We start from the raw sequence: 288,358 nt of genomic DNA on the forward strand, positions 1-288,358 counted from the left end.
GTTAAGGGCTTGTAAGTAAGCATTTCAGTGTAAGGTCTACACCTGTTGTATTCGGCGCATATGACAAATACTATTTGATTAGATGATGTTGAAATGGTGCTGGAATAGTAGAGGCAGATACTGTTTTCTTTGTGACTTGCGGAAACTAAATCAATAGCTGTTTAGTGGTCCGAAAATGTCGGAAACATTAACTTGCTTGACCATGCTGTATGTCATGCAGTGGCGACCCATTATTGTTTTTAACTCCACCTGTTTAGCTAAACAAATATAAATATATATACAGTTGAAGTCGGAAGTTTACATACACCTTAGCCAAATACATTTAAACTCAGTTTTTCACAATTCCTGACATTTAATCCAATTAAAAATTCCCTGTCTTAGGTCAGTTAGGATCACCACTATATTTTAAGAATGTGAAATGTCAGAATAATAGTAGAGAGAATTATTTATTTCAGCTTTTATTTCTTTCACCGCATTCCCAGTGGGTCAGAAGTTAACATACATTCGATTAGTATTTGGTAGCATTGCCTTTAAATTGTTTGGAGCCTTCCACAAGCTTCCCACAATAAGTTGGGTGAATTTTGGCCCATTCCTCCTGACAGAGCTGGTGTAACGGAGTTAGGTTTGTAGGCCTCCTTGCTCGCACATGCTTTTTCAGTTCTGCCCACAAATTCTCTATGGGATTGAGGTCATGGCTTTTTTTGACTTTGTTGTCCTTCAGCCATTTTGCCACAACTTTGGAAGTATGCTTGGTGTCATTGTCCATTTGGAAGACCCATTTGCGACCAAGCTTTAACTTCCTGACTGATGTCTTGAGATGTTGCTTCAATATATCCACATAATTTTCCTTGCTAATGATGCCATCTATTTTGTGAAGTGCACCAGTCCCTCCTACAGCAAAGCACCCCCACAACATGATGCTGCCACCCCCGTGGCATGCCAACGATGGTCATTATGGCTTACAGTTCTATTTTTGTTTCATCAGACCAGAGGACATTTCTCCAAAAAGTATGATCTTTGTCCCCATGTGCAGTTGTAAACCGTAGTCTGGCTTTTTTATGGCAGTTTTGGAGCAGTGGCTTCTTCCTTCCTGAGCGGCCTTTCAGGTTATGTCGATATAGGACTTGTTTTACTGTGGATATAGATACTTTTGTACCTGTTTCCTCCAGAATATTCACAATGTCCTTTGCTGTTGTTCTGGGATTGATTTGCACTTTTCACACCAAAGTACGTTCATCTCTAGGAAACAGAACGCGTCTCCTTCCTGAGCGGTATGATGGCTGCGTGGTCCCATGGTGTTTATACTTGCTTACTATTGTTTGTACAGATGAACGTGGTACCTAGAGGTGTTTGGAAATTGCTCCCAAGGATGAACCAGACTTGTGGAGGTCTACAATTTTTTTTCTGAGGTCTTGGCTGATTTCTTTTGATTTTCCCATGTCAAGCAAAGAGGCACTGAGTTTGAAGGTAGACCTTGAAATACATCCACAAGGTACACCTCCAATTGACTCAAATTATGTCAATTAGCCTATCAGAAGCTTCTAAAGCCATGACATCATTTTCTGGAATTTTCCAAGCTGTTTAAAGGCACAGTCAACTTAGTGTATGTAAAATCTGATCCACTGGAATTGTGATACAGTGAATTATAAGTTAAATAATCTGTCTGTAAACAATTGTTGGAAAAGTTACTTGTGTCATGCACAAGTCCTAACCGACTTGCCAAAACTATAGTTTGTTAACAAGAAATTTGTGGAGCGGTTGAAAAACGAGTTTTAATGACTCCAACCTAAGTGTATGTAAACTTCCGACTTCAACTGTATATATACACAGTGCATTCGGAAAAGTGTCCAGACCCCTTGACTTTTTTCATATTGTTACATTATAGCCGTATCCTAAAATGGCAACAAACAAAAAAATCTACACACAATACTCCATAATGACAAAGTGAAAAGGTTTTGACATTTTTTCTAATTCAATTTTTTTTTTAAACAGAAATACCTTACTTACGAAATTGAGCTCAGGTGCATCCTGTTTCCATTGATCATCCTTGAGATGTTTCTACAACTTGATTGGAGTCCACCTGTGGTAAATTAAATTGATTGGACATGATTTGAAAAGGCACACACCTGTCTATATAAGGTCCCACAGTTGACAGTTTATGTCAGAGTAAAAACAAAGCCATGAGGTCAAAGGAATTGTCCGTAGAGCTCCGAGACAGGACTGTGTCGGGGTACAGATCTGGGTAAGGGTACCAAAACATTTCTGCATCATTGAAGGTCCCCAAGAACACAGTGGCCTCCATCATTCTTAAATGGAAAAAGTTTGGAACCACAAAGATTCTTCCTAGAGCTGGCCGCCCGGCCAAACTGAGCAATCGGGGGAGAAGGGCCTTGGTCAGGGATGTGACCAAGAACCCGGTGGTCACTCTGACAGAGCTCCAGAGTTCCTCTGTGTAGATGGGAGAACCTTCCAGAAGGGCAACCATCTCTGCCGTACCCCACCAATCAGGCCTTTATGGTAGAGTGGCCAGACGGATGCCAGACCTCAGTAAAACACATATGACAGCCCGCTTAGAGTTTGCCAAAAGGCACATAAAGGACTCACACCATGAGATACAAGATTCTCTGGTCTGATAAAATCAAGATTGAACTCTTTGACCTGAATGCCAAGCGTCACTTCTGGAGGAAACCTGGCACCATCCCTACGGTGAAGCATGGTGGAGGCAGCGTCATGCTGTGGGGATTTTTCACTGGCAGGGACTGGGAGACTAGTCAGGATTGAGGGAAAGATGAACGGAGCAAAGGACAGAGAAATCCTTGATGAAAACCTGCTCCAGAGCAATCAGGACTTCAGACTGGGGGCGAAGGTTCACCTTCCAACAGGACAACAACCCTAAGCACACAGTCAAGAACACGCAGGATTGGCTTCAGGACACGTCTCTGAATGTCCTTGAGTGGCCGAGCCAGAGCCTGGACTTGAACCCGATCAAACATCTCTGGAGAGACCTGAAAATAGATGTGCAGCGATGATCCCCATCCAACCTCACAGAACTTGAGAGGATCTGCAGAGAACAATGTGAGAAATTCCCAATATACAGGTGTGCCAAGCTTGTAGCATCATACCCAAGAAGACTCAAGGTTGTAATCGCTGCCAAAGGTTTTTCAACAAAGTACAAGTACAGGGTCTGAATACTTATGTAAATGTTCATTAAAAAATTTCTAAAAACCTGTTTTGACCTAGAAATCAGTCACAAGGCATGAATTAACAGGATTTATAGAACAAACATCACAATTACACAACACATAGGTTGTAATATGGCTTTTTTGGGGGGGTGGGGTTGACTTCCCCAGTGATTTTACCCATGCCCCGCTACTGCTTTGCAGTTGGCACTCTGTATTCGGGCAGGTAGCGTTATCCAGGCATCCACAAACCCAGATTCATCGGTCGGACTGCCAGATGCATGATTCATCACTCCAGAGAACGTGTTTCCGCTGCTCCAGAGTCCAATGGCGGCAAGCTTTACACCACTCCAACCGACGCTTGGCATTGCGCATGGTGATCTTAGGCTTATATGCGGCTGCTCTTCATTTCTTGAAGCTCCTGACAAACAGTTTTTGTGCTGACGTTGCTTCCAGAGGCAGTTTGGAACGTGGTAGTGAGTGTTGCAACCGAGGACAAATTATTTTTATGCGCTTCACCAGTCCCATTCTGTGAGGTTGTGAGGCCTACCAATTCGAGACTGAGCCGTTGTTGCTCCTAGACGTTTCCACTTTACAATAACAGCACTTACAGTTGACCGGGGCAGCTCTAGCACCGCAGAAATGTGATCAACTGACTTGTTGGAAAAGTGACAGTGCCACGTTGAAATTCATGGAGCTATTCAGTAAGGCCATTCTACTGCCAATGTCTGATAAAAACTACATGCCACCCCCACTTCGTGTCACTTGCTACATATCGAGCCCACTGCCATTGAGGCTGCTAATGCTGTCTCTGGCTCATACTCCAGCACAGTAGCTGGCAGTAATGCACCCCCCCCCCCACCCAGCACTGCTTTCCCGCAGTTCTGTTAAGGTTACGGCAAGGGGAGTAGCTAGCTAAGGCACCGGTACCCTACACAGTGTCCTTCACCTGTGCCCACTGCCATTGAGGTTGATAACGCTGTCTCTGGCCCACACTCCAGCACAATAGGTGGCGCTAATGCACCAACATTGGATGCTAACCACTGAAAAACCTCACTGTACAAGGAGGGTGCTAGCTAGCTAGGCGACACCTATACCTCAGTGCAGTGTTGCCAAATTAGCAACTTTCTCCCTATATTTAGCGAGTATTCAGACCCCTCTAGCGACACATTTTCAAAAAAGCGACTAGCGACAAATCTAGCGACTTTTTCTAGTGTTATCAGAGACTTTTGGAGACTGACGTGAAAGCACGTATCGTTCTTACTCTTCTCAACGAGCAGCGGGTGCTGCCGGGGGCCCCACCAAACCCCACCGCACCCCTGTCCCAAAGCACTCACAGGCGGCCCAGTGCTCGCGCTGCAGTCAGAGCAGGAGATGTTCACTCCTCCTTGGCAAGACTGCAAATGAATCGCGCATGCGGGAAGCCGCCGCTGGCTAATCCCGCCCTGGTTTACATTACTTTTTTTTTTAAACCTGAATTAGGGCCAGACTAGTTACCATAATTTTCTCACATTGCCATTGACAGTTTTTTCTATTGTCTCTTTTTGGTCCTTTTAGATTGTATACAAAAAAAAAATGTTATGGTTAAAAATGTTCATGTTTTACTGTGACTTGTTGTCGGCCCCTAAGTGGACCATAAGGTTAAAAACCAAACCAAATTAAGTTAACTAAAAAAATAAAATAAAAAAAAATTAAGTAACTCCGCCAGTGTCTCCCTTTTGGATCACTAGCCCGGATAAAGGAGGAGGGTTGGAATTGTGACAATAAAAAAAAACAAGAATCGACAGAATAAAGTTAATTTGTAGTTCTAAACATATTTAGGGTGTTTTTTACTCACTTTTTATCTCTCCCACTGCGTTATTCCTCTCTCCTACAGCGTCCATCACAATTACATGCACATGGCCAATTATGCAAACTGCCTCAGAGGGGGGACACCGGTACACACCGCACTGATCAATGAGGTGGGGTTACTCAAGTTAATTGACTGGCTGATAGACAACTACTACTAAGAATAATTATAGGCCTCCTGACAATGACCAATAATTGTTGGAAATAGGACCTCTCTCCCTCTCTGGGATTTTTTTCTCAAAAATAATAATACAATCTGGTAATAAAAAAACATGCGTTATAAGAACAAAGTGCCATTATCCCTAGCCTATCAGCAAAATGTAGCAACTCAAGCAAGAGTGGGAACATAAATCTAAAATTCTAGAATGGCAAATTTGGGTCAAGCAGTGCGCTGTTGAAGTGCAGTGAAGTGAGAGAGATTGATAGCGAGATTGATAGCACTTGTGACTGGCCAAAGGTTCTAACTGTAGAGCTAAACGTAATGTGATTGGCTCAAAGGCAATCCATATGACAGTCCGGCCTCTGTCTTAGTAGTGGGGAGATGGATGTTGACGTCTCAATGAGCAAGGCAGAGCCAAAAGGACTGATATGGACAGTGGTGATGCAGAGATGGCAGCAGAAGTGGAACAGAGACACTAAGCCAGGGCAGGCATCTATTCCGAGGAATGTTGGTTAGGGGAGGACGGCAGGAAGAGACAGAAGAGAGGAGGCCATCTTTACAAGACTAAGTGTGGGACACAGCCGGTTGAATACAACATTAAATATGATAGGAAAGCATCCAACAAGAATGTATGATTACTGGCAGGAAACAGAGAAAGTGGAGCATGTACTGATACAGTGTGGATATGAGAGGGAAAGAGAGAATGAGATCCAGTATAAGGCAGAAGGGGATACAGAAATTGAGTTTAAAGAGCATACTGAGTAGAACATCATTAGATACAGTCCCAAATATGTTCTATTTTTTAAGAGAAACAGGGCTGGCAGGTAGGATTTAGTTCCTCCCTCTCTGGCCCACACTCCAGTACAGTAGGTGGCGGTAATGCACCATAACATTCAATGCCAACCTCAGATAAACCCCACTGAAGAAAAAGTCAGGCCTCTGTCTGCCACCTTGCGTTGTTTTTGTGCAACCAAATCCTGTGTGCAGCCCCCCGGAATCAGTCCTTGCATTTCCTCTTTCAGGAAAATAACTGCTTTGAAATGGTATGGGGGTAACTTACTCCTTCCATCATCCTTTTAGAGTATACCAACACCCTCTATCCATCACTGACCATGTCACATCTCTGGTCCTGTCCATCTGTCCTCCATGTCTACACAGGTATGTGTGTCTGGTCTATGAGCAGTCAGGCTGCCTCTCCTGCACCGAGCCGGTCCTCACCAAACTCTCTGGAGACAACCCTGGAAAGATCAATATCCAAGTCTTTCGACAGACATACGGACTGGGAACTCCCGTAGCTGGGACCTGCTATCATCCAGAATAGGATGACTATGTCCCTAAACTCTATGAACAACTGTCTGGAAAATAAACAGACTTGTGAGATACATGAGTATCCTGAAATTGGCTGCATTATAAATTGACTTGTGAGTATCGTGGGATTCACATTATGTAGCTAAACTACAGAAACCCCAACAATTAAGCCTTTTTTTGTTTGTGCCACTCGCTTACTTTACCATTGTGTACTGTGAGCAATGACCTATATTTTCTCATTATGACCCATTGACAATGAATCTCACTATCCCCATGATCAGTCACAATAAAACAACTCATAATCTAGAGTTGTGTTCAATTCTTTGTAAGCATTCTCATTTACTAGTGTGTTTACAGTTTTAATTAGTTACTCCCTATAGAATCAGTTCTCCTTTTTGTAGACACTGGCAATGGTGCTGGAGATAATTCATATGAGAACGTGCCCGAAGTGCCCCTGAAAATTAAACCTGAGCCTGCACAAGCCATGGCACAATTCCAAAAATAGAAAATGCATTCAGTAGTGGACCTTGAATGTGGCCAAGTTGACCTGTATCTGTAAAGAACAATCAATGTCAGCTGACAGTATATGTGAAAAAAATACAAATTTACTTGCACTTTGAGCATTGAGGTGCTGTTTATCTATTAAACATGTACTTTACTGTAACCAAGTCTGATCTAATAAATGATCATCTATTAAATACCCATAGTAATAAACCACATGGGAGCATAGATTGCAGTGTGAGGAGTCTCTTTACCATGTGCGGATAAGGAAATAAAATAAACATCCCAATGAAGTCAAAACTTTGTGTGATGAGCACTTTATTTACAAATATAATTAAAAGCTTGGATGACAGACTCATGCTCTCTCTTAATCCTGAAAAACAAAATTAAAGTGCATGCAATAATAAAGCATTTATTTTACTGATCTGGTTGATAAGAAAATACACAGCTTGTAGAGTGTGGAGGTTACAGCAAAAATAAGGATTAATTTCAGTTGGAAATTTCAGAGCAAGAAACCAATTGCCCGATTGATTCGACTTTCAAATACTGAACGAAGAGGAAGGAGAAAAATGTAATTATTATTATTTTAAATCGATTTGAGTAACAGTTAAAATAGTACAATACGAAAATAAGTAAAAGCTCTCCAAAAAATCCTTCTATACACAAAATACATGTCCCTCCCCAAGCCCCGACAAAGCCCTTTGTGCTACCTGGGAGTAGGGATTCACATGTGTCTGTGTCTGGAATGACACCCTATTCCCTACATAGTGCATTATTTTATATACTATATAGTGCACTAACCAGAGACCCAAAAGTACTGCACTACATAGGCAATAGTGTGTCATGACTCAACCATGTGGTATTCACATTACCTGCCAGTGCAGAGAATCAGTATGATACAGTGGTATCAGGGTGCATTGCAAGTCTCCCTCTTCAGTGTCTCATGTCAAGTCAATAATCAAATTCTCTCCAAAAGGAGGAGTCACATTTATTTACTGTACCATTACGTAGACTATGACTTTAAACATGTTCTCAACGTATCAAATTGCTTTAAATTTTCCATAAAAATTTCCTGATGAATATAAAAAGCAAAAAGAGTTGAAGGAACTGGAAGCAGGGCCAAGAAGACAATAAGGCTGCAGAAGGAGGACCAGTTTGTTTTTAGTTTTTCGGCTTTAGCACAGCTTGAACAAATTATTAACCTCTAATGCATGATCATTGAGCAACACAATATTATTCACTTCTATTGTCTCTTATTCTCTCCCTCTGGTTTCCACTTTTAGTTACACTAAAAGTGTCATCATTGCACAAGAAACAGGAACACCGTGACATTGTATTGTTATTCTTTAAAACAAAGACAACCTAGGAAGTTATCCAGCATTTTTTGTCATCTTGTGACAGACACCACGAGAGAGGGGGGCCCGTTGGCTATAGACCAGCGCAGGCACTGGGCTGGTTTGTATGTGGCTGGTGTGTGTGTTTGTACACACATTTATGTGTAGCTGTGTGTGTGTGGGCATCAGTAGCTAAAGACCCTAACTGCCCGGGTCCAACCAAAACCAGACCAGGTCATATCAGGTCACGAGGCTGAGGAGGAACAGGAGGGTCGTCACACCAGACGACGAAGACGAGGTCACCAGGGCTGGCCTAGTCATCTGTAGTCATCCTTGGGGGGGTCCAGGGCCCCCAGATTACCAAAGCCCAGTCGGAGGCTCTCCATGTCGAACGTGTCGATCTCTCTCTCCTGGCGATCCAGCAGGTGCTTGATCCTCTCTGTACGCTCCTTCTGAAGGGAAGCCAGCTCCTCTTCAATCTACAAAAGCACAACTTAGTTAATTAAACTAGTGGAAGCAAGAGCATTTGGAACCAGTAAGGTATGAGTATTGCAGAGTTCAACCTGCATGGGCCACTGTAGTGTGTGTGTGCAGGCTTTTTCAGGTTTTGGCTTAGCTTTGATTTTTGGGTCAGCGTGGATTTGAAATTCAGCATAATTCTGTAACCACTCCGTCAACTAACTACAAACAGAAATACGCCTGCACTAGCCATGAGTAGAGCCAGACATAATTTACTGCCAATCAATCTATTACAGCCATTGTCTGCATCTTAAATCAATAAATATTAGCTGTTAATCTTTAATTTTCAGTGTTTGGTACAGATTTATTCCATTCCATAAAGCCTCTAGATACAGATTACATCCGGCCCCTGAGACACGCTATCTAGACAGTGGATCGAAATCAGCAGTCAGCACTTCTCTGGAAGCTATAAGTCTGGAGTGTGTTCATTAGGAACCAAATGGAAAAAGACAAACTGAAACAGGGAGGGACCACCTGACATGGTCCAATAAGAAATGCACATTTTTGTTTTCTGTTGCAGAACACTTTAAAACATCTTCAGTTGCGTGTCCTGATGAATACAACCCTGATGCAGGGTTAACAATGACGTCACCTGATCCAGAAAGCCTGCAGGGCAACAGATAGTCACCAGATGGCGCCACACCACCACTGGTTGCATAATACTGTAATGATACTACTGTAGGCTACTGCCTGGGAAACAGGAACTGGATCAGGGCTGCATGTTCCTTTGTTATCAAGGAGTGATATAGCAATGACATCATTGCCTTGGAAAAACATATTATTCAAGAATTTGAAAAATATATATTCTGACTGATAAAGTGGCCTATAGTGATTTGAATGTATGCAATGCCAGGCCATCAGCATCCACTGTTCAGATGTAAATTGTCAACAGCGGTGTACAGAAGTATTGAGTGGGGAGAAGAGGTGAAAGAGAAGGTGTTGTGACACCAGATTGTAGAACACAGAAAGGAGTACATGACTCAATGACTCAATTAATACAATAGTAAGTAATGTATTATTGTTATGGAGGACCATATTACATAATCTAATATCATAAATCAATTATTCATTTTTAAAACACTGGGTAGGATTAAAAAATAGAGCATGTTGTAAGAATAATACAACACTAACATGATGGGATTTTGCAACCAAAACTGAGTGCATGACACATTTTTTGGGGCCTCCATTACAAATTAGTAGAGAGTGAAATGTGTGTCAAATGAAAGTGAAGTCGGTCTCTGTGGGTGCGTGTTGATTCTGCTTCCAGCACATTGTGCTCCACAAAGGCACTGCCTGCATGAGTGTGAGTATGTGTGTGTATATATGTGTCTGTCTGCGCTCTGTGCATCTGTCTGCGTATCTGTGTCTGTTTTTGCTCCTCCCTACCCCTCAACCTTTTGTTCTAGGTGGGCTCTGTGTGTGCGTGTGTCCGTCCGTATCGGTCTGTCTCTCTCTCCATATCAGTCTGTCACTCCCCACTCAACACCTCTACCTTTTGTTCGAGGTGGGCTCTGCGCAGCGAAACCTTCTGCTCCAGCTTCTGCTGCTCTCTGTCGTGCTGGGCCTCGGTCTGCATCTTGATCTTACTCTGGTAGGCATTCAGCAGCTCCATCTCCTGCTGCAGCTGCTGCCTCAGAGCCTGGCACTCGGCTTCCTGGGCCTCGTCCAGACGCAGCTGACGGGGAGAAATAAAGAGAAGACCCCAACAGAGAAAGGGGGAATAAAGAGAGAGTGGGAGAAAAGGAAACACAGGGGGAGGGGAGGGGGAGGAAAGAGGGTGGTAGAGGGAATAGAATAAGAGTGGTGAAAGAGATGAAGGGAGAGGGGCAGTGAAGAGAAGAGAAAAGAGAGGAAGAAGCGAGGAGAAAAGGAAATAGAAGAAGAGACCGGACGAGTGATGGAAATAAGAGAAGCAAAGAGGGTTACAAACTCCTACAATGACCTAAATCTCCTATGCCTTGGGGCCTAAGATTATTTGATTCCCATATGGAACTATTCTTAAATGTCAGATATTAGTTAATAAGATCTTTGACATTTATATGAATTAGTTCTTTGAGATTGTCAAAGGAAATGATCAAATATTATCTTATTAGTTACAAAACAAATTTAGTTAGTAATCCCAACTCGGTCATCAAAACACCCGTTCTCCATTTTGTGCCGACTCACCGCCTGCGATGCCATCATCTCGTTGATGCTCTGTTCGTACTGCTCAGCCAGGATGGCCAGTTTCCTGGTCTGCTCCTCCTTAAGGGCCTTGAGCACCGTCTTGTGCTCGCTCTTGGGTGTAACCTCCATCTGGTGGTGTCTCAGGGCCTTGTACTGCTTGGTCTGGACCTTACACGTGTCCTGGAACTGCTTCTTAATCTGCAGCTCCATGGCCTGGTGGAGATGGAGATTGGAACAGGTAGGTGAATGAGGAGAGTGTTAAACACAAGCACACACACAGATGGATTTTAGGGATCCTGTTGACCCATTACATTCAGTTTCTACTGTATGTTCTTTGCCTGTCCTAATATGGTTCATCTTCTGATGAATGCAATGCCTTGTTACATTTAAGTCTTTTGTAACCAACACTTAGGATTTCCCCTTTTCCAGGACTGCGTGCACTAGCTGCACACCCCTAACCCTCACCTTGAGGTTAATGCTATTTCACTATGTCTTGCTCTATATAATCTGCTACCTGGTTAGATCAAAGCCTGTTCCTGGAGAACACCTAATGTAGCTACCAATGTAGCCATCACATTCCCAGGGTTGCATTCGCCATCTTTTCCTGGCCTCACCCGCACCTTGAGGTTCTTGGGCTGCTGCCGTAGCTCCAGGACGTGTTTGCGGTGGAGCTCTCTCTCGCGGCGGTTGTTGTACTCTATCTGGTTCTCCAGTTCTGTCTGGTGCTGAAGGCGGATCAGGTCCATGCGGAGCTTCTGAAGGGTCTTCAGCTGACGATGCTCCAGCTCCTGGGTCGATTCATCGTGTCTGATCAGCATGGCATGCTCCATCTCCTTCTGGGTCTTCTTCTTGTTCAGCTCCTGATCAGAGTGGGAGAGAGAGGGGGAGGGAGCGAGAGATATGGAGAGATAGGGAGGGATAAATGGAGAGAGAGAGAGTGGGAAGGGGAGGAGAGGGAGGAAGAGATGGGAATTATCATGGTCATCCATGACACAAACTTTGCTTTTGTATGGGAAAGGACATTTGGTCTGGAGCATCAGTGTCACGTGGTGTTGCCCTTATGGACATTGCAGACACAAGACTACACTTCAATTCTTTGTGCATTTGTTTTCTGCTTTTTCAAGGTTCCTATTGTTCTACTATGGCAATGTCACTAGGTAAATAACATCTCAAGCACAACAGTGCCACCATACTATAGGCAATAACACACAGACACTATCTCCAAATACTCCTAAAAATCTCCATTATTTCTATCCTTCAAGTCTATGAGAGGAGCAGTTTCAGGGCTGGCTGGGTTTTGGTAGCTTGGTCCCAGGGCTGTTTGTGCTGAGTGGACAAGACAGTACAAGCAGATCTTGGACCAGGCTAGCTTTAGGGTATCATCCAATGTGCCCCTAGGTTTCGGGTGGACGTCCATATAAGGTCTCAGACCTCCTAATACTTTCCTACTCCCCCCCCCCTCCTGATTTACAGAGCAGATTAGGAGATTACTGCATTGTTGCCTTGCTTATACTTTCTAATCTGCTTTCCACGAGATGCAAAACCCCTTCTCTGTGTTTTTCACAAAACAATTGGAATACTGGTATTGGTCAAAGAAGTCTACGATTTGGCGAGAACATTGCTTTTCATGTTACAACATTGACCATGTGAATGTTATAGATAATCAGTTGGAGTTGGACATGTGATATTCATATCCCTATTGGATTGCATAGTGTTCACTGCACATCACTACAGACTGAACTTGAACTAAAATGTGTGTACATCCAAACAACACACATCCCACTGATTCTCCACACGTCATCCACTCCTCCTTGCCTCTCGTTTGAAATATCTATCTGTACATCTATACAATGTACCTCTCGTATCTGCTCCTGTTCAAACTCGTGCCTCTTGATCATGACTTTGCGTTTGAAGCCTCTGCAGTTCCTGTCGTAGAAGACTCTCTGTTGGCCCAGGAGAAGGGCCTCCTCTTCAGCCTGGCTGTGCTGCAAGTTCTCCTTGTGCTTCGACAAACGCTCCTGCTTCTCCTTCTTAGGGGTGTGGTGGTCCTCGTTCATCTCCTGAAGGGATGGAGATTGAAGACAGATTAAGGTTAATAAATATATATACACAATTTTCTCTACTTTTTCATATTTTTTGATACTGAATGTTATCAGATCTTCAACCAAAACGTATTATTAGATAAAGGGAACCTGAGTGAACAAATAACAATGCCATACTTATTTCATTTATTAATAACACCCAATGCCCCTGTGTGAAAAAGTAATTGCCCCTTACAATCAATAAATGATTGTGCCACCTTTAGCTGCAATGACTCCAACCAAACTCTTCCTGTAGTTGTTGATCAGTCTCTCATGTCGCTGTGGAGGAATTTTCGCCCACTCTTCCATGCAGAACTGCTGTGGGTTTTCAAGAATGAACTGCTCGTTTCAAGTCCTGCCACATCATCTCGATTGGGATTAGGTCTGGACTTTGACTAGACCTTTCAAAAACTTCAAATTTGTTGCTTTTTAGCCATTTTCATGTAGACTTGATTGTGTGTTTTGGATCATTGTCTTGCTGCATGACCCAGCTGCGCTTCAGCTTCTGCTCACAGACGGATGGCCTGACATTCTCCTGTAGTCTAAGACACTGCATCTCAGTGCAAGAGGCATCATTGCAGTACCTGGTTCGAAGCCAGGCTGCATCACATCTGGCCTTGATTGGGAGTCCCATAGGGCGGCGCACAATTGGCCCAGCGTTGTCTGGGTTTGGCTGGGGTAAGCCGTCATTGTAAACAAGAATTTGTTATTGACATGACTTGCCTAGTTAAATAAAAAAGGAAAAAATTTAAATAATTATCTGACAGAGAGCAGAATTCATGGTTCCTTCTATTAAGGCAAGTCATCCAGGTCCTGAGGCAGCAAAGCATCCCCAAACCGTCACACTACCACCACCATGCTTGACCGTTGGTATGAGGTTTTTATTGTGGAATGTAGTGTTTGGTTTTCGCCAGTTATAATGGGACCAATGATCCAAAACACACACTCAAGTCTGCATCAAAATGGCTAAAAGCATGGTAGTGGTAGTGTGATAGTTTGGGGATGCTTTGCTGCCTCAGGACCTGGACGACTTGCCTTAATAGAAGGAACCATCATTTCTGCTCTGTATCATCCTTTCTGCTCTGTATCCTTTCTGCTCATAGCAAGACAATGATCCAAAACACAATCAAGTCTACATCAAAATGGCTAAAAAGCAACAGTTTTGGAACTACCTAGTTAAAGTCCAAACCTAATCCCAATTGAGATGTGGCAGGACTTGAAATTAGCAGTTCATGCTTGAAAACCCACAAATGTCTCTGATTTAATGCAGTGGGCCAAAATTCCTCCATACCGATGTGAGAGTATAATTATGTTTTGCTATTTGTAAACTCAAGTTCTCTTTATTTAATATTTGGTTTTGGTTGAAGATCTGATAACATTCAAAACTATGCAAAAATAGAGTAAATCAGAAAGGGGGCAAATACTTTTTCACAGCACTGTACTTTGTTCCTACACCTTTATTTGGACTAATGGTCAGGTGTGCAGCAGATCATCTCATTATCTAAGGATTTATTTCAGGCAAAAATATAGCGATAGATAGTGGGAATTATAGACCCACTCCCTCAAACACTTTTGAGGTGTAAATACAGACATATTTTAGATTTTGGGGTGAACTATCTAAATGTATAGTAGTGTAGAAAACAGAGTAAAATAGAAAACAGAGTAAAATAAATTATCAGTAGCTGTCTGATAAGCCAGAAGTCCCTCTGTCACCAAATTCTGACTCAGGCTGCATCACAGAAATTCAGTTTTTGGGTGAACTATCCCTCCAGTTCAGTGGAGGTTGCTGCGGGTAGGATGAATGGAGTCAATGGAATGGGGTCAAACATGTGGTTTCCAATGGTTGATACCATTCCATTGATCCCATTCCAGCCATTACTATGAGCCATCCTCCCCTCAGTATCCTCCACTGCTACAGTTAGTGTCTGTCCCCATTCGGTTTCATGGATGTTATGATAAATCCATGGTTGTGTCCCAAATTGTACCCTATTACATTTTTAGTGCACAACTTTTGGACTCTGGTGAAAAGTAGTGCACTATATAGGGAATCCATGTCTTAATACACTCTCAAGCTAAAACACTTTGTTAAGTGTATTAGATCCCTGATCTCTCTGTGTGGAATGATTCATCTCTACCTACAGTTTGTTGGGATATATGCTATGGCCTAGTTCCGGTCACTAAGTGAAACATGATGTATCTAACAGTCCACAACAATGGCTCCAGTTTTGAGAAATAGTGTGTCAAGGTTCTTAGAAACAAAAACACAACTTGTGTGTGTGCGCGCGTAGTGAGTAGGAGGGGTGACTAAGGTCCTTTTCTTTTTACCGGCTTTTTCCTCCCCAATTTCGTGATATCCAATTAGTAGTTACAGTCTTGTCCCATCGCTGCAACTCCCGTACAGACTCGGCAGAGGCGAAGGTCGAGAGCTATGTGTCCCCCGAAACACGACCCTGCCAAGCCACTCTGCTTCTTGACACACTGCTCGCTTAGCTTTAAGCATCAGCTATCTGAGCAGCTTACTGATCGCTGCAGCTGTACATAGCCCATCTGTAAATAGCCTACCAAACTACCTACCTCATCCCCATATTGTTTTTATTTACTTTTTGCTCTTTTGCACACGAGTATTTCTACTTGCACATCTATCACTTCAGTGTTCATTTGCTAAATTGCAATAACTTCTCTACTATGGCCTATCTATTGCCTTACCTCCTTACTCCATTTGCACACACTTAATATAGATTTTTCTATTGTGTTATTGACTGTACTTTTGTTTATCCTATGTGTAACTCTGTGTTGTTTTTTGTCACACTGCTTTGCTTTATCTTGGCCAGGTCGCAGTTGTACATGAGAACTTGTTCTCAACTGGCCTACCTGGTTAAATAAAGGTGAAATAAAATATAAATAAATAAAAAACCTGGAAGCCAGCCGCACCAATGTGTCGGAGAAAACACTTCCCAACTGGCGACCGTGTCAGCGCGCACTGCGCCAGGCCCACCACAGGAGTCGCTAGAGCGCGATGGGACAAGGACATCCCGGCCGACCAAACCCTCCCCTAACCCGCTGCCTCATGAGTTTCCCGGTCGCGGCCGGCTGTAACACAGCCCGGGATCGAACCCGGATCTCTAGTGACACCTCTAGCACTGTGATGCAGTGCCTTAGACCGCTGGGCCACTCGGGAGGCCCGAACTCAGCTCCTTCTCAGTAAAAGGCATGACGGAAATACTGTACCTGTGTATGTTTGTGTATTTGCAGGTTTGTGTGTGTATGTGTGTATTCGGAGGAGGGCTGATTCCACCCAGCACAATACACAGCGTACCAAATGTATCATTCTATAGTCTCTTGTGATTCAGGGTGCTGAGATCAGTCATACTATACAAGAGACAGGGGAAGAGGGGGTACAGTACTAGCTAGCGGACACAAACAGACACACAGCTAGAGGCAGGAAACAGGGGCTGGCTAGAGGACATAAACAAACATAGCGTTGCGGACCTCTTTAATCTTCTCCTTGCAGAGCTTGTACTGCTTCTTCTGATTATCTAGGAAGGTGGTGAGTTCCTTCTTCTGCTGGGCCACTATCTGCTGCTGGAACTTCTTCTCGTCTGCTGACGTCGTCTTCATCTGAGGGGAGATAAGATGGGAGGGGGAGAGATAGGCAGAGATGTTAGTTAGCTGTGAAGGGGCCTCATACGGAAGAGAGGAGCAGAGCGAGAAAACACATGCCTAATGTTTCGCTAGCTAGCCTTCTGGCTTACATTCCTCCAGGTGTTCTTGTATGACAAGGAGGGCATGCTGGATCATGGATGTTAGCCTAGTCTGCAGAGTTACAGATGACCTAGTTTGCTTTTTAACGTCTTCTCGACATTGGGTGGCAGCAATGCCCAACCCATAACATGAGTGAGTTGCCCTCTCCCCAAAGTAAGAAGGTGAGGACGGCATGGCACTTCTCTCGGACAGGCCAGTTGCTCTAGGTCAGGACCCCCAACCACCCCCTCCCTGGACTCCCCCCCCCCCCCCCCCCAAACCTACCTCTTTGTCACAGTGGACAGTGTGTCTCTTAGCCAGTTTCTCCAGCTCTATGTAGGCATTGTTGGCCTGGGTCTCCACCTCCTTCTGCAGCTTCAGTCTGTGTTCGTCCATCTCAGCCTTCAGCTTGTTTTCCAGAGCTATCAGCTGCTTCTGGTGCTGCCGTCTCATACGTTTATACCCCGACATCTGCTCCCGCAGCTCATTCTCTTGCTCATGCTCATGGATCTGCTTGGTCACCTGGTGAAAGGATATATTCAGTGAGGCCAATGAGGGCAGAGATCAGAGGTCAAAAGTGAAGGTGTACAGCCAGGAGTGGTATACAGGAAACAGATGGTATGCAGGCAACCACTAGTGGAGACACTGGAACAGAGCCCTAGCAGGTATAACATGCTACGCTAGGAGAACCTCAACATTGGTCTTCGAGGTTTAGCAGTTCCCTGTTCATGCAGATTTGATTTCATTCTAACTGGTTACTCAGCTTAGATTTACCATAAGAGTGGACTAAGATGTAATGTGAACCATGAATGAAGTGACATCTAACTGCTAACAACATTGGATGCATTACCAAAGCCTGGATCAACATTGGGAAACATCAAAGCAACACCACGCTAGAGAGCATGGAGTTAATACTGTAAGAAACAGGACAACACAACAAAAATGCACCTTAATCTGGGAGTCAAAGATGTACATTGTAAACACTCAATATGACAGAGCTGGTTAAAGAGGTTTGAGAGGCTTTAAAGAAGTCACACCGACCGCTTAGCTTATAACACCGCCCTGCCGACTGATCAATCCCCCTATACAGTACAAAGCCAACCAACACCAACGCTCTCGACCACTGCATTAACACCAACCTCACAACAATCTAACAGGTGCAACCTGTAAAAACTTGCCCCAAACCAAGTGAGATGGAAGACATTTGTCAATGGCCTATGTTCCTCATAGGTGCCAAGGGCTTAAGCCAAGTAAATCAAAATCGCAACAATATAAAGAGTTAAGAGGACAAACAAACCAAACCTGACAAAAGGGACTATCCAGGTCCCCATAGTAGTCGTTCATCTTCTCATAACTCATCTTCTTAAGGCCAAGCATCATGGCGACGTTCATGTTCAACAACCGTGCGAGCATCCAGAAACCCTGTGTGGCATTTCCTACACCCGAACCCCTCAGCTCAGCTTTACCCAGCCCAGCAACAAATCGGCAAGAACCGCGCTGGTTGGTTTAAGTTTAGACAAACAACGTTGGACAAACACGGCGGCTGTGGGCTACACAGGGGCAGCTACACAGGGGCAGCAACACAGGGGCAGGCGTGTGAACTGTGAATGAGGGGAGGGAGCGGGCTCCATGGGAAGGCAGAACAGAGGGGGCTCTTTGGGGGCCGAGCGGCGCTCGTTCAGCAGGTGGGTCACATGAAAGCCTCATTGAGAGAGGGAGAGGAGGGAGAGAGAGAGAGAGGGTGAGGAGAAGTGGTGTCAGAAACGAAGACAGAGAGGGGGGGCTGAGAAAAGGAGAGGCAGAATGAGAGGGAGAGAGAGGGTGAGAAAGAGGGAGATCCCCTCCTAATCTATCTGAATCAATACCCCTACTGTAATGCAGAGCCAATCCTAGTCACTTGGTTTCTGCCACCAAGGGCCAAGTCACGTCATGTGACCGCCATTCACACAGCCTGGCTCAAAGGAGGGAATCACGCTCCAGAGGGAACACTTCCAGGTCAAAGGTTATTAAGACATTGGATTGGGACACAATGGTGGAAGGACCTTTTGGTTGGTTTATTTGTTTAGTTGACCTTTTGTCAGGTCAGCCACTAAGTCAATGACCTGGTTGATCAAGGGAGTCTTAATGTGTGTAAAGTTGTATTTATTTTGTGTTTATTCTGTGTTAACATGTGTTATACTTCGACTTATACAATGATGTAGTATTCTATCTAATTGGCATGTTCAGCCATTTCAAAATGTCACAATGGAAATAGTTCTCTTTCAAAAGAAACAGGATGTTGTACAGTGGGAAAATGTTTAGACCTATACTTTTCCCACTTTGCTACGTTACAGCCCTCTTCTCATCAATCTACACACAATACCCCATAATGACAGAGCAAAAACAGGTTTTCAGAATTTTGTAAAAATGTATAAGGCCAAAGAGTGTTTGAGGAGAGGATAGGGGAAACAGAGCTTAAATGACATATGGTGAAGTGATCAGGATGAAGAGAAGAGACAGCGGCCTCAGAATGCCCCCCTCAGACAGTAGTCCTCTCTTCCTGTGGATAAGCTTGGGGCATCTACATCTCTGTCTGTCCCCATAGAGAGGACCTTGCTCCTCCTCTCTCTCTGTCCCTCTCTCTACAGCCCTCTCAGTCTGTCCCCATAGAGAGAACCTCTCCCCCCCTCTCTTTTTCTCTCACTCCCCCTCTCTCTAGATCCCCCTCGGTCTCTGTCCCTATAGAAGACCACTAGATAGACTGACATCCTAAACAGGGACTGTTACTTAGAACCAAAACCTTTGAGATTCATCCGTCGACAAAAGGCAAGCCCCTTCCTTTGCCCATATCTAAACTCTTGTTAGTGTATGACTGGTGCAATACCCAACCGTAACTGACATGTACAACATTTAGCAAAGCATGGTTGGATTGAAACTATTAGCATTGTCTATAGAATAGAGCCATAGATATTCTATGTAAATAAACAAACTAAAGTACTGTATATGTGGCCTAAACCGAAACATATACAGATCTCAGATGGGTATAAAAAGTGTTAATACATGTTATCTTATATTAACATCTCTTGGTCTCCTGAGTCTCCCAGTCTGGCTGACCTGTAATAACCCCATTCATCCCTCTCTCCTCCAGATGGGGCTCACTATCCCTCTCTTCTCTTTCCCTCTCATCCCCCCATTGCGCTCTCCTCTTAACCGCTATCTAACACTTCATTCAGTGAGACCAGACAGAGCACACCACACTCTCCTCTCCCGCTTTTTCTCTTGCCTTCAGTCTCATTCCTCTCTGCCTACTTGACTCGCTCTCTTGTCCACTTGTCTGTCTGTGTCTGTCTCTCCTCTCTCCCGCTCTTTCTCGCTTTCTTTCTTTCTCCTTCGCTCTCCATCTGTCTCTCTTGTCCGTCTGTGACTGTTTCTCTCTCCTCTTTTCTGTTCATCCCATCCGCTCATCTCTTCTCCCTCCCTTTTTCTTTGTCATTATATCGCTTATCCTCCCTCCCCCCTCTCCCTGTCTCCCTTCCTCCCTCCACCTGCTCTTTCCAGTCTGAGCGAGCAGTGCAGGTCCATCTGGGGACGTGTGCTCGCCTCGCGCCAGCCAGAAAGAGATGATGTCATCGAGTCGTCGCAGCAGCAACAGACTACACGCTGTCTGAATGCAACTATAACCTGCCTCTTTTGGAGAATAACTAAAACAACCAATTCACTCGGATTAACTGATGAACACAGTCAACAACAAAGAAAGGGTCAGTATTGACAAATGATAAAAAGACAGCACTAACGGTGGAAAACACTCCACTACCAGTCAGTAAAGATATGTAACACATGGCATGTTAAGGACATAGACACACAGAAACTCTGTTTCCTCCCAGTTCCCCCAGTGCTATAGCTAGTCCAGAAACCAGGAAATCGGAAGGAAACAAATCGCACAATTAAAACCAGTGGTAGACAGACCTTAGACACCATTACCACTCTAGATAGCTGCTTACTGGAGCCCTGTAACCATGACAACAGACATGGAGAGGGCAAGAGAGAGAGAAAGGCAAGGATGGTAATATTACTCCATACTGCCTGCCCCCCCCCCCAACCATAGAGGGGGTATGAGACTGATATTAGTGAGGGGAAAAGTACAGGAATAGAAGAGAGGGAGGGAGGGGAAGAGGAGGTGAAGGCGAACGGAAGGATAGTGAAGGACCGGGAGAAGACAAAGGGGTCTAGTGAGAGGGAGGGAGGGGCGAGAGCAATAATAAAGAGCGGGAGGGGAGGACAGGAAGGAAAGTACAGAGAGGAGAGAAAACAATAGGAAGAGAATGAGAAGAATGAGGAAGGGGAGAGAAAGAGGAAGCTAGAGAGAGAAGGATAGCGTGCAAGACACTCAAAGGGAAATAGAGACAGACAAAGGGAAAAGAAGAGAGGGTAAGATGGACAGAGAATGGGGGAGACTTGATATCACCCAGGGAGAGCAAACTATGATGTTAGCCTTTACACGCAATGCTGATTTGATGGTGGATAGTGGACACAGAGACAGAGACAGATGAAGCTAGAGAGACAAAGGTGTGTTGACCCTTACCAGCGATGCTGATTTGATGGTAGAAAAGTTGTTGTGGCGGTAGTTGTGTGCCTGGCTCTTGTCTGAAGAGGCTGGTCTCAGCTCTGGCCTGTGGTCACGTTTCACACCATCATCCCAGTTATACCCGTGGTCCTGACGAAAGAGAAGATACACATTTGAGTTTCATGGCCTGTTACTACAATGGTATAACTTTCACTGTGTACAGAATCAGATGAGAGAATGGAAAAATCCAGGGGAAATTTTGGATGGTAGTAAACAGGTTTTGGATTAAACTCAACACAAAGTGTGATGGTTAGAGTATAAACCTGGAGCTTTTGTAATATTTTTTGCCATAATGCCAATACTGCACTTCACTACAGTACATTGTTCATGACCAGTTACATAAGAAAAGGAACTATAATCTATAGACAGACAGTAGTCTGTCACCTCCTCATGTTCTGCTACACCCACGGTTGTCTTGTGACACATCGTCAACCTAGCCACCAAGTGACATTTTTAATAACAGTCTGTCATTGCAGGCAGATTAATGGACAAAGACAAGGAACAAGACGTGGCTAAAGATGAGGAATGACAGGCATCTCATAATCTGCTGCTGTTTGAAGCGTGTGTGTGTGTGTGTGTGTGTTGTGCTACGATGCCCGAGACAAAGAGTATTCAGAGTGAATGTCAGGCATTCAGCAGTGTGTCAACCTCAGCCTACATGGAGACGCCAGCGGAGAGGAGAAGAGAGGGCATCTTTGTTCTGAGGCTGTGATTCACAGCACTGATGAACTCTGGCTCTGTGTATCTCCATGTGTGTGTGTGTCTATCAAGAGCATATTTATAGGAATCAAGCAAAGCAGGATTTTGGAGCGGGAGAAAAATGTGTCTGGTTTCCATGGTGTCAGTGTTTAACAGCGTTAGGTTTGTTTGTGAACAGTATGATCATATGATTACCTCAGAGGTTGGTTGTGTGTGTTTGTGTGTTTCTTTGGACGTGGGTGGGAGTGAATAGTGTGGAAGCTCACTCGTTAGTGTGAGTCTTTATGTTTGTGTGTTGATGCACCCCTGAGAGCTGTCAATCTTGAGGACGTGGGTTGAAGTTTGGTGTAGGTGGCTGCTGGCTGAGGGTCCTAGATGAGCAGTACCTTATTGGCATGCGTGTTCCTGTTTGTTTGTGCTATCCTTGAGGACGTGAGTAGGTTTGGAGTGGGTGACAACCTGGCGGTTCACTGATAGTGATAGATGAGTCTTACCTTCTTCCTGTGTACACACTTGTGTGTATGCTAGCTTGTGTGTGTGTTTCTCTCCCTCTGCCAGTGTTACCTTCTTGGTGTGTGCGGAGGACTCGAGGGTGCTGTCGTAGTCATGGTGCATCATGGTCATGTCGGAGCAGCTCTCGTCTAGGACCTCCTGCATGCTGTTGATGCTGCTGCTCTGGCTACCTGTACTGACCGAGGTGCTGGGGATGGAGTGATTACTGCCCAGGCTGTTCATCTTACAGCTGGCCTGCTCAGATTCCTGGAGGGAGACAGAAGCAGGAGATGGGGATCAGTATTCAGTAAGGGAATTGTGGGAAACACACAAACACTTTTGTGCCACACGCTCCTATTTGTGTGACACACTCAAGCATAATGTCCCGGTTAGGCCAGACATGACTGTAGGACATAGCTACTTTCTGTCTGTCTGTCTGTCTGTCTGTCTGTCTGTCTGTCTGTCTGTCTGTCTGTCTGTCTGTCTGTCTGTCTGTCTGTCTGTCTGTCTGTCTGCGTGAAATGGCCTCGTTTGAGACAAATGGGTGTTAAATGGTCAAAAAAATGAATAAATAAATAAAATAAATGTAATCCCCTTTTTCTCCCCAATTTCGTGGTATCCAATTGTTAGTAGTTACTGTCTTGTCTCATCGCTACAACTCCCGTACGAGCTCGGGAGAGACGAAGGTCGAGAGCCATGCGTACTCGGAAACACAACCCAACCAAGCCGCACTGCTTCTTAACACAGCACGCATCCAACCCGGAAGCCAGCCGCACCAATGTGTCGGAGGAAACACCGTACACCTAGCAACCTGGTCAGCGCGCACTGCGCCCGGCCCGCCACACGAGTCGCTAGTGCGCGATGAGACAAAGATATCCCTACCGGCCAAACCATCCCTAACCCGGACGACACTAGGCCAATTGTGCGTCGCCCCTTGGACCTCCCGGTCGCGGCCGGCTGCGACAGAGCCTGGGCTCGAACCCAGAGTCTCTGGTGGCACAGCTAGCACTGCGATGCAGTGCCTTAGACCACTTAATGGTCAATTTGACATGACTTTGAATGTGTGAGTGCTACGTTACCCTTGGGCCTGGTTCAAGACCTGTAAACAGAAGAATAGGTATCTTCTCCATGTCAACCTTTGCTGACCTCTGAGACACCTAATCCTCCTCTGTGACAGTTATCCTTTTTGTGCCAAACAGGAATAGGAGTTCAGTTGAGGTTTAAGCCTTTCTTGACTCAAGAATCAAAATCTATCCTCACACATTCAAATACATACTACCCATTTTATCTTTGGTGAACATGGTTTGTTTAAGTGGTGTTAAACCCACCTCCTCCTCCTCCTGGCTCTCCCCCATGGGTCCGTTGTGTTTCTCCTGGTAGAGGATCTTCTTCATCTTGCGGTACTGCAGGTTGTCGAGCTCCCGCACCGCATCCTTGGTCCTCTGGATGAGCTCCGTGAGGACCCGTGGGGGACGCTCCCGACGGACGAAGTCATGCTGGGTAGAGGAGAGAGGGCAGAGGGCTTACAGGTTAGGATTCATGAGGACCCGCGGGAGGTGATTCTGATACACAGTCATGCTGCAGGGGGACAGGAGCAAAAGAGGTCAGAAGTTATACACAGTGTCTGTCTGTTTGACTGTCTGCCTGATTATAAAGTATGTAAATATGTGAGATATGTACCAAAAAATGTCTAAGGGTGTTGACAGGGTAGTCAGTGTAAGTGTAGAAACAGGTCCACAAAATGAGGGAAGACCTCTTTTAAATGTTTAATCTGATATAACACAGCCCTATAAATACATGGTATTATAAACATATTTTCTATATCAATAATATATCAATACTCCATGTGATTATTATTTCAGAGAATTATTTCTCTCTCTCGCTCTTTTCCCATTGGTCACTAGAGGGCGCCTGTGGGTTATTCAACCTAGATAGAGTTTCTTGTGCTGGTTTACCAGAAAAATAAAATAAAAAAATGTGTATATATAAAATACTCCATCCGATAGTGTTCATATGGGACTGACCGGTAGCGCGCGCACACGCGCTCACATACACACACATTTTTTTTGTTGCTAAATGCCTGCTTAGTGGAAATGCAATGCATGCAACCACTTGGGGGCTGAAACGGCCATGTATGTCTCTCCCTACACACCTTCCTTCTATCTGACAGATGCTGGCTGGCTGGAGTAATGTAATGGACTCTCTGATTCAGAAGGATGACATCATAGTCTGGAAATAGAGAGGAAACATTTTCCCGTTTTCAAACAAACGGACAGAGGGAGCGAAAGAGTGAGTGAGAAAACCAGAGCTGCCATGTACCAGGGGGTTGGGAGACAGAGAGACACACACAGAGAGAGAGAGAGAGAGACACACACAGAGAGAGAGAGAGAGAGAGAGAGAGAGAGAGAGAGAGAGAGACACAGAGACAGAGAGAGAGAGAGAGAGAGAGAGAGAGAGAGAGAGAGAGAGAGAGAGAGAGAGAGAGAGAGAGAGAGAGAGAGAGAGAGAGAGAGAGAGAGAGGACTAATCTTCAGAGTAATCCCTTCCCGAAAAAATTTAAAAACTATCCTGGGGACCATGAACAGAGTCGGACCGACGGTTCGGATTCTTGTCTTCCTTTCCCTTCACCCCCATTACAACATTTTCCTCCCCCATTTTTTTTTGTTGATGCATGCACCCAACCATGCGATTCGCCAAAGATCATGGGAACAGTGTAGTAGTGTAGTTTTGGTAGGAGTAAAGGAGTATGGGAAGCGAAGTTTGACTCTATATTGAGGAAGTGGAACCTGAAGGGAAAGAGATTAGTGACCTGATTTCTCCTAAAGAGCTCAAAGAGGGGCAGAGGGCAATGAGTGTGTGTGTGTTTGTATTAATCAGGGGCTTGAGGGGCGGTGATCTGGATGCCCCCTGCTCCGACTCAGATTAGGAGCAAGTTGCCTACTAGGCACTGATTTAAGGTCAGTTTAGCCTTTTCCCCACTAATAATTATGGTTAGGATTTGGGAGAGGGAAAGTTTATCCTAGATCTGCACCTAAGGGACAAGGGTTACTTCTACCCAGAGCTACAGACAAGCCCCCCCCATCTCATCCCCTCTAGCCCACTAACCCCTTCTTGGACAGCCAGGTAAGACCAACAGGCCAGTGAGAGAGTGTGACAACCAATCAAGAACATAAAACTCTTAGCAGGCCAATAGGATTACTTCTCGGCCAAACAAACAAAAAGATCAACTCTACATTACATGGTCAGACACACAAACACACACAGATTAACAGTGGATTGGCCAATCAGGATGTACAAACAAAGGCTAGCTAGCAGAATACCTTTCCACACAACTGACTGATCTTGTACTGTAACACATGGGTCTATGGGGGCAGTCAGTCTGACTTTAGCTTTCATTGTGTGTCAAGGGGATATGGTCACACACACACACACACACACACACACACACACACTATGGATGTCTTATGAACCTCCAACACAAAGTGTACTACAGCGCAAGATAAAAAAAAGGTTCAAAAATGCTTAACAACAAAACCCTAACCCCTGTGGGATCACTGTGTGTGTGCGTGCGTCCGTATGTGAACAACACATCTTAACCCCTGTGGAATCTTTAATTCCTATTTTCTCTAGAGCTGTGGGAGGCAGTGAATCATCAGCTGTGTCTGAAATGGCACCCTACTCCCTACATAGTGTGCTACTTTTGACCAGGTCCCATTGGGTTCTGGTCAAAAGTAGTGCATTACAGTGCCCTCCGTAATTATTGGGACAATGAGCATTTTTTATTATATTGGCTCTACACTCCAAAAGTATGGAGCATAGCTGGGGGGGGTGGTTGATATTTGTGAGTCTAACTTTCTCACTAGGGAATAGGGTGCCATATTGGACGCATTCATCCAGATGGTCTTTGAGAGACTGACACGGGAAGTGAGGTCACAGTCTCTGACAGAGATAACAGGAAGTGCACTCACTCGCAGCAGCTCCCCCGACGAGAGTCTGTCCTGAGGAATTTTGAGTAGGCAGTAGTCAACGAAGCTCCGGAAGGGGTCCGACCTTATAGAAAGATAGAGGGATGGACAGGTGGAGCGATGGAGAGGTGGAGGGATGAGGGAAGGAGAGATGGAGTGGAGGTGAAGAGGTGGAAGGATTTGGAAGAAAACAGAATACAACCATGATTAGACAGGAATAAAAGGCAATAGCTGTCTCACCTTGCTATCTTAAGATGAATGCATTAACTAACTGTAAGTCGCTCTGGATAAGAGTGTATGCTAAATTACAAATTAAAAAAAATATATACACTCCCCTACGTATTTATTTGGACAGTGAAGCTAAAACGTTAATGAGGTGACAGTACAGAATGTTTGATGGTATTTTCATACATATCCATTTTACCTTTTAGAAATGAACACTTTATTTATCTAGTCCCTCCATTTGAAGGTGTCATAAATATTTGGACAAATTCACTTATAGCCTTTTCAATTGAATCAAAAGTTTAGTATTTGGTCCCATATTCCTAGCACGCAATGATTACATCAAGCTTGTGACTATACAAACTTGTTGGATGCATTTGGCGTCTGTTTTGGTTGTGTAGAAATGAATGGTAAATAATGTAGTGTCATTTTGGAGTCACTTTTATTGTAAATAACAATAGAATATGTTTCTGAAGACTTCTACATTAATGTGGATGCTATCATGATTACGGATAATCACGATTGAATTGTGAATAATGATGAGTGAGAAAGTTAGAGGCATGAAGATTATGCCCCCAAAACATGCTAACCTTTCACCATTACCAATAAAAGAGAGGTTAGAACGTTTTGGGGGGGGTATGATATTTATGCCTCTAAAATGTATCACTCGTCATTATTCATGATTCGTTAATGATTATACGTAATCATAGTTCGGTCCACATTCATTTAGAAGTGTTCAGAAACATATTCTATTCTTATTTATAATAAAAGGGACTCCAAAATGATGATACATGATTTACCATTCAATTCTACTGGGCATAACATAATCCGAAACACAACTAAAACAAACTGCAAATGCATCCAACAAGTTTGTGAAGTCACAAGCTTAATGTAGTCATTGTGTGCTACGAATAGGGGACCAAATACGAAACTTTGGACTACATTCAATACACTAAGTGATACAAATACACTATTTGTCCAAATACATATGACACCTTCAAATGGTGGGACCACATAAAGTGCTTTCATTTCAAAAAGGGTACAACATTTGATCTCAAATCCAATGGTGTATAGAGCCAAATTAAAAGTTTTAGCTTCACTGTCCAAATAAATACATAGGGGAATGTATATCCACTTTCCCACCTTTCAAGCCTTAGAGTCAGGGTAAAGCCATGGTGCTTCTATAGCTATTCATCATGTTGGTTAAGGGCTTATAAGTAAGCATTTCACTGTAAGATCTACACCTGTTGTATTCGGCGCATGTGACAAATAACATTTGATTTGTCTGTTATTGAAAGTCCATCTTCAAACTCTCTGTGTGGCGATGTCATACAGTCTACATAGTTGTATACATTTTCAACTAGTCTCAGCTAATGAGAGAGAGGTTCATGCCAGAGGCCTATTTGGAGCACCTTCAACAATACACTGACTACTGTGTGTGTGTGTGTTCGTGTGTGTAAGAAATAGAAAACTAAATCATATTGCATCTCTATGGGAGGACCATAACCTTGCTTCACACACTCTCTTCAGTACAAGACTAAGGCTTGCTTTTAATGCTAATTTGTCAAAATATGCTAAATCTTTGCATACTGAAAAGACAATCAAATATTTATTTTATTGGAGTGTGCTACTTGTGAATCTGTTTGCTTTGGGTTTCGTAATCACACAAATCGATTTTCTCAGTAAGGAAGATGGACTATGAAAATAAATACAACACTTACACCTTCATGCAAATGCTGCAACTTGTTTGAGCTGTATTATACATTCTATACACACGTCAACCTTTATGGTGCGAAACTATACTGTGCCAATAAAAGTACACTGGCTATAGTATCATGACATTGTAAATGTTGACAGAGTCATGTTTGACTGGATCTTCCTCTTATGGCAGTCATCACACCATAAACTCAAAGGGCATCAACAGCACAAGAAAGAGGGGGGCTAGTGTGATTGCCGCCTGTCTCTCTGTCTCGCTCTGCCTCGCTCCCTCCAAACCTGCATTTGTCTATCTGTCTGTCTCCATCCAGGGAGACAGGTCTCTCTCTGCCTACCTCCATCTATCGGTCTCACCCTCCCACTCTCATTCCTCCCTCTCTCCCTACCTTCATCCCTCCCTCCCGCAGAGTGTGGTTTGGTGTATGGTACAGTACAGTAGTAGCCTGTGAGTTTAGCCTGAGGCTTGGTTCTTTAAATAGGAAAGGCCTTAGCTCGCCCCTCAGGTAATTACATAAGAGACAGACTGGGACTTCCAGGGCTTTGAGAGGGTGTGTGTTTGTGTGTGTGTGGTCACACAGCTCAGCAGAGGGATGGTGAGGACTTACCACTCGTTGGACTGCAGCGTGGGAGAGTCGTTCTGGGCGATGTGATATAAGGCACTCATAGCGTTCATGTTGAACAGGGGAGGCTTGCGCTCCGCTATGAAGAGGAAGAGAGGTCGAGAAAAGGAGAAAGAGAGGAAGAGAGAAAGGGAGGGGGTTATCATATCTGGTTGAACAGGAGGAAGATAAGAGATACTTTTGACCTTGACAATGTTATTCTATCTGTGTGTGTGTGTGTGTATGTATGTATGTATGTATGTATATGGATATATATGTGTGTGTGTACATGTAGTACACAAGGGGCCATGGTAATCACATGACAAGCACATGATTGAGCAACATTGTGAATCAACTGTCATGGGTCAGTCTGTCAGGCGTGTGTCACTGCTCTCTCTAGATGGGGAAGTCCAAGATGGACTAGCTATGTCTGTTTGTTTCTTTGACATTCTGAGGAAGGCCATAAAAAGTAAATTTTCTTAACAAGTAACGATGCCTCCTGAGATGTGGACTAGTTGCAGGACAATGTTCATACCCCTTGACGTATTTCACATTTTGTTGTGTTACAGCCTGAATTCAAAATGGATTAAAGAGATGTACTTTCTCACCCATCTACACACAATATCCCATAATGACAAAGTGAAAACATGTTTTTAATTTCTTTTGCAAATGTATTAAATTAAATACAGAAATATTTATTTACATATGTATTCACACCCGAGTCAATACATGTTAGAATCACCTTTGGCAGCGATTACAGCTGTGAGTCTTTCTGGGTAAGTCTCTAAGAGCTTTGCACACCTGGATTGCACATTATTCTTTTAAAAATTAATCAAGCTCTGTCAAGTTGGTTGTTGATCATTGTTAGAAAGCCATTTTCAAGACTTGCCATAGATTTTCATGCCGATTTAAGTAAAAACTGTAACTAGGCCACTCGGGAACATTCAATGTCCTCTTGTTAAGCAACTCCAGTTTAGATTTGGCCTTGTGTTTTACGTTATTGTCCTGATTTTGGAATATTTTTTATTCTGTACAGGCTTCCTACTTTTCACTCTGTCATTTAGGTTAGTATTGTGGAGTAACTACAATGTTGTGGATCCATCCTCAATCAACTGTTTGCCTCATGGTAAAATCCCTGAACAGTTTCCTTCCTCTCAAGCAACTGAGTTATGAAGAACGCCTGTATCTTTGTAGTGACTGGGTGTATTGACACACCATCCAAAGTGTAATTAATAACTTCACCATGCTAAAAGGGATTATCAATGTCTGCTTTCCCCCCCCGTTTTTTCCCATCTACCAATAAGTGCCCTTCTTTGCGAGGCATTGATCTTTGTGGTTGAATCTGTGTTTGAAATTCACTGCTCGACTGAGGGACCTTACAGATAATTGTATGTCTGGGGTAGTCATTCAAAAATCATGTTAAACACTATTATTGCACACAGAGTCCAATACTTAATTAACTTGTTAAGCATATTTTTACTTGTGAACTTATTTAGGCTTGCCAAAACAAAGGGGTTGAACACTTTTTGACTCAAGACATTTCAGCTTTTCATGTTTTATTAATTTGTAAGCATTTCTAAAAACATAATTCTACTTTGACACAATGGGGTATTGTGTGTAGGCCAGTGACAAAATCTAAATGTAATCAATTTTAAATTCAGGCTGTAACACAACAAAATGTGGAAAAAGTCAAGGGATGTGAATACTTCCTGATGGCACTGTACGTACCAATGCACTGACTGTAAGTTGCTCTGGATAAGAGTGTCTGCTAAATGACTGAAATGTAAATGTAAATAAGTCAGTAAAAACTGAGAAAAGCCTGGTACAGTAAAAACAGATGTACACTAACCCAGTTCAATACAGGTGATTCCCAGGGACCAGATGTCCACCTTCCCCTCATACTGGCCCTCGTCCATTGCTAGGATCACTTCCGGGGCCATCCTGGGACACACACACACGTGTCAGTAATTAACCACCAGTGTTAAATTTGTGGAAATTCATAATCTGTTAAGCCTGGATATCTTAAAGTCCCTTTGGTATGCAGTGATAGCCTAGCTAGAAGCTCAGGTCTGAGTAATGTGCTGCTGGAAGACTAAGGGGTGTACGTTATGTGTCGAATTAACAGCCTGACTGGATACAAGTAGCACACTGTGAGCTTTGAGTATCATGAATAGAGAGTATCAGGAGAATCGACACAGTGTTCTAGGAGTTCTCCCTATGTTTTGTTTGTTTGCTTGTTTGTCTTCAGCGTTACTATGAGGGTTTCTATGTGAATGACCATTGTTTTTTTTAACATAATAAATAGTTGTAAATTATAACGCATAGCCATCTGGTCCCAGTACTTTCCACATTCGTGTTCCAGCTGAACATGTGATTCAATTAATCAACTAATCGTCAAGGCCTCGAGTAGTTGAATCAAATGGGATATTGGTGGGCTGGAACAAAAATGTGTATTCTGGGGAGGCCCCAGGACTGGTGTAGAAAAGCCCTATTGTAGTGCGTTAGGTACTGACAAGTATGTTACAGAAGTCCCACAAAGGAGATGTTTTGGACTAGGTCTCAATGAGATGAACCTGGGCAAATAACAGCTAAATACAAAAGTATACAAATACAATACAAGATATATGTTCTTTGGGTAGTGTCTTTTGGGTAGTGGACCAATGGTCATTCACATAGAAACCCTCATAGTAACGCTGGAGACAAACAAGCATCAGTGTTAAGATATTGACCAGTAAAGTCTTAGGGATGAGTTACTAATCATGTAGGAATTAGGGGTCGACCGATTAATCGGAATGGCCAATTAATTAGGGCCGATTTGAAGTTTTCATAACAATCGGAAATCGGTAATTTTGGACGCCGATTTTGCGTCCAAATGTATAATTTTTTTCATGTATTTTTACACCTTTATTTAACTATGCAAGTCAGTTTAGAACACATTCTTATTTTCAATGACGGCCTAGGATCGGTGGGGTAACTGCCTTGTTCAGGGGCAGAACGACAGATTTCTACCTTGTCAGCTCAGGGATTCAATCTGGCAACCTTACGGTTAACTAGTCCAACGCTCTAACCACCTGCTTTACATTGCACTCCACGAGGAGCCCGCCTGTTACGCGAATGCAGTAAGAAGCCAAGGCAAGTTGCTAGCTAGCATTAAACTTATATTATAAAAAACAATCAATCAATCATAATCACTAGTTATAACTACACATGGTTGATGATATTACTAGTATATCTAGCGTGTATTGAATGTCTAGCGTGCGTTGCAAATAATCGATGCAGTGCGCATTCGCGAAAAAGGACTGTCGTTGCTCCAGTGTGTACCTAACCATAAACATCAATGCCTTTCTTAAAATCAATACACAGAAGTATATATTTTTAAAACTGCAAATTTAGCTAAAAGAAATCCAGGTTAGCCGGCAATATTAACCAGGTGAACTTGTGTCACTTCTCTTGCGTTCATTGCACGCAGTCAGAGTATATGCAACAGTTTGGGCCGCCTGGCTCATTGCGAACTAATTTGCCAGAATTTTACGTAATTATGACATTGCAATGTAACAGGAATATTTAGACTTATGGATGCCACCCATTAGATAAAATACGGAACGGTTCCGTATTTCACTGAAAGAATAAACGTCTTGTTTTCGAGATGATAGTTTCCGGATTCGACTATATTAATGACCTAAGGCTCTTATTTCTGTGTGTTATTGTGTTATAATTAAGTCTATGATTTGATAGAGCAGTCTGACTGAGCGATGGTAGGCACCAGCAGGCTCGTAAGCATTCATTCAAACAGCACTTTCGTGCGTTTTGCCAGCAGCGCTTCAAGCATTGCGCTGTTTATGACTTCAAGCCTATCAACTCCCGAGATTAGGCTGGTGTAACCGATGTGAAATGGCTAGCTAGTTAGTGGGGTGCGCGCTAATAGCGTTTCAAACGTCACTCGCTCTGAGACTTGGAGTGGTTGTTCCCCTTGCTCTGCATGGGTAACACTGTTGTCGATGTGTTCCTGGTTCGAGCCCAGGTAGCGGCAAGGAGAGCTATACTGTTACACTGGCAATACTAAAGTGCCTATAAGAACATCCAATAGTCAAAGGTATATGAAATACAAATCGTATAGAGAGAAATAGTCCTATAATTCCTATAATAACTACAACCTAAAACTTTTTACCTGGGAATATTGAAGACTCATGTTAAAAGGAACCACCAGCTTTCATATGTTCTGAGCAAGGAACTTAAACGTTAGCTTTCTTACATGGCACATATTGCACTTTTACTTTCTTCTCCAACACTTTGTTTTTGCATTACTTAAACCAAATTGAACATGTTTCATTATTTATTTGAAGCTAAATAGATTTTATTGATGTATTATATTAAGTTAAAATAAGTGTTCATTCAGTATTGTTGTAATTGTCATTATTACAAATAAGTAACTTTTTAAATTTTTTATTTTATTTTTAAATTGGCCGATTAATCGTTATCGGCTTTTTTTGGTCCTCATAAAAATCAGTATCGGTATCGGCGTTGAAAAATCATAATCGGTCGACCTCTAGTAGGAATACACTGAGTGTACAAAACATTAAGAACACCTTCCTAGGGGCCTCCCGGGTGGCGCAGTGGTCTAGGGCACTGCATCGCAGTGCTAACTGCGCCACCAGAGTCTCTGGGTTCGCGCCCAGGCTCTGTCGCAGCCGGCCGCGACCGGGAGGTCCGTGGGGCGACGCACAATTGGCATAGCGTCGTCCGGGTTAGGGAGGGTTTGGCCGGTAGGGATATCCTTGTCTCATCGCGCTCCAGCGACTCCTGTGGCGGGCCGGGCGCAGTGCGCGCTAACCAAGGGGGCCAGGTACACAGTGTTTCCTCCGACACATTGGTGCGGCTGGCTTCCGGGTTGGAGGCGCGCTGTGTTAAGAAGCAGTGCGGCTTGGTTGGGTTGTGCTTCGGAGGACGCATGGCTTTCGACCTTCGTCTCTCCCGAGCCCGTACGGGAGTTGTAGCGATGAGACAAGATAGTAATTACTAGCGATTGGATACCACGAAAATTGGGGAGAAAATGGGATAAAATAAAAAAAAAAAAAAAGAACACCTTCCTAATATTGAGTTGCACCCCCCATGTAGACTCCAATGCTCCCCACAGTTGTGTCAAGTTGGCTGGATGTCCTTTGGGTAGTGGACCACGGGAAATTGTTGATTGTGAAAAACCCAGCAGCATTGCAGTTCTTGACACAAACCGGTGTGCCTGGCACCTACTACCATACCCCGTTCAAAAGGCACTTCAATATTTTCTCTTGCCCATTCACCCTCTGGCAATACACAATCCATGTCACGATTTTCTCAAAGCTTAAAAATCCTTCTTTAACCTGTTTCCTCCCCTTCATCTACTGAAGTGGATTTAACAAGTAACATCAATAAGGGATCATAGTTTTCACCTGGTCAGCCTATATCATGGAAAGAGTAGGTGTTCTTAATGTTTTGTACACTCCATGTACATTGTGCCTTTGTTAAGATATTGACCAATAAGATGTCCCTACGAAAGAGTTGTCAGGAGAGGCTAGAGGCAAAGCTATGTTATATACTACTAGGCTAGCTATATATTATGTTAGTGTGGTGATACTGAGCCGTAAGGTGTTTGTGTCTGTGTTAAGGTACTGACAGGTAAAGTGTAGTGTTGAGGTATTGTTAAAGGTAGACTCAGTGAAATGATGTTGCCACGAGCAGCACCGGACATATTACGATGAGCAAGATGCAAGACTTCGCTCCCACAATCACACACAGGATCTGCGCATGTACACGGGCTCGCTTCACACTTTTACAACATGGTAGCCACAGGACCAAAACAGCAGAGAAGTTGAGCCTCGCGCTTCAGCTCTCTTAGTTGTTGCGGAAATTGACCCACAACGCTGTTTACTTAATGCATCTACGTCGTATCGCTACCTTCAAAATGGTAGGTACTGACCAGTAAGGTGTTCCTACGAAGGAGTTGGCAGGAGAGGCGATGGAGGCAGAGCCGAAGTCTGCCAGTTTGACCAGGCCTGGCTCAGTTAGCAGGATATTTCCAGCTTTCACATCTCTGGAGAGAGAAAAAGATAAGCGATGACATGTAAAACAGGGTTAGAATAGGGTGGTGGGATATGGTTCAGAGTGATATGGGCTACTTTAGGTGTATTAGCTACCTCTTGGGAGTGATACGTTTGAAGTGCACTGGCGTCTGTCTTTTTCATGCATATGCCTGCATATCCACTAGCCTCTAATGTGGTGTGCATATGACAATGTGACTTTATAGTGATGCGTTTAAAAGCAGGAAGAAAGGGAAATATTGTCTCACTGTCAGGTTGAAATGCAAATAGCTCAAGCTAAATAAAGGCATTTCCTTGAGCTCAGCTAAACAGTGAGCGGAGCACACATTTATTTAGGCCTGTACTTTGGGCGGCATACAATCTCACAATTAATTGATGTGGTGAATAAATATACTTATTTCTTTCCTTTCGGTTTCATAACTTTTAACATGGTAAAACAGTAATATTTGTCTTTATGGGCCATGGTGGTAAAATGATAAAAGTTTCACATAACATTCGCCGTAAGTGATGTTCAAGAAAAGGGCCTGTTGGAATGCACATTGAAATACAGATTAGGGTTGGCAGATGACTCGAAGAATGTTATCTCTGACGAGTTTATTATTACTTTACAATGAGAACAGAGGCACCACATATCTCGTCTCAGCAACAGCTCAAACGTGTTTTAATTAATTAATATTTTTGTATTTTTTTTCACCTTTATTTAACCAGGTAGGCCAGTTGAGAACAAGTTCTCATTTACAACTGCGACCTGGCCAAGATAAAGCAAAGCATTGCAACAAAAACACAGAGTTACACATGGGATAAACAAACGTACGGTCAAAAACACAATAGAAAAATATATGTACAGTGTGTGCAAATGTAGTAAGGTTAGGGAGGTAAGGCAATAAATAGGCCATAGTGGCAAAATAATTACAATTTAGCATTAACACTGGAGTGATGGATGTGCAGATGATGATGTGCAAGTAGAGATACTGGGGTGCAAAAGAACAAAGAAAATAATAATATGGGAATGAGGTAGTTGGGTGTGCTATTTACAGATGGGCTGTGTACAGGTACAGTGATCGGTGAGCTGCTCTGACAGCTGATGCTTAAAGTTAGTGAGGGAGATATAAGTCTCCAGCTTCAGTGATTTTTGCAATTCATTCCAGTCATTGGCAGCAGAGAACTGGAAGGAAAGGTGGCCAAAGATGTGTTGGCTTTGGGGATGACCAGTGAAATAAACCTGCTGGAGCGTGTGCTATGGGTGGGTGTTGCTATGGAGACCAGTGAGCTGAGATAAGGTGGGGCTTTACCTAGCAAAGACTTATAGATGACCTGGAGCCAGTGGGTTTGGCGACGAATATGTAGCAAGGGCCAGCCAACGAGAGCATACAAGTCGCAGTGGTGGGTAGTATATGGTGCTTCGGTGACAAAACGGATGGCACTGTGATAGATTACATCCAATTTGCTGAGTGTTGGAGGCAATTTTGCAATGACATCGCCGAAGTCAAGGATCAGTAGGATAGTCCGTTTTACAAGGGTATGTTTGGCAGCATGAGTGAAGGAGGCTTTGTTGCGAAATAGGAAGCCGATTCTAGATTTAATTTTGGATTGGAGATGCTTAATGTGAGTCTGGAAGGAGAGTTTACAGTTTAACCAGACACCTAGGTATTTGTAGTTGTCCACATATTCTAAGTCAGAACCATCCAGAGTAGGGATGCTAGGCGGGCAGGAGGGTGCGGGCAGCAATCGGTTGAAGAGCATGCATTTAGTATTAATAGCATTTAAGAGCAGTTGGAGGCCACGGAAGGAGTGTTGTATGGCATTGAAGCTCGTTTAGAGGTTTGTTAACAGAGTGTCCAAGGAAGGGTCAGATGTATACAGAATGGTGTCGTCTGCGTAGAGGTGGATCAGATAATCACCAGCAGCAAGAGTGATATCATTGATATATACAGAGAAAGGAGTAGGCCCGAGAATTGAACCCTGTGGCACCCCCATAGAGACTGCCAGAGGTCTGGACAACATGCCCTCCGATTTGACACACTGAGCTCTATCTGAGAAGTAGTTGGTGAACCAGGCGAGTCAGTCATTTGAGAAACCAAGGCTATTGAGTCTGCCGATAAGAACGCGGTGATTGACAGAGTCGAAAGCCTTGGTCAGGTCGATGAAAACGGCTGCACAGTACTGTCTTTTATCTATGACGGTTATGATATCATTTAGGACCTTGAGCGTGGCTGAGGTGCACCCATGACCAGCTCTGAAACCAGATTGCATAGTGGAGAAGGTACGGTGGGATTCGAAATGGTCGGTGATCTGTTTATTAACTTGGCTTTAAGACTTTAGAAAGGCAGGGCAGGATGGATATAGGTCTGTAACAGTTTGGGTCTCGAGTGTCCGCGGCAGCTTTCTAATCTTTAGGGATCGCAGGCGATACGAAAGGGAGGTTGAACAGGCTAGTAATAGGGGTTGCAACAATTTCGGCTGATAATTTTAGAAAGAGAGGGTCCAGATTGTCTAGCCCAGCTGATTTGTAGGGATCCAGATTTTGCAGCTCTTTCAGAACATAAGCTATCTGGATTTGGGCGAAGGAGAAGTGGGGGGGGGGGGGGGGGGGCTTGGGCTTATTTAAGATGTTGATGACAAACATTTTAACGAGGGGGAAGATGGAAGACAGGTAGACCGACAGCTCACCTGTGAATCATATTATGGGAATGGAGGTAAGCCAGTCCTAGCAAGGCACCGTGGGTTATGGCAGCAATTTCAACCTCTTGGAGCGGTTTCTTATGAACTGGAAGAGAGGGTACAAAGAAGAGAAACATACATTAAGGGGGAAAACTGTCAGTGCTATCTAGAGACACAAGCTATCTGCCCTTCCTGATATGACACACAACAACAAACCCCAGAAGCATCTGTTAAATGTGTAAAGTCTAACAGGGTTGGGATAAAAGGGTTATAAAACACATTCCCGGTGGGTGGATTGCTGCTCTGATAGCCTGGTCCCAGATCTGTTTGTGCGGTCTTACCAACTTGATGACAATATGAGTTGGCAAGACAGCACAAACAAATCTGGGACCAGGCTAGCAGAGAGACGCCTTGCCTTAGAGTCAAAGGAAGCAGAACTACAGTGGAGGAATTTCAGAAGCGCTTCACACACACAAAAATAGGTCAAAACCAGCCAACTGTCATGGCTGTTAAAAACGGTTTCCATGACAGCCAGGACACAAACAGAAGTGCTAAATATATCACTTAGGCCAAGGTGCGGAATGTTTGGAGACCCTGAACAGGAACATTCACAGTGGAATATTACACACCCTGTTTAGAGAGAAAAGGTTCCTTGCTAACCATGAATGTTGCATTACTAATGGGTTTATAAAGCACATGCTCAGAAAGAACCCAGATATTTTCATTGCGATTTTGTAACTTCTCTTTGAATGAACTGTGTGTGTTTAGGTGAATAAGTGTGTGTGTGTGTGTGTGTGTGTGTGTGTGTGTGTGTGTGTGTGTGTGTGTGTGTGTGTGTGTGTGTGTTTGTGTGAACGCTGGATGTGTGTGTACTACTCACCCTCTAGTAAATCTGATGCGGAGCCTAGGCAGTACTCCATCACCAGCTGGAAGTGACAGAATGGTCATAGGTCAGAGACAAGTGGACACCCAAAAACACACCCAAGATTGAGAGTTGCCTCAAACAAATTACCAACAACCCCAAATATCTATTACATAATGACACAGACAAAAACAAGGCCTCATTTATTACCATCATAGCAGAGGTGGTGGAAGAAAAAAAAAAGAATAAGTGCTGTCAAGTGCAAAGAGATTATCCTAACGATGTTTACACTGGAAGTGGTTGGTGCATATTTTAAAAGGTCATGACATAAACCATGTTGTAAAAGGGAGGTTTTAGAGAAGGAGACAAATGGTGAAAGACAGAGAATCAGAGAAACTATGCAAGAGAGAGATGGAGAGAGAGACAAAAATGGGAAAGATAGAAAATGGTGAGACCGAGAGAGAAAGAGAATGAGCGAGATTATGAGAAAGAGAGTCAGAGATGAAAAGAAAGAAAGAGTTGAAAGAAAGATAGAAGGGGGAAAACATTGGTTTCCCTGGCAGCTCTGCCACACTCCACTGACCCAGGCAGTGTTATCCTTCAAGTAGCAGCCTTTGTACTCAATGGTGTTTGGATGGCGCAGCTGTTCCAAAAACTTGACCTCCTTAATGATGTCCTGCCATTTCTGAGGAGAGAAGGAGAGAGAGAGAGGGTGTGTAAGAGTCAACAACATCAACACATCTGCAAAGACCCTATTCACAGCATGTTGGCCCTGACATATTGGCCAGGGCAGTGGGTTTATGGATAGGTCAGTTCCATTTACACAAGAGAGGAGTTTGAACCCAACCCTTGACCCCAACCCAAGGCCTTGTGGATCGCAGGGAAAGTTGAACCTCTGTTTAAAGCCCTAAGAGTGTGTAATTTCAAAGTGTTTGTGTTAGTTGTTCTCGTCTCATTTGACCTCTGCTACAAGGCCTAAGTTGTGACCATTCCAGTGGCCAGGTTGTGATTTCAAAGATACCGAGTTGTGACCATCATAGTGGCCAGAGGAAGGGACTGTCCATGGAATGTTGAACCTCCGTTTCAAGTCCTGAGGTGTGACCGTCCCATTGGCCATAGCGGGAAGAGTTTGAGAGGGAGTTCAAAACATTTGTATTAGTTGTCCTCTCAACTTGTTTAACCTCTGTTTCAAGGCCTGAGGTGTGACTGATAAAGCAGACAGAGCGATAAATTAGTTCAACTTGTGTTTAAAGTGAGTAAAAGGCGGCAGTCCTCTCACCTCGGTGGTCTGTTTTCCATTGTAGGACATCTTCTTGATGGCCACCACCTCGTTGGAGTAGGAGTTTCTGGCCTGAGGGAGAGTAGAGGAGGGGAGTGAGTGAGAGGAGGGAAAAGAAATGGAGAGCGAGAGAGCGCGCGAGCGAGAGCGAAAGGTGAATGTGAGAACAGGCATTTCTCGTAGAAACACACAGCTGTAGTCTGGATACAGGATATAGGCCTATATTTGACAGCTGGCTAGAATCCAGTTGGTAGCCAAAAACTGGTAAAAGTGGGTCATATGACTGAGATATAGCCACTCTATATATGGCTCTGGGTCAAATGAGGGTAAATGGGAAACAAGAATCAACTGTCTCTTCAAAAGATGGCAATACTAAACATATGTGACAGAATTTGATCACCACAGGAAACTCCCTGTAGTTACAAATATGAGCATAGACGAAAACAAGCATAGAGGATACAAGCAACTCAACAGAGAAGCTAGCTAGGTACTTAACCACACAGTAATTAGCACATTGCGTGTGTTAAAACCCCTAAGGCTTTTAGAACACATGGATGGCTTCCTCATACAAACGTTGATGGTTCCTCATTCCATTTCAGTAATTTCCCCCCATACACATGCCTTTGGTCAGAAGGAATGTGAATGCATAGTAGAGCTATGAGCTAGCCACAGCAGCTAGCAAACACTTGCAGTTAGCTATCCTAGTAGCTCACAGCGGGTAAAGAAGAAGTGTATCAATGACCAAAAAGGCACCAGGATTTCATAATAGCCAGCCAAATCAGCCAGACAAGACTGATGGCCTCATCATGTGGCATGCTGACATACAGTACCGTAGCCATATAAATAGAATTACTAGAATGGGCAAATCCCTTCAGACTATGGCAATTTGACTGGAACATTTTAAGGGGCTACTCTGGGATTGGTATATCCATTTTGGACTTTTAAATTATCGATACACAGCCATTGACCTCGAATCCAGATTGCCACTTTAAAACCATTTCCCATTCTAATAAGTATATTTCTATGAATGTAGCCTTGTCCGGTAGATGACTGGACTTAGGGGAGCACTAATGCCAGTCAACCAGGCCAGGTAAAATCTCCTGCCTGCCCTACTATCTATCCATCCATCCATCGCCAGCTGGCCTCGCCACTTAATGTGCAGAACAGCTGTCTTAGGAGGAAAGGCTTCAGTTTATCCCTCTCCCCACAGCCTTGCATATGGAGAGGCTGGGGGATGGATGAGGGGAGGGAGGAGGAAAGGGATGTTGGAGGTGGAAAGAAAGGGGTGGGGGGAAAGGATGATGGAGGGAGGTTTGAAAGGAAGAGGACGGGGGGAGGGGAGAAGGAAAAGGAGGAGGGCTGGAGGGAGGGACGAGAGGGGTGAAGGGAGGGGAGGAGGAGGAGGAGGGAGGGATTGGTGCTAGCAGATTCATCCTCCCCTCTCTCCCGCTCTGCGTTGATTTAGATTTAAAGGCCTTCTGTCATTAGTGACGACCAGATTAAGAAATGCAGCAGAGAGACAGAATTTAACAGAAATGGCAGCAGAGTTATTATTAGACAACCTTGAGAGAGCGAGTGATCTTGTCCCTGGACTCTGACATCTATAGCCACAGACAGCTAGACTGGGTGTCTAACATGATCCTGACAGTGAATAGTATGGATTGCACTCACCCAATGCATATAACACACACTGACCAGGGCCAGTCCTGAACTAAATAGCACTTTCAATTGACATTCGTCATGAAAGCATCTCCATTGGTTGAGAAATTGAATGGTTGGCCAATAACTTCAAATACTTTCTAAGTACTAAATGTATTGTGAAAAATCTCCAGGATAATGCCTAGTTAAAATGACTTGCCTAGCTAAATGAAGGTTACATTTAAAAAATAAAATGTTTTAATTAAAATTAAAGAAATTTTAAATTCTGAGTTCGACATCTCAATTTAGTATCCAACCCTGAGGTACTACTCACAAAGTAGACGGCCCCAAAGCTGCCATGGCCGATCTCGTGCAGGTCACAGAAGACTTCCTCTGGGTCATCTTTGAAGAAGAGGTCGGCCAGCTCGGGGTCCTTCAGCGCTCCCTTCCGCGTGGACGAGGGCATGGTGGGGTGGGCGGGGCTAGACGGTACCGTGGTTACCGCGGTGTTCCACCTCACTGCAGCTGCTGCTCCTCATCCACGCGCCGGGCATTTACCATACCCACCTGGATGAGAGGAAACATACAGAGAGAACGAGAGAGAGAATTGTCGGCAATGTTTGTGACTAATGTTTACTGTAAATTTTTTGTTTATTTCACTTTTGTTTATTATCTATTTCACTTGCTTTGGCAATGTACACATGGTTTCCCATGCCAAAAAAGTAGAGAGAGAGATGGTAATAAGTTAGGACGTAACAGTGCAGACAGACAGCATTTCTGCATTTCTGATCACTACCTGGATGGAAGACACACACACACAAACATTTTTAAATACTTTATGAATCCACAAATCATAATTCATACAATAAGCATTCAAACATTTCAGGACAGGGATATCTGGACACCTAAGGAAACAGATAGCACCTTCTCCACACAGCAATGCTGCCTATAACTGCTGACACGGAGTAGTAACTTGCTAGCTGCTTCGTCTTATGCAGGCCTGCTATCTGAAGGCCAAGTACTATCAGCCTGTGAACATGGGCGGGACAGCGAGCTTGCACTGATAGCCGAGGCGTGACACGAGGGGCTGGTATTTAAGCAGCTTGTCAGGAAAGGCACGATCCATGTAGCAGACACACAGACACGTTGACACGTTTATGATGGAGTTACTGGACGCCTACACACAACATAGAGATTACATTTACAATCAGGACCTACAGACCAACACAAACATGCACATACACACAGTCTGATCAAGAGACTGAATCGGTACAACCTTGTCTGCTCCCATATCCTACTCATCCCCATATAACCTGATTCTTTCCAGGAATTACAAGCTGAATGTGTGTGTGTATGTCACATGAACAGTTGGCAGGGTAGAGGGGACAGAAGATGGTAAGGAATGGACTGCTCACTGTCTGCTCCTGTTGCTCATCCAAGCAGAAGATCAGACACACAGTTGGGGGAAAATACAAACATGCACACACACTCACAGACCCACACACAAACGCACACTGGACAGCTCGATCACCGTGAGTCATTGGTGCATCACTTCCACACATGCGCACACAAATGGACACACACTGACACACTCAGATGCACAGGGTAGCAGCAGCAGGTATGGCTGTTGTGAGTCACCAGACTGCAGCTAGGCCATCAAACATGTGACATATAGCCTGAGCTATGTTCCAGTTAGTGACACACCAATGACTGTATATATAAATGGACAATGCCATCGATTAAGTGACACCATTCCTCCCATGTGAAGACTCAATAGCGCATTGAAGCCAAATTAAGTCAGTTAAGGTGGCATCTCATGGAGACTTAACATGCGCAGTTTGAGCTAATCCAGGAAGTGACGTTGCAGGCTAGCTCACTGCTGCCCCCTCTCATTGAGTAACTAAAGTTGAAGGCCGACTGGGGTACTGCAGGCTGATATTTCCAACTAAATTATCCTTATAACTTCTGTGTTCAATTTTAAAACAATCGGTTCAAGGATATACACCTGGAGTATTTAAAGCAATTATTGGTACCATGATGGTCTTCAATTAATTGTTTTAATTTACACGAAGATTTACATTTTTCCATTCACCATAATTGGGGATCCTGTTTTCTGCTAACAATGCCTGCAGTACTGCGGTCAGCCTTCAACATCCATGGCTTCAATGAGATTAGGGGTTCTCCCTCTGGGAGGGAGGGACGGACACACAGACAGAGAGAGCAGAGGGCCACATGATTACGCACATACACTTTTTTTTTACACAGGCAGAAAAACACAGGGTGTACACAGGCAGAGACAGGAACACACACAGACACTCAACATCGTCATCATAATTCTTACGAGTTTCATCTTATTAAAGAGTTATATCTTCTTTCCAGACACAAAAATATATCAAAAACCTTGTTACCACTGTAGGGGGTTTACGTTAGTTTCAAGTTATATTGTTTTGTCCTTGTCGCCTCCTTTATTATTATTTTAATTTCATTTTTAAATGGGTATTAAATGGGTAATTGCAAACACCTGGTGTCCCAGGTCAAAATCAGTCCCTGATTAGAGAGGAACAATGAAAAAAATGCAGTGAAACTGTCTTCGAGGTCCAGAGTTGAGTTTGAGGGCGTTACGGTGTGAAAAACCGATAGGATATGTAGGAAGTATCCATAATAAAATCAAATTGTATTTGTCACATCCGCGGAATACAACCGTACAGTGAAACGCTTACTTACAAGCCCTTAACCAACAATGCAGTTAAGGAAGAAAAAAAATGAAATAACAAATAATTAAGGAGCAACAATAAAATAACAGTAGTGAGGCTATATTCAGGGGGTTCCAGTACAGAGTCAATGTGCGGGGGCACCGGTTAGTCGAGGTAATTGAGGTAATATGTACAGAACAGTCTATGACTAGTGTGGCTGGAGTCCTTGGCAATGTTTAGGGCCTTCCACTGACACCGCCTGGTATAGAGGTCCTGGATGGCAGGAAGCTTGGCCCCAGTGATGTACTGGGCCGTACGCACAACCCTCTGTAGTGCCTTGCGGTTGGAGGCCGAGCAGTTGCCATTCCAGGTGGTGATGCAACCAGTTAGGATCCTCTCGATGAGGACTCAGGCCAAATCTTTTCAGTCTCCTGAGGGGGAATAGGCTTTGTGTGCTGTCGTGTGCATGTTTTGTTAATCATCTGTATAATTACTATTTTTGGGATTCACAGACTTCACCCTCCCTACACCTCTGATGAATATAACAGGAGACCTGTTCGATCACCATGCACTGCAAAATCATTCTGGCTATGGATGCGGAGAACATCAACATCAACACACCAGGGGATATACCCATTGGACTTGGGGCTCTGCTGGGAGTTTACCTCATACTTGGATTTTTTATTCTGCTTTGCCACTAAAATCATTAAACACTGACAACTAAAATATTGTGTGACTGATAGTGTTATTATTATTCATAGTAATATGCATAACAACAATAACAATAATAATTAGGTGAGGGGGCTAGTTCAAAAATTAACCCCAAAAGGTTATTCAAAAAGGTTCTTCGAGGACCCATTAAAAGGGTTCGTCGAAGAACTTATAGGGGTTCCCCCACAGTTTCAATTTGAAGAAGGAGTCTCCAGGAACCTTTTCTTTTTAGAATGAAGCGTTACTCTGTTAAACTAAAGTCCAGTTCACACATACAACTTACATAATTACTGCTTTGCAAAACCTGTGAAAAATATCGGTTGAAACCTTTTTAAAAACATTGATTCATTCCACCACTGATATCAGAGTTAGGAATGGGTAAACTACTGGCAACTTCTCAGTTCATGGTCAGATTGTTCTGAACGAAATAGGCGCCATGTTTCTTACTGGCCTCTGCTGTTATAGACCTTACATAGAACAATAAATACACCCTTTAGCTATAGAAAAACATCATGTATTCAAACATCCTGCAATCATTCACTGGCCCTTCCGACATGCCAACAGGGAAAACACACTGAGTGTGTGTGTGTGTGTGTGTGTGTGTGTGTGTGTGTGTGTGTGTGTGTGTGTGTGTGTGTGTGTGTGTGTGTGTGTGTGTGTGTGTGTGTGTGTGAGAGAGAGAGAGAGAGAGAGTGTGAGAGTGCGCGTGCGGAGACCGTGTTTTTGTTTCCATGATTATAGGCTTGACAGTGAATCCAAATAAAGTATTCCAAATGTGTGTCTGTGTCTCTCTTCATTGCATCATCCTGGTCAGTCTCCCCTCTCCTCCTGTCTGTTGAGCTCAAACCTCTCCAGTAAGAGCTTCAAATAAAACCTGACGTAAGCCTCCCGCTCAATCTGGATAGACAGCTTCCACCAGATAAAAGAACACAGAGAGACAGAGAGAGACAGAGAGAGAGAGGTGAGAGAGAGAGAAAATAAAGGAGAGAGAAGAGTGCACGAGAGAGAGAGCATCAGTGATTTTACCCACGTGGTAGGTTTCAAAGCCACTCAGTGCACAAAACATTCTGAACACCTTGCTAATATTGAGATGCACTCCCTTTTGCACTCAGAACAGCCTCAGTCGGGGCATAGACTCTACAAAGTGTCTAAAGTGTTCAACTGGGATGCTGGCCTATGTTGACTCCAATTCTTCCCACAGTGTGTCATATTGGCTGAATGTCCTTTGGGTGGTGGAGCATTCTTGATAAAGATCCAAGCAGCGTTGCAGTTCTTGACACACTCAAACCAGTGCGCCTGGCACCCACTACCATACCGCATTCAAAGGTACTTAAATCTTTTGTCTTGCCCATTCACCCTCTGAATGGCATACATACACAATCCATGTCTCAATTGTCTCAAGACTTTAAAAATCCTTCTTTAACTGGTCTCCTCCCCTTCTTTTAGATGGATTTAACAAGTGACATGAATAAGGGATCATAGCTTTCACCTGGATTCACCCAGTCAGTACTAATGTTTTGTCCACTCAGTGTAAATGAGTGTGATAGAAGGAGATTGGGCAGAGGGTCCGAGATAGAAATGGAGAAAATTAATAAACCACATGCTCACTCAAGGGACACTTCACTTCCATCTCTCTTCCCTCTTTTTTTGCTCTCCTCCTGCTCCTCTCCTTCTCCTCCTCAGTAGAAATGTGTGATATGACGCAACGAGGCAACAACAGGTTGTAACAGTGCTGTTGGGTTGGTTCAACAACTGCTTCCCTGTCCTCCTTCTACCCACTTACACCGTTTGGTGTGTGTGTGTTCGGGAATAATTTGCGGATCTATGAATGCCGTTGTGCTAAGGGAGGTGTTTAGGGAAGCGGTTTAGATTAGTGTGTGTGTGTGTGTGTGTGTGTAAATATGCTCACGTGTGTATGAGGGAGTGCACAAGCATGCATTTGGGTCCGCATGAATGAATGAGTGGGTGCATATAGTACAGAGCCTTCAGAAAGTATTCACACCCCTTTCCCTTTTCCACATTTGTTGCGTTAGTCTGAATTTAAAATTGATTACATTTAGATTTTGTGTCATTGATCTACACACAATTCCGCATTATGTCAGTAGAAATTTGTTTGTAGAACATTTTTGAAATTCATTAAAAAAATTAAGCTGAAATGTCTATAGAGTCAATAAGTATTCAACCCCTTTGTTATGGCGTACCTAAATAAGTTCAGGAGTAAAAATTTGCTTAACAAATCACATAATAAGCTGCATGGAATCACTGTGTGTGCAATTATAGGGGTTAACATGATTTTTGAATGACTACCCCATCTCTGTACCCCACACAAACAGATAATTATAAGGTCCCTCAATTGAGTAGTGATTTTCAAGCACAGATTCAACCACAAAGACGTTTTTCAATGCCTCGCAAAGAAGGGCACCGATTGGTAGATGTGTAAACATTTTAAAAAAGCAGACGCCGACTGTCCCTTTGAGCATGGTGAAGTTATTAATTAGGCTTTGGATGGTATATCAATACACCCAGTCACTACAAAGATGCAGGCATCCTTCCCAAATCAGACGCTGGAGAGAGATTTCACCATGAGGCCAATGGTGATTTTAAAACAGTTACTGAGTTTAATGGTCGTGATATGCGAAAACTGAGGCTGGATCAACAAGGGCTGTGGCGGTCACGACATTTTGTAAGCCGGTTAATGTCATGCAAAAGATTGTCGGTATCATTGTAATTTACTGTTACATAAACATGTTTAGCATCTCCAGGCCTCCATGCATACAAGCAGCTGATATGCGCCTTTGGAACATCACATTTTAAAAAGTCTAATAAATCAATTGAATATACAACATCAAAATAAATCAACTTTATTTTAGGCAGGTCTAAAGAGACATGATATGAAAAAAATGTATTTCAGGAAGAACAGAATATGAGTTGGCCTACTGAATGTTATCTGGCTATGCACCATGCCATAGCCTTGCTCATTTAGCAGACAAGATATGCTTATGTCCCGTGCCATTCTTTTATATCATGTGGTTTTATAGTAAGACAACGTATAATTGAGGTTAGCGGAATAAAATAGAAAGGATATTTGTGCGAGTGCACATATGAAGTGGCTATGTGGAGCGTAAAAGTGATAATTTGAAACAGCTCTTATATGCTAGATTTAGAGTTATTTGGCAACTTTAGTTGTGAATGATACAAAGCTTAGAATGCCTTATATATGATATGGGTTAAAGGATGCGGCTATAGGCTGCACACACTGTTCTCTTTTCAAGTGATCACATTTTCACCCATCAGACTAAATTTAATCTTGTCTTTACTAATTTGTAAAAAAAAAAAAATGATTTAGAATGGCTCATTACCAAATGGGCAGGAACAGGGGCAGGAGAAAAAATACAAGTCATCTGTATGCACTGGAATGGCGAATGGAGGCCACTTTCCCGCCTGTAAATGTTTCACTCATGTCTGGAAGTTTATTCCGGTTAATTCACTCAACGCATCAAGCACTGTTTGAGGAGCATGCAGCCTTTTGCTGTGTGACAGGTGATATTCTGCACAAACTCTGTATGCCATAGGCTCCCCAACCCTGTTCCTGCAGCTACCCAGTCCTTAATTTGGGAAACCAAGTTAAATCTGTCCAGGAACATCAACAGTAACATGTTTTCACAACAAAACATATTTCATTAAACTGTTGACAGCCCTCTTTCTGCACGCTTTAGAAAGGAATGAGGGGAGAAGATGGAGACGCTCAGTGGTGAGATTTTCTGTAGCTAAAAGGTAATGTGTCAGCATATAAATTATGAAAATATTTTAAAAATGCCCTTTTACTAGGCTATTCAAAATAAATAAAAATTCACTTTAACTGTAGGCCAATTCTGAATTTGTTTAATTTAACCTACCAATTATGTACCAAAGACTTCAAATCATTTTTTAAATATTTTTCTGCCATGCTTAATAAGTCTAGGCTATAAATTGTGTAACAGCACAATCATTATTTTAATTCAGGTTTTATTTTGGACTTGGGCTTATATATAGGCCTATGATTATGCATAAACTCTAATATGCATATGATAGTTTTGAATTAATTATCACCTTAAAAAGCTCTGTCCATTTCATGTGCTAGGCTTTGAAATAACATCCACAACAACCATGTTTTACACTCAGTTTCAATCTACTGTTGAACTTCTTTCTTCAAATTGATCAATCATAGTGAGGTGAGTTTTAAAAGCACATACTGTTTTAATGATAAGTGTTTGATGTGATTTTCAATTGCATTTGCATTGATGTCAGAGTGGTTAGAGGGACAATAGAGCCCTGAGTACCAGGCCATTAGCGACCTGATGATCGTTAGCGAGTTGGATACTACTAACACGTGTCCAGAGTGCATAAAAGGAGATTACCGTGACTCAACAGTCATTTAGAATTTTACTGCGGTCATGGCTCATGACTGCCGGTGTGGCGGTAATACGGTCACTGCAACAGCCCTAGGATCAACAACATTGTAGTTACTCAACAATACTAACCTAAATGACAGAGTGAAAAGAAGTAATCCTGTACAGAATATAAATATTCCAAAACATGCATCCTGTTTGCAACATGGCACTTAAGTAATACTGAAAAAAATGTGGCTTGTCATCAGCAAGGACTAGGGAGTTTAAGATAAAAATAAACGGAATACAGCTAAGCACAGGCAAAATCCTAGAGGAAAACCTGCTTCAGTCTTCTTTTTAACAGACACTGGGAGACAAATTCACCTTTCAGCAGGACAATAACGTAAAACACAAGGCCAAATCTACACTGGAGATGCTTACCATGACAACATTGAATATTCCTATTTGACTTAAATTGGCATGAAAATCTATGGCAAGACTTGAAAATGGCTTTCTTGCAATGATCAACAACCAACTTCACAGAGCTTGAAGATTTAAAAAAAAGAATAATTGGGAAATATTGTACAATCCAGGTGTGCAAAGCTCTTAGAGACTTACCCAGAAAGACTCCCAGCTGTAATAGCTGCCAAAGGTGTCTAACATGTATTGTCTCAGGGGTGTGAATACCCATCTAAATCAAGAAATATTCGGGTTTGATTTTTCATTCATTTTTAGTAAATATTGACAGAGTATTTTGTGTATATCGTTACAACTAAAATCCCACTTTCTCACAACAAAATGTAGAAAAAGTCAAGGGGAGAAATACTTTCTGAAGGCACTGTATGTGTGCGTGGGTAGGCGTGTGGGTAAAGAGCGAGAGGGGGGAGGTCATGTATTTGCGATGGACTGGTTCATTAGAGTGATAATGATGATCAGGCACGCACACACGCACCACACACACTCCCATTACGAATATTCATAAACAGACATGCCCTCACATCTCCTCTTGCCCAAATACACATGCAAGCACACACATAGTTGTTTCTCACGCTGTGAGTTCCCTGAGGTCCCTGCACTGCCATTACTAATTCATCTCTAAACGTGTTGCTATGAAAGACCATCAGGCTGCTGAATATTCTATTCTATAGCTCTGCTCTGACATGCACATACGCATGGATGTGCGTGCACATACACATGCACCCATGCATGGCTAGTCACACAAATGCAGTAACACATATGCCAGAGCTCTACTTCGGTGAGAGCTACCTGGTACAGTGCGATTGATGTAGATGGACTGGGTGAAAACACACTGAGTTCTCTCTCTCTGCCTCTTTCTCTTACACTCGGCCAAACATGAACACCGAGGAGGATGCAATGGCTCTTTCTCTCTTTCTCACTCACCCCATCCCCCTCTCCTTCTCTGTTCCTCTCTTCCAATGATTGTGTATTCCATTTGAACTCCTACGAGTGAGTTGAATGCGAAGGCAGCGGCTTTAGCGGCTCACGGCCCTCCGCATTAAGGAATCAGGAATTATACAGACTGTGGAAATTCTTAACGGATTCAAACACAGCCGGGGACTTGTAATAAAAGAAAAATATAAACTTGGCAAATTGTGCGTTGAGATAACGTATGGTGGGATAGATAGAGAGAGAGAGGAGAGAGAAGGAAGGAAGGACAGAAAGTAGTATCATTAAGTAATTTTCACTCTACCATGACATAACAGAGTAGAATTAGGGCTTTTCATAGGGTATTCTACTATGGTATTCATTCCCATAGAGAATCACTTCACTTCAGTAAAGCCATACTAATCAAGACAGACAGTCTTGGACGCATCAGCCCTGGCGGCAGGTAGACTAGCAGTTAAGAGTGTCATTACAGTAACCGAAAGGTTGCTGGCTCGAATCCCCAAGCCAACTAGTTGAAATATCTTGAGCAAGTCACTCTGGATAAGAGAGTATGCTAAATGACTAAAATGTAAAATGAGTACATGTGTTCTTGAAAATAACACACTTTAATACAGGGGTTAGGTCATTCAATCTCAAAGACACACATAGGGACACTCCCTCCCACTCCTCCCCTCCCCAGGACCCCCCAGCGCTCTGCACTATTCTGACTCAGCAGCCAGCTTTCCTCCGAGCGATATTGGTCTGTGTGTGTGGGGGGAGAGAAACTGGAGCAAGCTGTGGCAAGAGAAAGCTTGCTTCTCTTCTCCCAGAGAAGAGTTTAATTCTGAGTGATTGGTTCACGAAGGCAGCAGCATCACGCCGGCTCTCGTATGTAGAGCAGCAAGAGACCAATGACCAACCATTACAGTCGCCTGCTTGGTTGCAATACAATATGGAGGGAGCAGACTTGATTGACAAAGGACTAAATGGTTCAAAATGAATACATTTATCGATCAGAATAGATTGAATATTGATTTTGAGGATATGTTCTGACGGTTGACTCTGATGATTCCTGCACAGGCCACACAGTACCCACTAGTCTGAATATAGGTTAACTGTAGGTGGCATTGGACAAAATTGTCTGCTAGTGCTAGACGACCACATTACCTTAGAAAGTGTATGAGGGGCTGCTGCTGTTCTCTGGGCTCAGAGTGGGTCTACAGCCCACTCCGCTGCTTCATGACTGGAAGAGATGATGGGGGAAAACCTGAGGGAACACAGAATGGGAGAGGATATGCTTAAAGAATGTGGTCAAAAACACTTACATATCACATACCCTAAATACAGTCAGACTCCTGATAAATGCATTGGTGCTTCAAAATGTTGTGAAATTGTTTGCACTTATCCAATGCGCACTTATCAAGGAGTTGGCTGTATAGCCTAGTTGTGACTCTCCCCAGACCTGCGTTCAATGAATATTGGAATGCATTTGGATATTTAAAAAATATATATTTATTAAACTAGGCAAGTCAGTTTAGAACAAATTCTTATTTACAATGACGGCGTACCCAGACGACGCACCGATTATTTGAAAATACTCAAATACACAGAAAATAAGTACATAATCAATTTTAACCCAGATCTGATTTTCTCAAGTTGTTAAAGCAAAATATTTCTGCACATAGGGGAAACACTGGTTTTATTCTGTGTTACAGCATTAAAAAATATATATATTTTTTCATTTTTATTTAATCGCAACCGAAAACCATGATTTAAAAAAATGTATGGAACCGAAACGACCTCAAAAAGTGCTAATCGCTCAGACTAGAGTATAGTGCAGTCCTATCATACACTGAGTTGACAGGTGGTGGAACATTCTCATCCACAAAGACACAAGAACAACCCCGTTCTGGCACCTAGCTAGAGTCTGGTCATGTAGTCAGTGGCCAAACACAATAACACGTTATGAACACCCACCCAGACAACATCAGCCAAGAGAAAAGAGACTATTATTCAACCAAGGACCCCTGACCTCTTACTCAGAGAACTAGTTCCTCTTTTCTCCAAACGACTTATTCCTGTTAGATACCACAAGCCTCAGGATAAGGTTTGGTATAAAAAGATTGAAAAATAAAGGAGGGGATAAAATTGTATTGTGCTTCTTGTGAGTGTTGCTGCATGATTTATAACAAAAACTGACGCAGGAGGCAGGAGCCTCGAGAAAGTTAAGCCCTCAACTCTTCTCCTCAGAGAGACAGTGAGAGAGAAAGAGAGAGATAGAGGGGAGAAGAGGAGGAGGATGATAGTGGTCAAAGGGCAAGAGAGGGAACGAGGAAAAGAGAGGGGGTCCTATATTGGGTGATGTAACTAACAGAGCTAGGTCAGAGAAGGCCTCGTAGCCAATGGCAGGAGATGGCCTTCAGACACTGTTATTGGTGTGTGACCGTGTGTCAGACTGTGTGTGTGCGCGCGCGCGCGCGCGCGCGAGTGATCTATGTGCAGGACAGACAGTGTACCCGCACAGACGTCTTACAGACACTTATTGGCTAACAGAGACACAGCCTGGCTGAATGTGTCTGAGTGAGGACAGATAGGGAAGAGACAGCCTCTGGCTGCCATGAGCCATTTTACAGGAAAGAAGGATGGTGTGTGTGTGTCAGTGTCTTCGTTAGGGCCACAGAGACAGTTTTTTTTTTTTGACATGGCCTACTTTGTGAATTGAAGCAATTGTACATGAGATGGCTTGTTAAACATTTTTGTAGCTGGCACCTTGCATCTATCATTCAAACCGACTGGTCGTTCGTTTGATTGGCATCGTTGTCAGCCAACCCCTCTGGGTAGTTAGCTCGATTGGCAACGTCCGTTTGGGCAGGTTGCTATGGGCAGGCAAGCACTGCTAGTGCTGCTGCTGACAGTGATAGTGCTGTCAATGGTGCTGAATATAGTGCATCAATCATCAATACTCATCAAGCAGAAATACAGTCTACACTTGTAGCGTACTGCCAGACCATTTTACAGAAAAGGCAATTATTGTAATCATAACACTGACAATTTATTTATTTCAATCACCCACTAGATGATGCTATGCAAGCTCTTCCCTTTTGCTAGCTGGAGAGACACCAAACCAGTTGAATTTCATTTCGTTTGTCTTGTTATTCGATTGAAACGTCTTTGCATATTTCTTATTTTTTTTCACCTTTATTTAACCAGGTAGGCTAGTTGAGAACAAGTTCTCATTTACAACTGCAACCTGGCCAAGAACAAAGCAAAGCAGTTCGACACATACAACAACACAGAGTTACACATGGAATAAACAAACATACAGTCAATAATACAGTAATACAGTCAATAATATATATAAAAAGTATGCTAAAGCATTATTTTGCCAGCATCAGAAAAGCTGTCTATCCTGACACGTTCATATGGGCCAGTGGAGATCGCTATTCAAAATTGAAACAATGATGCAAAGGTGAGGAGGCAAACAGCAACATTTGTACAAGCCCCCGTTGTTGCAAACCAAATGTTAGGCTAGAAGTAAGGAGAAATAATGTCTAGATGCTTTTCACAGTTGTGAGATCAAGTTAACAAATTGCCTGGCTGGGCTGATGGGACAGTGGATGCACAGGGATCATACTCAGAACAGGAAACAAGTAGCCTATTGTTGTGTTATAGGCCTACCTGTTGTAAAACAGCTTTCTTTTTTAAAGCACGGCTTAAAATGCGTCTCAACCAATCACAAAGCATTTTTGACCAATGCTTGTTTTTTTACACACCTGTACCAACACATGATGTAGGCATACAGTTGATTACAGCATGTAACCAAACATGGCAGTTAACTCTGAGTCCTGTTTTGGTGCAAGCTGGGATTTTATAGAAGTGACTCATCTCAGATAGGGTGAATAATAACACACACAGTCTCCTGCTACAAAGCAGGATTTTTTTGATTTTCAGAGCAGTCTGAGCAGCTCACATCTCAACAGCTTAGTGACACTGTGAACATAATATGCCTATTCTATGAAGATTCATGGCAAATCATGGGAGTTAGGCTAAAATAGATCTCATAAAACGTGCTGCTCTAGGATCAGTTTTGCCTTTTAGATCATGATGAATACACGGTGGACCTGATCCTAGATCAGCACAACTACTTTGACGCACTGCATTTATGAATACAGGCCCTGCCCCACTACTTCTACCCAATAAAGGCCCACCTCTACAGTTCACTTTCCCTTTACAGTAATATACATATACTATGAGTGAAAGCTTCACCAGGGATTAATATAGCTACTAATAGTGTGTGTGTGTGTGTGTGACTCGTTTCAGGAAACTAGGCGTATGCCGCACGTCACTACTTCACAGGAGAGGCATTTGAACGTAAACATTTATTTTTTATCAAAATGCTTTTTTAGGCAGGAATCCCTTCTGGAATGTGAACTTTCATGAATCTTAATAACAAACGTGTATTCCATCCATAAATACAATTGTTAAATTACGAGCCTAGTTAAATTGCAAGCCTAGTTGGTTTAGCCACGGAAAAAGACAGGAATCTTCCCGCTAGCCATGATACAAACAAAACAGAGTTAAATGGTTAGTCTGCCGTGAAGCGTTCATCCATGTATAAAAGGTAAGAGTCTAGCTACATTTTCAGATAGTAATTCCTAATTTTGTCAGAAAGTCGTTTTTATTGCAAGTTAAAAAGTACTGTTAGTTAACTAGCAAACGATAGCTTGCTGGCTCGCTAGCTAACGTTACTTGTATGATCTGTGTAGTAATATTATTCAAATCAGAAATATTTGCATTGCTAGTTATAGCCCAATGTTAACTAGCTAATATTGAACCTAGTTTGTTAGCTTTAGCTACCTGCAGATTCACACAACAGCTATGACAATCAGTTTGTATTGGTAGTAGTATGAGTTGGGATTATGCCAGTTCATTGTTTAGCTAGCTAGCTACATGTCTAAACAAGACTCCACTTTGGCCAGATTATTACATGACCCATCAAATTAGCCAGTTGTGTCTGGTGGTGATTACGGATTATCGATTGTATTTCATGAACATGTGTACATGTCTAGACAATAGTGACCCATCCACTAAGCTAGATGTAGCTGGGGGGGGTGGTTATTGCATTTTCTTCACATGACCCATCAATTTAGACAAGTGTGTCGGGTAAGCGTAAACTAATAATGATCAAATATTTATATCTGGACACTTTCTGTTTTTGATATTGCAAGTAACCACTTCACTGTACCGTTTACACATTCTGTATCCTATGCATGCAACAGATAAACACATTTTATTTGATATAGCATGTGTTTACCACATGGCCTCATGTGAATCCTTAAATAGATGGGTGGGGTTAAGGCTTAAGAGGGTGTGAACGATGCTGAATGGGTGTAGACAAAGAGCTCTCTAGTAGGTGTACCAAAATATTCAAGGGTCATTTTCTCAAAAGTGGGGTGTCAAGTTTATCAACATTCAAAGCAGAATTACTTTCCCATTGTTCCTCAACTGCAGTGTATGACATATAACTTTCTAACTGTGAGTCTCTACTTTTCTCCAATGTAAAAAAAAAAAAACTATTTCAAATGCTGCTACATAAGACCAAATCGAGGCGGTCGGTCACATATATGATCCATCTAAGTAGCAATATGCAATATTCAGTCCTGGCCCAGCTTAAAAAAGTAGCTGCTCTGGCAAGGCTCTAGGGACTGCTCCATGTTCTTTAACACCTCCCATGCAACACCTCTTCTCTGGGAGCATAGGCACTCACACACTCAATAATAAACACACACGGTCTCACTCACACAAACTTTAAACTTACCGGGCCACTATCCCCCTCCATCTCTCACCCTGAGGAAAGTGTAGTTGGATATTAAAGCCATAGAGCTTCTTTAGGGTCAGAGAAAAGATGCCCTCTCAATTCCAAGTGGAGGTCATTTGTTGAGATCAATATGGCTGTGGTCATCATTTTGGAATACAGGGTGTGTTATCCTGTGCTTGTGCTGTATGTGTTTGCATGTGTGAATAAGTGCAAGACTAGTCAAACGGATGCACAGTACACCCACATACAACAATGTGATTGGCTGAATGCGGTTTGTGTGTGTGTGTGTGTGTGAGTAAGCGCAAGACATGATCTCAAACGTAGCGTACACACACCAACATGAATGAAACAAACAAGCAAAGTGCCCTATCACTCCACACCCAATGGAGTAAATATTTAAACAAATCACTCACAGCTAGTTTTACACATTCAGTTGAGAATGTGTCCCAGTGCCATTCACAGTGGATCATTACACATTTAAAGAATCGGGGAGTGCGAGAAGGGATGGAGGAGAGAGGGATTTTAGAGGGAGAGTGGGGGGGGGTATGGATGGATGGAAGGCAGTGGGAGAAAGTGGAGGAAGCAAGAGAGAGAGATAGCGATATGGATGGAAAGAAAAAAAGACCACGCCATCATACCTGATCAAGCACCTATGACAGGCAGGCAGCCGTAAACAGCTGAGTCAATAGGGAGTGAAGTGTGAGGCGGGGTGCTACTATAATTACAATGCTACTACAGTATTGCTGCTCCTCATAGAGTAGTAAAAATACACTGACCCTTACTCTAGTCTAGGCCCATTTGATCTGTGTCTAATCTAAAAACGGTAGCCTAACCTTAGTGTCAGGACACACTGGGTGAAAGGGGTCCATATCAGGGGATATCTTTACATGACACATTTTTTATATTCGAGAGCCTTAAAACTCAACTCTGGACCTCGAAGCCAGTTCCACTAAATGTTTTCATTGTTCCCTCTTATCAGGGACTGATTTAGACCTGGGACACCAGGTGTGTGCAATTAGAACAGAAAACCAGCAGGCTCTGGACCACGTAGGGTAAGAGTTGAATACCCGTTAATGAGAATACAGAACATTTCCATAGTTGCAGTTTTGTGGATGTGCACCATATCCTGACAAATTCTGAATCTAGATGTGTCTTTTAGACTGTACTTTACTGTATGTAAAGTGCTATAAAGTCTACACCCCTTTGAACTTTTTTCACATTGTTGTGTTACAAAGTGCGATTGAATTAGACGTAATTGTAATTTTTTGTCATTGATCTACACAAAATACTCCATAATGTCAAAGTGAAAAGAAAATCACAATTATACAAATTAATAAAAATGTAATTAATAAAATAGTTGCATAAGTATTCACTCCCTTTTTTAGGCAAGTCTAAATTAGTTCAAAAGTCAAGTTTGGCTTAACTCACATAATTATATGGCATGATTTTTTTATGTTCCTCATACATACAGTGCCTTCAGGAAGTATTCAGACCCCTTGACCTTTTCCGCATATTGTTTTGTTACAGCCTTATTCTAAAATTGTTTAAATTATTTTTTCCCCCTTATCCACACACACACACACACACACACACACACACACACAATACCCCATCATGACAAAGCAAAACAAGGTTTTTAGAAATGTTAGCTAACTTACCATAAAAAAACAGGAAATATCACATTTACATAAGTATTCAGTGCCTTTACTCAGTACTTTGTTGAAAACACATGACATATTTTGGTAGTTTCTCCCATTCTCCTCTGAAGATCCGCTCAAGCTGGATGGGGAGCATTGCTCCACAGCTATTTTCAGGTCTCTCCAGAGAAGTTCGATCGGGTTCAAGTCCGGACTCCGGCTGGGCTACGCAAGGACATTCAGAGACTTGTCCTGAATCCACTCCTGCGTTGTCTTGGCTGTGTGCTTAGGCTCATTGTCCTGTTGGAAGGTGAACCTTCGCCCCCAGTCTGAGGTCCTGAGCAGGTTTTCATCAAGGAGCTCTCTGTACTTTGCTCTGTTCATCATTCCCTCGATCCTGACTAGTCTCCCATTCCCTGCCACAGAAAAACATCGCCCCAGCATGATGCTGCCACCACCATGCTTCACCGTAGGGATGGTGCCAGATTTCCTCCAGGCGTGTTAATTGGCATTCATGCCAAAGAGTTCAATCTTGGTTTCATCAGACCAGAGAATCTTTTTTCTCATGGTCTGAGAGTCTTTAGGTGCCTTTCGCAAAATCCAAGCGGGCTGTCGTGCCTTTTACCGAGGAGTGGCTTCCGTCTGGCCCCTCTACCATAAAGGCCTGATTGGTGGAGTGCTGCAGAGATGGATGTTCTTCTGGAAGGTTCTCCCATCTCCACAGAGGAACTCTGGAGCTCTGTCAAAATTACCATCGGGTTCTTGGTCACCTTGCTGGAGTGGGAACACTAGGAACACTGAGACATTTTCAGCATGTTGCAACAGTGAAATATAGTTATAAACAGTTTTCTATAAACAAGGTCTAAACCAAGGCCCTTCCGACCCAATTGCTCAGTTTGGCCGGGCGGCCAGACTTCCATTTAAGAATGATGGAGGCCACTGTGTTTTTGGGGACCTTCAATGCCACAGACATTTTTGGGTACCCTTCCCCAGATCTGTGCATCAACACAAACCTGTCTCGGAGCTATAAGGACAATTCCTTCGACCTCATGGCTTGGTTTATGCAGTGACATCCACTGTCAACAGTGGGGCCTTTTCTAGACAGTTGTGTGGCTTTCCAAATCAGGTCCAATCAATTGAATTTACCACAGGTGGACTCCAATCAAGTTGTAGAAACATCTCAAGGATGATCAATGGAAACAGGATGCACATGAGCTCAATTTTGAGTCTCCTAGCAAAGGGTCTGAATACTTATGTAAGTAACGTTTCTGTTATTTTGAATACATTTGGTAAAATGTATATAAACCTGTTTTCGCTTTGTCATTATGGGGTATTGTGTGTAGATAGCTGAGGATTTTTAAATCAATTTATCCATTTTAGAATAAGACTATAATATAATTTGGAAAAAGTCAAGGGGTCTGAATACTTTCCTAAAGCACACACTCACATTCACAACATATTGAGAGAATGGCGCCGGAGGGGATAGCTGCCGTTTTATGGGCTCTTACCCAACTATGTTGTTTTGTTTGTAACTTATTTTGTACTTCTTATGAACGAAAAGAGCTTATTGACATGAGAACAGCGACTACTCACCTTGAAGTGGATGAAGAATATTTCTTTAATGAGTCGGACGAGAGGGATTTACAACAGACATCTGACGAGGCCCTCATCCCCGTCATTCGCAGGAGAAAAAGACGGAGATATTGCGGAAAGAGATTGGGGTGCCTTGTAAGGATCCGGCGACGAGTAGCTAATCTGCCATCGGTACAATCTCTGGATAATAAAGTGGACAAACTACAAGCACAGAGTTGAAGTCGGAAGTTTACATACACTTAGGTTGGAGTCATTAAAACTCGTTTTTCAACCACTCCACAAATTTCTTGTTAACTTCTTTGGGATAGGGGGCGGTATTTTGACGTCCGGATGAAAAGCGTGCCCAAAGTAAACTGCCTGCAGCTCAGGCCCAGAAGCTAGGATATGCATATAATTGGTAGATTTGGATAGAAACACTCTAAAGTTTCTAAAACTGTTAAAATAATGTCTGTGAGTATAACAGAACTGAAATGGCAGGTGAAACCCCGAGGACAAACCCCCCCCCCAAAAAATAATTCATCCAACCACTGATTTCAATGGCTGGCACTTTTATAATAGGGCGAAATCGTGCCCGATTGCAGTTCCTAGGGCTTCCACTAGACGTCAACAGTCTTTAGAAAGAGTTTCAGGCTGTTTTTTGGAAAAATGAGGGAGAGGTAGTTTTTCTAGGGGCTCCCATTTTGGCTGTAGTGTTTCCATGCGCATGGCCGAGATAAACAAAAAGAACGCGCTGTCACCGGTAAAGACAATAACGATTTTTGAAATCTGACACCTTGGCTGGATTAACAACAAGTTAAACTTTTATTTGATGTATTGCACTTGTGATTTCATGAAAGTTTTATATTTATAGTAATTCAATTTGAATTTGCCGCTCTACCGTCCCACCTATCCCAAAGAAGTTTTAACAAACTATAGTTTTGGCAAGTCGGTTAGGACATCTACTTTGTGCATGACACAAGTAATTTTTCCAGCGGTATGACGGCTGCGTGGTCCCATGGTGTTTATACTTGCGTACTATTGTTTGTACAGATGAACGTGGTACCTTCAGGCATTTGGAAATTGCTCCAAATTGCTCTGAGGTCTTGGCTGATTTCTTTTGATTTTCCCATGATGTCAAGCAAAGAGGCACTGAGTTTGAACGTAGATCTTGAAATACATCCACAGGTACACCTCCAATTGACTCAAATGATGTCAATTAGCCTATCAGAAGCTTCTAAAGCCATGACATCATTTTCTGGAATTTTCCAAGCTGTTTAAAGGCACAGTCAATTTAGTGTATGTAAACGTCTGACCATTGGAATTGTGATACAGTGATTTATAAGTGAAATAATCTGTCTAAACAATTGTTGGAAAAATTACTTGTGTCATGCACAAAGTAGATGTCCTAATCGACTTCCCAAAACTATAGTTTGTTAACAAGAAATTTGTGGAGTGGTTGAAAAACAAGTTTTAATGACTCCAACCTAAGTGTATGTAAACTTCTGGCTTCAACTGTAAGTAGTTTTTTGGGGTATCTGCACTTTAATTTACTATTTATATTTTTGACTACTTTTACTTCACTAGACTCTTTTTACTCCATACATTTTCCATGACACCCAAAAGTACTCGTTACATTTTGAATGCTTAGCAGGACAGGAGAATAGTTCAATTCACGCACTTATCAACCGAACATCCCGTATTGCCTCTGTTCTGGTTGACTCACTAAACATACATGCTTCGTTTGTAAATTATGTCTAAATGTTGGAGCGTGCCCGTGGCTTTCCGTAATAATAAAAAAATGCTGCAATCTGGTTTGCTTAATATAAGGATCTAGAAATTATTTATATTTCTACTTTTGAGACTTAAGTATATTTTAAACCAAATACTTTTAGACTTTTACTCAAGTAGAATTTTACTGGGTGACTTACCTTAGTAGAAAATGACTCAAGTAAAAGTCTGTTTAGGAGGGAAAAGAAAGAGTGAGAGAGGAGAAGAGAGGGAGGATAGAGGAGAGAGAGAGAGAGGATAGGAGAGAAAAGAAAGAAAGACGGAGAAGGAAAGAGTGAGAGAGAGGAGAAGAGTGGGAAGGAAGGGGGAGAGGGAAGGATGGAGGAGGAGGGTGGGAGAAAGGAGGGATGCAAGATTTGGGATTGGATCTCAAAGTCCAAAGTAGCACCTCCTCTCCCTCTCCACGTCTCCTCTCTCTGGGTAGAGGATGCAACATTTAATTATTGAGATGCATCCAGTCAGAGTATCCATAGGGCACTGATAGTGGGCTGTAGGGTCTTCTATTTCAAGATCTACTATAGCCTCCTCCATGTTGTTCTTTTTTTCTTATTCATCTACTTACTGTCTATTGATTAGCTTTGCTGCTTTACATTTCTTCTGCACTGTTGATGGCGAGCGGCAACTAAGCATTTCTCTGTACCGTTTACACCCGCTGTTTCCTGTGCACATGATGAATCAACTTTGATTCCATTTTTGATTTCATCAACAGCCTACACGACCACACACATACATACACACTGCACAAGGGCAAGGCAGTAGATAGGAGTTCTGATTTCTGAGCATCTACTACCACCTCTGCTTAGCTGAATCACTGGCCTGACATACACACGATGGCGTGGGATTTGAAGACGACTTTTGCAAAAACACTCAATCTGTGTTTCTTGGAGTTGTGTGCTTCAACAACTAGTCATTTTCCCCAGGAGAGCAAGAGGGGGGGGGAACATCTACTTCCACCCCAGGGCTGGAGCTAACCTAGATTTCTCTTTCCAACTTGAATATACAAAATACATAAGTGCCCCGTGTGTAGGGAGTGAAGGGGAGGCTTTATGGTTTCTCTGAGCCTGCCCTCTCGCTCACCCTGCTCCTTTAATTATAGTTTACAGTCAGAGGCAGATGCAGGGCGAAGGGGAGCACATCTCTGCTCCAAAAGTCTCACACACAGTCACGCACAAGCAGACACACACACACACACACAGATGCAGTTATTCTGATAAATGACAATAGAAATGCAGCCAGCCTTGACTGTCATCCTCTAAACTTTGTCATTTTCCACTGGCATCACACACACACACACACACACACACACACACACACACACACACACACACACAGCACGCTAATCTGTTCACTCACTGACACACTTATTCCAGTTCAGTGTAACAGCTCACGCCAACACAAACACATCTCTCTTACTCCGCAAGTGAAGTACTAGAACGCACCCAGCATTGGAAAAGGTGCTTGGGGATTGGGAATAGCGCTGTGACTGTAATTGAATAACCGTGTAACTGATTTATGGATGAAGACCGCCATGAAAATTTAAATAACCGTCAAAACCTTTTAAATAGGCCTTTTATTCATTTGTATTAACTTTATTTTCACATAGATAAACTTCACCTAATAGCGGGAGTGTTTACTAATTATTATAAGCAATTGATTTGCTCATATAGTCTGTCCATTAAATGGTCTATAACTCCTCGTCTTTCCAACTGTCGTTTGATGCTCGAGAAGCTAATCCGCTAGATGCTAGCCTATAGGCCAGGGCTCTCCAACCATGTTCCTGGAGAGCTACCCTCCTGTAGGTTTTCAATCCAACCCCAGTTGTAACTAACCTGAATCAGTTTATCAACCAGCTAATTATATCGAATCAGGTGCGCTAGATTAGGATTGGAGCGAAAAACCACAGGATGGAAGCTCTCCAGGAACAGGGTTGGAGAGCCCTGCTTAGGCTACGGCACTTCAGTAAAACAAATAGTTTGATGTGTAGACTTTATTTTATACAATGCAGATTCTTATTGCTTGCTAGTAAATAAATTGATATTTAAAAAAAAAAGTTGGATGTGTCTGCCTATTCATTAATTATTCAACAGCAGTCGATAAGGTTGTTCACGCTTGAAGGCCTAGAATGTGCTAATGTTGTGTCAAATGGACAATGTGCCAATCCTATCCAACCTGGTATGGTATAATTTGATACGGAATCTTTTCTTAATTTATAGACTAATCAACGCTGATAAATACTATAGGGGAAGGGGATACCTAGTCGTTTCGGTTGAATGCAAATGAATGCATTCAACCGAAATGTGTCTTCCGCATTTAACCCAACCCCTCTGAATCAGGGGGGATGCCTTAATCGACGTCCACGTCACCGGTGCCCGGGGTGCAGTTGTTGCTCAGGGGCACCTTGCCGGCTTGGAGATTCAATTTCATCTTCATGCCTATCACAGCTGTCTCTATATATCCTTCTTAAAAATGTCTACTGATTAAGCATTATCCTATAATTTTGGGGGGATATCGTACAGAAAGGATTTGAAGCTAAGGCAAGGTTTTTAATACATTTTTGGGAAAGGACAAATGTGATTTGGTTATGTATCTGAGTGAGTCGGCTTTGATTGATGGATGGTCCTTTTAGGTGGGTGTGCGTGTATGAGTTTGCTAATATCGCCATTCAGAAAGTTTCCTAAAGTAGGCCTAGCTTGTCTGGATTTCATCTTTGACCACAGGTGCCAGTTTTGCATTTCCGCTCTCATTAAATGGGTTGCAACTGAATGATCCGTCGCCAAGCTCCTTTCATGATTCATCCTATAGGATGCATAGCCTATAAACAAATATTTTAAGAAGCATATTTTTCCAATAGTATATGATTTTTCTCCCATTGCTGCGTCCTCTCTAGCCACTTTGAACATCATATTGCCACAGAGAATGACCACAGCAGCGTTATGCAAACTGATGAGAAAAGTAGAGGGAAAAACACATCGGACTTGTTGCGTCAAATAATCAGAATCTGTATTTTTCAGAATTCCTCTCCAATCTGACATTTCTTAATTTGTAAACTATTATAATATGTAGGTAATGTAGGTAATAATAACTTAAATAATAATAATGAAATGCTACTGATATTAACGAAGTGTAAAGGTAATAGTAAAGTTGCAGAAAAAAGCCACGTGTTTATTTTTAACCCAACAGTTATGTCGATGACTGTGTACATTGGCCTGGCTAATTACCGTAACCTAAAATTCCAAAACGGCTCTGATTGGGATGAAGTCAAAACTGTAGGCTATGATGATCGTGTGTGTGTGTACTGCCTGTTTGTTCATGATTGCTGCTGGCGGGTTGGTAAACAAGCAGAGGCAGCAAAAGGGCAAAAGCTCAGTGTTTGTGTGGCCCGCCTACACACCCACACGTTGGAGCAGTCCCCTGACATGACACCCCCTTCGTCAGAGACAGGATCCCGAGGCCTGAGTGAACTCACGTCATCGTACGGGGGCGAACCACCATCACAGATCCCAAAACAAATCGGTGAACTTTTCACTGACAGTTTGGGTCTCTGGGAAGATGACCTCACCAAAACAGAATGGAAGAATGATTCATACATAAACTAGCCCAACTATTAGACTGATATACTCTCTCTTAGGGCCTAGACATTTTCCTGACTATGTGACAAACTCTTAACGCATGTGGCCTTGTTTTCTGTGACTGGCTATGGCCTAATACAGCGTGGAGGCCATTAGGCCACACTTCGTATTTATCCATTAGTCAGGCTAAAGGTTATCACATGTAGTTTAGCCAACACCAGGCTACTTCCTCCTCCTACTGTCCAATCACGTCCTCCGTTGCCTCTCCCAGGAGTAGGGTTTGATGAATGGACTGTTTGTAAATCAGGGGTTGACTGGGCATTAAGCCAAAAGGTTGGCATGGGGTAAGTAGGTCTTAATGACATTCTAAAAGAGGTTAGGCTTTACTGGCCAAATCTCTCAACCACCATCCTAACCAGACCAATGGATCTAATTCACGAGCTGGCCATAGTCGTTCGAAATCCAGTTTAGCAGGATAAGAAACTGAAGTCCTACATTGAAGTCAATTCCTTTGCTCTGGGTAAAGAGGTCTAGGATCAGATTACTTATCCCTTGAATCCTAACCTTCACCAATACGGGAAAATGCATAGCTGACCCTAGATCAGTCTAGGTAGAAACTTCACTTGACCTCAATTTGCACATCAATTCCAGTTAATGAAGGAACTAGGCTTTAGTAAATATGATGGGGAATTCGGAGCTGAACAAATTACCCCATGTTGCTGTTCTCTTGGCTATTGAAAGTCCATGTCCGCTTCACTTCCTGAATTGACTGGGATTAAATACATTTGGGACTGACCAACCTCTTCTAGCCAGCTTATCCAACTCTGCTACATCATTGCAGACAGAGCCACCTCAGACTATTGAGACGCAGCCAACCCGAGACTACTGCCTTAATAGGGTCATGGAGGTAATTGCATTTTCCATTCTAACTGACTGGATCCATACAAGGAGGAAGCAACTTTAGACTACTGAGATGTACCCCACCCAAGACTATCATACTGGGGATATTGAGGTCATTGTACATCCCATACTGGATCCCAGTCTTCTGATTGACAGCCATGGTTTGACATGGGGCTGCCATTGCAGTTATAGATATAGCCAGACCATTGAAATGAACATCAGACCATTTGATAAGTACTTATTCCCATCAGTGTGGAAAACAGCTCAACTGTATTGCCATCGACTAGGACTGGGCAATGACCCTAGGTCTGTTTATGACGCTATCAATTCCCAGCCACATCGATTTTCAACAGCCCTGCAAACGAGATACTGGCGAGTGGTGCAGTATAAAATCTGTCCCATGTGAGTCCGTCACTGTGTATGGATTAACTATGAATTACACCCACTGTGTCATGGCTAGGGTTTGGTTTCAGGCAGCTTCAGCATCGACTGACAGGCTGGCTGATACAAGCCTGCCTAGCTCTGCCAACTACCAACTGCAAAGCTGATACAGTACATGGGGGAGGAGTAGACACACACAGTCCCATGGATGCCCCTGACACAACCATAACAAGTGCTTGTGTTGAAATGTCTACAGAAGCCAGTGAGTCAAGTTGCTGCTACAGCTCCCACTAGGCCATGTAAAATGCATGAGAAGAGTGTGTGGATGAGCAAACACACACACACACACACACACACACACAAATCAACACACCCACTGGACAGTACTGTGTACACACAGTCAAACACAAACACTCCTGTACACACTATATTATAACATAAACCTACACAATTTACACACACAATTCCACTTGTGTCCCAACACACACTACCACACTAACTGATCTAGTTTCAGAGAGGAGGAGGAATGGGGAGGAGGGGGACTGGAGTAGAGGGCTGCTCTGATGCTAAAGCCCAACAGGATTTTCCAATCAAGAGAACCAGGAAGATTAATAGCGGTCTGCTTGCACGGCTGCACCTCAAATGGCACCATATTCCCTGTATAGTGCACTATTTATGTCCAGGACCCATAGGGCTCTGGTCAAAAGCAGTGCACTATTTAGGGAACAGGGTGCCATTTGGGATGCAAATCGTGTTTCACAGCGAGTACAGAATAAAGCGCAGCGCAAAAAGACCAAACCCACCACAGCACAATCCCAGGGCAGGCTCTGGCATACACGCAAACCCAGAGCCGCTCATGAGCTTTACACCATTAAATATTTAAAATATCAAATGAACAGATACTACACTTTGGCTCTACACATTAGATCAGAGTGTGTTAACGGGGTCAATGTCCCCGCTGCAACGAGATGAGGTGTCACGACTAGATCTGTCACGACTAGATCTGTTCGTGTGATTTGGGGTTTGGCGGAGAGGATGGCGTAACTAGGGCAGGATGAGAGGACAGGAGTTGGATTTCATTCACTGATCCACAGTATGGAGGTCAGTAGGAGAAAAGGTTGGACCTTGAGTCCATCTCAATAGTCTAATGTCGCTTTCCTCACCTTCCCCTGTACTGATCGGAACACACACTTGATAGCGCATTGATACTAGGAGTGGATCTCAATAGTGTCTTCTTTTTCTCTCCCACACAGGATATGGGACAGCAATATGGTGGACAGCACTAGAACCTATTGGGAATTTACAGTCACCAGTTTCATAAGTGCAAATGAAGGAAAGGAAGCAAAATGTATAGTATTGAGACGCAGCCCCAGATTTTCTCTCTCTGCCTTGTTCTTGAAGTGGGTGTAATGATGTCATGCTGTGACCAGCCACTGAGCTCTCGGAAAGGTTGTGATTCATTGGCATACATTTATGAACTACCATCTTTTCAGCTCTATCAACTTTATAATATGCTGGATGAAGTAGATTATAGCCACCCTTCCAACAAGGGGGCAGACATTTTGAAAAGAGGCAGTTGATTTTGGTAAAGCGAGAAAACAAAAAACATCTGTAGACATGCAAAATTTAACCGCCCAAAAAATCCCCTGCAACTTCCTCCCTACGTCTGTCAAACAAGGGAAATACGTGTGGTGTGCACTCTCATTCAATTTGCAAACAAGCGTGTTAGCGAAGATGCAAGTCAACAGACGAGTTTGACCTGAAGAGAAAACGTACCATTGAAGTGGTTGGTTGTGAAAGCAAGGTGCAAGTGTTGTGCGTTGCGCAAATGAAAAGGATCTAGACATGGCCTAGGCATGACGATGTAGCAAGCCTTGCCTACATCCTTGCATTAGTTCTTCTATTTAAAAAAAAATAAGAATGAAAAATAAAGAACAAGAGAGAATGATCAACACAGGCATAAAAAGACAGACATGGAGAATGACAGAGAACAGAGAAAGATGAAGAGAGAATAAAATAGACAAAGCATGCACAAGAGAGAGAGATGGCGAGTGAAAACGAAAAAGCGACAGAATGAAAGAACGAGAGAGAGGGGTGGGAGGAAACGCCAAAAAGGAAACATTGCATCTAGGCCACTGAGTCATTTCCCCTGTGCTCTTCTGCGCTGCTTTTTCTTTAATATACACTGACAGTATAAATTATGTACATCATGGTTAGGAGTTTACAGGGGAGAGAGGAGAGGGAGAAGGCCCATGGGTTTAGGGCTGGGATTTCAGCTTTTATCCCTGTAAAGTCTGCCTGCAATTAATTTGGGAATTAATGCAAGCTCAGAACTCTACAGCTAGGAGATTCTCTTTTTTTCTCACAGCTGCACTGTTTCGGTTTCATCCCAGTATCATCGTGTCTTTCAATAAAACGGTTAGAATTCAGCCCTGTGGTGCTGTGTGAATTTACGTATTATTTTACCCACAATGATTTCTAGGTAGGCTAACACCCTGTGGTAGTAGTAGTAATAGTATTGACTGAAGTATGATTGCTAATGTGGCATTGTGCAGTTCCCTGGAAATTATTTACGCTAGGAAATATCATGCTAGGGGTAATTTACTGACGTGTAATACTGAGGACCATTACATTAAAAAATCTATACGCTGTAGAACTGTATTTAACCATCGAGTCTTTAAGCCTAAGGCACTGAAATATTGATGGATCCCTTTAAAATTATTAGCAGTGAGTGACACCGGCCTATACAAAGACACTACAGGCATGGACTGCCTGGTATAGTGAGTCCCACTAGGCACCCTTAACCCCACTACACCCACCGCCCATCTTCACTGCACACACAAACAGGCACATGCACACAATTCTCCTTGTGCGCTCAGCCGTCAAAACAGATTTTCACCTCAGTGAGTATGTGTGTGTGTGTGTGTGTGTGTGTGTGTGTGTGTGTGTGTGTGTGTGTGTGTGTGTGTGTGTGTCAGGGTTTCCGTTAGCCAGCAACTGCCAGATTTCGGCAGATACAAAAAAATGTAAAAGTTGGTAAATGAAACTGTTGCAGAAAAGCCCATGCATAAAAACATGGTGAGTAAAGACAATCAGAAATCAGACATCCCCAAATGGGTACTTTGATACATTTCCGCCAACAGGCCAGGTACTTCTACGCGTGCTCAGGCACACGCGCTCCCTCAACATTATCAAAGACAGAGAAACCAGACACATGCTCATTGCTCACATGGAGCAATCCAAACAAAAGACAATTAAATCAAATGTACAAATTTGAAAAAGATTGTTATGAAATGAACCAAAACTTGTTTCTCACAAGTGTAGCAGGTTGTGAACTCTGCAAACAAAGTTTCCACTCTGAGAATGAGAACGGTAAATTAAAAATGAATACAGGCAGTAACAGAAATGTATGTAACCAAATGACGGAGATTAACGGTACATTTACTATTGGTGACATATGTAATGGGGAACTGATCAAAATAAACAATCAAAGGGCAAACAATTCACACAATGAAACAATGAACAAGCAAGAATTGACGGGAGACAGCTGAGCCATTCTGGAGAGAAACTCGCCTATATCTTCGCCACACCCCTCTTCTTCTTGTCTGAAAATGTTTAATTATACTCAAGACACATTATCTTCACACAGATTTGACATGCTTTTCAGTAACAGCCGCAACGAAATAATCAGCTAGGCCTATTGCTACGCACGCTTGCCAAATAGGCATAGGCCTACGAGCTTGTGATTTGAAACGATCCACAACAATTTTTTTTAAAGAAGTTAATGATCCTCGACTCCTCTGTGGCCCAGTCATGCAATCTGGTGAAGTACATAGACAGGAGTAATTATATAATTTTGTCAAATTTATTACAATTTACTTCCCTATTGGGCCCACTATGCAATTTCTCATGTTATATTGTTTTTCATATCAACTTTCTTTCGTTGTCCAGAATCAAAAAGGCAAAATCCAAGTCATTAGCAGCAACCCATCCTAGTTGTTGCATCTTTAAATAGCCCTCCTCTCTTCTGGTCAGTGTACAGGCAAGCCAGTCAGCTGTGAAGTGCCAGCTCTTGTACACATGAACCTTTCTCTGTTGTCAGCTATCCTAGATATCATCACACTGTGGCCCATATTTATCTGTTATGACTGTCTCTGGTGCCATCCTTTCTGCCTAGCAGAAAGGAGGGGGGGGGGGGGGATCAAATGAATCCTTAGGTTGGTAGGAACAAATCTAGCCTATTGCCAATGTTATCTGATGACGTGTGACTTAATAGCAACGTCGAATGTCCACCGAGTGACTATCTTTGCGCATCAAAAATATGATATTGCCTGCTTACGCGCTGTAGGCATCCATTACACAGTGGATTGGCTACTATGCACATTGACAGTCTTGTAGCCAATGACATAAGCTTTCCAGGGATATGCCGTTGACCTGGGTGGGACAAAGCAAGGCCTAGTACCTTTTATGCGTAATGCAAACTATTGCTACCTGGCTCAGAGAGACTTGGAAACGTCCCGCGACCACACCGGACATCACTTACTAAAATATCTGCCTATTTCTAGTTTTTAGGTCTATCAATCCCATTTAAAAAAAATATTGTTCACATGTTGTGGAAGCCATCTGATGTGTTTCCAGCTCTAGTCATTAATAATTCACTTATAGCTTGTCAATGAAAGATGACTTTCAAAATAAAAGTATAGTGTGTGCTTGATCTTGTGTATTCTGAACTATGTAACTCCTATCTTCTGATCATTTCCTCACAATCTCCCAGATGTCGTCTTTCCAAATATACCAAGTTTTTGCATGTCACAATCATGTAATTACACATGAACAGCAATTACTTTTGGGTATGTCTATTTTGCCATTACATTGAAGAGGTTTTAAAAGGTGAAATTACCAGGTCACAAATAATAATATACCCCACATATTATATGCTGTTATGGTGCTTTACCTCCACTCTGGCAGTGGTTCATAGAAACCAAATGGGGAGCAATATCTGAAGAAGCTGGAAGAATTAGACACATCAGAACTGCTACTAGCAATTGCGACTGTGTACTGGAACTGTGTATCCTCCTAGTTAGCGTTTCTCTGCCTGGTTAGCCACCACGGCTAACAACCTCCTCAGAGGATCACCAGCACGTTTACCACCGCCCCTCTCCCCCAATCTCCCCCAACCAACCTCCCACCCTCATGAGATCTAGCACATGCTCTGCTTAGGTCAAGCATCCAGGGAGACGACCACACACACACACACATACACCCCATATCCCCTCTTGTGTTTCACTTCAATAATTCATTGGGTAAATCTTCTTTGTACTGCAAATATTTCATGAAGAAATACAAGGCCATGAATTAGTCATGGAGAGCCACTTCATTCAGAAGAGAGAAATATATCACAGGGAGCAGAACACCACCAAGGCTCAATATACAGAGAGCACTGCACCTAAGGCTCAATATACAGAGAGCACTGCCCCGAAGGCTCAACATACAGAGAGCACTGCCCTGAAGGCTCAATATACAGAGAGCACTGCCCCTAAGGCTCAATATACCGAGAGCACGGCTCCTAAGGCTCAATATACCGAGAGCACGGCTCCTAAGGCTCTCCCATTTCCACTAAGGCACAGTTTAGGCTTTACTCTCCCATTGAATATCACAGGGGTATAATAGATTAGGGATGTGTCTGATATGGCACCCTATTCCCTAAGTATAGCACTATATGCTATGAAAGTGACACAGCATTTCCAGGAATTGGTCTCTAAATAAGCTTTGTTGTCAAATAAAAAAAGGTCAAATGCACTGCATTTGAAACAGTCAGCAGTAATCTAATGAATTCAGGGCTTGTGAAATTATACCTAGGGTAAATATACAGTGCCTTCAGAAAACATTCAGACCCCTTGACCTTTTCCACATTTTGTTATGTTACAGCCTTATTCTAAAATGTATTAAATATATAAAGATACTCAGCAATCTACACACAATACCCCATAATGACATAGCGAAAACAGGTTTAGACATTTTTGCAAATATATATAAAATAAAAAACAAATACCTTATTTACCTAAGTACTCAGACCCTTTGCTAGGAGACTTGAAATTGAGTTCAGGTGCATCATTTTTCCATTGATCATCCTTGAGATGTTCCTACAACTTGGAGTCCACCTGTGGTAAATTCAATTGATTGGACATGATTTGTAAAGGCACACACACGTCTATATAAAGGTCCCACAGTTGACAATGCATGTCAGAGCAAAAACCAAGCCAATTCGATGGAATTGTCCATAGAGCTCAGAGACAGGATGTGTAGAGGCACAGATCTGGGGAAGGGTACCAAAACATTTCTGCAGCATTGAAGGTCCTCAAGAACAAAGTGGCCTCCATCTTCTTAGAAATGGAAGAAGCTTGGAACCACCAAGACTCTTCCTTAAACTGGCCACCCAGCCAAACTGAGCAATCAGGGGGAGAAGGGCCTTGGTCAGGGACATGACCAAGAACCAGATGGTCACTCTGACAGAGCTCTAGAGTTCCTCTGGGGAGATGGGAGAACATTCCAGAAGGACAACCATCTCTGCAACAATACATCAATCAGGCCTTTATGGTAGAGTGGCCAGACAGAAGCAACTCCTCAGTAGAAATACATTGGAGTTTGCCAAAAGGCACATAAAGATTCTCAGACCATGAGAAACAAGATTCTCTGGTCTGATGAAACCAAGATTTAACACTTTAGCCTGAATGCCAAAAGTCACATCTGGAGGAAAACTGGCACCATCCCTACGGTGAAGCATGGTGGTGGCAGAATCATGTTGTGGGGATGTTTTTCAGCGGCAGGGACTGGGAGACTAGACAGCATCGAGGCAAAGATGAACGGAGGAAAGTACAGAGAGACCCTTAATGAAGCCTGCTCCAGAGCGCTCTGGACCTCAGACTGGGGCGAAAGATCACCTCCCAACAGGACAATGACCCTAAGCACACAGCCAGGACAACGCAGGAGTGGCTTTGGGACAAGTCTCTGAATATCCTTGAGTGGCCCAGCCAGAGCCCGGACTTGAACCTGATCTAACATCTCTGGAGAGACCTGAAAATAGCTGTGCAGCAATGCACCCCATCCAATCTGACAGAGTTTGAGAGGATCTTCAGAGAATAATGGGAGAAACTCCACAAATACAGGTGTGCCAAGCTTGTAGCGTCATACCCAAGAAGACTCGAGGCTGTAATTGCTGCCGAAGGTGCTTCAATAAAGTACTGAGTAAATAGTCTGAATACTTAAAAAAAAAATTAACTAGGCAAGTCAGTTAAGAACAAATTCTTATTTACAATGATGGCCTAGGAACAACGGGTTAACTGCCTTGTTCAGGAGCAGAACAACAGATTTTTACCTTGTCACCTCGGGCATTCGATCTAGCAACCTTTCAGTTACTGGCCCAACGCTCTAACCACTAGGTTACCTGCCGGCCCAATGTAAATGTGATATTTCAGTTGTTTACTTTTAAAACGTTGGAAAAAATTTCTAAAAATCTGTTTTTCTTTGTCATTATGGGGTATTGTGTGTAGATTATTTAGGGAAAAAAACAATTTTATCAATTTTAAAATAAGGCTGTAACGTAACAAAATGTGGAAAAAGTAAATGAGTCTGAATACTTTCCAAATGCACTGTAAGGCTTCCACAACCATAAGATCCAATAATAATGTAATTATTTTTTCAAAATAGTTTAACCTGCTCTTTTGGTAATAATCACTGATCTTTCTTTCAAGTCTGTCTATCAAAATCTCCTTTTTGTTACAAATTTAACCAGAACCATGCATATGCACATTCATTAATAATGACCAACTTGTAGCAGGCATTATCTCTCAAGCATAAACCCATGTGCTAGAGAGTAGCCACCTAATCTTTATATTTCAAGTTTAGCCAACTTGGATCTATTTGCTAGCTAACAATGTATAACAGTTAAATTGTCATATGCACACCCTTCTGTCTGTCTCCAACTGTTTGAACAGCATGCTAGCTTGTCCACTTTGTGATGTTGAAATCAAGATGTTGAAATCAAGTGGCCTACCTTATTTCTCAGAATGAGTTGCCAATTCGTTATATAAATTGTGTTTTATGTTCGTTCATTTCAAATTTATAAAAACAGACTAGATAGCTAGTTAGTATAAGTCTGTGGCTAAAATGCTGCTAGCGGTACCCGCGCACGACAGAAACGGCACATTCGTTTTGCAAAATCAATGTTCATTGATACTCCCATTTTAGTAGGGTCTGCTTGTCGCACAATTTGAGGAGTTGAGACATAAAAAGGGTATCGTTGGAAAGTTTAAGCTCTCATCTATTACAGTAAAATAATTTCTCAATGTGTTTCGGTGTCCATATGAGATTCTGTTGGACCACACCTCAAATGCAAATAGCGAGTTGAAAACGCTTGTCAGAGAGGAACAAGTGCTTTCATCTTTGTTGTTGTGAGTGGCAGGGGGAGGAGCATGGTGTGTGTGTTTAAATGGGAAGGTGCACAGTCACAGCAAAAAGAGCGAAGGAAACAAGACCAAAAAACAACGAGAACAAGCGGACAAACGCTCTATAAAAATGAAAAAAATTCAAATAAATCGATTATTGTGACACAGGCATTTGGAATATCACGTTAAAACAAACTAGATAATTTGATCTATCGCCCAGCCCTAACCTAGGACGACGATACTTTCATACCGTATATAGGGAGTAGGGTTCCATGCGTCCGAAATGGTACCCTATTCCCTATATAATGCACTATTCTTGACTGGATAAAAGACCACTAAGTAGTGCACTAAGCTACAGGATAGGGTTCCATTTCAGATGCAGATTAGGTTTTCCTTAATAAAGGGGCATTTATGTCCATTATATTATCTGGCCATCTCAGACAATCACATTTCCTACAGAATAATTAATGTAGGGTTCAGAGCCCATCAGCTGTGCGGAGCAACACATCTATTCCCGTGTGTGTGAGTTGGTTCTTCTATCCTTGTGGGGACCTAAAATCCCCAAAAGTCCCCACAAGGAAAATTCTCCCTCGTGGGGACATTTCCCACATCCCCATGAGGACAAAGGCCAGTAGCTTAGGGGTTAGGTTCAGGGTTACAATTAGGGTTAGAGTTAGAATTAGGGTAAGGTTAAGGGGTTAGTGGTTAGCTTTAGGGATAGTAGTTAGGTTTACGTTTAGGGGTTAGGATTTTTTACATTTTGAATGGAAATTAATTTTAGGTCCCCACGAGGATAGAAGAACAAAATGTGTGTTTGTCTCTCCGCAAGAGAGGGAGAGTGTTGTGTGTGAGAAAGAGAGAGCGTTGTGTGTGTGTGTGTGTGTGTGTGTGTGAGTGAGAGAGAGAGAGAGAGAGGATGGCACAGTTTACAGCGAGTCACAGTTTAATTGGACTATTGTTCAGTTCAACCTCAGGCTCTTCAGACTCACAAAGGCATATAAAACCTAGGCAGTATGGACTACTAAGCAAGAAAAGGATAATAGAATACCCTTTACATATGAACTGTGTTTGTTTACTCTGAGAGCATGAAAACACCATTCACTAGATTCTAGAACAACATTCAAATGCAATGCTTAATAAAAAGCATCCTAGTGGCAATTATGGGAGGGCTAATGTTAAAGTCCAACATATCAGTTACTAAGACTGCAAAACAACAGAAGTAGAGCCCAGTGGTTCAAAATAGGGGGTTAAACTCAATTTATTTGTTGGCATTGACATTGTGATGCATTATAGATAAAGAGAGGGAACTGACACACACACAAACAGGGTTGTTTCCTGCATATTCAGTCCCAGGAATGGCAAGAGAGAGAGAGAGAGTCAGAAAGAGAGGGAGAGAGTCAGAGACTGAAATAAAATCACATTTAGCCTGATTCACTGCTGGCTCGCATTGAGCACGACGCAATCTCCCCAGATTCATCATAGGCCAGGCAAATCTCCACTTGACCCAATGGAGAATATCCAGCCCCAGCATTACATAGGGCTACATCCACCGAGAGACCAGGCCACAGAGAGCGAGCTTGGGAAGGGACCTAGTTTCTGCCCTGGGAAACCAACTCCAACAGATGAAGATGATCAAGCATCTTGACCTACATCATCAGGCCCAGAGTCAGCTTTATGTAGGTATCGCTAAATTAGAAAACTTATTGTTAAAAGAATATAAGTCAGCAGCACACTATAAATGAGGGAAGGCTACATTATTGCCACCATCTGGTCACAGTGCCACTCCAGCTATACCAACCAATAAATAATCAAATATGATTCTCTCAAAAAGGACACTTCATAAGATTAGAATAGGTTAAAAGCTGATGTTGGCCAGCCAGAGAAGCGAGTAGCTCTGTTGTGGAGTGGTGGTGAGGCAAAGCGCTTTAGGCAGACCGAGGGAGAGCCCAAAAATAGACAACCATCCGCCACGACCGACCGACGCAGTGCATTACCTCACTTCCCACTCACATCAGCAAATGTGTCCATCACAATCACCTACTCTAAACCAAGCTGGCATCCCCTCTCTGCATTGCTAGCTAGTTAGAAGCTCGTACTGTAGCTGCTAGCTACTCCTCTGTGGGTTCGCTTGGTTTGCTCGGGAATCCAACCGCAGCATGGCACATAAAAGCCATGACACTTACATTTTTCAACAGGCCCTCTATACGGTATATGCGGTCTAAAAATACTGAGCTTCTCCCTTATTCTAATGCGCTAAATTAAACCTAGGCCCAGGGGCAGTGCACAGCAGGCAGAGATGAGACAAGTACAGCCATCAGCAAAGTCTCTTTTTCAAAAGTCAAAAAATCTCATGCTCTCACCCTCGTCTCCTTCCCTTCATCGGGAAAATACTTGATGAGGGAAAACAATATGGTGGAAGACAGCTCATTATTTCTCGGGCTTTCAGATCAGTCAGCTGGTAAATGTCTTTCTGATCAGTACTGATGAAGGAGAGGAAACAAGAAGGAGAGGAAGCGAGGAGGAGTAAGTGAGAAGGACCGGAGAGGATATTTAGACGATTGGGGAAAAAGTAGTAGGCTCATTTGGAATGTAGTTCTCGGCGGACACAGAAAGAAGTAGCCTTACAGTACAAGTGGGCAGAGAAGACAAGTACAATCGTCAGCCATGCCTCTTTCTCTGGGTGATGACAGCCATGGCGGCCTATTCAACTGAGCAAGTACAGTATGGCTTCATCGTGTAGGCTCAGTCACAGGCAGCTTTCGTGGCAGAGGGGGGACAGATGCAAACACGCACAGAGTGTTTTTTCCCACCAGCAGAAAATCTGAGGCGGTGTATTTTGTACTGGAAAGGCAGCAATTAAGTTCCTCGCTAGCGTTGCGTCCCTCACCCAGTCATTGTAGGCCAATTTGCCAAGAATGCTTCTCGTGAGTCATGACTGAGCGGGTTGTACACGTCTACGCACTCGAAGAAAACATATGGGGAGAAGACCAGTATATGTACAGTATGACAAGCCTAGACCTACTGCCTTTTCTGCCTATATAGTAGAGATGTAAGGATTCACTGATACCTATCAGTCCCGGTTCAAATGTTTAAGATACCAGCATGCATCGGTCAGAAAACCGATTCAAACAGAAATCCCCAGTTCACTAATGTTTTTAACTCGCATTGTTCTATTCCCGAAAATACCTCTTATCTCGTGATTGAATTGATGCGTCCCTCTCCTTCAGTTCAGTAGTCTATCAAACTTTTATGCACGTAACTGCTTATGATGGTCATAACAACTGCACACAGTACTGGAGACACAGCTGCTCGTGCTAACGAGAGGTAGGCATATCCCTGTTCTAAAGCCTTGCTCAGACTGCAGGCCTTCATGCTCAATTCAGTTTTGTTTTTCAAATCCGTTTTGGACTACTGACTGTCCAAACAGCAAGATACAAGTGACCAAATCGGATTTGAGTGTGTTCAGACAACAGTAATTTGCTGACAAGGCTACGCTAGTTGTCATAGTATGTGTGCAGTGGTGTCGGCTGAATGGTGGTGGTGCTTGTGCTTCCTATCACTCAGAAGTTTTGTAGCAAGTTAAGGTGACAATGCCTGCCATGGACGTTTCCAAGTTGCTTTGAATGTTCAAAATCAAAGTGTAAGAACACTTTTAGAGCCTCAAAAGATAAGATGATCCAACTTTCAAACATGTCTTTGTGGCTAGCCGCAACAGTAAACTAGCTAGCTACAGTTGAAGTTGGAAGTTTACATACACTTCGGTTGGAGTCATTAAAACTCATTTTTCAACCACTCCACACATTTCTTGTTCACAATCTATAGTTTTGGCAAGTCGGTTAGAACATCTACTTTGTGCATGACACAAGTAATTTTTCCAACAATTGTTTACAGACAGATTATTTCACTGTATCACAATTCCAGTGGGTCAGATTTTACATACACTAAGTTGACTGTGCCTTTAAACAGCTTGGAAAATTCCAGAAAATGATGTCATGGCTTTAGAAGCTTCTGATAGGCTAATTGACACAATTTGAGTCAATTGAGAGGTGTACCTGTGGATATATTTCAAGGCCTACCTTCAAACTCAGTGCCTCTGCTTGACATCATGGCAAAATGTTTTTAAAAAATGCGCCAAGACCTCAGAAAAGAATTGTAGACCTCCACAAGTCTGGTTCATCCTTGGGAGCAATTTCCAAATGCCTGAAGGTACCACGTTCATCTGTACAAACAATAGCACGCAAGTATAAACACCATGGGACCACACAGCCGCCATACCGCTCAAGAAGGAGACGAGTTTTGTCTCCTAGAGATTAATGTACTTTGGTGTGAAAAGTGCAACTTAATCCCAGAACAGCTGCAAAGGACCTTGTGAAGATGCTGGAGGTACAAAAGTATCTATATCCACAGTAAAATGAGTCCTATATCGACTTAACCTGAAAGGACGCTCAGCAAGGAAGAAGCCACTGCTCCAAAACCGCCATAAAAAAGCCAGACTACGGTTTGCAACTGCACATGGGGAAAAATATCATACTTTTTGGAGAAATGTCCTCTGGTCTGATGAAACAAAAATATAACTGTTTGGCCATAATGACCATCGTTATGTTTGGAGGAAGAAGGCGGAGGCTTGCAAGCCGTAGAACACCATCCCAACCGTGAAGCACGGGGGTGGCAGAATCAGGTTGTAGGGGTGCTTTGCTGTAGGAGGGACTGGTGCACTTCACAAAATAGATGGCATGATGAGGATGGGCAATTATGTGGATATATTGAAGCAACATCTCAAGACATCAGTCAGGAAGTTAAAGCTTGGTCGCAAATGGGTCTTCCAATTGGACAATGACCCCAAGCATACTTCCAAAGTTGTGGCAAAATGGCTTAAGGACAACAAAGTCAAGGTATTGGAGTGGCCATCACAAAGCTCTGACCTCAAACCTTTTTTTTAATTTGTGGGCAGAACTGAAAAAGCATGTGCGAGCAAGGAGGCCTTCAAACCTGACTCCGTTACACCAGCTCTGTCAGGAGGAATGGACCAAAATGTACCCAACTTATTGTGGGAAGCTTGTGGAAGGCTACCCGAAACATTTGACCCGAGTTAAACAATTTAAAGGCAATGCTACCGAATACTAATTGGGTGCATGTAAACTTCTGACCCACTGGGAATGTTATGAAAGAAATAAAAGCTAAAATAAATCATTCTCTCTACTATTATTCTGACATTTCACATTCTTATAATAAAGTGGTGATCCTAACTGACCTAAAACAGGGAATTTTTACTAGGATTAAATGTCAGGAATGATGAAAAACTGAGTTTAAATGTATTAGGCTAAGGAGTATGTAAACTTCTGACTTAACCTGTAGGTAGCTGTTTAGCTTTCTAGCACATTATTAGTTATCTACCACATGTTCCTGTCAAACTGTCAGAGTACCTAGAAAGCAACAAGATATGTCGAATAATAGTCTAAAAACTATTTGACCTGGCTTCGCAGGTGGTTTGAAATATCCAATGCCATGTGCTTTTTAGCCGTTCAGACTGCAGGAAAAATAAACAGATTCTAAAACAGATATGCAAATAAACAGGATGAGTAATTTCAGAACGGCTGATGTGAACACGGTTTAATAGGCTATTCTTACATCTGTATTCAGATGCTTGTAAAATGACTTTTGCAATATCAAATCATAGGCTTTATTAGGTGAGTGACAACCAATATAATTTCCTGGGTCATTGTTACCAAATGCACTTTAGAAAACTGTGTTTACCAGAGTTGTATAGCCTACCAGAATGGACAAAACTCACATCCAACTGCTGATCGGGGTTTTCAATCGTTCAGATTTTATTTTAATTGTTAAAGTTCTCCATAAGAAATAGTTTTGGTAGTATTGCTTTAAACAGTCAGTGTGTATTTTGTCATTTTTACATGAACATGGTAATTTCCTACAGCAATCATTTTTGCCAGCTGCGCATGGTCACATTCATTCACTGGTCAGAGCGGGAGAAGCTCACTGTAAAATTCCAAATGGTCTAAACCTTCACTTTTGAGTTTGGGATCAAATCCAAAGCTGCATATATGAATTTTCTAAATGCCATGCTAATTTCTAAATATAAATATTGACATGGAAGTACCTTAAAACATTGTTTAATCTGCAAAAATGACAAGTGAATCAGTGGGTGATGGTGATTTCAGATAAAAAGTGGGGGGACAAAAACAATAAATTTCCCCCACCCCTAATCTGATAGTGGGGTGTTAGGTGCAGTCTGCCCTATGGCTCAGCTCAGGTGCCACACACACACACCATTGATGCATGCGCGCACACACACACACACATACAGTTTAGAGCAGTTCTCAGACAGATCCAGCTCAGAGAGGCCCAGCTCCTGAGCTCCCATCGGCAGCAGATATTCATTTTGAATGGAAATTGAATCAGTTCATGCAAAACATTTTAGTGCATCGAATTGTATCAATTTGCTCCCCTAATCAAACTGAATCGTTTCAAACTAAAAGTAATGTTCCTGTATCGTATTGGGGCCCATGTATCTAGATGCGTATCGAATCGTTCATGAAGGGGGAGATGCACATTCCCACATGTAGGCTCAGTCACAGGCAGCTTCGTGGCAGAGGGGGGACAGATGCACAGAGCGTTTTTTTCCCCCCGGCAGAAAATCTGTTCTATATCTGTAAAGACATGGGGTAGGTAAGGTGCTATAGGGGGTAGGTAAGGTGAATTAAATGTCAAGCCAGCCAGGAGACTGGCTAGAGTCTACATTGGTGTGGAAGAAAATTATGACATTTGCCTGGCGCAAATAGGTCGGCATATGTACATAGCCGTTGGTTAGCCTACATTAGAGTCTCAATGGCTGCTTCTCTGCTGCTCTACTGAATATATCTGCTCCACAGCTCTGTGTTCCTGTCTGTGATGACAGCTGCACCCTGCTGCTCCCGAAGTTCCAACCAAGTATTTCAGATTAAAATGGTCAGTTCAGAAAGACACTGAGAATGGATGGATCCTCTGGAGTGTGGGTTGGGTGGTAGTACAGTCACTGGGACAGCGTTCCCAATCACTAGACACAGACCATACCTTCCTTAGTGACCATAGGGTGAATCTCAAATGTATTTATTTGATTCCGCATGAGTCACATCCTCACTCCTCACCCTCAAACCTTCTCATCCAATGTCTTTTGAGGAGTCGAGAAGAGGACACAAGGAAATACAATTGAAATTCTCCCCATGAGTGTGTTCAACTAGCCCCTGCATGTGATTTAGGTCTGACTGGGGCAACTGGTGGACCATGATAAGCCATAAGCAGACACATTCACATGTCCCAGTGACTCCTTCCTTCTTTCCACAGTCATCCATCCAAGAGGCAAATGCACACTTTCCACCAGACCAGACGATGAAGAGAGAACTAGGGGAAGGAATGTCTCGGAGCGACAGCTAGGCCTCCAGGCATTGAAACAGACAGTGGAGCAGCACATTAGGAGAGAGGGAGAAGTAGCTAGGCATGAAACTAGAGCAGACAGATCATCCAATCTTTCACACACACACCCCCCTTTGATTAGGCTGACAGTATGGATGGCAAGCTTTCTGGTCTGGTGTACAAACAAACAATAGGTTATGCTCTGACGAAGGTCATTAGACATACTGACTAAATGTTTAAAGCGAGACTGAAATTGCATCTCTTGGCTATTACATACTGAAATTGCATCTGTGTGCAGAGACACCTTTTTCACTTGCGTATCTCCTCCTGCACGTTTCCTAACAAAATTGTCGGGTGTGTAGCAGATCACCTCGTTATACAAACAAATGTTGCCTTCATGGCACCCGTACAGTGACCTAGAGTAACACCCGTTTTGAACAGGGTGTCTATTGTGAGGCGGTAGTAGGATGCGGTCAATATTGGTAATTCAATATAGTGGTGCTGGCAGAGTACCCGTTACCCAACATCTGTACCCACTCAGCATCCTAAATGGCACCCTGGCTATTCCCTATACAGTGAACCATTTTTAACCAGATCCTATGGGCCCTGGTCAAAAGTAGTGGACTATATAGGGAATAGGGTACCATTTGGGACAACCTGTCTGCTTTCGCACGACCAGACCTCTTGCCTCAAACCCCCAGCGTACGCAGGGTTTGCGGTCTTTTCAAATCATAATTAATAACCCTAGAACCCATATCGGCCTTCGATGGACGTTCTTTAAATTACTATAGCGGCCGCGAAAAGTCTTGTTTTTCTAACATTAATATCTTGGTCAATATTGCAAAATTAACTTGCCAACAACCTGGTGTCTTATTCGCATGGCTGTTGTCATCAACCAGAAAAAAGGTATGCCGTCATTACTTTTTACTATTTTGTCCCACTTCATTACTCAAAATGAAAGCCCCGAAGCGGACCTGACTTTTCACTGTGCAAGATGCTGTATTTATGTTGGTTGGTGAAAAGGATTCGGACACGTCCTTGGACTTTAGAAGTGATGATGACGTAGAGGTGAGTGAAATAAGTAAACTGCAGATATACGTTTGGTGTTGTCGATGTTTGATGCTGTGTAACTTGGGGAATAGCACTCAGATTAGCAAATCCTGTCATGATCACCGGGTTGATACAGGTGAGTACATCAGCAGTGGAGCAGTGTTTAGCTGTAGGTCCTGTGTAGTCAGTTAACTAGTTGGTTGTTTCGTCTTGTTTTTACCGAAGTAATTCACATGGAAACGACCCAAATTGCTTGCTATAGCTAGCTAACTAGCTAGGGAACTGTCAGGATAATCTGTCAAGCAAGAAAAGTTGTGTAGCTGTAAATGTGTGCCGCGCTCGAAGCATCAAGCTGTCACTTTCCCTACCTAACGTTAGCCATACAGACGACCAGCTAACTAGACAAAAAATAGAGATTAGAATAATGTGTTTATCTGATGGTTTGTCATCTTTGCTAATTACAGACTTTCATAAAATCTATACATTGCCTTGATTTCCTATTACAGTGCCTTGCAAAAGTATTCATCCCCCTTGGCGTTTTTCCTATTTTGTTGCATTACAACCTGTAATTAAAATGGATTTTTATGTAATGGACAAACACAAAACAGTAAAAATTGGTGAAGTAAAATGAAAGAAATTACTTGTTTCAAATAATTATAAAAAATAAACAGAAAAGTGGTGCGTGCTTATGTATTCACACCCTTTGCTATGAAGCCCCTAAATAAGATTTGGTGCAACCAATTACCTTCAGAAGTCACATAATTAGTTAAATAAGGTCCACCTGTGTGTAATCTAATTGTCACATGATCTGCCACATGATCTCAGTATATATACACACACGCCGGTTCTGAAAGGCCCCGCTTCTGAAAGGCCCCAAAGGCTGCAACACCACTAAGCAAGGGGCACCACCAAGCAAGCGGCACCATGAAGACCAATGAGCTCTCCGAACAGGTCAGGGACAAAGTTGTGGAGAAGTACAGAGAGTTGGGTTCTAAAAAAATATCCGAAACATAATTTTTTTTTAAAGAATATGGCACCACAACAAACCTGCCAAGAGAGGGCCGCCCACCAAAACTCACGGACCAGGAAAAAAGGGCATTAATCAGGGGCAACAAAGAGACCAAAGATAACCCTGAAGGAGCTGCAAAGCTCCACAGCAGAGATTGAAGTATCTGTCCATAGGACCACTTTAAGCCGTACACTCCACAGATCTGGCCTTTACAGAAGAGTGGCCAGAAAAAAAAACATTGCTTAAAGAAAAAAATAAGCAAACACGTTTGGTGTTCGCCAAAAGGCATGTGTGAGACTCCCCAAACATATGGAAGAAGGTACTCTGGTCAGATGAGACTAAAATTGAGCTTTTTGGCTATCAAGAGAAATGCTATGTCTGGCGCAAACCCAACACTTCCCATCACCATGAGAACATCATGCTGTGGGGATGTTTCTCATCGGCAGGGACTGGAAAACTGGTCAGAATTGAAGGAATGATGGATGGCGCTAAATACAGGGAAATTCTTGAGGGAAACCTGTTTCAGTCTTCCAGAGATTTGAGACTGGGACGGAGGTTCACCTTCCAGCAGGACAATGACCCTAAGCATACGGCTAAAGCAACACTCGAGTGGTTTAAGGGGAAACATTTAAATGTCTTGGAATGGCCCAGTCAAAGCCCAGACCTCAATCCAATTGAGAATCTGTGGTATGACTTAAAGATAGCTGTACACCAGTGGAACCCATCCAACTTGAAGGAGCTGGAGCAGTTTTGCCTTGAAGAATGGGCAAAAATCCCAGTGGCTAGATGTGCCAAGCTTAGAGACATACCCCAAGAGACTTGCAGCTGTAATTGCTTCAAAAGATGGCTCTACAAAGTATTGAATAGTATTGAATAGTTATGCACCCTCAAGTTCTGTTTTTTGTCTTATTTCTTGTTTGTTTCACAATAAAAAATATTTTGCATCTTCAAAGTGGTAGGCAGGTTGTTTATCAAATGATACAACCCCCCCAAAAAATATATTTCAATTCAAGGTTGAAAGGCAACAAAATATGAAAAATGCCAAGAGGGGCGAATACTTTCGCAAGCCACTGTATTTGACAGCTTGCTTAGCTGTCGCGTTATGGTAGAAGCCCGCACAGAGGAGCTCCAATGATATTGAGTTGCATTGATATTTGTTTACATAGCCAGCTAACAAGTTGATGGTTTTGTCATGTTTCTACTGATGCTATTCATTTGGAAACTGTCCCAGCTTTGTAACTAATCAGCTAACATTAGCTAACTCTGTAGTTGTCTGTCAGGCAAGAAACCACGTTGAGTGGAGGCGGCAACATTGTGCTTCGCCCTCGACGCTGTCACATGATCGTCTCACTCCCCTCCACAAAGACAACCAGCTAACTAAGTCATCTGACCATGGGTCTTGAAGTGTGTGTGCCATATATAGCCTTTACAGTTATAATCAATGAACATTGTTGTGTGTGCACACAATGAACTGAGAAACAATCTGGCCACTAAGGGCTTAATAAAATCATTTTCATTGATGATTGATTGGTTGAATGAAAGTGCTGTATAGCATCATGATTTCGTTTATTAGGATTACCATTAGCTATTTCAAATGCAGCAGCTATTCTTCCTGGGGTACCACATGGTTGTGTTATGGTGTGTTTAGTAGGAGGTGTGTTGTAACTAACAATTTAAGACACGGTCTCCCAAACTCGGTCCTCGGGACCCCAGGGGGTGCACGTTTTGGTTTATGCCCTAGCACTATACAGCTGATTAAAATAATCATCAAACTTTGTAGTGTAGTGTTAGGGCAAAAACCAAAACGTGCACCCCTTGGGGTCCCGAGGACAGAGTTTGGGAAAAACTGCCCTAAGTGTTGATTATTAGATAGTATGTGTACAGCTGAGAAAAAGAAAGGTAAGGAGAGAGTGTGTGTGAGTGAAAGAGATTATGATCCAGACCACAATTGTATCCTTTTTGTTCCTCCCACTCTCTCCTCCTAGGTCAGTGAAACTGAGGGAAGTGATGTGGAGAGTCAGGGCTCAGCAGCAGAAGGCAGGGAAGAAGAGGAGTTAGAGATGAGGCGCAGGGAGAGGAAGAGGAGAGAGAGGAGAGTGAAGAGGAGGGAGAGGAGAATAGAGTTGAGAGGGAAAGGAGAGTGAGAAGAGTGAGAGCAAGAAGTACAGGAAGTGGAGGAGGAAGAGCACATCAGAGGGGAGCCTAAGTTTCCATGAAGAGCTTCTGCCCCAAGTCCCACCATTCACCCTTGTACCACACAGCCTTGGCCTAAAGTGACAGTGGCAGGGGTTTTGGAGTTGTTTTTAAAACAGTGGTAGGAGTCCGTTTTTTCTTCTTCAGATAGTGTTTAACACAAACCTGTCCGCCACCACATCCAATGCCTCCCCATCATGGCTTGGCACGTTTGAAGAGGAGATTAAATGCTTCATAGGCAGCAATATTCTCGTGGGCATCCACCGCTTACCCTCTCTCATCGACTACTGATGCAGCCCTCAGGGTTCCATATATAGCTAGCAAAATGCCACACAACCGCTTTGAGCAGCGAAGTAGGTACATGCGGGGATGAAGGAAAAGAGCTCAGCTTAGCCTACAGAGTTGTAACGGAGCTCATAAGAGGCTACCTATTGTCACACCACCGGCTTTACGCAGACAACTATTTTTCCTCCATTCCTCTGGTGAGAGGCTTGCTTGACGCCAACATCTATTATTGAGGCACACTAAGGGCCAATTGAAAGAACTTCCCCAAAGGCCATTATGGAGGTCAAGCTCCAGAGAAGTCAGAGTGTGAAATGGTTTGCAGATAATGTAAGGTCGTGTTACTTGAGAGACAAAAGAGGTGTATTTTCTGTCCGCAAAGAGCTCAGGGAAAGACATCCTCAAACCAATGTCCAAGTTCAGGCAGAACAAACGTCAATCTGTTCCAGAGTTCGTAATGGATTACAACAAGAAAATGGGGACCATATTGACCAACTGAGGAACTATTACAATGTTGGACGCACAGGCAAAAAATTGAGAAAGTATGCATTTTGGGGGAGAATATTGTCATCATAAATGCGTATATTGTGTTGGGGAACCTGCAAAGGCCCCTTCCCAGAAACACCAGGTGCTGGTCCCTGAAGGCATTCTAAATGCAGCTTGTGCATTCACTTTGTGATGGCTACAGTGGAAGGAAGCGAAGAGCCAAGAGTGTGCCACCAGGGGGTGTGGACCGAATTGTTACTCATCATTTGAAAGTTGAAGGGAGAGAGAGAGGGTGTGTATCCGGAGTGGACGCAGGAGTGGACGCAGGGAAAAGAGTGGGAGGTGTAGAAACTTATTTTGGGTGCTATACGTGTTCTGCGACCACTTTGCAAGATGGGGCCGTGCTCCCAGAAGTTCCATGACATGTTTTAGGTGAAATGCAAACACTAAAAAGTGAGTGTGAAATATGAATTTATCCTACAAATATTATTAGGGAAATGTACTAAAATGGTCTCTGAACAGATCTAATACTTGGTACATTTGGAGTTTTTCTGAATACTTCTCCATCTAAAACGTATTGCAATCACTGAATTGTTGTCAAAGTAGGCTACTATTTCTACATTTTGTACTAAATCTTGAGACATTTTAGATTTTTTTTGTTGCATTTTTACATTGTTACAGACGTAAGAATCATTGTCAATCAAATAGCCTACTTTGTGTGGGTTTTGAAATACTTTCTGAATATTGTTCTGGTCACATTTTGGTTTATTATTTTAATATGTAAATAATATTGTACTTGAGTAACTTAGTCAAATGTACTACAATTTAAATACTCAAGGGTTTTTTGTTTGTTGTTGAGTAATAATAGTTTTTTGATAGTGTCTTTACACAAGGGAAGGCAAAATTATGGTATTCTTATTGCCATGATTATGGTGTCATATTATAGAAGAGATTGTGCTCTTTAAAACAAAGTTAAAAAACAAATTACAATTACAAGTTGTTTTTGAGCCATGTCTGCTTGAAATGTGTGAGAACATGAGTTTTATCTTAAATTCTCAGTAATCTACAGCAGCATTCTAGAGGTCTAAAGGGTTAAAAGAAAGGAAAAAAGAAAGGAAAAAGAAGGATACTTAGAGTGGAGGAGCATAATTCTCCTAGTCATCCGAGAAAGCATTCTTATAGTTAAACCCGACTGCATCCCAAATGGCACTCTATTCCCTATATAGTACACTACTTTAGACCAGAGCTCTATGGCCCCTGGTCAACAGTAGTACACTATAAAGGGAATATTGTGCCATTTGGGAGAAAGCCCAGATCAGTGCAGAACATTAAGCTTGACAGCGCAACGCTTTAATATTTGATGTGCTTTGCTACTGTCTTGGCATATATATATATACACACACACACAGTGCCTTCGGAAAGTATTCTGACCCCTTGACTTTTTCCACATTGTTACGTTACAGCCTTATTCTAAAATGGATTAAATAAATAAATAAATACTCACAATACCCCATAATGACAAAGGAAAACAGGTTTTTAGAAATTGTTGCTAATTTATTTAAAAAAAAACAGAATTACTTTATTTACACAAGTATTAAGACCCTTTGCTATGAGACTCAAAATTAAGCTCAAGTGCATCCTGTTTCCATTGATCATCCTTGAGATGTTTCTACAACTTGATTGGAGTCCACCTGTGGTATTTTCAATTGATTGGACATGATTTGGAAAGGCACACACCTGTCTAAACAAGGTCCCACAGTTGACAGTGCATGTCAGAGCAAAAACCAAGGCATGAGGTCGAAGAAACTGTCCGTAGCTCTTCAAGACAGGATTGTGTCGAGGCACAGATCTGGGGAAGGGTACAAAAAAAAACATTATGCAGCATTGAAAGTCCCCAAGAACACAGTGGCCTCCATCATTCCTAAATGGAAGAAGTTTGGAACCATCAAGAGCTGGCTGCCAGGCCAAACTGAGCAATCGGGGGAGAAGAGCCTTGGTCAGGGAGGTTACCAAGAACCCGATGGTCACTCTGATAGAGCTCTACAGTTCCTCTGTGGAGATGGAAGAACCTTTCAGAAGAAAAACCCTATCTGCAGCACTCCACCAATCAGGCCTTTATGGTAGAGTGGCAGGATGGAAGCCACTCCTCAGTAAAAGGCATATGATAGCCCACTTGGAGTTTGCCAAGTCACCTAAAGACTCAGAACATGAGAAACAAGGTTCTCTGGTCTGATGAAACCAAGATTGAACTCTTTGGCCTTAATGTCAAGGGTCACGGCTGAAGGTAACCTGGCACCATCCCTACAGTGAAGCACGGTGGTGGCAGCATCATGCTATGGGGATGTTTTTCAGCAGCAGGGACTGGGAGACTAGTCAAGATGGAGGGAAAGATGAACGGAGGAAAGTACCGAGAGATCCTTGATGAAAGCCTGCTCCAGAGCACTTCCAACAGGATAACGACCCTAAGCAGAGCCAAGATAATGCAGGAGTATTTTCGGGACAAGTCTCTGAATGTCCTTGAGTGGCCCAGCCAGAGCCCGGACTTGAACCCGATCGAACATCTCTGGAGAGACCTGAAAATAGCTGTGCAGCAATGCACCCCATCCAATCTGACAGAGTTTGAGAGGATCTTCAGAGAATAATGGGAGAAACTACCCAAATACAGGTATGTCAAGCTTGCAGCGTAATACCCAAGAACACTCAATGCTGTAATCACTGCCAAAGGTGCTTCAACAAAGTACTGAGTAAAGGGTCTGAATACTTATGTAAATGTGATATTTTTGGTTTTAATTTTTATAAATTAGCAAAAATGTCTAACCTGTTTTTGCTTTGTCATTATGGGGTATTGTGTGTAGATTGATTACATTGAGAAAAATAAACAATTTTAGAATAAGGCTGTAACATAACAAAATGTGGAAAAAGTCAAGGGGTCTGAATACTTTCCGAAGGCACTGTATACACACACACACACACACACACACACGAACACACACATGGCTATAACTGACAATTCTCTCTCGAAAACCATCCCCTTAATATATATTTTTCAAAAGTAAGGCTTCTCTCACATAGCAGGAGGGAGGAGGCGGAGAAGGAAAGAAGAGAAACAAGTTCAAGGCTTTCAGCTGAGACGCATGACAGAGTTGTGTTGTGCAGCAGCAGAAGAGGGGGGGGGGGAAATGTGAATGCAATGCACTAGCAGGGACTCACTCGCAACAGGTTGCCCTCACCACCAACTCGGAGGCCTACAGTGCCCTTTTCACAGGAAGTACACAGGATGTCAGTTTATAGGCATGGGGGAAGGGAGGCAGGCCTATGCCAGTTATATTGCATTGCACATACTGGGTCTCATTTATCAAAATGTGTGCTTCTCACTGTTAATAAATGTGTATAGGGTCATTCCTTCAGCCCTCGTCTAACAGAGCAGCCCTCGTCTAACACAGATAAGCACGATGGCACTAAACATAAACACAGCATAATAAATTAGAGAAAATGATAGTGATGAATATATATACACTGCTCAAAAAAATATAGGGAACACTTAAACAACACAATGTAACTCCAAGTCAATCACACTTATGTGAAATCAAACTGTCCACTTAGGAAGCAACACTGATTGACAATACATTTCACATGCTGTTGTGCAAATGGAATAGACAACAGGTGGAAATTATAGGCAATTAGCAAGACACTCCCAATAAAGGAGTGGTTCTGCAGGTGGTGACCACAGACCACTTCTCAGTTCCTATGCTTCCTGGCTGATGTTTTGGTCACTTTTGAATGCTGGCGGTGCTTTCACTCTAGTGGTAGCATGAGACGGAGTCTACAACCCACACAAGTGGCTCAGGTAGTGCAGCTCATCCAGGATGGCACATCAATGCGAGCTGTGGCAAGAAGGTTTGCTGTGTCTGTCAGCGTAGTGTCCAGAGCATGGAGGCGCTACCAGGAGACAGGCCAGTACATCAGGAGATGTGGAGGAGGCCGTAGGAGGGCAACAACCCAGCAGCAGGACCGCTACCTCCACCTTTGTGCAAGAAGGAGCAGAAGGAGCACTGCCAGAGCCCTGCAAAATGACCTCCAGCAGGCCACAAATGTGCATGTGTCTGCTCAAACGGTCAGAAACAGACTCCATGAGGGTGGTATGAGGGCCCGACGTCCACAGGTGGAGGTTGTGCTTACAGCCCAACACCGTGCAGGACGTTTGGCATTTGCCAGAAAACACCAAGATTGGCAAATTCGCCACTGGCGCCCTGTGCTCTTCACAGATGAAAGCAGGTTCACACTGAGCACATGAGCACATGTGACAGACATGACAGAGTCTGGAGACGCCGTGGAGAACGTTCTGCTGCCTGCAACATCCTCCAGCATGACCGGTTTGGCAGTGGGTCAATCATGGTGTGGGGTGGCATTTCTTTGTGGGGCCGCACAGCCCTCCATGTGCTCGCCAGAGGTAGCCTGACTGCCATTAGGTACCGAGATGAGATCCTCAGACCCATTGTGAGACCATATGCTGACACATGCACATTTGTGGCCTGCTGGAGGTCATTTTGCAGGGCTCTGGCAGTGCTCCTTCTGCTCCTTCTTGCACAAAGGTGGAGGTAGCGGTCCTGCTGCTGGGTTGTTGCCCTCCTACGGCCTCCTCCACATCTCCTGATGTACTGGCCTGTCTCCTGGTAGCGCCTCCATGCTCTGGACACTACGCTGACAGACACAGCAAACCTTCTTGCCACAGCTCGCATTGATGTGCCATCCTGGATGAGCTGCACTACCTGAGCCACTTGTGTGGGTTGTAGACTCCGTCTCATGCTACCACTAGAGTGAAAGCACCGCCAGCATTCAAAAGTGACCAAAACATCAGCCAGGAAGCATAGGAACTGAGAAGTGGTCTGTGGTCACCACCTGCAGAACCACTCCTTTATTGGGGGTGTCTTGCTAATTGCCTATAATTTCCACCTTTTGTCTATTCCATTTGCACAACAGCATGTGAAATTTATTGTCAATCAGTGTTGCTTCCTAAGTGGACAGTTTGATTTCACAGAAGTGTGATTGACTTGGAGTTACATTGTGTTGTTTAAGTGTTCCCTTTATTTTTTTGAGCAGTGTATATATAAAATATCAGTTGAAGCCGGAAGTTTCCATACACTTAGGTTGGAGTCATTAAAACTCGTTTTTCAACCACTCCACAAATTTCATGTTAACAAACTATAGTTTTGGGAAGTCGGTTAGGACATCTACTTTGTGCATGACAAGTAATTTTTCCAACAACTGTTTACAGACAGATTATTTCAATTATAATTCACTATCACAATTCTAGTGGGTCAGAAGTTTACATACACTAAGTTGACTTTGCCGTTAAACAGCTTGGAAAATTCCAGAAAATGATGTCATGGCTTTAGAAGCTTCTGATAGGCTAATTGACATCATTTGAGTCAATTGGAGGTGTACCTGTGGATGTATTTCAAAGCCTACCTTCAAACTCAGTGCCTCTTTGCTTGACATCATGGGAAAATCAAAAGAAATGAGCAAAGACCTCCACAAGTCTGGTTCATCCTTGGGAGCAATTTCCAAACGCCTGAAGGTACCACGTTCATCTGTACAAACAATAGCATGCAAGTATAAATACCATGGGACCACGCAGCCGTCATACCACTAAGGAAGGAGACACATTCTGTCTCCTAGACTTGAACGTACTTTGGTGCGAAAAGTGCAAATCAATCCCAGAACAGCAGCAAAGGACCTTGTTAAGATGCTGGAGGAAACCGGTACAAAAGTATCCATATCCACAGTAAAACGAGTCCTATATCGAAATAACCTGAAAGGCCGCTCAACAAGGAAGAAGCCACTGCTCCAAAACCGCCATAAAAAAAGCCTGACTACAGTTTGCAACTGCACATGGGGACAAAGATTGTACTTTTTGGAGAAATGTCCTCTGGTCTGATGAAACAAAAATAGAACTGTTTGGCCATAATGACCATCATTATGTTTGGAGGAAGAAGGCGGAGGCTTGCAAGCCGAAGAACACAATCCCAACCGTGAAGCACGGGGGTGGCAGAATCATGTTGTGGGGGTGCTTGCTGCAGGAGGGTCTGGTGCACTTCACAAAATAGATGGCAACATGAGGAATGAAAATCATGTGGATATATTGAAGCAACATCTCAAGACATCAGTCAGGAGGTTAAAGCTTGGTTGCAAATGGGTCTTCCAATTGGACAATGACCCCAAGCATACTTCCAAAGTTGTGGCAAAATGGCTTAAGGACAACAAAGTCAAGGTATTGGAGTGGCCATCATAAAGCCCTGACCTCAATCCCATCAAATTTGTGGGCAGAACTGAAAAAGCGTGTGCGAGCAAGGCGGCCTACAAACCTGACTTAGTTACACCAGCTCTGTCAGGAGGAATGGGCCAAAATTCACCCAACTTATTGTGGGAAGGTTGTGGACCTGAAACGTTTGACCCAAGTTAAACAATGAAAAGGCAATGCTACCAAATACTAATTGAGTGTATATAAACTTCTGACCCACTGCGAATGTTATGAAAGAAATAAAAGCTGAAATAAATCATTATCTCTACTATTATTCTGACATTTCACATTCTTAAAATAAAGTGGTGATCCTAACTGACCAAAGACAGGGAATTTTTAATAGGATTAAATGTCAGGAATTGTGAAAAACTGAGGTTAAATATATTTGGCTAAGTTGTATGCAAACTTCCGACTTCAACTGTACATATACTTACACATATATATAAAAAAATATTGATAGTTATATATCAGCATCGTGATAATATCGTATAGTGAGGTCCCAGGCAATTCCCAACCCTAGAAAATGACAAAACTGCAGGCCCATATATAAGAGCTCTGAGGCAACTAAACGATGCAGCAGGGATGTAACGAGCAGGACCCTACACCGATTCAAATGTCTTGTAAAAAAATATATATATATTTAAAACTTACGAATCGCTGGTTCACTAACGTCTTCTATAGGGCTGTGACGATACCAGTAACAAAAAAATATTTAATGGCAAAAACTCGTTGGTTCTTTAAAAACCTGCTGTATGTCAAATATTGTGCTATAGCTTGGAAAATAAATAAATGTGACTCTGGATGACAACATAATGACGTTTGTTTGCAACATTACGTCTGTTTTCCTAATTAAGTTAAATCCGCTTCATATTTCGTTTCCTTGCCACGATACTAACGAGTATTGCAATACTGGTATTGTACTGACCCTTGTTATTTGCAGTAAATTATTTTGTTTCTACCTTCCGAAAAAAAAAAAACTCTCCTTCAGGGTCAAACTAAGCATGTAACTTGTCAGGGCATGGACTCTACAAGATGTCGAAAGCATTCCACAGGGATGCTGGCCCATGTTGACTCCATTGCGTCCCACAGTTGTGTCAAGTTGACTGGATGTCCTTTGGGTGGTGGACCCTTCTTGATACACACGGGAAACTGTTGAGCATAAAAAAAACAGCAGCATTGCAGTTCTTAACACACTCAAACCGATGCACAAGCTATTAGACTCCTGAACAGCTAATCAAATGGCTTCCCAGACTATTTGCATCCCCCGTTTACGCTGCTGCTACTAGTCTCTGTTTATTATCCATCTATGCATAGTCACTTTAATAACTCTACCTACATGTACATATTACTCTTTAATTATTTGTTACTTAAAAAAATAAATAATCTTAACTGCATTGTTGGATAAGGTCTACTACACCTGTTGTATTCAGAGCATGTGACAAATACAATTTTATTTGACCTGGCACCTACTACCATACCCCATTCAAAAGGCACTTAAATATTTTGTATTGCCCATTCAGCTCATGAGCTCCATCAGCAGCAGATTTTTATTTGTAACGGAAAACAAATGTTAGCACATCACATCAATTCGTTCCTCTAATCAAACAGTATCGCGTTGAATTGTTTCAAACTAAAACGGATCGTTCCTGCACCGTATTGGAGCCCACGTATCTAGATATGTATTGAACCGTCTTGAAAGGGAAGATGCATATCCCTGGTGGGGTAGAGTGATAGCGAGAGGAGAGAAAGACATAAGGTGAGAAAGAGATAAGGAGAGAGAGCGCTAGAGATGAGGCTTTCCTCATCTCAGTTATCAGTGCTAATTAGAATGGGCCCAGGTCCTCTCAGGCCACAAGCTGGCCTTTGTAGCTCTGATCACCTGCTTAGTGGCTGACTGCTCGCTGCTCTTAAATTAGCCGATTCAGGATCACACTAAAAGTGTGGAAAAATATATTAAAAAGACAGAAATATTACATTTACATAAGTATTTGGGGAGTTTCTCCAATTCATCTCTGCAGATCCCCTCAAGCTCTGTCAGGTTGTCTTTGTGGTTGGTGAGTCTTGGTGGTTCCAAACTTCTTCCATTTAAGAATGGAGGCCACTGTGTTCTTTGGGTCCTTCAATGCTGCAGAAATATTGTGTTACCCTTTGCCAGATGTGCCTCAACACAAGCCTGTCTCGACCTCTTGGCTTGGTTTTTGGTCTGACATGCACTGTCAACTGTGGGACCTTATATAGACAGGTGTGTGTCTTTCCAAATCATGTCAAATCAATTGAATGTACCACAGCTGGACTCCAATCAATTTGTAGAACCATCTCAAGGATCATCAATGGATACGGGATGCACCTGAGCTCAATTTCGAGTTTCAGAGCAATACTTGTAAATATGTTTTTTGTATTTAATTTTTTGTTGCCAGTGTATAAACCTCCCCCTGAAATAGGGTCTGCCTGCCTGGGAGAGAGACCTGGAGGCTGGGCCTGCCATTGTCCCAAATGGCACCCAATTCCATTTGGGCATTGGTCAAAAGTAGTAGTTCCTGGTCCAAAAAGTAGTGCACTATAAAGGGAATAGGGTGCCATTTGAGACACATGCTCAGTCTCTTTCTCTCCCCCTCTCTGACAGCCACTTGTATGTAATGCACACATACCATATACTCACAACCAAAGCACAACCATTGAACAAGTCAAAAGATAATGGATACACAATATGTCAGTGACCGTGAGTGCGTCCCAAATGGCACCCTATTCCCTATGTAGTGCACTATGGGCCTTTGTAAAAAGTAGCGCACCACATACAGAGCCATTTGGGAGGCAGAGAGGATGTCACATCGGAATATTCAACAGACAAGCTAAACTAACAGTGTTCAGATGACAGGGGGCGGTGAATGGAAGAAAGTTCTACAGCTGCACCATCGAGAGCATCTTGACTGGCTGCATCACCGCTTAGTATGGCAAATGCACCGCCTTCAACAGGTTGTGCGGACAGCCCGGTACATGACGGGGACAGCTCCCTGCCATCCAGGACCTCTACCAGGCAGTGTCAGAGGAAATTGTGAAAGACTTCAGCCACCAAAGCCATATACTGTTCACTGTGCAACCTTCAGGCAAGCGGTACCGGAGCATTGGCTCTTGGACGAACAGGCTCTGACACAGCTTCTATCCCAAGCCATAAAACTGCTGAATAGTTAGTCAGTGTAAACACTTATCTTGCACTGACTATGCACACTCACAAGACATACAGAACCAGTCAAAAATTGACACACCTACTCATTCAAGGGTTTTTTGTTATTTTTCCAATTTTATACATTGTAAAATAATAGTTAAGACATCAAAACTATGAAATAACACATATGGAATCATGTAGTAACCAAAAAAGGGTTAAACAAATCAAAATCTATTTTATATTTGAGATTCTTCAAAGTAGCTACCCTTTGCCTTTAACAGCTTTGCACACGCTCGGCATTCTCTCAACCAGCTTCATGAGGTAGTTACCCGGAATGCATTTCAATTAACAGGTGTGCCTTGTTAAAAGTTCATTTGTGGAATTTATTTCCTTCTTAATGCGTTTGAGCCAATCAGTTGTGTTCTGACAAGGTAGGGGAGGTATACATAAGATAGCCCTATTTGGTAAAAGACCAAGTCTATATTATGGCAAGAACAGTTCAAATAAGCAAAGAGAAACGACAGTCCATCATTACTTTAAGACATGAAGGTCAGTCAATCCAGAACATTTCAAGAACTTTGAAAGTTTCTTCAAGTGCAGTCACAAAAACCATCAAGCACTGATGAAACTGGCTCCCATGAGGACCGCCACAGGAAAGGAAGACCCAGAGTTACCTCTGCTGCAGAGGATAAGTTCATTAGAGTTAACTGCACTTCAGATTGCAGGCTAAATAAATATTTCACAGAGTTCAAGTAACAGACACATCTCAACGTCAACTGTTCAGAGGAGACTGCGTGAATCAGGCCTTCATGGTCGATTTGCTGCAAAGAAACCATTACTAAAAGGACACCAATAAGAAGAAGAAACTTGCTTGGGCCTAGATACACGAGCAGCACTCCATTCCAACGGCGGTTGGAACCAAAAATCTCAAATTTGGACCAAAGGACAGATCAGACCAAAGGACAGATTTTCACCGATCTAATGTCCTTTGGTCCAAATTTGAGATTTTTGGTTCCAACCGCCGTGACTTTGTGAGAAACAGAGTAGGTGAACAGATGGTCTCCACGTGTGGTTCCCACTGTGAAGCATGGAGGAGGAGCTGTGATGGGGCTTTGCTGGTGACACCGTCAGTGATTTATTTAAAATTCAAGGAACACTTAACCAGCATGGCTACCACAACATTCTGCAGCGATACGCCATCCCATCTGGTTTAGTGGGACTATCATTTGTTTTTCAACAGGACAATGAACCAACACACCTCCAGGCTGTGTAAGGGCTATTTGACCAAGAAGGAGAGTGATGGAGTGCTGCATCAGACTGACCTCGACCATCACCCAACCTCAACCTAATTGAGATTGTTTGGGATGAGTTGGACCGCAGAGGAAGGAAAAGACGCCAACAAGTGCTCAGCATGTAACCCGTTTCATATAACTAGGCATATGTCGCGGGTCACTACTTCACACGACCGAGAGACCCATGGGGCAGTGCACAATTGGCCCAGCGTCGTCCGGGTTAGGGGAGGATTTGGCCGGCAAGGATGTTTCTGTCCCATCGCGTACTAGCGAGTCCTGTGGCTGGCCGGGCACATTGCATGTTAACACGGTCGCAAGGTGTACGGTGTTTCCTCCGACACATTGGTGCGGCTGGCTTCCAGGTTAAGCAGCCGTTGTGTCAAGAGGATGCACGGCTCTCAACCTTCGCCTCTCCCGAGTCCATAGGGTGTTGCAGCGATGGGACAGGACTATAACTACCAATTGGATACCACGAAATTGGTCAGAAAAAGGCAAAAAAAAGTATTACGAGCCTAGTTGGTTTAGCCACATAAAAAGACACCAACCTTACAGCTAGCCATGATTGGCAGAGATCATGAGTGGGCTTGACATGCTGGGAGATAAGTCTGCCATATAGCACGCTTCTGACTATTTGAGCTGGTCAGTATGTCTAGGTAATTCTGTCTAACGCAGCTTTTTTTTTAATGTATCGTGTATTAAAACTGCATAAATTTTGCTTTCCACTTTCTGGAGGACCAAGTTTTGAAAATCTGTGGAATTCGAGTATGATAGCTAAGGAGACGGAGAAAACACCTGTCTCCGGATTACATCTTCAAACTAAGGGCAACCATGGCATCCAACAGGAGACACGTCCATCCATGAATGATGTATATGGGTAAAACGGTCTAGCTAGCCACATTTTCAGATATTACACATTTCTAATTTTGACAGAAAGAGCCATTTGCTTAGCTAGCTATAGCCTAATGTTAGCATTGAACCTGGTTGGTTAGCTACCTGCAGAGTCATGCAGTGTAGTAACATCATGACTTGGGATTATGGTTCATTGTTTATCCAGCTAGCTAGCTAACGTTAGCTGGCTGGCTTGCTAGCTAGCCAACGTTACGTGTAGGACCTCATTATCTGTATCTCAGAGCCATTTGCTTAGCTAGCTGGCATTGAACCTGGTTGGTTAGCTACCTGCAGATTCATGCAGTGTAGTAACATCATGACTTGGGATTATGGTTCATTGTTTACCTAGCTAGCTAGCTGTCTTAAAAGACTCCACTATGCAAGTAACCATTTCGGGTGCGTTCGTAAATTCTGTCTGGCCATCTACTCTGACTTCAGAGCACTCTCTTCTGAGTGTGCCAGAGCGCAGAATAACTGATGAATTTATGAACACTCAACACCCGTTGAATATAGCCGGTGTCAGTAAACGTCGGCAAAAAAACGTAATTAAATTGTTGCCAGCAGCACAGTCACCAACACTCTGGATAACATAACAGTGTGGGGAGTTCTCTCATTATGTGTCTGTAAGTAGCTAGCAAGCTAGCCAATGTCAGCCAGTTAGCTTGAGTGCTTGACTGCCGTTGTGAGGTCAGAAAGTTCGGATCAACCCTACTCATCGGCCAGAGCGTCCGGTGTGCTCTCTGCACGCTCCGAGAGCCACACATTTCGAATATACGAACAGACAATCTGACAGCACAGTTGCAGTCACCAACGCTCTGGATAACATAACAGCCTAACCAGCTCTGCTAGGATGAGTAATGTTCAGTGAGCTGTTCTGTCATTTGTGTCTGGAAGTAGCTAGCAAGTTAGCTTGGGTGCTTGACTTCTGTTAGTACTGAACGCTCGGATCAACCCTTAAAGAGATGGGTGGGGCTAAAGCTTAAGAGGGTGAGAACGATGTTGAATGGCTGTAGGCAAAGAAGGGCTCTCCAGTAGTGGTACCAAAAGATCCAGAAGGCCATTTTCTCAAAAGTGAGTTTACAAGTTTAAAAGCAAAATTACTTTCCCATTGTTTCTTAACTGTAGTACATGATAAACGATTTGGTAGCTCTAAGTCTCAAATTTTTATCCAATGTAAAAAACACAATTTCAAATGTTGCTACATAAGACCGATTTGAGCCGGTCGGTCACATATATGGGAACTCCTTCAAGACTGTTGGAAGGGCCTCCCGGGTGGCGCAGTGGTCTAGGGCACTGCATCGCAGTGCTAACTGCGCCACCAGAGTCTCTGGGTTCGCGCCCAGGCTCTGTCGCAGCCGGCCGCGACCGGGAGGTCCGTGGGGCGACGCACTGGCATAGCGTCGTCCGGGTTAGGGAGGGTTTGGCCGGTAGGGATATCCTTGTCTCATCGCGCTCCAGCGACTCCTGTGGCGGGCCGGGCGCAGTGCGCGCTAACCAAGGGGGCCAGGTACACGGTGTTTCCTCCGACACATTGGTGCGGCTGGCTTCCGGGTTGGAGGCGCGCTGTGTTAAGAAGCAGTGCGGCTTGGTTGGGTTGTGCTTCGGAGGACGCATGGCTTTCGACCTTCGTCTCTCCCGAGCCCGTACGGGAGTTGTAGCGATGAGACAAGATAGTAATTACTAGCGATTGGATACCACAAAAATTGGGGAGAAAATGGGATAAAATAAAAAATAAATTAAAAAAAAGACTGTTGGAAAAGCATTCCAGGTGAAGCTGGTTGAGAGAATGCCAAGAGTGAACAAAGCTGTCAAAGGCAAAGGGTGGCTACTTTGAAGAATCTCAAATATATTTTGATTTATTTAACACTTTTTTGGTTACTACATGATTCCATGTGTTATTTCAAAGTTATGATGTATTCACTATTATTCTACAATGTAGACAATAGTTAAAATAAAGATAAACCCTTGAATGAGTAGATGTCCAAACTCATGACTGGTACCACACACGCACTACAGTGAGCTCAGAAAGTATTCATACCCCTTGACTTTTTCCACATTTTGTTGTGTTACAGCCTGAATTTAAAATGTATTACATTGAGATTTTGTGTCACTGGCCTACACACAATACCCCATAATGTCAAAGTGGAATTGTTTACAAATTATTTAAAATTGAAAAGCTGAAATGTCTTGAGTCAATAAGTATTCAACCCCTTTGTTATGGAAAAGCATAAATACGTTCATGAGTAAAAATGTGCTTAACAAGTCACATTATAAGTTGCATGGACTCACTGTGTGTAATAATAGTGGCTAACATGATTTTTGAATGACAACCTCATCTCTGTACCCCACACATACAGATAATTGTAAGGTTCCGCAGTCGAGCAGTGAATTTCAAACACAGATTCAACCACAAAGACCAGGTTTTGCAATGCCTCACAAAGAGGGGCACCTATTGGTAGATGGGTAAAAATAAAAAAGAACACATTGAATATCCCTTTGACCATTTTGAAGTTATTAATTATAATTTGGACGGTATATTAATACACCCAGTCACGACAAAGATACAGACGTTCTTCTTAATACAGTTGCCAGAGAGGAAGGAAACGACTCAGAGATTTCACCAAGAGGCCAATGGTGACTTTAAACAGTTACAGAGTTGAATGGCTGTGATAGGAGAAAACTGAGGCTGGATCAACAACATTGTAGTTACAACACAATACTAACTAGTGATGCACCGATATGACATTTTTGGCCGATACCGATATCCAAAATTTTCCTTGCCCCAAAAAAAAAACTGATACAGATATTAACATTTTTTGCCACCTTTAAAGCATTGTAGTACAGTTAAATAGTTAAAACACACACACGGACGCAGCGGTCTAAGGCACTGCATCTCAGTGCAAGAGGCGTCACTACAGTCCCTGGTTCAAATCCAGGCTGTATCACATCCTGCCGTGATTGGGAGTCCCATAGGGCGGCACACAATTGGCCCAGCTTCGTTCGGGTTAGGCCATCATTGTAATTAAGAATTTGTTCTTAACTGACTTGCCTAGTTAAATAAAAGGTTAGACACACAAAAAGTTATTTTGTTGGCATTTACGTATGTCCCTAATACCAGAAAAACAATCAAAACCTATTTCTTTCACTTACTTGCTGTGTCGTTTCATTGTCAATTTGATCAGTCGTTTCATTCTCAACCAGGACTTCTATGGAACGCTGTTTGGGTCTTTGCATGTCAAATAACACTTGTTGACCAATCAGGACCTGAATATGACTGCACGAAACATAATAATTAAACAAGTTCTTGAATTTTTTACGTAGTTATTACACAATCACTCGTATTTCATATGTCACAACGATTCATCGATACGTATGCTATCATGCTGGTAATGTTGTCTCGCGCACCTACAGTGCTGTCATAATGTTCTGTCAATGTTCTTCCCCAAAAACATGGCAAAACGACAATCTGTTTCAGCAGCTATAGTTAGCTAGCTAACTATATAGCTAGGTGTCATCTAAAATAACCCTAATTTATAAGACAGTTCTTATTTGATTAATGGTGGTCAGACCCATCTATGTGAAGCTAGCCACAATAAGGATTAGCCACAACAGTGGACTTTGCGGTTAGCCTTTAAAATAAAATTGTATTCGCATCACTGTCAGTGACGTTATTTTATTTTGAAGGCAAACCACAAATTCCACTATTGTGCCTAATCCTTATTGTGGCTAGCTTCACAACACATAACCCGCTCGAGCCTCACTAGCCAGATGAAGCTAGCTGGCTGCTTATAACGTTAGCTCTGGGCAACAGGGTTAAGTAGCTGGCGAGCTATTTATTTTCATGAACTGAAGTTCCATTTCAATAGGCGAACACCAAGTGGCAACCAAGCTAATACTTACTCACAAGGATTCCTAAATCATTGCTAAGAGTAATGAAAATGACTGCAGTTTCTACTGGTCATTGTTTTCAGGCTGGTTGTATTGGTGCTAGCTAGGTACTAAGCTAAAACTAGCTACCCTAGAAGTTGCGGTTGAACAAATGATGCTTTATTACCAACGCGGTATTGTAAACACATCGTTCGTGGCCGGTGTTTGCAGACTTTTTTGTACAGGTCTGACAGCGTTACTGTATCTTTTTTGACACGCAAAGACCCAAACGGCGTTCCATAATATGACAGTATGTCGTGAAGCTAAAAGCAGTGACGCAATTACTGTGTAACTCCGGTAGGGCAACGGGCAACATCTGAAAAATAGCGCCCTTGGTAGTGTGTACCGGTGCTCAACCAGTCGGCGAAAGCCAACATCACCCACGACAGAGAACGGTTGATTGTCAAGGGCAATGAATTCCATTATCTTGGCTTTAATGGATTTTGCCTTTGAGTTGTCTCGCTGAAATTTTCTTACTCTTTCAAATGACTGCTTGACTTGTTGACTGCTCGATCCACACAGTAGACTGTGGGCTAGGTTAGGAATGCTGTGTTGCACAACATTTTACGTGGCGTCATTAGTCATGTACCTACGTTATATAGGTATGCACGTCAGCTTTGACATCGGTTTTGCACATCGGCGTTAAATTAGACAGACATCGGCTGATTCCGATATGTTCACCGCTATAATGTGCATCCCTAATACTAACCTAAACGACATTATGAAAAGTAAGAAGCCTGTAATGAATAAAAATATTCCAAAAACATGCATACTGTTTTCAATAAGGCACTAAAGTAAAACTGCAAATAATGTCCTGAATACAAAGCATTGTTTGGGGCAAATCCAACAACACATCACTGAGTACCACTCTCCATATTATCAAACATGGCTGCATCATGTTATGGGTAATGCTTGTCATCGGAAGGACTAGGGAGTTTTTTTGGGGATAAATAGAAAAACAAGAGTTCAGCACAGGCAACATCCTAGAGGAAAACCTGGTTCAGGTGGCTTTCCAACAGACACGGAGACAAATTTCAGCAGGACAATAACCTAAAATACAAGGACAAATATAGTTGCAGTTGCTTACCAAAGACAACACTGAATGTTCCTGAGTGGCCTAGTTACAGATTTGACTTAAAATCTGCTTGAAAATCAATGGCAAGACTTGAAAATGGCTCTCTAGCAATGATTAACAACCAACTTGACAGAGCTTGAATAATTTTTCAAAGAATAGTGTGCGGACATTGTACAATCCAGGTGTGCAAAGCTCTTAGAGACTTACCCAGAAATAGTCACAGCTGTAATCGCCGCCAAAAGTGATTCTAACATGTATTGACTCAGGGGTGTGAATAATTATGTAAATTAAATATTTCTGTACATTTGCCAAATTTTATAAAAACATGTTTTCACTTTGCCATTATGGGGTTTTGTGTGTAGATGGGTGAGAAAAATATATATTTAATCCATTTTGAATTCAGGCTGTAACACAACAAAATGTGGACCAAGTCAAGGGGTATTTATACTTTCTGAAGGCACTATATAGACACACCAACAAAACTCTTTCACACTCATCATACGCTGCTGCTACTCTGTTCTTAATTCTTACTTTTATTATCCATACTAATGCCTAGTCTCTTTACCCTGCCTTAATGTACATGTCTACCTCAAATACCTTGTACCCCTGCACACTGATCTGGTACTGGTACTCCCTGTATATAGTTCGAATCCAGGCTGAATCACATCCGGCCGTGATTGGGAGTCCCATAGGGCGGTGCACAATTGGGTCCAGCATCGTCCGGGTTTGGCCGTCATTGTAAATAAGAATTTGTTCTTAACTGACTTGCCTAGTTAAATAATGGTTAAATAAAATAAAAAATATATAGCTTCATTCTTATGCATTTTATTCCTTGTGTTTTTTTTGTATACTCTGAATCGTTGGGAAGGGATCTGAAGCAAACAATTTCCGGTAAAGTTGTATTCAGCGCATGTGACAAATACAATTTTATTTGAAAGGGCAAGTTCAGTTGAACCTTGGCCACACACACCTATTTCAGGCTATTGTCTTCAATTAAACATTCATCCTGATACAATAAACATTGAACTGGCCTAGATACCAGTATTATCAGCTAGATACCCAGGCGATGCAGGCATCCTTATGGAACGAAAAGTAGGCCTGGCCCTGTAACTTTCTGTTCATAGCTACTTCTCTCTCAGAGCCAGAGACTTACTGATGAGCTAGATGGCCTACTTGAGGTTACTGTATGGGAAAGCATAGGCTTATGCCATTTATGTAATGAAAGAATATGTTTAATTATTAATTAATTTGTTTCCTTAACTCAAGTTGGTTTTTCATTTATAAATAAAATAAACAAACCCCTCTAAAAGACGAATATAGTTTCAACATACACCTGGCAACCAGAATAAACAAGACAAGCTCTGAATACCAATATGCTAAATATGGCAGTTCATGACCTCACATGGCTAAGGCAATATCCTGGGAAATTGCAAGCTATTGCATGTTCATTAAAAACATATCTGTTCGTTTGCTACTCAAGCTGTATACATAAAGAGATAACATCATGAAGTCAGGTTGCTTTTTGTAGGCTGTTCCACTGGCTGCTGTTTTAGCCATTTAAAATAATTCATTTCAAGCGGGTCATGTTAACCTACATTATTTTTATGCAGATTACGGAAACAAAAGCTCTGTATTAGTGGCTAAGCTCTGCTTGAAATCATTGCACAAATGACAAAAGACGGGAAATCAAACAGAATAATGTTTTGAATGTAGCTGTTAACGTTACTAGCCTACCCAGTGTCCACAAGTCCAACATTTGCTTCGAGCACAAATAGAATAGGCGCACTAGACTCGGGGACTGTACTTTTTTTCTGTCTGTCAGTTACTGTATTGCCTATATCGTCTCATTTCATTGACATTATCTTTCATGTGCATTGCGCTATGCCATCGTCGTCGATGTATGGCAATCAATCAATCGTAGAATGTCCAGAAAATGATAAAGTAGATGGTTGTAGAGCGTTCACTCGCAACAATGTATCCGATGGAAAACAGTCTGTGTCACAGCCAGACAGTCTGGCTACACCGTAGACCCATCTGTCTAGTGACAACTCGCCAATGATCAAGTAAAACCTCTCTTGGAACAAAATTACAATTCTCAAAATTTGACAGCAAAACAAAGTTGAAATGCTTTTGAGCAACTGAATACAGGTTTGAAAACATGGTGTACTATTTATCGAGCGGTTCAGTTTGCGTATCAAACTGGCTTGTCATTTGTTGGCAATACACTTACCCATGAGCTCAATTGTTTTTATGAAAACGCGTCCTCTGTTCCTCATTTGCCAAGCAATACTTTCATCGATTAAATAGCCTTGCATGTACAAACAATGTCCAATGAAACCGATAGTGAGAATTGTTTTGCGAGCAGGTGTAACCAACCAACAGAACAGTTATTAACTGGCTTGCACAGTTTAACTACCATACGCACTCTACTGGCTGCCTATCTGGTCACAGACTGACGTTAATACAACAGATGCGTTCAAATCTTAACTTTGGCAGTAGTCATGTTATCTGGCAAGCTATGAGTCATGATCAAGACTAATCTACATTAGCCTGGTAGCATGACTAGGAAATACTCAATTCACAGTAACATACTTCGACTTCAGCTAGAGGAAACTAAAGACATGATGGCAGCGTTGTAGGAACTTGGAAGTGTCTCTCGTACTACATGAGGTCAGCAAATTACAACAGTAAAACGTTTAAATCAATAAGATATACACATCATGAATAAACCAATGTAAAAACTGACCAGTGATGAATCCCACGTTTCCAATAACATTTAGTCCAACTCCGGAGGAGATGACTTGACTTTCTGAAGAGTTGTCAGGACTTCCTGAATGAGGGCTCGAGAGTCCTCTGCTACACACGAGTACAGCCCCTCGTCACTGACAGCTACTTTGACAGGCTGAAAAATACATTTGTAGATTGTGTCAAGAAGCAGTTCGATGCACCTCCAGAAATGTTATGGTTTGGCACAAAAACAAGCATTCAACCTTTCTTCCCCTATATGTGCCACCATTGTTTAGGTGATTATTGATTATTGATCAATAAAGTGCACTGATCAGATCACTTCTTGTCAAATGTGTCATTTAACTCGACACAATTTGACATAATATTATGTGCAATTTATTACAAGGCAAAACAATCAAGTTCAGAGTCACAGAAGAGGACAACAATTTAATCGGTTATCTGCTATAGGCGATCATCACAGACATCCCTCCTTTGCTTTACGATAAATATAAATGTTAAAAATGATCATGAATACTTGGGCAGACTGTATGAGGTCTCAGTCCATTACTCATGCCCAGATCAAACGAACATGTTAATTGAACACTGTAAGCGTGAATGTCGGTCACAGAAATATGTCAATTCTGACCGAATGTGTCACGTGTCAGTGTTCATAAAATCTGAGGCGACACTGCCATCTGGTGTTATACCTGAGAATGATAGATCCAAAACCAGGCAACAAATTAAATAAACATGCCTCATGGCTCCCTTGCAGTCCCTACTGGCCAGGGCAGCAGTGATGAGTTTTGACAGTTTTATTTAAATGGGAATGTATGCGCACCAGGCAGAGATACATCCCATAGTGCATATGTATTATGGTCTGGGGCTGGTTCGGAACCAAGTTTGCAAAAGCTCCTTGACAGACCTTTATACTTGCTAACCAAAGCCTAGGCAGCTAATACCTAGGCTTTGGTTAGCGGGGAAAAAAGAGAGAGAGGGTCGAAACAGCAGGTCCCGGGGGAGATAGCACAACCGGTGAACAGGTCAGGGTTCCATAGCCGCAGGCAGAACAACAGAAACTGGATCAGCAGCACGAGAATGTAGCACGTCCGGTGAACAAGTCAGGGTTCCATAGCTGCATGCAGAACAGCAGAAATTGGATCAGCAGCACGGCCGGTGAACAGGTCAGGGTTCCATAGCTGCAGGCAGAACAGCAGAAACTGGATCAGCAGCACGTCCAGGTAGCAAGTCCCGTGAACAGGTCAGGGTTCCATCGTCGCAGGCAGAAGAGCAGAAACTGGATCAGCAGCACAACCAGGTTGACTGGAGACGGGGACATCCAGGAGTCGTCAGGCCAGGTATTCCTGAGGCATGGTCCTAGGGCTCAGGTCCTGGTGTGGAGGGGGAGCGACGACACTGTGGCCCCTTCCAAAGTTACCCCCGGACAGGGCCAACCAGGCAGGATATAACCACACCCACTTTGCCAAAGCACAGTCCCCACAACATCAAAGCGATATAAAACAAACCATTAACTTACTACCATTAGACAAGGCCGTGTATAGCCCACGAAGATCTCCACCACCGCACGAAAGCGCAAGCAAGCCAGCCAGCCAGGCAGAGACAGCAAGGGTGGTTCATCACTCTAGTGTCAGGGCCGTGCACCTTCGCACCCCTGTGCCAGACTACACTCAATCATAGAACCTACTGAAGAGATGAGTCTTCAATAAAGACTTAAACGTTGAGACCGAGTCTGCGTCTCGCACATGGATCGGCAGACCATTCCATAAGAATTGAGCTCTATAGGAGAAAGCCCTGCCTCCAGCTGTTTGCTTAGAAATTCTAGGAACAACAAGGAGGCCTGCGTCTTGTGACCATAGGTATGTACAACAGGAATAAATTGGTGAGATAGTTAGGAGCAAGTCCAGGTAATGCTTTGTTGGTTAGCAGTAAAACCTTGAAATCAGCCCTAGTCTTAACAGGAAGCCAGGTTAGCACTGGAGTAATATGATCACATTTTTGGGTCCTAGTCAAGATTCTAGCAGCTGTATTTTGCACTAGCTAAAGCTTGTGTAGTGCCTTGTCCGGGTAGCTGGGGAGTAGAGCATTGCAGTAGTCTAATCTTGAAGTGACAAAAGCATGGATTAGCTTTTCTGCATCATTGTTGGACAAAAAATAATAATATCGGATTTTTGCAATATTACGAAGATGGAAAAAGGCTGCTTTTGAAATATTTTTGATATGTTCGTCAAAAGAGGTGTCGGGGTCCAGATGCATGCCGAGGTCCTTCACAGTTTTATTTGAGACGACTGTACAACCATCGAGATTCATTGTCAGATCCGACTGCCGATCTCTTTGTTTCTTGGGAGCTAGAACTAGCATACTGTATCTGGTCATCCCTACTGCCTCTGATCTGGTGGACTCACGAAACACATATGCTTAGTTTGTAGATGATGTGTTGGAGTGTGCCCCTGGCTATCTATAAATTAAAAAAAACATGAACATTGCATAATATGAGCAATTTCAAAATATTTATACTTTTAATTTGACTTTTGATACTTAAGTATATTTTTGCAATTACATTTACTTTTGATACTTAAGTATATTTCAAACCAAATACTTTTAGACTTTTACTAATGTAGGATTTTACTGGGTGACTTTAAGTCATTTTCTACTAAGGTATCTTTACTTTTACTCAAGTATGATGATGCTGCTGCTATGTGTATTGGCCATTAAGAGGCTTTGAAGACACAAGTTGGCCATATTGGTACTCCTCAGAAATCAAATCAAATTTTATTTGTCACATACACATGGTAAGCAGATGTTAATGCGAGTGTAGCGAAATGCTTGTGCTTCTAGTTCCGACAATGCACTAATAACCAACGAGTAATCTAACCTTACAATTTCACAACAACTACCTTATACACACAAGTGTAAAGGGATAAAGAATATGTACATAAAGATATATGAATGAGTGATGGTACAGAACGGCATAGGCAAGATGCAGTAGATGGTATAGAGTACAGTATATACATATGAGATGAGTAATGTAGGGTATGTAAACATTATATTAAGTGGCATTGCTGAAAGTGGCCTGTGATACATTTATTACATCAATTTTTCCATTATTAAAGTGGCTGGAGTTGAGTCAGTATGTTGGCAGCAGCCACTCAATGTTAGTGGTGGCTGTTTAACAGTCTGATGGCCTTGAGATAGAAGCTGTTTTTCAGTCTCTCGGTCCCTGCTTTGATGCACCTGTACTGACCTCGCCTTCTGGATGATAGCGGGGTGAACAGGCAGTGGCTCGGGTGGTTGTTGTCCTTGATGATCTTTGTGGCCTTCCTGTGACATCGGGTGGTGTAGGTGTCCTGGAGGGCAGGTAGTTTGCCCCCAGTGATGCGTTGTGCAGACCTCACTACCTCTGGAGAGCCTTACGGTTGTGGGCGGAGCAGTTGCCGTACCAGGCGGTGATACAGCCCAACAGGATGCTCTCGATTGTGCATCTGTAAAAGTTTGTGAGTGCTTTTGGTGACAAGCCGAATTTCTTCAGCCTCCTGAGGTTGAAGAGGCGCTGCTGCGCCTTCTTCACCACGCTGTCTGTGTGGGTGGACCAACTCAGTTTGTCCGTGATGTGTACACCGAGGAACTTAAAACTTACTACCCTCTCCACTACTGTCCCGTCGATGTGGATAGAGGGGTGCTCCCTCTGTTGTTTCCTGAAGTCCACGATTATCTCCTTTGTTTTGTTGACGTTGAGTGTGAGGTTATTTTCCTGACACCACACTCCGAGAGCCCTCACCTCCTCCCTGTAGGCCATCTCGTCATTGTTGGTAATCAAGCCTACCACTGTAGTGTCGTCTGCAAACTTGATGATTGAGTTGGAGGCGTGCATGGCCACGCAGTCGTGGGTGAACAGGGAGTATAGCAGAGGGCTCAGAACGCACCCTTGTGGGGCCCCAGTGTTGAGGATCAGCGGGGTGGAGATGTTGTTACCTACCCTCACCACCTGGGGGCGGCCCGTCAGGAAGTCCAGTACCCAGTTGCACAGGGCGGGGTCGAGACCCAGGGTCTCGAGCTTGATGACGAGTTTGGAGGGTACTATGGTGTTATTAAGTGCTGAGCTGTAGTCTATGAACAGCATTCTCACATAGGTTTTCCTCTTGTCCAGATGGGTTAGGGCAGTGTGCAGTGTGGTTGCGATTGCGTCGTCTGTGGACCTATTGGGTCGGTAAGCAAATTGGAGTGGGTCTAGGGTGTCAGGTAGGGTGGAGGTGATATGGTCCTTGACTAGTCTCTCAAAGCACTTCATGATGACGGAAGTGAGTGCTACGGGGCGGTAGTCGTTTAGCTCAGTTACCTTAGCTTTCTTGGGAACAAGAACAATGGTGGCCCTCTTGAAGCATGTGGGAACAGCAGACTGGGATAGGGAGAAATTGAATATGTCCGTAAACACACCAGCCAGCTGGTCTGCGCATGCTCTGAGGACGCAGCTGGGGATGCCATCTGGGCCTGCAGCCTTGCGAGGGTTAATTCGTTTAAATGTCTTATTCACGTTGGTCACAGAGAAGGAGAGTCCTTGGTAGCGGGCCGCGTTGGTGGCACTGTATTATCCTCAAAGTGGGCAAAGAAGGTGTTTAGTTTGTCTGGAAGCAAGACGTAGGTGTCCGTGAAGTGGCTGGTTTTCTTTTGTAGTCTGTGATTGACTGTAGAACCTGCCACATACGTCTTGTCTGAGCTGTTGAATTGCGACTCCACTTTGTCTCTATACTGACATTTCGCCTGTTAGATTGCCTTGCGGAGGGAATACCTACACGTTTTAAATTTTTTAACCCCTCCACCACTCCCCCTCTTCGGAGGACAAATTTTACAGCTTTTCTGCTACATATATATACACATTTTGCATAACTACACTGTTTGTATTTGGCCAAATTCCCAGTCACCTTTCCATGGTTAAATGCGGTGGTTCGCGCGTTCAGTTTTGCGCGACGGCCGCTATCTATCCACGGTTTCTGGTTAGGGTAGGTTTTAATAGTCACAGTGGGTACAACATCTCCTATGCACTTCCTTATAAACTCACTCAACGAATTAGCGTATAAATTGATATTATTTTCTGAGGCTACCCGGAACATGTCCCAGTCAGCGAGATCAAAACAATCTTGAAGCGTGGATTCCGATTGGTCAGACCAGCGTTGAATAGTCCTTATCAAGGCTACATCCTGTTTGAGTTTCTGCCTATAGGAAGGGAGGAGCAAAATGTCGTGGTCAGTCGTGGTCAGATTTTCTGAAGGGAGGGCCTTGTATGCATCGCGGAAGTTAGAGTAGCAGTGATCCAGTGTTTTGTCAGCGCGAGTGCTAAAAATCAATATGCTGATTATTTTACTAATAATCAGCATTATAATAATCTAATAATCAGCATTACTATTTTCTACATTGTAGAATGATGGTGAAGACATCAAAACTATGAAATATCACATATGGAATCATGTAGTAACCAAAACAAGTGTTCAACAAATTAAAATATATTTTATATTTGAGATTCTTCTAATAGCCACCCTTTGCCTTGATGACAGCTTTGCACACTCTTGGCATTCTCTCAACCAGCTTCATGAGGTAGTCACCTGGAATGCATTTCAATTAACAGGTGTGCCTTCTTAAAAGTGAATTTTTCAATCAGTTGTGCTGTGAAAAGGTAGTGGAGGAATACTGAAAATAGCCCTATTTGGTAAAAGACCAAGTCCATATTGTCACGTTCCTGACCTTATTTCCGTTGTTTAGTCTTGTTTAGTTGGTCAGGACGTGAGCTGGACTGGGCATTCTATGTTATGTGTTTCTATGTTGGGTTCATTCAACTAGCCTGATATGGTTCTCAATCAGGGGCAGGTGTTTTACGTTTCCTCTGATTGAGAACCATATTAAGGTAGGCTGTTCTCACTGTTTGTTTGTGGGTGGTTGTTGCTGTGTCTGTGTTTGTTTCACCACACGGTACTGTTTCGTTTCGTTCGTTTGTTCCTACCTGTTCGTGCGGTCATGTTTTATGTTCTCAAGTTCAGGTCTGTTAACATCGTTTATTATTTTGTAGTTTGTTCAAGTATTTTTTCGTCTTCGTTATTATTATTAAAATGATTATGTATTCAACCCACGTTGCGTTTTGGTCCGATCCTTGCTCCTCTTCAGACGAGGAGGAAGACGAGCGTTACACATATTATGGCAAGAACAGCTCAAATAAGCAAAGGGAAACGACAGTCCATCATCACTTTAAGACATGAAGGTCAGTCAATCCGGAAATTTCAAGAACTTTGAAAGTTAATTCAAGTGCAGTCACAAAAACCATCAAGCACTATGACGAAACTGGCTCTCATGAGGACTGCCACAGGAATGGAAGACCCAGAGTTACCTCTGTTGCAGAGGATATGTTCATTAGAGTTACCAGCCTCAGAAATTGCAGCCCAAATAAATGCTTCACAGAGTACAAGTAACAGACACATCTCAACATCAACTGTTCAGACGAGACTGTGAATCAGGCCTTCGTGGTCGAATTACTGCAAAGAAACCACTACTAAAAGACACCAATAATAAGAAGAGACTTGAAACACGAGCAATGGACATTAGACCAGTGGAAATTTGTCCTTTGTTCTGCAGTCCAGATTCGAGATTTTTTATTCCAACCACCGTGTCTTTGTGTGGGTGAACGGATGATCTTTGCATGTGCATTTTCCACCGTAAAGCATGGAGGTGGTGTTATGGTGTGTTTTTTTTTTTCTGGTGACACTGTCTGTGATTTTTTAAATTCAAGGCACACTTAACCAGCATGGCTACCACAGCATTCTGCAGTGATACGCCATCCCATCTGGTTTGGGCTTAGTGGGCGTCATGTATCCCCTGGTACTGCTGCTCATCCCGTTCACCAGCTCCGGAGGTCTACGTCACCGGCCTTCTCGGCGTCACTGAACTGGATCATTACCACCAACCCCGGACTGTCTTGTCTCATTACGCACACCTGGTTCCTATTCCCCCTGATTAGTATGTGTATAATTGTGCCCTCTGTTCCCCATTATCATTGTCGATTATTGTTCCAGGTCCGTTGGTCTTGTGAGTAGCTGTGCTCGGTGGAATCGGCTTTCGTGCTACGTTTACTGTACGTTGTATTACGGTTTACATACCGTGTTAGTTTTGTCATGAAGTTGGCCTGGGGGTAGGTTTATGACAGTCATAAATACCTCTTCCCCCCTTTTTCCTCTCTCTCTACCCTACTGATGTTACATTTGCAAAACCCTTGGTTAACATAGAGATTCTGGGAACATCAGAAGGTGGGGGGAAATGAACTATATTCTGGTAATCTGAACAATTGAACATATGCAGTGGTACTTAATGAATATGATGTCAGTTCAGTTGTCATCTGAGACATTCTCATCAATGATAAGATGACATAAACTCTACAGTGTAAAGTCTACACATCAGAGTTATTGGATTCACATGGAATTGTTGTTCAATTTAAATGTTTGAATATGAAATTATTCGTGATGGGATGAAATGTGATTTTGGCTTCTAAAATGTGAGAATTGGGTTTTCATGAGTGAATTAGGCCCGACTCAGTGGCCCGCCCACGTGAAGAGACATAGGTTGTAAACTATGAAACACAGCCCTTTTCTCCCTTCCTATATAAAAGCCTTGACGACAATTTAACCTCCTGTTCCGAGGATGTGAGGACGACGGTCCAATGTCAGAATGGTTCAGATAACATGTCAACTACAGAACTAAGCCAACCTCAGCATGAGCTTTGGTTGCGAATGGTATGAACTTTGAACTCTTATTCACTATAGAAGTGATACCTCCTAGACATTGAGACAGCAGCTGCAAACGTAAATTAGGATAGGACAAACAGAGTATCCTGTCTACCACACAACGACATTACTACAACGTATCCAATTGACCACCAGAGACATTCTTCAAAGGACAAAGGTCTCGGTTGGGCAACACGGCCTCCCATCTACCCTTTGTTCCTCAGTCTTCCCGCTCTTTCACTCAAACCCAGCCCCTTTTCTTTTGTGTAACCAGCTGTCATATCTGTTCCGCCCGCTAGGGACGTTTTCCTTTATGACGTAATTTGTAATCAAGGTATGATTCATTCTGTGTATATGTAATTCTGTGTGATTAGTTAGGTATTTAGTAAATAAATAATTAAACCCAATTTTGTATTGCTGATTCAACTTGTTAGCCAGGGTTCGTGAAGATAACCAAGAATTTACAACTTTCAGATGAGACTGAATTAAGGTGACGATTAATATTGACTGCTATTGATGTAAAATATTACTAGGTCTTTAAGAGTTTATTCGGAAGATAACAGCTCTATAAATATTATTTCGTGGTGCCCCGACTCTCTAGTTAATTACATTTACATGATTAGCTCAATCAGGTAATATTATTTACGGAGAAACGATTTTATAGAACAGCATGTCATATCACTTAATCCGGCATAGCCAAAGACACGACAGGATTTATCGGTGGTGACAGTGTTTCCTAGCCTCAATGCAGTGGGCAGCTGGGAGGAGGTGCTCTTATTCTCTATGGACTTTACAGTGTTCCAGAACTTGAGATTGTGCTACAGGGTGCAAATTCTGCTTGAAAAAGCTAGCCTTAGCTTTCCTAACTGTCTGTGTATATTGGTTCCTAGCTTCCCTGAAAAGTTGCATATCACGGGGGCTATTCGATGCTAATGCAGAATGCCACAGGATGTTTTTGTGCTGGTCAAGGGCAGTCAGGTCTGGAGAGAACCAAGGGCTATATCTGTTTCTGGTTCTACATTTTTTGAACGGGGCATGCTTATTTAAGATGGTGAGGAAGGCACTTTTAAAGAATAACCAGGCATCCTCTACTGACGGGATGAGGTCAATATCCTTCCAGGATACCCGGGCCAGGTCGATTAGAAAGGCCTGCTCACTGAAGTGTTGTAGAGAGCGTTTGACAGTGAGGAGGGTTGGTCGTTTGACCGCAGACCCATTACGGATGCAGGCAATGAGACAGTGATCGCTGAGATCTTGGTTGAAAACAGCAGAGGTGTATTTGGAAGGCAAGTTGGTTAGAATGATATCTATGAGGGTGCCCGTGTTTACAGCTTTGGGGTGGTACCTGGTAGGTTCATTGATCATTTGTGTGAGATTGAGGGCATCAAGCATATATTGTATGATGGCTGGGGTGTTAAGCATGTCCCAGTTTAGGTCACCTAGCAGCACAAGCTCTGAAGTTAGATTGGGAGCAATCAGTTCACATATGGTGTCCAGAGCACAGCTGGGGGCAGAGGGTGGTCTATCGCAAGCGACAACAGTGAGATACTTGTTTCTGGAAAGGTGGATTTTTAAAAGTAGAAGCTCAAATTGTTTGGGTACAGACCTGGATAGTAAAACAGAGCTCTGCAGGCTAACACCAAACCCTTTGGCAGTTCTATCTTGTCGGAAAATGTTATAGTTAGGGATGGAAATTTCAGGGTTTTTGGTGGTCTTCCTAAGCCAGGATTCAGACACCGCTAGGACATCCGGGTTGGCAGAGTGTACTAAAGCAGTGAATAAAACAAACTTAGGGAGGAGGCTTCTAATGTTAACATGCATGAAACCAAGGCTTTTACGGTTACAGAAGTCAACAAATGAGAGCACCTGCTCTTTCAAGCTGAAAGAGGAAAGGGCCTTCTACAAACTGTTGCCACAAAGTTGAAAGCACAGAATCGTCTAGAATGTAATTGTATGCTGTAGCGTTAAGATTTCCCTTCACTGGAACTAAGGGGCCTAGCGCGAACCATGAAAAACAGGCATAGATCATTATTCCTCCTCCACCAAACTTTACAGCAGTGGCATGTATTCATGGATGCCAAGGGAAGCCAGGCTTCCCAAAACATTTGACAAATAAATGTTTTGAAAACATCAAATAAATTATCTTTCATCTTTCTGTGTTTCATAATTTTCCTTCAATTCTCAAGAGTCTGAATGTATCACAGGACAAAAGCACCCGAGCGAGTGAGCGAAACAGCACCCCTCTATCTCGGTACGTATAGGCCATCTATATGATTCTGTCTGGTTCAAACGAATATGACATTGTTGCCACCCGTAGCATTGAAGGCAAGGGAAGTCAGCCAGAAATCTGGCCTCCCCTTAACAAAAAAGTATAACAAATTAGCCAACCAGCGTTGAGCTGAACTGAGCAAGCTCAACTGTGAATGGTCCTGGCACACCAAAACAAAGTTGTCCAGTGGCTAGATAGCTAAATTTGTCCCTTTCCTAAATTAGCCATGGATGGAGAGAGAGAGAGGGAGAGAGAGAGAGATAGATATTAGCCCCTCTGTGGTTCTTTCTGCTATCCCACCTTGGTTGCTCCTTAAGCCAGTGATATATCTAGGGTTGATTGAGAGGGTAAGAGCTTTTGAGGAAAGAGTAGATTCAGTTGTACGTGAACATTAAAGAACACAATATTATGCTTTCTTGAATAAGTTCACAGATGGATCTAAGGACCCTAAGCAGGAAGGACAGGTGCAGCTTTTAGTGTTCCTGAGTTTTAAGGTGTCAGTGACAAAAAGAGCAACAGGTAATTTATCTGTTTACACAATGGAGTTGATGGGCCTACTCTTGGCTGCAGAGTGGGTGGAGGAGGTGAGGCCAGACAGAGTAGTCATCTGCTCTGACTCCTGTGCAGCACTGATGAGCTTAAATTAATTTGCGTCTCAGCAGACAGGATGTATTGTATGAAGTTTTGCAGTGCTTGTATAAGGTGAGACAGATGGGGATATTTGTGATGTTCCTATGGGTACCAGCTCATTTGGGAGTAGAGGGGAATGAGGATGGTATGTTATCACCAAGCAGGCTCTTAAATATCTAATGTTGATATGGAATTGTCAAATCAGTGAAGCCATGAGGTTAATTAAAAATAGTGGTTAAAAACAAAATGGCAAGGGTTGTGGAAAAGGAAGACACCTGTATAAGATTCAGCAACAGGTGGGGGCGGGGAGTTCATCAGGCTGAGAGAGAAGGAGGAAAGTGTAGTCACAAGGCTGAGACTGAGACACACAAGGCTCAATAGTACATTGAAATTGGTGGGGAAACATCCGACTGGGAGGTTTGATCATTGTCAGGAGGAGATGGAGACAGTGGAACATGTTTTGTTTCAGTGCCAGAAATATGGGAGGGAAAAGGAGCGATTTATTAGATTTGAGGCGTAATGAGGTTGAAGAGCCAAAATTAAATGAACTGCTGGAGAAATCTTCAGGGGATGTAGTATTTATTTATATATTTTCTTTCCTTAGGGAGACAAGAATATTGGGTAAGATTTAGACCTTATTAGGTTATTAAAATTATTAGGTTATTAAATTATTGCATCTGATCTCCTAGAGTGTGCGGCTCTCCTTTTCTTTTTCAAGTGTTCTACTCCGCTAGCCAGCACCTTGCCTAAACAGGTGTGCGTTTCTTTCGCCTCCAGGATTTAGACCTTCCCTGTCTCTGGTCCACACTCCAGTTAAGTTGGTGGCAGTAATACACCTTAAAGTTAGCTGCCAACCGCCATAAAAAAAATCTACAGAAGAATAAAGGAGGAGTGACAGTTTGGCCCTTTCCGTCAATACCCTCGGACAGGGCCAACCAGGCAGGATATAACCACACCCACTTTTCCAAAGCACAGCCCCCAAACAACTAGAGGGATATCAACAGACCACCAACTTACTGCCCTGAGACAAGAGTGAGTATAGCCCATGAAGATCTCCTCCAATGCATGTGCCCGAAAGGGCGCAAAACCAGACAGGAAGATCACGTCAGTGACTCAACCCACTCAAGTCGAGTATAGCGAAAAAACCCTGGCATGACGTGATGCACTTCCGACTTCAACTGTATATATATATACTCCTTTCTTGATACATTAATTCCTGAACAGTATTTATATATATTGGACCTAGGTCTTCAGTGTGTGACAGGTTCGTGATACTGAAAGTACAGCAACTGTAATACCAACACAGGAGTGCAATTTTGAAAAACACAAAGGGCCAGTGGTGTAGTAGATGCTATGTGCAGGTACAGTTAGAAGTTTACATACACCTCAGCCAAATACATTAAACTCAGTTTTTCACAATTTCTGACATTTAATCCTAATAAAAATCCCCTGTCTTAGGTCAGTTAGGATCACCACTATATTTTAAGAATGTGAAATGTCAGAGATAAAGATTGATTTCAGCTTTTATTTCTTTCATCACATTCCCAGTGGGTCAGAATTTTACATGCACTCAATTAGTATTTGGTAGCATTGCCTTTACATTGTTTAACTTGGGTCAAACATTTTGGGTAGCCTTCCACAAGCTTCCCACAATAATTTGGGTGAATTTTGGCCCATTCCTCCTGACAAAGCTGGCGCAACTGAGTCAGGTTTGTAGGCCTCCTTGCTCGCACACGCTTTTTCATTTCTGCCCACAAATTTTCTGTAGGATTGAGGTCAAGGCTTTGATGGCCACTCCAATACCTTGACTTTGTTGTCCTTAAGCCATTTTGCCACAACTTTGGAAGTATGCTTGGTGTCATTGTCCATTTGGAAGACCCATTTGCGACCAAACTTTAACTTCCTGACTGATGTCTTGAGATGTTGCTTCAATATATCCACATCATTTTCCTTGCTAATGATGCCATCTGTTTTGTAAAGTGCACCAGTCCCTCCTGCAGCAAAGCACCCCCACAGCATGATGCTGCCACCCCCGTTCTTCACGGTTGGGATGATGTTCTTCGGCTTGCAAGCCTCCCCCTTTTTCCTCCAAACATAACAGTGGTCATTATGGCCAAACAGTTCTATTTTTGTTTCATCAGACCAGAGGGCATTTCTCCAAAAAGTACAGTCTTTGTCCCCATGTGCAGTTGCAAACCGTAGTCTGGCTTTTTTAATGGCGGTTTTGGAGCAGTGGCTTCTTCCTTGCTGAGCGGCCTTTCAGGTCATGCCGGTATAGGACTCGTTTTACTGTGGCTATAGATACTTTTGTACTTGTTTCCTCCAGCATCTTCACAAGGTCCTTTGCTGTTGTTCTGGGATTGATTTGCACTTTCGCACCAAAGTACGTTCATCTCTAGGAGACAGAACGCGTCTCCTTCCTAAGCGGTATGACGGCTGCGTGGTCCCATGGTGTTTGTACTTGCATACTATTGTTTGTACAGATGAACGTGGTACCTTCAGGCATTTGAAAATTGCTCCCAAGGATGAACCAGACTTGTGGAGGTCCACAATTTTTTTCTGAGGTCTTGGCTAATTTCTTTTGATTTTCCCATGATGTCAAACCTTCCGGTGCCGACAGAGATGGCCGCCTCGCTTCGCGTTCCTAGGAAACTATGCAGTATTTTGTTTTTTTATGTGTTATTTCTTACATTGGTACCCCAGGTAATCTTAGGTTTCATTACATACAGTCGGGAGGAACTACTGAATATAAGAGCAACGTCAACTCACTATCATTACGACCAGGAATATGACTCTCCCGAAGCGGATCCTGTGTTTTGCCTTCCACCCAGTACAATGGATCGGATCCCAGCCGGTGACCCTAAACAACGACGCCGTAAAAGGGGCAAACGAAGCGGTCTTCTGGTCAGGCTCCGGAGAAGGGCACACCGCGCTCCACTCCCTAGCATACTACTCGCCAATGTCCAGTCTATTGACAACAAGGTTGATGAAATCCGAGCAAGGGTAGCATTTCAGAGAGACATTAGAGATTGTAACGTTCTTTGCTTCACGGAAACATGGCTCACTCGAGAGACGCTTCTGGTAAGAAGAGGGGCGGGGGGGGTATGCCTTATGAATAACGAGACGTGGTGTGATCATAACAACATACAGGAACTCAAGTCATTCTCTTCACCTGACTTAGATGTCCTCACAATCAAATGTCGACCGCATTATCTACCAAGGGAGTTCTCTTCGATTATAATCACAGCCATATATATTCCCCCCCAAGCAGACACATCGATGGCCCTGAACGAACTTTATCTGACTCTATGTAAACTGAAAACCACACACCCTAAGGCTGCATTCATCGTAGCTGGGGATTTTAAAAAGGCTAATCTGAAAACAAAACTCCCTAAATTCTATCAGCATATCGATTGTGCTACCAGGGCTGGTAAAACCCTAGATCATTGTTATTCTAACTTCCGCGACGCACATAAGGCCCTCCCCCGCCCTCCTTTCGGAAAAGCTGACCACGACTCCATTTTGTTGCTTCCAGCCTACAAACAGAAACTAAAACAAGAAGTTCCCGCGCTCAGGTCTGTTCAACGCTGGTCCGACCAATCTGATTCCACGCTTCAAGACTGCTTCGATCACGTGGATTGGGATATGTTCCGCATTGCGTCCAACAACAACATTGACGAATACGCTGATTCGGTGAGCGAGTTCATTAGAAAGTGCATCAGCGACGTAATACCCACAGCAACGATTAAAACATTCCCAAACCAGAAACCGTGGATTGAAGGCAGCATTCGCACGAAACTGAAAGCGCGAACCACTGCTTTTAACCAGGACAAGGTGACCGGAAACATGACCGAATACAAACAGTGTAGCTATTCCCTCCGCAAGGCAATCAAACAAGCTAAGTATAGCCAGTATAGAGACAAAGTAGAGTCGCAATTCAACAGCTCAGACACAAGAGGTATGTGGCAGGGACTACAGTCAATCACGGATTACAAAAAGAAAACCAGCCCCGTCGCGGACCAGGATGTCTTGCTCCCAGACAGACTAAATAACTTTTTTGCTCGCTTTGAGGACAATACAGTGCCACTGACACGGCCCGCTAACAAAACCTGCAGGCTCTCCTTCACTGCAGCCGAGGTGAGTAAAACATTTAAACGTGTTAACCCTCGCAAGGCTGCAGGCCCAGACAGCATTCCCAGCCACGTCCTCAGAGCATGTGCAGACCAGCTGGCTGGTGTGTTTACGGACATATTCAATCAATCCTTATCCCAGTCTGCTGTTCCCACATGCTTCAAGAGGGCCACCATTGTTCCTGTTCCCAAGAAAGCTAAGGTAACTGAGCTAAACGACTACCGCCCCGTAGCACTCACTTCCGTCATCATGAAGTGCTTTGAGAGACTATGGACCATATCACCTCCACCCTACCTGACACCCTAGACCCACTCCAATTTGCTTACCGACCCAATAGGTCCACAGACGACGCAATCGCAACCACACTGCACACTGCCCTAACCCATCTGGACAAGAGGAATACCTATGTGAGAATGCTGTTCATCGACTACAGCTCAGCACTTAATAACACCATAGTACCCTCCAAACTCGTCATCAAGCTCGAGACCCTGACGACCCCGCCCTGTGCAACTGGGTACTGGACTTCCTGACGGGCCACCCCCAGGTGGTGAGGGTAGGTAACAACATCTCCACCCCGCTGATCCTCAACACTGGGGCCCCACAAGGGTGCGTTCTGAGCCCTCTGCTATACTCCCTGTTCACCCACGACTGCGTGGCCATGCACGCCTCCAACTCAATCATCAAGTTTGCAGACGACACTACAGTGGTAGGCTTGATTACCAACAATGACGAGACGGCCTACAGGGAGGAGGTGAGGGCTCTCGGAGTGTGGTGTCAGGAAAATAACCTCACACTCAACGTCAACAAAACAAAGGAGATGATCGTGGACTTCAGGAAACAGCAGAGGGAGCACCCCTCTATCCACATCGACGGGACAGTAGTGGAGAGGGTAGTAAGTTTTAAGGTCCTCGGCGTACACATCACGGACAAACTGAATTGGTCCACCCACACAGACAGCGTGGTGAAGAAGGCGCAGCAGCGCCTCTTCAACCTCAGGAGGCTGAAGAAATTCGGCTTGTCACCAAAAGCACTCACAAACTTTTACAGATGCACAATCGAGAGCATCCTGTTGGGCTGTATCACCGCCTGGTACGGCAACTGCTCCGCCCACAACCGTAAGGCTCTCCAGAGGTAGTGAGGTCTGCACAACGCATCACTGGGGGCAAACTACCTGCCCTCCAGGACACCTACACCACCCGATGTCACAGGAAGGCCACAAAGATCATCAAGGACAACAACCACCCGAGCCACTGCCTGTTCACCCCGCTATCATCCAGAAGGCGAGGTCAGTACAGGTGCATCAAAGCAGGGACCGAGAGACTTGAAAACAGCTTCTATCTCAAGGCCATCAGACTGTTAAACAGCCACCACTAACATTGAGTGGCTGCTGCCAACATACTGACTCAACTCCAGCCACTTTAATAATGGGAATTGATGGAAATTGATGTAAAAATATATCACTAGCCACTTTAAACAATGCCACTTAATATAATGTTTACATACCATACATTACTCATCTCATATGTATATGTATATACTGTACTCTATATCATCTACTGCATCTTGCCATCTTTATGTAATACATGTATCACTAGCCACTTTAAACTATACCACTTTATGTTTATATACCCTACATTACTCATCTCATATGTATATACTGTGCTCTATACCATCTACTGCATCTTGCCTATGCCGTTCTGTACCATCACTCATTCATATATCTTTATGTACATATTCTTTATCCCTTTACACTTGTGTGTATAAGGTAGTAGTTGTGGAATTGCTAGGTTAGATTACTCGTTGGTTATTACAGCATTGTCGGAACTAGAAGCACAAGCATTTCGCTACCCTCGCATTAACATCTGCTAACCATGTGTATGTGACAAATAGAATTTGATTTGATTTGAAGCAAAAATACATCCACAGGTACACCCCCAATTGACTCAAATGTCAATTAGCCTATCAGAAGCTTCTAAAGCCATGACATCATTTTCTGGAATTTTCCAAGCTGTGTAAAGGCACAGTCAACTTAGTGTATGTAAACTTCTGACCCACTGGAATTGTGATACAGTGAATTATAAGTGAAATAATCTGTCTGTAAACAATTGTTGAAAAATTACTTGTGTCATGCACAAAGTAGATGTCCTAACCGACTTCCCAAAACTATAGTTAACAAGAAATTTGTGGAGTGGTTGAAAAACAAGTTTTAATGACTCCAACCTATGTGTATGTAAACTTCCGACTTCAACTGTATATATCATATACCCACCTTTTTTTCAGTGAGCATTGCTTATACTCACTTCTTAATCCCCACTGATGCATATCAAAGTAGTGTAGTGGAGGTATATGACTTATCAATTATGTAGTACAATCTAGAAATCATGCACAAATTAACCTACACAATCGCAAAGTATGTGAAATAAATTCACATGCGCGCAGCACACATAGCCTAGTTTCAGCAGAATATCATCTGCAGGCAGCAAGACCGACTGGTTTTGGCATGGAGCTCACAGAAGAATGTCATCGGTAGCCGGTAGGGTAGATAGGAAACGCTAACTAAGGCAACAATGGGTATGCAAACCATGTATTGAATAAGTTTGGTCCAAAGGCTTTTTGTGATGCGCAAGTCAGTCATCATGTGCTGTTTGCATCAGGGGCGTGGGCATGAGTGGGCCTGGACACATGCCCACCCACTTGTGAGCCAGGCCCTGCCAGGCCCAGTAAATCAGATTGAGCAAAAACAAATAAAGAATACATTATTATTACAAAAATACTCCTCAGATCTCCTAAGTGGTCTCCTTATGTGGTTTAAGTATTGTTGTGGACTTAGTTAGAAAAACAACAAATGTTATGTTCTATTTTAAAATAGTGTGATTGAGTGTGAAAATATATAGGAAAACTTTTCACATAAGGAGCCTTTCCATCGCTGGGTGGGCCATTTGGGAAATCTTGGCCAAAATTTGAGTACACCCACTTCTCCATGCACCACTACACCACTGCATAGGGCTGATGGAAAGACAATAGTCAAACACAGCCTGATGTTAAAGGATAAGCAGTCCATTCCTTCGGACATAATAAGCCAGTAGGTCCCTATCATAAGAATACAAAAACACAACCATTAGGCTAAGCATTTCCCAATCGAAATTGACCAATTACAACAAAACATTTCACGTTAAGCACAAAGTAAATAGGGACCTAAAGTTTAAATGCAACAATGTTAAACACACAAGTTATTTTCAAAGAGATGGCTAACAACAGAAAGCGAGCTCCAATAAAAAACACAGTTCCACTCAACAGATGACGATAATTTGAAACTAACAAATTACAAACAACATCCTCTTCAATAACACCTGCTGCAGCCCCTGCAAACTAGCCTAGAACAAAAGATGGCTTACTAGACTGTGGGAAAACTACTGCTTGCAATTGCGCATGGGCGTCCAATGTTAATGGTGCATTAACATTGGACGCCACCAGCTGGACGTGGTATTGAATAAGAAACAAAAAACATTGCGGGAAAGGGGGAAAATGACACCATACAAAATTCAAAATGAAACACATCAACTAACAAAACCCATCCCACTTCTTCAATCACAGTCCACTCCAAAATACATCCCTACACGGGCTCATGGGCCTGTGATGGCAGAAGATTCACTGGCAGGATTTCTTGCACGGCCTCGGCTCTGAAATCACAAAGACCCCAAAAACTTAAAAAGTCCACCTTTTTAACATGTAGTATTTCACTATCCCTTGTTTGATGAAAAACCCTTACTGCTCATGGTGACACTACTATGATAGTTTCTTCCCCACTACTCATTCCTTCCAATCTTCGCACCGCCTCAAAAAAGGAGACACGCTGGACACTCCTTACCCTTGCCACCTCATTCTCCTTCACCCTAACGGAGCATTCCAGGAACTCAGGTGCATGTTCACCTCCACAGTTGCAGCATTTCACTTCATCTGGCATTCAATACTCTTCCCTTCTGCACACACTTGACATTTATGACACTGAAGGGGATTGTGCACAAAAAAATCTTACAGGACATGAATCCTAACTTTATATGAGAAGGGAGAGCCTCTTCAAAGAACAGAAGCATGGATGAAGTAAATGTATTTACCATACAGGTCAGTTGATGTGCACCAACCCCTTCATCAATGTCTTCAGTAATATACTCTGCCTTTATTTCTCACGCAACCCCAGAAATAACCCCCTTGATAGGTGCCCGGCTACGAAAATCCATACAGGAAACATTCCACTCCGATTTCTTTTTGAGACATAAAACACGCTTCTTCTGCTCCACAGAAACACAAAAAAATCTAAATAAGACCACTTCTCGTGTCTCTCACCGACTTCACACTTTCCTCCAACACATTCCAGATTTTCCTTGAAATGTTTCCCAAGTAGCATTGATCCAAAACCCTCACTCCGACTAAAAACGAGTCTAGTGGTTTCCTATTTTCCCACTACAGCTTTACTTCTTTTTTATTTTTAATTTTTACCCCCTTTTCTCCCCAATTTCGTGGTATCCAATTGTTAGTAATTACTTGTCTCATCTACAACTCCCGTACGGGCTCGGGAGAGACGAAGGTCGAAAGCCATGCGTCCTCCGAAACACAACCCAACCAAGCCGCACTGCGCCACCCAGGAGGCCCAGCTTTACTTCTTGTTTCTCTTTTTCTTCGCCACTGTAACCCACTCATTCCTACTTTCTGTAATATTAGCTTCAGCAAACTCACTACCAGTTCTACTCCCCGTCACACCCATCCTTGATCGGCTTGATCGGCTTTCCTTCCCACCCTCTTTCCTAGCCAATGTCTGATTTAGCTAGATAGAATTATCTCTCCAGAGACCACCAAAGAAAAATCCTGACTGGATATTTTTGCTTCGCTTCAGTGTTAACCATTTCCTTTCCAATAAAAACTGAAGAGATTAAATCAGAACATCATTGAAAATAATAATAGAATTAGAGTCATTAACATTTTATTTTTTATGTCCTAAGAAGGCCCTCATTGTTCCCCACTGTGTTTGAGTTAGTAATACTTTGTAGAGTGGCTCTAATTTCCCTCAGCATGCATTTTTTTCACCATTCTGAATGTCTTTTCCATATGTTTTTTTTCTGAAATATGAACACAGAAATACTGGACATTTTGAACTCTTATTATGGTGGCGATTTGACAAAAATTCAATCATGGTCTTAAATTGAACTCTGGCATTTTTCTGGTCTTGGTCTTGACTCCCAGACTCAGTTTTGACTCGGTCTTGCCCCCCCCCCCCCCCCCCCCCCACCCTCCGGTCTTGGTCTTGAATCTGTCTCACTTCAGGTGAATTGAACACAACACTGCTGATATCTTTCCGGCAGGTAAGATCTAAACCAGGCAAGAACTTGTCCATTTAGACCAATTAGGGTTTCCAATCTCTCCAAAAGAACGTGGTGATCAATGGTGTCAAAGGCAGCCATAAGGTCTAGGAGCTCGAGGACAGATACAGAGCCTTGGTCTGATGCCATTTAAAGGTAATTTACCATCTTTATGAGTGCCGTCTCAGTACTATGATGGGGTCTAAAACCAGGCTGGAGCGTTTCGTATACATTATTTGTCTTCAGGAAGGCACTGAGTTGCTGCTTAACAGCTTTTTCAAAAATGTTTTAGAGGAATGGGAGATTCGATATAGGCCAATCTTTTTTTTTTTCTCCCCCGGGGTCAAGTTTTGGATTTTTCAGGAGAGGCTTTATTACTGCCACTTTAGTGAGTTTGGTACAGATCTGGAGGATAGGGAGCCAATTATTATGTTCAACATAGGAGGGCCAAGCACAGGAAGTAGCTCTTTCAGTAGTTTCATTGGAATAGGGTCCAGTAGGCAGCTGGAAGGTTGAGAGGTCATTACTATTTTCGTGAATGTGTCGAGAGATACAGGATAAAAAAATTTGAGGGACACCATTGATCGTAGGTCCTGGCAGTTCTGTGCAGACTCAGGACAACAGAGTTTTGGAGAAATATGCAGATTCAAAGAGGAGTCCGTAATTCGCTATATATAATGATCATGATCTTTTCGTCAAAGATGTTCATGAATTCATCACCGCTGAAATGAAGGCCATCCTCTCTTGGGAATGCTACTTTTTAGTTAGCTATGCGACAGTAAACATTTTTTTGGGGGATGGTACTGTCTTTCCAAGCTACTCGGAAAACTTCCAGTTTGGTGGAGCGTCATTTCCTTTTCAATTCTCTGGAAGCTTGCTTTAGGGCTCGGATATTTTCTGTATATCAGGGAGCTAATTTCTTCTGACAAATGTTTTTTGTTTTTAGAGGTGTGACTGCATCTAGGGTATTACGCAAGGTTACATTTAGATCCTTGGTTAAGTGGTTAACAGATTTTTGTACTCCAACGTCCTTTGGTGGGTGGTAGGAGTCTGGAAGGGACCGTTGCAGTGTCTTGAATTTAAAAAGTTGGGCATTGTGGCAAGTGTGTGCAGACGGAATAAATATGTTGTGGAAGAGTCAGTGGATACACAGTGCTGCAATTGTGGTGGAAACCACGTTCCCGAGTTCCAGGAATGCCCTGTAAGGGTGAAGGAGGTCGAAGTAGCAAGAATCCGGGCTTTCCACCAGGTCTCCTATACAGAGGCAGACAAATGGCAGAAGGAGCAAGTGCAAATGAGTAAGAAATGGCAATGGATGCCCAGCAGCCTGCAGAAAGTGTTGTTCATCAGTTGAGGGATCCTGAAGTGCTGAAAGTTTAGAAGGTGGATTTTGTTGTGTTTATTGTGCAGGTGATACATTGTACAAGTCAAACAAAAAGGCTTTTGGATCTCCAGGACTTTACGGCTGAAACAATGCATTATGTTTTCGTTTTTTCCCGTGTTTTCTGCGTTAAAGTTCCCCAGTTTTCACCCCACACAGTAGGTGGCGGCATGCACCTCTAAATACTATAGAAGAAGAATCACCACAACAACAACAACAAAACCTCGAAAATCGTGGCGCTCTGCACTGACCTCGTAAATGCCTACTTAGACAACACACATCAGGTGCAGTTATAAGGAAAACGGCTATTTAACGTATACGTGATTCAATTAGTACATGTTTTATCCACAACGGTGTGATAAAATCACCCCCCAAAAATATATATTTAGTTTTGTGAATTTGAGATTTTGGTCAGGCGCGTTGGCGGCCATCTCCCATATATTGGGGTCTTAACAGACGTAAGCGCTGTTTTGTTCTGTACAGCAATTCAAATCGATTGTTTATCTAACGTTTGTTTACAATTTTACTAGCTAGCCATCATATGGCTTCCACTTTATTATCACCGATGGTAGATTATTACAATGATGAAGAAGAACTTGATAGTGAGGACGATGATCGAAGCTTCAGGGGAATAGACTCGGAAGAAGGTAACGTTAGCTAAACTAGCTAGGTTCAGTAACGCATTAGTTAGCTTTAGCTGGCTAACGCGTTACACTTGTTATATTTACTAAGGAACATTAACGTTAGATTTTTAAAATATTATATATATATTATTTTTTTAAATAAACTCATCCCCATTGAACTGTAAAGGCAGTACGTTTGAGCTGACGTTAGCTTGGGAAACGATGTCGTAACGATAGCTACAGTACCGTAGTTAACGAACTAACGTTAGCTAACCACACATTATGGAAGATAGCTTTACTTTATTTGTACACTTTTACAAGGCTTTTGAACATTTTATTTTTGAGACTTCGATTTTGGGGGTTTGGTCTATTTTCAAAGTGTAATTAAGGCACTTTACAATAATAGTAACAGCTCTGTTAAATTATCCCATTGAACTTCACAGAGATTAGGCACGGAATTAAACAAGGATGCCCGATTTTTATATTTTGGGGTCACAAGTTATGGCAAAATATCAATATGTATAGTTTTAAGGGTATTCAGATACAAGATAAAGAGAGAATGTTCACAATTTGCTGACGACACCACATTTTTTTAAAGAACATAATGAAGTCAGGAAAGCTATTGAATGTATTAATGCCTTCTCACATGTATCTGGTTTATCCTTGAATATTAGGAAATGTGAAATATTTTCGTTGAAAAAATGTGACTTAAACTCATTATGTAATATCCTTGAAAAATATGTGATCACATATCTTCGTATTAAAGTTAGCAACGAGCAGAAAGAAAGGGACAACTTACATTTATCTCCTATTGTAGAGAAAATTGTAAAGAGATTTAACTGCTGGTTATTAAGAGATCTTTCTTTATCTGGATGTGTACTTTTGTCAAAATCTGAAGGTCTGTCAAGGTTGGTGTATACCTCCCTTGCCTTGGATGTTCCTCTGTCAGTAACTAAAATGGTTGATACTAAATTATTTTACTTCATATGGTGGACTAAACCTCATTATTTAAGAAAAGCGGTAATATGTAGAACCCAAAGTGAGGGAGTGAGGAATGCTCTGGATTTTAAAACCTATAATCTAAGTTAAAATGGATACAAAACTATTTAAGAAATAAGGATTGCATTTGGAATGTAGTCCCAAATGTAATATTCCAACAGATTGGTGGTATAGAATTCTTGCCCAAATGCAACTTTGATGTGGGTAAGATCTCTATTAAGTTTGCTAACTTTCATAAACAAGTACTTCTAACTTGGAACCTCTTGTAAAAACACAAATTTTCCCCACATAGATATACAATCTGGAATAATAAAGACATAAGATGGAAAAACAAAGACTTGTTTTTGTATAACTGGTTGGACAACAGCATTATCTGGGTTAAACAATGATTGAATAATGATGGACAACTATATGATTATCCAGAATTCATGAGAACACACAAATCCTGAGGAGTTTCAAATAGTTGTTAGAGCTCTCCCTAAAGGTGCTCTTTTATGAGAATATAACAGTACTCCAAGTGCTACTGTTGAGGATTTTGTAGCCTCAGTACGGCTAGAAGGAATTGACATTTTAAACTATAAATGTAATAACGTGTATAAAAGAACTCTCAAGATGTTACTATTCCCTCTGTTAGAATATACTGGAATGCAGCCCTAGGACAAGTGAATTGGAACAAATTCTTGTTGTCTGGGAAATACTGTATCTAAAAAGGTGAAAGAAGTATCATACAAACTAATTCAAAGAATCTACCCTGTAAAGACCTTTATTATACAGTTTCAAAATAGCCATTGATAACGTGTACCATTTATTTTGGGATTGTTCTTATGTCAGAAGATTTTGGTTTGAGTTAATATTTTATTTTAAAAGAAACTACCGTAGCTACTATTAATGTTCATTTGAAAGACTCTGATATTATGTTTTAATTTGATCCAAATTATATGGACCCTGATTTAACTTTTAATTGTTCAGTTGTTTATTTTTCATGGCAGATAATTTCTCCATGAAATGAAGTGGGCGGAGAACAAACCCCTCTTCACATTTCAAAATGACATTTAAATTCTATCAGTAAGTGTAAAAAACAAAAAGCAATTCCTATCATAAACCTTTTTGACAAATTGAAAATTTATCTCGATATGTAACACCCCTGTCTATTAGGTTTATGTACTCTTGTTTGTATATTTCTGTGTTTGTACTTGTTTTGTTACTTAATAGAAAAAATATGAAACAAAAAAAGATGACTGGCCAGCTTAATCAACAACAACACAGTAGTGATGGGCATTCGGGCTCTTTTCAGTGAGTCGGCTCTTTTGGCTCCCAAACGGCTCTTTAAAAAAATATGTTTTGTATTTTTTTCCAAGTCAAATAGTTTGACTATAATTGGTGTTAAAACAATTCTAATTAAATTATTAAATATAATCATATTCTACCTTAACCAATCTATTTAATAATGCATTGGTTTGTTATGAAAAAGAATGCTACTAAACATTTGCATTTAAAGTATAACTTTTTTAATGTATATAAACAAAGTGCATATAAATCTAACCATTCAAAATGAATACAATCTGAACATAATAATAGAATATTGCACCATATCAAAGAAAAATAAATAATGTGCAAAACTGCAGCATCCCACTTAAAACATTAAACTGGTCCCTCTTTTCTCTCTCTTCTTTAGTGCCATGTTATAACCAGCAGCACACAGCAATGCTGACCATATTTTGCTTTTATGAGAGATTTGCATTCAGAAATGCAAGCTGCCTCACTTGAGGGGCTGATGCGGTTTCTTCTCTTAGTAATTATTTGTCCCGTTTTTGAGAAGACCCTCTTAGAGGGAATGGATGTGGCCACTATGCAGTCTCCCTGTCATGACCTTATTAGTAAGCCGTGGGTAGACAGAGGCCTTGTTCTTCCACCAGCTCAGAGGATCTGCAGACCTTTGGAGGGGCTCCTCCAAATAGGATCGGACCTCCATTATGGCATCTGCTGAGGGATTCCTTCATGCTGTATCCCCAGTTGCTCTCTCGTCAAACAGCATCCAAACAGCAGACGTTTGTGGCACTACTTCTGGTGCTTCTGCTCCATCTGATCCCTCTTCTTCCTGTTGCCCTGGTGCCTGAGCCAACTGACTGCTGGGGCTGTCCCTCCCTGCTGCTGAGGTTATTCTTTGAAGAGCCTCCTCAATCGCTCTGGCATCACTGAAGGCTACCTTCTTAAACCTGGGGTCAAGTGCAGCGGTTTCTGATAGCACGTGATTATATTCCATTCTGTGGAACTTTCTGTCCATTGATGAACATAAGGTGTCCATCAACTCTGTCGCATGTCCTGTGGTTACATTTGCTTCTCTCTAGCTGCTGGCTGTGATTCGCTGCAGACCCTTACACAGGAGTATCATTTTTGAGGCTGTCGCATAGCTGAAAAGAGAGAACATGAACCTATTAGTTCAGGTGCATGTTTTGTCTACTGATACTACATTCTCATCTACTGCTCATATACATATATAATACTGGATTAAATAATGTAGTAATAATTGCTTACTGTACCTCTCCACAGTGACCTGCTCAAAGGGTTCCAGGCATCTGCACACCTCCTCCACCACCTCCCATTCCTCTTGGGTCAGAGCATCAACAGGTGCATTGACAATGGTCAGGGTAGAGATGATGGCATCCTTTGACTCAAGAAACCACTTAAACATATACAATTGTTGAATTCCACCTTGTAGTGCAGTCTTGTTTAGGCCTCAGCTCAGGTATCCCCATCTGGCGTTGTGTAGACTTTAGTTTTTCAGCACCTACTGTGCTCCTGTAGAAGTATTCCAGAGCTGCTTTCACTTTGTCCACAGTGGGCTTCATCACCTTCAGAGCATCTCTTACAATCAGGTTGATTGTGTGGGCAAGACATGGATGATGGGTCCATTGAAACATTTTCATGGCTTTGGTTATGTTAGCTGCATTGTCGCTAACACAACAGACTACTTTTTCATCTACTTGCCATTCTCTGGCCACTCTCAACTCTCTCTGCCAAGTTCTCTGAGGTGTCTGTCGCTGAACTCAAAGCAGTCCAGAAGACAGCTAGACATCGAAAAATCTTCAATGAAGTGACATGTAACCGACATGTAAGAAGTGGTTACCCTTGATGTCCAGCAGTCAGTGGTAAGGCAAACTGCAGTAACTTTTTGGACTCCTTCCCGTACTGAAGCCTGTGTGCTCTCGTACAGTTGTGGAATAAGTGATTTTGAAACGGTTTCCTGCTTAGAAATTATAGCAATAGTCTATATCCAATGTACACAATTACAAAACCTCGGTCCTCCACGATCGAAAATGGTTGGAAATCGGTGGTTTTGCTACAGACAGACTTTGCCATAAACCGGTCCATAGAAGACTGCGTTACTGTGGGTTGCGGAGTAGGCCTACTTGACTGAGTGGATACATCTCCACGTGTGGAGGTGCTGGCTCCACCACTATCACTAGCATGCTCGCTAGTTTCTCGAAGCTCCGCTACAGTTAGCTTCACAGTTGGGTGCACAGTTCGCATATGCCGGTGTAGGTTGTGCGTAGAACTGGCTTTATATGAGATTTTGTTTTGTCAAATTATACACTGCTCTAACATTGTCTACATTATTAAAATGCATCCAAATGCTACCGACTGATTTTCACAGCTGTCCTTCCTCTCTCTCCTCGGGTGCTAAGTGTGTGACTGACTGAGTGAGTTGGCTCGGCCCTCCCTCACGCATCTTTGGTTCATTGGTTGACACTGTGTATGATTTGACAGGAACAACAGGTGAGGCTGTTAGTCTGAGCAGACGGTCAGAACGAATGTGTGTGCGTTTGAGCATTTAGGCCTATTTTATTTTTTCGTTCTTTGAATTAGTTAATTATATTCATAAAAATCTTTTGATTATTCATATCTTCATTTGTTTATATTTGTATAAATAGATTCTGCTCTTCTGATATGCGAGACGGCTCCCAACGTTCACCTACCAGAGCCGGTTCTAGAGCTGACTCGTTCGCGAACGACCCATCACTACAACACAGGCTTCCGATTCGTGGGGGATCTGGCACCACGACGAGTGAACCAGAATCAGGCAGGATTTACAGGAGACGTTGAATATGGCGATTCTCCTGTTAAACGCCATATTCGGGTTCACACGAGGAGTAACGTTAGTAGCAGCTGGCAAGAAAGCTACCTGTCAGGGGGAGGAGTTAATGTATTTTTCAACTTTCATGGTTTGCATCCAAGCCTGGTTGTAAGTCTTCTAACGAGTTAACGTTACAGCAAACCGTGTTCTGGTCTGGTGGTTGACAGATTGCTTAAATGAACGCAGAAAGCGTTCATCTTGTTACCCACGTGCACGGGAGTCTCAATTCTGCCATCTGGCTCATTTAATGTTAAAATATTAGTAGTAAAGTTAGGAACAAGTCAGGGCAGGCAGTAATTCTCAGTAACGTTAGAACATTTGACATGTGGCAAGAAACGCCGGCTTTACCCCCTATGATTTATTTGATTGGCCTGTTCTTGGTGTGAAGTATATGAAACGTGTTTTATTTTTGTAATTATCCTTGCATGTCGATGAAGGTGGTTGGATAGTTAGATTTTGAGGCCCGGCCAAGCTCATTCAAATTTTCAGCAATGACGCCAGCCAACAATGTTAACTGACTTTGATGGATAGTTGTTTTATCAAAGGTCCATTTTAAACTGTTCCATTTTAAACTGTCTAGCTAGCGTAATTTTGTCGACTAGTAGATATCTAGCTAACGTTACAGTACAATCCGCTGACAGGTAACCGGCATAACCTTTGCGCTGGCAAGCTCAGTAGCTAGGCAACCAACGTTAGCTAGTTGACTACCGAGCTAGTCAGGGTAGTTATGTAGGTAATGTCACGTAACGTTCGGCAAAACATAGGTCAAGCTCACGAGATTGAATCTAAGAAACTCGCTTAATTAGCTAGCTATCCAAGTCTTCTGAGTGAGTCGTTGCTAAGCTAGTTAACGTTAGCTTGCCACATCACACCGCACGCCTGGAACTTACGCTTCGAACACACCGACTGCGTCATTGCATCACTGCTGCATAACATTTTGCGCAGCTAGGCAACTATACTGATGCAGGTACCTTTTGCAAATGGTTGCATGCGGTTGGACACATGGAGGAGAGAATCATTTTCGCAGTATCCTCAAAACCGTGTCTTTTTGACACAACTGCTGACAGCTACAGGGACATAAACACAAAAAATGCTGCTTGGAGACAAGTGTCCACGATAGTAGGATTGCCAGGTCAGTTTAGTAGTGAGCTTGTGCTAGATGTGGCTAGTTAGCGTTAGCTAGCTTTCGGCGGGGCTGGTCCCGGCCCAACAGCGCGATCAAGACCACCTTCCTCAACGTTGGTCTCATTGTTGAAAGAGCCTACTCTGCCTATCTTGACTATTTATTATTGCATTTCGCTCCAAAACTGCATTTTGGAGGGAAATTATATTATAGGCTCTCACAATTAATTTGAGGATGTCATCGAATAAATAATATACTTGGCAAATAAATAAATAAAAAATGTAAAGAAATTATGCAATCAAACTGTTTTTATGTAATCCCAAATTTTTACTGAATGTGTGTGCAAAAAAAAATCTACATTCATATTTTGCTACTTTCTGTCAAGTCCACTCAAATCGAACGTATGCACCGCACAGAACGCACTGCAACTGCCTCTGCAACGCAATGCTGCAAGGCAAATGCAGCGTTCCATTGGATATGAATGTCCTTCTGGTGTATCAAACACAGTCGGTGTGTTCGAAGCGTTAGTCTCCCAGCTACGCAATAGCAACTGTGCTAGCAAGTCAACATGCGGCAAACGTTCGGCACTCAAGGTAAACAGTTCGCTATTGAGAATTAGTTGGATGGTCAAATGAGAAACGACTAATTACATGAGTCGATAGCTTTCTGCCGTGGTACATTTCTTTCTGCGACGTTTCAACGAGAAGTTGTTGATACAAACGAGCCAGCCTGTTCGCCGAATGTCTAGCGTGCTAGTTTACCACTTTGCTTGTGACGGTAGTAGCCTGCTAAGTCATTTAGGTAGCAAACTACCTAGTTTATCCTATGACATAAACTAACTTAGCTACCCAAGCTATATTTAAATGCATCAGTGGGGGGAAACCTGTGCTTTTATCAGCCTCCGCACCTCGTTTTTCTGTGTTTTGGTATATGTTTATGTAAGTTTAAACAAATGGCTGGTAACCGAGTCGTGGGTGAAGAAAATAATGGTAACTTTACTGAGTGCAAATGTTTTTACTCGTCTAACGTTACTACGATTTCCTGTCTTTTTATGGAGGAACGCATGTCCTAAAAGTATTAATATCATTGATTTGGGAATGGGATTGACCAACGTGTTCTGAAAATGTAGTCTTGGCATGCCATATGATGTTGACTAATTTGGTACCTTAAACCTAAGGTGTATAGCTAGTATACTTTAATAACTGACATAAGGCTTTTTTGCCCTTTTTCAGACACTGAAGACGCCAGTGAAACTGACCTAGCTAAACACAACGAGGATGACTATGTGGAAATTAAAGAACAGTGAGTTTTCCCCAAAATGCATGGTTACGCTGGATAGATTAATCAGGGCTCTCCAACCCTGTTCCTGGAGCGCTACCGTCCTTCACTCCAACTCTAATGTAGCGCACTTGATTCTAATAATTCGCTTGTTGAAAAGCTGAATCAGGTTAGTTACAACTGGGGTAGGAGCGAAAACCTACAGGAGGTAGCTGTACAGGAACAGGGTTGGAGAGCCCTGGGATAGATGACGACATGGACCAAATGGGATGTTCAAAATGTAGCCCGATCTTGAAGGACTAAATGTACAGATACAGTAGTTGGTTGTGATAATCATGTTTGTTTTGTTGCAGGATGTACCAAGACAAGTTGGCATCATTGAAAATGCAGTTGACACAACTCCAAGAAGGTAATATCACTGTTTCTAATTATCCTCACTGCATTTATTTTATTTTATTTTTTATTTAACTAGGCAAGTCTGTTAAGAACAAGTTCTTATTTACAATGACGCCCTACCTCTGCCAAACCTGGAAGACGCTGAGCCGATTGGGAGTCCCATAGAGTGGTGCACAATCACGGCCGGTTGTGATACAGCCTGGAATCGAACCAGGGTCTGTAGTGAAGCCTCTACCACTAAGATGCAGTGCCTTAGACCGCTGCCTTTCTCGGGAGCCCTTTAATTTATGAATTCAACCCACTCACTGGCCTTGTGGTTAGTGTCCGCCCTGAGATTGGAAGGTTGGGAGTTTGAGTTCCAGCTGAGTCATAACCAAGGCTGTAAAAATGGGACCCGATGCATCTCTTCTTGGCACTCAGCATCAAGGGGAGAGATTGGCGGCAAAGCCCTGTGATAGACTAGTATCCTGTCCATGGGGTATATTTGTACATCAAGCTGCCTCACGCTACAGAAATAGGCTCCTGCTCCTATGAGCTGTTCTGTCTCACGCAAGCTAAGGCATGTGCAAGGCTACTTTATTTATTAATTTGGCCTATCCTATAATCTATTAATCATCCTCACTGTAATAACAATATTTGATTAGCAATGTCATAAATCCCTCAACATGCTGAAGTAGGAGCTTAGCAGACCTTTATCATTTTACACAACTGTTACGATGACACCTCAGAGGTAGTGTTGTTCCTTGCAAAAATTGGTTGAATATGGACGTTACATGCTGTTTTCTCATCCCTGCAGGAACACTTCAGGAGTACCAGAAGAGAATGAAGAAGCTGGACCAGCAATATAAAGAGAGACTTCGCAATGCTGGTAAGATCACTGTGCACTGTTTTTGAACTAGTAGTTGTTTTCCACGTGTAGAGACCATATTCTTTATCATTTGATCTTGTACTCACCCAAGGATGTGCAGGTTTTGTGACAAGTCAATGTGACAGACAGGGAGTAACTGACGCTTCAGTCAACATGAGCGTTACCGTTGTGTTGTCTGTTTCCTACAGATCTCTTCCTCCAACTCGAGGTAAGACATGTTTGATATTATTACTTAACATTGTAATTCCATTGAATAATTAGCCTGCCATGATGTCCTTTTGACACAGTCAACATCCCCGGGCCTCTCCTCCTCTCTTTTTCTGTCTTTCAGACGGAACAGGTGGAGAGGAACCACATCAAAGAGAAAAAAGCGGCGGTGAAGGAGTTTGACGATAAGAAGGTTGAGCTGAAGGAAAATTTAATTGCTGAGCTGGAGGAGAAGAAGAAGATGATAGAGAATGAGAAATTAACAATGGAGTTGACCGGCGGTAGGAGAATCACTGAAAAAGATAAAGATAACAGAGAAATCCCCCCCCCCTCATGTGGGGATTAAAAAGAATGAGAGAAAGAGAAAAAAAACTTGAGGAAGAAGACTGTAGGCTAATTTATTTCTGTTCATGCAGTGGAAGTGTTTTAGAGATGAGAGGGAAAGCTTTTAAGCCCATCTCAGATCTCACAGCCTTGGTATTAACATGGGTGCCAGTTAAATTGGCCTAGTCTTAGATGCATTGTGTTCGCTTACTCAAAATTAGCATATTTCATGCTAATCACTCAGCTGATGATCTTGTTACTGTGCAGTAATGTTATTAAAACCTGTAAGGTCATGTAACTTTACGTACTGAGAATACATTACATATAGTTATCAATATACTGATATACATTTAATCTGTTTTAGTTATTTCTTTGAGTGTCAGCTGCAGTGAGCTCATGGTTTGTTTCCCTCTAGATTCTATGGAGGTGAAACCCATCATGACCCGGAAGTTGAGGAGGAGGCCCAACGATCCAGTCCCCATTCCAGACAAACGAAGGAAACCTGCACCTGATATCCTTTACAACTCTCTGCTTGTTTATATAAGGGTTGACCCGAGCTATGCGCTGTGCAGAATCCATCTGTCTTCAATAACAATCTGGTCTTTACTGATTTTTAGTTACAGTACATTTCCCATTTCTAATTTGCACAGATGTTATAACAGATATTGTTATTTACAGAAATATTATTTGGAGTATCTGGGTACAAATTATGATTTTATTATGATATGAGTTGTCCTTAACTAGGCACACCTCAGTTAAACTATTTACTAACAGATGAACAGATAATGGAAGATCTGCGAACACTGAACAAGCAGCTGAAATCCCCCAAGCGTCCAGGTTTTACTACTCTTATGATTGTTTCAGTTAGTCTAAAGACCTATTCAGCTAAAATGTGAAAAAAGTACATCAAGTTATTAAAGGATTTTAGTTCAGAAAATATTATATTCATTTTAGATACCATTGTTAAATATAAAAACCTGCCCAGGCCACGTTATAGGAAGTTAACTATTTACATTGAAATGACTAGACAGATTTTTTGTTTTGTTCTCATGCCATGTTTTCTTCCCCAGTGTCTCCGTCTTCTCCAGACCATATGCCCACCACTCCAGTAGAGGCCCCTTCACAGCGCTATGAAGCCCGCATCGAAGAAGGAAAGCTCTACTATGACAAGAGATGGTACATACAGTGCATTTGGAAAGTATTCAGACCCCTTGACTTTTTCCACATTTTGTTACGTTACAGCCTTATTTTAAAATGGATTAAGTTCCCCCCCCCCCCCCCCCCCCCCCATCTACACACAATACCCCATAATGACAAAGCAAAAACAGATCTCTCCAGAGATGTTCGATCCGGTTCAAGTTTGCGCTCTGGTTCGCCCACTCAAGGACATTCAGAGACTTGTCCAGAAGCCACTTCTGTGTTGTCTTGGCTGTGTGCTTAGGGTTGTTGTCCTGTTGAAAGGTGAACCTTCCCCCCAGTCTGAGGTCCTGAGTGCTCTGGATCAGGTTTTCATCAAGGATCTCTCTGCTCTGTTCATCTTTCCCTCGATCCTGACTAGTCTCCCAGTCCCTGCTGCTGAAAAACATCCCCACAGCATGTTGCTGCCACCACCATGCTTCACCGTAGTGATGGTGCCAGGTTTCCGCCAGACGTGACGCTTGGCATTAAGGCCAAAGAGTTAAACCTTGGTTTCATCAGACCAGAGAATCTTGTTTCTCATGGTCTCTGAGGCCTTTAAGTGTCTTTTGGCAAACTAAGCGGCTGTCATTTGCCTTTTACTGAGAAGTGGCTTCCGTCTGGCCACTCTACCATAAATGCCGGATTAGTGGAGTGCTGCGGAGATGGTTGTCCTTCTGGAAGGTTCTCCCATCTCCACAGAGGAACTCTGTAGCTCTGTCAGAGTGACCATCGTGTTCTTGGTCACCTCCATGACCAAGGCCCTTTTCTTCCGATTGCTTAGTTTGGTTGGGCGGCCAGCTCTAGCAAGAGCCTAGGTGGTTCCAAATTTCTTCCATTTAGGAATGATGGAGGCCACGGTGTTCTTGAGGACCTTCATTGCTGCAGAAATGTTTTGGTGCCCCTCCCCAGATCTGTGCCTTGACACAGCTCTAAGTACAATTCCTTCAACCTCATGGCTTGGTCTTTTCTCTGACATGCACTGTCAACTGTGGGACAATATGTAGACCGGTATGTGTATTTCCAAATCATGTCCAATCAATTGAATTTACCACAGGTGGACTCCAATCAAGTTGTAGAAACATCTCAAGGATGATCAATGGAAACAGGATGCACCTGAGCTCAATTTTGAGTCTCATGGCAAAGGGTCTGAATAGTAAAGGTATTTATTTTTTATATTTAATACATTTGCTAAAAAATAAAAACCGTGTTTTGTCTTTGTCATTATGGGGTATTGTGTGTAGATTGATGAGGGAATGAAATGTCTTCAATCAATTTTAGAATAAGGCTGTAACATCAGAACATTTGGAAAATGTGAAGGGCTCTGAATACTTTCTGAATGCACTGTACATACATACTGTAAAACTTCTATTAATAGCCCAGTAGTTTTTTCACTTTTTTCAATCACTGAACACAACAGCGGTTATTAGAGACAGGCTTCTATTTTAGCCAGGCATCTATTTCCTTAATGCACACAGCTTTTGCTTAAAACAATTTAGAAACTCAATACTACCACACTGTTTATTGTGACAGTATAAACATTGTGATAACAAATCCATCAAAATCAGACTTGGCTGCCTATCATGCACCCCTGATTTGAGCTTCAGCACCATTCTCACGCCATGTAATTGCAGTGAAATGTGTGCCAGATGCCCGGCTATTTATTTTTTAAATATTTTTTTAATTTAACTAGGCAAGTTGGTTAAGAACAAATTCTTATTTACAAAGACTTCCTAGGAACAGTGGGTTAACTGCCTTGTTCAGGGGCAGAACGACAGATTTTTACCATGTCAGTTCGGGGATTCGATCTAGCAACCTTTCGGTTACTGGTCCAACAATCTAACCACTAGGCTACCTGCCGCCCCTATTAAAAGGGACCGGCGGCTATCTGAGACTGCTTTTCATTTAAGTTTAATGTAAATGCATGCGAAGCTTGTTTATCACAATGGCCTCTGTTTATCTTCACTTTAATTTGTTTTATTAGACTATTTTGAAAACAGAAGAAAAAGGGAATTTTCATTTAGGTTGATGAAGTCAAACTTAGTTCCACTGTGGTCCTTTTTGTTGACAGCTGTTGTGGTTTAACACGGCAAAACGTGATCTACTAAACTGGTTTATTATTATAGAATATTGAGTTTTTAATCCATGATGCAGTTGACTTTTATTAGCCACTAGATGGCCACACACCCTTATAAATACTATACAACAGGAACTGTAGCCCTTACTGGCTGTATTTCTGGCATGTCTGCAAAGGTTTTTCAAACAAGATCTTAACTACAAAATACTTAAGATGCATTATCTGCCCTCTGGGCAGTAGAGAATGGTTATGTCTTACTATCAATGAATGGTGGGAATGTTGGTCATCTGCCACCATGGATTTACATTTCACTATCATGGGGCTAGAACATGGCTTTGGCCATTCTGACAGAAACGACTGAATGTTGGCTTTACTTGGATAATCTGTTCTCTTAGGCCCCTTGGGTAGAGAGGGAGAGTCTAGCGCTCCCTGCATAGGACATCAAACGTCAATGAATAATTCCTTTTGAAGTGTGGAAATTTAAAATGTGTTCCTTTTCCATGACTCATGTAGCCTCTGATACATTTTGAAATGAGAGAGGGCTCAGGTGATGGACCACTAAGTAGTGCTGGCTGCTATCAGTCTCACTCTGTTGTTAACCGTGAAACTATATGGCTTTGGTGAGGGTGCTGGATATACCACGTCCATGGGGAAATGTACTATCCACATCTACTCCTTTCAAAGTGATTACTGTCTGTTTTTAGTCTGTTCCACCTGCTACTGCTCTTACCTCAGGATGACTCTCCCCAGACAGAGTATATGATAATCCAAGATTACCTGGCTGGCTGTCATACAGGAGAAGCAGATTCTGTTAGATTACCTTTAAAATTACATTAAATAGATAGTGTGTGTGTGCAGTACCAGTCAAAGGTTTGGACACACCTACTCATTCCAGGGTTTTTCTTTATTTTTACTATTTTCTACATTGTAGAATAATAGTGAAGACATCAAAACTATGAAATAACACATGGAATGAAGTAGTAACCAAAAAAGTGTTAAACAAATCAAAATATATTTGAGATTCTTCAAAGTAGCCACCGTTTGCCTTGACAGCTTTGCACACTCTTGGAATTCTCAACCAACTTCATGAGGTAGTCACCTAGAATGCATTTCATTCAACAGGTGTGCCTTAAGTTAATTTGTGGAATTTGTTTACTTAGTGTGTTTGAGCCAATCAATTGTGTTGTGACAGCCCTGTTTGGTAAAAGACTTAAGTCCGTATTTGGGCAAGAACAGCTTAAATAAGCAAAACGAAACGACAGTCCATTACTTTAAGACATGGTCAGTCAATCTGAAAAATTTCAACTTTTTAAAGTTTCTTCAAGTGCAGTTGCAAAAACCAAGCGCTGTGATAAACTGGCTCTCGTGAGGACCGCCACAGGAAAGGAAGACCCAGCGTTAACTCTGCTGCAGAGGATATGTTCATTAGTTACCAGCCTCAGAAATTGCAGCTCAAATAAGTGTGTCAGAGTTCAATTAACAGACACATCTCAACTGTTCAGTGGAGACTGAATGAATCAGGCCTTCATGGTTGAGTTGCTGCAAAGAAACCACTACTAAAGGTCACCAATAAGAAGAGACTTGCTTGGGTCAAGAAACACGAGCAATGGACATTAGACCGGTAGAAAGCTGTCCTTTGGTCTGAGTCCAAATTTGACATTTTTGGTTCCAACTACTGTGTTATTGTGAGAAGCAGAGTAGGTGAGCGGATGATCTCCACATGTGTGGTTCCCACCGTGAAGCATGGCGGAGGTCTGATGGTGCTTTGCTGGTGACACTGATTTATTTAGGATAAGGCACACTTAACCAGCATGGCTACCACAGCATTCTGTAGCTATACGCCATCCCATCTGGTTTGTGCTTAGTACCACTATCATTTGTTTTTCAACAGGACAATGACCCAACACACCTCCAGGCTGTGTAAGGGATATTTGCCCAAGAAGGAGTGATGGAGGGCAGCATCAGATGACGTGGCCTCCACAATCACCCGACCTCAGCCCAATTGAGATGAGTAGGACCGCGGAGTGGCGGAAAAGCAGCCAACAAGCGCTCAGCATATGTGGGTACTCCTTCAAGACTGTTGGAAAAGCATTCCAGGTGAAGCTGGTTGTGAGAATGCCAAATGTGCAAAGCTGTCATCAAGGCAAAGGGTGGTTACTTTGAAGAATATTCAACAAACCAAAATATATTTTATATTTAACACTTTTCTGGTTACTACATGATTCCATATGTTTTGATGACGTCACTATTATTCTATAATGTAGAAAATAGTAATAATAAAGGAAAAACCCTTGAATGAGTAGGTGTCCAAACCTTTGACTGGTACTGTATGACATTCTTACCTGAATGGACTGATCCCTGCTCTTACCCCCTCACTCAATGTCAGTCGATTAAACATTAGAGGAACTACATTTAAATATTTTGCCGTTTTAATTTAAATATCCGTGTTTTTTTAAGGACACTGCTTAGAAATGTCTGAAATGGCTACTGACGACAAGGTAAGATAATGATCATACATTCATTTCCAGCATGAGAAGTGTTTAATTGCTAATGTTTTTTGGCTCATGTAGTTTTGTTCTTGTCTTGACCCTGTCAGGTACCATAAGGGCCAAGCCATCTACCTGGAGTCCAAAGAGAATACCAAGATCAGCTGTGTCATCAGCTCTGTGGGAACAAACGAGGTGGGTGTCAGACCCTTATCGCCACTAGCCTGGTCTAAGATATTTGTGCTGTCTTTAGTCATTGCATACTACACTGAACAAAAATATAAACGCAACATGTAAAGTGTTAGTCCCATGTTTTATGAGCTGAAATAAAAGATCCCAGAAATGTTCCATACTCACTAAAAGCTTATTTCTCTCAAACTTTGTTTACAAATTTGTTAACATCTCTGTTAGTGAGCATTTCTCCTTTGCCAAGATAATCCATCCATGACAGGTGTGGCATATCAAGAAGCTGATTAAACAGCACAGTCATTACAGATGCACCTTTTGCTGGGGACAATGAAAAGCCTCTCTAAAATGTGCAGTTTTGTCACAGAACACAATGGTACAGATGTCTCAACTTTTAAGGGTGTATGCAATTGTCATGCTGACTTCAGGAATGTCCACCAGAGTTGTTGCCAGAGAATGTAATGTTAATTTCTCTACCATAAGCTGCCTCCAATGTCATTTTAGAAAGTTTGGCAGTATGTCCAACCGGCCTCACAACCGTAGACCATTTGTAACCATGTTAGCCCAGGACCTCCACATTTGGCTTCTTCATCTGCGGGATGGTCTGAGACCAGCCATCCGGACAGCTGATAAAACTGTGGGTTTGCAAAACCAAATAATTTCTGCACGAACCGTCTCCGTGAAGCTCATCTGCGTATTCGTCGTCCTCACCAGGGTCTTGACCTAAAATACTTCAGTGGGCAAATGTTCACCTTCGATGGCCACTGGCATGCTGGGGAAGTGTGTTCTTGGGTGAGAGGTTTCCTGATGTCAACAACGTGAACAGAGTGCCCATGGTTATGGTATGTCCAGGCATAAGCTACAGACAATGAACAGAATAGCATTTTATCAATGGCAATTTTAATGCACAGAGATACTGTGACGAGATCCTGAGGCCCATGTCGTGCCATTCATCCTCCGCCATCACCTCATGTTTCAGCATAAAATGTACGGCCCCATGTCGCAAGGGTCTGTACACAATTCCTGGAAGCTGAAAATGTCCCAGTTCTTCCATGGCCTGCATACTCACCAGACATGTCACCCGTTGAGCATGTTTGGGATGCTCTGGATCGATGTACAACAGCAGTTACCGCCAATATCCAGCAACTAAGCACAGCCATTGAAGAGGAGCAGGACAACATTCCACAGGCCTCGATCAACAGCCTGATCAACTCTATTTGAAGGAGATGTTGCTTGAGGCAAGAGCTGGTCACACCAGATTCTGACTGGTTTTTGGATCCACGGCCCTACATTTAAGCTATCTGTGACCCACATGCATATCTATATTCCCAGTCATATGAAATCCATAGATCAGGGCCTAATTTATTTAAATTGACAGATTTTCCCTTATGAACTGTAACACAGTAAAATCTTTGAAATTGTTTCATGTTGCGTTTTTATTTTTGTTCAGTGTAGTTTGCACGACGGCACAAACTGATCTGGTGCCAGGCTACACAGCTATGCAGTTTAGCCGTATGTCTTCTACAGTTTAGGAATCTTAGACTGCATGACTTAAAATGCTGTGGAATGTTAGGAATTGTGACATTTAGATTTTTGCTGCTTTTTCATCCACTGAGCTTGTGATTTTCCCCCTACAGATGCTCTTTCTTATTGCCGGAGAGCTAATGAGTTATTTGTTCTGTTTTCCCCTCACAGATCTGGGTGAGGAAGACCAGTGACAGCACAAAGATGAGGATCTACCTCGGACAACTGCAGAGAGGAGCGTTTGTCATCCGACGGCGGTCGGCGGCATAGAACACATGCCTCTTCTGTTTCTCCATCTCTATAGCATCTTCCTCGTTCTATCCCTTTTTCTAAGTAAAGTATGTGGCTTCCCTCATGTTGATCCCCCATCCTACTCTGTGCCTGAGGAAGTTTCCTCAATGACTTCCTGATGTTTCAACTAGGGATGCACCGATATAACATTTTTGCCCAATATCGATATTTTCCTTGCCAAATAAACCGATACCCGATATAAAAAAAATGTGCTGCCTTTTAAGCATTCTAGTACAGTTAAATAGTTAACACGCACATGGGCGCAGTGGTCTAAGGCACTATATCTCAGTGCAAGTGGTGTCACTACAGTCCCTGGTTCGAATCCAGGCTGTATCACATCTGGCAATGATTGGGAGTCCCATAGGGCGGTGCACAATTGACCCAGTGTCTCCGGGGTAGGGCGTCATTGTAAATAAGAATTTGTTCTTAACTGACTTGCCTAGTTAAAGGTTACACACACACACACACACACACCAAGATAAAGCAAAGCAGTGCGACAAACACAACAGTTACACATAAACGTACAGTCAATAACATGTTGATTTTTCTAATGTACAGTGCATATGTAGAAGAGTAGGGCGGTAAAGGCAATAAATAAGCCATAGAGGTGAAATATTTACAATTTAGCATTAACACGGGAGTGATGGATGTGCAGATTATGAATGTGCAAGTAGAGATACTGGGGTGCAAGAGGGTAAGTAATAATATGGGGATGATGTAGTTGGATGTGCTATTTACAGATTGGCTGTGTACAGGTACAGTGATCGGTAAGCTGCTCTGACAGCTGATGCTTAAAGTTAGAGAGGGAGATATAGGACTCCAGCTTCAGTGATTTTTGCAATTCGTTCCAGTCATTGGCAGCAGAGAACTGGAAGGAAAGGTGGCCAAAGGAGGTGTTGGCTTTGGGGATGACTAGTGCAATATACCTGCTGGAGCGTGTGCTACGGGTGGGTGTTGCTGTGGTGACCAGTGAGCTGAGGTAAGGTGGGGCTTTACCTAGCAAAGACTTATAGATGACCTGGATCCAGTGGGTTTGGTGACGAATATGTAGTGAGGGCCAGCCAACGAGAGCATACAGGTCGCAGTGGTGGGTGGTGACAAAACAGATGGCACTGTGATAGACGACATCCAGTTTGCTGAGTAGAGTGTTGGGGGCTATTTTGTAAATGACAGCACCGAAGTCAAGGATCGGTAGGATAGTTTTACAAGGGTATTTTTGGCAGCATGAGTGAAGGAGGCTTTGTTGCGAAATAGGAAGCCGATTCTAGATTTCATTTTGGATTGGAGATGCTTAATGTGAGTCTGGAAGGAGAGTTTACAGTCTAACCAGACACTTAGGTATTTGTAGTTGTCCACATATTCTAAGTCAGAACCGTCCAGAATAGTGATGCTAGTCGGTCGGGAGGGTGCGGGCAGAAATCGGTTGAAGGGCATGCACTTAGTTTTACTAGCTTTTAAAAGCAGTTGGAGTGTTGTATGGCGTTGAAGCTCTTTTGGGGTTTTGTTAGCACAGTGTCTAAAGAAGGGCCGGATGTATACAGAATGGTGTCGTCTGCGTAGAGGTGGATCAGAATCACCAGCAAGAAGAGCGATGGCGTTGACATATACAGAGAAAAGAGTCGGCCCGAGAATTGAACCCTGTGGCACCCCCATAGAGACTGCCAGAGGTCCGGGCAACAGGCCCTCCGATTTGACACACTGAGCTCTATCTGAGAAGTAGTTGGTGAACCAGGCGATGCAGTCATTTGAGAAGCCATGGCTATTGAGTCTGCCGATACGAATGCGGTGATTGACAGAGTCGAAAGCCTTGGCCAGGTTGATGAAGACGGCTGCACAGTACTGTCTTTTATCGATGGCGGTTTTAGACCTTTAGCGTGGTTGAGGTGCACCCATGACCAGCTCAGAAACCAGATTGCATAGTGGAGAAGGTACGGTGGGATTCGAAATGGTCGGTGATCTGTTAATTTAACTTGGGTTTCGAAGATTTTAGAAAGGCAGGGCAGGATGTATATAGGTCTATAACAGTTTGGGTCTAGAGTGTCTCCCGCTTTTAAAAGGCAGCCTTCCAATCTTTGGGGATCTCAGACGATACGAAAGAGGTTGAATAGGCTAGTAATAGGGGTTGCAACAATTTCGGCTGATAATTTTAGTGTCCAGATTGTCTAGCCCAGCTGATTTGTAGGGATCCAGATTTTGCAGTTCTTTCAGAACATCAGCTGTCTGGATTTGGGTGAAGGAGAAGCGGGGGTTTGGGCAAGTTGCTGCAGGAAGTGCTGAGATGTTGGCCGGGGTAGGGGTAGCCAGTTGGAAAGCATGGCCTGCTGTAGAAAAGTGCTTATTGAAATTCTCGATTATCTTAGATTTTGCTACGGTGACAGTGTTTCCTATCCTCAGTGCAGTAGGCAGCAAGGAGGAGGTGCTCTTATTCTCCATGGACTTTACAGTGTCCCAAAACATTTTGGAATTAGTGCTACAGGATGCAAATTTATGTTTGAAAAACCTATCCTTAGCTTTCCTAACTGACTGAGTATATTGGTTCCTGACTATTCCTGACTATTCGACGCTAATGCAGAACGCCACAGGATGTTTTTGTGCTGGTCAAGGGCAGTCAAGTCTGGAGTGAACCAAGGGCTATATCTGTTCTTAGTTCAAATTGTTTTTGAATGGGGCATGCTTATTTAAGATGGTGAGGAAAGCACTTTTAAAGTGCAACTTGTCATCTTCAACTGATGGGATGAGGTCAATATCCTTCCAGGATACCCGGGTCAAGTCGATTAGAAAGTCATGCTGGCTGAAGTGTTTTAGGGAGCGTTTGACAGTGTTGAGGGGTGGTCGTTTGACAGCGGACCCATTACGTACGCAGGCAATGAGGCAGTTAACGCTGAGATCCTGGTTGAAGACAGCAGAGGTGTATTTAGAGGGTGAGTTGGTCAGGATGATATCTAAGAGGGTGCCCATGGGTACGGATTTAGGGTTGTACCTGGTAGGTTCCTTGATAATTTGTGTGAGATTGAGGGCATCTAGCTTAGATTGAAGGACCGCCGTGGTGTTAAGCATGTCCGAGTTTAGGTCACCTAACAGTACGAACTCTGAAGATAGATGGGGGCGATCTATTCACATATGGTGTCCAGGGCACAGCTCTGGGCTGAAGGGGGTCTATAACAAGAGGCAACGGTGAGAGACTTGTTTCTGGAAATTTGAATTTTTAAAGTAGAAGCACGATTTGTTTGGGCACAGACCTGGATAATATGACAGAACTCTGCAGGCTATCTCTGCAGTAGATTGCAACTCCGCCCCCTTTGGCAGTTCTATCTTGTCAGAAAATGTTATAGTTAGGGATGGAAATTTCAGGATTTTTTGGTGGCCTTCCTAAACCAGGATTCCGACAAGGCTAAGACATCTGGGTTGGCGGAGTGTGCTAAAGCACTGAAGAAAAAAAACTTAGGGAGGAGGCTTCTAATGTTAACATGCATGAAACCAAGGCTTTTACGGTTACAGAAGTCAACAAATGAGAGCGCCTGGGGAATGGGAGTGATGCTGGGGGCTGCAGGGCCTGGGTTAACCTCTACATCACCAGAGGAATAGAGGAGGCGTAGGATAAGAGTACGGCTAAAGGCAATAAGAACTGGTCGTCTAGTGCATTCAAAACAGAGAGTAAGAGGAGCAGATTTCTGGGCACGGAAGAATAGATTCACGGCATAATGTACAGACAAGGGTATGGTAGGATGTGAGTACAGTGTAGATAAACCTAGGCATTGAGTGAGGATGAGAGAGGTTTTGTCTCTAGAGGCACCATTTAAGCCAGGTGAGGTCACCGCATGTGTTGGGTGTGGAACAAAAGGACTAGATAAGGCATATTGAGCTGGGCTGGAGGCTCTACAGTGAAATAAGACGATCACTAACCAAAACGTCAGTAGACAAGGCATATTGACATTAGGGAGAGGCATGTGTAGCTGAGTGATCATAGGGTCCAGTGAGTAGCTAGGCGAGCTGGAGACATGGCGATTCAGACAGCTAGCAGGCTGGGGCAAGCAGTAGGGCCTGCGGGGGACGTCGCAACGCAAGAGCCTGTAGAAACCCCCTCGGACGGTGTCGTCGGCAGATCAGTCATGATGGATCGGCGGTGCTCCGTGTCGGCAGTAAAGGGGTCCAGGCCAATTGGCAAAAGAGGTATTGAAGCCCAGGAATTGGCTAATGGATCTCTTCAGTTAGCCTGGAGATGGGCCTAGCTCGAGGCTAGCTCCAGGCTAACTGGTACTTGCTTCGGTACAGAGACGTTAGCCAGGAGTAGCCACTCGGATAGCAGCTAGCTAGCTGTGATGATCCGGTGTAAAGGTTCAGAGCTTGTAGTAGGATTCCGGAGATGTGGTAGAGAAAAGCAGTCCGATATGCTCTGGGTTGATATCGCGATGTGCAGACTGGCAGGAATTTACCGGGCTGAGGCTGGCTTATGTCCAAGCTAACTGACTACTAGCTAGTTAGCTGGCTAGCTACTGATTGGGGTTCCAATTCTAAAGTATAAAAAAAATTCAGATCCGTACCACATTTGGTGAGGCAGTTTGCAGGAGAGTATGTTCAGTCTGTAGATGGAAATTGAGATTTAGATATATATATATTTATATGATAACTGGATTTACCCGGTACAAGACAAAAACAGAAGTCCGACAGCTACTCGATCTTGGAACAGATGTTTAGTTGTTGGAAGTGTGTGCTTAGTGTTTTTCTTTTGTTCTGTGTAGCGCTGTATTTTTCGTGGCGTCGTTACGTCATCTACCTACATTATATAGGTATGCACGTCAGCTTTGAAATCGGTTTTGCACATCGTCGTTAAACTAGACATAGGGCCAATGCCGATGTTGGCATTTTTAGTTAATATCGGCCGATTTCCGATATGCTCACTGATCTATCTTGCATCCCTAGTTGCAACCAATCAGGACCACTTGAAGGGAAGAGCGAGACTGTAAACAAGCATTCAGTCCATTTTTATTTATTTTTTATTTTTTGGGGTGATCTTCCAGCACAGGTGGAAACCATTTTACCTAGGTTTTTGTTCTATTGTCATGATTCAAGCCCTGTTACAAATAGCATGTAGGCTTTATGTAGAGCTGAAAGGAATGGATATCCCAGGTATAACACATTTTGTAATATCTCCACCATGCCTGAGAGACTTCTGAATTATTTCCATTTTGCTTACACTATCCACTCCGCTTAGATCTACACAAGTGCATAGGGGCTCAAAAGCTGATGGATAGGATTTACATTTCTTTCTACACTTAACATATTTCTGTAACAGTTTCCTTGATCTGCTGTTCAGCCAGAATCATGCCATGTTTTCTAAGAGTGAAGCTTGTCTGAACTTGCACCATCAATACGTGGAGGGGGAGGAAATGGACACATTTTCATATTGTCTACTTTTCATCTGGTAAATTGTCTGTTTATAGTTTTTTTGCTCCTGTTTATATTAACCTTTTTATTGCTTATAAAATAATTATGTATTGAATTGACTTGAGGTTTTAATTTTGTATCTGTGATATTGACATTAGATGAGTAATTCACTCGTGGAATAGCTATCGGACTTGGCTGGACTCTATTTGCACATGGGAAGATGAAACGTAATAATTTTTATTTGTACATTTTTGTGCGTTCCATTTGTTAAAGATGTTATTGCCTTTGAGTTGACAAATCTACAAACAATACCCAATAATGACGAAGTGAAAAGATTTTTAGAATTGTTTGTAATTTTATTTTAAAAAAGAAACATACCTTATTTACACAAGTATTCAGACCCTTTGCTATGAGACCAGAAATTGAGCTCAGGTTCATCCTGTTTCCATTGATCATCCTTGATGTTTCTACATCTTGATTGGATTTACCTGTGGTACATTTAATTGATTTGGAAAGGCACACACTTGTCTATATAAGGTCCCACAGTTGACAGTGCATGTCAGAGCAAAAACCAAGCCATGAGGTGGAAGGAATTTTCTGTAGAGCTCTGAGACAGGAGTGTGTCGAGGAACAGATCTGGGGAAGGGTACAAAAACATTTCTGCAGCATTGAAGGTCCCAAAGAACTCCTTGGCCTCCATCATTCTTAAATGGAAGATGTCTGGAGCCAGCAAGACTCTTCCTAAGAGCTGCCTGTCTGGCCAAACTGAGCAATCGGGGGAGAAGGGCCTTGGTCAGGGAGGTGACCAAGAACCCAATGGTCACTGACAGAGCTCCAGAGTTCATCTGTGGAGGTGGGAGAACCTTCCAGGAGGAAGCCACTTCTCAGTAAAACGCACATGACTCTTTTTGGCCTGAATGCCAAGCGTCACGTCTTGCGGAAATCTGGCACCATCCCTACGTTAAAGTATGGTGGTGGCAGCATCATGCTGTGGGGATGTTTTTCAGTGGCAGGCACTAGGAGACTAGTCAGGATTGAGGCAAAGATGAACGGAGCACAGTACAGAGCAATCCTTGATGAAAACCTGCTCCAGAGCGCTCCGGACCTCAGATTGGAGTGAAGGTTCACCTTCCAACAGGAAGACATCCCTAAGCACACAGCCAAGACAACGCAGGAGTGGCTTCAAGACAAGTCTTTGAATATCCTTGAGTGGCCAAGCCAGAGCCCGGGCTTGAACCCGATCGAACATCTCTGGAGAGACCTGAAAATAGCTGTGCAGCGATGCTCCCCATCCAACTTGACAGAGTATGAGATGATCTTCAGAAAAGAATGGGAGAAACTCCTCATACAGGTCTGCCAAGCTTGTAGTGTCAAACTCGAGGCTGTAATCGCTGCCGAAGTTGCTTCAACAAAGTACTGAGTAAAGGGTCTGAATAGTTACAGTACCAGTCAAAAGTTTGACATCTCATTAAAGGGTTTTTCTTAATTTTTTACTATTTTCCACATTGAAGAGTAATAGTGAAGATATAAACTATGAAATAACCCAAATGGAATCATGTGTTAAACCAAAAAAGTGTTAAGCACATCAAAATATATATTTTAGATTCTTCATAATAGCCACCCTTTGCCTTGATGACGGCTTTGGACACTTTTGGCATTCTCTCACCAAGCTTCACCTGGATTGATTTTCCAAGAGTCTTGAAGGATTTCCCACATATGCTGAGCACTTGTTGGCTGTTTTTCCTTCACTCTGCAGTCCAACTCATCCCACACCATCTCAATTGGGTTGAGGTTGGGTGATTTGTGGAGGCCAGGTCATCTGATGCAGCACTCAATCACTCTCCTTCTTGGTCAAATAGCCCTTACACAGCCTTGAAGTGTGTGGGGTTATTGTCCTGTTGAAAAACAAATGATAGTCCAAATAAGTGCATGCCAGATGGGATGGCGTATAGCTGAAAAATGCTGGGGTAGCCATGCTGGTTTAGTGTGCCTTGAATTCTAAATAAATCAGTGTCACAAGCAAAGCACCACCACCTCCATGCTTCACGGTGGGAACCACATATGCAGAGTTCATCTGTTCACCCATTCGGCGTCTCACAAAGACGGTGGTTTGAACCTAAAATCTTAAATTTGGACTCAGACCAAAGGACAGATTTCCACCATCTAATGTCCATTGCTCGTGTTTCTTGGTTATGGCAGGTCTGTTCTTATTGGTGTCCATTTAGTAGTGGTTTCTTTGCAGCAATTTGACCCTGAAGGCCTGATTCACACAGTCTCCTCTGAACAGTTGATGTTGAGATGTTACTTGAACACTCCGAAGCATTTATTTGGGCTGCAATTTCTGAAGCTGCTAACTATAATGAACTTATCCTATGCAGCAGAGGTAACTCTGGTTCTTCCTTTCCTGTGGCGGTCCTCATGAGCGCCAGTTTCGTCATAGCGCTTGATGGTTTTTGCGACTGCATTTGAAGAAACTTTCAACGTTCTTCTTTTCCGCATTGACTGACCATGTCTTAAAGTAATGATGGACTATTGTTTCTCTTTGCTTATTTGAGCTGTTCTTGCCATAATATGGACTTCGTATTTGACCAAATAGGGCCATCTTGTGTATACCACCCCTACCTTGCCACAACACAACTGATTGGCTGAAACACATTAAGAAGGAAAGAAATTGAGCAAGATGGCGCTGACATAGGGTCGCCTCGCTTCTAGTTGTTAGTAAACTTTGCAGTATTTTATATGTATTATTTCTTACATTGTTAGCCCAGAAAACCTAAAGTGTTTATACATACAGCCGGGAATAACTATTGGATATCAGAGGCGTCAACTTACCAGCACTACGACCATTTATACGGCTTTCCTGAAGTTGATCCATTGTTCTGACCAACCAAGGCATTCAAACTGATTCCAGCGGCTGACCCAAAACAACATTGCTGCAGCTGAGGAAGACTTGAGGGGCTTTCTGGTCAGACTTCAGAGGTGTGCACACCTCCCACCGCTTCTGAATATATTACTCGCAAGTGTCCAGTCTCTAGATAACAAGGTAGATGAAATTAGGACAAGGTTTGCTTTCCAGAGAGACATCAGGGAATGTAACATACTCTGTTTCACGGAAACATGGCTCTCTGGGGATATGCTGTCGGAGTTGGTACAGCCACCGGGATTCTTTGTGCGTCACGCCGACAGAAATAAACATATTTTTTGCGAAGGAGGAGGGCAGGGGTGTATGTTTCATGATGAACGACTCATGGTGTAATTGTAACAACGTACAGGAACTCAAGTCCTTTTGTTCACCTGACCTAGAATTACTCACAATCAAATGCCGACTGTATTATCTCCCAAGAGAATTCTCGTCGGTCATTGTCACAGCCGTGTATATCCCCCCTCAAGCTGATTCCATGACGGCCCTCAATGAACTTCACTGGACTCTATGGAAACTGGAAATCATATCCTGAGGCTGCATTTATTGTAGCTGGGGATTTTAACAAATCAAATGTGAGAAGGCTACCTAAATTCTATCAGCATATTGATTGTAGTACCCGGAATGGCAAAATACTGGATCACTGCTACTCGAACTTCCGCGATGCATACAAGACCCTCCTTTCGGCAAATCTGACTACGACTCCATTTTGCTTCTCTCCTATAGGCAGAAACTCAAACAGGATGTACCTGTGACAAGGAGTATTCAATGCTGGTCTGACTAATTGGAATCCACGCTTCAAAATTGTTTTGATCGCTGACTGGGACATGTTCCAAATATCCGTAGAAAATAATATCGATTTATATGCTGATTCGGTGAGTGAGTTTATAAGTGCATAGGAGAGGGTGTACCCACTGTGACTTAAAACCTACCCTAACCAGAAACTGTGGACAGGTGTTGGTATTCGCGCAAAACTGAAAGTGCGAACCACTGCATTTAACCATGGGAAGAGGACCGGGAATATGGCCGAATACAAACAGTGTAGTTATTCCCTCTGCAAGGCAGTCAGTATAGAGACAAAGTCAAGTCGCAATTCAACGGCTCAGACACAAGACATATGTGGCAGGGTCTACAGACAATCACGGACTACAAAAAGAAAAGAAGCCACGTCATGGACACCTTCTTCCTACCAGACAAACTAAACATCTATGCCCGCTTTGAGGATAATGCAGTGCTACCGACACGGCCCGCTACCAAGGATTGAGGATTTTCCATGGCCGACGTAGGTAATACATTTTAAACATGTTAACCCTCGCCAGGCTGCCTGCCCAGACTGCATCCCCAGCCGCGTCCTCAGAGCATGCGCAGACCAGCTGGCTGGTGTGTTTACAGACATATTCAATCTCTCCCTATCCCAGTCTGCTGTCCCCACATGCTTTAAGATGGCCACCATTGTTCCTGTGCCCAAGAAGGCAAAGGTAACTGAACTACAGTCGTGGCCAAAAGTTTTGAGAATGACAAATATTAATTTTCACAAAGTTTGCTGCTTCAGTGTCTTTCGATATTTGTCAGATGTTACTATGGAATACTGAAGTATAATTACAAGCATTTCATAAGTGTCAAAGGCTTTTATTGACAATTACATGAAGTTGATGCAAAGAGTCAATATTTGCAGTGTTGCCCCTTATTTTTCAAGACCTCTGCAATCCGCCCTGGAATGCTGTCAATTAACTTCTGGGCCACATCCTGACCGATGGCAGCCCATTCTTGATAATCAATGCTTGGAGTTTGTCAGAATTTGTGGGTTTGTCCGCCTCTTGAGGATTGACCACAAGTTCTCAATGGGATTAAGGTCTGGGGAGTTTCCTGGCCACGGACCCAAAATATCGATGTTTTGTTCCCCGAGCCACTTAGTTATCACTTTTGCCTTATGGCAAGGTGCTCCATCATGCTGGAAAAGGCATTGTTCGTCACCCAACTGTTCCTGGATGGTTGGGAGAAGTTGCTCTCGGAGGATGTGTTGGTACCATTTTTTTTATTCATGGCTGTGTTCTTAGGCAAAATTGTGAGTGAGCCCACTCCCTTGGCTGAGAAGCAACCCTACACATGAATGGTCCAGGATGCTTTATTGTTGGCATGACACAGGACTGACTGATGGTAGCGCTCACCTTGTCTTCTCCGGACAAGCTTTTTTTCCGGATGCCCCAAACAATCGGAAAGGGGATTCATCAGAGAAAATGACTTTACCCCAGTCCTCAGCAGTCCAATCCCTGTACCTTTTGCAGAATATCAGTCTGTCCCTGATGTTTTTCCTGGAGAGAAGTTGCTTCTTTGCTGCCCTTCTTGACACCAGGCCATCCTCCAAAAGTCTTTGCCTCACTGTGCGTGCAGATGCACTCACACCTGCCTGCTGCCATTCCTGAACAAGCTCTGTACTGGTGGTGCCCCGCAGCTGAATCAACTTTAGGAGACGGTCCTGGCGCTTGCTGGACTTTCTTGGGCGCCCTGAAGCCACCTTCACAACAATTGAACCGCTCTCCTTGAAGTTCTTGATGATCCGATAAATGGTTGATTTAGGTGCAATCTTACTGGCAGCAATATCCTTCCCTGTGAAGCCCTTTTTGTGCAAAGAAATGATGACGGCACGTGTTTCCTTGCAGGTAACCATGGTCGGCAGAGGAAGAACAATGATTCCAAGCAGCACCCTCCTTTTGAAGCTTCCAGTCTGTTATTCAAACTCAATCAGCATGACAGGGTGATCTCCAGCCTTGTCCTCGTCAACACTCACACCTGTGTTAACGAGAGAATCACTGACATGATGTCAGCTGGTCCTTTTGTGGCATGGCTGAAATGCAGTGGAAATGTTTGAATGGCGAAGAGGGACTTTGCAATTAATTTTAATTCATCTGATCACTCTTCATAACATTCTGGAGTATGTGCAAATTGCCATCATACAAACTGAGGCAGCAGACTTTGTGAAAATGTATATTTGTCATTCTCAAAACTTTTGGCCACGACTGTAAATGACTAACTGTAACTGTAAGAATGCTGTTCATTGACTACAGCTCAGCATTCAACACCATAGTACCCTCCAAGCTCATCATTAAGCTTGAGGCCCTGGGTCTCAACCCTGCCCTGTGCAGTTGGGTCCTGGACTTCCTTACACGCCGCTCCAGGAAACCTCTCCACTTGGCTGATCCTCAACACTGGGGCCCCACAAGGGTGCGTGCTCAGTCCCCTCCTGTACTCCCTGTTCACCCATGACTGCATGGACAACACGCCTTCAACTCAATCATCAAGTTTGCAGACGACACAACAGTACTATGCTTGATCACCAACAATGACGAGACAGCCTATAGGCAGGAGGTGAGGGCACTCGGAGTGTGCTGTCAGCACCCAATGTCACAGGAAGGCCAAAAAGATCATCGACATCAACCACCCGAGCCTCAACCACCCGAGCCACTGCCTGTTCACCCCGCTAACATCCAGAAGGTGAGGTCCGTACAGGTGCATCAAAGCTGGGACCGAGAGACTGAAAAACAGCTACCTCAAGGCCATCAGATTGTTAGCTTCTTACGGGTACGTGGGACGGTCTCGTCTCACCTGGCCAACATCCAGTGAAATTGCAGAGCGTGAAATAAAAAAATGCTAAATTCAAATATTTAACATTCTTGAAAATATGTGTTATACATCAAAATAAAGCTTAACTTCTTGTTAATCCAGCCGCCATGTCAGATTTCAAAAAGGCTTTACGGCGAAAGCAAACCATGCAATTATCTGAGGACAGCACCCAGCATACAAACACATGAAAATCATATTTCAACCAGGCAGGTGCGACACGAAAGTCAGAAATAGCGATATAGAAAATGCCTTACCTTTGATCTTCTTCTGTTGGCACTCCAAAAGGTCCCAGTTACATCACAAATGGTCCTTTTGCTCGATAATGTCTTTAAACTGAGTTTTTATTATCTGGCGTGCTTCAGTCAATAATCCAGTTTCCCTCCATCAAAATGCATACAAAATGAATCCCAAACGTTACTAATAAACTTTTACAAACAAGTCAAACAATGTTTATATTCAAACCTTAGGTAGCCTAATATGCAAATAAACGATACATTTTAAGACGGAGAATAGTATGTTCATTACCGGAGATAAATAAGAAAGAACGCCCTTTCCTCCATGTGCTTGGAAACACTACAGCCAAAATGGGAGCCACCTAGAAAAACTGAGCCTGAAACTCTTTCTAAAGACTGTTGACATCTAGTGGAAGCCCTAGGAACTGCAATTTGGAAGGACTTGGGCTTATTATAGTACTAGCCATTGAAAATAGTGGTAAGCTGAAATGTTTTTGGGGTGGGATGGTTTGTCCTCTGGGTTTCGCCTGCCATATCAGTTCCGTTATACTCACAGACATAATTTTAACAGTTTTAGAAACTTTACAGTTTTCTATTGAAATCTACCAATTATATGCATATCCTAGCTTCTGGGCCTACGTAACAGGCAGTTTACTTTGGGCACGCTTTTCATCCGGACGTCAAAATACTGCCCCCTACCCCAGAGAGGTTAACAGCCATCACGATCACAGTGAGGCTGCTGCCTACATACATACTTGAAATCATTGGCCACTAACAAATGGATCACTAGTCACTTTATTAATGCCATTTTAATAATGATAACATAACTTGCATTACTCATCACAAATGTGTGTATATACTGTATTTTATACCATCTATTGCGTCTTGCCTATGCCGCTCAGTCATTGCTCCTCCATATATTTATTTTTATTAGTCCACCCCTTACTTAGATTTGTGTGTATTAGGTAGTTGTTGTGGAATTGCTAGATTACTTGTTAGATATTGCTGCACTGCCGGAACTAGAAGCACAAGCACTTCACTTCACTTGCAATAACATCTGCTAACCATGTCTGTGACAATACATTTTATTTGAAATTCCACAAAATAACTTTTAAGGCACACCTATTTAATTGAGATGCATTCCAGGTGACTACCTCATGGAGCTGGTTGAGAGAATGCCAGTGTGCAAAGCTGTCAAAGGCAAAGGGTGGCTATTTGAAAAATATAAAATATAGTTTGATAAATCTTTTTTTTGGTTACTACATGATTCCATATGTGAAATTTCATTATTTTGATGTCTTCACTATTTTTCTACAATGTAGAAAATTGTCCAAATAAAGAAGAACCCTTGAATGAGTAGGCCTGTCCAAGGTTGACTGGTACTGTATGTAAATGTGATCTTGCAGGTCATTTTTAAAAAGATGTATCTGCTAAAATTTCTAAACATATTTTTGCTTTGTCATTACGGGGTATTGTGTGTAGATTATTGAGGGGGGGGAAACTATTTAATCAATTTTAAAGCAAGGCTGTAACGTAACAAAATGTGGAAAAGGTCAAGGGCTCTGAATACTTTCCGAATGCATTGTACTTACTGTTGAGCAGTGGTAGAAAAAGTACCCAATTGTCATACTTGAGTAGAAGTAAAAATACCTTAATAGAAAATGACTCTAGTAAAAGTCACCCAGTAAAATACTACTTGAGTAAAAGCAAAACAGATGGCACCATTTTCTTGTTTTTTAAATCTATGGCTAGCCGGGGAACAGTCCAACACTAAGACATCTTTACAAAAGTAGCATTTGTGTTTAGTGAGTCTGCCAGATCAGAGGAAGTAGGGATGACCAGGGATGTTCTCTTGATAAGTGCGTGAATTTGACAATTTTCCTGTCCTGCCAAGCATTAAAAATGTAACTAGTACTCTAGGGTGTCAGGGAAAATGTATGGAGTATTTTCTTTAGGAATGTAGTGAAGTAAAAGTTAAATTAGTAAAGTACAGATGCCCCAAAAAACGAGTAGTGCTTGAAAGTATTTTTACTTAAGTACTTTACACCACTGCTGTTGGGGATACATTTATTTTTTATATACAGTACACCTGTCAGTCACCACCGATCTAGTATTCTGTACTGGTATGTTAACCACTCTTCATATCCACTGTAACTTAGCCAACAGGTCAGTTTTTACCTTACCTGTTGCCTCACCATTTCAATTCTATGACCCTGATTGTTGAGGTAGATATGGCCGACAAGTCCTTCCCCACTAGAATCCAATTTCCCCCCTCTCCCAACCTTTACACTCTGAATCAATTGGTCCTGCGCATTAGTTTCCCCTTGCCAGGAGTAATATTCATCAATGTCTTCAGTGCCTTTTTGTTGTTTGTCTCATGTCTCCGTTACTCCCCTCATCTGAATTAAACCCAATGAGATGTTTGTTTGCCTCACATAATGGAGCGTCCTTTCAAGGATCAGCAATTAATGTGTTTTTGCTGCTTAGTCGGCGCTAAATGCAAGGCCCTGACCTCTGTTTGTGGAAGCCCCATATGTGATCAGAGTGCTCAGTTTCTCTGTCCTTTTTAAATGAGCCTGTAACAAATGGCTTTCTCCTGTCTCGTTGGTTTTAATCAAGAATTGGCCTCTTTGTGGATTGCGATGGGGTAGCAATGCTAATGGCAGAGCATTTACTTGATGTCCACAGTAATAATGGCTATCTTTCTGCTGGCTGGGCCTTTTCTCTGTACGTATCATCAGTCATAAATCTACTGTTGGCGTGTGTCTGCAGTCACAAATCTAACTACCGCATGTCCGCTTTCACCCAAGCCATTTTAATTGATCCTGGATCAATGGCTCATCTCTGTGATTTGCAGATATTTCAGAGCAAAGTGTAATGGGGGTTTTGAGCAGGAGTGTGAATATTGACATTGCCATTCCCCTGCTGTACAACTGACGTCAGTCTTCTCTAAATTGATGTAATTACCTGTTCAGAACCTGTATTACATATCGTGTCAAAGTAGAAGTGCTGATCTAGGATCGGGTTCCCTCCTGTCGTATTCATAATCTGAAGGGCAAAGCAGGTCCTAAATCAGTACTCCTACTCTGAGACACTTTGTTGAATACAGAGCTCTACACCACATGGTTCCTAAAACCGAAACTGGAGTGATGTGTCAACAATATGATAGTTTCCCAAATGGCTACCTTTTATAGTGCACTGCTTTTGACAAGAGCCCTATGGACCCTGGTCAAAAGCAGTGCCTCTAAGGGAATAGGGTGCCATTTCAGACACAGACTGTGTCCCACTTATCTCCTCTTACATCTAAGTACTCCACATGCTCTCCTCCACCTCAACACCTTTCCAGTCAGATCTGTGTGTGTGTAAACGTCTGATTAAATTCTGTAGCCTAATCTCAGCGAGCTATCTGACCAAACCTGCATGTGACTGCTGCTGTTAACACCTACACACACTCGCCTGGCTCAGAGGGAAACCGACATGGACACTTTGGTTGAGGACAATAGAATCTGCTACGTGGGCAGACAGTGAGTGTAAAAATCAACATGTCTTGATTTTCTTTGAGTACAGGACCATTGTTTTAGTCCAGAGCCATATATTTACATATAGCTCTGCTGGACTTAAAGCTCTCATGGATGATGTTGATTTAAGGAGCTGGCTGTTGAAAATGCATCTTGACCGCGCTATCACCAAGTGGCCTATAAATGGGATAGTAAATGAAAATCGGCATCACTTCCACCCACTGTTTGTGTTGGGAAACTCACTGGAGTCATTTTGCACTGTGGTTATTGCTTGTGTGCATAAAGACCCAAGGCATCATTAAAATCCACCAGCTTCACCCCCTACCCCAGCAGCCTCCTACTGTGTGTCTATATTAGAGGTTGACCGATTAATCGGAATGGACGATTAGTTAGGGCCGATTTTAAGTTTTCATAACCGTTCGGAAATCGGTATTTTTGGACACCGATTTGGCCGATTTTTTTTATTTTATTTAACTAGGCAAGTCAGTTAAGAACACATTCTTATTTTCAATGACGGCCTAGGAACGGTGGGGTAACTGCCGTGTTCAGGGGCAGAACGACAGATTTTTACCTTGTCAGCTCGGGGATTCAATCTTGCAACCTTCCGGTTAACTAGTCCAACGCTCTAACCACCTGCTTTACATTGCACTCCACGAGGAGCCTGCCTATTACGTGAATGCAGTAAGAAGCCAAGGTAAGTTGCTAGCTAGCATTAAACTTATCTTATAAAAAACAATCAATCATAATCACTAGTGAACTACACATGGCTGATGATATTGCTAGTTTTTCTAGCGTTTCCTGCGTTGCATATAATCGATGCGGTGCGCATTTGCGAAAAAGGACTGTCGTTGCTCCAACGTGTACCTAACCATAAACATCAATGCCTTTTTTTAAATCAATACGCAAGTATATATTTTTAAACCTGCATATTTAGTTAATTGTTGCCTGCTAACATCAATTTATTTTAACTAGGGAAAATGTGTCACTTCTCTTGCAACAGAGTCAGGGTATATGCAGCAGTTTGGGCCGCCTGGCTCGTTGCGAACTGTGTGAAGACTATTTCTTCCTACCAAAGACAGCCAACTTTGCCAAATGGGGGATGATTTAACAAAAGCGCATTTGTGAAAAAAGCACAATCGTTGCACGACTGTACCGAACCATAAACATCCATGCCTTTCTTAAAATCAATACACAAGTATATATTTTTAAACCTGCATATTTAGCTAAAAGAAATCCAGGATATTAACCAGGTGAAATTGTCACTTCTTTTGCGTTCATTGCACGCAGAGTCAGGGTATATGCAACAGTTTGGGCCGCCTGACTCGTTGCGAACTAATTTGCCAGAATTTTATGTAATTATGACATAACATTAAAGGTTGTGCAATGTAACAGGAATATTTAGACTTATGGATGCCACCCGTTAGATAGAATACGGAACGGTTCCGTATTTCACTGAAAGAATAAACGTTTTGTTTTCAAGATTATATTTTCCGAATTCGACCATATTAATGACCTAAGGCTCGTATTTCTGTGTGTTATTATGTTATAATTAAGTCTATGATTTGATAGAGCAGTCTGACTGAGCGATGGTAGGCACCAGCAGGCTCGTAAGCATTCATTCAAACAGCACTTTCGTGCGTTTTGCCAGCAGCTCTTTGCAATGCTTCAAGCATTGCGCTGTTTATGACTTCAAGCCTATCAACTCCCGAGATTAGGCTGGTGTAACCGATGTGAAATGGTTAGCTAGTTAGTGGGGTGCACGCTAATAGCGTTTCAAACGTCACTCGCTCTGAGACTTGGAGTAGTTGTTCCCCTTGCTCTGCAAGGGCCGCGGCTTTTGTGGAGCGATGGGTAACGCTGCTTCGAGGGTGGCTGTTGTCGACGTGTTCCTGGTTCGAGCCCAGGTAGGAGCGAGGAGAGGGACGGAAGCTATACTGTTACATTGGCAATACTAAAGTGCCTATAAGAACATCCAATAGTCAAAGGTATATGAAATACAAATCGTATAGAGAGAAATAGTCCAATAATTACTATAATAACTACAACCTAAAACTTCTTAACTGGGAATATTGAAGACTCATGTTAAAAGGAACCACCAGCTTTCATATGTTCTCATGTTCTGAGCAAGGAACTTAAATGTTAGCTTTTTTACATGGCACATATTGCACTTTTACTTTCTTCTCCAACACTTTGTTTTTGCATTATTTAAACCAAATTGAACATGTTTCATTATTTATTTGAGGCTAAATCGATTTTATTGATGTATTATATTAAGTTAAAATAAAAGTGTTCAGTATTGTTGTAATTGTCATTCTTACAAATACATTTTAAAAATCGGACAGATTTAATCGGTGTCGGCGTTTTTTGGTCCTCCAATAATCAATATCGGCGTTGAAAAATCGGTCGACCTCTAGTCTGTGTGGCAGCCTCTTCCTCTCCTTAAACTGCAATCGCTCCACCCTGTGTGTGTGTGTACAGCGCATCAGCCTAAAGCTCTCTTGCTCAGTGCTATCTGCTAGACCTTCTAGGCAGAGTTGCAAAGAAAAGGCATATCTCAGGCTGGCCAATAAAAAGAAAAGATTAAGATGGGCAATAGAACTCAGACGCTGAACAGAGGAACTCTGCCTAGAAGGCCAGCATCCCTGAGTCGCCTCTTCACTGTTGACATTGAGACTGGTGTTTTGCGTGTACTATTTAATGTTACGTTACAGCCTTTATTCTAAAATGTATTAAATAAAACACACAACACCCCACTTTGACAAAGCAAAAACAGGTGTTTTGAAATGTTTGCCAATTAAATATCTGAAATACGTTATTTATGTAAGTATTCAGATCCTTTGCTATGAGACTCGAAAATGAGCTCAGGTGCATCCTGTTTCCATTGATCATCCTTGAGATGCTTCCACCCATGGTAAATTAAATTGATTGTACATGATTTGGAAAGACACACACACACACACACACACCTGTCATTTCTGCAGCATTGAAGGTCCCCAAAAACACAATGGTCTCATCATTCTTAAAAGGAAGAAGTTTGGGACCACCAAGACTCATCCGAGAGCTGTCCACCTGGCCAAACTGAGCAATCGGGGGAGAATGGCCTTGGTCAGGGAGGTAACCAAGAACCCGATGGTGACTCTGACAGAGCTCTAGTGTTCCTCTGTGGACATGGAGAGAAACTTCCAGAAGTGCAACCAGAGAGATCCTTGATGAAAACCTGCTCCAGAGCGCTCAGGACCTCAGACTGGGGCGAAAGTTCACCTTCCAACAGGACAACGACCCTAAGCATACAGCCAAGACAACGCAGGAGTGGCTTCAGAACAAGTCTCTGAATGTCCTTGAGCGGCCCAAGTGGGCCTTCTTAAAAGTTCATTTCTGGAATTTCTTTCCTTAATGTGTTGGAACCAATCAGTTGTGTTGTGACAAGGTAGGGGGGTACACAGAAGGATGTCTTTTACCAAATAGGACTAAGTCCATATTATGGCAAGAACAGCTCAAATAAGCAAAGAGAATCGACAGTCTATCATTACTTTAAGACATGAAGGCCAGTCAATACGGAAAATTTCAATAACTTTGAAAGTTTTTTCAAGTGCAGTTGCAAAAACCATCAAGCGCTATGATGAAACTGGCTCTCAGGAGGACCGCCACAGGAAAGGAAGACCCAGAGTTACCTCTGCTGCAGAGGATAAGTTCATTAGAGTTACCAGCCTCAGAAATTGCAGACCAAATAAATGCTTCACAGGAGAAGTAACAGACGCATCTCAGAATCAACTGTTCAGAGGAGACTGTGTGAATCAGGCCTTCATGGTCAAATTACTGCAAAGAAACCACTGCTAAGGGACACCAATAATAAGAAGAGACTTGCTTGTGCCTTGAAACACGAGCAATGGACATTAGACCGGTGGAAATTTGTCCTTTTAGTCTGAGTCCAAATTGGAGATTTTTGGTTCCAACCGCCGTGTCTTTGTGAGACGCGTTGTGGGTGAGCGGATGATCTCCGCATGTGTATTTCCCACCGTAAAGCATGGAGGAGATGGTGTTATGGTGTGGGGGTGCTTTGCTGGTGACACTGTCTTAGCCCTGACCAGGAGGGAGGCGTGCTCAGGGCTTGGTTTGCATCCCTCCTGGAGAGGGCGTCCGCATTGCCGTGCTGGGTCCCCGACCTGTAGATGACAGAGAAAGAGAATCGCTATAAGGAAAGGAACCAGCGGGTGACACTGTCATTCGTGTCCTTACCTCTTGCCACCCACACAAGGGGGGGCATGGTCAGTGATCAGGGTGAACTTCCTCTCGAGGAGGTAATACATGAGGGTGTCCAGTGCCCACCTCACGGCGAGGCACTCCTTCTCGACAATCAAGGAGCATCCTGCTGACATACATGATGAGGTGCTCCTCGCCTTCCTGCTCTTGGGACAAGACAGCCCCTACCCCTGTGTCAGACGCATCTGTCTGGACCAGGAGGTGTTTTGAGAAGTCCAAGGTGACGAGTACCGGGTACGAACATAGTGGAACACCGCCTCGGTGCGATGGACGGAAGACACAGTCTGGGGTAGACGTGCCTTCATTAGGTCTGTGAGGGGAGAAGCTATTGCGGCAAAGTTCGGTACAAATCGACTGTAGTAGCCTGCTAACCCCAGGAACGACTTAACCTGCCTCTTGGTTCGGGGGACCAGCCATTCCCTAATGGCAGCGTTTTTTCCCCCTCTTGCGGCTTCACATTTCCCTTTCCGATTTGATAACCTAGGGACTCCAGCTCGGCGTAGCCCAGCTATCACTTGTGGGGGTTTGCGGTTAACCCCGCATCCCTTAGCGCATCCACCACTGCCTGTAACCTACAGAGATGGGACTCCCAACTGTCACTGTGCACGATTGTCATCCAAATAAGCAGTAGCGTACTCACAGTGCGGGCGCAGGACGGGGTCCATGAGTTGCTGAAAGATTGCTGGGGCCCTGTGGAGCCCGAAAGGAAGAACCCGGTAGTGGTATAGCCCCCTGGGGTGGAGAAGGCCGTCTTCTACCGGGAGGCCGCTGCCAGCGGAACCTGCCAGTACCCCTTCGTTAGGTCCAGGGTGCTGACGTATCTTTCCTTCCCCAAGCGGTCGATCAGTTCGTCCACCCAGGGCATGGGTTAGGCGTTGAATTTACTGACCTCGTTCAGGCCCCGAAAGTCATTGCAGAAGCGGACGGTTCTGTCCGGTTTCGGTACCAGCACTATAGGGCTAGACCACTCACTGTGACTCCTCCAGTACCTCCATCTCTAGCATTGTCGTCACTTCCCGCTTGACCGCTGCCCTCCGGGCTTCTGGTATCCGGTATGGCCGTTTACTCACTTTTTCACTCGGACGTGTGTGGATATGATGTTCCACGAGATCCGTGGGCCCCGGCACCTCGTAGAACACGGCCGTATTCCGCTGGACCAACTTTCTGAGCTCTTGTCGTTGGATCGGGCTGAGGTCTTCCCTTATGGCAACTTCGACAGAGGGCGGGTTCTGCTGTGGCCGGGTCCACATTACGCACAGTGCCTCTCGTGCGTGTCCCTTCTTCAGTAAGTTATCATGGTGAAGCTTATAATTGACGTCGCCTACCCACTCAACGATGTCATAGGGCCCATGCCACGTAGCCAGGAATTTGCTCTCCGTTGTGGGGATCAGCACCAAGACCTTCTCACCCGGGTGGAACTCTCGTGGTTGGGCCCCCCGGTTGTATACGTGCTCCTGGGCGTGTTGCGCCTGGGCCATGTGTTCCCTCACCACTGGCCAAATCGCCATCATCCTCTCCCTCATCCCCACCACACTGTGCAGGGGGATTGGTTGCTCTTCTCAGACCTCCTTGGATAGGTCCAGCTGTCCACGGGGCTGATGGCCATACAGGAGCTCAAAGTCGGAGAACCCAGTGGACGCTTGGGGTACCTCGCGCACCGAGAACATCAGGTGGGGTATCAGCTGGTCCCAGTTCCTCCCGTCTCTCGATGACCTTCTTCAGCATCTGCTTTATGGTCTTATTGAAGTGTTCGACTAGCCCGTCTGTTTGTACACACTGGTCCTCACCGGTTTGATTCGTAATAGATTGCAGACTTTCATTACATGCGACATGAATGCAGTGCACTGGTCAGTCAGAATTTCCCGCGGAATACCCACCCGGCTGAATAAATGGAAGTGCTCCCGTGCGATACCTTTTGCTGCCGCCATGCGTAACGGGATCGCCTCAGGATACCGCGTGGTAATCCACAATTACCAGGATGTATTGGTGTCCCTTCGTGGTCTTCACCAACGGACCCACTGCTCAAACGGCACCCCTTTAATGGGCAAGGGAACCGAAGGGTTTCTATAATGTGCCCTCAGAGCTGTGATCTGGCACTCTGGGCAGGTACGGCAGTAGTCCTCCAAGGCGTGCTTGACTCTGGGCCAGTGGAACCGATTCCCGATCTGCTCCCTGGTTTTCTCCATCTGCTAGACAGTCCTAACATACAGGGTGGGTATGGGTAACAACTCTTTTGTCTCCCCTTTGTGCTTAACTACCTGTTACAATAAATTATGCTTGATGGCGAAGTTGGGGTAGCGTCACTCATTTACCCCAGGTAACAGCATGCCATCCACCACAATCACCTGGCCCCTGACGTTCTGGAGGTTGGGGTCTTCTAACTGGGCCATGCCGAACTGACCCGTGAGACTTTCCCGTGTCAGGAGGTCCGTCTGGTGCCTCCACCTCCATAAAGTGGAGCCTGAGGTCCTCCTCAGACGATGGCTCGCTTCCCGGCGCAATCTCGTCTCCCTCGTCTGGGTTCAACTCGGGGCCCAGTGGACACCTCTCGCTGCGGGGCGTGGGTTGTGCAGGCGACCGTCCTTTTTCCTCTCCTTCCTACCTCACGTGCGCACCTCCCCAGGTCCCTCGACAGTGCCTGGAAAAGAGGGCAATCTCTACCGAGGAGAATGGGCACGGGCAGGTTAGGAACAGCCCCCAAGCGCAACTGGCACTCCCCCCTTGGGGTGGTTATCCGCACCGGCACAGTTGGGTACCTCTTTGTGTCCCCGTGTACACAGGACACTCATCTCCTCGTCCCCCTGTTCGTCTTTCCCCTCTCATGTGAGCCACTGTGGGTGGGCTAGGGTCACCATGCTGCCGGAGTCCAGTAGAGCACTGGTGTTGACGCCATCGATTCATACAAGAATAATGGGAGGGACTGTCTCGGTGTGCGCCCAACAGGTAACAAAACTCGCCATCCGGGTTACCCCGGAGCTGGGGAATGCAGAACTGATTCTGGCTAGACTCCTGAGCCATCCCAGCCTTCGACTGTGCTACCTTCTCTACCAGTCTGAGGTTTTGTTGGTGCTGCTCCTCCAGTGCTTGCTCCTGGAGAGCCTGTTGTTTCTGCTGGCTAAGGATAAACTGAGCCACCAGTTCCTCTGTACACTTGACCCCACGGCACCCAAAGCTACTGAGTTGCCTGCATTCTCCACCGTATGTGGTAAACCGTGGGGTGTTGGGTTGAGCATGCAGAGATTAACACAGAGGGGGAGGTTCTACTCAGCAAACACAACTTTACTAGGCAATACAATAAACATACCGAAATCACGTAGCTTTGGCTCGGTCCTTCTTCTCAGCTTCTGCTACGTGTCTGTCTCTCTGTTCTCTCCCGCAGTGTGCCACGGTGCTCCCTTTATGTGGCCTCCACATTACCTCTACTTGGAGCCATCCGTGTCGGGGTGCCCAGCCTGTGTACTCCCAGCAGAGGGAGCCAACGTCGATACCACATAGTGGTATCCCGGGAGGTCAACACCGGAGGTTGGTGATAGAGGGGAGGTACGTGCCACGACGTTGGCTCCCTCTGCTGGGAGTACACGGGCTGGGCACCTGTGTACTCCCAGCATAAATATTATAATATTTTTCCCCAGAAGTTACTGTGATTGCAGCAAATCATGAAGCTTGTTCCATTTATGATGACACTTTCTTAATGATTTGTTTGTAAACAGACCGCTTGAAAACTCTCCTTTATTAGCAACTCACTGACACGTACCTGAGAACCTTTGTACCACACAGTACAAAATCAGGCATCCTTGATAGAGTGATGATCATTGCATTTGTCATTTGCGGTGACTGACTTTCCCCTCAAATGATTTTCCTGCACATCAGGAGTCATCTTTGTGTCCCAAATGGTAACCTATTCCCTATGTAGTTCACTACTTTTGACAAGGGACCATTGGGCTCTGGTCAAAAGTGGTTCACTATATAGGAAATAGAGTACCATTTGAGAAGCAGATTTCTCTCTGTGAATCACAAGGGCCTTGGTTATTATGCGACAAGCAATTGTCAAGAAGGCAGACAGTATAGATGCTTGCTGTGACAAAGGAATTACAAAGCAGTGCCAATCCAGCTGTCACCAAAACCAAAATATGTCTATTACCAATTGAATAAAACACAGCGCTCTGTAGGTGTCATGTAACCAAACGGAGAATATATATATATATATATATATATATATATATATACAGTATATAAATAAAACAGGTTGTTGGAAGCATATGATTAAGAAAATGAGAGATTTTTATTTTATTTTAAATTAGCTGTTTTCCATCCATGGCCTAGTGGACCATTTTGTAAACGTGACGGACCATATTTTCCTCTTGTTAAAGTAACAGAGAGGCACCTCTTTCCAATGTGCTGCTAGGGTTCAGATGGTAGATATCGACAGATGCAGGTCAACAGGCACAGAGATAAAGCCAGAGATTTGAGAATGTCTATGGTTACATGTCAGTTCTGATAGCTTCCAACATTCCAGAGAAAATGTCTCCCTCCCTCACCACTCCCTGTTCTCCACCCTCCTCTCTCTGTCTGTCTCCGTCTCTTTCTAAGTAGCTGTACGTGGGTAATGTTTCTGACATTTTCGGACTACTAAACAACTCTTGATTTAGAACCATGGAGAGTTAACGCAAGTCGCAAAGAAAACAATATGAGTTGCCTCCACTATTCCAGCACCATTTCAACATCATCAAATCACCTATGCTTAGTCTAATGCAGTGACAACTAAAAGATGCCAAAAGTACTTTTGTCCAACATAAGCTAAATATGATGTGGCTGGCCATGGTTCTGATTTCTGTGTGCGTTCATGCAAGTAGAAAAAAACATGTTGACTCACCCTACTTGCAGAGAATACAGAGAATACAATGCCATCTTTCATGTTGGCAAAACAGTCTCTGACTCTGTCATACAGTGCACGCTTTTAGTTTTTGTTGTCCTAGGCTACCTGGCTAAAGTGCCTGCTCGCTAGACTAATTTCCTTTTCATGGGCAACAATAAGACAGCTAGTTAACATTAGCCTACTACATCTAGCTACATATTGAACTTCCATCTCAGGCCAGGGGCACAACAATGTATGAATTTATGGTTGGATCAAAATCGCCTTTATTATTGGCCAGTACGGAGAATTAAGTGTACCACATGTCCAAATCTGTATCTCCATCCATGGCTAATTTAGGAAGGGGCAAATTTTAACTAGCTAGCTAGCCACCGGAGGACAATGACACAACGAGATGCAACAATTCAAGTTTCCCTTGACACTTTATCTTGGTGCACCAGGACCATTCAAAGTTGAGTTCATTCAGTTTAGCCCAACACTGCTTGGATATTATTTGATACTTTTTATCAATGGAGGCTTTGCATTCAATGCTACAGGGGGCAACAATGTCCTCCTAATTTTGACCAGACAGAATCAGATAGATGGGCTACACATACAGAGACAGAGGGGCGCTGTTTCGCCCGCTCGAATGCTTTCTCCGGTGAAATACATTCAGCCTCTTGTAAATTGAAGGGAAATTCGGAAACACAGAGAGACGAACAATAAAAAATAAAAATCCCTCTCTTGGTAAATTTTTTGGGGGGGAAGCCTGGCTTCCCTTGGCATCCATGAATACACACCACTGCTCTCTCTCCCTCTCTCTATCTATCTGTCTGTGTGTGTGTCTCTCTAACCCTAGTCTCACTACGAGATATGAAGGAGAGTCTGAGGAGCTAGGTGGCGAAAGAGAATTCTACTTTTCAATTCACATTACAACCTTGCCTTACCTTTCGTTGTGACTGGAAATCTCAAATTGACCATAAGTATCACAGTAGCCTCTACTAGCCAGTAAGCTACAAACTATTCAACAATGACAAACTTTTCATATTACATATGAAACATAACATATTACACTCTTGACTAATGCAACAATTCACAAGCATGTATGTGCTAACAATTAAAGGCTTTATTTTCTCGTACGTAGGCTACACATTTCATTTCAGCTTCAAGACTAAAGCACAGAGGATATAACAGCATGTCTTCATCAGGTAACGTTAGCCTATCAAAAATGAACGATTAACCCTCTTATCTGAATATAAAAGTACAGGCCTACCTTACAACATTATAACAAACCAGGCTTCATTTTTATTAATATCATGCAAGTCTTTACATGTGGTAAAAGCAAATTGCGACTGAAAATGTGGGTAAAAGTAAAAGTTGATACCCGCCACCCAAAACATTAAATAAAATTCCTCATGATTTGTCAACATGCACAATTACTCTGCTTCTAATCCAAACTAAGCTAGGAGGGTTATTAAAATACTGATTGAAACATGTTCTCAGAACGTTAAAAACTCCTAGGAAAACATTCAGGGAACCATAGTAAAACATTCACAGTACTGATGGGGTCAAATTGGGGTCATGATAGGGGCTGCACCAAATGTTTGATGTATTATAATAATTGATTATTCTTATGTTGTATTAATAGAAGGGGAGGGGCTATGGGACCCCTCCTCCTCTACATTTATAGGGTCCTAGACTAAAGATTAACAATACATATATTCATTGTAAGGTTTTAGAATTGTTCCAATCTTTTCTAAGTCTCTGCCTCTTATAAAGAAATGGGGTCTGTGAGAAAGCATTACAAAGATGAACAAAGAGCCCTGCAGGGGAGTAGAAGAGATAAGAGGCTAGTCAGACATACCTCTATAAATCAACTTGTGGGAGTGGACATTTACTGCTGAGGCCTGGAACTATTGTATCTCTTTCAAGTTAGTATAGCTGTGTATGCATGGGTTTGGCCTGAGGAGTAGCAGGTAATGATGTATGCAGTGACATCACAGGGGGTTGACTACAAGCATGATAAAAGCAACTTGGACTTTTCCTATAGGGCAGAACTCATGAGAGACATCAGTTGTATGTGTGATGTTTGATCTTTGACTTCTGTCTACAGCTGTATTTTGATTAAAATTGTTATGATATATAAGTGCACATTTTGAGTGTTTCTTATTTGTTAAGTAAATAAAACGGAGCACAGAAAAACGGAACCAACAGTACCTACCTACAATCTAAAAAATGTTTTCCCAGAACAGGCAATGTTCACTTTTGTTCTCAGAATGTTTAAAAAACGTTTTTTTTTACCGGCCAGGAAATGTATGGCTTCGTTCCCAGAACCAATGGGAAACCAAAAACATACTCTCCCACAACTTCCAAGGAACCAAATGTGCTAGCTGGGAAGGCCTACACAATGCAACCCTGCATACTGCGAGCTCAGCCCTGTTAGTTTTTGTTCAATCGCAGAAGTCTGGAACCAACAGCTTCTACCCCCAAGCCATAAGACTTCTAAATAAGACTGCTAAATAGTTAATCAAATGGCTACCCGGACTACCTGCATTGAGCCTTTTTTGCACTAACTCTCTTGCACTGACTCTATGCACACAAATTGGACTCTACCCACACACTCGCACATAATTACGCTGACACCCCGACACACACATAACATACAGTATGCCTACTGACGACACACACACACTTTCACCCACATGCTGCTACTGTCTTATCTATCCTGTTGCCTAGTCACTTTACCGATACCTATATGTACAGTACATGGCTACCGCAATTGCCTCGTACCCCTCAACATCAACTCGGTGCTGGTACTCCCTGTATATAGCCATGCTATTTTCCACTCCCTATGTATAGCCATGTTATTCATTGTGTATTTATTTTTCATGTCACTATTTTAATGTTTTAATTAATACAACTCTGCATTGTTGGAAAAGTAAGCGTTTCAGTGTTAGTCTACACCTGTTATCTACGAAGCATGTGACAATTTCATTTTGATTTGATTTGTCTGTGTAAACGGTTTTAATGTTTTCATCCCTAGGGCCAGAAGTTTTTCCAGGAGTTTTTTTTTTTTTACCTTATGACCTGATTAGAAAGAATATCTAGTCCCATCATAGCCCATATAAAACATTTTTTTTTACAACTGATGTATTACAATGGCCCTAGGAAAACCATATCCTATTTCTATGATCTACATTTGACATGACATTTCAGCTGTTTCAAAAACATTCCTCTGCTATTACCATTTATACTGTAGGAGTGTTGGCTCAACGAGACAATTCTGTTCACACTGCCCTGCTTCAAGGGGAGCAACTGTTGGGCGAGTGTCATGCGCTACTTCCAGAGGTAGTGGTCGAGACGTAGCAAGTACGCACGTTTACATTTGAGTAATAGAAAAGCTGACGGTATTTTTACGGAAAGTTTAAGTGTGAAGAGGCTCTAAATCAAAGAGAAATGCCTAATGATAATCAACAAGTTTAATGTCTACTATCAAGTACTATGCCTTGCACCTTGTCGGAGCCAATACATGTGCAGTGTTTTCACACTCGCAACCTATTTTGAGACAGTTAATTTTTGTTAGATTTAAAAACAATCGTCTTTAGATTCTAATGGAAGTTGGTGGTATGTTGTGCGAAACACAAGCGTTACATTTCTGTAGCGTCCATTGAGTGGGAGTCTATTCTCTTAGTGTGACTATATTCATTTGCATATTTTATTTTATATTTAAAGCATGCTCAAGAGCTTGGCTTGGTTTATAATAACATGTCACTATGTCACCATTTAATAATGAAAACAAAAACAACTCATTGAGGAGAGGATAGAGATCTGAGAAAAGTGAGAAGAGGACAGAGTCCACATTTGGTTGCTTGGCAGCAGAATAGAATGTTGGTGCCTGTATACAGTATTCTTTTTAAATAAATAAATACATGTAGAAAACTCTGCCATAGTACATGTCGTGGCATTCAGAATAGTTCTATTTGAGAGGAAAATAAGGGTCTTTTGAACAAGGTTTTTGTCATTTCAAGGTTAGTACGTTTTCCAGAAAGCTATTTGTAAGATTTATGTTTGCAGGATATAGTAGGTAACTATTCTGTTCTCCTCATACTTTCATTTATTCAGAACTGTCTTAAACTGGGCATAAATTGACCAGTGATTTTACTAGTTAACCTCTACTCAGACATAGTCTGAGTTTTCCCTGACCATGTGACCTGACTCCTGGCCCTAGACATACTTCAGCTCGCAACGTTCCGGAGCATGCATGCCACTTTAAGAAATAACCTTAGCAATGACTTTGGGTCCTGTTGGAGAAAGTGAGATCACTATTGTTCTGATTTGATCTGATGGGACAGGGAGGGATATCTGGACAGCTTTCTTGTCACCAGGAACCCTGTGCACCCAAATGGAATCAGAATACCAACTCCTTTCCTCACCCTACCCCTCAGCGGCCACGTCTCAGCTTCCTCCATATATTATTCAGTAAGGCCAGGGGTGAGAGCAGGAGCGAGACTGTGGCAGTGTCCCAAATGGCACCCTATTCCCTATATTGCACTACTTTTGACCAGAGCCCCTGTCAAAAGTAATGCACTAAATAGGAAATAGGGTGCCATTGGGACATAGACACTGTCATAGTGTTGAGGGATAGATGTTAGGTGGGTACAGATGTCTTTGATGACAGCCTCTCTCATGGAGTCATCAGTCTGAATGAGCTTGTACCAGCACATACTCACATTTGTGTACACACACACACACACACACACACACACACACACACACACACACACACACACACACACACACACACACACACACTAGCAGCTCTGCAGAAACCACAGGGGTCTTCAGGGGCCCTTCAGTAAAGGTCTCTCGCTTTTTGAAGACAGATTAGGTCTGGCCTTTTGGGAGGCGCAGGCATATGGAGTATGTTCTCTATAAATGTCCCTCAAAAGCCTGCGTCTGCTTTCAACATAGTGACAGACAGACAGGAAATCTGCCCTCTTTCACTCTTTTTTAATATAATAAAAGCAAGCTGATGACATAGGGCTTGATTCAGTTGAACCCATACAGTCGTGTCATATTAAAAAAGTAGCTATTTTTCACCAAAGTCACAGAGGGGTTTTGGGCTAACCTACTACTGCTACTACCAGGTACACTCCCTCTTTCTTTATTTTTTAAGATGGCATGTCGGATTGAATTCCAGCCTCAGTCAATGTATGTTATAAATGATAGTGTCATCATTTGAGATCATAGTACTGCATGACAGACAGGACTCTTTGTCAATGTTTACCATTAATCTCATAAATACGACCCTAGGCAACAGCAGTGACTAGGGTCTGGTGGATATGACATACTCCTTTGGTAACTTTGAGGAAAAGGTGGGTCCTCTTCAGACAGACGACTGTCCCAACAAATCATGAGGCAGACATGCAACAATGTCGCAATTCGAAACCAAAGTTTGTAGGCAAAGCATTGGCAGTGATTTTAGTGAAGGTAATTGATGCAAACTAGCGGCAGGTAGCCTAGTGGTTAGAGCATTGGGCCAGTAACTGAAAGGTTGCTGGATCGAATCCCTGAGCTGACAAGGTAAAAATCTGTTATTCTGCCCCTGAACAAGGCAGTTAACCCACTGTTCCCCAGTAGGCCGTCATTGCAAATAAGAATTTGTTCTTAACTGACTTGCCTTATTAAAGATTCAATAATGAAAATGTGGTGTGGGAATACACACAGATACGGCAGTGACTTAGTTCCTCTTATGCCAAACTGATGTTCTATTATGTGCATGCATGTATGCTGGAACATTGGATACCTTGTGGGAGGCAACCCGTCTGCCTATGGAGACTAGTTTACCATAGGGTCAAGCCTCTCTCTGAATGTCTCAAGCCTCTCTCGCTGAATGTCTCTGTGAGGGATGGCAGCGTCAAGGATAATCGATACACTCCTACACACTCTTATGTCAATGTCAACACCACCCTGCTTTACTAACAATGGATAGTAAAGGCGGAGAGGTGGGTGAAAGTAAAACGTGAACCACATCCTGCTCCAACTCTGGCTTCTAAACATTTCAACACTGGTGCTACTGACTGGAATAAAGTCCAACAGGATTTAAAACTCAACCAATTCATCTCCATCCCCAGTTTCAGTAACAGTTTACATTGACCTGGTTATCTAGCCTTGTGACTGCTTTTAGAGTCAGTAGCTATTAGTTGTGTTCCCTGTGTTTTAATGATATGTGTTGTAAATATGTATTTAGCTTTTTCTGGAGCTTTTAAGAAATGGCTGCTTTGTTATGTTGTCACCTTTCTGCTTTGCTGCACAGGTTATTGCCTTGTCTTGGTCAGGTCGTTATTGTAAAAGAGAATGTGTTCTCAATGACTTACTTGGTTAAATAACGGGGGGAAAAATACCATGTAATTAAGTCAATAAATTGAGAGAAGTCTGCTAAATACAGCTAAACCCCGGCCCTAGAAGACGTATTTAGGGACAATCTACACCCTCTCATGGCTATTATATAGCTAATAGACGAGTGTGACACCATACTAACGACACTCTTCCTTCTTCAATGCTCCCCAGACACTGCATGAAACATTTCCCTCTCACATACCGCTATTAGCAGCTATTGACCTGGGGACATTTTCCTGGCTTTATTGAAGGGGAAAGAGGGAAAATGGATGTCATTAAAGCCCATTGATTGGGAGAATGTCTGCCTGTGTGAATGTGAGAGCAGGGTGTTGGTTGTCGAGGGCTGGTTGCTGACGCTGCATTCCCTCCACCCTGATAGGTGATAATGGTTCCAGAACCCTCGTGACAGACAGGCTGAATGTCATCAGTTTGTTGCTTCCGTCCTGTCGGGGCGGGGTGAGTTGTGGCTCTTCTCCTCCTCCTCTGTTTGCTGTGACTGTCCTCCTCTCTTTCTGGTTGGTGCTACTGCTCCTCCTAGGGACCCATCCATCCCTGTGTCTCTCTTCCTCCTCCACCACCACCTTCTTCCCGCCTCCTCCTCTTCCTCCTCCTCCCTCCCTGTACGCACTAATCTCTGCTCTTTCTCTCTGGCTGGTGCTCCTATAGGGGCCAACTCCCTCCCTGTGACTCCTCTTATCGTCCTCCCCTTCCTCCTCCCTTTCCTCCTCTTTCTCCTCGTCCCTCCCTGTACACCCTAGTGTCCGCTCCTTCTCTCTGGCTGGTGTCGCTCGACTCCAGGGCCTTGCCCGCTTACTGATGGTCCCCACTGGAGTAGTATGTAAACGGCTCTGCTCCCCGCAAGTGCATGCTCCCCGTATTCAGCATGTCACTCCGACCCTACCCCAGTCCTAATGACTGTGTTTGTGTGTGTCCTCGTCTGTCACTCCTGTCCCATTCCTAATGACTACATGTGACACTCACTCTCTCTCCTACATCAAATCAACATGCTGCATCATCCAGACACCGCCATCCTGCATGCCCACACACACACACACACACACACACACACACACACACACACACACACACACACACACACACACACACACACACACACACACACACACACCGCTGCCATCCCGCTGCTATGGTTACCAGATAATGGGAAGAGAAGTGTTGTGTGATGCGACAACACTGCTCCCTTCATTAGCTTTATTAAAATTGAGAGCGAAATTAACTCCAATTAGCTTTTCCAAGACCACACGCCAACCATTTAATGATATTATATGTCTCCCTCCTTTCCTTCACTTGTCAGGTAATTGTTTTTGCCTCTCCTCTCGGCTGTTCAAAGGCAATTTGGTGCACAGCTATGTCGGGGCTATTGCAGAAGGCAGTGTGTGTGCGTTTGTGTGCCTGCTTGTGAATGTGTGTGTTATACATTACAGGACCTCAGTTGTCGTGCACATCCCCTCTGTTATCAATGAGAGGTATTATTTCCTGCTTTGTTCAGGAAATGCATCTATTTGTTGTGGAATCAGGATGGAGGGCAGTTGTTACTTATTTGAAGCATCAAGTAAATGTCTCTCCTCTCCCATCACGTCCTGTTATAGGCTGGCCGTCTGTGGTAGATGTTAGAAATGTAATGTCTTATGGAACACCACATCTGTTGCCATTACAGTCTATTTTACAACCACTCTGCTCTGCCTCAGAATACAGTGCATTCAGAAAGTATTCAGACCCCTTGACTTTTTTTCATATTTTGTTACGATACAGCCTTATTCTAAAATAGATTAAATTGTATTTTTTCCCCTCATCTAATACCTCATTCAATTTATGCAGCACTGAAAGTCCCCAAGAACACAGGGGCCTCCATCATTCTTAAATGGAATAAGTTTGGAACTTCCTACAGCTGGACGCCCTGCCAAACTGAGCAATTGGGGGAGAAGGGCCTTGGTCAGGGAGGTGGCCAAGAACCCGATGGTCACTCTGACAGAGCTTTAGAGTTCTGCTGTGGAGATGGGATAACCTTCCAGAAGGACAACGATCTCTGCAGCACTCCACCAATCAGGCCTTTATGGTAAAGTGGCCAGACCACTCTTCAGTAAAGGCACATGAAAGCCTGCTTGGAGATGGCCAAAAGGCACCTAAAGACTCTCAGACCATGAACTCTTTGTCCTGAATGCCAAGCGTCAAGTCTGGAGGAAACCTAGCACCGTCCCTACGTTGAAGCATGGTGGTGGCAGCATCATGCTGTTGGGATGTTTTTCAGCGGGATGGACTGGGAGACTAGTCAGGATCGAGGCTGAGTAAAGGGTCTGAATACTTACACTACTGTTCAAAAGTTTGGGGTCACTTAGAAATGTCTTTGTTTTTGAAAGAAAACAAATTTTTTTGTTCATTAAAATAACATCACATTGATCAGAAATACAGTGTAGACATTGTTAATGTTGTAAATGACTATTGTAGCTGGAAACGGCAGATTTTGTTTATGGAATATCTACATATGCGTACAGAGGCCCATTATCAGCAACCATTACTCCTGTGTTCCAATAGCACGTTTTGTTAGGTATTCCAAGTTTAGAATTTTAAAAGGCTAATTAATCATTTGAAAACCCTTTTGCAATTATGTTAGCACAGCTGAAAATGTTGTTCTGATTTAAAGAAGCAATAAAACTGGCCTTTTGTTTAGACTAGTTTAGTATCTGGAGCATCAGCTTTTGTGGGTTTGATTACAGGCTCAAAATGGCCAGAAACAAAGACCTTTCTTCTGAAACTCGTCAGTCTATTCTTGTTCTGAGAAATGAAGGCTATTCCATGCGAGAAATTGCCATGAAACTGAAGATCTCGTACAACGCTGTGTACTACTCCCTTCACAGAACAGCGCAAACTGGCCCTAACCAGAATAGAAAGAGGAGTGGGAGGCCCCTGTGCACAAGTGAGCAAGAGGACAAGTACATTAGAGTGTCTAGTTTGAGAAACACACCTCACAAGTCCTCAACTGGCAGCTTCATTAAATAGTACCCGCAAAACACCAGTCTCAACTTCAACAGTGAAGAGGCGACTCCGGGATGCTGGCCTTCTAAGCAGAGTTGCAAAGAAAAAGCCATATTTTAAAATATGTTTTATTTCACCTTTATTTAATCAGGTAGGCCAGTTGAGAACAAGTTCTCATTTACAACTGCGACCTGGCCAAGATAAAGCAAAGCAGTGCTACAAAAACAACAACACAGAGTTACACATAAACAAACGTAAAGTCAATAACACATTATGTCACGTTCCTGACCTGTTTTTCCTTTTTCTTGTATTTATTTAGTTGGTCAGGGCGTGAGTTGGGGTGGGTTGTCTATGTGTTATTTTCTATGTTGGGGTTTTGTGTTCGGCCTGGTATGATTCTCAATCAGAGGCAGCTGTCAATCGTTGTCCCTGATTGAGAATCATACTTAGGCAGCCGGGGTTTCACGTGTGTTTTGTGGGTGTTTGTATCTCGTGTCAGTGTTCGTACCACACGGGACTGTTTTCGGTTTTGTCACGTTTGTTGTTTTTGTATGTGTAAGTGTTCAGTCTACGTTCATTAAAAGATGACCACTTTCCACTCTGCGTGTTGGTCCGATCCATGCTCCTCCTCGTCTGAGGAGGAGAACGACTTCGACAGCCGTAACACATTAGAAAAAAATATTTTAAAATCTATGTACAGTGTGTGCAAATGTAGAAGAGTATGGAGATAGGCAATAGTGGCGAAATAATTACAATTTAGCATTAATACTGGAGTGATAGATGTGCAGATGATGATGTGCAAGTAGAGATAGTGGGGTGCAAAAGAGCAAGAGCGTAAGTAATAATATGGGGATGAGTTAGTTGGATGTTATATTTACAGATTGGCTGTGTACAGTTACAATGATTGATAAGCTGCTCTGACAGCTGATGCTTAAAGTTAGAGAGGGAGATATAAGACTCCAGCTACAGTGATTTTTGCAATTCGTTCCAGTAGAGAACTGGAAGGAAAGGTGGCAAAATGAGCTGTTGGCTTTGGGGATGACCAGTGAAATAAACCTGCTGGAGCGTGTGCTACGGGTGGGTGTTGCTATGGTGACCAGTGAGCTGAGATAAGGCGGGGCTTTACCTAGCAAAGACTTATAGATGACCTGGAGCCAGTGGGTTTGGCGCCAAATATGTAGTGAGGGCCAGCCAACGAGAGCATACAGGTCGCAGTGGTGGATAGTGTATGGAGCTTTGCTGACAAAACGGATGGCACAGTGATAGACTACATCCAGTTTGCTGAGTAGAGTGTTGGAGGCTATTTTGTAAATGACATTGCCGAAGTCAAGGATCGGTAGTATAGTCCGTTTTACGAGGGTATGTTTGGCAACATGAGTGAAGGAGGCTTTGTTGTGAAATAGGAAGCCAATTCTAGATTCAATTTTGGATTGGAGATGCTTAATGTGAGTCTGGAAGGAGAGTTTACAGTCTAACCAGGCACCTAAGTATTTGTAGTTGTCCACATATTCTAGGTCAGAACCGTCCAGAGTAGAGGTCGACCGATTATGATTTTTCAACGCCGATACCGATACCGATTATTGGAGGACATAAAAAGCCGATACCGATTAATCGGCCGATTTATAAAAAAAAAAAAGTTTTTATATATATATATATATATATATATATATATATATATATATATATATATATATATATATCATACACACACACACATTTTTGTAATAATGACAATTGCAACAATACTGAATGAACAATGAACACTTTTATTTTAACTTAATATAATGCATAAATACACACACACACACACACACACACACACACACACACACACACACACACACACACACACACACACACACACACACACACACACACACACACACAGCTCTGAAGTGACAATGATACTGAAGAGTCTGCTTAGGAGACAAATACTCTCAACTGTTTGAATAAAAATAGAGTTTAAGTTCCCTCTGATGAATGTTGAAAACAAAAACTGTCATTTCTATATGCAGGAAATCCTATTTTAATAATGGGCATGGTAAGAATTGACGACCAAAGTGCGAGTCATAATTCCCATGACACCTTCTAGCAAAATCTGAAAAGCGGTTCCTTCATTTATTCCATAGGATATTTTTAGATTGACTTAAAATAAGGTCTGTGTTTCGTGTAGGCTTACAGCACCTTGCCAATTTTATAACTGTGTAGATATCCATAGGACAAGGTAACTCAGATCAATATTGGCTAAATATAAGCGAAGATCATTTTTTTTGTAGAGTGGATTTATGAAAATATGTTGACAAACGTTACCTTATCCTAGTGAGATTTACACGGGTATCAAAACGTCGAGGCGGTTTAAGCCTGCACGAAACACAGACCTTATTTGAAGTAGATCAAGACATTCTCTATGGAAGACATGAACGGTAAAATAACGAAGGAACCCCTTTCAAGTTCAGCCGCAAGTTATTACAGGAATTATAACGCGTCGACTATTTCTCTCTAAACCATATACCTTTGACTAATCTGGAAACTATCACCTCGAAAACAAAACGTTTATTCCGTTCCGTATTTTATCTAACGGGTGGCATCCATGAGTCTAAATATTCCTGTTACATTGCACAACCTTTAATGTTATGTCATAATGTTATGTTATGTCATAATGTTATGTCGTAAGAATTACGTAAAATTCTGGAAAATTAGTTCGCAAAGAGCCAGACTGCCCAAACTGTTGCATATACCCTGACTCTGCGTGCAATGAACGCAAGAGAAATGACACAATTTCACCTGGTTAATATTGCCTGCTAACCTGGATTTCTTTTAGCTAAATATGCAGGTTTAAAAATATATACTTGTGTATTGATTTTAAGAAAGGCATTGATGTTTATGGTTAAGTACACATTGGAGCAATGACAGTCATTGATTGATTGTTTTTTATAAGATAAGTTTAATGCTAGCTAGCAATTTACCTTAGCTTACTGCATTACTTACTGCACAGGCAGGCTCCTCGTGGAGTGCAATGTAATCAGTGTTAGAGCATTGGACTAGTTAACTGTAAGGTTGCAAGATTGGATCCCCCGAGCTGACAAGGTTCAAAATCTGTCCTTCTGCCCCTGAACGAGGCAGAACGTTCCTAGGCCGTCATTGAAAATAAGAATGTGTTCTTAACTGACTTGCCTAGTTAAATAAAGATTAAATAAAGGTGTAAAAAAAAGAAAAAAAAAAGAATCGGCAAATCGGCAGCCAACAATACCGATTTCCGATTGTTATGAAAACTTGAAATCGGAATGGCCGATTAATCGGTCGACCTCTAGTCCAGAGTAGTGATGCTAGTCGGGCTGGAGGGTGCGGGCAGCAATCGGTTGAAGAGCTTGCACTTAGTTTTACTAGAGTTTAAAAGCAGTTGGAGGCCACAGAAGGATTGTTGTATGGCGTTGAAGCTCGTTTGGAGATTTGTTAGCATAGTGTTCAAAGAAGGGTCAGATGTATACAGAATGGTGTTGTCTGCGTAGAGGTGGATCAGAGAATCACCAGCAGCAAGAGCGACATCATTGATGTAGACAGAGAAAAGAGTCGGCCTGAGAATTGATCCCTGTGGCACCCCCATAGAAACTGCCAGAGGTCCGGAACAACAAGCCCTCCAATTTGACACACTGAACTCTATCTGAGAAGTAGTCTGTGAACCAGGTGAGGCAATCATTTGAGAAGCCAAGGCTATTGAGTCTGCCGATAAGAATGCGGTGATTGACAGATTCGAAAACCTTGGCCAGGTCGTTGAAGACGGCTGCACAATGGCGGTTGTGATATCGTTTAGGTCCTTGAGCGTGGCTGAAGTGCACCCATGACCAGCTCGGAAACCAGATTGCATAGTGGAGAAGGTACGGTGGGATTCGAAATGGTTGGTGATCTGTTTGTTAACTTGGCTTTTGAAGATTTTAGAAAGGCAGGGCAGGATGGATATAGGTCTATAACAGTTTGGGTCTAGAGTGTCTCCCCCTTTGAAGAGGATTATGACCAGCAGCTTTCCAATCTTTGGGGATCTCAGACGATACGAAAGAGAAGTTGAATAGGCTAGTAATAGGGGTTGCAACAATTTCGGCTGATAATTTTAGAAAGAGAGGGTCCAGATTGTCTAGCCCAGCTGATTTGTAGGGATCCAGATTTTGCAGCTCTTTCAGAACATCAGCTGTCTGAATTTGGGTGCAGAAGAGGGGGGGGGGGGGCTTGGGCAAGTTGCTGCAGGGAGTGCTGAGATGTTGGCCGGGGTAGGGGTAGCCAGGAGGAGAGCATGGCCAGCCGTAGAAAAATGCTTATTGAAATGATTGATTATCGATTTTTCGGTGGTGACAGTGTTTCCTATCCTCAGTGCAGTGGGCAGCTGGGAGCAGCTGGGAGCAAAACGTTTTGGAATTAGTGCTACAGGATGCAAATTTCTGTTTGAAAAAGCCAGCCTTAGCTTTCCTAACTGACTGAGTATATTGGTTCCTGACTAGTCCTGACTATTCGATGCTAATGCAGAACGCCACAGGATGTTTTTGTGCTGGTCAAGTGCAGTCAAGTCTGGGGTGAACCAAGGGCTATATCTGTTTTTAGTTCTACATTTTTTGAATGGGATATGCTTATTTAAGATGGTGAGGAAAGCACTTTTGAAGAGCAACCAGGCATCCTCTAATGACAGGATGAGGTCAATATCCTTCCAGGATACCCGGGCCAGAAAGGCCTGCTCGCTGAAGTGTTTTAGGGAGCGTTTGACAGTGATGAGAGGTGGTTGTTTGACTGCGGACCCATTACGGACGCAGGCAATGAGGCAGTGATCGCTGAGATCCTGGTTGAAGACAGCAGAGGTGTATTTAGAGGGTGAGTTGGTCAAGATGATATCTAGGAGGGTGCCCATGGGTATGGATTTAGGGTTGTACCTGGTAGGTTCCTTGATAATTTGTGTGAGATTGAGGGCATCTAGCTTAGATTGAAGGACGGCCGTGGTGTTAAGCATGTCCCAGTTTAGGTCACCTAACAGTACGAACTCTGAAGATCGATAGGGGCCATCAATTCACATATGGTGTCCAGGTCACAGCTGGAGGCTGAAGGGGTTTATAACAAGTAGCAACGGTGAGAGACTTGTTTCTGGAACGGTGGATTTTTTAAAGTCGAAGCTCAAAGTTTTTGGGCACAGACCTGGATAGTATGACAGAACTCTGCAGGCTATCTTTGCAGTAGATTGCAACTCCGCCCCCTTTGGCAGTTCTATCTTGTCGGAAAATGTTATAGTTAAGGATGGAAATTTCAGGATTCTTTGGTGACCTTCCTAAGCCAGGATTCAGACACGGCTAGTACATCCGGGTTGGCGGAGTGTGCTAAAGCAGTGAAGAAGAAAAAACTTAGGGAGGAGGCTTCTAATGTTAACATGCATGAAACCAAGGCTTTTACGGTTACAGAAGTCAACAAATGAGAGCGCCTGGGGAATGGGAGTGATGCTGGGGGCTGCAGGGCCTGGGTTAACCTTTACATCACCAGAGGAACAGAGGAGGAGTAGGTTAAGAGTACGGCTAAAGGTAATAAGAACTGGTTGTCTATTGCGTTCGGAACAGAGAGTAAGAGGAGCAGATTTCTGGGCGCGGAAGTATCGATTCAAGGCATAATGTACAGACAAGGGTATGGTAGGATGTACGTACAGTGGAGATAAACCTAGGCATTGAGTGAGGATGAGAGAGGTTTTGTCTCTAGAGGCACCATTTAAGCCAGGTGAGGTCACCGCATATTGACATTAGGGAGAGGCATGTGTAGCTGAGTGATCATAGGGTCCAGTGAGTAGCTAGGCGAGCTGTAGACACGGCGATTCAGAGAGCTAGCAGGCCGGGGTTAGCAGGCAAGCAGATGGGCCTGCGGGGGATGTCGCAACGGAAGAGCCTGTAGAAACCCCCTCGGACGGGGTCGTCGGCAGACCATTCGTGATGGATCGGCAGTGCTCCGTGTCGGCAATAATTGGCAAAAGCTAGCTCCAGGCTAACTGGTGCTTGCTTCGGGACAGAGACGTTAGCCAGGAGTAGCCACTCGGATAGCAGCTAGCTAGCTGCGATGATCCGGTGTAAAGGTTCAGAGCTTGTAGTAGGAATCCGGAGATGTGGTAGAGAAAAGCAGTCTGATATGCTCTGGGTTGATATCGCGCTGTGCAGACTGGCAGGAATTGACCGGGCTGAGGCTGGCTTATGTCCGAGCTAACAGTGATGGCTAACTAGCTGTGGCTAACTGACTACTAGCTAGTAGCTAGTTAGCTGGCTAGCTGCTGATGGGGGTTCCGGTTCTAAAGTATAAAAATATTCAGATCCGTACCACATTGGGTGAGGCGGGTTGCAGGAGAGTATGTTCAGTCCGTAGATGGAAATTGTGATTAAAAATAAAAAATATATATACGAAGAAAACTATATATACATGGGACGGGACAAGACAAACAAAACAGGACTGCTACGCCATCTTGTAATTCAATATCTCAGTTTGGCTAATAAAAATGAAAGATTAAGATGGGCAATAGAACACAGACACTAGACAGAGGAACTCTGCCTAGATGGACAGCATCCCGGAGTCGCCTCTTCACTGTTGATGTTGAGACTGGTGTTTTGCGGGTACTATTTAATGAAGCTGCCAGTTGAGGACTTGTGAGGCGTCTGTTTCTGGCACCATCCTTCTGTTGAAGCTATTGATTGAGGCTGTTTTAATGATAATGCTGTGTAATTATTGTTGACATGGTTGCAAAATTGTGCTGTTTATATGCAGTGTAAGCACTTGGATGAGTTTACTCTGGGAAATTTCACTGGTGTTTGTGTTCTTACCAACCAGCTTGTCTGCTGCACTGGCTGTGAACAAAGCACTTCAAGCAAACATATTGCCATATATTTATAGGCAGAGCATATGCCATGTCTTAATTCTTAGCCAAATGTCCTAGTTTTTGATATTTTGTATATAAAGATGATACAATAGACACTCTGTCATTTTACGCAGCTGATGATTATTTTGGTAAACGTGGTAGATTATGTTGAATATATCTCAGCAAACTCTTGCCGAGACATAATGTTGGTAAAGTCGAGGAGGATAGCCACTGTTCTTGCATAGATGTAAGATAAGTTGATTGTGCAGTGCACACTCATTATTTCACCTTCAGACATCTGGAAAAACAAAAAACATAATATTTAGAAATAAATTGGTGATTGTAGTGTGCTATGGAAGCCTCTGTCTGAAGTGTGAATGTTATAGCACAGACAGATATACTAGTATGTTTAACCCCTCTCTTTTATGACCTCCTTTACACCTGGTTACTGTGCTAGCCTAGTGGTCCAGTCTATTTATGATTCAGTCTACAACTCTCATTCGCAGAAAAGTTGACTACAGTATACGGTATGGAACCAGCAGGCTACCTGTTTTGTCTCTTTTTCCTTCTCTCTCCTTCTCTTAAACCACCAGTGTTTGTCCTCCGGTCCTCCCATGTGAATACACCCGAGGCCTGTAAACATCCCAGCCTGGACATTAGCAGGACTGATGGCATGGCAGAGAGACTCCCAGGGCCTCCTAATCACACACAGAACATTATTGGTCCATTTCTCAACTATCCGTGAAAAGGAAAGCTAGCGTCAGCATCATTATCGTTTGTCACTAACTCACCAGACTAAAGAGTGTGTGTGTGTGTGTGTGTGTGTGTGTGTGTGTGTGTGTGTGTGTGTGTGTGTGTGTGTGTGTGTGTGTGTGTGTGTGTGTGTGTGTGTGTGTGTGTGTGTGTGTGTGTGTGTGTGTGTGTGTGTGTAAAAGAAGAGCAAGATTATTCATTTAAAGATCTTTGCTGTGCAGCTGAATTAGACTGCTTTGTCTGAATGTTCAAACTAAGGGAAACGCATAGACTCTGACTTCATTGACTCAAAGTTATGTTAAATCATGTTGTCTTTTGTGATTCATCATGCCTTATACCGTTCCATGATGATGGTTCTAGCTCTGTTTGCTGGACATGTTTAGCTAGTTTTTCCTGTTTTAGCTTCATAGGTATGGAGCGGTTTCAGTGCCAACAGAAATTGTATTTGAATTCAATCATTTTGAATTTGTATTAGGATATTACATTTGAATTTAATATTTGTATTATTAAACTTGTAATGCACTCATTTTATAATTGAATTCATAAATGTAGCTTGTATTTCATGATTTGAAACTGATTTGAATGACTATTGCGTTCAGTTTTTAAATTTAATTTAAATGGAATGGAATAGTCAAGTTCAATATTTAAATATTCAGTTTCAATATGGTAGATATTGCTTTCATTGTCTGTGTATCAAGTTTACAAACTATCATTTCAAGTTTATCAAAGTTTCAAATTCAACTTCTCAGATGCATTCCGATTCAGTTTTCAAATTCAGTTCTCTAAATTCAGATTCAAAGCCAGAGACAACGTCCCTGGTACTTTGCAAGCCAGGGCAGGTAGAGGAGAACAGATAGATTCAAACACTCACTGAAGCCAAGGTGGCATGTTTAATTTATTTTCTTTCAATTAATTTGGCTCTAGCGTTTGAACCATTTTGGCTATGAGCTATTCCTGAAAGCTACTACTCTCTGGAGCATGGACGTGCCTTCTGTTCCCTTCTATGATGATCACATGCTGCGTTAGAAAACTAAAATCTGGCCCCTATAAGAATATAGTTGAAATGCCCAGTTATAGTCCTTCTAAGGATAGCCTTTCCACTACCTATTTAATCTTGCTCTTGTGATTGACTGGGTTCGAACCAGGTCTCCTGCATGTCACTAGGCTGTGTTAGCCCCATGATGGTTTGTAAACAATGAATGCAATAATTACCATATTGAAACGGAATATATAAATATCAAATTTGAATATTCAATTAAATATAGATTTTATTTGAAAACTGGATGCAATATTAATTCAATTCAGTCTCAAATGATGAAATACTATTCATAAACATTCATAAATTAAAATTCAATATCCTAATACAAATTCAAAATTATAAAATTCAAATACAATTTCTGTTGGCACTGAAATTGCTCCATATATTTGTCTCTAAACTAGCATTTAGCAGTATGCAGTTAGACCTGTTTGTTTGTATATTTCTTTGATCTTTAAAAATACATGCAAGATGTATTCAAAGAACACCTCATGTATGCCTATGGCAGCATATAGATCAATGTAGCGTACAATGTAATCAACATTGAACACTGGCGTGATAGTTTCACTGAAATTATGCCATTAAGAATAACAAGATCAAGGCAAATAATCTCTCATATTTGATAACTGCAATTATCACTTCTGAAAAAAACCACCATGCACAACCCAGAGGGAAAGAATATATTCATGTGTAATATTTCAGATTAGTCATTGAAAGTGTTGCACAAAGTATTTGATTAAGATCTGAAGCTTAGCATTACTTGAATATAAGCAGGACCACATCTTCATACATTTTCAGACAACTCGATTGAAAGCTTAAGTTTCAGAAATATATTTGTTGTTGCAGACACTGCGAGTAAACAGCAATGTTAAATTGACAACAATTTTCCAGGACATTTAGCTACTCTGTAAGAGTGGGGTAGCTAAATGTGTAGATATACACCAATTTGCCACTATTTTAGCTGAATTCGTTATTTGTTTTAGGTTGGAAATTGGTGTGTGTCTTTGTAGCCTCTTTAGAAACCAGCGCAACAGTTTCAACAACTGCATATTCCTTGAAAATAAAAAGGTGCTCCCTGATAACTCCCTAAAATCATAGTTAACACCCTTGAAGGGCTGTGTGGTGATAGATAAACGCAGATCTCTCGCTGCCAAAGTCTCAGCGGCATTTCAGCACCAAGGACAATGGTGCTGTTGCAATCAGCTTGCGTTGTTTTTTTTCTCCCTTGCCTGCTTATACACACCATATGGATCAACTTTATGACCCGGCACCAGCTGTTGCTCCCGAGTCCCGAGACACTCGAGGCATGTAGGAGATGTAACTAGAGTTCCTCCCATCTGCATGGTCTTATAAATGACTATAACATCTATAATGTGTTGTGTGTCTACTGTAGGCCTATATATCGCTATGTTTTCTACAAACAGCCCGCTGCATTTTTCATCCTTCACATAATAGCACATGTTATACAGAGAGTAAATCACAGAGAAATTTTATTTTTATTACATTATTAATGACTGAATATGTCATTCTTCCCCCACCACTCTCGCACTCTCGCACTCTCTGTCTGTCTGTCTGTCTGTCTGTCTGTCTGTCTGTCTGTCTGTCTGTCTGTCTGTCTGTCTGTCTGTCTGTGTCTCTCTTTCTGAGTCTCTCGCTCTCTCTGTCAGTAGCTGTTTCCATTCACTTGTGCAGTGATTTTTAGTCGACATTTAGAAAGTTCCCGTAGAAAATAGATGCAACAATTTCCTGCTAGGGTGCGTTTCAAATGTAACTATCTTGTGTCGACCAAAACAGCTGAACATAATGGCGTCACACCTAAAAAAAAAAAAACACCTACAGTGTCGAATAGAAATGTAGTGGTTGAAGAGTTTCTATTACCCACTTAGGCAAATTACGCATAATTTTTTTTGTCCATAGGTGGGAGGGCATACAGGCTATCTGTTTCATATCTCAGGTAGCCTGCGAAAGCCAGCAAGTATAGAATGCAATAATTGACAAATATTTGCCATATTCTAATAATTCTCATGTGCCAAAGAAACTTGCACTCCTCTAGATCTGAAATAATTGGATGGTGAAACTTGCCAACCAACCAGAAAAGAAAGACGAAGTAATTCAGGCATTCTTGAAAGTCAGGACAATCCTTGCAAGGAAACTTTATTTTTTATAGTTGAAAACATTTATTTCGCAAGCCGTAGGCATTTAGAGTTAAATGTGGAGTGGGGCTTTATAGTTACATTTGACATCATGTGACCCACTTCAAATGAATTCAGCAAAAAAAAATCAATAAACACCATTCCAATATAATTTGTCACAATAAAGAAAGTTCGATAAAATTAAAATCCACCCTGTCAACATTTTGTTGATCTTTAGAAAAATAGCTTTTGTAGAATTGTAACGGTTTTCTTCCATTGGTGAAGGAGAGGACCAAAATGCAGCGCGGCTAGTGTTCAACATATTTAATAAACAAAGAGACGAATATGTGAACACTATACAAAATACAAAATAACAAATGTGAAAACCGAGACAGACCTATCTGGTGCAGAACACAAACACAGAGACAGGAAACAATCACCCACCAAAATCCCAACACAAAACAAGCCTCCTATATATGATTCTCAATCAGGGACAACGATTGACAGCTGCCTCTGATTGAGAACCATATTAGGCTGGACACAGAAACAGACAAACTAGACACACAACATAGAATTCCCACCCAGCTCACGTCCTGACCAACACTAAACAAGCAAAACACATAAGAACTCTGGTCAGGACGTTACAAGAATAAACCTGAGTCAATGGAAACCTGCCTACTGTCTCTGCCCCCCCCCCCCCTCTACCTCTCTCAAGATATACAATGCTTATGCAATAACAGACTCAAACTTAGTTGAGATAAGTAAACCATGCTGTCAAATGTAGATTTTGTGTTTCGTTTAGAGCACTCTACTCCCTGCTTAACAATAGCTTAAAGATGCATGATGGGTTATGGTGTCTAGCTAGTCTATAAGGGCACTAGGCGAGACCCAGATGCAGATACAGGAGTCCAAGATGTTTATTAACAATCCAAAAGGGGAGGGCAAGAGAATGGTCGTGGACAGGCAAAAGGTCAAAACCAGTTCAGAGTTCCAGAGGTACAGAATGGCAGGCAGGCTCGAGGTCAGGGAAGGCAGAATGGTCAGTCAGGCGGGAACGGAGTCCAGAAAAACAGGCAAAGGTCAAAACCGGGAGGACTAGTAAAAGAGAATAGAAAAGGAGCACGGAAAAAACACACTGGTTGACTTGAACATACAAGACGAACTGGCACAGAGAGACAGGAAACACAGGGATAAATACACCAGGGAAAATATGCGACACCTGGAGGGTATGGAGACAATCACAAGGGCAGGTGAAACAGATCAGGGCGTGACATAGTCAAGTATTTTGCTCTGCTACCAAGAATGAGAACTGCAATCGTTCATGGACATGAGCTAAGCTTTCTTTTTTTGCCTACAGGGACAAAAACATAAATCTCGAGTTAGATTGCCATTTGAAGTCATTGCCCCCTCCCTGCTCCCTGCTTCCTAACTCACTGCAGCGACTTCAAAACATTATCAGCAATCGCAGCCGAGTGTGTCTTCGCACGGTTCCAACGGGAGTTTTAATCAGTGCAAGATAAAAGGGGAAATGCTTGACAAAGTAACGGGCTCTTATAATTTGATTTGTTTGCTCTGGAGATGAGCGGGAACACTTTTTCTCTTTCTGCTCATAAATGAGAGCTTTTATCTCCCCGCCAGAGATGGGGACAGAAAACAGCACAAAGCAACAAAATAACAATCGGACCACTCAGTGTATTAGTGATAGCATTGGCGGCTGCCCAAACATGTTAGGGACTTGTGTTTTTGCCACACAACACAGCAAGCCGATTAGCTGTAGTCTCTCCAGATTAGTTTAGTGTGTTTCATATCTCTAATGTTCAGGCTAATCACTTGAATGACCAAAATCTTTTATTTTGTTTACAGCAAAGAGAGGGCATTTTCAGTTTACAATAGAATGACAAACCAACAAATGGGGCTCATCCCACGATGATACTGTATGAAGTAACTATAGGCCAATAGCTACATAAGCTGTTTGAGCTATGCTGTGATTTAAGGACTTACAGCATTTTGCAATAGAAAACAAACCGAAAACAATCATCCCACATGATCATATGAAGCAGCTAGAAGCCTACATGTTGTCTTTAATCTTGTTGTCCCCTCCAAGTGAAACCTCTGCCATTTATATCTAGTCTCTCAGATCAAGCTTCTCTTTGGCATGGTGATCAAAAAGTACTGCAAATTGAGAAAAAGTGTGACTAAAACTGAATAAAAAGATCAAACTATACTATGAAACAAAGATAAATTATATAGAGAATGGTAGTAAAAAGCTTTGGAGTACCTTAAATTAAATTGTTTTTGATTTATTTATTTTATTGCTAATATTAGCTAACTTAGGCATGACATGCCAGCAACAAACGCCGACCCTGCACATCCAAGAATAACTGACCACATTATGAAAGACAAGCATTGTAATATTGAATTACGTAAAGTGAGTGTGGAAGAGGTGAAAAAATTATTGTTGTCTATCAACAATGACAAGCCAACTGGGTCTGACAACTTGGATGGAAAATTACTGTGCATAATAGTGGACAATATTGCCACATCTTCAATCTAAGCCTACAAGAAGCAAAAGTCATTCCACTACCCAAGAATAGAAAAGCCCCCTTTACTGGCTCAAGTAGCCAACCAATTAGGCTGTTACCAACCCTTAATAAACATTTGAAAAAAAAGTGTTTGACCAGATACAATGCTATTTTACAGTAAACAAATTGACAACAGACTTTCAGCACGGTTATAGGGAAGGGCATTCACAGCACTTACACTTTTGACTGATGATTGGCTGAGAGAAATTCATGATAAAAATATTGTGGGACCTGTTTTGTTAGACTTCAGTGCGGCTTTTGACATTATCCATCATAGTCTGCTGCTGGAAAAACGGATGTGTTATGGCTTTACACCCCCTGCTATATTGTGGATAAAGAGTTACCTGTCTAACAGAACACAGAGGTAGAATCAGGTAAAGGTAGAATCCAGGTAGAATCAGGCATTCCCCAGGGAAGCTGTCTAGACCCCTTTAAAAAAGATTTACTAATGACATGCCACTGGCTTTGAGTAAAGCCAGTGTGTCTATGTATGCAGATGACACACTATACAAGTCAGCTACTACAGAAAGTGAAATCACTGCAACACATAACAAAGAGCTGCAGTCAGTTTCAGAATGGATGGCAAGAAATAAGTTAGTCCTAAATATTTAAATGAAAAGCATTGAATTTGGGACAAATCATTCACTAAATGCTAAATCTGTCACGATCATCGTAACTTTGTATAGAGGACAAAGGCGCAACGTGATAGAAAGACATCTTCTTTTATTATGAAGACGAAACAAACGAACAAAAACAACAAACAGACGACCGTGAAGCTATATCAAACAAATAGTGCTGACACTAAACACTACACATAGACAATTACCCACAATAACCTAATGCCTATGGCTGCCTTAAATATGGCTCCCAATCAGAGACAATGAATGACAGCTGTCTCTGATTGAGAACCATTCAGGCAACCATAGACATACCTAGACACCTACACTCAAACACAAACCCATATACTCTACCAAAACCCCCTATACCATACAACCACCCAAGACGAGACAAATACAGACAAACATCCCCCCTGTCACACCCTGACCTAACCAAAATATTACAGAAAACAAAGATAACTAAGGCGTGACAAAATCTCATCTAAATCTTGTAATGAATTATGTGGAAATTGAGCAAGTTGAGGTGACTAAACTTCTTGGAGTAACCCTGGATTGTAAACTGTCATGGTCAAAACATGTTTTATTTATTTATTTTTATTTCACCATTATTTAATCAGGTAGGCCAGTTGAGAACAAGTTCTCATTTACAACTGCGACCTGGCCAAGATAAAGCAAAGCAGTGCGACAAAAACAACAACACAGAGTTACACATAAACAAACATACAGTCAATAACACAAAAGAAAAGAAAGATAGAAAAATCTATGTACAGTGTGTGCAAATGTAGAAGAGTAGGGAGGTAGGCAATAAATTGGCCCTAGAGGCGAAAACATGTTGATGCAACAGTAGCTAAGATGAGAAGTCTGTCCATAATAAAGCACTGCTCTGCCTTCTTAACAACACTATCAACAAGGCAAGTCCTACAGGCCCTAGTTTTGTCACACCTGGACTACTGTCCAGTCGTGTAGTCAGGTGCCACGAAGAGGGACATAGAAAAGTTTCAATTTCATCTTTTTTTACCCAACTTTTATCCTAAATCCAAACTAAACGTTGAAATGACGTCTGTGCACAGTGGGGAGAGACTGCAGTGACTAAAGAGTCTATCCCACAAAAAAAGCATGTTTGGGGATGGGCAATATTGGATTAAAAAGTTCATCAAACTTAGTCCCTACAACAACAACATCTGTTCCTAACAACAACATATGTTCTCTCCTAATCATTCATTCTGATTATTCAATACCGAATAGATGAATAGTTGTTTTCTTCTCTTATTCAAGTAATAACTATGAAGTTAAAATATTTGAGAACAAACTTTGTCCCGTTTGTTGTTATCTGATCCCAGATCAGTTGTTCCTGTCCATCAGAGCAGCTTAAAACTGCTCCTGAGGTACTCTGTCTGAATCCCAATTGACACGCTATTCCCAATATACTTTTGAACAGAGCCCATACTATATAGGGAATAGGGTGCAATTTGGGACACACTTGGCACACACATTAGGCTCAGAGTAGCCCTCACTGATGCAAGAAATAGGAATGGCCAATGGCTGTTTTTAAGTATTTGCTTCTGTTGTCTGCTACATTCTCGACCTCTTTTACCTCAAGGCACGGTAGGAAAATAGCAGGATCTTTAATGGAATTTGTGAAACCATAAATAGCACAGGGGCGGCTGTAACCTTTCTTTCTTTCTTCCTTTCTTTCTTTCTTTCTTTCTTTCTTTCTTTCTTTCTTTCTTTCTTTCTTTCTTTCTGGACATACTTTGTCTTTCGCTTCCACTAAAGTAGTCCAAAATAGCTCAGTTAAAGCCCATCAAAGACGAGTCTGGGATTTGCCAGGGTATAGTTCTTAAGAGGGGCCATGAGCAATCATTCCCATTCTTAAAGCAGCATTTTCTCGTCGTAATGTGTTTCCTAAGGACAAATCCAGCTGAGTAATTGATTCCCCACCATGAGTAGGGTTATGGGTTTGTACTGTAGCTGGCTATACCCACCTTGTTGACTGCTCTGCTGGTTATGTAAGCAGCTCCCTCTCTATTGATCCAAGTTCTCACCTTCGAGGTCAGTCCCACAGAACATACCACTCTTTAAAACCTCACTCACTCTCTTTTTCATCAGGCTGTGTGGGTTGTCTTGATGTGCCATTGAAGGGCCCAGTCTAGAGGTCATAGGCACCAGAAGAGAATTTCTCTCTCCAATGAAATGGCCTCTTATGAAACAGTTTTCCACTAATGACAATATACACAGCGATCAGGCTAGTTCCACCAGGTTAACACACTGTACATTTGCGTCACAGGACCAGGTTAATAATTACTTATGTAACTAGGTTGCTCTCATAAGGGGGATGAATGTTGAGTGCTTTGTATATCATTTTCTACCTACATAAAGGAAGCAGTGCTGTGGGAATGTAACTGTAGAAGTAGTCTCGTCCACCAGCCGGCTTACTTTTAATGCACGCAGCAATTAGGTTGAGGTTACTATACAAGTACTGTATTTCAGTACTGTACTCAGGTACTCAATTAAAATGAGAAAAACACAACATTACCAGCTGGAGTGCTTGCGTCCATCTCAATATTGCAGGTTATATTTTATCCCCAATTGTACAGTCTCTGTCATACTCTGGACATCTGCAGTTTCCAGTCAGTAGTTTGGACACCTACTCATTCAAGGGTTTTAATTTATTTGTACTATTTTCTACATTGTAGAATTGTGAAGACATCAAAACTATGAAAGTGTGTTAAACAAATCAAAATATATGTAATATTTTTGATTCTTCAAAGTAGCCACCCTTTGCCCTGATGACAGCTTTGCACACTCTTGGCTTTCTCTCCACCAGCTTCATGGGGAATGCTTATCCAACAGTCTTGAAGGACTTCCCACATATGCTGAGCACTTGTTGGCTGTTTTTCCTTCACTCTGCTTTTCCTTCACTCTCTCACATAACAGTACCGTCTACGCATAAACACAGGAACAATACTGACTGAGGAAAGAACCAGGGAGTGACAGATATAGGGGAGGTAATCAGGAAGGTGATGGAGTCCAGGTGAGTATCATGATAATGTGCAGGTGTGCGTAATGATTGATGCCAGGTGTGCGTAATGATGAATCCCAGGACCGGTGGTTAATATCCGTTGCTCGTGTTTCTTGGCCCAAGCAAGTCTCTTGTTTTTATTGGCGTCCTTTAGTAGTGGTTTCTTTGCAGCAATTCGACCATGAAGGCCTGATTCACGCAGTCTCCTCTGAACAGTTGATGTTGAGATGTTTCTGTTACTTGTACTCTGTGAAGCATTTATTTGGCCTGCAATCTGAGATGCAGTTAACTCTAATGCACTTATCCTCTGCAGCAGAGGTAACTCTGGGTCTTCCGTTCCTGTGGTGGTCTTCATGAGAGCCAGTTTCATCATAGCGCTTGATGGTTTTTGCGACTGCACTTGAAGAAACTTTCAAGGTTCTTGAAATGTTCCTCATTGACTGACCTTCATGTCTTAAAGTAATGATGTACTGTCGTTTTTCTTTGTTTATTTGAGCTGTTCCATAATATGGACTTGGTATTTTACCACATAGGGCTATCTTCTGTATACAACCCCTACCTTGTCACAACACAAGTGATTGGCTCAAACGCATTAGGAAGGAAAGAAATTCCACAAATTAACTTTTGAGGGCACATCTGTTAATTGAAATGCATTCCAGGTGACTACCTCATGAAGCTGGTTAAGAGAATGTGCAAAGCTGTCATCAAGGCGAAGGGTAGCTACTTTGAAGAATCTCAAATATAAAATATATTTTGATTTGTTTAACACTTTTTTGGGTTACTACACGATTCCATATGTGTTATTTCATAGTTTTGATGTCTTCACTGTAATTTTAGAATGTAGAAAATAGTAAAAATAAATAAAAACCATGGAATGAGTAGACGTGTCCAAACTTTTGACTGGTACTGTATTTCTGTTTGTTAAAGCCAAGTAGCTCCCATATAACTCAACTTTTAATTTCAGAGGCATATGAGAGGAGGCTCAATGTCGATACAGGGTGAATTGTAGTCATAACTAGCTGGGTGAGGCGGAGGGAGAGAAGAGGGGGAGGGAGGGAGGGAGGGAGGAGGGAAGGGGCACAATCCATGTTCTCCTCTGAGTGAAGGAATCGAGGGGGAAAGAACAGAATCTTACCGTCACGGCATGAAATTCTAATGAGAGAACAAGTGAAGAGAGACGATGGTTGAGGATGTGCGCGGCATGCCATCAGGCTGCATTATGCTTTTGAGCTATTTCAATTCTATAAAGTCATGGTAGGGAATGGGTTCGACAACCCAATCAAATTACCTTTAATAAGAATTTGACAAAGCAGTATGTTGAGAAATTGAAAGGGATGAGTTATATCCTGCTGGTTTACAAGGAACAAAGAACAGAGGGTGGATTTTGTGTTTTTATTTCAATTTATCTGTAACACTTTTGATTGTGGGATGTGTTGGTGGTTTTTCCGCAGTGTGTGTGTGAGTGAGAGAGAGAGAGAAGATTGAGCCAATAGAGAACACTTAGAAACATTGATGGGAACGCAACCAAATGCACCCTCCTCCATCACCTACAGCATAGATGGATAATTTCTTCACAATATCCTAAAACACAATTGCTAACATTCAAGCATTCCATTTCAGACAGAATGGTGGCCTTTAACATATTTAGATTGACATCTGTAAACGGCATCTTTAAGGTGTAGAGAGAGCGAGAGAGAGAAAAAGAGAGAGTGAATTCTGTAATGTAGTACTCCAACAAACGCCTCAAAGATCCGTCCTTGGGCGGCAGCTTTCCAGCGTTCCACTACATATCAGGTATGAATCGTGTGAGGATGAGAGAGCGACAGGCACAGCTGTGGTTCTGGGAGACAGGAAGCTCCACAAAATTCCCAAAGCTTACTCAGATTTTATTTTATGACAAAAGCCCTAGAATGTAATGGAAGGAAATGATTGTAGTTGAGGAAAATGCTTGAGAAAAGCAGTATTGTTGAATATTACATTTTACAGTCCCACTATCAACCAACCAACAAATATTGTAGAGTAACGGAATGCACATGTATTCTTAACGATAGCAATATATTAAAACATGAGGATGATGGTATTCTCAAGTAGTACTGAAGTATTTCTCAAGTAGTACATACATGGTTCCTGGAACTTGTGTCACGCCCTGAACTTAGAGATCCTTTGAATTCTCTATTTGGCTAGGTCAGGGTGTGACTAGGGTGGGCAATCTATGTTTTCTATTTCTTTGTTGGCCTGGTATGGTTCCCAATCAAAGGCAGCTGTCTATCGTTGTCTCTGATTGGGGATCATACTTAGGCAGCCTTTTTCCACCTGTAGTTTGTGGGATCTTGTTTTGGTACTGTGCTGTTTAGCCCTACTAGACGTTACGTTGTGTATATATATATATATATATATATATATATATATATATATATATTAGATGTTCATTTAATAAATTAAAATGTACACCTACCACGCTGCACCTTGGTCCACTCATTCCACCAACGAGCGTAACAACTTGATTATTTTTCACAGTGGTCATTTGATTTTCCCTTCCATCTGGAGAATAGTTTGAATGGTAACGTAGGAAAATGCCTGAGAAATTCTGCTCTGTTTTATATTTTGTGAAGAATTTCCATGTTACCTGAATGTAGGATGTTCCTTTTCCTGTACTAGATTTAGCAAGCAGAGAAAGCCATGAATGCCTTGTCCTTGACCTCTGTGTGATTTCTATGATTGACAGGTTTCCCCCTCAAACTAAATGACTATATTTCCCCTCTGGGAAGGATTAGAGTGGACGACTTAAGCTCGAGGTATAAGCTTGCTCTGTCATTCTGTACCTGAGAGGGACAGACACATTCACACACTCGCATACACGCGCACACACACGTGTACACACACACACACCTTTTACTTGACAGCACGTGTCCCACTCTGCCAATCAAGGTGTCCCAATTTGGCAGTTCTGGAAAGCACCTTTTCTGAAAGTGTCCCACTTTACCAATACTCGCCCTACACACAAGCAGTCACAAATACACACACACACACACACACACACACACACACACACACACACACACACACACACACACACACACACACACACACACCTTTTACTTGACAGCATGAACACTGTATAATTTATTGCCAAGTATTGTGTAATTACTTACTTTAACCTTTAAATAAGCCAAAAGCAAGCAGGCGTACATGTGTTGCCTGATGTGGTTAAACAATATACAGGAGTGAATAAAACCACTTTCTTACTATTAGTTCCTGTTATATCACAACTCAAACATGTCAGTCCTCTTCCATTCCACTTGACAGGTAAATATACTCATAACCTGAAATCTACATTGATATTTATAGTACAATTATTACAGTCGTTGGTATATAAGGCTGCCTATGGCTCTAGAGCAGGGGTGGGCAAACTTTTTGACTCGCGGGCCACAATGGGTTCTAAAATTTGACAGAGGGGCCGGGCCAGGAGCATTTGGAGGGAGTGTTTGGGCCGGATATACTAAAGCATTAAATGTAGTGTGTGCAAACCTCATAGCACAGTAAGAACACTACAACCCAATTTATTAACTGTCTTTCAAATGTGAAAAATAGCCCTTATCAGTTAATAAATTTGTCTCAAGGAATATGCAAGATATGGCATTTACATACTATTTCGCCGCCCGTTCTTGTGTTGACTGCTTGCTAGCATAGTTTGCATGCTTCGTGGCAAAGTGACGGCTGATATTGTACTCTTTGAAAACCGCAACAGCTTCTTGGCATATCAGACATACAGCCGTTGATCGGACTTCAGTGAAGAAGTATTTTGTTGTCCACTCCTTATTAAACACTCGGCATTCGCTGTCCACTTTCCTTCTCTTTGGTCCGACAATTTTCACAGAAGGGCTTAATGGTGACGTGAAACGAAGTGAAAATTAAAGTGAAATAAAGAGAAATACGCGCCACTCCAACAACGGTCAATGTGTTTTGAGTGCGCCATCTATTGGGGAAACGTGGGCATTGCAGGGAAAGGGGAAAAAAAGGAGGTTTTTACTATAATTTGGACAAGTTCGGCGGGCCGGATTAAAAAGCCTAACGGGCCGTATGTGGCCCGCGGGCCGTAGTTTGCCCATGTCTGCTCTAGAGTGTCACGTTCCTGACCTGTTTTCTGTTAATTTTGTATGTGTTTAGTTGGTCAGGGCGTGAGTTGGGGTGGGCATTCTATGTTTTGTGTTTCTATGTTTAGGTCAGGTGTAATTAGCCTTATATGGTTCTCAATCAGGGACAGGTGTTTGACGTTTCCTCTGATTGAGAACCATATAAAGGTAGGCTGTTCACACTGTTTGTTTGTGGGTGATTGTCTCCTGTGTCCGTATATGTGCACCACACGGGACTGTTTCGGTTTGTTTGTTCGTTCGTTTGTTTGTAGTCTGTACCTGTTCGTGCGTTCTTCGTTATATGTAAGTTCACATGTTTTAGGTCAGTCTACGTAGTTTGTTATTTTGTTTATTATCAAGTGTTATTTCGTGTTTCGTCTTTTCTTAAATAAATCATTATGTCCAATTATCACGCTGCGCTTTGGTCCAATCCCTACTCCTCCTCTTCGTCTGAAGAGGAGGAGGACAACCGTTACAGAACCACCCACCTACCATGGATCAAGCAGCGTGAGAGGAACCAGCAACAGTGGGAAAAAAAACAGGACTCGTGGACATGGGAGGAAATATTGGACGGAAAGGGACCCTGGGCTCAACCAGGGGAATATCGCCGCCCCAAAGCTGAGCTGGAGGCAGCGAAAGCAGAGAGGCGGCGTTTCGAGGAGCTAGCTCGGAGGCAGGAGAAGGATCTGGGCTACACTACGTGGGAGGAGATCGACAGGTGGGCGATCAACCCAGGGCGAGTGCCGGAGCCCGCCTGGGATTCTCTGGCGCAGTGCGAGGAGGGATACCGGCGAATGGAGGCAGCACGACGACGCGGTAGGAAGCCTGTGAGTAAACCCCAAAAAATTCTTGGGGGGGGGGGCTAAAAGGGAGAGTGGCGAAGTCAGGTAGGAGACCTGCGCCCACTCCCTGTACTTACCGTGGAGAGCGAGAGTACGGGCAGACACCGTGTTACGCAGTAGAGCGCATGGTGTCTCCTGTACGTGTGCATAGCCCGGTGCGGTACATACCAGCTCCTCGTATCGGCCGGGCCAGATTGAGCATTGAGCCAAGTGCCATGAAGCCGGCTCTACATATCTGGCCACCAGTGCGTCTCCTCGGGCCGGCTTACATGGCACCAGCCTTACGCATGGTGTCCCCGGTTCGCCTACATAGCCCGGTGCGGGTTATTCCACCTCCCCGCACTGGTCGGGCGACGGGGAGCATACAACCAGGTAAGGTTGGGCAGGCTCAGTGCTCAAGGGAGCCAGTACGCCTGCACGGTCCGGTATTTCCGGCGCCACCTCCCCGCTCCAGGCCAGTACCACCAGTGCCTACACCACGCACCAGGTTTCCAGTGCGTCTCCAGAGCCCTGTTCCTCCTCCACGCACTCTCCCTGTGGTGCGTGTCTCCAGCCCAGTGCCTCCAGTCCCGGCACCACGGATCAAGCCTCCTGTGCGTCTCCAGAGCCCTGTACACACTGTTCCTTCTCCCCGTACTCGCCCTGATGTGCGTGCCCTCAGCCCGGTACCACCAGTGCCGGTACCACGCACCAGGCCTATAGTACGCCTTGAGAGTCCAGTGTGCCCTGTTGTTGTTCCCCGCACTAGCCTGAAGGTGCGTGTCCTTAGCCCGGTACCTCCAGTCCCGGCACCACGCACCAGGCCTACAGTGCGTCTCAGCCGGCCAGAGTCTGCCGTCTGCCCAGCGGCGCCTGAACTGCCCGTCTGCCCAGCGGCGCCTGAACTGCCCGTCTGCCCAGCGGCGCCTGAACTGCCCGTCTGCCCAACGCCGTCTGAACTGTCCGTCTGCCAAGCGTCGCATGAACTGCCCGTCGGTACTGAGCCTTCAAAGCCGCCCGTCTGCCATGAGCCTGCAAAGCCGCCCGTCTGCCATGAGCCTACAGAGCCGTCCGCCAGACAGGAGCCGCTAGAGCCGTCCGCCAGACAGGAGCCGCTAGAGCCTTCCGCCAGACAGGAGCAGCCAAAGCCTTCCGCCAGACAGGATCAGCCAGAGCCTTCTGCCAGACAGGATCAGCCAGAGCCTTCCGCCAGACAGGATCAGCCAGAGCCTTCCGCCTGACAGGATCAGCCAGAGCCGTCATCCAGCCATGACCAGCCAGAGCCGTCATCCAGCCATGACCAGCCAGAGCCGTCATCCAGCCATGACCAGCCAGAGCCGTCATCCAGCCATGACCAGCCAGAGCCGTCATCCAGCCATGACCAGCCAGAGCCGTCATCCAGCCATGACCAGCCAGAGCCGTCATCCAGCCATGACCAGCCAGAGCCGTCATCCAGCCATGACCAGCCAGAGCCGTCATCCAGCCATGACCAGCCAGAGCCGTCATCCAGTCAGGATCCGCCAGAGCCAGCCAGCCAGGATCCGCCAGAGCCAGCCAGCCAGGATCCGCCAGAGCCAGCCAGCCAGGATCCGCCAGAGCCAGCCAGCCAGGATCCGCCATCCAATCCGGTGTTGCCCCTCATTCCGGTGTTGCCCCTCATTCCGGTGTTGCCCCTCATTCCGGTATTGCCCCTTAGTCCGGTGCTGCCCCTTAATCCGGTGGGTTTAATTTGGAGGGTGGTCATTGGGAGGAGGCTACAAAAGCGGGGTTTGACTATGGTGGGATGGGGACCACGCCCAGAGCCTGAGCCGCCACCGTGGACAGATGCCCACCCAGACCCTCCCCTAGACTTTTGGTGGTGCGTCCGGAGTTCGCACCTTGAGGGGGGGGTTCTGTCACGTTCCTGACCGGTTTTCTGTTAATTTTGTATGTGTTTAGTTGGTCAGGGCGTGAGTTGGGGTGGGCATTCTATGTTTTGTGTTTCTATGTTTAGGTCAGGTGTAATTAGCCTTATATGGTTCTCAATCAGGGACAGGTGTTTGACGTTTCCTCTGATTGAGAACCATATAAAGGTAGGCTGTTCACACTGTTTGTTTGTGGGTGATTGTCTCCTGTGTCCGTATATGTGCACCACACGGGACTGTTTCGGTTTGTTTGTTCGTTCGTTTGTTTGTAGTCTGTACCTGTTCGTGCGTTCTTTGTTATATGTAAGTTCACATGTTTTAGGTCAGTCTACGTAGTTTGTTATTTTGTTTATTATCAAGTGTTATTTCGTGTTTCGTCGTTTGTTTAAATAAATCATTATGTCCAATTATCACGCTGCGCTTTGGTCCAATCCCTACTCCTCCTCTTCGTCTGAAGAGGAGGAGGACAACCGTTACATAGAGGATGTAAATTATTCATTATTTTAGCCCTACATTTTGGTGTCCAATTGCCCTGGTTGGCACATAAGGACTGTCCTAAATGGCACCCTATTCATTACACAGGGCACTGGACATAATGAGTGCACTATATAGGGCATAGTGTGCCATTTGGGATGCAACCAAAGATACATTTTATTATGAACTAGCTTTTACATCTCCTGTGCAGCAAAGAAGCAGGGCGATCAGAGATGCTTTATGTCGACAGTCATTGGAGATGAGTGCTTTCTCCATTGTTCGGAACTGCCTTTTTGGAACGCATGCAGGCAGTGGCATTCACCTTTTGTATTTACTTAGATCTAAATCCCTATCCTTCCTGGAGAGAGAGATAGACAGAGAGAAATAGCGAGAAAGTGAGAAAGAGAAAGAAAGAGAGTGAAAGAGAAAGAGAGAGAGTCAGAGATAGAGTCAGTTTGTTCCACCAGTCAGAGGTAGAGGTGGCTGACCTGAGATAGGTCCGCTGGTGAGGTATATGTTTGGCTCCTGCTGCCGCTGATGTACTTTATTTACTTCATCTGAAGTTCATACAGTTTATGTCTCTTAGAAAGGACTATTCGTCTACTGAAGTAAATAACAGAATCTAACAGGGCCTTCTGTTCTGACTGGTACATTAGCGAATGTGGCTATGCTGTATGCAATACACTCTTAGAAAAAAGGGTTCTACCAAGAACATTTTTCACCATTTTTCACCAGGGTTATTTGTAAGGCAAAGGGTTCTACCTAGAATCTTTCACATTCTTTGTTGATTTTTTGAAAGGCCACAAGGGTTCAACATAGAACTCTTCTGAATCTGAAGCTTTTTTTATTGTATTGGTTTTCCTTTCTTTTAATAGTGCCTGAGCATTAGTGTTTATTGTTTTATTTTTTATAAAAAAATGTACATTAGTTTATTTAGTAAATATTTTCTTAGCTCTATTTATTGAACTGCATTGTTGGTTAAGGGCTTGTAAAGTAAGCATTTCACGGTAAAGGTCTACTTTCGGCGCATGTGACAAATACAATTTGATTTCAGTAAAGGATCTGAATACTTGATATTTCAGCTTTCTATTTGTAATAAATGTGTTAAAAATGTCTAAAAACCTGTTTTTGCTTTGTCATTAGGATGTATTGTGTGTGGATTGATTGTAACGGCTGTCGTCTTCCTCCTCGTCTGAGGAGGAGAAGTTCGAATGATCAGAGGACCAATGCGCAGCATGGTAAGTGTCCATCACGTTTATTATCAAACATAAACTGAACACTAAGAAATACAAAACAATAAAGGTGAACAATAAACTAAACCGAAACAGTTCTATCTGGTGCAGACACACGAAGACTGAAGACAACCACCCACAAAACCCAACACAAAACAGGCTACCTAAATATGGTTCCCAATCAGAGACAACACAAAACACCTGCGTCTGATTGAGAACCATATCAGGCCAAACACAGAAATAGGAAAACATAGAAAATACAAACATAGACTGCCCACCCCAACTCACGCCCTGACCATACTAAATAAAGACAAAACAAAGGAAATAAAGGTCAGAACGTGATATTGCTGAGGATTTTTAATTTTTAAATCAATTATAAAATAAGGCTGTAACGTAACAAAATGTGAAAACAGTCAAGTGGTGTGAATACTTTCCTAATGCACTGTAAGTACTGTACATGTATAACTCAGTTACCTTGTACCCCTGCACATCGACTTGGTACTTGTACTCCCTGTATATACTGTAACCATGTTATTTTTTACTTGTTATTGTTATTCATATTTCACTGTGTATTTATTCCTCATGTCACTATTTCTATTTTTATCTTTAACTCTGCATTGTTGGAAAAGGACCTCTTTAGTAAGCATTTCACTGTTAGTCTACACCCATTGTTTACGAAGCATGTGAGAAAAACAATTTGTTTTGAAATTCACCTCGCCCGTCATTATCATATTTCCCAGCATGCTCTATTGCAGGTTGATTTTCAAAATTGTTTGTTTCAGTATCTGTGTTTTTGCCTGTACATCGATTGGTTGATTTTATGTTATGTACACAAAGATAAATAACATCTATTTCTCTAAACTAATCCAATCTGTTACTAGTTGGACTTATTTTTTAAAAACCTTTATTTAAACTAGGCAAGCCAGTTAAGAACAAATTCTTATTTACAATGACGGCCTAAAAACAGTGGGTTAACTGCCTTGTTCAGGGGCAGAACAATAGATTTTTTATACCTTGTCAGGTCGGGGATTCGATCAAATCAAATCAAATCAAGTTTATTTTATATAGCCCTTCGTACATCAGCTAATATCTCAAAGTGCTGTACAGAAACCCAGCCTAAAACCCCAAACAGCAAGCAATGCAGGTGTAGAAGCACGGTGGCTAGGAAAAACTCCCTAGAAAGGCCAAAACCTAGGAAGAAACCTAGAGAGGAACCAGGCTATGAGGGGTGGCCAGTCCTCTTCTGGCTGTGCCGGGTGGAGATTATAACAGAACATGGCCAAGATGTTCAAAATGTTCATAAGTGACAAGCATGGTCAAATAATAATCAGGAATAAATGTCAGTTGGCTTTTCATAGCCGATCATTAAGAGTTGAAAGCAGCAGGTCTGGGACAGGTAGGGGTTCCATAACCGCAGGCAGAACAGTTGAAACTGGAACAGCAGCAAGGCCAGGTGGACTGTGGACAGCAAGGAGTCATCATGCCCGGTAGTCCTGACGTATGGTCCTAGGGCTCAGGTTCTCCGAGAGAGAGAAAGAAAGAGAGAAGGAGAGAATTAGAGAGAGCATACTTAAATTCACACAGGACACTGGATAAGACAGGAGAAGTACTCCAGATATAACCAACTGACCCTAGCCCCCCGACACATAAACTACTGCAGCATAAATACTGGAGGCTGAGACAGGAGGGGTCAGGAGACACAGGAGATCAAGCAACCTTTCAGTTACTGGCCCAATACTCTAACCACTAGGCTACCTGCCGCTACCTTATTGCACCCATTACTGAAATGGTTGTTCCAGTTTAGATGATTTCAGCTATAAATCCACCGTACTCTGGCTGTCATTGAAAGTGACGAGAGTGTAGAGGGAAGCAGTGTGGTGGGGAAGGTTGGCGTCAATTGCAAAAAGAGGGATACGTGCTCCACTAGCTCAGAGATGGAACCTGACGAGAGTGTAGATGAAGTACCTGCAGTGAGGACTGCCAAGTTTGAACATGATAAAGAAGAATATGGCCCAGTAGGATTGACATTATTGGAGAAAGTGGACCCTTGCCTTTTGGCAGATCCATTTGTGGTTTCAGGGTGAGTGAGAAAGGAGTTGGGTGCAGTTGAGTCAGTGAAGGTAACCTGTAGTGGACTTGTGATATTTGTTTGTGTCTCCTCTGATCAGAGGGAGCAGGTGCTCCATGTCACGCAACTTGGGTCAAGATCTGTTTCTTGCTTTGCTCTTAGGAACAGGGCACCTGTTGAAAGGAGTGATTTCTGGAGTCGCGTTGTGTGGAGATGGAGAAATTGAAGTTGAAGATTCCTGGTGTTTGTGACGCCCGCCGTTTGGTGTGTCGCAGACCTGGTGTAGAGTTTAGTGAAACAGAGGAGTCACTGTCAGTCCTTTTGAGTTTTCAGTCAGAGTCTCTACCCGACAAAGTCATGTTAGGATATATCAGTTATCCTGTTAGAGCTTTTGTGCAGAATCCACTGCGCTGTTTCAGGTGCAACGTTTATGGTCATGTCGCAGCAGTGTGTAGGAAGGAGATTCCAAGATGTGGGAAGTGTGCAGGAAGGTATGGGACAGAGGAATGTGTAGTTTCGGTGGATAAAGTTGTGTGTTAACTGTAGGGATGCCCATGTTGCTGGGGGTCGGAAGTGTCCGGTGCGAGAGAGGCAGGTTGAAGTGGCAAGAGTCAGAGTATTGCAGAGAGTGTCATATGCTGAGGCAACGAAGAGAGTAGAGGAGGATGGGTCAAGGGTGAGGAATCCTAAGAGGATTCCAGTGAGTAGTATATTTGTGCCAGCACAGAGGGACGGGCCAACAAGTGATTTATGCTTCAATAAGGTTGGCTTATTAGCGTTCATTGCAATGGTTATCAACTGTACCGCAGAAATTAAATGTAAATCACAGAAAATAGATGTTGTGGGTATACGAGATTTGACTTACAGGGTGTGGTGAGGGGTGGTGTCCTGTCCTCCCAGGCCGTTAGCATGGTGCAGGAGCAGATAGGGTCAAAGTAGTGGAATGGGGTAGTGTAGGTGGTAGTGTCTAGGTCTATATTTCACTTTCTTAGAGGAACAGGACTAATGAAGATAATTTAATGTAGGTAGGTCGTGACTGGCCTCTCACTCCAGCGCAGTAGTTGGCGGTGTATGCACCTAAAAGTTGGATGTGATCCGCCAGCCAAATCCCAAAGACGAAGAAGTAATTCTGAATGCAGGTTTCTGGTGATTAAAAGTTTCAGTTGTTGGATATCCTCACTCTGTCTGGATTCCAATAGGAATTACATATCACTTTGAAAGCCAGCAAAATGTGACTTGCAGGTCTGATGTGGCCTGTAAACCAGAGGTGCATTCAACAAGGAAAATAGTTTGTGAACGTTAGCGAACACTAGCTAACATATTCCATTTGACTTGTGTTAGCCGCAACTGTTCGCTAACGTTAGTAAATGGACTAAGAAGGTAGTGTTCGGTGAAAGTAGATGTCTGTTTCGGGTCTAAACTGCCACTACAAATAATAAAGGGGCCATGTAGGCTTTCTATTACATGTAGTAGGAATAGCAAAGCCATTTACAGTTTGATTATTGCCGCTAAAAGGCCACAGTAATCCTTTAAAAAAGTAGCTGTTTGATGTTTCACCGTAGAAGTAACATGTTCGCCGCAAACGGAAGCCTTGTTGAACTCACCTCCGGAGTTTCCTCAAAGAAAGGCCTTGTAATGTATTGTCATAAAGATTTCAATTTTAAAGACTAATAAGGCAGGAGGAACCGTTCAGAGAGTTCTAGGAAGTACCCTTCAAAGACAAAAAGGATTATTGGTAGAACTATTTATAAAAGATTTTTTAGAAAGAACCCGTTAAAGGTAAAAGGGTTCTCGGTAGAACCGTTCATACAGGGTTCTAGGAAGAATCTTTAGATGATAAAGGGGTTCTAGTAGAACCATTTATAGAGGAAAAATAATAATATAGGGAGGTGGCATCACAGAAAGGCTTTGGATCCACTGCTGCATGTCTTTGTTTCATCTGAAAGGTCAACGTGTATTGGCGTCTGATGTGTACTTTGTCTGTCATGTTCCATTTATCTTGTCCGTGAAAAGCTAGCTGAAATAATAATTGGTACAGTAAGTTTTGAGAAGTTGGATGTAGATAATGGAGGTTTGAAAGGATGTCTAGCCTCTAAACAGCTCTGAAGGGTTATGCAGCCTTGATGGGCCTAAATAACCCAGCTTGAATTTCAAATCTGCTCCCGGGTGACGCAGCAGTCTAAGGAACTGCATCTCCGTGCTAGAGGCGTCACTACAGACCCTGGTTTGATTCCAGGCTGTATCACAACCGGCCGTGATTGGGAATCCCATAGTGCGGCGCACCATTGGCCCAGCGTCGTCTGGGTTAGGGTTTGGCTAGGGTAGGCCGTTATTGTAAATAAGAATTTGTTCTTAACTGACTTGCCTAGTTAAATAAAGGCTAAGTAAAAAAATAAAAAAAATAAACATTTCATGAATAACAAAGTGGAGGATTTGGAAAAATACTTCACAATTGTCCTTGTCATTTAGGAACAATTCAGATGTGTAAGTACAAAGCATATTGTTTTGCTTTTTGTTGTCATCAACAAGTGTAAAATCAATGGTGTAAAATTCTTAAAATAATTTTCAAAAACCTTTCGTGCGTTTGTGATTGTGTATGTGTGCATGTGTTTGTGATTGTGTGCATTGCATCCGCATTTGGGTCTGTGCGCGCAACTGATGTGGGTGGCTTCACAAGAACTTTGAGATTATGGTTCAATAAAACCTGGGCTTGCTACTCCATGTTTGGCTTGCTACTCCATGTTGCAGGGCTTGCTACGCCATGTTGCTCCCATCCAAAATAGATGGCGACGGAGGCGCTAAATTTATAGTGTGCCAGTTGGTTTTGTTTACCTGGGTAAACACATATCCAAGTTTGCGTCCCAAATGGCACCCTATTTCCTTATAGTGCACTACTTTTGACCAGGGCACACAGGGCTCTGGTCAAAAGTAGTGCACTATATGGGGAATAGGGTGCCATTTGGGACGCAAACCACACTGGAATGACCTCAAACCATTTATATGTCTCTTTGTGTGCCATCCACTCAGTGTAAAGTATATACACAAACACAAACCCAATACACAAACCATGGCCTTAACAGACTAGAGATCATTATTAAACATGAATGGAGAGACACAATGCATGGAGATTGAGCAGGTTCTTTTCAGTGTAAGGAGGTTGTTTATGTACAAAGCCTAAGAGGATCCCTCCATATGGACAGAAACAATGTGCCAGACACAATCTCAAGGTCTCTGTACTGTGAAAAGAGCTTGGAGTATCTGTAAAAACACTATGTAAATAAGATGTGTTATTATAATATACAGGTGAATCCCTCTGGCATAGATTTGTTATTATAATATACAGGTTTAGCCCTATGACATATATTTGTTATTATTATATAACGGTTTAGCCCTCTGACATAGATTTGTTATTACAATATGAAGGGTTTAGCCCTCTGACATAGATTTGTTATTACAATATGAAGGGTTTAGCCCTCTGACATAGATTTGTTTTGATAATATACAGGTTTAGCCCTCTGAATGACAACCTTGTTCTGGATATTTTCCAAACCTGTTTTTATAGCGCTACAACCAATATCATCACAAATAAAAGTCACATTGTACATTTCTAGTGAGTCAGTGGAGATTCACTCTGATTTGAACCTTTCACTTGTATGTTTACAGACTGTATTTCACTGTATTTTACTCACTATTTCAGATCTGGGGTACTGATACAAGATATGTTTTCCCTTTTAGATCATATATAAGACTGGATAGGGGACCTTGATCCTAGATAAGCACTCCTACTCTAAGATGCTTTTTGAATACGGGCCCTGAGACACATTTGACAACTTCTGGCTTTATTTGAATTTCACATTGTTGACAGTTAGTTCGTATTGGTGACAATCACAGTGTTTAATTAAAAAGTTCCACAGGTATCTATAGCAATAGGATCATGCAATTAGACATGGAAGAACGAAGTGTTCTGGTAAGTGGTAACCATATGCTTGTCCCATTTACAGTTTCTATGTATGTCTGCTGCCGTGCTGGATGGGATCTGGTGCTAAAATGTAGCTGACACTTCCAGCTCTTAGACGTTTGTGAAGGCAAAGAGGAAGCTAGGGTGTCTTAAACACATTTATGCTAAATAAGGATATGCAATTTACCCACCAGTTTGAAAAAACTGTAGATAACAACTTATCAAGTGTCTCACAAAATCCATGTCAACAACATCTTCATGGGTGCCAAAAAAACAACAACCGAAATCTCCCCTTCTTTCTTTGAAGGTCAATTGCAACTGTCTGAAACCCTAACATGCTGACCACACTGCTCGCGTCGCAAAATACATTTACACATACATGTTATTCAGTCATTGCACCCACACTGCTCGCGCGAGAAAGCAAGTGTCTGCGTGACCAGGCGCTAAAATAGAAATTGGGTCTATTTGTGACGCTCAATGCGCAGCAAGTATGGCCTCTCCCATCTCATCTTTGTTTTTTAGGAGCATATACCCACGTGCCATCTCCTCATTGGTTTTTAGGAGCATATACCCACGTGGGTGATTGATGAACTTAGGTCCACTCTCCGGTTGGTTGTAATAAAGCTGTAAATTTGGTTGCCAACGGCCATATAAAGTCCAAAGAAGGCTGAAGGAAGGATAGATGATGAGAAACAAATTTGGTTCATCATTTTATCTGTGGATTATTTGTCGGAGTAGTGGACCTTGTGCATTTCAGGTAGAATAACAACCCGGTGTTTATATACCAGGACAAATTAGCTAGCAACAACAAGCTAGCAAGCTAAATTGCCATAAATGTTTAATGTTTTTTGACCTGTCCCCAAATTAATATAATTGGTTCAGAGTTTGTTTTGATATTTCAACCTGTGTGTCCTGATCGTTTCTGGTGTGGGTGAACAAAATCACGCACGCGCTCGTGCGGTCTGGTCAGCATGTAACCAGCATGTAGGTAGTTTAAAACCATACACTCGCTGGATGTCACGTTCTGACCATAGTTCTTGTGTGTTTTGCTTGTTTTAGTGTTGGTCAGGACGTGAGCTGGGTGGGCATTCTATGTTGTGTGTCTAGTTTGTCTATTTCTATGTTTGGCCTAATATGGTTCCCAATCAGAGGCAGGTGTTTTGTGTTGTCTCTGATTGGGAATCATATTTAGGTGGCTTGTTTTGTGTTGGGGATTGTGGGTGGTTGTTTCCTGTCTTTGTGTTTTCTCTGCACCAGATAGGGCTGTATCGGTTTGCCACATTTTGTTATTTTGTATTGTTGTAAGTGTTCACGTTATTCGTAATTAAACATGTTGAGCACTGGCTACGCTGCGTGTTGGTCCGATCCCTGCTACACCTTCTCTTCTCTTGAAGAGGAGGAAGGCTGCCGTTACACTGGATAAGTCCTCTGAATCTCTGCACAGCTCTCTAGCTGTGCCCAGGGATAGTGCTGGGGATTTTGAAGGGAAGGTGTTTTTGGTGGGGGGGTATAACACAATGCATTCTGGGATTGGTCATGATGAGTCATGGCTGCCTGGATGTGGCGAAAGAGGATAAATACGCTGAACAGCTTCCTTTGGCTGCTTTTAAATTGGCAACCTATTCCCTAAATGGGCTCTGGTCAAAAGTAGTGCACTATATAGAGAATATGGTGCCATTTGGGACGCAACCAGAGACTCTTAATGTCAGACGTAATTCCCCAGCAGACACGCACAACATAATCAAGATTGGCACTTTACACAACACCAGTTTATTTAAACGCAAACAAAGGGCTAAAGAACCAATTAATAAATTCATAATTTGTTTATTTACACATATTTATTCAGGGACTTGGCAAGAAAATTGACCTCTGACATCATAACTTGACAACATGGCTGCCCTCAAATGAAACTGCTTTTGTTCCAAACTCTGAGAGACATCTTTGTCCTTTTTGCAAAGATCTTTGGTTAAAATGTAATGAAGATTTACTAGTTCAGAGAGAAGAGGACATGTTATCTTTAGCAAGACTCAGACTTCCCACTTCAATGTGATTCACAGCCTATGGCCATAACCTATATTTCTCCATCACTATGTGAGAGTAGAAACCCAGCCAGGCATGAGGAGGGTCGTCGTCTTTTTATCAAGTCCAGTCAAACGGTGACATCATGCTGATTCATAGCCCTCCATATTTTCTCTGAGTTTTCTATTAGCCTGTCAGACATGGGTTCAAATACTATTTGAAATCATTTCAAATACTGTATCTGTGCTAGATTAAGCCTGCCTGTTGCAATGGAACCAATAGAAAAGTCTCAAAGTGCAGTACACCTGGCACTTCAGGCAGGCTAAAGCAAAAGCTAAAAGTATTTTAAAGATTTAAAATGGTATTTGAAACCAACATACCATGAGAGTGCAGTGAAAACAGAAAATGCAGCCACTCCAGGGCAGGAAGAATAGAGAGGAACAGAAAGCAGAAAGTGTGAAAAGTATGTTTTGTTCAAACCAGGTCATGCGATGGCGAGGCTAGTCAGATATACAGTGGGAGGAGAAGCAGGTTTTATCTTTCACCACTGCTTACAGTACCTTTCATGCATTCTTTGGATTCACTGAGCATGTAGTGAGGACTACAGGTTGTTAAAACAGGGAAGGCAAAAGGCATTTTGGAGGTGCGAGATTACAGTTACAGATTTCAATATATATATATATTTTACTATTATAAGCAGAATGCATGTTTTATTAATTAATATCTTATAATATAACATGTTTACTAGATTTTTTAAATTGCTTTAAGCACTAAGTTTATGTCTCTGAAATGACTCATCGGGTCGGTGTATAGCTGTAACTAGATGCAGTGTCATTGAGAAGGACACCACAGAAGATAAAAATGGATTGACTGATGGTTTCTACCATGGATTAAGTTGAATGACTTTTACTCCTAGCTGGCTCCATATCTCTCCCCCCCGCTCTCTGTCTCTCTGTCTCTCTGTCTCTCTGTCTCTCTGTCTCTCTCTCTCTCTCTCTCTATCGTCTTTCTCAGCCCTGTTGTCAACATCGAGAATCTCTGTCCTATCACAGTTCTCTCAAAAATCAATGGAGTGATTTTCTCTCTTGGCTTTATAATTTTGCCAATGCATATACTTACTGTGACATTCCATCACCCTCTCGGCGAGAAAAACTTTTAAGAACGTAATTATTGGCATCTGAGAAAATGGTGCCAGCAGAAGAAGAATCTGTGCGGTAATCAGTTTTAAACGTATTTCCTAATCCTCTCCCAGTCAGTTCCAGCTTTTAAATGTGCTTGAAGTGAAACATCATAAAACTACCTTTCATCTACTGTAGCTTCTATTGCTCAAGTCTCCTTCTTTTCATCGTGAAAAACTGGGAAAACTTCAGGGGTAGTTAAAAAAAGAAGAAGAAACCTCCCAGAAACTTGGACTCAAAAGTATAACTCAAAGTAAAAAATGTTCGAACCATTTACTAACTTCACTCTACATCGACGATACTTCTGAACCTCAAACAAACACAGTACACAACCATAATCACGTAGATATGATCTGTGATTTGGAGTCATGTTTCATCTCGCTGATTCTAATTGCTGTAGTTGTTTGACTTTAATGGTTCGACACACATGGTAATATGTACCATTTCTGTAAACAACGCCAACCCCTCTTCTCCACCTACCTCCTCCTTTACTTTTTTTCTCTCTCTCTCTCTTTACATCACATTCTCCTAAGGGTGGAAGTGAACATATGCAATTACATGTACATTTAGAGTGTGAAGACATCTCTGCAGTGAAATATATAGATGCTCAGGATTTACAGCAAATCACGGGTAAATGACCCTGTCTGAATCCTTGTATCTAATCAAGACAAAAGCACTGGGCTCCTTTATCAATATTCTGTATTTTCAAATGATATACAGGAACGCTTTTGTTTTAAGCCCCACTCTTAGAACTTTAAGAAAATCCATTCCAAAAATAAATATGGGTTTGCAGTAAATACCGTAGGTAGCAAATGTATTTTGAAGGAGAAAAACAAGCACCAGAAATGCAAAAGTATGGTCATTTTAATGTATATTCAAATTGTTTTCCCTCCGCAAAACACTATTTGAGAATCCAGTAGCCTTCATTATCCACATGGACCTAAATCATATCAGAAATGTTTCTTAGGTTTAGATAAGGCCAGGAGGGTAAATACAACGTTCATACTCTTTCCACCACCACTTCCCCCTCTCTGTGACCTCTTATTGTTGACTTCAATCTCAGTGGAAATGATTTTTTTCTAGTCTTCACCTGCCCCTGGGCCTTGTTCGTGCTCCTGCTGTTTTTAAACTAAAGCGGTATTGAAGATTGTATTTTGTTCAATGTCCGTTCTCGTATTCGAGAGGCATAGAACATTTTAATCAGCTGCTCTTCTCTTCCCATCACAGGTTTTTTGTTGCTAATTAAATTCCCCCTGACTACTAAAGGAGGTGACCCTGTTTTATCAGCTAACCTGAATATTGTCAATCATCCAAAAGCCTTCTTACCCAAGCGCTGCTGGATGGAGCATATTACTTGAACAAGGAGAAAGTGAGACACAATATTTTATTTATCTATTTATCAAAGTATTTTCCTTTGGAAAAAGCAGGCTAAGAGAAAGAAGCATAAATACGTAAAGACACGGTAACACCACTATGGAACACTAATAGGCAATGGGAAAGAAAAACAGAAAGGCAGTCCGATATAATCATCATCACTCTTGTAAGCATACATTGGTACTCTATAGGTGTGCCACTTCTCAGCAACTTGAACATACACTCTTAGAAAAAAAAAATGCTATCTAGATCCTAAAACAGTTTGTTGGCTGTCCCCAAAAAGAGAACCCTTTTGAATAACCCTTTTTTGGTTCCAGGTAGAATCCTTTTGGCTCCAGGTAGAGCACTTTTGGGTTCCATGTAAAACCCTTTTCTACATTGAACCCAAAATAGTTTTACCTGGAACCAAAAAGGGTTCTACCTGGAACCAAAAAGGGTTTTCCTATGGGGACAGCCCAAGAACCCTTTTGGAAACCTTTCTTCTAAGAGTGTACAGTATGAGACAGGTAAACGAGAGACAGCTTCTCTGATAGAACTATGGGAATTTAATGTACTGTCTCCTATCTTATTATTGGATGAAATGTAATAAATAGAAAACAACATTGTAGTGGTTGTTGACAGTCACCAGTAAATGTAGGATTATGGGTAATCTCCATATAACAGAGGGCATCCATACAATGGTAAGCAGGTCCCTGTGTCTGTAGGACTTGCCCAAGGTGCCTGCCTCCCTCTCCCAAGGTGCCTGCCTCCCTCTCCCAAGGTGCAGTGACTTTGTTCAAAACTGTGTGAGCTGGCAAACTGAATACATAGACGAATGTCTGAAATCTAGCAATAGCTCACTTCTAAGAAATGGGGCTAAACATTCAGTGCTAAGCGTTCAAAATGTACTTTTGGGTGTCAGGGAAAATGTATGGAGTAGAAAGTACATTATTTTCTTTAGGAATATAGTGAAGTAAAAGTAAAAGTTGTCAAATATATAAATAGTAAGGTAAAGTATAGATACAGGAAAAAAAAGTAGTACTTTAAAGTATTTTTACTTAAATAATTTACACCACTGGCACTATTTACAAAATATTATTCTCATAACCATGAAATGTTTGGTCAAACATCCATCTTTTTTATGCTATGCAGAAATAGGGGTTATGGTTTTGATGGAATACTGTATGCTGTCTGTCTGTCTGTCTGTCTGTCTGTCTGTCTGTCTGTCTGTCTGTCTGTCTGTCTGTCTGTCTGTCTGTCTGTCTGTCTGTCTGTCTGTCTGTCTGTCTGTCTGTCTGTCTCTGTCTGTCTGTCTGTCTGTCTGCGTGTGTGCGTGTGTGCGTGTGTGCGTGTGTGCGTGTGTGTGTGTGTGCGCAAACGAGAGAGATGAAAGTCTAGCCCGATTTCAAGGTAGACTGCCCCTGATAAATTTAGGAGCTGTAATTCATTCATCACCCAGTTAGTGAATGCATCAGAGATGCCCATTCCTCTTCCCAGGTGATGGATCTGTCCTTCAGGGTCTTTGGCCATGACTTTGAAACAAGTCTGCTGAACATGATTTCCTCAACAAATCTACAGGCTGGCAGACATCTTGTGATCTTCTTGAGTGTATCCCAAATGGCCGCCTGTTACCTGTATAGTACACTACTTTTGACCAAAGCCCTATCAAAAGTAGTGCACTATATAAGGGATAGGGGGCCATTTTGGATGCAGACAGGGTAATTAAAAGTTGGCTGTGTTAGTTGTTCACATGAATCATAATCAAATGAAGGAAACGATGGTCTTGAAAAAAAGATACTGCCACTCTTTCTACTAAAGAGAGTGGGTTCTTATCTACTTATTTCCTTTCTGAAAGGAGACTATAATAAAAATGTATAAAAACCAAATGATGCATTCACGCTCAATGCTAAGTGTTGATCCTGGACTTTTGTGGAAGAAATCTTATTGTCGCTGTAAATCTAGCATGAATGCATACGTGACTACAGGCTCTCAAGTTCACATCAATGACCCCTCCACTAGCTAACTACATCACTGTCATGGGACCAAAACAATCTAAGAAAATTGATATTTAATTACGAAGGAAAAACTAGACTGAAATTGCATTGGTTGAAGCAATGAAACACCAGTGTTTGTCCCAAATGGCACCCTAGTTCCTATATAGTGCACTACTTTTGACCAGCGCCATATGGGCCCTGGACAAAAATAGTGCACTAAATAGGTAGCAGGGTACCATTTGGGAACCACCCCAGGTAAAGGAATGTAACATGTTGCCTTGAAGGGTGAGTGAGTGAGTGGGTGTCGGTTGGTCGGAATTGAAGGCAGGTGCCGCGGACCAACCAACCAAGTATCATTAAGAGTAGAACCATCTGCCATAAATTCAATTTCTCCAACCTTCGATCTGTCCTTCCCTCCATCCATCAAGGAGTGGGAAGGAGGAGAAGGAGTGAGGGATGAGAAGGAGTGAGGGAAGGAGGGAAGGGTGAGTGGTATGCCCTTCAAGCAAAAGGCATGACACGTTGTTTTAGCTCTACACATGCATGTCACCTCTGGAATAGAAAGATAGACAGCTGAGAATTCTATATATTGTTCTGATAACGACACATAACTTACCAACAACATTCAACAGCAACAGGCTGTCTGTGACAGATAAATAACCCAATGTTTTAGGCCAATTGGAGACAATATTCTTTTGACAGAAGACAGATAAGGAGGGCCATTTGTGTAGACATAAAGTTTGCACTCCAAATGACACCCTATTCCCTACATAGTCCACTACATTTGACCAAAGCCCTATGGGTCCTGGTTAAAAGTACTGCACTTTATAGGGAATAGGGTGCAGTTTGGGAAGGAGACATAGTCTGCTATTGATTGGAATACCACTTGTAAATAGCTTAGAAAATACAGCAATACCAGCCAAGCCACTGACTGCCAGTGAGTGCAGAATGTGCATACAGGATGATTGGTTCAGGAATGAAAGTGGTTGTTAGTTACAATTACCCTGAAATCCAAACTGGTATACTCCCTTTCACAATTGTTAACAGAGTAAATGGATCCCAAGCTTAGTTACAATGGCACCGTGTCCTGGCTCAACAACTTTCCTCTGCATTTCATCCAGCAGGTTTAATATGCTTACAAAATGCAGTAGCCAAACGCATTAGCTAAAAGATGCACTAGCTAATGCTTAATTTGTGTTAACTAATGCATTGATTAATGTTTATTAATGTACCCATATTTAAAAGTTTTACCTTGATCAGTGTGTTTTCTTCTAATACACGTGTGGTTCCTGGTTCCTGGATCTAGATTTATATGCATATATCCAATTATAAATTATAATCCCCTAATGGTCATGGATTGAAAGCAATATGGTCTGCTGTGTTTGCATAACACTAAATAAATGATTCTAGTTCCCCCTCAATGGTATTAATTGATGTGAAATTAGCGTCCACGCCTCTCGCTCTGAGCCTATCATTATCAGACGATTACATTGCAGAAAAAAAATGAGACTCCATTTATTTGAGCGATTTCACACCCCAGAAAGCACAGAACACATATTTGGTGAAAAATGACTAAGCATGGAGCTACTGAGTGATGATAACAAGCTCCTTATTCCATGTCTCATTGGCATCCTGCAGGATTGTATGGAAAGCCGTAAATTACCTACTCGAAATCTAACGTCCAAAGTTTGTTGATTTGCAACTGCTGCGTTTCATCATTAAGTAGTTTAATACATTTTATAATGCTTAACACAATCTGACTTTGATGAACATTTCATGGTCCCCACACCCTCGTCAAACTATTACACCTCATTATGATCAATCTAATCCAAACATGACTAAGATTTCACTCTTTCATCAAGTCAAACAGGGTCAACACATTGAACAAGGCTGTAAATGACCGAGAAGAGACGCTATCACATCAGCCGTTTAATAATGTGCTCATATCAACTGTGATTGTTTTCCCCTGAGGGAAGGGCAGTAGCCTCATCACACTCCCCAGCAGCGTATCCCATATCCGTCCCCTTATCCCATCCACTCCTGTCCAGTGGACATGATGTTGCTAATGAGAGGTCAGCTGCGGTGGTGTAACAATGGACGGGCGGGCAGTACGCGTTCAGTACCCCTGGAGGATATATTACTCACAGCTTTAATCGTCACAGCGATAATCATCTGTGGCAGAAACTGCAGGGAGGCAGTTAGCAGTTACAGCCTATTTTCAATTCAGCTCACGCTCTCTCTCTCTCTCTCTCGCTCTGATTAATGATCTTTGTCGGTATCTAAAGAGGAAGTTGATGGGGGGGAGGAGAAAGGATCAAGGGAGGATATAAAATGGAGGGAGGAGGGTGATTGATAGTCTCAAGATCTGTCTGGGAGTTCCTACATTTTCTCACTGGTCCCCCGTGGGAATCGAACCCACCATGCTCGACCAACTGAGCCACGTTATGAGAGAAATTTGTATGTTGCCTTTGCGATGTACTTTGTATGATTATGTTGTCTTACTTTTTTGATAAGGTGCACAGATGCCAAGTGAATTTCCCCGTGAGGGATAGTAATGTTGTACTGGATTGATTGAATCGAGTTCACATGCTGGTTTGCCTTCGACTTCAACTCATTCCACCTCATTATCATGAAGATCTCACCCCAATGTCTAATTTTAATGTAGATCTATAAGAATCTGTTTCACACCTGGAAAACTTGATAGATGACTTCCTTCCATTCAATATTAATATCTTGGTATTGGTATTTTTTGGTATTTTATTCGAATCCTGATTAGCTGTTGCGAAAGCAGCAGCTACTCTTCCTGGCATCCACACAAAATATGAAACATGACATATTACAGAACATTAATAGACAAGAACAGCTCAAGAACAGAACTACATACATGGAAAAATGGCACACATAGCCTACATATCAATACACACTAAATATTTAGGTCAAATAGGGGAGAGGCGTTGTGCTGTGAGATGTTGCTTGATCTGTTTTTTTAAACCAGGTTTGCTGTTCACTTGCGCTATGTGATTTGGGAGTTCCATGCAATAATGGCTTTATATAATACTGTACACTTTCTTGAATTCTTTCTGGATTTTTGGACTGTGAAAATACCCCTGGTGGCATGTCTGGTGGGGTAAGAGTGTGTGCCAGAGCTGTGTGTAAGTTGACTATGCAAACAATTAGGAATTTTCAACACAATGTTTCTTAGAAAAAGAAGAAGTGATGCAGTTGGTCTCTCCTCAACTGTTAGCCAATAGAGACTGGCATGCATAGTATTAATATTAGCCCTCTGATTACAATGAAGAGCAAGATGTGCCGCTCTGTTCTGGGCCAGCTGCAGCTTAACTAGGTCTTTCTTTGCGCACTTGACCATATGACTGGACAATAATCAAGATAAGACTAAACTAGAGTCTGCAGGACTTGCTTTTTTGAGTGGGGTGTCAAAAAAGCAGAGCATCTCATTTAATCTATAGGTTTTGACCATGACAGTTTACAATCTAAGGTAACACTAAGTAATTTAGTCTCCTCAACAGCCACACCATTTATTATCAGATTCAGAGGTCTATATCTTCATGAACCAAATGTAGAGCTATGATTAAAACCAGGAGCTCTAGTTGCCACTCCAGATAAATAGATTCTCACTCTGTCTTCTACATTCTTTCGAACAAATGCACACATTCTTTACCAGAGTAATTCCAAACTGATCTATTATCCTCATACAAATTTCTGATTTATTTCAACATGTGTGTTGTATCTCAGATGGGATCTCAGATGGAGCATTGAATCAATAAGTGTCATTCTCAGGCAGGAAATTAATTGTGGTGTCAGAGATTTTCTAAATTAATTTATATCACAGGGGAGATGGATGGAGATTATGTTTAATTATGGACAAACTGTAATAAAATGAAATAGAATGAGAATAGAATAGAGTAATATAGAAGGGTCGGAGCTCATCAGCGGAACTTAGAGAACTGTAGAATCTATGATGAGTTCTAACATCTAATCAGACAAAGCCATGAGTCATCATTCCTTATTTTATTCCTCTTCCTCAGCGCTTTACCAGTAGTAAACACAAATGCACTCCTCCTTAATAAACAGTCTGCATCGGACCCCGAAGCTAATCATTCTCAATTTGTCCCATGAACTTCCGACAAGTTAAAAAGAGCTGAGAGCTAGATTTAAGGGCTGCGTCCCAAATGTCACCCTATTATCTATGTAGTGCACTATTTTGACCAGAGCTCTATGAGCCATAGGGAATATGGTGCCATTTGGGATGCAGACAGGGGCTTCCTTCATGATATCAAGATTAATGTTTGATGGTTTACAGTCAACACTGCAATTAGCGTACGGGTTCTTTAGGTCTCTAACATATGTCCTCCTCTCCCCACCGGCTTTTGTTTTAGTGTTGCAGGTATTTGAGGTGGTAAAAGTAGACTACAGTATAGGGTCTTGGAGGTTTTCACATGGTATCCCACATTACATTTTCAATACCTCGTGGCCTTACGGAAATAAGCAATAAATATTATCTCCGGTAAACTTCATTACATTGCCTATATCCGTATAAAAAATTCAAATTCAACAGAGATGCAGAAGAAAACAATGAGTTTACAACAAGATTGTTCTACTAGGCACTGAATAGGTACAGTCTAATTGAAGGTTACCAAGAGTGCTATAAGTGCACTAATAGATTTGATGTAATGATAGTGAGGCAATCAAGTGAATATATAATACCTTATTATATAACGTATTACATCATTTTATAATAGGCTTCAAATTATAATTCACATTTTACCTGTTCCTGAGGTGGTGTCAAATGATTCTATAAATCAACATCTAATTTAGAGCAGAGTTATGTTCTGTAATTTACTGTACTGTATTGTAATGTACTATACTGTACTGTATGTTGATGTGCTATACTGTACTGTGCTATACTGTACTGTACTATACTGTGCTATACTGTACTGTACTGTGCTATACTGTACTGAGCTATACTGTACTGTGCTATACTGTACTGTGCTATACTGTACTACATGCTCAGTAAAATAGTACACATGCACCTGTGCTGGTATCATATAATAATGGTTCTAAGCAAAAGCAGACCGACCATTTACACGTTTTTGACTGTGAGGTGTTGAGGATGTAGGCTATGCTAGACTGTGCATGGATCTGTGTACACACACACACACAAAAAAAACGTATACATTTTAGTCCATTACGCATGTTTTCCATATCCCTTTCCTCAGGTTGTTAGGAAGAATGTAAGCCAACCATGAAGGCTTTGAAGATGCAAAATGAATCTCTTTCAACGGTGTGAAAAGTGTGCCCGTACTTTACCCTGCATAGTTTTTGAACTCCATAAATGTTTAATTTCAGATTTTTTATGCAAGTTAGATTAGAAACTAATAAAACAATGGCATTTACCTTTTTGTTCTACTGTAGATCAAAGGAACATTATGTAATTAATAATTAAAACAGGTTGACAACGTCTTTCTATCAGTGGAATATACACTACCCAGTAGATTACAAAATGCTACTAGATTACAAAATTCATTCAAACTCAGATGATTTGTTTCTGCTCTCTGTACCGTCATAACATTGTTCTACTGTGCAGGGAAAATTGCACCAGGAGTGTCAAACTGCACCAGAAGCATCTAAATTATGACTCGACTCAATATCTTAATACAAAATATGTCAGGCTAATTGGTCTCCCAGTGGATTAAAACGTAAAACCGCAGGGAGGACGCTGTTTCCAGTCTGTCTCCAACTGTGCTCTCTAACGCGACGCTGCTACACCACTTCATGACTTATTAGGTCATTAAGATGATAATATACAGGTTACAGACTATACCCTCAATACACAAACCTGTGCTCAACTCCCCTCTAAAAAAATGCATGCACACACAGGCACACACACACACACACACACACACACACACACACACACACACACACACACACACACACACACACACACACACACACACACACACACACACACACACACACACACACACACACACACACACACACTAACCCTAACCCCAAAATCCCTAACCTTAACCCAAAACCAAATCCTAACCCTAACCCTAACCTTAACCCTGAACCAAATGTTCTCCCACCCTCTCCAGACCAATAGGATGTACAATATAGAAACAGGGAAGAAAGTTACAATAGGCTCGTGCAACCCAAGGTTTGATACCAGCATAAACAGAAACCCCTTAAAGATCGGATCCTTTTTTTAAATTTTCGCCTAAAATAACATATCCGAATCTAACTGCCTGTAGCCCAGGACCTGAAGCAAGGATATGCATATTCTTGATACCATTTGAAAGGAAACAGTTTGATGTTTGTGGAAATGTGAAATTATGTAGGAGAATATAACACATTAGATCTGGTAAAAGATTATTTAATAAAAAATAAAAAACTTGTTTAAAAAAAATCGAATAATCATCATCTTTGAAATGCAAGAGAAAGGCCACACTGTATTATTCCAGCTTAGGCACAATTTAGATTTTGGCCACTAGATGGCAGCAGTGTATGCGCAATGTTTTAGACTGATCCAATGAACCATTGCATTTCTGTTCAAAATGTTGTATCAAGACTGCCCAAATTTGCCTAATTGGTTTATTAATACATTTTCAAGTTCATAACTGTGCATTCTCCTCAAACAATAGTATGGTATTCTTTCACTGTAATAGCTACTTTAAATTGGACAGTGCAGTTAGATTAACAAGAATGTAAGCTTTCTGCTCATATCAGATATGTCTATGTCCTGGGAAATTTTCTTGTTACTTAAAACGTCATGCTAATCACATTAGCGCACGTTAGCTCAACCGACACCGATCTTAAAACAAACCAAACCATAACCAGTGGATAGCAAAACGTAAGACCTTGGCTCCGCTCGGTTTGAGTGGTAAAGAGTAGGATAAAGCATGGACTGTGGGAGTTAGTGAGGGCTTGATTAAGAGAACTGAAGGGGCCAACGACACTAGGATGAAGTTCAATAAAAAATTATGCATTTATTTGCTCAGTCTGGTTTTGTCTTTTTTTAAATTTTATATTGAATTTTATGATGTCAGGCACTTTAACATAGCACTTATCTTTGTAGCACTTAATCCCTTCATCCCTTGGTGGGATTTCCAATTATGTAACTATTTATTTATCTGTTTATTTAATTGATCCAGTTTGCATGTTTTATTATGATTTGATTTTATAAAATTTGTTTTAAAATGAAACTTTTTTACCCTCAGCACTTTATCAATAATTGTCTTCCTCCTGTTGTTGTACTGTTATGGGTGACCCCGCCTTTCATGTTCTCTCACCATGACACATCACACACACATCATCTTTCTTATTACCTGGGCCACCATTATGGCACGCAGCCTATGGCTGCCCTTCCCTTCCAGGTTACAGAAACAAATGCCCCAGGCAGGGTGTTTGTTGTTGTGAAACTATAAGCCGCAGGACAGATGTGCTCCCCACCGTCACCCCTAGCATCGGCCACACAGCACAGCACCACTTATAAGCACCGTCCGTGTGTGTGTATCTGACCGTCACTGTCCTTATGGAGCTGAGTGCAGCAGGAAGCTCTTCGCTGTTCTGTTCTACTCTGCATATTTGCTCTGGAGCAGGCATGCATGCACATACTCACACACGCACACACAAACAAACAATTATGAAGCCCTTTGAAAGGCTGGTCATGACACACATCAACATCAACACCATCACCCTGGACCCACTCCAATTCGGATATTGCCCCAACAGATCCACAGATGACGCAATCTCAATTGCACTGCCCTCTTCCACCTGGACAAGAGGGGAATTAACAATGTGAGGATGCTGCTCATAGACTACAGCTCAGCGTTCAACACCATAGTCCCCTCCAAGCTCATCCCCAAGCTGGGGACCCTGGTACTGAACACCTCCCTGTGCAACTGAATCCTGGACTTCCTGACGGGCCAGTCCCAGGTGGTGAGGGTAGGCAACAACACCTCCACCACGCTTTCCGTATGCACTGTATACACACTATATACACGCTCACTCACACACACTACACTGACACTGACACTGTCACACAAAACCCACACACATACACACGCATACCGACAAAACATTTACACACATACACACACCTGCACATACAGACACACACATACACACACACTTTTACACTCATCATATGCTGCTGCTAATCTGTTCTTTATTTTAATCGTATTATTATCTATCCTGATGCCTATTCACTTTACCTTGCCTTCATGTACATACAATGCCTTCAGAAAGTATAACAAACATGTATTTAACAAGTCACATAATAAGTTGCATGGACTCACTCTGTGTGCAATAATAGTGTTTAACATGATTTTTGAAAGACTACCTCATCTCTGTTCCCCACACATACAATTGTCTGTAAGGACCCTCAGTCGAGCAGTGAATTTCAAACACAGATTCAATCACAAAATGCAGGGAGGTTTTCCAATGCCTCGCAATAAAGCATACATTGAATATCTATTTGAGCATGGTGATTTGAGCATTATTACTTACACTTTGGATGGTGTATCAATGCATCCAGTCACTACAAAGATACAGGCGTCCTTCCTAACTCAGTTGCGGGAAAGGAAGGAAACCATTTTCCACCATGAGGCCAAACTAATAGCTGGTGAATAGCATGTTAAGTTCAAGGTCAGAATACCTACAGAATTTCTTTCAGTAAAATTATACACCAAATGTACATTTTGACTCGGGAACTGGAGTGTAGAAATATATATTTTTATTTTAGCATCTTGAGAGAATGAATGCGTGGTTAGGGACTGTCTGTAAAGATCACACCTGTAATGACCTCGCCTTCTGGATGGTAGCGGGGTGAACAGGCTGTGGCTCGGGTGGTTCATGTCCTTGATGATCTTTTTGGCCTTCCTGTGATATTGGGTGCCGTAGGTGTCCTGGAGGGCAGGCAGTGTGCCCCCAGTGATGCGTTGGCCAGACCGCACCACCCTCTGGAGAGCCCTGAGGTTGCGGGCGGTGCAGTTGCCATACCAGACGGTGATACAGCCCCGAAAGGATGCTCTCAATTGTACATCTGTAAAAGTTTGTGAGGGTCTTAGGGACCAAGCCAAATTTCTTCAGCCTCCTGAGGTTGAAGAGGCATCCTTTCGGGCTGGTCGCTGTTGCACCTTCTTCACCATCCTCTGTGTGGGCGGACCATTTCAGAATGTCAGTGATGTGTACGCTGAGGATCTTGAAGCTTTTCACCTTCTCCACTGCGTTCCCCACGATGCGGATAGTGCCGTGCTCCTTCTGCTGTTTCCTGAAGTCCACGATCAGCTCCTTCGTTTTGTTGACGTTGTGGGAGAGATTATTTTCCTTGCACCACTCCGCCAGGGCCCTCACTTCCTCCTTGTAGGCTGTCTCGTCATTGTTGGTAATCAGGCCTACTACTGTTGTGTCATTTGCAAACTTGATGATTGAGTTGGAGGCGTGCATGGCCACGCAATCATGAGTAAACAGAGAGTACAGGAGGTGGCTGAGCATGCACCTTTGTGGGGCCCCTGTGTTGAGGATCAGCGAAGTGGAGGTGTTGTTTCCTACCTTCACCACCTGGGGGCGGCCCATCAGGAAGTCCAAAACCGAGTTGCACAGGACAGGGTTCAGAGCTAGGGTCCCGAGCTTAATAATGATCTTGGAGGGTACTATGGTGTTGAAGGGTGAGCTATAGTCAATGAACAGCATTCTTACATAGGTATTCCTCTTGTCCAAATGGGATAGGGTAGTGTGCAGTGTTATGGCGATTGCATCGTCTGTGGACCTATTGGGGAGGTAAGCAAATTGATGTGGGTCTAGGGTGACAGGTAAGGTAGAAGTGATATGATCCTTGACTAGTCTCTCAAAGCACTTCATGATGACAGAAGTGAGTGCTACGGGGCGATAGTCATTTAGTTCAGTTACCTTAGCCTTCTTGGGTACAGGAACAATGGTGGCCATCTTGAAGCATGTGGGGACAGTAGACTGGGATAGGGAGAGTGTAAGGCCTGGGTGTCGGAGTGCGTAGTCAAGCGCAGGGAAACAGCAGGTGCAATAACAACTGTTCTTTAATGAACACGGAGAAACCAGGCCACCCTACTAACACACTGGGTGTACTCCTCAAACAACCCCAGACACGGGGGAAACGAACACAGTCCAGTAAACACGAAGAACGAAACAAACACCACTCTTACTAACAAACAATCCCGCACAAAGAAACGTGCGGGCCGGCTGACTAATAAGCCCAACTAATTACACCCTAATACAAAACAGGTGAACCCACAGGTTTACACAGCAATGTTGAAACAGGTTTACACAGCAATGTTATTCACAGAGGCTACCCGAAAAATATCCCAGTCCGCGTGATCAAACAATCTTGAAGCATGGATTCCGATTGGTCAGACCAGCATTGAATAGACCTTAGCACGGGTATTCTTGTTTGAGTTTCCGCCTATAGGAAGGGAGGAGCAAAATGCAGTCGTGATCTGATTTGCCAAAGGGAGGGCGGGGGAGGGCCTTGTAGGCATCCCGGAAGGGGAGTAGCAGTGGTCGAGCATTTTACCAGCGAGTACTAGAGTCAATGTGTTGATAGAACTTTGGTAGAGTTCTCCTCAAATTTGCTTTGTTAAAATACCCAGATACAAAAAATGCGGCCTCAGGATATGTGGTTTCTAGTTTGCACAAAGTCCAGTGTAGTTCCCTGAGGGCCGTCGTGGTATCGGCTTGAGGGGGAATATACACGGCTGTGACTATAATCGAAAGTAATTCTCTTTGGAGGTAATATGGTCTGCATTTGATTTTGAGGTATTCTAGGTCGGGTGAATAAAATGACTTGAGTTTCTATACATTCTCACAATCACACCATGAGTAGTTAATCATTAAACATACACCACCACCTTTCTTCTTCCTGGAGAGTTCTTTATTCCTGTGTTTGATACTGTTCCATTTATTCCATTCCAGATATTACATTGAGCCCGTCCTCGTATAGCTCCTCACACCAGCCTCCTCTGGTGTCAGCGTATATTGAAACCTCCAAAACACGGTAAACAACATGAGAGAAAACTAATCTCTTAGGGTGTAATAAAGTCAAATGTAATTTTGCCTAGATTTCCCCCTGGCTTTCTCCTGCCCTGTTTGTCTGTGTTTCTGTGTAACTTTCATTATTGTTTGCTCATATCCTTCCTCCACGGTGAATATGCATTTGACATTTTGTATCTAAAGGTCTTGATGACAAATTAATACTTGAACAAGTCCCTTGGTCTCTTTTCGTTCTTTCACCTCGCTGTCTCAGCTCAACCCAGATCACAAAATCTATATCCACTTGGTAGCAAGGAACCACACCTCTATTGAAAGGTGGCTTCGCTCCATAAACTGATCAATGCATGTTCTACTTGACATGCAGCGAAAACACGTCCAACCGATGTTGTGAAATGAGCCTTTTCATTGCATTCGTCTTTGAAGTTTTATGGACAGAAAGAGAGCACAACGATTCAACAGGCTATGAATCATAAAGATTCTGAGTAGGACACTCACTTTCTTTGTGCAGCAATGCATTTCCATATGTCTCCCATCAATATCTATGTTATGATTGGCAGCCAACTTAGAAAAACATTTGAGAGAGAGAGAGAAAGAGAGAGAGAGAGAGAGAGGGACCAACGCAGGCTGTCCCGTGAGAGACAACAGACTCAGGCAGGACGATGGGCTGGCTCCTCACCACTAGAGCAAGCAGATGGAAACCTTGCAAGACATCCCAGAAGATTAGAGAGGGACAGCTGCACCGCTTTTGATGCAGTCCCTGGCTGCATACCAAATGGCACATTACTCCCTATATGACTGATTCTACAAAAGGGGGTGTAAATTGCTGTCCCTATCTCCAAAAAACAGTTAAGTCTCCAAACTTAGAACATGTATTTACATCATGATATCTTCTAATTCTATCTAAGGCAATAACAAACATATTGTTCAATTAATATAGTACAATATTTAGACACCTATTTCTATGGAGGTGGCTGTCCAAAACGCTTTAACACGTATTTCAATAGAATATCTTGAGTTGTTCTATTATTACATTGAAAGATGCTGATCTAATCATTCATTGTTTATTTTTAAACATTTTTCAGAAAAATGCTGTCCCCACTTTTGTTGTCACTACCGAAACTCACACGTTAAAAGACTGTTGAATGGAGACATTTCTGAAAATGAGTAAGCATGGGAGAAAGAGTGAGCAAGTTGGTAAATCTTCATGTGTTTTTAAGAGGTATCACTACCGATCTCTAATATATCACAAAATATGTCAAGTATGGTTTTGGGACTAAAATACAGTATATAATTGCTGGGATGTACATCTGTCCAAATGAAAGACAGCTAGCCATATTGTTAGCCATGGGAATTCATTAAGTCTAAAATAAGTCAAAATGGTCCAAACCGGAACGGTCACAACCAAAACAATTGACACCATAGAGATACAGAGGTCTCATCTTTGTATCTGTGCCATTATGGTGTCTGTGACAGCAAGAGCAATGCCAGTGAGGCCATCTCCAATTTAAGTTTACATGCGTCATGCTTTACCAACGGGCTACAGAGGACCACCATGTTGGATAGTGGACAAGTGCACCCTTCAGGAAAAGTATTAAGTTGCATAGCCAGCAGGGGGCTTCAAACCTTCAAAAGCCCAAACATTGATATCTATTTGGCCAAAACATAGATGTCTACAGTATAATGAGCTATATTGTACTGTACTCAAGTTTACTCTACTTGAGTTTCTTACAATTAAAGGACCAATGGAATCTTGATCTAGTGGTCTTGGTATTGAGACCACTCGAGACCATATAAATTATGTCTTTAAATTGTCATGGTCTCAGCTCACTGGGTCTGGATCTTGTGACCAATGTGCTGGTATAACTCTTTGTCTTGGCTCCTGGATACTGGATTACCTTACTATTTCATTTACATACCATAGTCAAACCAATCTGAAGAGGTCAATGCTCTGATCATTGGCTGAACACTACCAACCCATAGGAATCTCCACCCAGTTGACTACTTTTAAATAGTGGAAGCCCTCAATGGCAATGCCTACACCAAAATGAGATATTTGCATTTAAAGTTCTCTATTTATCCCTATGATTGACACCAAAGTGCCTGTTATTTTGCCAAAATAAATATTTTAAATTATAATTTTGCCTAACAATTATTAGATGCATAAGTAATTCAAATCAACACGTTTCAGATTCATACAATCAACATTGAACATTTTACAGAGAATAGAGATGATATTGTCTAAATAAATTGTCACAACCTGGCTCTTAGATGGTGACAAATAAAGGAGTCCACATGTTGGCAGTTAAGGAGCAACTAAAATATTTATTAAATAACTAAAAGTATACAACTACAAAGGAAAACTAACCTGTGAAGTGTGAAAGTATGCATATAATGGAGATGCATAGATGAAGGTAAAATGTGTGTAAGTGTTGAAGGGTACGCCTAATTCAAAAACATAATCAGCCAGATCACAAAACAAAATGGTGCTTGTGGAAGGACTGGGCCAGGACTGGGCACCAGGAACTTTAATATCTTAGTTGATCTCAAACCCAGGTGCAACTTGTCACCTTAACGACCCAATCAGCTCCACCTGTCCCCAATCTGCAAATAAAAGCACGAACACGGAGAAAGAGGCAGGGAGTGTGTAAATAAATTAAATTGAAAGGTTTTGAATATCAGGTTAAAAATCAGGTTTTTACAATTTTGTTAATTTGGTATGCAAATACAATTTCTAAAATGTATCTGTAATAGAAAGTTAATCAAAATGATCATTGCTGTGCATGGTTCTCCCTTTATTGCTACTTTTCCCAATATGTTTCAGTAGTGACACATTTTGTGAGGTGGTAAGGAATTTAGGTAAACATTTCAAATATGCAACAAACAAAGTGTTTGAGAAGTACACTGAACAGAAGTATCTACGCAACATGTAAAGTGTTGGTCCCATGTTTCATGAGCTGAAATAAAAGATCCCACAAATTTGTTTGCATCCCTGTTAGTGAGCATTCCTCCTTTGCCAAGATAATCCATCCACCTGACAGGTGTGGCATATCAAGAAGCTGATTGAACAGCATGATAATTACACAGGTGCACCTTGTGCTGGGGACAATGAAAGGTCACTCTAAAATGTGCAGTTTTGTCACACAGCACAATGCCACAGATGTCTCACGTTTTGAAGAGTGTGCAATTGGCATGCTGACTACAGGAATATACACCAGAGCTGTTGCCAGATAATTACATTTTCATTTCTCGATGTTGTTTTAGAGAATTTAGCAGTATGTCCAACCGGCTTCACAACCTCAGACCATGTGTGTGGGTGAGAGGTTTGCTGAAGTCAACGTTTTGAACAGAGTGCCCCTTGGTGGCGGTGGGGTTATGGTATGGGCAGGCATAAGCTACGGACAACAAACACAATTGCATTTTATCGATTGCAATTTGAATGCACAGAGATACCCATGACGAGATCCTGAGGCCCATTGTCATGTCAATCATCCACCACCATCACCTCATGTTTCATCATTGTAATGCACAGTCCTATGTCGCAAGGACCTGTACACAATACCTGGAGGCTGAAAATATTCTAGTTCTTCCATGGCCTGTATACTCACCAGACATGTCACCCTTTCAGCATGTTTGGGATGCTCTGGATCAACGTGTACGACAGCATGTTCCAGTTCCTGTGAATATCCAGCAACTTCGAACAGCAATTGAATAGGAGTGGGACAACATTCAACAGGCCTCAATCAACAGCCTGATCAACTCTATGCGAAGGAGATGTGTCGCGCTGCATGATGCAGATGGTGGTCACACAAGATACTGACTGGTTTTCTGACCTATGCCCCTACCTTTTTTTAAGGTATCTGTGACCAACAGATGCATATCTGTATTCCCAGTAATTTGAAATCCATAGATTAGGGTCTAATTAATTTATTTCAATTGACTGATTTCCTTTTATGAACTGTAAATCTTTGAAATTGTTGCATGTTGCATTTATATTTTTGTTCAGTATATATATACTGGGCTCCCAAGTGGCGTGGTGGTCTAAGACACTGCATCTCAGTGCAAGTGGTGTCACTGCAGTACCTGGTTCAATTTCAGGCTGCATCACATCCAGCCGTGATTGGGAGTGCCATAGGGCGGTGCACAATTGGCCCAGCGTAGGCCGTCATTGTAAATAAGAATTTGTTCTTGCCTAGTTAAATAAAAACATTTAATAAATGTGTCTACCTGACATATGTTTGAAGATGTGCGCTATAGAATGACCTGATCAAAAGTAGTGCACTGTATAGGAAACAGGGTGCCATTGGGATGCCATCTGGGTGCCATCTGGCTCTGCTCTCTGGTCACTGGAGCAGGGGTCCAGGGGGGAGCAGGGCCTGCATAGCTGCCCAGTGTGTGTGCCTCTCTCTCTGTCTACACACCACACCACAACGCGATTCAACCATCCTTATCCTCTCACAGAGGGAGATACTGGCAGCAGAGACAAGCTTCTCTGATTCCACATCCTCACGCATCTCAAGCCAGAGGGACACAAATCAACACTATACATATGGCGTATTGTCGCACAGCACAACATCCTGGCATGTGCATCTTAAGCTGCCAGAATCCCAGATCCTTTCTTGAGTCGTGACACAAATGGGGATTTTCTCTCTGTTGCCTCCGCAAAGTAGTTGGTTGCATGTCTGTCAGTGTCAGAGATGTACATGTTTAGATGAGGTGGAATTCAGTGAATATTTTACAGTCACCATTTTGTTATTTGTGTTTTCCATTTCCTTGTTGCTGGCTGGTGATTATGGGGTGTTTGAATCTTATCTCTAAATGAGGGCTATCCAGGAGCTTGTCATGCAGAGAGAGTAATTGCTAAATTCTTTACATCAGGGGGTAATGACCATTATCGTTTGTCATCCACAAGATATGTGCAGCGGAGACAGAGAGCGAGTGGAAGAGGGGGGAGAGAGGGATAGCACAAGCACAGTGGATAAATAAATAAAGGGAAGAGAGATATACAAAGATAGAGAGGAGAAACGAGCCAAGAGGAGAGAGATACAGAGAAAGAAGGAGACAAAGAAGAGAAAAAAGAAAGAGAGAGAAAAAAAGAAAGGTGAGGAGGTGGTGAGAGAATGAGAAGGAGCACTATCGATCTTCCTCTCTGTTACCTGTCATACTAAAAGCAGCAGCCAAAATCAAATGTCATCATTTGGAAAGAAGAAAATCAGAGCTCTCTCTCTCTCTTTCTGTCTGTCTCTCTGTCTGTCTCTTTCCCTCTCTATTCCCTCTCCCTCTCCCTCTCTCATCTCTCTCTCTCTCTTGTCTTTCTGTTTCTGTCTCTTTCTGTCTGTCCGCCCCACCAACCCCCCCTCTCACTCTCTCTCTGGCTGGTTTTTCTGAAGGACCTTTTCACCTGTCATCCGCTATTCCCTCCTACATTTATCAACGCTCCTCTGAGTGACTTTCATTTTCAACGAACAGATGTAGGAGAATCAATACAGTGGGCGAGTCCCAAATGGCACCCTATTCCCTATATAGTGCACTACTTTTGACCAGGGCCCATAGGGTATGTAAGGAATAGGGTGCCATTCGGGACGCAGCCTCTGACTTATAAGCTCTGGCATAAATCAACCATTCCATGTACGCAGCAGAAAACACTGCCTAATACATTTTCAAAGAGCAGTTAGTAAGAAAATGGCTTGTGATGTCTGTAAGTGAGTGAGTGTTGTGGTACTTGCACTACAGTACTATGAACAGACTGAGATAGCAGTGTGTTAGAAAGAGAGAGAGAAAGAGAGAATGCTCTGCCTTACAAATGTCTCTATTCTCTATTCCGCCCAGTGCTGCAGTGTTAAATGGACCAAAACATGACATAGACTCATACCGCACGTACAGTACATAGAGTACTAAATACTAAATCCTTGTACATTAAGCCGAAGTGCGAGGTTCTCACATGCCTGGTGTGATTAATATTTGTATCTAGTCTCTGACTCTCACCACTCTGTCTTGTATGGCAACTGAGCTTTTTGTTTTTGTATGAATGGCCTTCAGAGGGCAGTGTGCTGGGGTTGGCAGATAAGCAGCGTTGAACGTAGGGAAAGTGAACACAGGTTACGTCCCAAATGGCATTCTATTCCCTATTTATTGCACTACTTTTGACCAGAGCCATACACAGTAGAGTGCTATTTGGGACCGAGCTAGAGACACTCCTGTCTGAAGTCCTGCCTGACTTTCTGTCTGGCGTCCTGACTTGATTTCATTTCGGCGGCAGCTACTATACACTAAGTGTACAAAACATTAGGAACACCTGCTCTTTCCACAACATAGACTGAACAGGTGAATCCAGGTGAAAGCTATGATCCCTTATTGATGTCACTTGTTAATTCCGTTGGAGTCAGAGTCAACATGAGCCAGCATCCCTGTGGAACGGGGGGGGGGGGGGGGGGGGGCTTGGTTGTGTTTTGTCACCAAACGAAGTCCTAGACTGTTGTATGGTGAGCATGCTTTTGTTCCAGCACTTAAGCTTAATTTAAACCTTCTGCTTCCATGCCGTCCGCTCAAACGAAAACCTTGTGCTGACGGAGCGGATGTTCGATTGAAGCAGAGACATTAAGCTACACACCTGATTCAACTAATGAACATCAACACCTTTGTTTGTTTAATCAGGTGTCAGCTGTAGATGGTTATTCAGTAGCTCATTTTATAACCAAACCAAAGTTCAAAATAGTTATTTATTCCACACTGGCTATGTCATAATAGAAAATAAACGACGTGTCAATTTAATAGAACGTTTGGAAGGGCAGGTTGGATAATTCAGCATTATAAATGAGGCAGGTTTTTTTTTCAGTGTAAAAGAGGTGAAATGTTCTAATTATCCACGAGCGCCATCTTTTCTGAGGACTCACATTCTATTTTCAAGGATATGTCAGGACACTGTGGTGTCTTTTCAGTAACTGAAAACAGAATTATTATTGTGCTTTACAAATGCATGTTTGGCTTCATGTAGACCTACTTCTCTAAATCAAACATGCCTCCTCTACTCATTCCAGGAACCTGGTTACTGTTTTTTGATTGAGTTTGTCTCTGAGTTGGGGTTGTCCTTGTTTATGTTGTTGTTATTGTGGGTTCCACTGTGACTGTAGTGTTGGTTATTTACATGGAGTTGAGGTTGTTTCAGAGGACAAAGAGGTATGTGACTATTCAGGCCGCCACGACACTAAGTCCAGCTGTATCACATTAGTAGAAACCAAGACTGTTCTCAGGGCAGGTCTGCCTGTTTTGACTAGCAGAAGTGACTTTTCGCAACAGGTTGGAGAACTTACGCGGCAGGTTAGGAGAATTAACGTGGCAGGTTAGGAGAATTAGGCTAAGGTTAGGAAAAGGTTTAGGGTTAGCTAACATGCAAAAATGTGCCCTGATGTGACTCGAACACATCTAGATACAACCAGGCCTGACCTGAGAAGAGTCTTGGTTTCCACTAATGCGATGCTGCCCAGGCCAATATACAGCAGTAGTGAATACTGGCAAGCTGCTGTTGGTCCATTTCCAGCTGACCTTACATGACCTGTGACTTGTGACTTGTGACCTCTGACCTTTGATGCTAATCTACCAAGCATCTGACCTGGGCCTTGGGAGAAACACACACCTTCGGAGGGTCAGGGACAATGCTGGGACATTACCCTCAGGTCACCATTCTCTATGTAATATTCATTAGGATGCAATGCATCCCATAGTAATAGAATTACTAGACCCTCAGCCCAAGGCAATTTGAATGGGAACGGCCGTTCTAGTAATTCAAACTCTATGCTGCACCCATAGAGAGGCCTTGATTAAAAACACACTGTAGCTGACATGGTCATCTCTCAAGGGTTAATGAAGGGTTAATGACTCTGCATACAGAACATCACAAAACATGTGATCTTAAACTGCATCCCAAGTGGCACCACATTCCCAATATTGTGCACTACTTTTGATCAGAGCTCTATGGGCCCTGGTCAACAGTAGTGCACTTTAAAGGCCCCACTAGGCACCAGTTGTATACCATTAGGGACACATCCCTATTCTCCCTCAACTCTTCCTGTCACAGATTTGGTCTGTCAGTCGGTGGCCTGCATTGTGAAAGAGACAGAGAAGAGAGCATCGGTTATGACGGTTTTGATTGACACATGTCATGCCTCCCGTCGGCATGGCGATGTAATGGCCACCACTGATGCGTCAAACCACACACGCACACAGGCCCGCGAAGAGTCACACACACGCAGAGATTCATACACACACACACAGGCATGCACGCTTACAAGCACACGCTCACATGCATGCACGCACACAAACACTCCCCTTACACACGCTATTGTAGCCGAGTCACCCGAGGTAACAGCAGAGAGCCGCCTGCTTGCCTGCGTGAATCCGCTCAAGGCCTGAGAGTGGAATCAGAGTGATTTAGTGAAAGATCATCCACTCCCTTGGGGGCCAGGGGGCTGACTCTGGGCAGGGATTGATAAGAATGTCCACTGACTACAGACATATGGCCCTAGAAGATAAAAAAGGACAGAGAGGAGAGAGGAGAGAGAGAGGCCAGATCATTTTTTGTTTTTGTTTTCTAACCAAGCAGCGAGCTCCATCTCTCCTATCTCTCTCCTCTGTCTCTCCTCTGTCCAGAGCCGGTCCTGACCTCCCTGGGGCCCTAAGCAAATTTCTGCTAAGGGGCCCTCCTACCTGACCCGTGAGCCATTGCCACACAGTCACAAACATTTATTGAATATAATATTTTCTATAGAATCTTAAGACAAGTGAATACTAACATTAATAAGAAATTGTAGAAATTATAAAATGTAGAAAATAATAAAATATAACACTGAGCTTTGGCTCTGCTGCCTGGTAATTAGTCCAGTCCTCACAATATTATACAATTAGCTTTGTCTATACAATGTAAACATAAGCCTATAGGCTATGGCTGCAGCTATATGTCTTAAAATAGTCAAATAAAACCTATACAGCTGTGTGATTAGCTTTGGTTCCCTCTACAGCCTGGGCATTGTCAGTATCAGCATGGGCACCAGTCTATCTGGACTGTCTGGAAGAAATTGAGAAAGTATGTCACATAGTTAGTTAAGCAGTCATTTACACAAATGCACTTCTGTCATACAATCTTAAATGTTACTAAATGTGTAAACATTGGAATGTTTGAATTAAAATCTTACCATCAAAATATTCTTCTTCTGCACTTTGAGGCAAAATCATCAATGATGTAATCATAAGACATGTGCTTCCCAACGTCATGATTTATGCTCACGGCCAGACCACTCAAACGTTCCTGTGACATGGAAGACCTCAGATAGCTTTTGATGAGCTTTAATTTTGAACATCTCCTCTTTGCCGATGCTACTGTTACTGGTAGGGTGACTGCAATTCTTAGGGCTATCCAAAGGTTAGGATAGAGTTCCTCCAGGTTTTTCTCACAGAGAAAGGAAAGCAGCTCAAATGCAGTCATCTTATCTGATGGCAGATCAGCTAAATTCTGAATCTCGTGTCCCAGATCCATTCCACTGATGTCACGGTCATCTCTGAAGGTTAGAGTATTTTCAACTTCCATGCAGTGAGCCTTTAAAGATTCACTGGACATCTGAGAGGCAGTGCTAAAGTTCAGCAGCACTCCATATTTGGTTTTCACCTGGTTGAGTGTTTCAAATCTCTCATCCATGGATGTCACAGCAGAGTCGACCACAATGTTGAAGTAGTTGACTTCAAGGTTTTTCAGTGCATCAGTCACTGGTTCGTCAGGAGCCTCATAGCTGAAATGCCTCTTGCTGATTCTCAGTCTCTTCTCTTTCAGAACAGCCTCCACATTCATTTCTTCACAAATGCTTTTGGCTGTTGTCTGGGCCTCAGAGAATCCAGTTTCCCGGTATGTAGTGAGAGAGGCCTTTGCATTTGAGATTAAATTCACTGTGATATCCAACTGCATTGAGGCGGATTGGAGGAGCTTCTTCACCTTGTTTGTCATTGTCAGTATCTCACACCATACGACACAGAAAATCAAGAAGCGGTAGGACCCAACTTCCTCTGCAAGTGCTTGTGCCTCCACTTTGGACACAGGATTGTTGATCGTCTGTCTGGCTTCCAGTAATGCCTCTCGATCATCAGAAGTCTGATAGCTGATTGCATGAACACTTTGGAGCCTACTCTCCCATCTTGTCACTCCATGACTTCACGGTTATGTTCACGTGTTTCTTCAAAACACTCCATCTTTGTGTGCCAGCTGACAAGAAGGTGAAGAGCTTTTGCACATGCCCAAAAAACCCAACTGCATCTTTTGAAGATTTGGCAACATCTGCAATGACAAGGTTTAGAGTGTGTGCTCCACATGGGACGAACACAGCTCTGTGATTTTTTTTGAGCAGTCTGGCTTGTACTCCTTGGTGCTTACCCTTCATGTTGGCCCCATTCGTGTTGCCCTCCATTCATGTTGCCCTCTGCAATCTTTAAATGGAATCTTCAGTTCGTTCAGCTTATCTAAGATGACAGTGGACAGATTCAAGCCTGTTGTAACCTCAACATTCACAAAGCCAAGGAAGTGCTCATTGATCTCTGGCTTTCCCTTTAAAGCCACGCTTCTCAGAATAATGGACATTTGCTCCTGGTGACTAATGTCAGGTGTACAGTCCAAGATAATGGAGAAGTACTTTGAGTCTCTTTCTTGAGTCACTATTTCTTCCAGAATCTTGTCACTCACAATCTGTATCAGCTCATTCTGTGTGCGCTTCCCAAGGTAATGAGCATGTATCTCTCCATCTTTCATTTTGCTGAGATGATTTTCCATAACGGGGTCAAATTTTGCCAGTAATTAAACCTCTTTTAGGAAGTTTCCATTATTTGGTTGGAAGAGTTTGTCTGATGAATCCCTGAATGCTAGGTTTCTTTCAGCCAGAGACTGGGTGATACTTATTAAACGTGTAAGGACATCCCGCCATCTCTTTCTTACTGTCATACGGAGCGGAACAGGTGGACCCAAGAACAGACTCAGACGAGGAGACTAGGCTGAGGTAAGCAAGGTATTTATAGAAACACAGGGGGAAGATGGGGTGCAGGCCAGGGGAAGCTTGGGTGGAATGCAGGAAGCCAGGATGCGAAGGCTGAGGCTGGAGCGAGGGGAGTTGGGACTGGGTAAGCAGGTCTGGAGAGGATTCCAAGGACGCAGTGGAGTTGGGGGTCCAGTATACAGTAGCAGGACTGAATAGACGTGGGACTGGAAACAGGGGCCAAAGTCAGAGCGGGCAGTAGCGGAGAGGAAAACAGCGTCAGGCAAGGGAAAATGTATTTACTGTAGATACACAGAGTGTAAAAAACATTACAAAACAGCTCTTTCCATGACATAGACTGACCAGGTGAATCCAGGTGAAAGCTATGATATTTTATTGATGTCAGTTGTTAAATCCACTTCAATCAGTATAGATGAATGGGAGGAGGCAGGTTAAAGAAGGATTTTTAAACCTAGAGACAATTGAGACATGGATTGTGTATGTGTGCCATTCAGATGGTGAATGGGCAAAACAAAAGATTTAATTGCCTTTGAACGGGATATGGTAGTAGGTGCCAGGCACACTGGCTTGTGTCAAGAACTGCAACGCTGCTGGGTTTTTCACGTTCAACAGTTTCCCATGTGTATCAAGAATGGTCCATTACCTAAAGTACATCCAGCCAATTTGACACAACTGTGGGTAACATTGGAGTCAACATTGGCCGGCATCCCTGTGGAATGCTTTCAACACCTTGTAGAGTCCATGACCCGACAAATTGAGGCTGTTCTGAGGGCAAAAGGAGGGGGGGGTTGTGTATGTGCTGAATGAGATTCGACTCCATCGGTAGACAGAGCAGATACGGTCTTCGCCCCCCAGGGGATGGGGAAGGTGTTCGGAAGGCCTTTCTGTGTTTTGCTCGTCTTGTGGGACCTCAGCTTTAAGAACCTCATGAAGATATTGCTTACTTACTCTCTAAATCACACACACACACACACACACACACACACACACACACACACACACACACACACACACACACACACACACACAGGGCCCTGAGTCACACATACACACACACACACACACACACACACACACACACACACACACACACACACACACACACACACACACACACACACACACACACACACACACACACACACACACACACACACACACACACACACACACACACACACACAGGGCACTGAGTCACACACGCACGCATTGAGGCTGTTCTGAGGGCAAAAGAGGGGAGGGGGTGTATGTGTATGTGCGTGTCTTTGTGGCTACCTGGGTCTAAGCCATCTCTTTACCTTTACACATCACAAAGCGTGAGAACATTTTCGAATTTAGGTAGAAAGTCTGTGAACCCTCTGATTGGCTGGGTTTTGTTGCATCGTCTCCCTGCATCACTACACTGGGTTTTCGTCCCAAATGGCATCCTAATCCCCATATACTGCACTACTTTTGACCAGGGCCCACAGGTTCCACCCTGTGATGTTGATGTTGATGTTGATGTTGATGAAACGGCTATGGACCATGACCATCCAGTGGCACCGTCATGCCTGGCTTCAGCTGCTGTTGTGTTCACTGGAACGATGACAGCAGTTTGAATCATGGCTCAGGAATGGAATGCAATTCAGGTTTTTATTGCTTTTAACACCCAGAGATAAAAACAAGAACAGGGAATTCTGGGAGATGGAACACTGGTTTCCAACAGATGGCCAAAATGGAACAGGAACCGAGAGAGAGACAAACTCTTTCAGTGGATTATGACCTTGTTTAGAACACTGATGATGCCCTAGCAGTAGAAACCTTTGTTATTAAAAAGTACAAAATTACTTTAAAAATCTTTTTTTTTTGGTACGGACCCTCTGCAAATGAATCTTGCTTAGAATGTGTCCACGGCACTCCCTTATAAAATGTATATGATAGTATTTTCTTCATACTGTACCGTAGTTGTACAGGTACATCTATGGGAAGACACATCTTAAAGACACCAGACATAACACTACTCAAATAAATACAGTATCTCTCTGAAATGTATTTGTGTCTATTATGACATGATAGAGATCAAATGAAAAACCCAGAAAATGTCAGTCAGAAGAAACCTATTGTGGGTTCTCTTATTTTTTCTTCCCTGAAATTTCCCAAACGGCTTTTGGCTGAATGAGATTCGACTCCAGTGGTAGACAGAGCAGATACGGTCTTCGCCCCCCAGGTGATGGGGAAGGTGTCCGGAAGACGAGGGGGGAGGAGGAGAGGAGCGAAGGAGGGTTAAGGAAGGCCTTTCCGTGTTTTGCTCGTCTTGTGGGACCTTATCTCAGCTTTAAGAGCCTCATGAAGATATTGCTTACTTATTCTCTAAATCACACATCACCCCCCCCCCCCCCCCCCCCCCCCACACACACACACAGAAAAACACACACACACACACACACACACACACACACACACACACACACACACACACACACACACACACACACACACACACACACACACACACACACACAAGGGCACTGTCGCATAACCACCGCCACAGCATTTTCAGTTTCACTCCACTGACTCCCTTCCCCCGCTGCATGGGCCATATTGAATTGTCTGTAGTGGGTACACACTGTGTAATGTAGTAGCAGACTGAATACAAGTACTGTCAGACAGCGAGCGAGGAAATCAAGGAGAGTTTGTTGTATGCCAAGAGGTTTGTCAATCTAGCACATCATCTCTCACTCTTCTTAGGAAAAGTCAGTCCTGAGACCTGGTGTGAGATACACTGTATATGGTCAACTTTACAATTTCCAACTAATCATTTATACTAAACAAAAATATGAACGCAAAATGCAACGATTTCAGTTACAGTTCATATAAGGAAATCAGTCAATTTAAATATATTCATTAGGCCCTAATTTATGGATTTCACATGACTGGGCAGGTGCGCAGCCTGGCCCACTGGGCAGCCAGGCCCAGGCAATCAGAATGAGATTTTACCCACAACAGGGCTTTATTACAGACAGAAATACTCCTCAGTACCCCCCCCCCCTCTAACGATCCTGCAGGTGAAGAAGCTGGATGTGGAGCTCCTGGGCTGGCATGGTTACACGTGGTCTGCACTTGTGAGGCAGGTTGAACGTACTGCCAAATACTCGAAAATGATGATGCTTATGGCGGCTTATGGTAGAGAAATTAACATTTAATTCTCTGGCATGCTCCCTCAAAACTTGAGACATCTGTGACATTGTGTTGTGTGACAAAACTGCACATTTTAGAGTGTTCCAGCACAAGGTGCACCTGTTTAATGATCATGCTGTTTAGCATATCAGCTTCTTGATATGCCACACTGGTCAGGTGGATGGATTATCTTAACAAAGGATAAAATGCTCACCAACAGGGATGTAAACACATTTCTCCACAACATTTTTAAGATAAATAATAGTTTTGTGCGTATCGAACATTTCTGGGATCTTTCATTTCAGCTCATGAAACATATATTTTTTCAGTTTATTAATAGAAGTGTGGTTGTGCTGGTTTCGGCCAACAGAGTGGACCGCTCGCTCTAGTGGTTACTTCACAAGCTCTCACTGCTGTAGGTTCTCACGCTAAGAAGAGCAACCATATATAAACTCATTGTCTTAAACATGATTTTCAAGGTGAGTGACTTGTAAAGCACATCATTCTGAAACACTAAGAGGAGCGTAGTTATGTTATTGTTGTACTGTTTTCATTGTTAAATTAGTTTGTTAGATGTCCGCTAGCATTGAAGCTAACAATAGCTAACGGCAGCGCCAGTGGCAGCGCCATCGTCATCAAGGGGCCAGGGCTCCGGTCTGGAAGCACAGTATTCGATTGCTCCCACAGTTTTGCTCCGGTACCGCAGTTTAACTGACACCCGGCCCAGAAAGCCAATTTTCATAGATGGCCACATAGAGAAGACTGATTTGTAAATTCCTAATAAGACATCACCTTTGTGCACAAAACATCCTTTGAATTATTAAAATAATTGTCACTGAGGCAATTGTTTACCGTCACTCACAGCCGAAGATATTAACATGTTATATTCATCCAATGTCTGCCATGTTTTTGGTTAGTGATGATGTCGTGGTTGCTTGCGCTGCTCCCTGTGCGCACTGAGTGCTAGTGCACGTGTGATGTTGGTCTGTATAACCCGGACGCAACTCGGGTATAGAAGGTCCATGAATCGGGGGAGAATACCTTGAAAACATTGGCCATACATCTTGGACGCAGTCTCCAGTTCTTATTATACCTCAGTGGTTGTAATGGTAATGGAGGCTCAGTCCAGAGTTGGGCAGAGGATATAAACAAAAGGGGAAACATTGTTTCTTGCTGTGTATTGAGCCCTAGCTGAAAAATGAAATTATGAAATGTATTTGTGAGATGATGAAATGTATTTATGAAACTACATAATTATATTAGTTGTTTATTCATTGTTTTGATATGTGGGCTGGTTATTTAGTAATTGTATAAGAATAGAGAAGTCAGTTGAATGAGTGATAAGCCAACAGTAGCTGTACTACTGACAGAGCAACGAGATATAAACTCATTGTTTTAAACTTGATTTCCAAGGTGTCAGGCTCAATCATTCTACTCACCACACCTAATTACAAAAGGGCAACATTGGGATGCAGCCAAAATGGCTCCTGATCCACAGAGCTCTAATCAATCAATCAATGCTTCCACACATTATAGCCTACCACACATCCACAAATCCTTGTCCTGGCAGTTTATCTACACTCACTGGCCAGTTCATTAGGTACATCCATCTAGTACCGAGTTAGACCCCCCTTTGCCTCCATAACAGCCTGAATTCTCCCGGGAATGGATTCTACAAGTCGGAAAAGTTCCACAGGGATGTTGGTCCATGCTGACGCGATGGCATCACACAGTTGCTGCAGATTGGACCAGCCTGTCCCGTTGCCACCTGGCAGGATGAACTCATGTTGCTTACTCCAAATCCTGACTCTGCCATCAGTATGATGGTACAGGAACTGGGATTCTTCAGACTGTGCAATGTTTTTCCACTCCTCACTTCTACAGTGTTGGTGATCGCATGCCTACTGGGGCTGCTTTTTCTTGTTTTAGCAGATAGAAGTGGAACCCGGTGTGGTTGTCTGCTGCAGTAGCCCATCCGTGACAAGGATCGACGAATTGTGCATTCCGAGATGCTGTTCTGCACACCATTGTTGTACTGCACCATTATTGGTCTGTTTGTGGCCCGCCTGTTAGCTTGCACAATTCTTGGCATTCTCCTTCGACCTCTCTCATCAACGAACTGTTTTCACAGGACTGCCGCTGAATAGATGTTTTTTTGTTTGCTGCACAATTCTCTATAAACCCTAGACACTGTTGTGCATGAAAAGCCCAGGAGGGCGGCCATTCTGAGATACTGGATCGGGTGCGCTTGGCACCGATGATTATGCCACCCTCAAAGTCGCTTAGGTCACTAATTTTGCCCCTTCTAACGTTCAATCGAACAGTAACTGAATGCCTCGATGCCTGTCTGCCTGCTTTATATAGCAAGCCACGTCCACGTGACTCACTGTCTGTAGGAGCGATCTATTTTCATGAATGGAGTGGTGTACCTAATAAACTGTCCGTTGAGTGTATAACCGTATTTAAGTAATTTTTTCTCTTGTTACGGAGAGATATGTCAATTTATGTCCTGTGATTGATTTTTTAAGTTGAACCCATCAACTCTGCCCTTCACTGAGGTTGCTCTGGTGTGAAGGGTGAAGGGAACTCACTGTTTGCACTTCCTGGTGCTTATGAATGATTTAGGATCAGTTTAGCATTTTAAATGACAATAAATTATATTACATGGACAGGGAGGACCTGATCCTAGACCAGCACTCCTACTCTGAGACCATACAGCTACTGAACAGACTGTATTATACATCGTTACAAAGCCTCTGTGGCCATTTGTTTACATACTTACTGAGTACATAGAGTACCACAGTATGAGTCATAATGCCCATAAAACCTAGCAGTCAAACAGGGAAATGGTCCCAATTGTTTTTCCACCATTCCTTTTTCTCATAGGGGATTTTAGAAACACTTAAAATAAAGGCTATGTTTTGTGTAGGCTTACCCTGACGTGACGTTTTAATAACCATGTAAATCTCTCTAGGACAAGGTGGGTTTTATCAATATATTTGCCTGTATTTACCCCCCCAAAATTAAATTCTAATTAGCTACAAATGCCATGATGATCTGGGTGAGACTGCGAATCACGGCAAAGCTAAGAATCTCTGTATTAACTATCTAACCTTAGCTAAATGTAGTAATGAATAAATTGGCAATATTTCTTTAAATGGACAATTCTGTGTCGTGCAAGTTTTAAATTGAAACAATACATGTTAGCAAAGGTGTCAGCTAGAGATGATGTGCAGGAGCTTGCAGGGATTTGTAGTTTTGCATGATGTCTACTTTGAGGCTAATGATAATTTTTGAATCTGAGAGTAAATAGAGCTGAATATATTGATAAAAGTCACCTTGTTCGAGAGAGATTTACATGGTTATGAAAACATCACGCCAGGGTAAGCCTACACAAAACACAGCCATTATTTTAAGTGTTTCTAAAATCCTCTATGGGAAAAATGAATGGCGGAAAAACGATTGGAACCGTTTCTCTGTTTGACCGCTAGGTTTTATGGGTATTGTGACACCTCCTCTGTGGGGCTCTATATTGAGCAGTCGGCAAATTGGACTCACCATGAGTTTAGACAAAGAATAGAATAAGACGGAAGGGGGGAGAGAGAGAGAGAGTGAGCGAGAGAGAGAGCGAGAGAGCGAGAGAGCGAGAGAGCGAGAGATGAAGAGAAACTGCACTGGCACAGTGTGTGAAAGATAAAGAAAGAAAGAGGGAGGGAGGGAGGGAGGGAGGGAGGGAGGGAGGGAGGGAGGGAGGGAGGGAGAAAAAAGAGAGCAAGTATCCCAGGGTGAGGAGCATCATTAAATCCTCTTCTTATTCCAATCCCTGTGTGGCTGTACACTACACCACAAAGAGATTGAAATGTGACTCAAGCCAGGCCTGAGCACCACTGAAAGCCCATCCCCACACAGTGATAAAGACAATTACTTATTGGTGTTGACTTTATCCCCACCCACAGGCTCAAATATGGTTGTGAAAACAAAAAAAAGCCCTCTCTTACATTCCCAAGTGTGTCCGCTCTCACTATCCGCTCTCGCTACTAACACTGTTGAGTGCTCTCCATCATGAGAACATCTATTCAGATCACAGTAGAGCAACAGGACAGAGCTAACGTTTTGTGCATATAATACAAAATACAATAGGAGATTATTTTTGTCCCCACATTGTTTTTGAAGTGGTGTTAAAACCACACACATTTCAGATGTGAACATGTTATATTTGATTATGCTTCATGCCTACAGTATGTGCAATTTAGAGTCCGCCACAACCTTGTGTTTTGGTATGATAGAATAAAGAGCTAGCACTGTCCCTTCATGACTCACAAAAGTCCCCTTTGGCAAGATGGAAGCATTATGCTGTCAGACGTGCACACGTCATCTCTCAGTGTGTGCGTGTGTGTGTGTGTGTGTGTGTGTGTGTGTGAGATAATAGACATTCTTCAAGCATGAAGGAGATGGCTTATTCTCTTTAATAACTGTACTTGTCAAATGAAAGGTGATGGTAAATAAGACGAGAGAGTGACTACTCAATACCTCTCAAATCAAATTAAATGTTATTGGTCGCGTACACATATTTAGCAGATTTTATTGTGGGTGTAGCGAAATTCTTTCCTCTCCTACCATTAGTCACTCAATCCTTTGTCTCTTATCATCCGATCTATTCATCTGGGTGAAAAAACGTTTGTGACTGCCAAGGAATAATTTGACTGCACCCTGTCTTAATTTCATTTTTTGGATACGGGATTCTAATTTTGTCAGGAGTTTTGCCAGGAGTTTAAGTCTGTTCAAAAATGCCAACCGGGCCCTCTGTGGAAATGGAAAAGTACTCTCTGCATGTTGTGGTGGGATAGTCCAGCTTGATGAGCATGTGACTAGGGCTTATAGGCTATAAGATATTTCTGGTAGGAAAGTTAATTGAAGTTAATGATTTACGACATTAGTGAACTTTAGAAAATGTGTGTGTGTGTGTGTGTGTGTGCGTGCGTGCGTGCGTGCGTGCGTGCGTGCGTGCGTGCGTGCGTGCGTGCGTGCGTGTATGTGTGCAATATTCTGTGAATTCATCCAGCTCTAAAATAAAAGTTTTCCTGAAAACTCATTAGATATGTCCAAATTGCATGCTATTATCTTTATGGTGCATGCTATTATCAAATTGCATGCTATTATCTTTACTACATATAATGCCTGTACCATGTTTTTGTGCTGCTACCATGTTGTTGTCATGTTGTGTTGCTACCATGTTGTGTTGTTATGTGTTGCTGCCTTGTTACGTTGTTGTCTTAGGTCTCTCTTTATGTAGTGTTGTATCTCTCTTGTTGTGATGTGTGTTTTGTCCTATATTTATATTGTATTAATTTTTTTATTTTTTAAATCCCAGGCCCCGGTCCCCGCAGGAGGCCTTTTGCCTTTTGGTAGGCCGTCTTCGTAATTAACTATTTGTTCTTAACTGACTTGCCTAGTTGAATAAAGGTTGAATTAAAAAAATTATAATAATAAACATATGGAATAGGGTGCCAACTAGAGCATTACATATGGAAAATGTGTAGATCTGTGTGTGTGTGTGTGTGTGTGTGTGTGTGTGTGTGTGTGTGTGTGTGTGTGTGTGTGTGTGTGTGTGTGTGTGTGTGTGTGTGTGTGTGTGTGTGTGTGTGTGTGTGTGTGTGTGTGTGATATACTGTGAATTAATCCAGCTCTAAAATAAAAGTTTTCCTGAAAACTCATTATGTATGTTCCAAATGGTATGCTATTACCTTTATGGTACACTACATTATTCAAAACTAGAGCATTACATATGGAATAGAGTGCCAACTAGAGCCCGACATATGGAATAGGGTGCCAACTAGAGCACTACATACGGAATAGGGTGCCAACTAGACACCTACATAGGGAGTAGGGTGCCAACTAGAGCACTACATATGGAACAGGGTGCCATTTGGGACATATCCTAATTCTTTACAGTCACAAATCCCACAACTGACATTGCAGCTATTATTTGTTCATTTGTTTTGTTCAGGTTAATTTGAATAAATATGGAATTGGACCCAATGTTTGGCACATTATGACTTGAGTCCATCTCGCAGTATTAATGCTCACCAGACCAGAGAAAATCCCTTAGTCAAACCTGACAAGAATATTACTGTGAATGCATAAACACTAACACAATACTTTTCAAAAAATGTAATTGTATTATAGACATGGTTTAGAAGAGTTGCAGTAGGGAACAAGTTATTTTTGTCTGGTACACAAAAACAACAGACAAAATAGGTACCAAAACAAACAATAATGTGCCCCTTGAATGTTTACTCCTTCATACTTAATTATTACAGCTGAAATCCCTGTTTTAATATTTTACCTAGCTAGAGAGATAAGGCATCCTATTCCCAATAGCACCCTATTCCCTATACCCCTTTGGGCCTTGGTCAGTAGTAGTGCACAACATACAATTGAAGTCGGAAGTTTACATACACCTTAGCCAAATATATTTAAACTCAGTTTTGAACAATTCCTGACATTTAATCCGAGTACAAATTCCCTGTCTTAGGTCAGTTAGGATCACCACTTTATTTTAAGAACGTGAAATGGCAGAATAATAGTAGAGAGAATGATTTATTTCAGCTTTTATTTCTTTCATCACATTCCCAGTGGGTCAGAAGTTTACATACACTCAATTAGTATTTGGTAGCATTGCCTTTAAAATTTTAAACTTGGGTCAAATATTTTGGGTAGCCTTCCACAAGCTTCCCACAATAAGTTGGGTGAATTTTGGGCCATTCCTCCTGACAGAGCTGGTGTAACTGAGTCAGGTTTGTAGGCCTCCTTGCTCGCACACGCTTTTTCAGTTCTGCCCACACATTTTCTATAGGATTGAGGTCAGGCCTTTGTGATGGCCACTCCAATACCTTGACTATGTTGTCCTTAAGCCATTTTGCCACAACTTTGGAAGCTTGCGACCAAGCTTTAACTTCCTGACTGATGTCTTGAGATGTTGCTTCAATATATCCACATAATTCTGCTTCCTCATGATGCCATCTATTTTGTGAAGTGCACCAGTCCCTTCTGCAGCAAAGCACCCCCACAGCATGATGCTGCCACCCCCGTGCATTCATGGTTGGGATGGTGATCTTCGGCTTGCAAGCCTCCCCCTTTTTCCTCCATACATAATGATGGTCATTATGGCCAAACAGTTCTATTTTTGTTTCATCAGACCAGAGGGCATTTCTCCAAAAAGTAAAATCTTTGTCCCCATGTGCAGTTGCAAACCGTAGTCTGGCTTTTTTATGGAGGTTTTGGAGCAGTGGCTTCTTCCTTGCTGAGCGGCCTTTCAGGTTATGTCGATATAGGACTCGATTTACTGTGGATATAGATACTTTTGTACCTGTTTCCTCCAGCATCTTCACAAGGTCCTTTACTGTTGTTCTGGGATTGATTTGCACTTTTCGCACCAAAGTACGTTCATCTCTAGGAGGCAGAACGCGTCTCCTTCCTGAGCGGTATGACGGCTGTGTGGTCCCATGGTGTTTATACTTGCATACTATTGTTTGTACAGATGAACGTGGTACATTCAGGTGTTTGGAAATTGCTCCCAATGATGAATCAGACTTGTGGAGGTCTACAATTTTTTTTCTGAGGTCTTGGCTGATTTTTTTTAGATTTTCCTACGATTTCAAGAAAAGATGCACTGAGTTTGAAGGTAGGCCTTGAAATACATCCAGAGGTACACCTCCAATTGACTCAAATGATGTCAATTAGACTATCAGAAGCTTCTATAGCCATAACATAATTTTCAGGAATTTTCCAAGCTGTTTAAGGGCACAGTCAACTTAGTGTATGTAAACTTCTGACCCACTGGAATTGTGATACAGTGAATTATAAGTGAAATAATCTGTCTGTAAAAAATAGTTGGAAAAATAACTTGTGTCATGCACAAAGTAGATGTCCTAACCAACTTTCCAAAACTATAGTTTGTTAACAAGAAATTTGTGGAGTGGTTGAAAAACGAGTTTTAATGACTCCAACCTAAGTGTATGTTAACTTCTGACTTCAACTGTATATACTGTACATACACTGCTCAAAAAAATAAAGGGAACACTTAAACAACACAATGTAACTCCAAGTCAATCACACTTCTGTGAAATCAAACTGTCCACTTAGGAAGCAACACTGATTGACAATACATTTCACATGCTGTTGTGCAAATGGAATAGACAAAAGGTGGAAATTATAGGCAATTAGCAAGCCACCCCCAATAAAGGAATGGTTCTGCAGGTGGTGACCACAGACCACTTCTCAGTTCCTATGCTTCCTGGCTGATGTTTTGGTCACTTTTGAATGCTGGCGGTGCTTTCACTCTAGTGGTAGCATGAGACGGAGTCTACAACCCACACAAGTGGCTCAGGTAGTGCAGTACATCCAGGATGGCACATCAATGCGAGCTGTGGCAAAAAGGTTTGCTGTGTCTGTCAGCGTAGTGTCCAGAGCATGGAGGCGCTACCAGGAGACAGGCCAGTACATCAGGAGACGTGGAGGAGGCCGTAGGAGGGCAACAACCCAGCAGCAGGACCGCTACCTCCGCCTTTGTGCAAGGAGGAGCACTGCCAGAGCCCTGCAAAATGACCTCCAGCAGGCCACAAATGTGCATTTGTGAATGAGCATTTGTAACTGTCCTGCGACTCACTGCAGCGACCCTGATCATTAACACAGCAAGACAACACCAGTACAGAACACTGAGCCACGAGGAGAATAAATACTGTACATTGACATGGCTATCATACATGCCAATGATCAATAAAAGATGAGGGGAGAACACATTAATTACATAACAACGCTTGGTGACCTGGTGGCAAGGGATCCTGTTTTGCTTTGAGAAGCTGGTCAATGGTAATTTGAGAGGGGTTGCATTTGCATACCCCCTATCCCTAGGCTATGTACCAAAATGTGTCAGGGACCCTGTTTAGTTAAAAAATTAAAAAAATTATGTGCATATTTTGTACTTTATTGGGGATAGAGACAGTGATAGAAAGACGGGAGAGAAGTTCCTGCCAGAAGGGCGTGGGTCAGAATCAAACCCCCACCGACACGGTATATGTGTGCGTTGAAGGCAGCGGCCCTAACCGCTAGACCACAATTAGATGTTTTTCAAATCCCCGATTGTAGCTTTTTAAAATTGTTTTACAGCATTGTCCCCCTTCAGATGATAACTTATAAATAATTTATGTGGAAGAACATTTTATATATAAAAAAACGTATTTATAGTTTATAGTTTACATGTAACACAAGTTTAACAAAAGAGATGTTAACTTTCCCTCTGTATCGCATACTGTGTTTCAAAATGTCCTCTTTTCTTTCAGTTCAAAACACTCTACACCTTCTTCAACATGCTCCTGAAGTCAACAACTTGTACCTTGGCCAATGTAGCAAGTGAACAAAATCATCGTCCTGAATGCAGGTTTATTATAGAAGGGTGATTAACAAAAACAGATTCTTAATTTAATCCCTGTATACACTGGAGTCTGTCCGCACATTTGCACAATTGCACATGTTGAAAGTCTATGTTGAGGTTTTGATGTCTGAAGAATTGTAGGTTTAGATACATGTTCTTCTGTCCTGGAGCCCTTCATCAATTGTGTTGTTTGCAAGAATCTTGGTTCACACATCTTCATTGACTATATAAGAAACAACAATATATGTGTCTAAGGAATGAGCATCACTATCTATGATCTATCACTAAGAGATAAATACTTACAATCACATCATTAACACCGTGAAGCATTTTTGTTATATATCCTTTGTAAAATGGTTTAGGGCAGGGGTGTCAAACACATTTCATGGAGGGCCTGGTGTCTGGGGGTTTTTGGTTTTTAATTTCAGGTAAGACCTAGACAACCAGGTGAGGGAGTTATTTGCTAATTAGTAACCTTAATTCATTGATCAAGTACAAGGGTGGAAAACCTGCAGACACTCCACCCTCCGTGGAATGAGTTCGACACATGTGGTTTAGAGGATGTAAAGAATTCCTTCCTGGGTTGTCCATCTTAACGGCACACATGGCTCCTGAAAGTGAAAAGCAGAAGAGAACTTCACTGGAAGAAATTATATTAATTAGCGATTATCGGTTTTAGTTTCACAAAGCTATTGTAGAACTGGATTGTTTTTACAATATCATCTTTATTATTAACGGTAAATAGAGTAATATCCACTGTTAAACTGTAAACAGATTTCACAGTTTGTTCAGTAGCCTATTGTGTAGAAATGTACCAGAGTATCTTTAGAGAAAAGCTGAAGCGTGGAGAAGCTATAGTGATAAAGACGGTTGATGATTTACAAGCAAATCTATTAATTTCAATAACTACTGCAATTTTATATAATTTATGTTTCCATGTTAGCTTGCTTTGACAGTATGACTACCGTAGATATCTTCTTTAAGGCAGCGTCTCCCTGTCCATCAGAATTCATGACCACGGGGTAGATTAGATCAACTGAGAACTGACAGTACAGAATGAGGCCCTCAATCAAAAAAGCCTGTATAAATTCTCTAATACCTTTCTGGAGACGAAATTGGGAGATAACCTACCCATCTGGATGATTCTGTAGAAGTCCCAGAGAGAGGGCATGGGATACTCTGGAAGTCAAACTACAATATAAAGCAAATAAACTTTCTTGGGTAGCTAGCTCAGTTCGAAGCATGATAATACACTACACTACTATTCTTTTGATCACTGTGAAAATAATAATCAAGATTTTTCAATAATGACAAAATATTTTTTCTCTCCATCTCCCTTGCTACTTACTGTAGAGACACAGACAAAAATACATTTGGGCCGAGTTGCCTTGTCATGTTGCCCACATACTACCAGAGAGAAAATGAGTGCAATAAAGAAAATAAATGGACTCATTAATTTCATGTCTTGCTGTGCAAAGACCCTGTACGAGGTAGGCTAACAGCAATGCCGGGACTTTGTATCACAAACAGGGTTGTTAAGAAGACACACCACCCAGTAAGCTTTAACCCACCAAGCTGAACAATTTGAGGGGTTCCCTGGGGTACCCTTGGCTTCACTTTGAGTTGAAACTGCGGGAATCCAAGATCAAGATCCATTTTCATACTTATGATGCTTACGGGCAAACAAAGGAAGAGAAGAGAGGGGAAGAGAGGTAAAGATAGATAGAGACATCTTAACTTTGTCTCACAAAGGCTTGTTTTGTTCTGTTTAAAAGGAGGAACAATTACCATGAGTTCTTCAATGCCATTGTGTACAGCAGTCAGGGCTTTTTGTTCCGAGGGGACCTTTACTCCAAATTGCAGTCATGCAATACTAGAAGAGTATACAGTAGACATCTTAGTTTAGATAAAACAGTGCAGCGTAGAAGCATCCATAGAACTTTGAACATGAAAGCATTTCACATTGATTCACATATGGAATTACAGCATATTTGATACACAGGATCTCTACTAATCATTTTAAATCATCATGCGATAATTATCACAGCATAATAATCATGTGTCAAGTGATTGTCAGTGGATTGCACTGTACTTTGGCATTGTAAAGGTCTGCCACATCTCAACTGAGTCATTGGATTATGATATACTTTTAAATAATAATTTAAACACCAAACCCCATCGTGCTGTGAGTCTGACAACAATTTTAACCATGTTATTATTTTATTTTACTGAAATGTACAGTGTATGTGTGTGAGTGTGAGTGTGAGCGAGATAGTAAGAGTGTGAGGGTGCTTGGGTAACTGTGGGATTCTTTAAGAAGTTTGGCTCATTGGATAGGTCAGAGTATATTTGAAGTTAAGTGGTATGGAGGTTTTTGGCAATACACTGTAGATGTATGTGTTCTAAAGTAGAGAAACCCACAGTAGGTACTGTAATTGAAAACGGTCAGTGTCTGCTGTGGCAGGTGGGAAGGTGCAAGTTACCTGAATGTCTTGCATTGTATTTATATTGTATTGGCTTTTGAATATAATTGAGTGGATTGTTCTTGTATTCATTTTTTTTTTTACAGCATTCTTAGTAGATTTTATCTCTCAATGTCCACCTCAAAATGCACCAGATTGATGCATTTCCTTCTTTTTTAGGGGGGTGGTGACCCCCAGACACCCTTATTAGAGTTGCCCCTCTGGCTTTGGCCTCCAATGTGCTCAAATTCCAGCAACGTTTCTGTTTAGCAGTACAGAAATGTTACATCACAGTGGAAAATAAACACAATCATACTCAGCAAACAATACAGTACATGTAACATAACTGTATTATGTCGTCACTGGAAAAAGTACCCAATTGTCATACTTGAGTAAAAGTGAAGATACCTTAATACAAAATGACTCAAGTAAGTGTTAAAAGTCATTTCCGCATGCTTCCACGTGGAATTATTACGTTGTCCTTACCTGTATATCTTGTACCTAGACCAGCAGTAGATCAGCAGTAGCTAGTCATTAGACCAGCAGTAGAGCAGTAGATCCAGAATGAGCCTGACAGGTGGCAGGTAGTTTCTGTGCGTCTTACAACCCCACTTGGAGATCCCTGGATGAGGGGATGTTCTTTCTGTATGCAGGGGTGACAGGAGAGGAGAGGTGTGAGATGAGATATCCCTACACTGTTCTCAGGGACACTTCAAATTAGACCAGGGAGAATCTCCCCACTGACAGAGACTGTGACAGTGGATATGTCCCAAATGGTACCCTATTCCCTTTGTAGTGCACTACTTTTAACCAGGGCCCAAAGGGCTCTGGTCAAAAGTGGTGGACTTTATAGGGCATAGGATAGGATGCCATTTGAGACGCAGCCCAGCAACAGTTCCGCCCCAGTGTTGGGGCTGTGGGATTCAGTATGTGGATGTGTGGGTGGAGAATGTCATGACTGACATTGACTGCCTTGACGGATGTTGTTTTGGCAACGTTGTTCTTGTTTTTTTAGACCAGGGAATAGTGCTTATCACAAGCTCTGTAATCCAATATCATCACAGTTATCGTACTAGATACAGACATTTACAACATGTATTTTAATATTGTTGCATGATTGGGTACGTTCATGGGAGCCCTTCTCGCTACAAAAGCCAATAAAGCCAGAAGGAAAAAGTATCCATCAACGAAGAAACCCTCAAACAGCTCAAAACCTTTCGTCTGCGTACTTACCCTATGGAGGTAACAACGGGAATCGAGAGGCAATTATGGTGAACAGCATGTAACAATGATTATATATGTCTAGATATTGCAAGATAAAGTAGCTGATATATAATTAATCGCTAAGCAACCGGTGCAATTGCAGTAGGACACTGATCCAGCAGCCTTCCACCTACACATTGGGCTCAAAGCTGGACCACAATGGTTATTTGATTGAACGATATAGATTTTTCCTCTCACTTTTACGTTGATATATGAGACTGTGGGCTCTGTTTTCAGCTGGCGTTAATGCAGAGCTAGTGTCAAACACACACTTGTTGGCAATTTCGACTTATTAAAGCTGATGCTCTGCTATTTTCCAACACTTGCACCAAGGTTGGTAATTTACCTGTCTAACATCAGTTCACTTGTGCCGGTGTAGGTGGGGTGGAAATATTTGACGTGTTTCCTTAAAAACCTGCGCCAATGTGGTAATTTTGATCAGCGCAACTAGGAATATTTAAAGACATCCTACAGCGTTTAAAAAAAAAAAAAGCGATATCCAATATATAAATACAGCAAAGTACACACACTAAAGAGTAAAAATATTTGTTTTGAGCAAAATAGTGTTTTTAAACACAACTACAAACTTCAAGGAGTAGGGCATTCAAGGAGTTGGTCTGATGGGAATCCGTGATGTCCTAAGCCTCCCCTTGCTTAAAGAACAATAGAGAGGCAATATAGAACAAAAGATTAAAAGCCTCCATCAAGGTTAAGCAGCTTCGCCTAGGTGCATATTTTTTATCCTAACCAATGCGTAAGCCAAGTTGCCTATCAATAAAGGGGTTTTAAATGGTCTACTGAGAGTGGCTTAAAATAGGCTATTTCTTTTGTTTTTCCTTTTCACAATTCACATACTGTACCTGCATAATTAATTTCGCTTGTTCAAACTTGAATAAGCTTTAATATTATATGCCCACGGGGAGCAAATGTTTGGCATGCCCATAGCTCAAGACATAATGCAAATTACAGTAGGCCTAAAGCCCTTATATCAGTGTGAATGCTATATATTTCTATATTACTGAACAATGTGGACTGCAAACATGTTCAACGTATTTAGCAAAGATGGGATAGGCCTACATTTTGTTATTTTGTTTCTGTAGGCTATTTTCCAAACTAGGCTTTAACGACTAAAAATGGAATTGGAGTTGATGACAAGGAAATACATAAAAGACCGTAAATACACAACTTGAAGCAACCACATATTTAGTCATGGAGTACGTTCTGAGGGGTGAAGCCTCGACACACCTACAACTTATTTATTCATCAAAAGCCAGCCCTTGCATGCCACCACCAGCTCTTGTGCTCATAATTCCCACTGTGAAAATAGCACCACATTTTTATTTGTATTATTGGCCCATCCACCACCCCACCTTTTCCGAGGACAAAATTAAACTTTGTTTTTACAGAATTTTATTTCGTTGTTACATGTACATTCTATACACATTTTACATACATGACACTTTTTTTCCCTCCACAGTAATTATATAGTTATTTGATATATATACATTACATCTGGATAGATAGTACGTAAACATGTGGTATACATTTTATATTATGTACATTATATATTGTGTTTTCAGTCATAACTATTATAGAACATGAGCTTTTAAACCCACCCCTCAGCTACTCTCAGCTCATCCCACCTATCTCCTTAAACCGCCCTCTTATGATTTCCATGTACCATATACTGTGCTGTTTCACATCAATTCTGAACCTTTCTAATCGCATACAGATTGTAAATTAAAGATGAATAATTTTACTAAAAGTATTATTATATTGTTGATTGTTTGACTATGGCTTTCCAAATCTCCCAACAGAGCAATTTGTAGGTAAATTAGGTAAATGTGATTTTTCAACCATTCCTGAACCTGTGACCAGAAACAAGCTACATAGGGGCCCGTGTTGACTCCAATGCTTCCCATAGTTGTGTCAAGTTGGCTTGATGTCCTTTGGGTGGTGGACCATTCTTGATACACACGGAAAACTGTTGAGTGTGAAAAACCCAGCAGCGTTGCAGTTCTTGACACACTCAAACCGGTGCACCTGGCACCTACTACCATTCCCATTCAAAGGCACTTAAATATTTTGTCTTGCCCATTCACCCTCTAAATAGCACACATACAAAATCCATGTCTCAAATGTCAAAAGTCTTAAAAATGATTCTTTAGCCTTTCTACTCCCCTTCATCTACACTGATTGAAATGGATTTAACAAGTGACATCAATAAGGGATCACAGCTTTTAGCTGGATTCACCTGGTCAGTCTATATCATTGAAAGAGCAGAGAGTAAGAGAAAGAGGGTGCTTGGGTAACTGTGGGATTCTTTAAAAAATAAGTCTCCATTTTGTGAGGAAAAACTCATTCTGATAGGCTGGGCCAGACTCCCCAGTGGGTGGTCCTGGCTGCCAAGGGGGTAGGCCTATGCCCTTCAAGGCCCACCCATGACTGCACCCCTGCCCAGTCATGTGAAATCCTTAGATTAGGGTCTTATGAATGTATTGAAATGAACTGTTTCCTTATACAGTATGAACTGTAACTCAGTAAAATCTTTGAAATTGTTGCATGTTGTATTGATATTTTTGTTCAGTATATATTTAATGAAGGCAAATTGCCTGGGTTATCAAATTCTCAAGTGCTGTCAGAATAGATTCATGCATATAGCCTATATCTCTTGAATGCAACTCCAGGATATTTTAGTAGAAATGAGAAGATGCATAAAATTCTTATTTCAGTTGTGAAATATTGTATGACTATGACGACAAAATAGATGTCCTCCATTCAAACAGGCTGACTATTTGTCATGTCCAGCGGCTAAGAAAGAGAGAGGATGAAAACCTGCACTATTATTTCTGATGCATTTGAGTGAAAAGCCCCAGTGATCAGATAAAAGCAATTTGCTCTCTGCTGATATTTGTAAAGGGCTGTCCTCTGTGAGTATAATTCACTTCCAGCAATCACCTCTCTCTCTCTCCCTCTCCCTCCCTCCTATCTCTCTATCTATAACAATGAGCCATGGCACACACAAGCCCCAGGCCTAGGGACTCATCAATTAAAGCTGAGGCCGAGTCAAGTCATCCTCCTCAATCTCCCCTCTTGGTTCCTTCTCTGCACATAATATAACACAGGAAACTGACACACTGTGCCCTCATAGCCTCACAGGCAAAACTGGAGCACTTGTGTAAGAATCTATTTGGTACAGCCAGATAAGCATGCAAACTATAATTCTAATATTACATAATTATTTGAGAATTTTCTATAGTTATTTTGGTAATTGTTGCTATCTGTTATAGGTTTGTCTGTGCAGTTATTTTTTGAAATTGTTGCAATCTGTGTTCTTTCGGTTATGAGTTGATTCCAAGGTGAACCTGCTGAAATTTCAGCAACCAAACACTTAATTTTCCAACTCAGGGGGTCATTGGAGTGGTCTTATCTTGATGTGACTTTTAAGGTGTGAAAGTCAAAGGGTATTTTAGGGAGTGACAATGAACAGACATAATAGTATATTTGTCATAGTACTTCAGGGAGACACATTTTATGTGCTGTCATATTTCATCATCACAGTGTAACCCACACAGTTCCATGGTTCCTGGTGCAGCAGGTAGCCTAGTGGTTAGAGTGTTGGGCCAGCAACCGCAAGGTTGTTAGATTGAATCCCAGAGCTGACAAGGTTGTTCTACCCCTGAACAAGGCAGGTAACCCACTGTTCCTAGGCTTTCATTGTAAATAAGATTTTGTTCTTTTAACTGACTAGTTAAATAAAGGTTAAAAATAAATGTGTACACTGCAAACAAAAACGTAGTTAGGACGTCCACCGATCGACATGGTCTAATTTATCTTATAAAGAAAGTGATAATCAGTGATGACTCAACTCGCTACTACAGATGCATTCTCATGCAGTTAAGTGAATTGTTCAAACTTCAAAGTACCATCCTCTGATCAAACTGTTAAAATCAAATGAAATTGAACTTACTTATGCTGTAAGATGGCGCCGGAGAAGAAGGCAGACGTTTTAACGTGACCCCAACCGATTGTGTTTTCTTTGCTCGTTTATTTGCAACTTATTTTTTAAACTTATTTTGTACATAATGTTGCCGCTACTGCATCTTATGACCGAAAAGAACTTTTGGACATCAGGACTGCGATTACTCACCACGGACTGGCCAAATCCTTTTTTTCTTTTAACGAGTCTGACGAGGCCTATGCGAACGATATACTGCTTTCTCGGGAACAAGCCCAGATCCCCATGATTTACATGAAGAGGAGGCATAGAAAAAGGGGCCGGAGGGTGGGTTGCCTTCTGAGAATTCATAGGCAATCGAATAAACCCTCACTTCTTTCCATTCTGCTAGCAAACGTGCAATCTATGGACAATAAAATAGATGACCTACGAGAAAGATTAAACTACCAACGGGACATTCAAAACTAATATCTTATGATTCACGGAGATGTGGCTGAACGACGACACCATCAACATACAGCTGGCTGGTTATACGCTGCACCGGCAGGATAGAACAGCCGCGTCTGGTAAAACAAGGGGCGGCAGACTATGTATTTTTGTAAATAACAGCTGGTGCACGATATCTCAGGAGGTCTCAAGCTATTGCTCGCCTGAGGTAGAGTATCTCATGATAAACTGTATACCACACTACCTACCTAGAGAGTTTTCATCTGTATTTTTCGTAGCTGTTTTACATACCACCACAGTCAGAGGCTGGCACTAAGACAGCATTGAAGGAGCTGTATTCCGCCATAAGCAAACAAGAAAACGTTCACCCAGAGGTGGGGCTCCTAGTAGCCAGGGACTTTAATGCAGGGAAACTTAAATCCGTTTTACCAAATTTCTATCAGCATGTTAATTAAATGTGCAACCAGAGGGAAAAGAAACTCTGGACCACCTTTACTCTACACACAGAGACACATACAAAGCTCTCCCTCGCCCTCCATTTGGCAAATCTGACCAGAATTCTATCTTCCTGATTCCTGCTTACAAGTAAAAATTAAAGCAGGAAGCACCAGTGACTAGATCAATAAAAAAGTGGTCAGATGAAGCAGATGCTAAGCTACAGGACTGCTTTGCTAGCACAGACTGGAATATGTTCCGGGATTCCTCCGATGGCATTGAGTAGTACACCACATCAGTCACTGGCTTCATCAATAAGTGTATCGATGACGTCACCCTCACAGTGACCGTACGTACTGTACATACCCCAATCAGAAGCCATGGATTACAGGCAACGTCCATACTGAGCTAAAGGCTAGAGCTGCCGCTTTAAAGGAGCGGGACTCTAACCCGAAAGACTATAAGAAATCCCGCTATGCCCTCTGACGAACCATCAAACAGGCAAAGCATCAATACAGGACTAAGATCGAATCGTACTACACCGGCTCTGACGCTCCTCGGATGTGGCAGGGCTTGCAAACCATTACAGACTACAAAGGGAAGCACAGCCGAGAGCTGCCCAGTGACACAAGCCTACCAGACGAGCTAAATTACTTCTATGCTCGCTTCGAGGCAAATAACACTGAAACATGCATGAGAGAACCAGCTGTTCTGGAAGACTGTGTGATCACGCTCTCCGCAGCCGATGTGAATAAGACCTTTAAACAGTTCAACATTCAGAAGGTCGCAGGGCCAGAAGGGTTACCAGGATGTGTACTGTGAGCATACGCTGACCAACTGGCAAGTGTCTTCACTGACATTTTCAACCTCTCCCTGTCTGAGTCTGAAATACCAACATGTTTTAAGCAGACTGCCATAGTGCCTGTGCCCAAGAACACTAAGGCAACCTGCCTAAACGCCTACCGACCCGTAGCACTCACGTTTGTTGCCATGAAGTGCTTTGAAAGGCTGGTCATGGCTCACATCAACACCATTATCCCTGAAACCCTAGACCCACTCCAATTTGCATACCGCCCCAACAGATCCACCGATGACGCAATCTCTATTGCACTCCACACAGCCCTTTACCACCTGGACAAAAGGTACACCTATGTGAGAATGCTATTCATTGACTACAGCTCAGCGTTCAACACCATAGTGCCCTCAAAGCTCATCACTAAGCTAAGGACCCTGGGACTAAACACCTCCCTCTGCAACTGGATCCTGGACTTCCTGACGGGCCGCCCCCAGGTGTTAAGGGTAGGTAACAACACATCTGCCACGCTGATCCTCAACACAAGGGCCCCTCAGGGGTGTGTGCTCAGTCCCCTCCTGTACTCCCTGTTCACTCATGACTGCACGGCCAGACACGACTCCAACACCACCATTAAGTTTGCCGATGACACAGCAGTGGTTGGCCTGATCACAGACAGCGATGAGACAGCCTATAGGGAGGAGGTCAGACACCTAGCCGTGTGGTGCCAGAACAACAACCTCTCCCTCAACGTGATCAAGACAAAGGAGATGATTGTGGACTACAGGAAAAAGAGGACTGAGAACACCCCCATTCTCATTGATGGGGCTGCAGTGGAGCAGGTTGAGAGCTTCAAGTTCCTTGGTGTCCACATCACCAACAAACTAACATGGTCCAAGCACACCAAGACAGTCGTGAAGAGGACACGACAAAACCTATTCCTCCTCAGGACACTGAAAATATTCTACAGCTGCACCATCGAGAGCATCCTGACTGGTTGCGTCACTGCCTGGTATGGCAACTGCTCGGCCTCCGACAGCAAGGCACTACAGAGGGTAGTGCGAACTGCTCAGTACATCACTGGGGCTAAGCTTCCTGCCATCCAGGACCTCAATACCAGGAGGTAGGCCCTAAAAATTGTCAGACTCCAGCCACCCTAGTCATAGACTGTTCTCTCTGCTACCGCACAGCAAGCCATAAGACTCCTTTACACCTAATCAAATGGCTACCCAGACTATTTGCATTGCCCCCACCCCCTTTACACCGCTGCTATTCTCTGTTATTATCATCTATGCATAGTCACTTTAATAACTCTACCCACATGTACATATTACCTCAACTAACCGGTGCCCCCGCACATTGACACTGTACCGGTACCCCCCTGTATATTGTTATTTTACTGCCACTCTTTAATTACTTGTTACTTTTATTTCTTATTCTTATCCATATTTTTTTAAACCTCACTGTTGGTTAGGGACTCGTAAGTAAGCATTTCACTGTAAGGTCTACACCTGTTGTATTCAGCACATGTGACTAATAAAAATTTGATTTGATAGTGATCATGATAAATTGTAATGATGTCTTAGAAGTTTGCCCTACAAGACAATAAGCCCACCATCTATGTCTCTGTACATATTGGCTAATATTTAGAACATTGTGATGGCCACCTCCACTGTAAAGTGTCCTAACTATAGTTCAAGGGTGAGTTTAATTTGAAGGGCCAAGCAAATTATTATACTTTGTAAAGAGAGCGAGAGGTGGTTATATTTTAATAGGCAAAGAATTTATATAACCAAGGTCGTCGTGAGCGTGGTACAACTGGGGATATATTATCTAATGAATAATATCTGTCTTTCTGATCACATTCAGTATCAGCTACTGGCTCTGAGAAATTTCACCTGAACCAAAAAGGTCATCTACCCTGTCAAACTGTCTGTGCTGATCATCATTGACACGAAAGCCTTTTACAGTATCTTAGTTTTTTTATGTATTATTTCTTACATTGTTTCTTACCCAGAAATGTTTTTGTGTTATTACATACAGCCGGGAAGAACTATTGGATATCAGAGTTGTCACGTTCCTGACCTGTTTTCTGTTAGTTTTTGTATGTGTTAGTTGGTCAGGACGTGAGTTTGGGTGGGCAGTCTATGTTTTCTGTTTCTATGTTGGTTTTGGGTACCTGATATGGTTCTCAATTAGAGGCAGGTGGTTTTCATCTCCTCTGATTGAGAATCATATTAAGGTAGGTGTTTTCACACTGTTTGTTTGTGGGTGGTTGTCTTCCGTGTCAGTACATGTTACCACACGGGACTGTTTCGGTTTGTTTGTTCCTGTTTGTGTGTTCTTCGTTTCATGTAAGTTCGTAAGTTTAGGTCTGTTTAGTTCGTTTTGTTATTTTGTATTTCTAAAGTGTTATTTCGTGTTTCGTCGTTTTGTCTAATAAATCATTATGTCAACATACCTCGCTGCGTGTTGGTCTGATCCATGCTCCTCCTCATCCGAGGAGGAGGAATATGACGACGAGCGTTACAGAACCACCCACCAAACCCAGATCAAGCAGCGGGTTAACGGACAGCAACGACAGCAGCAGTGGGTCAAGGAGGATTGGACATGGGAAGAGATTCTGGACGGAGAAGGACCCTGGGCAGAGCCAGAGGAGTGTCGCCGTCCCAAGGCGGAGCTGGAGGCATCTAAAGCGGAGAGGCGACGATATGAGGAGGCAGCACGGAAGCAAGGCTGGAAGCCCGCAAGTACAACCCAAAAATTTCTTGGGAGGGGGCTAAAGGGTAGTGTGGCGAAGTCAGGTAGGAGACCTGCGCCAACTTCCCGGGCTTACCGTGGAGAGCGAGAGTACGGGCAGACACCGTGTTACGCAGTAGAGCGCATGGTGTCTCCTGTACGTGTTCATAGCCCGGTGCGGGTTATTCCACCTCCCCGTACTAGCCGGGCTAGAATGAGCATTGAGCCAAGTGTCATGAAGCCGGCTCTACATATCTGGCCACCAGTACGTCTCCTTGGGCCGGCTTACATGGCACCAGCCTTACGCATGGTGTCCCCGGTTCGCCTACATAGCCCGGTGCGGGTTATTCCACCTCCCCGCACTGGTCAGGCGACGGGGAGCATACAACCAGGTAAGGTTGGGCAGGTTCAGTGCTCAAGGGAGCCAGTACGCCTACACGGTCCGGTATATCCCGCCCCAGCTCAGTACCACCAGTGCCTGTACCACGCACCAGGCCTATAGTGCGCATCGAGAGTCCAGTGTGCCCTGTTCCTGCTCCCCGCACTAGCCTTGAGGTGCGTGTCTCCAGTCCGGTACCACCAGTTCCGGCACCACGCACCAGGCCTACTGTGCGCCTCAGCGGGTCAGAGTCGGCCGTCTGCCCAATGCTGCCTGTACTGCGCGTCTGCCCAGCGCCGTCTGAGCCATCCGTCTGCCCAGCGCCGTCTGAGCCATCTGTCTGCCCAGCGCCGTCTGAACCATCCGTCTGTCCAGCGCCGTCTGAGCCACAAACCGAAGAGTGGTGGTAACTCACCAGCACTACCAGCATTACGACCAGGAATATGACTTTCCCAAAGCGGATCCTTTGTTTCCACCTCCCAGGGCAATTGAACTCATTCCAGAAGCTGACCCAAAACAACGATGACGGAGGAGAGGTACTCGAAGTGGTCTTCTAGTCCAATTTATGAGGAGTGCACACCACACACCACTTCAGAATATAATACTTGCTAATGTTCATGCTCTGGATAATAAAGTTGACGAGCTCAAGGCGAGGGTCTCTTTCCAAAGAGACATCAGGGATTGTAACATACATTGCTTCATGGAAGCATGGCTCTCTCGGGATATACTGTCTGAATTGGTCCAGCCAGTTGGATTCTCAGTTCATTGCGCAGACAGGAATAAATATCTCCCCGGGAAGAAGAAGGGCGGGGGAGTATGTTTCATGATTAACAACTCATGGTGTAATTGTGATAACATACAGGAACTCAAGTCCTTTGTTCACCCGATTTAGAATACATCCCAATCAAATGCGGACCGTATTATCTCCCAAGATCATTTTTGTTGGTTATAGTCACGGCCGTGTAAATCACCCCTCAATCTGATACCACAACAGCCCTCAAAGAACTCCACTGGACTTTATGCAAACTGGAAACCACATATCCTGAGGTTGCATTTATGGTTGCTGGGGATTGTAACAAAGCAAATTTTTGAAAAAGACTGCCGAAGTTTTATCAACATATCGACTGTAGTACTCGCGTTGCCAAAACACTTGACCACTGTTACTCCAACTTCCGGGATGCCTACAAGGCCCGCCACAGTCCTACATTCGGCAAATCTGACCCCGACACTATTTTGCTCCTCCCTTCTTATAGGCAGAAACTCAAACAGGAAGTGCCCATGCTAAGGACTATTCAATGCTGGTCTGACCAATCAGAATCCATGCTTCAAGATTGTTTTGATCACGCAGACTGGGATATGTCTCGGGTAGCTTCTAAGAATATATAGACGAATACACTCGGCGACTGAGTTTATCAGGAAGAGTATAGGAGATGTTGTACCAACTGTGACTATTAAAAACTACCCTAACCAGAAAGCGTGGATAGATGGTGGCATTCGCGCAAAACTGAAAGGGCAAACCACCGCATTTAACCATGGCAAGATGACTGGGAATATGGCAGAATACAATCAGTGTAGTTATTCCCTCCACAAGGCAATCAAACAGGCAAAACGTCAGTATAGAGACAAAGTGGAGTCGCAATTCAACGGCAGCCATGAGACGTATGTGGCAGGGTCTACAGACAATCATGGACTACAAAAGGAAAACCAGACACGTCGCGGACACCGACGTCTTGCTTCCGTACAAGCTAAACACCTTCTTCTCCCGCTTTTAGGATAACACAGTGCCACCCGACTTGGCCCGGTACCAAGGACTGTGGGCTCTCCTCTCTGGCCGATGTGAGTAAAACATTTAAGCGTGTTAACCCTCGCAATTGCTGCCGGCCCAGACGGCATCCCTAGTCTGGTCCTCAGAGCATGCGCAAACCATCTGGCTGGTGTGTTTACGGATATATTCAATCAATCCCTATCCCAGTCTGCTGTCCCCACATGCTTCAAGATGGCCACCATTGTTCCTGTACCCAAGAAGGCAAAAGTAACTGAACTAAATGACTATCGCCGCGTAGCACTCACTTCTGTCATCATGAAGTGCTTTGAGAGACTAGTCAAGGATCATATCCCTTCTACCTCACCTGTCCCCCTAGACCCACAATTTGCTTACCGCCCCAATAGATCCACAGAAGATGCAATCGCCATCACACTGCACACTGCCCTATCATTTACATTTACATTTAAGTCATTTAGCAGACGCTCTTATCCAGAGCGACTTACAAATTGGTGCATTCACCTTATGATATCCAGTGGAACAGCCACTTTACAATAGTGCATCTAAATCTTTTAAGGGGGGGGGGGGGGGGGGGGGGGTTAGAAGGATTACTTTATCCTATCCTAGGTATTCCTTAAAGAGGTGGGGTTTCAGGTGTCTCCGGAAGGTGGTGATTGACTCCGCTGACCTGGCGTCGTGAGGGAGTTTGTTCCACCATTGGGGTGCCAGAGCAGCGAACAGTTTTGACTGGGCTGAGCGGGAACTGTACTTCCTCAGAGGTAGGGAGGCGAGCAGGCCAGAGGTGGATCCCATCTAGTCAAGAGGAATACACATGTGAGAATGCTGTTCATTGACTATAGCGTAGCTTTCAACACCATAGTCCCCTCCAAGCTCATCATTAAGCTCGAGGCCCTGGGTCTGGACCCCGTCCTGTGCAACTGGGTCCTGGACGTCCTGACATGCCGCCCGCAGATGGTGAAGGTAGGAAACAACACCTCCACTTCTCTGATCCGCAACACTGGGAGGGTGGTGCCAGGAAAATAACCTCCCACCCAACGTTAACAAAACAAAGGAGATGATTGTGGACTTCAGGAAACAGCAGAGGGAGCACCCCCCTATCCACATCGATGGGACTGCAGTGGAGAAGGTGGAAAGCTTTAAGTTCCTCGGCGTACATATCACAGACAAACTGAAATGGTCCACTCACACGGACAGTGTGGTGAAGAAGGCGCAACAGCGCCTCTTCAACCTAAGGAGACTGAAGACATGTGGCTTGTCATCTAAAACCCTCACAAACTTTTACAGATGCACAATTGAGAGCATCCTGCCGGGCTGTATCCCTGCTTGGTATGGCAACTGCACCGCCCGCATCCGCAGGGCTCTCCAGAGGGTAGTGCGGTCTACCCAACGCATCACCGGGGGAAAACTACCTGCCCTCCAGGACAACTACATTACGATGTCACAAGAAGGCCAAAAATACCTACAACCACCCGAGCCACGGCCTGTTCGCCCTGCTATCATCCAGAAGGCGAGGTCAGTACAGGTGCATCAAAGCTGAGACCGAGAGACTGAAAAACAGCTTCTATCTCAAGGCCATCAGACTGTTAAATAGCCATCCCTAGCACATAGAGGCTGCTGCCTATATACAGTACATTGACTTGAAATCACTAGCCACTTTAATAAATGGAACGCTATCTTGCATTACCTATCTCAAATTGTATACTGTATCCTATACTATCCTACAGTATCTTATTCTATGCCGCTCTGACATTGCTCGTCCATATATTCTTAATTCCATTCCTTTACTTAGATTTGGGTGTATTGGTTATATTGTCTGTAATTGTTAGATATTACTGCACTGTCGGAGCTGGAAGCACAACCATTTCGCTACACATGCAATAACATCTGCTAAACATGTATGTGACCAATAAAATTTTATTTGAAAATCAGAATCTCGGAATGTACAGTAAATAGTGGCATTGTTCCAGACAAAGGATGGTTGTAGTCTGCCATTGTTCCAGACAAAGGATGGCTGTAGTCTGCCATTGTTCCAGACAAAGGATGGCTGTAGTCTGCCATTGTTCCAGACAAAGGATGGCTGTAGTCTGCCATTGTTCCAGACAAAGGATGGCTGTAGTCTGCCATTGTTCCAGACAAAGGATGGTTGCAGTCTGCCATTGTTGCTCAGACAATCCACTAGCTGTCCATGAAGTAGGCAGACACAACCTCTCAGAGGAGAGGAACTGACAGAGAGGGAGCACTGACGGGCAGAATCAATTTGGCCAAAATAAATAGAGTGGCCGGGGTCAATTACATTCAACCCACCTACACGCCCTCACGCGCATACACACCCCACCTGCAAACACACACACACACACACACACACACACACACACACACACACACACACACACACACACACACACACACACACACACACACACACACACACACACACACACACACACACACACACACACAGTCCTGCCTGAGAGAGAGAGACAAAGTGAGATAATGAGAGAGAGAGAAACAGAGCGAGTATGTGTGTGAGAGAGAGAGAGAGAAAGAGAGAGAGAGAGTGAGGGGTTGTGTCTGACTACCCATACTTGTTCCCTAACTAGTAGGCTGTTTGAGTATGCGAAAAAATAAAGTTTAATAGTATGCGACATTTTGAAAATCAAGTATACTGTGCCAGGATGTTATACTCATTTCGATTTTGACAAAAACTGATCAATTAGATATGGGGATGCAGTACTGAAATCAACAAATACCTGAAAATTACGCAATCACACATGATGCATTCTAATGGAATTCAAGGCACACTTTTCCCAAATTCATTGGAAGAGATGGGCTGTGAGTGGTAGGCCCTAGATCTATTCAAGTAGCAAACAAAAAAACTAGGCTACTTAATTGGGAAGATGCCAAATAGCGTTTCTTGTTCTCTTGGCCTTCGAATTGGAAATGTGCTGTTTTCAGGCTGGTTAATGCGATGCATTTCTGTTGAAATTGGATAAGTCCACCCGCACTCGGCCTCGCCCCACCTACTTAGCCAGCCAGGAGCCACTACTGCGTTGCGGCAGTGGCATACTACATACTATGTGCATCGATATGTGCTAAATAGTATGCGATGATGAGTACATATTATACCATTTAAGTATGTAGTATGCTAGTATGGGTATTCAGACATGGCCAGGGACTCTGTCTCCACTACTCAATGAAGATCAGGTTGTGCAGACAGGCAGTCAGTCTATAATTGAACTGTCATGCAGGTGCCTCACCTCCAACCTTCTCTTAATTGCCATCAGTATTTATAGATAAGGGCCACCATCCTGAGGTGCTGTAGGTGATGCTACAACTGTACCATGTGAAACTGTGCCATCTGTCAGTTATAATACAGGCATTTAACTACGATTTCAGAAAAGTTTTATACTTACAACCTTTTACATCCTGTTTTTGTCCCCAGAAACACCCATATTGAATAGTATTTTGTTTTCCTACCTCACATACAGTACAGTAGCCACATCCCTCTTGCTAAAACCTGTTAAACTCCAGACGATGAGCCATAGCCTAAATGAGAACGCTATCCTTTCTGATGACAATGTTTGGAGGGACCATCAGTGTATCTTTAGGGGCGCTGGCTGGCTGCATGGCGTGTTGATCACTATAGATGACCATTATGTTATTTATATGCACTCTCTCTGTCTTTCACTCTCTCTACTCTCATCATAAATGAGCATTATATTATTCTCTTTCTCTCTCTCACTCTCCCCATCACTACAGTTCAACAATATGTTCTATAAATGGGACCTCATCTCAGCAGATCTCCTCCTCCTCAGAGTTGTCATCTCCTTGTCTCCTCCACCCTAGAGTGAGTTTATTTTTTCCACGACGGACGGTCACTAATTCTGATTTTATTTGGGGAGAAGGGAGGGAAGGGAATGCATTCTCACACCCTTGCCCTGGTCTATGCAAGTCACCACTGCTGCTCAGTTGGACATGCCTGCCTGCCTGCCTACTTACCAGACCTGGGTTCAAGTACTATATAAAAAAAGGGAACTAACACTCACCCTTTTCTTTTTCTTACTTTGATGATAACTACTTTATTGAGGAAAACATTTACTAACTATGATTGTGATATGCGGTCGTCTTACCTAGCTAACTGTAAGTCGCTCTGGATAAGAGTGTCTGCTAAATGACTCAAATGTGTAAAATGTAAATAATTTTTTAGCAAATTGTAGTCTGTCTGGAGTGCCAGAGGGGTGGGGTTTGCCTTTTGAATCTATTCTATTAGGTTCGTTTTGCCAGGCCAACTCAAGCCCAGCTAAACTATTTGAAATGATTTTGAATAGAATGTGATTCCATATCTGTTGCTGAGTCACATAACCTCCTGTTTCCCTGGTGATTACCTCAGGAGACTGAAGAAATTTGGCATGGCCCCTAAAACCCTCACCAACTTTTACAAATGCACAATTGAGAGCATCCTGTCGGGCTATATCACCGCCTGGTATGGCAACTGTACTGCCTGCAACCGCAGGGCTCTCCAGAGGGTGGTGCGGTCTGCCCAACGCATCACCGGCGGCAAACTACCTGCCCTCCAGGACATCTACAGCACCCGATGTCTTAGGAAGGCCAAGAAGACCTACAACTACCCGGGCCACGGCCTGTTCACCCCGATATCATCCAGAAGGCGAGGTCAGTACAGCTGCATTAAAGTTGGGACAGAGAGACTGAAAAACAGCTTCTATCTTAAGCCCATCAGCCATCACTAGCCGGCTTCCACCCGGTTACGCAACCCTGCACCTTAGAGGTTGCTGCCCTATATACATAGACTTGGAATCACTGGCCACTTTAATATTGGAACACTAGTCACTTTAATAATGTTTAAATAATGTTTACATGCTGCTTTACTCATCTCATATGAATAAACTGTATTCTATTCTACTGTATTTTAGTCAATGCCACTCCGACATTGCTCAATCTAATACATATATATTTCTTCATTCCATTCTTATACTTTTAGATGTGTGTATTGTTACGCATCGTTTTTAGATACTACTGCACTGTTAGATACTGCACTGTTGGAGCTAGGAACACAAGCATTTCACTACACCTGCAATAACATCTGCTAAATATGTATGTGACCAATACAATTTGATTTGAATGTATACAGAGTATTTTCAGATTTGTTATCAACAGTAAATGTAAAATGCACGTACAATCAACAGTATGTTTGTATTCAGTCTTGTGTCAGGTGAACGGTTGTGTCCTAAACTTTGGTCTAATAATTTTTTCAGAATCTCCAAACTATTCCCTTTCAATTTCTACCATGCCTATGCATTTTCATATTTCAGTAAGAAACATTTCAATTTAGCCATATCCATATAGGCCAAGGGTTTAGGTAAATTATCTTGAAAAATATCTTGAAATAAGATAAATTACTTATATTAAGCCTTTTTTTGTTGGTTAAAATAAGCAAATTTATCTGCCAATGACATTAGATAATTTAGTTTGGTAAGAAAAAAAAACACATTTTATGTCAATTATCACTCAACACAAGATATCTAGGCTTGCTTTTTGCAGTGTTCCTGCCGCCATCTGATCGGCCGGCTTTGATAGTAATCACTGGTCGCCAAGGGGATCAGGTTTATTGATTACTGATAGGATGTCCTTAACCGTCACTCAGTGTCTGTGCGTGTGGTCTGGATTTACACTAACAGGAGGAAATTGTAGAATATTTCAGGAGCCGTTACTCTTTACCTCAGAGTTGTTTTTTCTCTTCTATGTTCTGGAACAAAGTCCCTTTTACAGTATGTACATACATTTATGACACTTTTTCTTGAATCATTTTGGAAATTTGTAGTGACAAATTATTTTTTCAAGCGTTCTGCATTCATGCTGTGTTTTTTTCTTGAATGTAAAGGCTTAAGGTGCTCTCTTGTTATGATTTGTACATATAGTATTCTAAATTATACAGGTAAAATACAGGATACTATGAACGTGGCCATGTATTTTATGTTACAGTATTTAGCCTTCCTAAGGACATTCTATTGTAGCAGTTCAGCACATTAAATGAAGCTATTCTCATTCCCTTGGCCTCAAAGTTGTGCCCACTTACACAACAATGCTACCCTTGACGTCTTAGTTCAGTTGAAGATTTAAATTGAGCAATCTTTGGCTAAATAGGACAAGTCCTACTTATTTGTTTCATCTCTTGACTTTCGTAACCGCTGAATGGTTTCTATGGCGATGACTGCGAAAATGTAGTCAGGTTGTCTTGTGAGGAAGGGATCATCTTTTTTTGTATCTCTCTACAATAGCTTGAGGGAGGAGAGGATAGTTGAGGGAGAGGCGAGAGGGAGAAGAGATGTATAAGCTACAGGGTAATTACATTGAGAGATTGACCGCTTGGCTGGTTTTACCCAATCATTACACAAGAGGAAAGATACTCCTCTTTCCTCTGTCTCTGTCCCTCTGCTTCACTCCATCTCTCCTCTCCCCATCTCTGTGAAGGGTGGATACTGTAGGAATGGAGACTGTAGAGGAGAGTATTTCATAATTCATTTGATTACGATATCTTTGTGAAAAAATTGAATTATAGACATCTCTAGTCTAATCTTGTCAATATTCCAACTCTACAGTGCACAACTCTACTCTACTTTACTCAACTACAGTGCATTCGGACCGTTTCCACATTTTGTACCATTACAACCTTATTCTAAAATGGATTTAATTGCTTTTTCCCCCAAATAAATCTACACAATACCCCATAATGACAAAGCAAAAACAGGTTTCTAGAAATATCACATTTACATAAGTATTCAGATCCTTTACTCAGTACTTTGAAGCATCTTTGGCAGTGACTACAGGCGCAATTCTTCTTGTGTATGACACAAGCTTGGCACACCTGTATATGGGGAGTTTCTCCAATTCTTCTCTGAGATCCTCTCAAGCTCTGTCAGGTTGGATAGGGAGCGTCGCTGCACAGCTATTTTCTGGTCTCTCCAGTGATGTTCGATTGGTTTCAAGTCTGGGCTCTGGCTGTGGGAGGACATTCAGAGACTTGTCCCGAAGCCACTCCTGCGTTGGGTTGACTGTGTGCTTAGGGTCGTTGTCCTGTTGGAAGGTGAACCTTCGCCCAAGTCTGAAGACCTGAGCGCTTTGGAGCAGGTTTTCATCAAGAATCTCTCTGTACTTTGTTCTGTTCATCTTTCCCTCAATCCTGAGTAGTCTACCAGTCCCTGCCGCTGAAAAACATCCCCACAGCATGATGCTGCCAGCACCATGCTTCACCGTAGGCCTGGTGCCAGGTTTCCTCCAGACGTGACGCTTGGCACTCAGGCCAAGGAGTTCAATTTGGTTTCATCAGACCAGAGAATATTTTTTCTTATGGTCTGAGAGTCTTTAGGTGCATTCTGGCAAACTCCAAGCGGGCTGTCATGTGCCTTTTTACTGAGGAGTGGCTTCCATCTAGCAACTCTACCATAAAGGCCAGATTGGTGGAGTGATGCAGAGATGGTTGTCCTTCTGTAAGCTTCTCCCATCTCCACAGAGGAACTCTGGAGCTCTCTCAGAGTAACCATCGGGTTCTTGGTCACCTCCCTGACCAAGGCCCTTCTCCCTGATTGCTCAGTTTGGCCAGGCGGCCAGCTCTAGGAAGAGTCTTGGTGGTTCAAACTTCTTCCAGGATCCCATCACCCCCATTCCCGCTCGGATCCCGTTAACGGGATTGATTTGACAACATCCAGTGAAATTGCAGCGCGCCAAATTCAAAAACAGAAATACTCATAATAAGAATTCATTAAACATACAAGTGTTGCACATCAAAATACAGTTGAACTTCTTGTTAATCCAGCCACAGTGTCAGATGTCAAAAAGGCTTTACGGCGAAAGCAGACCATGCGATTATCTGAGGACAGCACCCCACATACAAACACAAGAAAATCCTATTTCAACCTGCCAGGTGCAACACAAAAATCAGAAATAACGATATAATTCATGCCTTACCTTTGAAGATCTTCTTATGTTGGCACGCCAAAATATCCCAGAAACATCACAAATGGTCCTTTTGTTCGATAAATTTCTTCTTTATATCCCCAAAATGTCCATTTATTTGGCACGTTTGATTCAGAAATACACCGGTTTCAACTCGCCCAACATGCCTGCAAAGTATCTAATAGGTTACCTGTAAACTTGGTCCAAACATTTCAAACAGCTTTCCTAATCCAACCTTAGGTATCCTAAAACGTAAATAATCGATACAATTTAAGACGGGATAAACTGTGTTCAATAACGGACAAAAACAAAGTGAAGCACGTTCCAGGTCGTGTGCACCAAAAGACTTGAGTCCCTCTGAGTGACACATGGAAATAACAGGACTACTTCATTTCTCAAAAGAAAAACATCAACCAATTTCTAAAGACTGTTGACATCTGGAAGCCATAGGAACTGCAAGCAAATTCCTATTAAAAAGAGCTTCCCATAGAAACTTAATAGAAAACACATTGCCCTCAAATTTTTTCCCTGGATGGATTGTGATCGGGGTTTCGCCTGACAAATCAGTTCTGTTATACTCACAGACATTATTCAAACAGTTTTAGAAACTTCAGGGTGTTTTCTATCCAAATCTACTAATAATATGCAAATCCTAGCTTCTGGGCCTGAGTAGCAGGCAGTTTACTTTGGGCACGCTTTTCATCCGGACGTGAAAATACTACCCCATAGCCTTAAGACGTTTTAAGAATGATGGAGGCCACTGTGTTCTTTGGGGCCTTCAATGCTGCAGAACATTTTAAGTATCCTTCCCCGGATCTGAGCCTCGACACAATCCTGTCTTGGAGCTCTACGGACAATTCCTTCGACCTCATGGCTTGGTTTTTGCTCTGACATGCACTGTCAACTGTGGGACATTATATAGAGGTGTGTGCCTTTCCAAATCATGTCCATTCAATTGAATTCACGGCAGGGGGATTCCAATCATGTTGTAGAAACATTAAGGATGGTCAATGGAAACAAGATGCACCAGAGCTCAATTTCGAGTCTCATAGCAAAAGGTCTGAATACTTATGTAAATAAGGTATCTGTTTTTTATTTTGAATAATTTAGCAAAAATTTAGAAACCTGTTTTCGCTTTGTCATTATGGGGTATTGTTTGTAGATTGATGAGTAATTTGTTTTTATTTAATCAATATTAGAATAAGGCTGGGGTCTGAATACATTCGGAATACACTGTATACACACACTACTCTACTTTATACACTACTCTACTTGGTATAAGTCTATAGTGAATCCCATTCCCATATATTTTTTTTAATTACCCAAGAGTGCCACTGAACTATAGAGGCATAAGTTTATGTTATACAGTTTATAAATTATATTCATCCACCTTCAACAATAGGCTAATTACATTTTTGGAGGATAAAAACATTCTGATGGAAAAACAAAATGGTTTTCATAAATCCAGAGCCTGTATAGATCATATATTTTCTCAGTCTGTACAATAATCAGAAATAGATTACATGAAGAGAAGCCTACTTTTGCATGTTACATTGATTTCCAGAAAGTTTTCAATTTTGTAAATAGGGATATTTTAGCCTATAGTTTGTTAAAGACAGGGGTTGATGGAAAATTGTATCACGCAATCCAGTCTCTTTACAAAGTACGAATTGCTTGTGTGCGTGTTAATGAATATCGTACAGATTGGTTTCCCACACACTCGGGTGTAAAACAAGGAGATGCCTTATCCCCGACTTTGTTTGCTTTGTAAATAAATGATTCGGCAAAAGAAATTAAACAGTGAAAGATTGGAGTAAGATATGATTATGAAATGCTAAGTATCCTTTTATATGCTGATGATATTATTTTGATAGCAGAAACTGAACAAGACCTGCAGAACATGTTATTATTACTATAGACTACATTATTATACTACTACTCTACTTTATTCACTACTCTAATCTACTCATTCTCTACACCTACTACAACTCTATACACAACTCTACTATATACACAACACTACTCTACTCTGTACATACACCTACTCTACTCTAATCTATACACTACTATTTTCTATACACTCCTCTTATCCATCCCTACTCTACACTACTCTACACACTACTTTACTCTATTCTACACACTAATCAACTCTACACACTACACTACCCTACTCTTACTCAAACTGCTCTATACACTACTCCACACCTGGTCTACTCTACTCCTACTCGACCCAATACACTAATCTATACACTACTCCCCTCCTACTGTATACACTACTCTACTCTATTCCTACTCTATACGCTAGAGTACAGTACTCTACCCTACTCTTCTCCTACTCCTACTGTACTCTAACCTACTCTGCTCATACTCTACACCTACTACAACTCTACCCTACTCTATACACAACTCTACTCGACTATATACACAACACTTCAGTACTCTGTTCTGTACACTACACCTACTCTAATCCTGCTCTACTCTAGTCTATACACTGCTCTTTTCTATACACTACTCTTATCCCACTCTACACACTACTCTACTATATACAGTACTCTAGTTTACGTACTAATCTATTCTAATCTATTCACTACACTAATCTACTCTACTCCAACTATATTATACTCCTACTCTACTCTATACAGTACTCTACTCTATACACTACACTAATCTATAAACTCATCTACTCTACTCAAACTATATTATACGCCAACTCTACTCTATACACTACTCTACTCCTGCTCTATACACTACTCCACGCTATACACTTATCTACTCTACACCTATTCTACTCTACTCCTACTCAACTCGTTACTACTCTACTCAACTCCTACTGTATACTCTACTCTATACACTAATCTACTCTACACGCTAAACTACTTCTACTCTACAGTACTCAACCCTACTCCTCTCCTACTGTACTCTTATTCTACACCTACTGCTACTCTACACCTACTCTGTACACTACTCTACTCTATACAGTACTCTACTCTATACAGTACTCTACTCTATACACTTATATGCTCCACACCTACTCTACCCCGCTCCTACTCTATACATTTCACTACTCTACTCCAGTCCTACTCTACTCTATACACTACTCTACTCCACTCCTACCCTATTCCACGAATCACTACTCAACTCCTACTCTATCTACTCACCTCTATTCTACTCTATACACAACACTACTTTACTCCTACGCTACTCTACTCTTTACACCATTGTACTCTAGTCCTACTCTACTTTATACACTACTCTACTCATACTCTAATCTACCCTGTACACTACTCTTCTCATACTCTACACCTACTACAACTCCACCCTACTCTATTCACAACTATTCTCTATTCGACTATGTACACAACACTACTCTACTCCTACTCTATGCACTATTCTATTCTACTCTACACACACATCTAATCTACACTACACTCCTCTACCCTACTCTACTCTTACTCCAACTCTATTATACTCTACACATTTATCTTCTCTACACACTACTCCACTCCTACAGTATACACTACTCTATACACTACTCTACTCCTTCTCTACTGTACAGTACTCTATCGTACTCTTCTCCTACTGTACTCTAACCTACCCTACACACTACTCTACCCATATTCTACTCTTACTCTACACACAACGCTACTCTTACTCTATACACTACTCTACTCTATAAACTTCACTACTCTAATTCAGTCCTACTCTACTTTATACACTACTCTACTTGACCCTACTCCATTTTATTCACTACTCTAGTCTTACACTACTTCTACTCCTCCCTTAATCCTACTCTACTCCTACTCTACCATGTACACTACATCTACTACAACTCTACCCTACTCTAATCACAACTCTACTATATACACAACACTACTCTACTCTGTACACTACTCTATACACCACTCGACTCTATACACTACTGTACTCTACTCACATTCTACACTACTCTATACACTACTCACCTCTATATACTACACTACTCCTACTCTACTGCTACTCTACTCTATACACCACACTACTGAACTCTACCCTGAGTGTGTAGAACGCCTTCCAGAACCGGGACGAGAACTGAGACCATATGGGCAGTTCATGGATCCGGAAGACGTGCTGCACCATGAGCTGGGCCGTCTCTTTGGCAGAGGGTAGCTTGGGGAGAGGAAGGAAGTTGGCGGCTTTGGAAAACTGATCCACTATGGTCAGGATGGCGGAGTTGCCATCAGACTGGGGGAGACCCGTAACAAAGTCCAGGGATATGTGAGACCAGGGACGGTGAGGGACAGGCACAGGTTGAAGGAGACTAGCTGGAGCTTGCCGAGGAGTCTTGTTCTGTGCACAGGTCGTGCATGCCGAGACAAACCGCGGAGACCATGGTAGGCCACCAAAAGCGTTGTCGCACAAAGGTCAGGGTACGCCGGAACGGGTGGCAGGTACGGGTGGCAGGCAAGCCTGGGGGCTTGGAGCAGGAGCAGACTGCGTTAGGAACGAACATCCGGTTGTCTAGCCCCCCCCCCATGGAGTTCGGCTGGGAATGCTGTGTCTCACGAACATGCTTCCCTATTCCCAAGCTGAATGCCATCGGAGGAAAGATGGTCTCGGGTTCCGGGGTTGAAGCTGTGGGGCTATAGCGGCGTGACAGTGCAATCGGCTTGACATTCTTGGATCCCGGCCGGTATGAGAGGGAGAAGTTGAACCAGGTGAACAGCAGGACAAACCTTGCCTGAATTGAGGCGCTTGGCGGTCCGGATATATTCCAGGTTCTTGTGGTTGGTCCACACAATGTGGTCCACACAATGAACGGATGTTCCACCCCCTCCAGCCACTGCCTCCAATCCTCCAACGCCATTTTCACCGCAAGAAGCTCACGATTCCCTACATCGTACTTCTTCTCTGTGGCGTTGAGGCGGTGGGAGAAGAAGGTGCAGGGATGTAACTTGAGGTCCAGGGCAGAACGCTGGGACAGGACAGCCCCCACTCCAACATCTGAAGCATTGGCCTCTACCACGAACTGGCGGGACGGATCAGGATGAACCAAGATGGGAGCTGTGGTGAAGCGGTGTTTGAGATTCCGGAACGCCCGGTCAGCAGTTGGGGACCACGTGAATGGAACCTTAGGAGAGGGGAGTGCCAGGTTGCTGTAACCCCGGATAAAGTGGCGATACAAGTTGGCGAATCCCAGGAAACGTTGCAGCTGCACCCTGGACGTAGGCTGGAGCCAATCCACCACCGCTCTCACCTTTCCGGGATCCATCTGTACACTCCCTGCAGCGATGATGTAACCCAGAAAGGGGATGGTGGAGCGATGGAATTCGCATTTGGAGGTGTTGGAGAACCTGTCGGAAGTTGAGCACGTGTTCTTGGGCGGAGCGGGAGAAGACAGGGATGTCATCGAGGTAGACTAATATGAACCGGTTCAACGTGTCGCGGAGAACATCATTATCCAGAGCCTGGAACACAGCAAGGGTGTTGGTAAGGCCAAATGGCATGCCCAGATACTCGTAATGATCGCTGGCCATGTTGAAGGCAGTCCTCCACTTGTCCTCTTCCCGTATCCGACCAGGTGGTAGGCGTTCCGTAGGTCCAGCTTGGAGAACACGGTGGCCCCCTGGAGTGGCTCGAAGGCAGAGGAGATGAGGGGTAGCGGGTAGCGGTTATTCACCGTGACTTCGTTGAGACCCCGTTAATCGATGCATGAGCGCAGGGTTTTGTCCTTCTCCACAAAGAACCCTGCACTGGTGGGGGAAGCAGAAGGACGGATGAACCCTGCAGCTAGGGAGTCCTCAATGTGTGTCTCCATAACCTTGGTCTCCGGACCCAACAGAGAGTACAGTCATCCCCGGGGAGGAGTAGTGCCTGAGAGAAGGTCAATTCCACAGTCATATGGTTGGTGTGGCAGAAGGGATGTGGCCAGAGCCTTACTGAACACCTCCCAGAGGTCCTGGTACTCCGCAAGAATGGCGGAGAGGTCCGGGGCAACTTCCGAGCCCCCAGGAAGACGTCCCGGGGCAGGCTACGTTGACTTTGGGCAATGGGCGTGGCAGAACGGGCTCCAGCCCATAATGGCACCAGCAGACCAGTCAATGAGGGGATTGTGTTGCTGGAGCCAGGAGAATCCCATTACCACGGTAACCTGAGGAGACTTAATGAGCAGGAATTGGATCGTCTTGCTGTGGTTAACTGACACACGTAGGTTGATGGGGGTGGTTTTGTGGGTGACCCGGCCTATAGAGCGCCCGTCCAGTGCTCTAACGTCCATGGGAATGGATAGGGGCTGAGTTGGGATGTCCAGCTCAGAAGCCAGGGTAACGTCCATAAAGCTCTCATAGGCCTCAGAGTCGATGAGTACCCGTAGAGATTTCGACTGGTTCCCCCACAGCAAAATGGCATGAAAAGGGGTGCAAGTAAGGGTAGATGAAAAGTTATCCATATGGCCCACCAGAGTACTCGCTCCTACCGGTGAGCCTGGTCTTTTAGTGTACAGGTGGAGACGAAATGACCAGTATTCCTGCAATATAGGCAACTCTTAGTGTGAAGCCTGTATAGCCATTCAGCTGGAGAGGTGAATCGTCAGTCTTCGGAGACTCTCGGGGGAACTCGGGTAGCCTCGGGTTCTCTCGGCAACGGAGCTGTCGGGGACTTCCGGGATGCCTCAGAGGCGACGTGGAATCCTTGGACGGGCGAGTGAAATCTCTTCTCCTTCCTTCGTTCCGGTAGTCGTCCATTGATCTGAATGGTCAAGGCGATGAACGAGTCGAGATTCGTTGGTAGTTCCCGGGCTGCAAGCTCGTCCTTTCTCCGATACTCCGTTGCAGGAACATGTCGAACAGCGCTTCCAGGCAATCTCAGCTGCCAACGTGCGGAAATCCATCACATAGTCTGCCACACTGCGGGATTCTTGCCGAAGCTGGAGTAACTTCCGGGCAGCCTCTCTCCCGGACAATGGAGCATCGAAAACTTTCTTCATCTCCGCCACGAACTCCTCCAGACTGAAGCATACGGCCGACTGTTGTTCCCATACTGCCGTAGCCCAGGCGAGAGCCCTCCCGGACATCAGCATGATGAGGTACGCTAGCTAACAGCCAGGTTACTACTCTACACCTACTCTACACACCAATCTACTCCATACAATACTCTACACAGTACTCAATCCTACTCTACGACACATTTACTCCTTCACTACGCTACTCTATACACTACTTTACACTACCCTTACTTCTACTCCAACTCTACACTATTCTACCTCACTCCTACTCTACTCTACTCTGTACATAACACTACTTAACCCTACTCGAATGATACTCTACTCTACTGTTTACAATATACTACTCGTACACTACTCTGTTCCTACTCTACTCAATACTCTATTCTACTCTAATTTATACACTATGCTACTCTATACACTACTCTATCCTACTCCTACTCTACTCTACACACTACTCCTCCTCTACTCACTCTTACCCTACAACACCCTACTTCTACATTACTCTAATTTCTTGTTTGTTTCACAATAAAACATATTTTGCATCTTCATAGTGGTAGGCATGTTGTGTAAATAAAATGATACAAACCCCGAAAAAATGTCAGGTTGTAAGGCAACAAAATAGGAAAAATGCCAAGGGGGTGAATTCCTTCGCAAGCCACTGTATACTCTATACACTACTCTACTCTGACACCCCTCTACTGTTACACCACTCTACACAATACTCTGCACACTACTCTACCCTACTCCTTTCCTACTCTACTCGACTCTACTCCTACTGCTACACTAAACACTACTCTAATCTACTCCTACTCACTCCTAACCTACTCTGCTCTACACTTCTCAATACATTACACTACTCCTCTCACACCCTACTCTACTCCTACACAATACACCATTCTACTCACAACACTACTTTACTTTATACAATACACTACTCCTACACTACACTACTCCTACACTACTCTACTCCTACTCTACTCTACGCAGCCAATATGAGACTCAGGCTACTGATTCTGGTGTGTCTCTGCTGCAGGTCATTTATGCATCATGGCTTGGAGCTGTATTCTGGTGGTGCTACTTTAAACGTCATTTTTAACTCACAATTATTCCAGGAGCTGTCACAAATGTCAAATTTGTCAGGTGAACCGGCCCATAATGAAGTGCATAAGCAATAGTTGAGGAAGGAAATAATGTAAAAAAAATAATACAGATTCTTCATTACTCACTGTCTGGATCTATTTCATATGTTTTGATACGGGTATGGGTATTTTTTTGTATTCATAATGAATACAAGACTTACAAAGGTATTACATACTTAGGAATAGCTGACTATCTAAAAATGCTCCAATTATACATAAAATAAATATTGTTTATTCAGTGTAAACCTTTATGGCAGGCATCGTGATTGAACGAGCTGAGACGTGTAAAGACTATTGACCAATGCATACAGGTACAGTAGCTACATCATTGTCCTAAAAAAGAAAAGTGTAATCAATACCATTTTTGCTCTCCATTTCAAATAGGCCTGATTCAAAACAGGAACAAACAAATCAATTATTTTGAGCTAGATATTTCATTTTGTGTAATAACTGCAATTATGGACATGTTTGTCTGTTCTGGTGTTCCCGGAGTGAGAAGCAATCTTGCTTTACAATTATATTCTAATATTTTACCAACTGTTTTCAGTTTCTATTGTTATTTTCTTTGGATGAATGTAAGGAGAGTTATCAGCATGCATTCATGAAAGTTGTCTTCCCAGAAAATACATTGCCAAGGTAACAAACCCATTTCAAATAATATTGAGAGTTCAATCCATGATGTAAAACTGGATTTGAAACAGTACCATCAGAGGCAGTTACATAGGCTTAGTCCCAGATTATTTATTTTTTTACATGCTGCACATCTGACCCTTCAGAAAGACTTGATGATTTCATGATATATTCTAGTTCCTAATTAAAACATATCCAGCAATCATTAAGCTGGCTATGTCTCTGTCTTTGACCTGGGTTCATATACTATTCAAAATCATGTCAAATACACTACATGACCAAAGGTATGTGGACACCTGCTCACCGAATATCTCATACCAAAATCATGGGCATTCATATGGAGTTGGTCCCCCCTTTGCTTCTAGAAAAGCCTCCACTCTTCTGGGAAGGCTTTCCACTAGATGTTGGAACATTGCTGCGGGGACTTGCTTCCATTCAGCCACAAGAGCATTAGTGAGGTCGGGCACTGATGTTGGGCAATTAGGCCTGGCTCACAGTTGGCTTTCCAATTCATCCCAAAGGTGTTCGATGTGGTTGATGTCAGGGCTCTGTGCAGGCCAGTCAATTTCTTCAAGACTGATCTCGACAAACCATTTCTGTATGGACCTCATCTTGTGCAGGTGGGCATTGTCATGCTGAAACAGGAAAGGGCCTTCCCCAAACTGTGGCTAAAAAGCTGGAAGCACAGAATCGTCTAGAATGTCATTGTATGGTGTAGCGTTAAGATTTCCACTTCACTGGAACTAAGGGGCCTAGCCTAGCACAAACCATGAAAAACAGCAAACAGACAATTATTCCTCCTCCACCAAACTTTACAGTTGGCACTATGCATTCGGGCAAGTAGCGTTCTCCTGGCACCTGCCAAACCTAGATTAGTCCGTCAGACTGCCAGATGGCGAATCGCGATTCATCACTGCAGAGAACACGTTTCCGCTGCTCCAGAGTCCAATGTCGGCGAGCTTTACACCAGCCGACACTTGGCATTGTACATGGTGATCTTAGGCTTGTGTGTGGCTGCTCGGCCATGGAAACCCATTTCATAAAGTTCCCGACGAACACTTCTTGTGCTGACGTTGCTTCCAGAGGCAGTTTGTAAGTCAGTAGTGAGTGTTGCAACCGAGGACAGACGATATTTACGCACTACACACTTCAGTGGTCCCGTTCTGTGAGCTTATCTGGCCTACCACTTTGCCGCTGAGCCAGTGTTGCTCCTAGACGTTTCCACTTCACAAATACATCACTTACAGTTGACTGGGGCAGCTCTAGCAGGGCAGAGATGTGGCTTGCTGTAAAGGTGGCATCCTATGATGGTGCCAGGTTGAAAGTCACTGAGCTCTTCTGTAAGGCCATTCTACTGCCAATGTTTGTCTATGGAGATTGCAAAGCTGTTTGCTCAATTTTATACACCTGTCAGCAACAGGTGTGGCTGAAATAGCCGAATCCACTAATTTGAAGGGCTGTCCACATACTTTTGTATATATGGTGTACTTTAGCTGAGCTTGTTTGAGCTTGCCTGGCACAATGGAACCCAATCAATAGTCACACAAATGCAAATACCATTTGAACCCAGGTCTGTTCTGTGTTGGCCTATGGTTTATTTAGTGAGTGCTTCAGAGCTTGTGTTCCAAATTGCCCATTATGCCCTATATAGTGCACTACTTTTGGGCCCTGGTCAGAAGTAAAGCAGTGCACTTTATAGGGAATAGGGTACCATTTGAGACATAACCTGATTCTATCTTTATTCAAAGCACAGTAATTATGTATCAGGCCAGGCTGCCCACATCATTAAGTGTCTGGTGTTGTTGAACATCAACTTTCATGTTATCAGATAATTTATGCATTATTAATCTAACTGAGCTTGGCTTTAGTGTAGAGACCTCCATGCACAACTATTAGACTAGGCAGGGGTCTAAAGTGCGACCAATTTGGTCGCATATGGGACAAATTATTTTGCTGCGAGTTTTCAATCCACGCTTGTACTTGATTGATGAATTTAAGGTCACCAATTAGTAAGGAACTCCCCTCACCTGGTTGTCTAGGTCTTAATTGAAAATAAAAAACTAAAACCTCCATGGAATGAGTTTGACACCCCTGCTCCACATTGTTTATTCTCTCACCATGCTCTCAATTCATGCACTCAACAGATTCTTCCAAAACAAGAACGATGGTGCTTTCGACACTACTTCTAAATATGAATCCACATGTTTTCTCTATTATATTATTAGTTTGTGTATCTTGCTCTCTGCAAAATGCAAGTTAGTTAGTCTAAGGAAGCTGGCATTTACCTAAAATAAGCCAATCGCTAATGCTAATCTCTAATTAGTTAGCTAATTGCACTATTTAGGGCAAAGCAAATGTTAGCTCTAATATACTGTAGTTTACTACAAGTGGTGGTGTACTGTATATAAGCATGTTTTTTAAATTCTGAATCAGAGCCTATTCTAAAATTGTGTTCTAAATTTATTCAAACTTGATTAGGGTCTCCTGGGAAACACTGACCAACACTTTGGTTCCTACCCTGTCATAACTCAAACCTGGCTTTTTCATTGGTTGACATGCCAAAAAGAATCAACCATAGAATTAGAATAATCATTAGATTTCTATGATTCCAACAGTTCACCCAAGTGTATTAATTTAGAGATAACTGCCAAAATAAAGAAAACACTTGAGTAAATGAGACTGTCACGTTGGTATGAAGGATCGGGAGACAGGCGCAGGAATGCATAATAGTTTTTTTTATTAAGCCCAAATTACGGCGTGCCATGTAAAGCACGGGGACGAAGACCAAACAAACACGTAACAAAACACAGGGTAGAAACCAAAAACAAAAGAGCGAGGAGTACCTCGAATAAATAACACACACGTACAACAATTAACACACGGGACGAGACCCATAATCATCTGCGCAATCCACAAGGGCACGAAAGCCCAAAACACAGGTACTCACATGCACAAACAGACATAGTAACAATAATCGACAGGACAATGGTAAACCAAGGACACACTTATACAATTACTAATCACTGGGAATAGGGGCCAGGTGTGCATAATGAAAGTTCCGGAGGGATCCGTGACACATACAAAGTGTATTGAAAGCAGGTGCTTCCACACAAGTGTGGTTCCTGATTTAATTAAGCAATTAATATCCCATCGTGCTTAGGGCCACTTATAAAAATGTCCAGTTGGCCATTATTTTGGCTACACTCTTAGAGTAAAGGTGCTTTCTAGAACCTAAAAGGGTTCTTTGGCTGTCCACATAGGACCACCCTTTGAAGAAGCATTTTTGGTTGCAGGTAGAACACTTTTGGCTCCAGGTAGAACCCTTTTGGGCTTCATGTAGAATCCCTTCCACAGAGGGTTCTACATGTAACCCGAAAGGGTTCTTCCACCTGGAACCAAAAATTGTTTTCCTATGGGGAAATTCAAACAACCCTTTTGAAACCCTTTTTTCTAAGAGTGTAGCATGGCTAGAATAAGATATCTCAGTGACTTTGAAAGAGGGGTCTCAAAGAAGCGTAGGGGGTTTAAAGGCTGTGTGTGTCTCAGTCACCAGATCTCAACCCAATTGAACACTTATGGGAGATTCTGGAGCAGCACCTGGGACATCTTTTTCCATCACTATTAACAAAACACCAAATTATGGAATTTATTGGGGAAGTTCAGAGTTCCAGACACTTGTAGAATCTATGCCAGGGATACTCAACTAGATTCAGCAGCGGGACAACATTTTTTGTTGAGCGGATGTTTGTGGGGGCGGAACATAATTACAAATCATTTGTGATTCAAAAGTAAGTAGGATTCATAAAGGCTCAATCAATTGAAAAAATGTATGTGGTGTTCTTAACTTTGTTAATGTTAGAGCACCAGTGCTACCAATTACATTTTTTTTAATTTAGAGCCCTGAAACCAGGCCAGGGCAAAAGATTGTCATCCCCATTTTTAACTGAGCAAAAGTCTATAGAGCAAAAGAAAGGTCTAGAGGTCTAGAAAGTGAATACTTGGGTAAAGTCATAGCTAACAACTGCCTGTTCTAAACAGTTATATGAACACAATGGAATGACACTTTTTTGTGTTTTATTTCTATCTATCTATCTAACATATCTCTGACACTATAATGGCACCGGAAGAGATGGCTGCCATTTTACGGGCTCTTAACCAATTGAGCTATTTTAAGTGTTTTTTCGCGTTGTTTGTAATTAATTTTGTACATAATGTTTCTTCCACCATCTTCCACCATCTTATGACCAAAAAGAGCTTCTGGATATCAGAACAGCGATTACTCACCTTGAACTGGACAAATATTTTTTCTTTAACGATTTGGATGCGAAGGATTTACTGCAGATACCGGACCAGGCCCAAATCCCCATCATTCACATGAAGAAAAGATGTAGATACAGCGGACGCAGGTCCGGGTGCCTTATGATAAGCTGTAGACCACACTATTACCAAGGG

The 288,358-nt window shown here is 42.8% G+C and overlaps 2 protein-coding genes across 7 annotated transcripts; one reads left to right on the forward strand and one right to left on the reverse strand.

The window, feature by feature from the left end:
* Positions 1-7,285: 7,285 nt before the first annotated feature.
* On the reverse strand, positions 7,286-106,860 carry taok3a (TAO kinase 3a). 2 transcript variants are annotated; one of them, XM_038988461.1, is made up of 21 exons: positions 106,736-106,860; positions 51,972-52,071; positions 41,982-42,214; positions 40,010-40,081; positions 39,314-39,415; positions 38,749-38,794; positions 37,878-37,974; positions 35,087-35,200; positions 30,983-31,074; positions 29,140-29,233; positions 26,600-26,681; positions 23,960-24,127; positions 22,704-22,898; positions 21,399-21,530; positions 17,123-17,359; positions 16,586-16,714; positions 12,872-13,075; positions 11,636-11,875; positions 11,016-11,228; positions 10,342-10,524; positions 7,286-8,809 (listed from the first exon to the last, which is right to left on the reverse strand). In XM_038988461.1, the coding sequence occupies exons 3-21, from the start codon at positions 42,111-42,113 to the stop codon at positions 8,648-8,650; spliced, it is 2,694 nt and encodes an 897-aa protein (XP_038844389.1). In that variant the 5' UTR covers positions 42,114-42,214; positions 51,972-52,071; positions 106,736-106,860; the 3' UTR covers positions 7,286-8,647. The 2 variants fall into 2 exon arrangements, with proteins under 2 accessions (XP_038844389.1, XP_038844396.1); XM_038988468.1 differs by lacking the exon at positions 106,736-106,860 and adding an exon at positions 106,220-106,427.
* A 21,866-nt stretch (positions 106,861-128,726) lies between these two features.
* Positions 128,727-146,232, forward strand: suds3 (SDS3 homolog, SIN3A corepressor complex component). 5 transcript variants are annotated; one of them, XR_005476518.1, is made up of 13 exons: positions 128,727-128,903; positions 136,369-136,438; positions 136,768-136,823; positions 137,607-137,678; positions 137,867-137,886; positions 138,010-138,166; positions 138,625-138,720; positions 138,960-139,046; positions 139,280-139,385; positions 143,354-143,521; positions 143,920-143,960; positions 144,059-144,143; positions 145,830-145,864. XR_005476518.1 is itself a non-coding variant. In XM_038988479.1 (11 exons), the coding sequence occupies exons 1-11, from the start codon at positions 128,798-128,800 to the stop codon at positions 145,926-145,928; spliced, it is 954 nt and encodes a 317-aa protein (XP_038844407.1). In that variant the 5' UTR covers positions 128,727-128,797; the 3' UTR covers positions 145,929-146,232. The 5 variants fall into 5 exon arrangements, 3 of the variants coding, with proteins under 3 accessions (XP_038844407.1, XP_038844421.1, XP_038844413.1); XR_005476519.1 differs by lacking the exon at positions 143,354-143,521; XM_038988479.1 differs by lacking the exons at positions 143,354-143,521; positions 143,920-143,960 and having other exon boundaries at positions 145,830-146,232.
* The last annotated feature ends 142,126 nt before the right edge of the window (positions 146,233-288,358 follow it).

This window comes from Salvelinus namaycush, chromosome 1 (genome assembly GCF_016432855.1).
Source record: "Salvelinus namaycush isolate Seneca chromosome 1, SaNama_1.0, whole genome shotgun sequence".
Taxonomy (NCBI): domain Eukaryota; kingdom Metazoa; phylum Chordata; class Actinopteri; order Salmoniformes; family Salmonidae; genus Salvelinus; species Salvelinus namaycush.

Coding starts and splice junctions, on each gene's coding strand:
- taok3a (XM_038988461.1), bottom strand. CDS start 42,113: ATGCCCTCGTCCACGCGGAAGGGAGCGCTGAAGGACCCCGAGCTGGCC. Junction 24,128..26,599: donor CGTCGGGGGAGCTGCTGCGA/GTGAGTGCACTT, acceptor TCCTCTACCCAG/CATGACTTCGTCCGTCGGGA. Junction 10,525..11,015: donor AGATGATGGCATCGCAGGCG/GTGAGTCGGCAC, acceptor TCTCCCCGTCAG/CTGCGTCTGGACGAGGCCCA.
- suds3 (XM_038988479.1), top strand. CDS start 128,798: ATGGCTTCCACTTTATTATCACCGATGGTAGATTATTACAATGATGAA. Junction 128,904..136,368: donor GGGAATAGACTCGGAAGAAG/GTAACGTTAGCT, acceptor GCCCTTTTTCAG/ACACTGAAGACGCCAGTGAA. Junction 138,721..138,959: donor ACGAAGGAAACCTGCACCTG/ATATCCTTTACA, acceptor AACTAGGCACAC/CTCAGTTAAACTATTTACTA.